The sequence below is a fragment of the Homo sapiens genome, chromosome 7, assembly GCF_000001405.40.
Source record: "Homo sapiens chromosome 7, GRCh38.p14 Primary Assembly".
In the NCBI taxonomy this organism is placed as follows: Eukaryota; Metazoa; Chordata; class Mammalia; order Primates; family Hominidae; genus Homo; species Homo sapiens.
In genome coordinates this window covers 128,822,946-129,072,174 of record NC_000007.14, presented here as the reverse complement: position 1 = coordinate 129,072,174, position 249,229 = coordinate 128,822,946, and the positions used below count along the sequence as shown (strand labels likewise).

General features: G+C 48.3%; 6 protein-coding genes, 2 long non-coding RNA genes, 1 other non-coding gene and 4 pseudogenes across 58 annotated transcripts, besides 42 other annotated features; 4 read left to right on the top strand and 9 right to left on the bottom strand.

The window, feature by feature from the left end:
• Positions 1–10,540: 10,540 nt before the first annotated feature.
• Positions 10,541–10,644, bottom strand: LOC124901836 (small nucleolar RNA U13). The gene has a single exon (XR_007060672.1). It is a non-coding gene; the product is annotated as a small nucleolar RNA U13 (small nucleolar RNA).
• Positions 10,814–10,983: an enhancer, noted in NCBI's record as "experimental_97561 CRE fragment used in MPRA reporter constructs". NCBI's record gives its function as "activates a minimal promoter by MPRAs in K562 erythroleukemia cells, with activity observed for the non-introgressed 7:128701331 variant allele {active_cell/tissue: K562}" and the evidence as "EXISTENCE:reporter gene assay evidence [ECO:0000049][PMID:34662402]".
• TPI1P2 (triosephosphate isomerase 1 pseudogene 2) lies at positions 14,936–16,952 on the bottom strand (annotated as a pseudogene). Its single transcript, NR_002187.3, has one exon. The product of NR_002187.3 is annotated as a triosephosphate isomerase 1 pseudogene 2 (transcript).
• Positions 15,926–16,220: an enhancer, noted in NCBI's record as "tiled region #4017; HepG2 Activating non-DNase unmatched - State 3:PromF". NCBI's record gives its function as "activates a minimal TATA promoter and a strong SV40 promoter by Sharpr-MPRA in HepG2 cells {active_cell/tissue: HepG2}" and the evidence as "EXISTENCE:reporter gene assay evidence [ECO:0000049][PMID:27701403]".
• Positions 15,926–16,220: a silencer, noted in NCBI's record as "tiled region #4017; K562 Repressive DNase matched - State 1:Tss". NCBI's record gives its function as "represses a minimal TATA promoter and a strong SV40 promoter by Sharpr-MPRA in K562 cells {active_cell/tissue: K562}" and the evidence as "EXISTENCE:reporter gene assay evidence [ECO:0000049][PMID:27701403]".
• TNPO3 (transportin 3) lies at positions 15,982–117,990 on the top strand. 30 transcript variants are annotated; one of them, NR_167921.1, is made up of 25 exons: positions 17,064–17,524; positions 52,180–52,304; positions 54,018–54,218; positions 55,119–55,192; positions 57,040–57,196; positions 67,016–67,159; positions 67,875–68,035; positions 70,941–71,116; positions 71,608–71,746; positions 74,640–74,786; positions 78,261–78,368; positions 80,085–80,176; positions 82,075–82,214; positions 85,255–85,446; positions 87,916–88,007; positions 89,851–89,927; positions 92,144–92,204; positions 93,052–93,192; positions 96,240–96,356; positions 97,213–97,307; positions 99,593–99,749; positions 101,860–102,027; positions 104,783–104,895; positions 114,860–114,951; positions 116,790–117,990. NR_167921.1 is itself a non-coding variant. In XM_047420091.1 (24 exons), exons 3-23 carry the CDS (start codon positions 54,096–54,098, stop codon positions 114,918–114,920), a joined length of 2,574 nt encoding a protein of 857 aa, XP_047276047.1. In that variant the 5' UTR covers positions 15,982–16,180; positions 30,458–30,618; positions 54,018–54,095; the 3' UTR covers positions 114,921–114,951; positions 116,790–117,990. The 30 variants fall into 30 exon arrangements, 12 of the variants coding, with proteins under 12 accessions (XP_047276047.1, NP_001369146.1, NP_036602.1 ...); NR_167911.1 differs by lacking the exon at positions 67,875–68,035 and adding an exon at positions 55,784–55,906; NR_167915.1 differs by lacking the exons at positions 52,180–52,304; positions 67,875–68,035 and adding exons at positions 30,458–30,618; positions 96,468–96,630.
• Positions 17,032–17,531: an enhancer, noted in NCBI's record as "active region_26616". NCBI's record gives its function as "activates an Ori minimal core promoter by ATAC-STARR-seq in GM12878 lymphoblastoid cells {active_cell/tissue: GM12878}" and the evidence as "EXISTENCE:reporter gene assay evidence [ECO:0000049][PMID:35858748]".
• On the bottom strand, positions 41,230–43,593 carry ODCP (ornithine decarboxylase pseudogene; annotated as a pseudogene).
• Positions 42,255–42,755: an enhancer, noted in NCBI's record as "H3K4me1 hESC enhancer chr7:128669474-128669974 (GRCh37/hg19 assembly coordinates)". NCBI's record gives its function as "activates a minimal SCP1, AML or CMV promoter by ChIP-STARR-seq in primed H9 embryonic stem cells {active_cell/tissue: H9 hESC(primed)}" and the evidence as "EXISTENCE:reporter gene assay evidence [ECO:0000049][PMID:30033119]".
• Positions 88,072–88,241: an enhancer, noted in NCBI's record as "experimental_97543 CRE fragment used in MPRA reporter constructs". NCBI's record gives its function as "activates a minimal promoter by MPRAs in K562 erythroleukemia cells, with activity observed for the non-introgressed 7:128624073 or rs12534421 variant allele {active_cell/tissue: K562}" and the evidence as "EXISTENCE:reporter gene assay evidence [ECO:0000049][PMID:34662402]".
• Position 88,156: a transcriptional cis regulatory region, noted in NCBI's record as "Neanderthal adaptively introgressed variant 7:128624073 (GRCh37/hg19 assembly coordinates) or rs12534421 in the experimental_97543 CRE". NCBI's record gives its function as "modulates activity of the experimental_97543 enhancer by MPRAs in K562 erythroleukemia cells {active_cell/tissue: K562}" and the evidence as "EXISTENCE:reporter gene assay evidence [ECO:0000049][PMID:34662402]".
• Positions 89,567–90,125: an enhancer, noted in NCBI's record as "NANOG hESC enhancer chr7:128622104-128622662 (GRCh37/hg19 assembly coordinates)". NCBI's record gives its function as "activates a minimal SCP1, AML or CMV promoter by ChIP-STARR-seq in naive H9 embryonic stem cells {active_cell/tissue: H9 hESC(naive)}" and the evidence as "EXISTENCE:reporter gene assay evidence [ECO:0000049][PMID:30033119]".
• On the bottom strand, positions 101,146–101,441 carry RN7SL306P (RNA, 7SL, cytoplasmic 306, pseudogene; annotated as a pseudogene).
• Positions 108,612–108,911: an enhancer, noted in NCBI's record as "active region_26615". NCBI's record gives its function as "activates an Ori minimal core promoter by ATAC-STARR-seq in GM12878 lymphoblastoid cells {active_cell/tissue: GM12878}" and the evidence as "EXISTENCE:reporter gene assay evidence [ECO:0000049][PMID:35858748]".
• Positions 109,032–109,141: an enhancer, noted in NCBI's record as "active region_26614". NCBI's record gives its function as "activates an Ori minimal core promoter by ATAC-STARR-seq in GM12878 lymphoblastoid cells {active_cell/tissue: GM12878}" and the evidence as "EXISTENCE:reporter gene assay evidence [ECO:0000049][PMID:35858748]".
• Positions 122,137–135,143, bottom strand: IRF5 (interferon regulatory factor 5). Of its 16 annotated transcripts, none has more exons than XM_047420337.1 (10): positions 134,126–134,248; positions 129,899–130,104; positions 126,141–126,330; positions 125,613–125,674; positions 125,119–125,152; positions 124,878–124,945; positions 124,640–124,847; positions 124,054–124,446; positions 123,847–123,965; positions 122,137–123,602 (listed from the first exon to the last, which is right to left on the bottom strand). In XM_047420337.1, the coding sequence occupies exons 2-10, from the start codon at positions 130,091–130,093 to the stop codon at positions 123,357–123,359; spliced, it is 1,515 nt and encodes a 504-aa protein (XP_047276293.1). In that variant the 5' UTR covers positions 130,094–130,104; positions 134,126–134,248; the 3' UTR covers positions 122,137–123,356. The 16 variants fall into 16 exon arrangements, with proteins under 16 accessions (XP_047276293.1, XP_047276296.1, XP_047276292.1 ...); XM_047420340.1 differs by having other exon boundaries at positions 124,878–124,897; XM_047420336.1 differs by lacking the exon at positions 134,126–134,248 and adding exons at positions 130,751–130,896; positions 131,300–131,505 and having other exon boundaries at positions 124,640–124,945.
• Positions 131,392–131,441: an enhancer, noted in NCBI's record as "active region_26613". NCBI's record gives its function as "activates an Ori minimal core promoter by ATAC-STARR-seq in GM12878 lymphoblastoid cells {active_cell/tissue: GM12878}" and the evidence as "EXISTENCE:reporter gene assay evidence [ECO:0000049][PMID:35858748]".
• Positions 131,552–131,781: an enhancer, noted in NCBI's record as "active region_26612". NCBI's record gives its function as "activates an Ori minimal core promoter by ATAC-STARR-seq in GM12878 lymphoblastoid cells {active_cell/tissue: GM12878}" and the evidence as "EXISTENCE:reporter gene assay evidence [ECO:0000049][PMID:35858748]".
• Positions 133,272–133,341: an enhancer, noted in NCBI's record as "active region_26611". NCBI's record gives its function as "activates an Ori minimal core promoter by ATAC-STARR-seq in GM12878 lymphoblastoid cells {active_cell/tissue: GM12878}" and the evidence as "EXISTENCE:reporter gene assay evidence [ECO:0000049][PMID:35858748]".
• Positions 133,375–133,958: an enhancer, noted in NCBI's record as "H3K4me1 hESC enhancer chr7:128578271-128578854 (GRCh37/hg19 assembly coordinates)". NCBI's record gives its function as "activates a minimal SCP1, AML or CMV promoter by ChIP-STARR-seq in naive H9 embryonic stem cells {active_cell/tissue: H9 hESC(naive)}" and the evidence as "EXISTENCE:reporter gene assay evidence [ECO:0000049][PMID:30033119]".
• Positions 133,375–134,381: a biological region, named in NCBI's record as "H3K4me1 hESC enhancer GRCh37_chr7:128578271-128578854".
• Positions 133,622–134,381: a silencer, noted in NCBI's record as "silent region_18621". NCBI's record gives its function as "represses an Ori minimal core promoter by ATAC-STARR-seq in GM12878 lymphoblastoid cells {active_cell/tissue: GM12878}" and the evidence as "EXISTENCE:reporter gene assay evidence [ECO:0000049][PMID:35858748]".
• Positions 135,626–135,920: an enhancer, noted in NCBI's record as "tiled region #2205; HepG2 Activating DNase matched - State 4:PromP". NCBI's record gives its function as "activates a minimal TATA promoter and a strong SV40 promoter by Sharpr-MPRA in HepG2 cells {active_cell/tissue: HepG2}" and the evidence as "EXISTENCE:reporter gene assay evidence [ECO:0000049][PMID:27701403]".
• Positions 137,116–137,205: a silencer, noted in NCBI's record as "silent region_18620". NCBI's record gives its function as "represses an Ori minimal core promoter by ATAC-STARR-seq in GM12878 lymphoblastoid cells {active_cell/tissue: GM12878}" and the evidence as "EXISTENCE:reporter gene assay evidence [ECO:0000049][PMID:35858748]".
• Positions 137,336–137,455: an enhancer, noted in NCBI's record as "active region_26610". NCBI's record gives its function as "activates an Ori minimal core promoter by ATAC-STARR-seq in GM12878 lymphoblastoid cells {active_cell/tissue: GM12878}" and the evidence as "EXISTENCE:reporter gene assay evidence [ECO:0000049][PMID:35858748]".
• Positions 137,726–137,775: an enhancer, noted in NCBI's record as "active region_26609". NCBI's record gives its function as "activates an Ori minimal core promoter by ATAC-STARR-seq in GM12878 lymphoblastoid cells {active_cell/tissue: GM12878}" and the evidence as "EXISTENCE:reporter gene assay evidence [ECO:0000049][PMID:35858748]".
• Positions 138,357–138,526: an enhancer, noted in NCBI's record as "active region_26608". NCBI's record gives its function as "activates an Ori minimal core promoter by ATAC-STARR-seq in GM12878 lymphoblastoid cells {active_cell/tissue: GM12878}" and the evidence as "EXISTENCE:reporter gene assay evidence [ECO:0000049][PMID:35858748]".
• Positions 142,422–142,922: an enhancer, noted in NCBI's record as "H3K4me1 hESC enhancer chr7:128569307-128569807 (GRCh37/hg19 assembly coordinates)". NCBI's record gives its function as "activates a minimal SCP1, AML or CMV promoter by ChIP-STARR-seq in primed H9 embryonic stem cells {active_cell/tissue: H9 hESC(primed)}" and the evidence as "EXISTENCE:reporter gene assay evidence [ECO:0000049][PMID:30033119]".
• Positions 158,111–159,715, top strand: LOC392787 (filamin C pseudogene; annotated as a pseudogene).
• Positions 159,716–161,465: 1,750 nt separating this feature from the next.
• KCP (kielin cysteine rich BMP regulator) lies at positions 161,466–195,310 on the top strand. 2 transcript variants are annotated; one of them, NM_001366122.1, is made up of 40 exons: positions 161,466–161,574; positions 163,607–163,749; positions 164,722–164,911; positions 164,998–165,074; positions 165,812–165,896; positions 168,037–168,119; positions 168,355–168,448; positions 169,316–169,398; positions 177,882–177,975; positions 178,120–178,199; positions 178,276–178,369; positions 178,699–178,784; positions 178,856–178,937; positions 179,154–179,306; positions 179,381–179,487; positions 179,568–179,661; positions 180,356–180,529; positions 180,642–180,724; positions 180,897–180,990; positions 181,079–181,270; positions 181,662–181,832; positions 183,136–183,312; positions 184,875–184,960; positions 185,209–185,299; positions 185,438–185,520; positions 185,618–185,711; positions 186,905–187,078; positions 187,312–187,394; positions 188,053–188,173; positions 190,159–190,238; positions 190,450–190,549; positions 191,090–191,178; positions 191,454–191,556; positions 191,647–191,789; positions 192,090–192,262; positions 192,346–192,457; positions 192,552–192,653; positions 193,453–193,617; positions 194,385–194,691; positions 194,864–195,310. In NM_001366122.1, the coding sequence occupies exons 1-40, from the start codon at positions 161,499–161,501 to the stop codon at positions 195,130–195,132; spliced, it is 4,887 nt and encodes a 1,628-aa protein (NP_001353051.1). In that variant the 5' UTR covers positions 161,466–161,498; the 3' UTR covers positions 195,133–195,310. The 2 variants fall into 2 exon arrangements, with proteins under 2 accessions (NP_001353051.1, NP_955381.2); NM_199349.3 differs by lacking the exons at positions 183,136–183,312; positions 184,875–184,960; positions 185,209–185,299; ... (14 more) ...; positions 194,385–194,691; positions 194,864–195,310 and having other exon boundaries at positions 181,662–182,228.
• Positions 167,312–167,816: an enhancer, noted in NCBI's record as "H3K4me1 hESC enhancer chr7:128544412-128544916 (GRCh37/hg19 assembly coordinates)". NCBI's record gives its function as "activates a minimal SCP1, AML or CMV promoter by ChIP-STARR-seq in naive H9 embryonic stem cells {active_cell/tissue: H9 hESC(naive)}" and the evidence as "EXISTENCE:reporter gene assay evidence [ECO:0000049][PMID:30033119]".
• Positions 167,817–168,322: an enhancer, noted in NCBI's record as "H3K4me1 hESC enhancer chr7:128543906-128544411 (GRCh37/hg19 assembly coordinates)". NCBI's record gives its function as "activates a minimal SCP1, AML or CMV promoter by ChIP-STARR-seq in naive H9 embryonic stem cells {active_cell/tissue: H9 hESC(naive)}" and the evidence as "EXISTENCE:reporter gene assay evidence [ECO:0000049][PMID:30033119]".
• Positions 171,250–180,946, bottom strand: LOC105375497 (uncharacterized). 2 transcript variants are annotated; one of them, XR_927958.2, is made up of 4 exons: positions 180,872–180,946; positions 176,059–176,199; positions 172,213–172,398; positions 171,250–171,511 (listed from the first exon to the last, which is right to left on the bottom strand). It is a non-coding gene; the product is annotated as an uncharacterized LOC105375497 (long non-coding RNA). The 2 variants fall into 2 exon arrangements; XR_007060517.1 differs by lacking the exons at positions 176,059–176,199; positions 180,872–180,946 and adding an exon at positions 174,854–175,077.
• Positions 178,312–179,512: an enhancer, noted in NCBI's record as "CDK7 strongly-dependent group 2 enhancer chr7:128532717-128533916 (GRCh37/hg19 assembly coordinates)". NCBI's record gives its function as "activates an origin of replication core promoter dependent on BRD2, BRD4, P300/CBP, MED14 and CDK7 cofactors, with strong dependence on CDK7, by STARR-seq in HCT116 cells {active_cell/tissue: HCT116}" and the evidence as "EXISTENCE:reporter gene assay evidence [ECO:0000049][PMID:35650434]".
• Positions 180,462–181,052: an enhancer, noted in NCBI's record as "H3K27ac-H3K4me1 hESC enhancer chr7:128531177-128531767 (GRCh37/hg19 assembly coordinates)". NCBI's record gives its function as "activates a minimal SCP1, AML or CMV promoter by ChIP-STARR-seq in naive H9 embryonic stem cells {active_cell/tissue: H9 hESC(naive)}" and the evidence as "EXISTENCE:reporter gene assay evidence [ECO:0000049][PMID:30033119]".
• Positions 181,053–181,642: an enhancer, noted in NCBI's record as "H3K27ac-H3K4me1 hESC enhancer chr7:128530587-128531176 (GRCh37/hg19 assembly coordinates)". NCBI's record gives its function as "activates a minimal SCP1, AML or CMV promoter by ChIP-STARR-seq in naive H9 embryonic stem cells {active_cell/tissue: H9 hESC(naive)}" and the evidence as "EXISTENCE:reporter gene assay evidence [ECO:0000049][PMID:30033119]".
• Positions 181,643–182,233: an enhancer, noted in NCBI's record as "H3K4me1 hESC enhancer chr7:128529996-128530586 (GRCh37/hg19 assembly coordinates)". NCBI's record gives its function as "activates a minimal SCP1, AML or CMV promoter by ChIP-STARR-seq in naive H9 embryonic stem cells {active_cell/tissue: H9 hESC(naive)}" and the evidence as "EXISTENCE:reporter gene assay evidence [ECO:0000049][PMID:30033119]".
• Positions 186,857–187,456: an enhancer, noted in NCBI's record as "H3K4me1 hESC enhancer chr7:128524773-128525372 (GRCh37/hg19 assembly coordinates)". NCBI's record gives its function as "activates a minimal SCP1, AML or CMV promoter by ChIP-STARR-seq in naive H9 embryonic stem cells {active_cell/tissue: H9 hESC(naive)}" and the evidence as "EXISTENCE:reporter gene assay evidence [ECO:0000049][PMID:30033119]".
• Positions 187,681–187,940: an enhancer, noted in NCBI's record as "active region_26607". NCBI's record gives its function as "activates an Ori minimal core promoter by ATAC-STARR-seq in GM12878 lymphoblastoid cells {active_cell/tissue: GM12878}" and the evidence as "EXISTENCE:reporter gene assay evidence [ECO:0000049][PMID:35858748]".
• Positions 188,246–188,540: a silencer, noted in NCBI's record as "tiled region #1680; HepG2 Repressive DNase unmatched - State 1:Tss". NCBI's record gives its function as "represses a minimal TATA promoter and a strong SV40 promoter by Sharpr-MPRA in HepG2 cells {active_cell/tissue: HepG2}" and the evidence as "EXISTENCE:reporter gene assay evidence [ECO:0000049][PMID:27701403]".
• Positions 188,391–188,500: an enhancer, noted in NCBI's record as "active region_26606". NCBI's record gives its function as "activates an Ori minimal core promoter by ATAC-STARR-seq in GM12878 lymphoblastoid cells {active_cell/tissue: GM12878}" and the evidence as "EXISTENCE:reporter gene assay evidence [ECO:0000049][PMID:35858748]".
• Positions 195,311–200,127: 4,817 nt separating the features above from the next.
• Positions 200,128–205,845, bottom strand: SPMIP1 (sperm microtubule inner protein 1). The gene is made up of 2 exons (NM_001195150.3): positions 205,345–205,845; positions 200,128–203,509 (listed from the first exon to the last, which is right to left on the bottom strand). Exons 1-2 carry the CDS (start codon positions 205,763–205,765, stop codon positions 203,400–203,402), a joined length of 531 nt encoding a protein of 176 aa, NP_001182079.1. The 5' UTR covers positions 205,766–205,845; the 3' UTR covers positions 200,128–203,399.
• Positions 202,038–202,157: a silencer, noted in NCBI's record as "silent region_18619". NCBI's record gives its function as "represses an Ori minimal core promoter by ATAC-STARR-seq in GM12878 lymphoblastoid cells {active_cell/tissue: GM12878}" and the evidence as "EXISTENCE:reporter gene assay evidence [ECO:0000049][PMID:35858748]".
• Positions 202,218–202,737: a silencer, noted in NCBI's record as "silent region_18618". NCBI's record gives its function as "represses an Ori minimal core promoter by ATAC-STARR-seq in GM12878 lymphoblastoid cells {active_cell/tissue: GM12878}" and the evidence as "EXISTENCE:reporter gene assay evidence [ECO:0000049][PMID:35858748]".
• Positions 202,868–202,977: a silencer, noted in NCBI's record as "silent region_18617". NCBI's record gives its function as "represses an Ori minimal core promoter by ATAC-STARR-seq in GM12878 lymphoblastoid cells {active_cell/tissue: GM12878}" and the evidence as "EXISTENCE:reporter gene assay evidence [ECO:0000049][PMID:35858748]".
• A 482-nt stretch (positions 205,846–206,327) lies between the features above and the next one.
• ATP6V1F (ATPase H+ transporting V1 subunit F) lies at positions 206,328–209,319 on the bottom strand. Of its 2 annotated transcripts, NM_001198909.2 has the most exons (3): positions 209,113–209,319; positions 206,972–207,055; positions 206,328–206,798 (listed from the first exon to the last, which is right to left on the bottom strand). In NM_001198909.2, exons 1-3 carry the CDS (start codon positions 209,268–209,270, stop codon positions 206,597–206,599), a joined length of 444 nt encoding a protein of 147 aa, NP_001185838.1. In that variant the 5' UTR covers positions 209,271–209,319; the 3' UTR covers positions 206,328–206,596. The 2 variants fall into 2 exon arrangements, with proteins under 2 accessions (NP_001185838.1, NP_004222.2); NM_004231.4 differs by lacking the exon at positions 206,972–207,055.
• Positions 209,026–209,515: an enhancer, noted in NCBI's record as "active region_26605". NCBI's record gives its function as "activates an Ori minimal core promoter by ATAC-STARR-seq in GM12878 lymphoblastoid cells {active_cell/tissue: GM12878}" and the evidence as "EXISTENCE:reporter gene assay evidence [ECO:0000049][PMID:35858748]".
• FLNC-AS1 (FLNC antisense RNA 1) lies at positions 209,549–222,013 on the top strand. Its single transcript, NR_149055.1, has 4 exons — positions 209,549–209,650; positions 218,778–218,890; positions 220,675–220,774; positions 221,770–222,013. It is a non-coding gene; the product is annotated as an FLNC antisense RNA 1 (long non-coding RNA).
• Positions 209,596–209,705: an enhancer, noted in NCBI's record as "active region_26604". NCBI's record gives its function as "activates an Ori minimal core promoter by ATAC-STARR-seq in GM12878 lymphoblastoid cells {active_cell/tissue: GM12878}" and the evidence as "EXISTENCE:reporter gene assay evidence [ECO:0000049][PMID:35858748]".
• FLNC (filamin C) lies at positions 212,903–241,769 on the bottom strand. Of its 2 annotated transcripts, NM_001458.5 has the most exons (48): positions 241,186–241,769; positions 236,601–236,849; positions 234,918–235,015; positions 234,627–234,777; positions 234,420–234,538; positions 234,111–234,188; positions 233,746–233,908; positions 233,372–233,572; positions 232,015–232,152; positions 231,501–231,627; positions 231,205–231,341; positions 230,812–231,005; positions 230,608–230,721; positions 229,801–229,944; positions 229,477–229,600; positions 229,221–229,381; positions 228,856–228,946; positions 228,598–228,767; positions 228,262–228,379; positions 227,909–228,171; positions 226,920–227,517; positions 226,012–226,185; positions 225,712–225,874; positions 225,270–225,430; positions 224,311–224,478; positions 224,107–224,230; positions 223,458–223,614; positions 223,193–223,382; positions 222,971–222,994; positions 222,597–222,844; positions 222,101–222,199; positions 221,692–221,791; positions 221,232–221,372; positions 220,815–220,943; positions 220,547–220,720; positions 219,423–219,584; positions 219,144–219,347; positions 218,554–218,706; positions 218,338–218,460; positions 217,959–218,201; positions 217,493–217,762; positions 217,263–217,400; positions 216,861–216,976; positions 215,525–215,657; positions 215,254–215,430; positions 214,839–215,057; positions 213,958–214,167; positions 212,903–213,839 (listed from the first exon to the last, which is right to left on the bottom strand). In NM_001458.5, the coding sequence occupies exons 1-48, from the start codon at positions 241,535–241,537 to the stop codon at positions 213,652–213,654; spliced, it is 8,178 nt and encodes a 2,725-aa protein (NP_001449.3). In that variant the 5' UTR covers positions 241,538–241,769; the 3' UTR covers positions 212,903–213,651. The 2 variants fall into 2 exon arrangements, with proteins under 2 accessions (NP_001449.3, NP_001120959.1); NM_001127487.2 differs by lacking the exon at positions 222,101–222,199.
• Positions 213,482–213,982: an enhancer, noted in NCBI's record as "H3K4me1 hESC enhancer chr7:128498247-128498747 (GRCh37/hg19 assembly coordinates)". NCBI's record gives its function as "activates a minimal SCP1, AML or CMV promoter by ChIP-STARR-seq in primed H9 embryonic stem cells {active_cell/tissue: H9 hESC(primed)}" and the evidence as "EXISTENCE:reporter gene assay evidence [ECO:0000049][PMID:30033119]".
• Positions 229,232–229,736: an enhancer, noted in NCBI's record as "H3K27ac-H3K4me1 hESC enhancer chr7:128482493-128482997 (GRCh37/hg19 assembly coordinates)". NCBI's record gives its function as "activates a minimal SCP1, AML or CMV promoter by ChIP-STARR-seq in naive H9 embryonic stem cells {active_cell/tissue: H9 hESC(naive)}" and the evidence as "EXISTENCE:reporter gene assay evidence [ECO:0000049][PMID:30033119]".
• Positions 229,913–229,962: a silencer, noted in NCBI's record as "silent region_18616". NCBI's record gives its function as "represses an Ori minimal core promoter by ATAC-STARR-seq in GM12878 lymphoblastoid cells {active_cell/tissue: GM12878}" and the evidence as "EXISTENCE:reporter gene assay evidence [ECO:0000049][PMID:35858748]".
• Positions 238,060–238,703: an enhancer, noted in NCBI's record as "H3K4me1 hESC enhancer chr7:128473526-128474169 (GRCh37/hg19 assembly coordinates)". NCBI's record gives its function as "activates a minimal SCP1, AML or CMV promoter by ChIP-STARR-seq in primed H9 embryonic stem cells {active_cell/tissue: H9 hESC(primed)}" and the evidence as "EXISTENCE:reporter gene assay evidence [ECO:0000049][PMID:30033119]".
• Positions 241,552–241,713: a silencer, noted in NCBI's record as "fragment chr7:128470516-128470677 (GRCh37/hg19 assembly coordinates)". NCBI's record gives its function as "represses an EF-1alpha promoter that drives an FKBP-Casp9 reporter gene in an ReSE screen in both phorbol 12-myristate 13-acetate-treated (for megakaryocytic differentiation) and untreated K562 erythroleukemia cells {active_cell/tissue: K562 | K562(+PMA)}" and the evidence as "EXISTENCE:reporter gene assay evidence [ECO:0000049][PMID:32094911]".

The window sequence follows — 249,229 nt, the reverse complement described above, 5'->3', positions numbered from 1 at the left end:
CTCGTGACTCAGAAACTCTAGCAGTGGGACTCAGCAGACTGTGGGGTTTTTTTTTCTTTCTTTCTTTCTTTCTTTTTTTCCTTGAGACAGTGTCTCGCTCTGTCACCCAGGCTGGAGCGCAGCAGCGTAATCTCAGTTCACTGCAACCTCCTCTGCCTCCTGGGTTCAAGTGATTCTCTTGCCTCAGCCTCCCAGGTAGCTGGGATTACAGGTGCCCACCACCATGCCCAGCTAATTTTTGTTTAGTAGAGACGGGATTTTGCCATGTTGGCCAGGCTGGTCTCAAACTCCTGACCTCAGGTGATCCACCCACCTTGGCCTCCTAAAACGCTGGGATTACAGGGGTGAGCCAGCGTGCCCAGTTTAGCAATCTGTGTTTTGACAAACTCTCCAGGTGCTGGTGATGGAGGCTCACATCTGAGAATCCCTGGCCCAGACCACTGCGGGAAATTGGGGAAAGTTTCCATCTCACCTCTGCTCTGCATGTGCGTTTCCTCTCTTGTTGCAGACAAGCTGTCTTCCACTGACCATTCACCTCCACATCCCTGCAAAAGTCTTCACGGTAGAAAATGACCACAGACAATTCCTAAGTTGAAATCTCTTTTGGGGCCGGGTATGGTGGCTTACACCTGTAATCCTAGCATTTTGGGCGGCCAAAGCGGGCGGCTCACTTGAGGCCACGAGTTTGAGACCAGCGTGGCCAACATGGTGAAACCCCATCTCTACTAAAAATACAAAAATTAGCTGGGCGTGGTTGCAGACACCTGTTATCCCAGCTACTCAGGAGGCTGAGGCAGAGAATCACTTGAACCTGGGAGGCGGAGGCTGCGGTGAGTCGAGATCTCACCACTGTACTCCAGCCTGGGTGACAGAGCAAGACTCCATCTCAAAAAAACAAAAACAAACAAACAACAACAAAAAAACTCTTTTGGAGCACAAGGCAACCTGAGACGGGCATCTAGTTCCAGTTGCAAATTCCCAGGGAGGAACTCAGGTGATCCGGCTTGCATCAGCAACTTCCTCCAGGCTTTTCCTAGTATATCCCTAAATGGAGGAAGGCTGGGCTGGGAAGGCCTAGATCCCAGAAAAGGCATGAGGGAAACAGAAAAAAAAAAATTTTATCTCTTAGGGAAGACACTACAAGAAAATCTAGGATGACCAATCATCTGTGTTTGCCTAGGACTTCCCTGCATTTGGCGCTGAAAATCTCATGTCAGGCCTGGTGCGGTGGCTCATGCCTATAATCCCAGCACTTTGGGAGGCCAAGGCGGGTGGATCACGAGGTCAGGAGATTGAGACCATCCTGGCTAACACGATGAAACCCCGTCTCTACTAAAAATACAAAAAATTAGCCGGGCGTGGTGGTGGGCACCTGTAGTCCCAGCTACTAGGGAGGCTGAGGCAGGAGAATGGCATGAACCCTGGAGGCGGAGCTTGCAGTGAGCCAAGATGGCACCACTGCACTCCAGCCTGGGCGACAGAGTGAGACTCCGTCTCAAAAAAAAAAAAGAAAAAAAAAAAAAGAAAATCACATGTCCTGGAAAACCCCTCAGTCCTAAGCAAATAACAATTGGTCATATAAGAACTGAAAAGCTGGCCGGGTGTGGTGGCTCACGCCTGTAATCCCAGCGCTTTGAGAGGCTGAGGTGGTTGGATCACTTGAGGTCAGGAGTTCAAGACCAGCCTGGCCAACATGATGAAACCCTGTCTCTACTAAAAATACAAAAATTAGCTGGGCATGGTGGCGGGCACCTGTAGTCTCAGCTGCTCCAGAGGCTAAGGCAGGAGAATCGCTTGAACCCAGGAGACGGAGGTTGCAGTGAGCTAAGATCACGCCATTGCACTCCAGCCTGGGGTGACAAGAGCAAGACTCCATCTCACAAAAAAAAAGAAAGAAAGAAAGAAAAAAGAAATGAAGAGCCAGCTGGGCATGGTGCCTCATGCCTGTACTCCCAGTGCTTTGGGAGGCTGAGGCGGGAGGATTGCTTGAGTTCAGTTCAAGACCAGCCTGGGTAACATAGGAAGATCTTGTCTCTGCAAAAAAATTTAAAAATAAGCCAGGCATAGGGGCATGCACCTGTGGTCCCAGCTACTTGGGAGGCTGAGGTGGAGGATTGCTTGAACCCAGAAGGTCAAAGCTTCAGTGAGCTGAGATCTTACCATTGTCCAGCTTGGGTGACAGAGCAAGACCCTGTCTCAAAAAAGCAACCAAAAACCTGAAGAGCCATGGGGTATGTATGCTTTGACTCTTAAGAAGCGCATGAAAGGAAGAAGAGTTGATGAGATTCTCAGCTAAGGGCATGTGGAGATGTTTAATGTATTTTTGGCTACTGCTATGACTGGGGTGTGTTAGTGACAGGCTGCAGTGCTTCCTTGCACAAGGAAGAATTCCCCCGAATGCCAGTGGCTCTCCCGTTGAGAAACTCTTCTGTAACAAAATGAAGGCATGGCTATCAACACAGTTGCACATTAGAATCACCGGGGAGCTGTAAAATACCTAGATTGGCACTCCAGACCTAGCCCCAGAGTTTCTGATTTGATTGCTCTAGGAAGGCACCCAGGCATTGGTATTTTTAAAAGTCCCCCAGGTGATTTCACCTGCAATGGGTTGATAGCCGTGATTAAGAATCAGAGTGACAACCAGAGAGGAATGAGTCCTGGAAGTTGGAGTCCTGGAAGGTGAGGATTTGGGCATTGGAGGAAGAGGGAAATTGGAGGCTGCAGAGAGATCTAGAACGCTGGAGGACATTGATGAGGGCTTTGAGTTTGTTCAGGGAAAGAGCCTCTGGGGTCTAAATGCAGTGGTGTGGAACCAGAGCAGGTACGTACTCAGTACCCACTAAGCAGAGTGACAGGGAGGGGGAGAGTTATGAGTGGATGTAAATATCTAAATTCTTCAGGAAGCAATAGCTGGCTGCCAAGCAGTTTGGCCCCAGGAAGCAGGAAGCTGCAGGCAGTGTGGTAATGTGACAGTGGTCTAGGGTGCTTGGCTGGTGGGGTAGCCAAGACTTTGTCTTGTTTCCTGACTTGGTAACTCATTAAATACACGATTCTTCCGATGTTCCAAAGGGCTATTGGGTTTTGGTAAAAATCTGTAAATTATTTCCCTTTTTTTTTTGAGACTGAGTTTCGCTCTTGTCGCTCAGGCTGGAGTGCAGTTGCTCCATCTCGGCTCACTGCAACCTCTGCCTCCCAGGTTCAAGCAATTCTCCAGCCTTAGCCTCCCAAGTAGCTGGGATTACAGGCATCTGCCACCATGCCCGGCTAATTTTTGTATTTTTAGTAGAGACGGGGTTTCACCACGTTGGCCAGGCTGGCCTCAAACTCCTGGCCTCAAGTGATCCACCTGCCTCAGCCCCCCAAAGTCCTGGGATTACAGGCATGAGTCACGGTGCCCGGATTCTGTGAATTATTTCTAAATATTATTTCTAAGACCAGAAGTTACTGACTCCACATATTTGTAAAACAGTGTTTAATCATTTTATAGTTGTTTACAGTGAACCAATTCCAAGCCACTTTCACATTATCTGGTTTTCCTGTATGTTGGATTGGTAGGTATTATGAACACCTGCCTCCCAATGCCCCGCTTTTTTTTTTGGAGGGGCATCTAACTTTGTCGCCCAGGCTGGAGTGCAGTGGCGTGATCACAGCTCAGCTCTCTGAAGCCTTGACCTCCCAGGCTCAAGGATCTTCCCACCTCAACCTCCAGAGTAGCTGGGGCTACAGACTCATGCCATATTGCCTGGCTAATTTTTTTATTTTTTGCAGAGATGGGGTCTCACTATGTTGCCCAGGCTGGTCTTCAAGTCTTGGGCTCAAGCCATCCTCCCGCCTTGGCCTCCCCAAGTGCAGGGATTACAAGTGTGAGTCACTGTGTCTGGTTCCCCTTTTGGTAGGGGAATCCAGCTTAGGAAGGTAGTTATTTGGCTGGAGTCACCTGGCTGGAAAGAAGTGGTGTTGGGATTGGCACCAAGGAGTCTGGTTTTTAGGACAGCTCTCTTCCTAGTGCTGTACGAGAGTCACTTTTCCCCTTACAGTGAGCGGTGCTTTTTGTATTTGTGGGAGAAGAGCATTGATCCATCAGCCTGGTTGTCCAGCAGTTCGGCCAGATCACACCAGCACCAATGCATTGCTCACCACCCTGAAGTATACTTCAGGGCTGGGTATCAATAAACTGGATATAATATGAATTATATAAATTAATCTTTTTGGGGTGAAAGCTACTTTTCTCCCTCCTCTACATCTGGATTCCAAAGAGAAAACCGTCAAGGAAAGCCTTTGAGTGTGATTAAGAGAGATGGGGTCAGGGGTAGTTTGGTGCTCCTTTTACTGAATTAGGATTTTTTTTTTCTATTCTGTTTCCCTGGGGTTCTCTGTATCATATTTCCTTTTCTGAAATGAATTTCACTCTGTTTATGTTCAGAAGAATGCAGACCTACTTAGTACTTTCCCACCCCAGCATGTCACAACTGTCCCTCAGAAAATCTTCCAGCAAGGCTCCTTGTGGCTGTAGGCAGTTAATTTGTGCTCTCATTGAAACAGGAATTAAAAGAAATTAAAGAGTGTGTAAGCAGAAACTCAGCTGTATGTAAGAAAACCCAATTCCCCCGAGAAAGAAAAAGAGCTGGAGTCCTTTAAAAATTAACTGCCTATTTTTCTGTGGCTAGTAAGCTTTATCTCTCCTCTTTTCCCAGGCATTGTGAAGACCCTATTTCCCTAGCTATGCAGCTGCAAGGTCACTAGACAGATAAACTCAAGTCATAAAACATGTTTTTCCTTGAAAAGTAAGAAATGATGTAATGCATGTCTCAATTAATTGAAAAACTGTCTTTGCTTCTCGCTTCTGTAGTATACTTTCCCCTGCACGGATCTCCCTCCACCCTACGAAATGCTTAAAAGGTAACAACTCTTTCTTCAAGGCTCAGTCCTTTGGATGTTAATCTGACTGAGCCGGTGCACCTAAATAATAAATATCCTCCTGAACCCCACTGGTCTCTCTGATTCCTTAAAAAAAATTCTGTAACATCATGATTCATGGAAGTTCAAGATCTCGGTTCAGTGTCCTCCACCTCCAGCCCCTCCCACCAGTTTGCATTTGCTTTGCAATTGAAATCCAGTGAAATGCTGGCTATGACTCAGGGTGGTTCTGAGCTGAAGAGCCAGACAAAGGCAGATGCTGTCCTCAGCACGCAAACCCTGAATTGGGTTTAATTGAGGGAAAAGAAATGTGTTTGGTGCTGGGTTTGTGGCTGTCTTAGGTTGTGCAGCTGCAGGAATTTGGTCTAGAGTATGTGCCCTGAGGGCTGGTAAGTCAGGAGAAGTTGAGTCAGGAGAGGTTGGTGCCATGTGGCCTTTTCTCCACAAACAGCCACCAAGATTCAGCCAACACTGGCCCCTGACAATTATAACTTCAAGTTTATAGTGTCATTGTTTTGGGGGGCAGGGAAACTCCAGCTGTGTTGTTTTTGATAAAATATGCTTGTTAAGAATGTAAGTAATCACTGGGTGTGGCGGCCTGTGCCTGTAGTCCCAGCTACTTAAGAGGCTGAGGCAGGAGGATCGCTTGAGCTCAGGCATTCAAGGCTAGCCTGGGCAACATAGCCAGACTCTCTCTTTAGCTGTGCAGTGGAACAGGCTGGGCTGCGGGCAGCGTTGCCTCACACGGAGCAGAGCTGAGCCGAGGCGGGACCCAGAGCCTGAGCAGCCGCCGCCATGGTGATCAAATTTCTGCAAGTCATCAAGCCCTTCTGTGTCATCCTGCTGGAAATTTAGAAGCTGGAGAGGAGGATTCAGTTTAAGGAGAAAGTGCTGTGGACCACTATTGCCCTCTTTATCTTCTTAGTGTGCTGCCAGATTCCTCTATTTGGTATCATGTCTTCAGATTCAGTTGACCCTTTCTATTGGATGAGAGTGATTCTAGCCTCTAACAGAGGCACATTGATGGAGCTGGAGCTGGGGATCTCTCCCATTGTCATGTCTGGCCTTATAATGCAACTCTTAGCTGGCGCCAAGATAATTGAAGTTGGTGGCACCCCAAAAGACCAAGTTCTCATCAATGAAGCCCAAAAGTTACTTCACATGATCATTACTATTGGCCAGTTATTGTGTATGTGATGACAGGGATGTACAGGGACCCTTCTGAAATGGGTGCTGGAATTAAAAAAAATTAATTTTTAAAAACTATAATAAATGTAAACAATCACTATAAAGAAAAAATTCAGGCTGGGCGTGATGGCTCACGCCTGTAATCCTGGAATTTTGGGAGGTTGAGGCAGGAGGATCACTTGAGGCCAGGAGTTTGAGACTAGCCTGGGCAACATAGCGAGATCTTATCTCTACAAAAAATTTTAAAAATTAGCATAATGGCACAGGCCTGTAGTTCCAGCTACTTGGGAGGCTGAGGTGGGAGGATCACTTGAATCCAGAAGTTTGAGGCTGTGAGAGCTATGATCCCACCACTGCACTCCAGCCTGGGCAACAGAGCAAGAACCTGTCTATAAAAAAAAAGATTCAAATGATGTGAACCTTATTAACGCATTCAACAACTATTTATTTTCTGTCTACCATATGCCAGCCACTGTTCAAAGCACTGGGGATATGGCAGTGACCAACACAGAGTTTCTGTTTGCATTGTTGACCTAAATGAAAGAGGCAGAGACACAAAATACAATTTGAAGAGTTTACTAGAGGCCAGGCAAAGTGGCTCACGCCTGTAATCCCAGCACTTTGGGAGGCTGAAGTGGGAGGATCGCTTGAGGCAAGGAATTCAAGACCAACCCTGGCAACAAAACAAGACTGCATCTCAACAACAACAACAAAAAATTTAAAAAGTAGCTGGGCATGGTGGTGCACAACTGTAGTCCCAGCTACTTGCTAGGAGCTACTCAGCAGGAGTATTACTTGAGTCCAGGAGTTGGAGGCTGCAGTGAGCCATGATTGCGCTGCTGCACTCTAGCCTGGGTGACAGAGAAAGACCCTGTCAGAAAGAATTTATTTGAGACAAAGTGAGAAGAGCTGCCCAGAAGTCTCAGACCCAAGTACCCTTGGATATGAGCTCCATTTGGCCTTTACTATAGCAGGTTTTTAAAGTCAAAAAAGGGGGAAACCTAGTAGGCCGATACAAAGTTATCTGTCAAAAATTCTAATTGGTTTATAGAAATAACATTGACTATTGAGTGCCATACACTGTTAAGCTACAGAATGTGGGTTATGGTGTCTGGTATGGCATTATTAGGTTAATTTTAGTTAATTTTTAGCTACTTGTGGCAATAGCAAGGAGTTCAAGAGACGAATACATAGTTCAAAATGGGGAAGTAGGGCGTGATTGTTTCATTTTCATGCCTCTCTGCGCCTGATAATTTAAAAGAATTCTCATTCCTCAGATTAAAGCTATTTTCTTTTCTCATCAGGGAACTTACACTTTAATGAAGGGAGTAGCTAAAACAACAAAAGTATGGAATGTGTCAAGTGGTGATAGTGCTATGAAGAAAAACACAAAAAGGAAACTATAAACTGGCTGGGCGCAGTGGCTCACGCCTGTAATCCCAGCACTTTGGGAGGCCAAGGCAGGTGGATCACTTGAGGTCAGGAGAACGAGACCAGCCTGGCCAACATGGTGAAACCCCATCTCTACTAAAAATACAAAATTAGCCGGGTGTGGTGGTGAGCACCTGTAATCCCAGCTTGGGAGGCTGAGGCAGGAGAATTGCTTGAACCTGGGAGGTGGAGATGGCAGTGAGCTGAGATGGCGCCACTGAACTCCAGCCTGGGCGACAGAGGGAGACTCTGTCTTAAAAAAGAAAAAAGAAAAAAAAAAAAGAAAAAAATATAAACCATTCAAAATCTCATCACCAGAGATAACCATTGTTAACATTTTGTTGTCTATTCTTCCAAACCCCTCTCTTTGCCAATATACAAATATGTTTTTGTATCAACAAGCATTTTTAACAGGCTGATTCATAACCTGTTTCTTTTCCAATAATATTTCTGAGATATCTTTTTGTGTCAATAAACAAAAACTGATACAATTTTGTTTCCAGCTTTTACTTTTTTCTGTCATGAGTCATCAAGCAATTTTTTTTAATATGGAAAACTTCAAACATATAGAAAAGTAGAGAGAATGGTAAACACATTTATTTATTCCCTATAACATTATTATTTTGCCATATTTGCTTTACCTTTTTTTTGGTTTTTATATGTTAAACTCAATTATAGACATGATGAACAGCTTACCTGTTCTGTTTCCACCCCAACTAGGTGAGCTATAATTCAATTCAAAGGGCTGTTGGTTATTTAAAAAACAGCAACTTTTTTTTTTTTTTTTTGAGACAGGGTCTCGCTCTTGTTCAGGCTGGAGTGCAGTGGCACGATCTTGGCTCATTTCAACCTCTGCCTCCCAGGCTCAGGTGATCCTCCCACCTCAGCCTCCCCAGTAGTTGGGACCACAGGTGCTCACCACCACTTCTGGCTAATTTTTGTTTTTTGTTTTTGTTTTTTTTTTTTGTAGAGATGGGGTTTCGCCATGTTGCTCAGGCTGGTCTCAAACTCCTGAGCTCAAATGATCCACCTGCCTTGGCCTCCCAAAGTGCTGGGATTATAAGCATGTGCCTCCATGCCCAGCCCAATTCTGATGTTATTTACCCAGAGTTAGTATCAGACTCCATGGCGTTAAGGGCTCAGTCTTTTATAAGATGCTCTCATTTCAGACATCAGCCTCACTTTGGGATGTCCCTAAGCCCTTGCTCTTTTGACCAACTGGCTGCAAACTCAGGGGTTCCCACAGTCCCCACATGCTTGATAATTTGCTAGAACAACTCACAGAACTCAGGAAAGCATAATACTTATGATTAAAGTTTTATTATAAAACATGGCCTGGAGCAGTGGCTCACACCTGTAATCATAGCACTTTGGGAGGCAGAGGCAGGTGGATCACTTGAGGTCAGGAGTTTGAAACTAGCTTGGCTAACGTGGTGAAACCCCGTCTCTACTAAAAATATAAAAAAATTAGCTGAGCGTGTTGGTGTATACCTGTAATCCCAGCTACTTGGGAGGCTGAGGCAGGAGAATTGCTTGAACCCAGGAGGTGGAGATGCAGTGAGCTGAGATCGCACCACTGCACTCCAGCCTGGGTGATGGAGTGAGACTCCATCTCAAAAAAAAAAAAAAAATTGTTAGAGGCCTGGGAGGAAGACAGAGTTTCCATGCCCTCTCCTGGAATCACGGGGCATCACCATTTCAGCACACCAATGTGTTAAACTAGGATCAGCCACTGAACTTTGGTGTTCAGAGTTTTTGCTGGGGTTTCAAAGTGTAGGCATGATTGATTAAACAATTGACCACATGATTGAACTCATCTTAAGCTCCTCTCTCTCCTAGAGTTCCTACCAGAGTTCCAAGGGGCCCAGAGTCCCAACCTTCTAAACACATGGTTGGTCTTTCTGGTCACCAAACCTCATCCTGAAGATATCTAGGGGTCTGCACAGAGTCACTTCATTACTGTAACAAAGGCATTGCCATCACTTGGAAAATTTCAAGAGCATTTGAAGCACTGTGCCAGGAATGGGGGATGAAGACTTGATATATTCTTTATTATACTACATTGTGCCTAAGTATTTTAGTATATGCAAAACCATAGTACATTGAAGTTATTGTAAGTCAAAAGTGCAGACCGGGTACAGTGGCTCACACCTGTAATCCCAGCATGTTGGGAGGCCAAAGCGGGTGGATTGCTTGAGCTCAGGAGTTTGAGACCAGCCTGGGCGACATGGTGAAACCTCTCTACCAAAAGTAAAAAGAAATTAGCCGGGTGTGGTGGTGCAGGCCTGTGGTCCCCGCCACTTGAGGGGCTGAGGCAGGAGAATCACTTGAGCGTGGGAGGTCGAGGCTGAAGTGAGCTGAGATTGCGCTCCTTTACTCCAGCCTGTGTGACAGAGTGAGACCCTATCTCACACATAAAAAGTGCATTTTCAATTTATGATTTTTGTTTTTCTTTTCCTTTCTTTCTTTCTTTTTTTTAGAGACGGGGTCTCACTCTGTCACCCAGGCTGAAGTGCAGTGGTGTGATCTCGGCTCACTGTAGTCTCAACCTCCCTGGCTTAAGTGATTCTTCTGCCTCAGCCCCCACAAGTAGCTGTTTTGCACCACTATAAAGTCAAAAAATCATGTCGGGGACTGTCTGTACCTCTAAATAAGTAAGGACATTTTCCTATATAGCCCCAATATCATTACCATATGTAACAAAATTAATGAGAGTCATTTCTGCTTGATTTTCAGTGGCTGTCTAGTATCCAAAGCATGCATATATCCTAAAGTTCTTGATGGACATCAAGATGCCTATTGATGGACATTGAGGATATTTCTACTTTTTCATTAGGGGAAACCACACTAGGATGAACATTCTTATGCATACATCTTTTTATCCTGTAAGTGTCCCGTTACTACCAGAGAAAATTGTGACTGCTTGTTTTCCTAGCAGGGAGCTGTGAAATCCAATTCAAAGGCATGGTCTTTAAAAAAAAAAATCTTTCTTTTCTTTTGTTCACATCAGGCAGGTAATGTGCAGATGTGGTAACAAGGTTGGAGGGAGGTATATCTCACACATGCACGTGAAACTCCAGTCATCATGCTTATCAGCTACAAAAGAATCAAGGTATTGTCTTTCAGTGAAGCATAACATATCCCTGTCCCTAGTGCAGTCAGCATGGCTTTGCCTGAACTTTTACTATAATCTGTGTACCAAAGAAGTCTGATGTTATCGTATTCTTTCGGGCAAGGATGAGGGCCTTCTACTAACTCTCCAAGGCCAGTGGGCATAATGACAGATGTTATGGACTGAGTTGTGTCCCCCCAAAATTCATATGTTGACACCCTAGCCCCCAATGTGACTGTATCCAGACATAGTGTCTTTAGGAGGTAATTAAGGTCACATGAGGTATAAGGTAGAGCCCTAATCCAAGAGGACTGTGGCCTTACAAGAAGAGGAGCAAGAAAGTGGTGATCTGCAAGCCAGGAAGAGGGCCCTCTCCAGAACCTGATCAGGCTGGTACCCTGATCTCGAACTTCCAGCGTCCAAAACTGTAAGAAAATAAATTTCCCTTCTTCAAGCTGGTATTTTGTTATGGTAAGTCGAGCTAAGATTTTGATGAAGTTGGACTTCAGAATTCTTGGTGGAAGTGACAGAAACTTAATTTGAATTAGCTTGAGAAAAAAAGAATATTTCTTCAAAGAACTCTAGGAAAGAAAACAATGGGTATTAGAGTAAAACCACTGGCCTCTGACACACTGCCTTTGCAACTTCTCCCCAAAGTGCAGTGGCTCACTTTACCCTGAGGTTGGAGGATGATGTGGGGTGGGGTGGGTGTCAAGAGGCTACAAGAGAATTAAGGAGGCCTCTGTGGGGCCACAACCTACGCTTATTATTGTAACCTGAGGTTCACCACAAATCATGGGTGCCTTCTCATGGCAGATCAAAGCTTTTTTTTGGCGGGGGGTCGGGGGTACAGAATCTTGCTCTGTTGCCCAGGCTGGAGCTCAGTGGCACGATCTTGGCTCACTGCAACCTCCGCCTCCCGGGTTCAAGTGACTCTCCTGCCTCAGCCTCCTGAGTAGCTGGGATTATGGGCACATGCCACCACGCCTGGCTAATTTTTGCATTTTTAGTAGAGACGGGATTTCGCCATGTTGGCCAGGCTGGTCTCAAACTCCGGACCTCAGGTGATCCACTCACCTCAGCCTCCCAAAGTGTTGGGATTACAGGTGTGAGCCACCTCGCCTGGCCAGATCAAAGCTTTTATGGAAGGCTTCATGGCATTGCCTGTAGAGAACTGGAGTGCTTGAGGTACAGCCCTCAATCTTTGGATAATCTCACCCCAAGTCAGTAAAAGAAACACTCATTATCTCTTTCCTTCTTTCCTTCAGAGAATCCATATTTAGCTTGCTTGCAGAAGGAAGGAGTCAGGGCTCTTTTTGTTGGGGGTGGGTTTGGTCTCATGAAACTTTGCATTAGAGTCCAGTTTTCCTAGGGTTACCATTGTGCCTAATGACAAAAGTTATGGGGTTTTGATATTTTAAATATTTTATATATTTCTAATATTTTATTTCAAATGTATTTTCTAACAATATTCGACATCTCTGGTGCATTTATTTGGTGCTTAAAGATGCGCGTCTCAATCACTCCTTTGTCTTTAGCCACCAACTAGAAACTGACAACTCGCAAATCTGGATTTTCAACCCACCCCCTGGGCTTCAGTCCCACACATGCTACAGCCTGCTGGTCTTGGCTGTCTGTTAAGTGCCTCAATATTCAACATGGCTAAGATTAAACTTATCTTCATCCTCATATCCCTTTCTGTTTCCATAAAAGCCATTTCTTCCTTTAGGTTCCATATCTCAAAAGCCTGGGTTTTCTTCCCTCTTGTCACACCTTGCAGCTTAAGTAATCACCATATCAAGATTCTTCCTCTGAAGTTCCTAAATACCTCTCTATCTCCATGCCCACCGCCAACACTTTACTCCAGGCTACCATCACTCCTCACCACGATTATTACAATCTTTTCTTATTTCTGTTCTAGCCACCTTCCCTGCCCAAGCCATTTCATGTCAAACTAGACTTTTTTTTTTTTTAAGACTAAGGAACAAAGAAACATGTCACTTAAGACATTTGCTAAGCACCCACTATGTATCAGGTAATGGCATGAGGTCACAAAGATGGGTTAAACACTGTTTAGCTTCATTTCTTACTCCTACCCAATGTCAACTCTATCCTTCAGCTACTTTCAGTCTTCAGAAGGTAATTTTTTCCCTTGCCTCCAGGCTTTCATACTGTTGCCTCTGCCTACAATACTAAACCCTTTGCCTAATTGCTTCCTATTTATCTATCAGTCTGGTCTCAGTTTAGACATAATTTCTCCAGATGGTGTTACCAATCTCTCTACTCTGGGTTAGGTATCACCTCTATTTTTTTTTCTTTTTTCTCCAACTGTTAGCTAAATATCCATGTGGTGTTTTAATAATTCCTAACCATAGAACTTTTAAAAATAAGTTTTATTGAAATATAGTTCACATTGCCATAAAACTCATCCTTTTAAAACATATAAAAAACATATGCCAGTGGTTTTTAATATATTCATGAGGTTTTTCTGAACATCGTCAATAATTCCAGAGCATTTATTTCCATCAATACAAAAAAAAACAAAACCCAAAACAAAAAACCAACCCTGGAAATGACCAATCTACTGTCTATATTTAGAATTTTGCCTACTCTGAACATTTTATGTAAATAGAATCGCGTAATTAATGTGCCTTTTGTGTCTGGCCACTTTCACTTAGCATAATTTTTCAAGTTTATCTATATTGTAGCATCTATCTGTACTTCATTCCTTTTAAGGGTCAAATAACCTTTCATTGTATGGATATAGCACACTTTGTTTATCCATGCATCAAATGACGGATATTGGGGCTGTTTCTGCCGTCTATTATGAATAATGCTGCTATGAATATGCACGTGCAAGTGCTTGTATGCACACACGTTATCATTTCTCTTGAGTATATACCTAAGTGTAGAACTGCTGGTTCATATGATAATTCTATGTTTAACATTTTTTTGAAGAGCTGCCAAACTTTTTCAACATGGCCGCACCATGATACAATCCCATGAATAGTGCATGAGAGTTCTGATTTGTCCACATTCTCACCAGCATTTATCATTTTTTAAATTTTAGTTTTTCTAGTGGGTGTGAAGTTGTATCTCATTGCAGTTTTGATTTGTATTTCCCTGAGGGCTAATGATGAGCATCTTTTCATGTGCATTTGTATATCTTCTTGGAAGAAATGTCTATTCAAATTCACTGCCCATTTAAAAAACTGAATTATCTGAGGCCAGACATGGTGGCTTACGCCTGTAATTCCAGCACTTTGAAAGGCTGAGGCGGGTGGATCACTTGAGGTCAGGAGTTCGAGACCAACCTGGCCAACGTGGTGAAGCCCTGTTTCTACTAAAAATACAAAAATCAGCCAGGCATGGTTGTGGGCACCTGTAATCCCAACTACGTGGGAGGATGAGGTACAAGAATCGCTTGAACCCAGGAGGTGGAGGTTTCAGTGAGCTGAGATTGTGCCATTGTACTCTAGCCTGGGCAACAGAGCAAGACTCCAACTCAAAACAAAAAAACAAAACACACACACACACACACACACACACAAAACAAACCCAAAAACTGAGTTGTCTTTTCATTGTTGAATTGTAAGAGTTCTTTATATACTCTGGATACTAATCAGTTATCAGATATGTTATTTGCACATTCCCTTCCATGTTGTGGACTGTTACTTCACTTTCTTGATAGTGTCCTTTGATACACACAAAAAAATTTGTTTTGAGATATGGTCTCACTGTTTCCCAGGCTGGAGTGCAGTGGCACAATCTCTGCTCACTGCAACCCCCACCTCCTGGGCTAAAGCAATACTCCCACCTCAGCCTCCTGAGTAGCTGGGATTAGAAGCACCCACCACCATGCCCTGCTAATTTTTTTGCATTTTTTTTTGTAGAGATGGAGTCTCATTTCATTACCCAGGATGGTCTTGAACTCCTGGCCTCAAAGGTAATCCTCTTGCCTCGGCCTCCCAAAATGCCGGGATTACACAGTTGTGAGCCACCAAGCCCAGCACTAAATTTTTTTTTAATGAATGAATGGATTAGGTAACCAAAATATCAAGTTTCTTTTTTCTGTCTAAAATTGTATCAACTCTGTGCAGTAACATTGTTTTCATCATGTTGTTGGCAGTTAAAAATTCCTTGACTAACAATTCAGAAGCAAACGAATGCACAAGATGATAGGGATTGTGTGATTTAACAGGTTTTGGAGCAACACTGATCTGGATTCAAATCCTAACTTTAAGAACTGTATCCTTGGGCAAATTACATTACTATTTTTCTTTCTTTAAAATGCGTTTTTTTGTTTGTTTTTTAAGTGCCAGGGGTTTATTTCCCTCACATGTGGGATGGCTCACATACACAACACACAAAGGCGTTGGCACCGTGGGAGAGGGCAGCACCCCTGGCTTCTGCTTGGCCTCACAGTGTAAGAAGGGAGAGGATGGGTTCTCTCTCCTCCCCTCACTAGGGCCTAGGGGACCCAGGAGCAAATTCCATCCCTTTCACCTCTCAGCCAAGGAGAAGCCACATTGGTGACATTTAGTTCCAACAATTACAGTAAGTGGAGAAGGGATTGGTCTGGTCCCGACCATTACACGGTGAAGGTATACATAGTAAAGGAAGATACAGTTTGGATGAGGCCACAATAGGGTGCAGATGACACCATCAGAAGCATGTGCAGGGGAGGGGCAGTCACTCAGCTTCTGGGCTGCTTAGTTCCTGGGTTGGCAGGAAGGGTAGGGAAGACGGATGGGGCTCATTGTTTGGCATTGATGATGTCTACGAATTCGGGCTTGAGGGAAACACCACTCATGAGGAAGGCAGCCACGTCAGGCTGGCTGGCCAGCTCCTTGCAGGTTGCCTTGGTCACAGAGCCTCCATAAATGATACCAGTGCTCTGAGCCACTGCATCAGAGATGTTGGACTTAAGCCATCCTCGGAGCTTCTTGTGTACCTCCTGGGCCTGTTGGGGTGTTGCAGTCTTGCCAGTACCAGTGGCCCACACGGGATCATAGGCCAAGATGACCTTGCTCCAGTCCTTCACATTATCTGCGATGACCTTTGTCTGCTCAAAAACAACCTTCTCAGTGATGCCAGCTTCCCTTTCATCTAGCTTCTCCCCAATGCAGGCGATTACTCCGAGTCTCTCTGCCAGAGCATGGGCCACTTTTCTGCCCAATCAGCTCATCTGACTCCCCAAAGACACGCCTTCTGAGTGCCCCAGGACCACACCACCCACGTGACTCCTAAGTCTTTGACCATGCCAGGGCTGATCTCCCCAGTAAAGGCCCCATTAGTCACTTTGTAGCAGTTCTGCGGAGCCACAGCAATCTTGGGAGCTAGCTTCTGCCGGGCCAACTCGTTATACGCAGTGGCGAGAGCACAAATCACCTTGGTGTCGGCAGGCACAGTGGCCGCGTTCTGAGTGCCGATGAGCTCCCCCAGACATTTCTTCCGCCCGTTCATCTTCCAGTTCCTCCCCACGAAGAACTTCCTGGAGGGCGCCATGGCGCTGGAGCTGAGGCGCTGTAGGTCAGTGTCAGCGCCTAAAACGGGTTTTATTAATACTTGGCAAGGTTGTTAGGCGGATTAAATGAGATCTTGTAACTACAGTGTTTTACACATTGTGATCATTTATCAAATAGCAGTTATTTACTAGTGCAAAGGACTAGCAGCAATGTTAATATCAATATACTGTTACCTTTTGTCCCTAATTTCTCCATAGTACAGTTTCCAATATTTCTGTTTTCTTTTGTGAATTGTTAGACCACTGGTATTGGATTCGGACAGAAAGGCATTCACAAAAATACAGTTCAATGTGAGAATAACCCTAAAGATGTATGCAAAATGCTCTGGAGTTAGAGCACCAGGAGCTGTAAGCAGAATGAAGACCTCTTTTGGGCTTAAGAACTAAGTAAAGGGGAGCTGAACAAAGATTCTAGGCATTTTGGATTTATCTCAATGTGGCACATATTTCAGGTTTGTAAAATAGTTCAGTTGACTACGTGTCTGTCTCCTCCACTAGAGCCAGCGTAGGTACCATGTCTTAAGTCATCTTTGGATCTCCAGTACTGTGGCCACTCTAGGGAGAGTTGAATTGACGCGCCTTGATCACCAGGGCAGAAAAGGATTCTCTGGAGAGGGATGGGGCAGTCGGAAGGGGTAGGAAAAACCTGGATCCGTTTCCAAGGAGCTGAAGGCAGCTCAGATATGGGGCACATCTCGGCGCTAATGTCCCAAGCTGCTAGCGAGGAACAGAGAGAACACCGGCTCTTCTTCCCGGCTCCTGGCCCGGCAGGGTTACTTCCGGGAGGGGGCGGGGAGACAAGAGGAGGCGTGCCGGGAAGGAGGCCGTTTGTAGTGTACCAGGCGGAAGTGTGCCAAAGGTATCGGTGCTGTCGCTTCCGGTCCGGGTAAACGAACCTTAGGTACACTGGTGTGTGGCCTCCCAAGATAGGCTTCTGAGGGCAAGTCAGCGACTGAAGACGGGAGCGCCAGAATCTGTGGACTCAAGAGTCTAGAATCAAGTGGAAAAACCGGAAAAAAGGCCAGGAACCTGAATACGACCTAATAGCTGTTTCCGAGGGGGCAACTTCCACGGAGAGCCTTCTGCCCTGGTAACGGCCAAAGAGGAGGAGATGGCGCCAGTCAGGGAGCGGCCGTGGCCCAGACAGTGAGGAAGCGCGAAGGCGGAGCAACCGAGGAATCCTCCGGAGAAGAATCAGAGCCGTCGCTACCGCCACTACCGCCACCACCATGGAAGGAGCAAAGCCGACATTGCAGCTCGTGTACCAGGCAGTGCAGGCGCTTTACCACGACCCAGATCCCAGCGGAAAGGAGCGCGCCTCTTTTTGGCTTGGGGAGCTGCAGCGTTCGGTGAGGGGCCCAGAGAGGCAGTTCTGTGCCGCACGGCCGGGGCGGGGTGGAACCTAGGCTCCGGGGGAGAACCTGAGCCCGGCAGTTGACCTCGTGAGGTCCTCCTTGGGGAGGAGCTGCTGTCGTGGGGTGGGGCTGCGAAGCTACATCTTTGCCGCTTTTGGGAAACTAGTCGCACCTGATCGGTCGCGAACTGGCCCTTTCCCCACCCGGCAGAATCTGATTTGTAGGTCTTATACTCTTCGATTGTGGCATCAATCTAATCTTGTTTAAGTTCTCCCTTTGCCGTTGCTTCTTGGGCCGTGCTTTTCCGTTTTGTCTTCCTCCCACCAAATCCAACCCCAGTGTTTCTCCACCTTCCGCTTAAGAAGGCTTTATTCGTCTCCCCTCCGTGTCCAAGACTTGCATCTGGCATTTTGCTCCCAGTCGTAGCCTTATGCCTCACTCTTTTTGCCTATTTTCACTCCAGTTTGAGTCTGTTCTTCTCGAAACTTCTCAGGTTTCTAGATTCTTACTCATGCGAGTTTTCCCCTTGCTTTGGAGTGGCAACATAATATGAAGAAAAAACAGTAATTCTGCTTTCAGAAAATCTTTGGAGTTCTCATTTTGTTTCATATTAATCCTCTAACCTTGTTATTTCTCTGGCTTTTAGATTTTTATTTATAAGATGGGTATCACTGCTGCTTTGATTATTCCATATAAAACTGTGTGTGCATCCGGTGAGATATTTAATTGTAGCTTATATCTGTTGTATTTCTGCATTCTTTGATTCATGTTTTATGCTTCCTGCCCTAATTTTCACACCTTTGCTGTGCTTCATTTCTGTGTAAATGTGTATTCTTGGTTATCTGGCTGACTTAGGTTCTAATGTAGGATGTACTTTAAAAATTAAGTACTTTGAAAACTAAAGAGGCTTTTTTTACAGGCTGACAAAATACTCACCTTTACCTTTATTTTTGCATTTTATACTCACAACCATATTTTTTTTGGCCCCCTTCCCTTTATTTTAACTCATAACTGATACTTAAAGGTGCTCTGCCTTATTAAATCAGCTCCTAGGCTGCAAGTGCATAATATTTAAAAATTTGCAACTTTGACTTTTTAAAAATCTGGTCTTGGTATGGAGCAACTTTGCCTTTTTTTTTTTTTTTTTTTTGAGACAGAGTCTCGCTTTGTCGCCCAGGCTGGAGTGCAGTGGTCCCATCTCAGCTCACTGCAACCTCCTCCTCCCGGGTTCAAGAGATTCTCCTGCCTCAGCCTCCCGAGTAGCTGGGATTACAGGTGCCTGCCCTGACACCCGACTAATTTTTTTTTTTTTTTCTTGAGACAGAGTCTGGCTCTGTTGCCCAGGCTGGAGGAGTGCAGTGGTGCTATCTCGGCACACTGCAACCTCCTCCTCCCAGGTTCAAGTGATTCTCCTGTCTCAGCCTCCTGAGTAGCTGGGATTACAGGCACACGCCACCACACCCAGCTAATTTTTGTATTTTTTAGTAGAAACGGGGTTTCGCCATGTTGGCCAGGCTGGTCTCTAACTCCGACCTCAGGTGATCCGCCCGCCTCGGCCTCCCAAAGTGCTGGGATTATAGATGTGAGCCATCGCCCCCCGCTGCAACTTTGACTTTGAATATTAAACCTAAAAAACTGGCACCCAAGTCCTCTTCAGAAAATAAAGGAATACGACTCACTGTAGGCTACACAAGAAAATCATTCACATATGGTCTCATTTAGTGTTTCTGTGATCTCTGGAGAGTCAACAATTCCCTGATCTTTGTATAGTTTTCTAAAGTGTAATTAGGAGAAGTGCTACACTATACTAAAAAAGTAATCTCTTTCTAATTAAACCTGCTTGTTGTGTGTATTTTAAATCAATATTTGAGTGCTTACCATGTGCCAGCAACTATGCTGGGTGTTTGGATTTGGAAATGAACCAGACAAAAATCTCTGCTTACCACAGAAGGTAGTTGTGATTAAATGAGTTAATATTCTACGAAGAGGTTAGAAAAGTTCTTGGAACATAGAGATTAAAATGTTAGCAATTGTTATTTAAGTATTAGTCACTTTTCTCTCCTTACTTTCCAATACTCTATTACAACCTTACATCATCTTCACCATCACAGTTAATAGTCAGAGTCCAGACAGGAACAGATGGCACACTTGACAGGATAATCTGAGTTTATTTTATAAAGATACTATTATAAAGATTTAGGTATAGTGGTGTGACAAGAAATAGTTTGGTAACCTATAGCTGAACGGTTAACATCCCATAAAAGAGGGAATAGTTACTTGAAAAGTATGGAGTTGGCTGCCTTGAGAGGAATGGTGACTTTCAGCCGAAGGGACATAGCTAGTTTCAGGTGACCTTGAGAGAATGAAGCTGGAGGAATGAATATCCTGACCCTGTTCTCTTAATTTCTTGCTGGGATTCCCCATTGGCCAAACCCAACCGGAAGCCAGGGGCACAGTGACCTGTTGGTAAAGTCTATACAGGTCAGCCTATTGGAGCAGAAAACATGATAGAGGAGGGTGGAAAAGTGGATCTGGAAAATATCCAGCAGTAACACATCACGTTTAGGCAACTTCAGCATCTGGATTGACAGTTCAGCTAACACTTTGGCCTTCTGATTCCTTTACCTCTTCATTCTCTTTAGCCACCTGGTCACACAATCACACCCTGGATCTTGTCTTTACTAAAAAGCCACCACCCAGGCTGGGCGTGCAGTGGCTCACGCCTGTAATCCCAACACTTTGGGAGGCTGAGGCGGGCGGATCGCTTGAGGTCAGGGGTTTGAGACCAGCCTGGCCAACATGGTGAAAACCCGTTTCTACTAAAAATACAAAAATTAGCTGGGCGTGGTGGTGCGCACCTGTAGTCTCTGCTACTCAGGAGGCTGAGGCAGGAGAATCTCTTGAACCCAGGAGGTGGAGGTTGCAGTGAGCTGATATTGTGTCACTGCACTCCAGCCTGGGCGACAGAGCGCGACTCCATTTCAAAAAAAACAAAAAAGTTGCCAGCCAGGCCAGGCCCATTGGCTCTTGCCTGTAATCCCAGCACTTTGGGAGTCCAAGGTGGAGGATCCCTTGAGCCCAGGAGTTCAAGACCAGCCTGGGCAACATAGCGAGACCTCATTTCTACAAAAAAATAGGAAAATTAGTTGGGTGTGGTGACATTTGCCTATAGTCCCAGCTACTCAGGAGGATCCCTTGAGCCCAGGAGTTCAAGACTGAGTGAGCTATGATTTCGCTACTGCACTCTAGCCTGGGAAACAGCAAGATTGTACAAAAAAAAAAAAAAAGTCACCACACCTCCAAATCACTGATTCAGACATTCTGCTGTGATCATAACCCACTGTTTTCCAGTTTGCTGGCTCAAAAATATCAAATAATGTCACCTAGTTTTTTTTGAAATCTTTATGTAGTTTTACTAATATTTAAGTTTTATTTTTAAAACAAAATTTTGTGGAACCTTTTTTTTCCTGTTGGTAATCAAATACCTCTTTTTTTTTTTAACATTTTGTTTTCTGGGTATCCACAATAAGTCACCCTCAAATCTCAGTACTGTAAATATCCTCATTGTTCAGACTGGTGATTTGTTTTCTTTTTTGGCTAAAGGAAATATGTATCCCAAGAGCCCTCCATTTCCCTGCTCCAGTCTGGCCTGGTTCGCTAGGTCTGTTGGATAATTACTGTCATGGGATTCCATAAACACTGTCCTAGGGAATTCCCTTTGCCTCTTTGTTGTGCTGGATCCACTGATTCTTGGATTCCATGATGTTTTCTTGGGTTACTCTTCCATTTAATGGATCATCGAGAAGGGAACCTTCATCCTTTCTCTCATTGCTTTTCTGTTGGTCTGTTTTTCTTGGGCTGCTTTTACCTTGAGTTCTCTAGTCAGCCTGGGGGTTATAAGCTAGACTGCCAGTGTTCTAAAGCCAGTTCAGGGAATGAAGCCAGGGGATGGATCTCACAACTAAGTATGTAGGTTTTAATTTAATCTCTTGTTTTTCAGCATGATACTCCTGTCTTTAGCTGAGTCTGTTGTCTAAGAGTCCAGAGACCACCTACTTCAATCTTTCCACAGTAAACCTTGAGTCTTCTGTTATGGTGGGAGAGTAGTAGCCTGGTTGCTCAGAGTCAGAGAGGAAATTTAGGAGTCTACTGCTTCTTACACAGATTTTGACCCTTTTATTTATTTAAACTTTTTTCTTTTTTTGTTTTAAGGCTGCATTACTAGCCGATTCCCCCCCCACCCTTTTTTTTTTTTTTTTTTTTGAGACAGAGTCTCGCTGTCTCCCAGGCTGGAGTGCAGTGGCGCCATCTCAGCTCACTGCAAGCTCCGCCTCCCGGGTTCACGCCATTCTCCTGCCTCAGCCTCCAGAGTAGCTGGGACTACAGGTGCTTGCCACCATGCCCAGCTAATTTTTTGTATTTTTTAGTAGAGACAAGGTTTCACCATGTTAGCCAGGATGGTCTCGGTCTCCTGACCTTGTGATCTGCCCACCTTGGCCTCCCAAAGTGCTGGGATTACAGGCATGAGTGACTGCGCCCAGCCCACCCCACCTCACCCTTTTTAAAAAAAGAAAAAAAAGAAAAGAAAAGTTGGGGTCTCGCTATATTGCCCAGGTTGGACCCGAACTCTTGGTCTCAGGCAATCCTCTCTCCTCAGTCTCCTGAGTAGCTGAAATTACAGGTGCACACCACCACATCCAGCTCCACTCCTTTATTTTTTGTTCCGCCTGTGCATCTGCCTTCAGATGTACCTGTGCTTCCAATTCCCCAGTCTTCCTGGGTTTTGCAACATGAATAGTTTGTCCCTTGCCTTCCCTATTCTCGTCTCATCCTCCCTCCCCACCCCCAGGCAAATATCAGCCTTTTCGGATCTGCTAAGACAGTTAACACTGTCCTTTAGCTTTCCAGTTTCCACAGTTCTATTGATATCTGTCACCTGTTTCCATTTTCTTTGTCTTTATGTGTTTTTGCCTTTTTTAAAAAAGATCTTTACTCTGATTTTTATTGGATTTTTGGAAGGACCTGAAAGCAGACAGCTGTGTTCAATCAGTTAGTTTAGTCATTTTAAACAGAAGTCCCTGCATTAGTTCTTGAATTTTATCAAAACCTCAGTTCATTGACTGTTCCTTACTTCTTCTTTATTAGGTCTTCTTGTTTTTACTTCTCTCCTTACCAAATGTGGATTCCAAGATCTATCATTCTAGTCATTTTATAAATACACCATCACCTTTCCCCTCCAATTTGGTCAGACTTCAGCATGGTTGTATGCAGCTGCTTCTCCTCTTGTCAGATCTAGGTGCTTTGCATCTCTCAATCTTCTGAAATTTCTGGGACCTTGATCTTTTGGTTTATCCTATGTCTTGTCTGCATCTTTAGACTCCTTTACTGAGTCTTTCCCATCAGCATCCAAATAGCTGAAATATTTCTCATAGTACACAAATATTTTGGGGTAGAGTGGATGCCGCCTTTGCCCAACTTTACTTTCTTCTCTGCTTTTACCCTTTCCCAACCCTTTCTTCAAATGCAGAAACTAACTCATCTTTTGAAAGCCCAACCTAAATTCTGCTTTCTCCTTCAAGGCTTACCTGCTTCTCTTCAGCCAAAAGTGATTTCAGCCCCCAATGAATGCCTAGAGAACTTTACTTCATTGTGTTTGCCTTTTTATAAACCTTTTTGAAAATAAGTGTTTTGCCTCCCCTACTAGACTGGGATTCTTGTCACATTTGTTTATGTAGTCCAATACCCATAGTTGAAGAAATAAACCATGGTTATTAAGATAAACAATCAAGACACTTCACACACAGGTTCTTAAAAATGTTGATTGTCAGAAGTGCATACATGCAGATACTCAGTTGGATAACTCACATTTTTCTTTATCTGCGAGTTTTATTTATTTTTGCTGTCACTTTTCACCATATACATGGTTAAAAATAAACAATATTCAGCACCTTTAATGCTCTTCAGTCTTTCCAGTCTTTTTTTTTCTTTCTTTTTTTTTTTTAAATCCTTTATGAGATGTATATGTTGCCCTCATTTCATACTTGCAAATATTCAGGTACAGAAAGGGAGAGGAACTTTTTGACTCAATAAGGCTCTCTTTGTTTATTTATTTTTTGAGACAGAGTCTCACTCTGTTGCCCAGGCCGGAGTGCAGTGGCACCATCTTGGCTCACTGCAACCTCCGCCTCCTGGGTTCAAGCAATTCTCTTGCCTCAGCCTCCCAAGTAGCTGGGACTACAGGCACATGCCACCATGCCCGGCTAATTTTTGTATTTTTAGTAGAGATTGGGGTTTTGCCATGTTGGCCAGGTTTGTCTCAAACTCCTGGCCTTAAGTGATCTGGCCGCCTTGGCCTCCCAAAGTGCTGGGATTAGAGGTGTGAGCCACTGCACCTGGTCTATTTATTTAGTTTTTTGAGACAGGGTCTCACTCTGTTACCCAGGCTGTGGAGCGCAGAGGTGTGATTACTGCTCACTGCAGCCTTGCTCACCTGAGCCTGGGTTCAGGTGATCTTCCCACCTCAGCCTCTTGGACAGCTGGGACTACAGGCATGCACCACCATACCTGGCTAATGTTTTGTATTTTTTGTAGAGTCAGGGTCTTGCCATGTTGCCCAGGCTGGTCTCAAGCCCCTGGGCTCAAGCACTTCTCTCACCTCAGACTCCCAAAGTGCTAGGATTACAGACATGAGTCACTGTGCCTGGCCAAGGCTCTCTTTAAGTGGTCACTAAATGGCATTTGTAACCAAAAGTAATGTGTGTGGTGGTTTTTTTCTTTCCGGAAGATTTTGTCTACTGGAACAAAAGCGTGTTTTAACTGTAGTAATAACTATAGTGTTTTAACATCCATTTGAAATTGGTAAGGCATAGAATTTGTGTGGTTTGCTAAAAAACTACTTTCAAGAATATGTATTTGTGAAACTATTATCCTTATTCTTCTCTACCACCCCACCTAACTAATCCGAGAGTAATTGAGTATAGTTCGAATGACCTGGTGACAGTAGACGTGGTATAGAGGTATAATTTGAATATGCTTTAGCCTGTACTGTGAGTTAGCATCTTTTCTCTTTCTCTAATATTTGTATAAAACAGCCATTTTCTGAAGAATCTGTATTCATTGCTCTAAACTTCCACCAAAATTTTTGGAGATGTACAGCCATGGTTGTTTTATGTGATAGATAGATATCACTGATAACTTCAAAGTGTTCTGAAAGAGAGTATTTTGAGGCAGATCTTAAAGGAATCTTAGTAGCCTGTCCTGTATATTTAGTAGTTTCATTTGTCCACCCCTACTAACCAAAATTAGTAGAAGTTGTAGAGAGCTATTGAAGGAAAGACCATCTCTTCATAGGGCCAATTACTTAAGCGACTCAGTTATAAGTTTTTAATTTAAGTTGTAAGTAGGAGATAACTTTTACAGAGACAATCTTTGGGTTAGATATTACCTCAAAAGTTTTATAGTTCAGTATGGAAACTGAATAGGCATGCTTCAGCATGGGTGTATGCAGCTTTTTGATGGAAAGCATCAAAAGCACAAAGCAGATGAAGTAAAGTCATGCTTTGATAGACTAAGTTGGCATTGTCATGTTTGGTTTATCACATGTCCATAGGAATTTTCTTCTTAGATATCATATCAGAAAGGTCTTGGGTTGATATGGTTTGGCTATGTCCCCACCCACATCTCACCTTGTAATAATACCCCCCGATTTGTGGCAAGGTGGGGCCAGGTAGAGGTAATTGAATCATGATGGGGGGTTCCCTCATACTGTTCTTGTGGTAGTGAATAAGTCTCACAAGTTCTGATGGTTTTATAAATGTGAGTTCCCCTCCACAAGCTCTCTCTTGCCTGCCGCCATGTAAGACGTCGCTTTGCTCTTCCTTCGTCTTCCGCCATAATTGTGAAGCCTCCCCAGCTATGTGAAACTGAGTCAGTTAAACCCCTTTCCTTTATAAATTACCCAGGCTTGGGTATGTCTTTATTAGCAGTGTGAGAACACATTAATACATGGGTCATGGAATATCAGCTTCAAACTTCTTTGCTAGTACTTTTCCTTTTTGGAATTTATTGATTCTTTAGCCTGGTTATAAAACCTAGGGTTTTTGGCTTTTCTCTGGTCATTACTGATTTATCTTGAAAGTTTAGGCATTTTTTGTGTGTGCTTATGCTTGCACCTTCCAGTCAAAACATGCTTTTGAAAGGAAAGCCTTCTAGAAAATAGAAAATATTCCTATACAACTTCAGTAGATGAGTTCAGTCTAGGAATACTCTGTGCCTTGCACTGATAGAAACTGGGAGTATGTAAATAATGAAAACCAAAGATCTTTCTCCCAGAGAGTGTACCAATGTAGCTGTGTCATCCAGTGTAGTAGCCACCAGTCTAGTGTGACTATTTAAACTTAAAATTAAGTAAAAGTTAAAATCAGTTTCTTTTTTTTTTTTTTTTTTTTTTGAGACGGAGTCTCACTCTGTCACTCAGGCTGGAGTGCAGTGGTGCAATCTTGGCTCACTGCAACCTCCACCTCCCGGGTTCAAGCAATTCTGCCTCAGGCTCCCGAGTAACTGGGATTACAGGTGCATGCCACCATGCCTGGCTAATTTTTTGTATTGTTAGTGGAGATGGGGTTTCACTGTGTTAGCCAGAATGGTCTCAATCTCCTGATCTCGTGATCCACCCACCTCAGCCTCCCAGAGTGCTGGGATTACAGGCATGAGCCACTGCGCCCGGCCTAAAATCAGTTTCTTATTTGCACTTACCCACATTCCAAGTACTGTACGGTACAAATATAGAACATTTCATGTCTTTGAAGTATTGGAGTCTATGTTTGTGATTTTGTGACAGTATTTCTGTTGCCATGGTAGTCTGTTATGTGGTGGCATTTCTCCATATTTTGATTAGTTTCTTGTCTTGCCAGGCCTTGGGCCAAAGTTGATAGTTTGATTTAGGATGTAAAATTATCAGGGTACTACTATATTTTCTAATTACAATAGTTTTTCCAAAGTTTTTCAGATATTTCTTCAGCATTCTTTTACAGTGATTGATTGCACTGATGTTTATGGAGGAAATGGAAAGTAGGTTTTATAGATTTTTTTTTTTTTGTGGCAAAACATTCAAAACATAAATTTAGCATTTTAACGTTTTTTTTTTTTCTGAGACAGGGTCTTGTTCTGTTGCCCAGGTTGGAGTGCAGTGGTGCGATCATAGCTCACTGCAGCCTTAAACTCCCAGGCTCAAGCTATCTTGCCTCCTCAGCCTCCCAAGTAGCTGGGATTACAGGCATGAGCTACCGTGCCCAGTCATTTTAACCATTTTTAAGTGTGCAGTTCAGTGGTATTACATACATTGACATTGTTGTGCAACCATCACCATCATCCATCTTCAAAACTTTTTCATCTTGTAAAACTAAATCTATGCCCACTAAACAAAATAGGTGCCCATTTGCTCCCCGCCCCAATCCCTGGCAACCACCATTCTACTTTCTGTCTCTATGAATGTGACTATTCTTGGTACCTCATGTAAGTGGAATCATACAGTATTTAGCCTTTTTGTGATGGGCTATTCTCACTTAGCATAATATCTTCAGGGTTCATCCATGTGCGTAGCATTGTCAGAAATTCCTTCCTTTTTAAGGCTGAATAATATCCCGTTGTATGTATATATACCACGTTTGGCTTATCCATTTATCCATCAATGGACACTTGCTTGCACCTTTGTGAATAATGCTGCTATGAACATGGGTGTATAAATACTTGTGGGAGTACCTGCTTTCAATTCTTTAGATATACAGTATACCTAGAATTAGAATTGCTGTATCATATGGTAATTCTATATTTATTTGTTTACTTATTTGGGGGAACTGCCATACTGTTTCCCAGATTTTTAAGCTCTGTTAAACTTAAAAACAAATTTATTTCTTAGGAAGTTGATATTACTCAGACTACCTGTCCTGTATTTCCCTCACTTGTACCATGGTGCTGAAATGTTACCAGAGAGTATTTTTACAGCTGTATAGGTGAAGCCTCTAAGATAAACCTTATTTCTCTTTACTGGAAGTTAACAGTATTGCTACAAGGGATAGTTTTGTAGTGTTTGTTATGTACATACTCTTAAAAGTACTAATTTAATTTTCTTCTTCTGGTAGAGTATCCAAAATGAAATTAGAAAACAAGTATTTTTCCTTTTGGTGGGTTTTCTGTTAACAGAGTTTGCATAATGGTTTTTACTTATTTTTTTCTCAAGCCCACAGCACAATTCTTTTTTCTATTTTGTGTTCATTGCTTCCTAGTTGTATTTTCTGTCTCAGTCATAGTGTAATATTTTAACAGTTATCTTCAAAGCAAGAGAATATATTTGGAACTAGACATGAAAACATAGATGTTTTGAGCAAGGCTCCATCTCAAAAACAAAAAAACTAAAAAAGGCCAGGCGCAGTGGCTCATGCCTGTAATCCCAGCATTTTGGGAGGCCAAGGCAGGCAGATCACTTGAGGTCGGGGTTCAAGAAAATATACATGCTTTTATATAAATAAGCATTCAGAGATTTAATTACCACTTTAATGCGTTATTACAATACTTTAAGTTAGACATATTACATTTATGTAAGTTTGAAAAATTTGAGTCTTAAGCACTGTTAACATATGCTTTGTATGTACAATAGAATTCTCATCTGGTTTATATGGGTTATAAAACTGAGCAGGTAGGCAGAAATAGAGACCAGTGTTGAAAGAAGATAAATTTTCTGTATTTTGGCTTTCAGGAAGCCTTTGCATGGGCTAACCATTTGTTTCAAATGAAATGGTTTCAAGCTTGGCATTTTCTATTTTTAAAGCAAGACTGCCTAGTATAAATAAGGCCCACAGTGAAAAGATTATCGAGTAATGCTTGACTTGGTCATTCCCAACTGAAGTTGGCTTTATGGATCTAAATTTATTTGTCTTTTTCAGGGCCATTCTTGAGATTAATACCAACATTCATAGGTAATTGAGGATTATTATTTTGGATAGGGATTCTTGTCATGAAAAAATTGGGGCAAGATATCTTAGTACCATCTTATGTGTGACCAACAACTATGTAGTTCAGCCAAAATTCATTTGTCAGAGGTCATTATGATATAGGATTATTTAAAAATGCTTGTCTCAGAACTTCTGGGATTTCAAAGAATCCGGGAAGACCCCACTGTGCAGTGCTGTCATTGGCCTTATTGATTCCTTTCTTTTATTTTGATTCAATTTCAGTTTATTTTAGAGATAGGGTTTCACTCTGTCACGCAGTCTGGAGTGCAGTGGCAGGATCACAGCTCACTGTAACTAGGGCTTCAGTGATCTTCCCACCTCAGTCCCCTACCCCCACCCCCTGAAGCTGAGACCAAAGGTGCGCACCATCACATCCTGCTAATTTTTTTTTTTTTCCTGTAAAGACTGGGTCTTGCTATGTTGCCCAGGTTGGTGTAGAATTTCTGGTCTCAGGTGATCCTCCCACCTTGGCCTCCCAAGGTGCTGAGATGACAGGTGTGTGTCATTGCACCTGACCCTTCCTTTTAAGTAATTGTTTTTAGCTACGAATATCTTTCCTCCTAAGGAAAATACTTGTTTTCCTTTTGATTATATATTTAGCTCTTATGGAGATGGCTGTGAAAATGTAAGTTGACTGAACTTACCTCTATAAGGGAACTTTTTTGCTTCTAGAAAATGTATTTATGTATACCCAAGTGTATTTTGTGAATCTGGGAGCTTGCTAGGAGATTTATGATTACTTTTCTTTTACAATTTTTTTTTTTTTTTTTGGAGGATGGGAGTTGTTTTATCACTGCTTTGGTGAAGATATTAGCTAAGTTTGATTTCATCTTGGTTTCTGTGTTTCAGGCCATCTTGCAAAAGAAGTTATATTGAAAAATATTTTTAGGTAGTGATGGTTATCTTATGTGCCCCTCAGTTTATTTTTTTCTTAATTAGTATCCTTTCAAACCATTTTTCTTCCCACTGTCCGAGAAAATTATCAAGAAGTAATTTGTTGTAACAAATCTAGCAATTTATCTCGTTTTGTAAAATTCTCATAAAGGATTAGATAAAAGAAGTTAAGGTAGTTGATGACTTAAAAAATTACTTTTTCTGTTTGAGGTAAATTAGACTTGTTCTTTCTTTACCCGTCTCATGAAAATGATTTTTTCTTGATATGGGAAATTCTGACTTTTCTAGCTCTATACCACATGGTTGCAGGGCATATATCTAAAATATTGTTTTGTTTGACCGATTTGTAGTTTTCTTTTTAAGAGTTCTTTTTACTCTGTGTTCTGATGTAGTCTTCCTTCCCAGAACTTTCCCCAATATACTATAAATCTTTGAAAATCTTCATTTAGTAAATAATATCGTTCACTCATCGAAATGCTTAAAAAATGCAGCAACCTGACACTTATGTTACTTTTCAAGTGTTATTGAATTATCTGTATTTCCAGAACTTTATTTTCTATTTGCCAGAGCTCTTTGGTACTCAGTGAAGTATTTTAGGTAATTCTGCTTAATTTGAGGAGTTTTTGTGTAGGATTAACTAGCAGCTGTAATCTGCTTCTAATTCTTGGCAGCTAATGAGTCCTTAGGCGCCTGTCTGGGTGTGTGCTTGCATTGTTGAGGGCCTGCTCAGTGATTTTGGTTGATTTGGCAGTTTTAGAAATGTTAGTATAGAAGTGAGTCTTGGAGCAACAGTGCACCATTAAACAAAAAAGGGAGCAAGTACTTTAGGATCTGCTGTGAAGTATAATGAAGGGCTTAGAGCATGTTAGTGAAAGGATTGCTGGGCCATAGCCTGCCTCATATTCATCACATAGTCATGGAAATATCTTTTGAAAAGACTGATATAAAGGCCTGTTCTGCTACTGCTTTGTGAAATGGAAGATTGGAATTAGATGCTTAAATGGAAAATGTTCTCTTGTTGCAGCCTCTTTGAAATGTGCTGCTAGTGGGAGCTGCAGCTTCCTCCTGCTGACTCTGAGCCCCAGGCTTCAGTTGAGATGGTCCTTTCAGAAATGTGGAGCTTAGTCCAAGCCTGGATTTCAGTGGGTAGCACCTGGCATCTGTGGCTAGAAAGTCCTATGAAGTGTAAGTGCTTTATTCTCTCCTTATAAAGAATCCCTTTTCCTTCCTTGATTCTCTTCCTTCCCTTCCTTTTTTCTGCTGTTTAGCAGAGGGGAAGAACAATGAGCAATGTACTGTAGTTTGTAGGGTATCAGGATTTGGTTGAATTTTCTTTATGACTCAGTAGCCAAAACAAGATTTCATTTTGTTTTCTTTTTTGAGACAGCATCTCACTCTGTCACCCAGGCTGGAGGGCAGTGGTGTGATCGTAGCTCGCTGCTGCCTCCAGCTACTGGGCTCAACCAATCCTCCTGCCTCAGCCTCCTGAGTAGCTAGGACTACAAGTACACCATGCCTGGCTGATTTTTAAATTTTTTTTAGAGACAGGATCTTGCTATGTTGTCTCCAGGCTGGTTTTGAACACCTGGCCTTAAGCAAGCCTCCTGCCTAGGCCTCTGAAAGCTCGGGGATTACAGGTGTGAGCCACCATGCCTGGCTGGATGTCAACAATTCTTAAACTCTCCTGGAATTCAAAATAAAGTGATAATTATGACCCTTAACATTTAGTATGGGCAATGTCATCACGGGTGATTTTTCGTTGACGATGTACTTAGCAGTAGCCTTGATACCCAAGTTTGCCAAATGATTCTTTAGGGGTCACTCTCATATTTAGTTATTATTCTGAAAAAACTAATACAGTATTTGAAAGGAGAAGTGCATTTGACCAGTGGGTAAGACAGTATCAAAGTAAATAAGGGTGCTTGAATTTAGAAGATAGTGCCTTCCTTTTGCTTCTACTTGATACATTTGCACAAGAGTAAGTCAATGATTTTTCTAAGACTAATTTCCCATAGCATTGTCCTGAGAAATTCATATAGCTGCCATCCATAGTTTAGGTTAAAAAAAAACCCAAACTAGATAATAACATAATGAGCATTAAAAGGTGCAATTTCCAACTTGCAGAAAAATAATTTTTTTAACGAGAGGTAATTTTCTTACATAAAGTGCACCATCTTAAGTGTGTAACTCAATTTTTTTCTTATATGTATATTTTAAGTAATCGCAAATAACATCAAGGCATAGTACATTCTATTACTCTAGCAGATACCTGAATGCCTCTTCCCAGTAAATCATTCCCCTCCCATAACCACTATTCTGACTTACATCACCACAGATTTGTTTTGCCTGTTTTTTAAAAAATAGCTTTAGTGAAATATAGTTCACACAACTACATTTCACTCATTTAAAGTATACCGTTTAATGGTTTTTAATATAGAGATTTCTTTATCCATCAAGTTTTGGACATTTTCTTTTTTTTTTTTTTTTGAGATGGCGTCTCGCCCTGTTGCCCAGGCTAGAGTGCAGTGGCACGACCTTGGCTCACTGCAACATCTGCCTCCTGGGTTCAAGTGATTCTCCTGCCTCAGCCTCCTGAGTAGCTGGGATTACAAGTGTGCACCACCACGCCCGGCTAATTTTTGTATTTTTAGTAGAGACGGGGTTTCACCGTGTTGGCCAGGCTGGTCTTGAACTCCTGACCTCAAGTGATCCACCTGCCTCGGTCTCCCAAAGTGTTGGGATTACAGGCGTGAGCCACCATGCCCAGCTGGACATTTTCATCATACCAGAAAGAGACCTGTACCCCTTGGCCTGCCACCTCCCACCTCATTGCTAGGCAGCTACTAATCTACTTTCTGTCTGTAGAGTTTTGCCTATTCTGGATATTTCATATAAATGGAATCATATAGTTCATGATCCTTTGTGACTGTCTTCTTTCAGTTAGTATGATGTTTTCAAGGTTCATCCATGTTATAGTATATATTATTACTTCACTCCTTTTTATGGCTGAGCAGTATTCCATTCAACATATATACCACATCTTATCCATTCATTGGTCAGTGGACATTGGGACTGTTTCCACTTTTTGGCTATCGTTTGTGAATAGTGCTATAATGCATTCATGTACAAGTGCTGTTGAAATTTTTGGATTATATGATAACTCTTATTTATTTATTTTTTTTTAGACAGAATCTTCCTCTGTCACCCAGGATGGAGTGTGGGGGTGTGATTTCTGCTCACTGCAACCTCTGCCTCTCCAGCTCAAGCAATCCTCCCGCCTTGGCCTCCTGAGTAGCTGGGACTACAGGTGCACACTACCATGCCCAGCTAATTTGTATTTTTTCTAGAGATGGGGTTTCACTATGTTGCCCAGGCTGGTTTCAAACTCTTGGGCTCAAGCGATCCTCCTGCCTTGGCCTCCCAAAGTGCTGGGATTATAGGTGTGAGCCACTGTGCCTGGGTGATAACGCTCTATTTTTAACCTTTCAAGGAATGGCATCCTGTTTTCAAAATGGCTGTACCATTTTACACTCCTACCAGCAGTGTATAAGGGTTCCTGTTTTTCTGCATATTCACTAGTACTTGTTGTTGTCTGTCTTTTTGATTATAGCCATCCTGGTGGGTATGAAGTGATATCTCATTGTGGTTTTGATTTGCATTTCCTGATGGCTAATCATGTTGAGCATCTTTTCGTATGCTTTTTGACCATTCGTGTATCTTTGGAGAAATGTCTATTCAAGTTCTTTGTCCATTTTTAAAAAAACTTTTAGGTTCAGGGATACACATGCAGGTTTGTTGTATAGGTAAAGCTGTGTCATAGGGGTTTGTTGTACAGATTATTTTGTTACCCAGGTGTTAAGCCCAGGACCCATTAATTATTTTTTCCGATCCTCTCCCTCCTCTCAACCTCTTACCTCCAGTTAGTCCCAGTGTCTGTCTTCTTTGTGTTCATGTGTTCTCATCATTTAACTCCCACTTATAAATAAGAACATGTGGTATTTGGTTTTCTGATCCTGTGTTAATTTGCTAAGGATAATGGCCTCCAGCGCCATCCATGTTCCTGCAGAGGACATGATTTCATTCTTTTTTTATGGCTGCATAGTATTCCATGGTGCATATCTACCACATTTTCTTTATCCAGTCCACTGTTGTTGGGCATTTAAGTTGATTCCATGTCTTTGCTATTGTGAATAGTGCTGCAGTGAACATTTGCATGCATGTGTCTTTATGATAGAACAATTTATATTCCTTTGGGTATACATCCAGTAATGGGATTGCTGGGTCGAATGGTAGTTCTGTTTTTAGCTCTTCAAGGAATCGCCACATTGCTTTCCACAATGGCTGAACTAGTTTACACTCCCACCAACAGTGTGTAAGCATTTCTTTTTCTCTGCAACCTCACCAGCATCTGTTATTTTTTGCTTTGTCCATTTTTAAATTGGGTTCTTGGTGTCGAATGCTTTCATTTTAGAAATATGGTTTCATTGGCTTTAGAATTCTTTCCTTTTTTTCTTCCCATTTTTTAGCTCTACCTCTCCATGTCTTCTGGCATCCTCATTGTTGACAAGAAGTCTGCTCTAGCTTTTTACTTTTGTTCCTCTGTATTTAATGTGTCCTTTTTCTCTGCTTCCCTTCAGTATTTCTCTTTATCTCTGGTTTTCAGGAGTTTGAGTATGATATATTTAGAATTTGTTTGCTTATTTGGGGGAGTAACATTCTCTGTTGCCCTGGTCTACCCTAGTCTTTAGCATTTCTGTTGTCTGCCATTCTCTCTGGTAGGGCGGCCTCAGTGATCCTAGTTTTTCTTGTGTCATTCATTCTTTGCCTTGCATCTGGCAGGTATTGTGCAAAATAGTTTTTTTTTCCCTTCTCTCAGTGGTAGGAGACCTCTCATGGTGTTGGTAGTATTATTATAGGCTCAAGACTGTTTTATGCCTGTCCCCTAGGGGTAGAGGTTTTTCTTTTACGCTTAGTGCAACTGCAGTGAGTCTTAACCTGTACTTTGAGGGTGACATGCTTTGCTGCCCCCTCCCCGTAGCCTAAGGCTTTTGTTCAGGGAAGGGTTCAGTCAGAGATTTTTGTGCTTTTTCGCAACAGAGGCTCTTCCCCTCCTCCAGGACTGCACCACCAAAGGAGGTGGTCTTCTGCCCTACCCCCAGTCTTTCTCTTGAGTATCTGGTCTGCGAAGGTGATCTGCTGGGTGACTGTGAGTTCTGCTTGTGTCTGCGAGTCCCAGGGGTTCTATATGCTCATCCTAGCCCACATGCAGCCTTTCTCAATTTGTTAGAAGTGTTAGCAGAATTTTTATGAGCTGGTTGCCAGGTGCCCTGAATTTCTTCCTCTGTCCTGTCGTAGATGAGCCAGTGCTTGCCTTCATTTTCCTTGTTAGAGGTCTGTCCTTAGATTTCAGTCAACTTGGTTGCCCTAAGACCTCAACTTTCTGATGCATTTAAGCAAGGTTATTTTGTAGTTTATTTGCTTTCGTGTATTGTTAACTTACGGAAAGCAGTATTGTTTCTGTCATTATATATCTTAGGTGGATGTGGAACTCTTCTGAGGCATTTTTATTCTTCATATATTTTAAATACCACAAGATATTATTGCTTTATATAATCAGTGTTAATTGGATTTACCCATATACTTCACTGCTTTTCCATTGTTCTTCATTCATTCCTGATTTCTGTTTTCTCTTTTCCTGCTAGGATTTCAATTATATGTGTCTTAGCCTTTTTCACTGTGTCCCACATGTCACTTGCATTCTTCTCATTGTTTACCTTCTATCCTTTTTTTGACTTTGTGCTTCAGTCTTTTTGTTTTTTATTGACCTGTTATCAAGCATAGCAATCTATAATTCTTCAGTTGTCTGATTTGCTGTTTGGCCTTTTCTAATGGTTCTTAATTTCAGTTACCGTATTTTTTTACTTCCAGAATTTCCTTTTAATTCTTTTTTATATATTCCATTTATTAATGGAAATTCTCCAGTTTTGTCTTCTAAGTCTTTGCATATATTAATCAGCTATTCATTTTTTCCAACTTTATTTCTTTTAACCTTTTAGAAATACACCTTATAAAGCCCTACTCCTTAAACTTTTCCACTTGTATCTTGTAAGAACAAGGACATTTTTCTAAAATAAACTAAAATGTTGTCACTCTCAAGAAATTTGACATTGATATGATGGTATTATCAGTCTGTATTCAAATTTTCCTAATTGCTCTAGTTATAGATTTCAAGCTTTCTAAAATTTTATTTTCTCTAATCTAGGATCCTTCAAGGGTAATGCTTTTCTTTTGGTTGTTATGTCTCTAGTTACCTGGGTATTTTTTTTTCTTTTATGATGATGATATTAAAAAACAAATCCAAGACAGGTACGGTGGTGCACACCTGTAGCCCCAGCTACACAGGAGGCTGAGGTGGGAGGGTTGCTTGAGCCCAGGAGGCCAGACTGGGCAACCATGTCAAGACCCTGTCCCTTTAAAACATATACACACAGCTGGGTGCGGTGGCTAACGCCTATAATCCCAGCACTTTGGGAGGCCGAGGTGGGCGGATCATGAGGTCAGGAGTTCAAGACCAGCCTGGCCAATATGGTGAAACCCCCGTCTCTATTAAAAATACAAAAATTAGCCGGGTGTGGTGGCAGGCGCCTGGAGTCCCAGCTACTCGGGAGGCTGAGGCAGGAGAATCACTTGAATCCGGGAGGCGGTGATTACAGTGAGCTGAGATCACACCACTGCATTCCTGCCTGGGTGACAGAAGGAGATTCCATCTCAAAAAAAAAAAAAAAAAAAAAGAAAAGAAAAGAAAAAACACACATACCCCACACAAATCCAGGGTGGGCCATTTTGTCTTAGTTTTTAGTATGCCTCACTATTTAGATTTATCTGGTTCTTTTCTCATGATTGCATTCAGGTCAAACATTTTTTGGAAGAATACTGCATAGACGATAATTTGTCATTTTTACTCAATCACATCAGGAGTCACATAAAATCTATTGGTGATGTTTTATTACTTTGGTTAAGACATCAGTTATTTTAGTCTTTGATAATTCATTATCTAGATAATGGTTACTTTGTATTGTCTGTTTCTTTCTAGTTGTTGTCACTTGGTTTTGCTTTTTTTTTCCCCCCGACGTGGTCTCGCTCTGTCATCTAGGCTGGAGTGCAATGGTGTGATCAAGGCTCACTGCGGCCTTGACTTCCTGGCTCAAATAAATGGACCTCCCACCACAGCCTCCAAAGTAGCTGGCATTACAAGCATGTACCACCACATCTGGCTAATTTCTTTTTTTCTTTCTTTTTTGTGTAGAGACGAGGTCTCACTTTGTTGCCCAGGTTGGTCTTGAGCTCCTAGCTTCAAGTGATCCTCCCACCTCAGCCTCCCAAAGTGCTAGGATTATAGGTGTGAGCCAATGTTCCTGGCCTGGCTTTGCTTTTGTTTGATAGATGCTTGATATGTTGTTGTTGTTTTGAGACGGAGTCTCGCTCTTTCGCCCAGGCCGGACTGCAGTGGCTCTATCTCGGCTCACTGCAAGCTCCACCTCCCGGGTTCACGCCATTCTCCTGCCTCAGCCTCCCGAGTAGCTGGGACTACAGGCACCCGCCACCGCGCCCGGCTAATTTTTTGTATTTTTAGTAGAGACAGGGTTTCACCATGTTAGCCAGGATGGTCTCGATCCCCTGACCTCATGATCCGCCCACCTCTGCCTCCCAAAGTGCTGGGATTACAGGCGTGAGCCACCGCGCCCGGCCGATATGTTGTTTAAGAAAAGTTGAAGAGATAAATGATGTTTCCTTCCTGAGATGATTTTCTTTTGCTTCTGGCAGGTCTTTTTTTTTTTTTTTTTTTTGAGACAGAGTCTCGCTCTGTTGCCCAGGCTGGAGTGCAGTGGCGCGATCTCTGCTCACTGCAAGCTCTGCCTCCCGGGTTCACGCCATTCTCCTGCCTCAGCCTCCCGAGTAGCTGGGACTACAGGCGCCCACCACCATGCCCAGCTAATTTTTTTTTTTTGTATTTTTAGTAGAGATGGGGTTTCACCATGTTAGCTAGGATGGTCTCAATCTCCTGACCTCGTGATCCGCCCGCCTCAGCCTCCCAAAGTGCTGGGATTACAGGCGTGAGCCACCGCGCCTGGCCTCGCAGGTCTTTATGACAGGGACAGATCTCTTTGAAATTCAAAAAGTAATTGAGCAGATTCTAAGCTGTGTTTCAACCTTTTTTTGTTTTGTTTTGTTTTCCAAGACAGGGTCTTGCTCTGTCTTCCAGGCTGGAATGCAGTGGCGTGATCATGGCTCACCGCAACCTCTGCATCCTGGGCTCAAGCAGTACTCCCACCTCAGTGTTCCTGCCCACACCCCCCAGTAGCTGGGACTACAGACATGCCATCATGCCCAGCTATTTCACCTTGTTGCCCAGACTGGTCCTGAACTCCTAGGGCTCAAGCAGTCTTCCTGCCTCAGTCTCCCAAAGTGTTGGGATTACAGGCGTGAGCCCCTGTGCCTGGCCTACTTTCTGTTTTTATGAGTCTTGCTACTTTAGGTACCTTATATAAGTTAGAATCATTCAGTATTTATCTTTTAGTGATAAGTGTATTTTCACTTAGTATAATGTCCTTGAGGTTCATCCATGTTGTAATGTGTGTCAGAATTTCCTTCCTTTTGAAGGCTTAGTAACATTCCACTGCATATATATACATTTTGTTTATCCATTTATCCATAGATGGGCATTTAGGTTGCTTCTATCTCTTGGTTATTGTGAATAATGCTGCAGTTGGCTGCAGTTGAACACGGGTGTGCAAATATCTTATCTGTTTGAGATCTTTTTTTTTTTTTTTTTTTGAGTTTAGCTCTGTTGCCCAGGCTGGAATGCAGTGGCATGATCTTGGTTCACTGCAACCTTGGCCTCCCGAGTTCAAGTGATTCTCATGCCTCAGCCTCCCAAGTAGCTGGGATTACAGTCATGCGCCACCATGTCCGGCTAATTTTTGTATTTTTAGTAGAGATGGGGTTTTGCCATGTTGGCCAGGCTGGTCTCGAACTCCTGGCCTCAAGTGATCACCCGCCTCCTAAAGTGCTGGGATTACAGGTGTGAGCCACTGTGCCCGGCCCTGTTTGAGATTTTATATTCAGTTCTTTTAGATATATAGCCAGAACTGGGATTTTTGGAATATATGGTAGTTCTATTTTTAATTTTTTGAGGAGCCTCCATCCCCTTTTCCATAGTAGCTACACCATTTACATTCCCACCAGTGATGCAAAGGGTTCTAGTTTCTCCACATTCTTGATAACACATATTATTTTCTGAGGTTTTTTTGCTTCGTTTTTTTGGATAGTGGTCATTCTATTGGGTGTGAGGTAATATTTTGTTGTGGCTTTGATATGCCTTTCCCTATGGTTGGTGATGTTGAGCATCTTTTCATATGCCTGTTAACCATTTGTATATCTTCTTTGGATAAATATTTATTCCAGAAATGTCATCCAAGAAATCACTGTCAATTGCAATGATTATGAAGCTTTTCCCCTAGGCTTTCTTCTAAGAGTTTTATAGTTTCAGGTCTTACGTTTAGGTCTTTAGTCCTTTTTGAGTTAACTTTCATATGTGATATAAGGGACTAACTTTGTTCTTTTTCAGGTGAATATTCAGTTTTCCTAGCACCATTGTGTAGTCTTGGCACCCTTGACAAAGATCATTTGAATCCTTTACAGGAGGGTTTCTTTCTGGGTCTATTCCATTATATTGGTCTGTGTGTCCATCTTTATGCTAGTACCCATACTGTTTTGATTACTATGGCTTTGTAATAAGTGTTGAAATTAGAAGTATGAGACCTCCAATATTATTCTTTTTTAAGATTGTTTTGGCTATTTGGGGTCTCTTGAGATTCCACGTGAAGGAAACAATTCCATTTTTTGCAGAAAACGTCATTGAGATTTTGGTGAAGGTTACATTGAATCTGTAGATTATGTTGGGTAGTACTGAAATCTTAACAATATTAAGTCTTCTAGTCTGTGAACATGAGATGTCTTTCATTTATTGGTGTCATCTTTAATTTCTTTCAGCAATGTTTTGTAATTTTCAGTATACAAGTCTTTTGTCTCCTTGGTTAAGCTTATTCCTGAGTATTTTATTCGTTTTTATTCTATTGTAAATGGAATTGTTTCTTTTCAGATTTTTCATTGTTAGTATGTAGAAGCAACTAATTTTAATCTGTTAATTTTGTGACCTGCAACTTTGCCAAATTCATTTATTAAGTCTTAACAGTCTTCTTATGGAATCTTTTGGGTTTTCTACAAGTAAGATCATGTTGAATGATCTTACATTATATGTGACCAGAGATTATTTTACATCTTCCTTTCAATTTAGATGTCCTTTGTTTTTCTTGCCTAATTGCTCTGGCTAGAACTTCGAACACTATGTTGAATAGAAGTGGCAACAGTAGATATCCTAGTCTTGTTCCTGATCTTACAGTTTTGAAAAGCTTTTTGTCTTCACTGTTGTGTGATGTTAGCTGTTGGTTTTTGCATATATGGCATTTATTACTTTGAAGTTGTTTCCTTCCTGGTTTGTTGAGTGTCTTTATCATGAAAGGGTGTCAAAGTCTGTTAGATGCTTTTTTTGCATAAATTGAGATGACCATGTCTTTTCCTTCTTCATTCTGTTAATGTGGATTACATTTATTTTCATATGTTGAGCCACCCTTGTATTCCAGGTATAAATCCCACTTGATGATGATGTATAATCCCTTCAATATGCTGTTGAAAAGCCAGGCGTGATGGCTCATGCCTGTAATCTGACTTATTTGGGAGGCTGAGGCAGGAGGATTGCTTAAGGCCAGGAGCTCGAAACCCATCTGGGCAACATAGCAACACCCCATTTCTAAATTTAAAATTTTGAAAATAAAAATTTAAAAATTGAGAAAAAATATGCTATTGAATTCCATTTGTTGGTATTTTATCGAGGGTTTTTGCATTACTATTCATAAGGGATATTATTAGTCTGTAATTTTCTTTTCTTGTTTCTTCATCTAGCTTTGGTATCAGAATAATGCTTGTCTCATAGAATGAGTAGAAAGTGTTCTTTCCTCTTCAGTTTTTGGAAAGAGTTTGAAAAGGATTAATGTTATTTCTTTACATGTTTTGTAGAATTCACCAGTAAAGCCATTTGGTCCTGGGCTTTTCTTCATTGGGAAGTTTTTCATTACTGATTTAATCTCTTGGCAAGTTATAGGTCTGTTCAGATTTTCTGTTTCTTCATGATTTAGTCTTGTTAGGTTATTTTTCTAGGAATTTGTTTATTTCATGTAAGTTATTCAATATGTTCACTTGCATTTGTTCATAATACTTTTTATAACCCTTTTTATTTCTGTAAAATTGGTAGTAATATCCTGACTTTTATTTCTGATTAGTTATTTAAATCCTCTTATTTCTTTCTTTCTTTCTTTCTTTTTTGACATAGAACCTCACTCTGTCACCGAGACTGGAGTGCTTGTGGCATGATCTCGGCTCACTGCAACCTCTGCCTCCCGGGTTCAAGCAATTCTCATGCCTCAGCCTCCCAAGTAGCTGGGACTACAGGCAGCTGCCATCAGGCCTGGCTAGTTTATTTATTTATTTTTTTGTATTTTTAGTAGAGACAGGGTTTCAACGTGTTGGCCAGGCTGGTCTTGAACTCCTGACTTCAAGTGATCTGCCCGCCTTGGCGTCCCAAAGTGCTGGGATTAACAGGCATGAGCCACTGCACCCGGCTCTCTCTTATTTCTTAATCTAGCTTAAGCTTTGTCAATTTTGTTGTTGTTGTTGTTAATTTTGAAATACTTTACTTTTAAAATAGGTCACAACACTAAGCTTTTGGCCCATTCCGCCATTGTACAAGCTACAGATGCTTGCTTAGCAGCCAAGGGGCACTCTTGAGTAGCATATCAGAAAAGTGAATAAAAATCCATATAAAACAAATATTTAAATAGTTTCCATAGGAACATATATAATGTGTGACCTATATCCTAGTCTTCCATATTGCCACATCCGTATGAACCCAACTCTTAAGAAAAGTGAATAAAAATCCATATAAAACAAATATTTAAATAGTTTCCATAGTAACACAAATAATGTGTGACCCATATCCTAGTCTTCCATATTGCCATGTCCATGCGAACCCAACTCTTACGAAATCCCTTAATTCAAGCTGGACTCATGGTTAACAATTACAAGAGTGATATCTACATATTAATACTAGCAGAAGCACAAGTTGCTGATTGATGTTTCATTCTATTTTCCCAAGCAGAAGACACAGGATGCTAATGTCCTGTTCCTCTACTTGGGGTGGGAGATCGTGCTTCTAGATACACTGCATGAGTTTCGATGCTGGTCCTGACATCACATGTAGATTGTTGGCCTCTGGAATCCATTAAAAGTACAAGTAGCAGCAACAGTGTCAGCGCCCATGTTTTTAAAGAGCATCCAATTACCTACATATATTTTGGGCAGATCACAGTGCTCAACAATCTGATCAAGGCCATCACATGTTCTTCCCATATACTGGATGAATAATACTTCTCACTGATCTAGGTCTCTTTTGCAGCAGGGGCTTTACATGTGCATGATCATAAAGGATTGATTAAATGATCCATATACTTCATCATTCATGTAATACATAAAGGTCTGTTCGCTTGACTCATCTTCCTCTTCAGAGCCTGTCTGTTCTTTTTTTTCTTTCTTTCTTTTTGAGACAGAGTCTCGCTCTGTCACCCAGGCTGGAGTGCAGTGGTGTGATCTGGGCTCACTGCAAGCTCCGCCTCTCGGGTTCACGCCATTCTCCTGCCTCAGCCTCCCGAGTAGCTGGGACTACAGGCGCCCGCTGCCGTGCCTGGCTAATTTTTTGGGTTTTTTTTTTAGTAGAGATGGGGTTTCACCGTGTTAGCCAGGATGGTCTTGATCTCCTGACCTCATGAACTATCTCCCTCAGCCTCCCAAAGTGCTGGGATTACAGGCATGAGCCACCGCGACGGCCCTGTCTGTTCTTTTAATATGATTTTTTTGGCAATGAAAGCTGATGCCACATGAAATATCTGCCTGGCTCAGCTGTGACTCTCACTCTAGAGTCTGGTGGAAAATACTTGTCTGATGCTGGGTTGATTACACTGGTAATACTTCAGATTTAAGCCTCACGTCCTCAGATCCAGGAAAGCAACTGCCAGTATTAAGCAGTTACATTCTGAAACCAAACTCAACTCCCGTGTCAAAGACACAGTGGACATTGGAGGCTGCCTGCATGAAGGTCTCAGGATTGGTACAGCTACTTCCTACATGGAAGCTGACACCAGTGACATCAATATTTAGTTCTTTTGCTCATTCCAAAAGAAGCCTGCTGGCTTTGAGCATGGCACCAGATTTAACACTGATGTGACGGGCTGCTTTGAGTGTGTTCTGGCAACTGACATCAACTTGACCTCATTACCGAAAATCATCATCTGGACTCCATTATTGGCAGTGTACTTAATTTGAGACATTTGTTTACAAGAATTTGCATACATAAACCTCTCTGGGGGCATCCCCAGAATCTGCACCAATTGTATTTCAGCCTTGCTAGCACAGTCAAATCCTGTCCCGATGGCAGCAAGAGTCTTCATGATGGCTCTGCTGTCATTATAATTGACTGCATAAAAGGGGGTGACATGAGGAAGAGCTTTTAACTATCTTAGATGTGTCTTTAGAATGTCTCTAAGGTCCATGACATAGAAGGCATCCTAATCATCATCAGAAGAAAATTCATTAATTTTTTGGTCCAGAATGTCCTTGGCAGTAAAACCTTCATCAAGGAAGCAAGTGGCAGTGAAACTCTTCATTATTAAACTCTTCATGGTTTCTTGATGTTCCTCTGAAACACAACAAAATGGAAAACTAAGAGATGGAATTGAAAGAAATATTTCCAGCTTCTCACAAAGACAGTTCTCCAGGAATTCCAAATCCTGCCTCTTGTGCCCTCAGAGCAGCAGTGGAAACATTCTCAGAGCACCTGGGTACCACAGAGAGTGAAGATGCTGCTGTCTGAGCCAGAGCTACAGGACCTCTCTGCTGTGCCTGTCAGTGCCTTACTTCTGCCCGCCAGAGATGCTGGCCCAAGGTAGTGCTGGAGCTGTTGGCAGAGGGGCGGCCAGTGACTGTGGCTGCCGGGACTGACCTTGTTGATCTTTTTGTAGCATTCCCTTGATTTTCCTATCTATTTTGTTAATCTTTGCCCTAAATCTTTATTATTTCCTTCTTTTTGCTAGCTTTGGATTTAGTTTGTTCTTTTTATGGCTCCTTAAGGCATAAAATTAGGTTGTTGATTTGAGACCTTTTTTCTTTTTTAATGTAAGCATATATACAGTTATACATTTTATTCCTCTTAGCACAGTTTTTGCTGCATTCTATAAGTTTTGGTATGTTGTGTTCTTATACTAGTTCAGTTTAGTTCAGTTTTATACTAGATTTTATACTAGTTCAGTTTAATATGCAACATTGGGGTTTTTGTTCTGTTTTATTTTCTAAACATAAACACAGAAACACAATACAAGTGTATAACTTAGTGAATTACTATATGTGGATGTCCTTTTAGCCACCACCCAAGTCAAGAAACATCTTCATTTGTCTGAAGATGTTTTCTGATTTCCCTTCCTTGACCCATTGGTTTTTTGAGTATGTTGTTTAATTTCCACATATTTGGGAAATTTCTAGTTTCCCTTTTGCTGTTGACTCCTAGTTTTATTTAATTGTGATCAGAAAAGATGTTTTATATGATTTCAGTCTTTGAAAATTTATTAAGACTTATTTTGTGGCCTAACGTATCAGTCTTTTTAAGGAGTGGTATATTTCTTGTTTCCTTCACTGGGTCCCAACTCAAGAGTTTGGAGTATTTACCAGGGCTTCTCTTCGATATTTCTGAATTCCAGTTTTTATTTCCCCAGTCTTGAGAGGCTGTCCAGAGCCCTTCAGCTTCTTAGCCTCTTGTCTTCCACTTTCAAATTGGCAAATGCCATGAGGGGAAAAGTGGAGCCAAAGAGTGAACTGAACTCTCTGCTCTTCCATTCCCTTCTTTCTGGGAACTGTGGCCTCATATTTTAGCTTTGGTGTCTTTAAAAAGGTTCTTTGTAGGGAGTATTTAGTGAATTTTTTGTGTTGTTTTTTTTTTTTTTTTTTTTTTTTTTTTTTTTTGAGACAGTCTTGCTCTGTTGCCCAGGCTGGAGTGCAGTAGTGTGTTCTTGGCTCACTACAGCATCCACCTCCCGGGTTCAAGCGATTCTCCTGCCTCAGCCTCCCAAGTAGCTGAGATTACAGGTGTGTGCCACCATGCCTGGCTAATTTTTGTATTTTTAGTAGATATGGGGTTTCACCATATTAGTCAGGTTAGTCTCAAACTCCTGATCTCAAGTGATCTGCCCGCCTCGGCCTCCCAAAGTGCTGGGATTATAGGTGTGAGCCACTGTGCCTGGTCTTAGTGAATCTTTTCTGGTAGTTTATGAATTGATGTAATACCAGATGGTCTGTTATAACCAAAGTTGAAACACCCGATAAATGTCATGAGAGAGATAGCTTTATTGTTTAGGGAGCATATGGACATGAAACTAACTCCTGTGTGTTGTTAAAAAAGCTTTGCTACCTTTTCTAAACAAATTTTACAGAAAAAAATCTTACAGGCCAGGTGTGATTGTTCGTGCCTGTAATCCTAGCACTTTGGGAGGCTGAGGCAGGCAAGCCCAGGAGTTTGAGACCAGGAGATAGCAAGACCTGTCTCTACAAAAAATAAAAAAAAATTAGCTGGGTGCCGTGATGTATGCCTGTAGTCCCAGCTATGCAGGAGGCTGAGGTAGGCAGATCACTTGAGCCCAAGAATTTGAGGCCACAGTGAGCTGTGATGGTCCCACTGCCCTCCAGCCTGAGTGACAGAGAGAGGCCCTGTCAAAAAACATTTTGCAAGATCTGTATCACTTTTTTAAAAAATTGTATATAAAGTACAAGTTATTTTTAATAAACAGGTAATTACAAAAGACACTTTAAAAATATTCAAACAGCCAGGTGCAGTGGCTCATGCCTGTAATCCCAGCACTTTGGGAGACCAAGGCGGGCAGATCACCTGAAGTCAGGAGTTTTGAGACCAGCCTGGCCAACATGGTGAAACGCTGTCTCTACTAAAAATACAAAAATTAGCTGGGTGTGGTGGCACATGCCTGTAATCCCAGCTACTTAGGAGGCTGAGGCAGGAGAATCTCTTGAACCTGGGACGTGGAGGTTGCAGTGAGCCGAGATTGTGCCATTGTACTCCAGCTTGGCCAACAAGAGCAAAACTCCCTCTCAAAAAAAAAAAAAAAAAAAAAAAAATTCAAACGTCATCAAAGGAGCTTGAAAAATAAATCTCCTGTGCATCCCTACCCTCCAAGTTAACCAGTTTTGCATCTCTACCTCTAAGATTACTGGTTTGCCTGGGGGCAAGTAATTGTTTTGTTTTTTTGCTTCTGCCCTTCATTTTTGAGGTCTCTACTTTTAAGGAGATAGAAATGTTTAAAGTCAGAAGTACAGATAATTGAGAATGATATGGTTGGTGTTTTCTGTCATTTAGTTTCTGCACAATTTTTTTTTTTTTTTTTTTTGAGACGGAGTCTCACTCTGCCGCCCAGGCTGGAGTGCAATGGCATGATCTCGGCTCACTGCAACCTTCCCCTCCCAGGTTCAAGCAATTCTCCTGCCTCAGCCTCCTGGGTAGCTGGGACTACAGGCACACACCACCAAGCCTAGCTAATTTTTGCATTTTTAGCAGAGATGGGGTTTTACCATGTTGGCCAGGCTGGTCTAGAACTCCTGACCTCAGGTGACCCACCAGTCTTGGTCTCCCAAAGTGCTGGGATTATAGGTGTGAGCCACTCCGCCCAGCCTACATTGGGATTTTTATTGTTGTTCTGTTTTATTTTCTAAATGTAAACACAGAAACACAATGCAGATGTGTAGCTTAGTGAATTACTATATGCAGATGGCCTTTTAACCACCACCCAAGTCAAGAAATAGAACTTTGAGCACAGGGCTCACACCTGTAATCCTGGCACTTTGGGAGACCCAGGCAAGAGGATTGCTTGAACCCAGAAGTTTGAGACCAGCCTGGATAACATAGTGAGACCCTGTCCCATTTTTATAAAAAAAGAAAAGAAATAGAACTTTACTGGCCATTCCGCTCCAGAAGCTTTTCTTGTACCATTTGACATAACCGCTTCCCTCCCTCTAAAGGTAACCACTGTCCTTTTATAGTAATCCTTTGTGTTTCTTTATGGTTTTATACTTAGTGGCTTAGTGGGCAATCTCACACTTCATAGTTGAGTCCAGCTGGTTTTTTTTTTTTTTTTTTTTTTTTTTTTTTTTTTTTTTTTTTTTTTTGTGACAGAGTTTCACTCTTGTTGCCTAGGCTGGAGTGTGGTGGTACGATCTCGGCTCACTGCAACTTCTGCCTCCCGGGTTCAAGCAGTTCTCCTGCCTCAGCCTCCTGAGTAGCTGGGATTACAGGCACCCACCACCACGCCCGGCTAATTTTTTGTATTTTTAGTAGAGATGGGGTTTCATCATGTTGGCCAGGCTGGTCTCGAATTTCTGACCTCAGGTGATCCACCCGCCTTGGCCTCCGAAAGTGCAGGGGTTACAGGTGTGAGCCACTGCGCCCGGCCTGTTTTTTTATATAATGTATTTTGAGTGTCTTAATCTGCAGGTTCTCTCTGTTGTTTTATTTTATTTTTAAGACTGTCTCACTCTGTAGCCCAGGCTGGAGTGCGTAGTGTGGTCATGGCTCACTGCAGCCTTAAACTCCTGGGCTCAAGGGATCCTTCCCCTCAGCCTCCTGAGTAGCTGGGACTAAGGGGCATGCCACCACACGTGGCAGATTTTTCAAAAATTTTTCATAGAGGCTGGTCTCAAACTCCTGGCCTCAAGTGATCCTCCTGCTTTGGCCTCCCAGAGTGCTGGGGCTACAGGTGTGAGCCACCACACCTGGCCTCTGTAGGTTATTTATCTGTTGAAGTATCAGGGCCATTTGACCTATAGAGTTTCCCACAGTGGATTTTGCTGATTTTATTGTCATGATTCAGTTCTACTCTCCCTTGTTTTTCCGGCAAATTAGCTGCTGGATCTAGAGGCTCAATGAGGCACAGATTTGATTCCCTTGTTATTGTGGTATCTCCTTTCATCAAGAGGCATATAGTGTTTGGTTTTCTGGTGGTTCTAATTGTTTACCACTGTGAAGCAGATTACCCCAAAACTTAAGTGATTTGAAATAAAAACCATTTTATTGTATCTCATAACTTTGTTGATCAGGAATTTGAGCGGGCTCAAATCAGCATCCAGGATGCTGATTGTGCTCCTTCAGTTTTCATCCATTTGGTGGTTGGGCTGGTCTGGAGGTTCTAAGATGGCTTCATTTACGTGCCTGACAGTCTGGTGGGAATGACTGGAAGCCTGGATTCAGTTCGGCCCCTCTAGCTTTCCATGTAGTCTCAGGGCTCTTCCACATTCTCTCCAGCAGAGTAGTTTTAAGTTTTCACAGGCAGTGGCTTTCCTCAGAGTTAAGTGTTCAGGATACCAAGGCAGAAGCTCCAAAGATTCCTTTGACTTAACCTTGAAAGTCCCAGAATGTCACTTCCTGCCATATTCTATCAGTTAAGCAAGGTATCAAGGCCGGTGCAGATTCAAAGGCATGTAGATTCTACCTTTCAGTGTAGGATTAGCATTATATTCGCAGCTATCTTCAATCCACCTCATTCTTTTTTGTGTGTGATGTAACTAGCTGTTATTGTTCAGTGCTTAATCCATTAATTGTGGGTTGTGAAGTGTTAATATTCTAAATCTGTTATTTCTTTACTTACATGCTGTTAGGTTGGTGCCAAAGTAATTGTGGTTGTTGCCATTAGAATACTTCTATAAAGTGACTCTTCTCTGTTAGGTTACTTAGGAGTACAGTTTATATAGGAAAACCAAGATAAATACGTGATTTTTACCCTTGTAAGATAATGAGTTTATGTCTGCTTGTAATTGTTACCAAAAATGGCCTGTGGTGGCCAGTTTGTTTTTTCCTTGTATCCCTTGCTGAATCCTAAATTGTCCTGTCTCTGGCCAGCTGGTTGCCTCCTTTGCCTCTCAGTACTTTTGAAATGACTCTAGTAGTCTTATTGTCTTCTGTCCTTTCTAGTATGACAGGATGTATCATGGGCCCATCTTGTGTATTTAATATTGGTATCTTTTAGTGGGAAATTGAATTTAAAGACTACAATGTAGGCACTAGGGATGCAAGTTGTTACTGAGTTGGACAGTATGTTTAGGGCTTTCAGTGGATAGAGCTAGGGAATTGTATATTTTTATATATCTATATAATATATATAAATTATCTACACGTGTATGTATACAAGTGTAGAAAAGTATGTATATAAATAGTGGGTATAAATACTTAAAGGTAAAATACCTCATGAATTTATAGAGATATTGCCTTTTCAACTACAGCACTATAAAGTTTTTAACTTAAGCCTTTTTATGTCTACACCTCCTTTCTTCCATACTGAGAATCCAGGTTGTGAGGGACACAGAAGGTGACAGAGTATCTTATAATTACTCAGTAGCTCTGTCTCACATTAACCTAGTCAGTAGCCTCAGACTAACAATACTAACACTACTACTATCAGTATATACACCAAAAACAAGCATAGTTTTGCATGTGCTCTCCCCTTTCTTCCACACTGTATCTGTACAGAGCTTGTAATCATTACATACCACTTCTCTTTCGACTTTCATTTATTCTTAATTGTTGTAATAAACTATGTTTAATATTCATCCCCAGTCCTTATGTTGATGCCTTGTTCTCTCTAATCAGTTTGATTTTTTAAACAGATTGTTTAGGAAGGGCTTATAGGAATAATATCTACATTTTTGCAAGTAACAGTTTCTGGCCTTTATAATTGAAAATCGGTTTGACTTGACATAAAATCTTTGTCACATTTTCTTTCTTAGCACATCTTTACCCTGTTCTTTCTTCTTTCATGAAGTGTTCAAGTCACAGTAGATGATAATCTAATTTTTTCCTTTATAAATCAGTTGCTCTTTTTATATAGATGTCCAAATTATTTTATCTTTTTCTTTAAGTATATTAATTTTACCAGATTATGTCTCAGTATTGGTTGTTCTGCGTTGGTATTTTTAGGTATATGATATACTCTTTCAATGTATAGTTTCATGTCTTTCTCCCCTACCCCCCAACATTTCAGAAACCTTTTCTTTTTTTTTTTTAAGAAACGGGGTCTTGCTCTGTCACCCAGGCTGGAGTGCAGTGATGGGATTATATTCATTTATTTACTCTTCCTCTTTTGATAACTTTGATACCAAATTTTTTTAATTAAAAAAATTAGTGGCAGGATCATAGTGCACTATAACCTCAAAACTCCTGGGCTCAAATGATTTTTCCTCCTCAGCCTCCTAGTAGCTAGGACTACAGGCACATACCACCACACCCAGCTAATTTTTAAATTTTTTGTAGAGACAGAATCTTGCTATGTTGCTCAGGCTGGTCCCAAACTCCTGGCCTCAAGTAAGCCTCCCACCTCCACCTCCTAAAATGCTGGGATTACAGGCGTAAACTGCCTTGCCCAACCAGGAACATTTTCTTGAATTACAGTTTTTGATAATTGTTCTGTTTCCTTGTTTTGATTTTCTTCTTCAGAGATCTCTGTTGTCTATATGTTAGATATTTGCCTATGTTCAATATTTGTCATTTCCTCTTAAATGTTTTAAAATTTTTTTGTTTAAAAAAAAACACTCCTTTTCATGTGTTTCTCTTAAGACATTATCTGATGTGTTTAGTCACATGTGAAATTCCTCCTAGTCTTTATCTCTGAAGGGATTTTTTTAATTTCTGATTTTTTTCCTGAGATTTTTACCTAATTTCTGAAATGTTCCTTCTCAATTCTATTCTTCCGTATCTTGTATCATTTTCTTAATGTTGTTTAGCTCATTTTGAAGTAATAGGCTAGGTTTTTAAACCTGTTTTTCTGGTCTTCTTTCCTCGTAAGGTATTACTCTGCTTATTTTCTCTTTCAGCCATATATGACATTTGACCTCAGTTGCTTATTTTCTGTGAAATTAGTTTTTCTGAATTTCTAGAAGGAGGTTTGATTAAGGATAATACTTCCAACCTTTTCTTCCTTCATCTCTATTATACTTGTTCTATATTATTTTGTTTTTTTTCATAGCAGTTTTTCCTCAATTGGGGTCTCTTCCTGACTGTTTGGTTTCAAGGTTTTATAAAGGCTAAACTGTTGGCATCCCCTTCACACTTATACTTACTGGCTATTGGATTGGGTCAAACCTCCTCCTTTTTCTTTCTCTTTTTTTTTTTTTTTTGAGACGGAGTCTCACTCAGCCACCCAGGCTGGAGTGCAGTGGTGCGATCTCGGCTCACTGCAACCACCGTCTCCCGGGTTCAAGTGATTCTGCCGTCTCAGCCTCCCGAGTAGCTGGGATTACAGGCACCCGCCAACATGCCCAGCTAATTTTTGTATTTTAGTAGAGACGGGGTTTCACCATATTGGCCCGACTGGTCTTGAACTCCTGACTTCAGGTGATCTGCCTGCCTTAGCCTCCCAAAGTGCTGGGATTACAGGCGTGAGCCACCGCGCCCGGCCAAACCTCCTCCATTTTCAACTGCCATCCTCAGATTGGCTCCTTGTACTTTCCAGTGAATCTCTGTTGGTTCTTGGTGTTTCTCTGTTCTTAGGTCCAGTAGACACCCTGTTGTTTGCCTCTGCTTCCACATTTACTGAGACTAAAACCACACAGGTCTTACAGATGTCACTGGTTTGTCTCCTTCCACTTATATTTTGGGGTTCTTGTAGATACCCTTGGAGATAACTAGACAACACCTAGTTTTGTTGCTATCTAATGCTCTGTTTTTTTTGAGGGATTTGTGGAGATTGTATAAAGCTTCATAGAATCTTTTTGCTATTTAAAAATATATCAGCTAGGCATGGTAGCTCACGCCTGGAATCCCAGCACTTTGGGAGGCCAAGGCAGGAGGATCACTTGAGTTTAGGAGTTCAAGACCAGCCTGGGCAACATGGCGAAACCCCATCTCTACAAAAAAATACAAAAATTAGCCGGGTGTGGTAGCAGACACCTGTAGTTCCAACTACTAGGGGGCTGAGGCAGGAGGATCTCTTGAGCTCAGGAGGTTGAGGCTGCAATGAGCTGAGATCGTGCCATTGCACTCCAGCCTGGGTGACAGAGCGAGACCCTGTCTCAAAAAATAAAATAAAAAGATATTAACATGAGCAAAGTAAAGATATTCTGATGGTCTATTAAATCATAGGTGTGCTTGGGTTACTGGTTAATCAATGGCTAAAATCTTTGGAAGATTTTTTTACTTGAGAAAGGAAAATTGGTGCTATTAGTACTACATTAATTAATTAAACATTTGTTGAATACATTTAAGACACGATGTTTGGACTAAAAAGTACAAAAATTAGTAAAATATACTATATCTGTAAAGAAGTTAACACCTCATGCTTACTTTGCACCCCTTATTTCATTGAAAGCTAAGGTTGGGGTTTTTTGGTGGGGGGCGGGAGGGGTGGTTTTTTTAAAAACAGGGTCTTACTCTGTTGCTTGGGCTCAAGTGATCCTCTCGCCTCAGCATCCCAAGTAGCTGGGATCACAGGTGCATGCCACCATGCCCAGCTAATTTTTTATTTTTTATTTTTTAAGTTTTTTTAGGGTCTCACTCTCACCCAGGCTGGAGTGTGGTGGTGTAATCTCGGCTCACTGCAACCTCTGCCTCCTGAGTTCAAGCTATTTTCCTGTCTCAGCCTCCCAAGTAGCTAGGATTGCAGGTGAGTGCCACTACACCCGCCTAATTTTTTTGTATTTTTAGTACAGACCGGGTTTCACCATGTTGGCCAGGCTGGTCTTGAACTCCTGACCTTAGGTGATCTGCCCGCCTCTGTCTCCCAAAGTGCTGAGATTACAGGTGTGAGTGACTGTGCTGGGCCCCAGCTAATTTTTAAATTTTTTTGTAGAGGCACGGGGGTCTTGCCATGTTGCCCAGGCCAGTGTCAAACTTCTGGGCTCAAACAATCCTCCTGCTTTGGCCTCCCAAAGTGCTGGGATTATAGGTATGAGCCACACGCCCAGCCTAAAGCTAAGTTTTATGTCAGTAAATCTGTAATTAGGAAATTCAGGGTCTTTATTTTCCATTTACTTTAGGAACTTGTACAAGCCATTTATTCTACCTGTTTCTATATCTTAACTTGCTTCGTATCAATCTTTGGAAAGATCTTGAAGGATACACAAGGATTATGTATTACTTGTGAAGAGCTCTGTCTTCATAAGAAATTGACCCCTTCTCTTTACAATAGACACTATTCCTAAATTGAGGTTGAAATTTTTTTCAGTCCATTATTGCCAGTCCATGTTAGTCTTCTTCCAGAGGCTGTTGAGTGTAGAATTGGATTAGAATTAATCTAATTAATTAGTTGTCTACAATCTACTGCACGATATTGTTTCCAAAGTTGTCTTCAAAATATGACTCCCCTTTATAATTGTGACTGGCTACTAGAGAGCAGATTTTATACTTTGGTTCTTTTTATTATGTCTATAGATAAGTTTATTTTTCCATTGAAAATGATTTCAGTAACATGTGTAGCACTTTGCCAAGTAGTAATACATCAGAAAATAATTGAAGGGGCCAGGCACGGTGGCTCATGCCTGTAATCCCAGCATTTTGGGAGGCCGAGGCAGGGGGATCACCTGAGGTCAGGAGTTCAAGATCAGTCTGGCCAACATGGTGAAACCTCGCCTCTACTAAAAATACAAATATTAGCTGGGTGTGGTGGTGCACACCTGTTATCCTAGCTAATCAGAAGACTGAGGCAGGAGAATTGCTTGAACCTGGGAGGCAGAGGTTGCAGTGAGCCTAGATTGTGCCACTGCACTCCAGCCTGGGTGACAGAGTGAGACTCTGTCTCCAAAAAAAGAAAGAAAATAATTGAAGGATGTGAAATATTTACTTGAGCCAACATAGTTTTTCTGCTATTTTGTCGGGAACTAATAATTGAAATGTAGGGCTACTGAGACCAATATGAAGTATATTCTCATATTTATAGATATATTAAAACAGCTTCTGGATTCAATTCTTAGAGTGAACAAAGCTTTATTTTAAGCAAGAAAAGAGAAGAAACATGCAGCCATAGATTAGGATTGGAAATTATACAGTGACATTTTAGTTTAGTGGAGACTTTTGGGACATTTTTCTTCATACTCTTGACACCCACACAGTCATTCAAATCAACAAGATTGTATCTACTAATTTAACTGATAGCTCTCATGCCTTCCTAGAATGAGTCAGATTTTAGGTAATTATTTTGTTGAACAGGGCCTATAACAATGTATATTGAACTGTTGGCTGAATTACTGGGTAATTTAGCTTGTCAGATTTTTCTTTCTTTATACTTTGGGCTAAATATGTTTATATAAGTATTGAGGTTATGTCATTAAAATTAGAAAAGTAGTCTTCTTTAAGACATCTTTGTCTAATACGCTTTCAGGTTCATGCATGGGAGATCTCAGACCAGTTGTTACAGATCCGGCAGGATGTGGAGTCATGCTATTTTGCTGCACAGACCATGAAAATGAAGATTCAGACCTCATTTTATGAGCTCCCCACAGACTCTCATGCCTCTTTACGGGACTCATTGCTAACCCATATCCAGAACTTGAAAGACTTGTCACCTGTTATTGTAACGCAGGTAAATCCTGTGCTTCTCATTAGAGAAATTTGTATGGCCATTTGGATTTATCAGGATTGTTTTAATTCGTATTGCTAGGCCATGTGAGGTAATGTTAACTTCATTACAGATGTACTGCTATGTTCTTGTAAGTGGATAGAAAACGAAATTGTTAATCTTTTGTATTAATCTTGGAGTTCATTTGGTTTCAAACTAACTTGATACCAGAAGTGGATAAGGTGAGTATGTGTTTTCACAGGCATGCTAGGTCAGAGGTTTAGGTAGTTGCCTTTTAAGAAATCCTTTCAGGGCTGATTGGCTTTAGTAAAGGTCTCATGAATGAAACGTTGAACTAGAGCATCTGTCCTTTCCCCCTTGGACAGGGAAATACATTAGATAGGAAAACTGGAAACTTCTGTGAGTACGTACTCACATGTGTTCTCTGCCTGGCATAGAAGTGCCCTTAAAGAGGAGGCTTTTCTTAAGTCTTCAAGATGACAAATGCAAAGAGAAGGGAAATGGCAATCCATTACTTGAGAACTGAGTCAAAGGTCTGACTTTATTAGTAGCTTTGACCTTTGGCATAGTATAATTTATATGTCTGTGAAGTTCTGTGGTATTGCCAAATAAAAGTAAATATTGATATATTTTGAGGAATGTCTATAGTCTGTTGTTTCTGACTTCTTTTCTTTTCTTTTTTTTTAGTTTTTAAAGGTTAACTCTTAAATTTCAGCAATTTGTAGCTAACCCAAAAAAGTTTACATCAGATGTATAGAATTGGAGGTTGGGAGAAATGGGGGAAGGGGGTTAGTCTTAGTTGTCATATTGTTTGGAAGAAATGTTTCTTTGCTTCCCAATTAATATTTATTGTGACCCTATTTCTGTTCATCTGTCTTCATTTATTTAATCTCTCTTATTCAGCTGGCTTTAGCAATAGCAGATCTTGCCCTACAGATGCCTTCCTGGAAGGGATGTGTGCAAACACTGGTGGAAAAGTAAGTAATTTGTATTGACTCTATATTAGCATTTGGAATTGCCATTAACCTACACAGAGAAATTTGTTAGCAATAGCTAGATATTTGACTATTTCCCTGAACTCTTAACATAGAATTATGTTATTAACCTTTGTTAGATTAAATGAAACTTATCTAAAATTTTAAATACTACTGAAATATATTGTGTGGGATGTAAAAGACTAGTGATTTATGTAACACACACTTCTTGAATTAATTGCAGCAAAGTCTTTTATTGCCTTGTGGATCACTCTCACTAACTGGCATGACAGCCATTTTGTAAAAATATAGAATTTAAGATTATATTAAATGGGAGGTTGTTATGAATATGTGTTCTTACTAATTGGAGTTTGTTTCACGTTTATCAGAGGGGCAATATTCTTTTTAGACACACAGAGCTTGCTACTTTGAAACAAGTATTCCTTCTGGGTCCTGGCAAGATAACCTTGATATTTGCTTGCATTTGGTTGGGAAGTTATTTTTGAACAAAGTAGAATTACTTTTTACCTCCAATATAGTGTGTCATTAAAGCATTTTACGGATAACTTATTATTTATTTTATTTTATTTTGAGATGGAGTCTCGCTCTTGTTGCCCAGGCTGGAGTTCAACGGTGCGATCTTGGCTCACTGCAACCTCCACCTCCTGGGTTCAGGTGATTCTCCTGTCTCAGCCTCCCAGGCGGCTGAGATTACAGGCATGTGCTACTACGCCTGGCTAATTTTTATATTTTCAGTAGAGGCGGGGTTTGGCCAGGCTGGTCTCAAACTCCTGACCTCAAGTGATCTGCCCACCTCGGCCTCCCAAAGTGCTGGGATTACAGGCGTGAGCCACCTCATCCAGCTTGGATAACTTTTTTAAAAATTATTTTTATTTTTTTGGAGACACAGTCTTGCTGTTTCACCCAGGCTGGAGTGCAGTGGCACAGTCATGGCTCACTACAACCTCAGCCTCGACTTCCCGGGCTCAAGTGATCCTCCCACCTCAGCCTCCTGAGTGGATAGCTTATTTTTTAAATAAAATTTTTATTGGGGAAATTGATACATGCTCCTTGAAAAAATTCTAACAGTATGGAAACCTTCAAAGTGCAAAATGAACCCCGTCCTCTCTCCCTATCCTTATATTTTATTTTTGAAACAGGGTCTCACTCTGTCACCCAGGCTGAAGTGCAGTGGTGTGATCATGGTTCACTGGAACCTGCAACTCTTGGGCTCATGAGATCCTTCTGCCTCAGTCTCCCGAGTAGCTGGGATTACAGATGCATACCACCATGCCTGGCTGATTAAAAAATTTTGAATGTAGAAACGGTCTCCCTGTGATGCCCAGGCTGGTCTCGAACTTGTGGACTCGTGATCCTCCTGCCTTGGCCTCCCAAAGTGCTGGGATCATAAGCATGAGCCACCACAACTGGCCCTTAACCCTGTATTTTATAAGCAACCACTATTAACAATTGGCTATGTAGAGTTTCCTTTATGCATTTTAAAATAAATAAGTGCATATATATTTTAATGTACATATACCTATATATTTGTTCACCCATATTCAATATGTTTCATACATGTTTTTCACTTACTACATTATGGACTTTTTTTCATGTTAGGACATATAGATATCATGTTCATTATAATGGCTATGTTTCATTGAATAACTGTGTCCTTTTTTTAATCTTAACTAATTATGGAGGACATTTATGTTTGTATCTTTTTTCTCCCCCTTAACAGTGGTGGGAATGTTGCTTTTGTTGTTGTGAGTTACTCTGATGGCTGTTATCTTATGTGATTGTGTATTTTCTGGCTATAAATAACATATCTCCACTTTTTTCTTTTGCAGATACAGCAATGATGTGACTTCTTTGCCTTTTTTGCTGGAGATCCTTACAGTGTTACCTGAAGAAGTACATAGTCGTTCCTTACGAATTGGAGCTAATCGGCGCACAGAAATTATAGAAGATTTGGCCTTCTACTCTAGTACAGTAGTATCTCTATTGGTGAGTAAGTTTGAAATACTAAGTTGCTGCATAAAGGCAGAAAGCCATGGCGGTTATTTTGTAATCAATTGCATTATTGTGAAATAGCTTTCTTTGCAAAATTTAATGATGATGCTTTGGTATTTATGTAACACCTTACCATGACAACATACTTTCAGAAACTATGCTTTTTAAGTTTCTGTATAATCCTCTAAAGGTGACGTTATCTCTTTTATGAATGAAAAATGGACTTTAGAGTTACACAACTGTTAATTCAGAATTGGAACTAAGGCCATCTCATTATTTATCTTGTGCTCTTCTACTGCTTAATGCTCCAAACTGTTGGCTGTTAATAAAGGATCATGCAAAGGGAAGTGTGTATAAATCTACTTTACTAAGAAAGGATCCTTTCTTTTTTTTTCTAATTGATACATGATAGTTGTACATATTTATGGGGTTACATGTATTACTTTTATTTTTTGAAGCAGGGTCTCTGTCTCCTAGGCTGTAGTGCAGTGGCATGATCTCAGCTTACTGCACCCTCCTCCTCCTGGGCTCAAGTGATCCTCTCACCTCAGCCTCCTGAGTAGCTGGGACTACAGGTGTGCGCCACCATGCCCAGCTAAATTTTTTATTTTTTGTAGAGATGGTGTCTCTCCATGTTGCCTAGGCTGGCCTCGAACTCCTGACCTCAAGTGATCCACCTGCCTTGGCCTCCCGAAGTGCTGGGATTACAGGCGTGAGCCACTGTGCCCAGTGACATGTATTATTTTTGTCCAAGTATGTAATATGTGATGATCAGATCAAATCAGGTGATGATCAAATTGAGATATCCATCACCTCAAACCTTTATCATTTCTTTGTGTAGGGAACATTCTAAATCTTCTCTTTCAGCTATTTTGAAGTACTCAATAAATTATTAACTATAGTCACTCTGTTTTGCTGTGTAACACTATAACGTATCCTTTCTATTCAGCTGTATTTGTGTACCCGTTAATCAACCTTTCTTGGTCGTCCCCTCCCCGTTACCCTTCCTAGCCTCTGATCACCGTCATTCTACTCTTTACCTCTATGAGATCCATTTTTTTTCACTCCAACATAGCAGTGAAAGCATGTGATATTTGTCTTTCTGTGCCTGGCTTACTTCACTTAACATAATGTCTAACAGTGCCGTCCATGTTGCTGCAAATGACAGGAGATTTTATTCTTTTTGTGGCTAACGAATATTTCATTGTGCACCTATACCATTGTTTCTTTATCCATTCAGCCGTTGATAGGTACTTAGGTTGATTCCATATCTTGGCTATTGTGAATAGTGCTGCAATAAACATGGGATTGTAGAGATCTTCTTGATATACTGGTTTCTTTTCTGGGTATTTACCCAGCAGTGGGATTGCTAGATCGTATGGTAGTACTATTTTCAGTCTGTTGAGAAACTTCCGTACTGTTTTTCATAATGACTGTACTGCTTTACATTCCAGAGCGTTCCCTTTTCTCTGCATCCTTGCCAGCATTTGCTATTGATCTTTTGCCCATTTTTTAATTTTTAATTTTTTTTTTTTTTTGCTATTATTTGGGTTTCTTATATATTGTGGTTACTAATCTCTTGTTGGATGGGTAGTTTGCAAATATTTCCTCCCATTCTGTAGGTTGTCTCTTTACTTGGTTGATTGTTTCTTTTGCTGTGCAGAAGCCTTTTAGCTTGACCTTTGTCGACTTTTTTTGCTTTAGTTGCCTTTGATTTTGAGGTCTTACTTAAGAGATCTTTGCCCAGATCAATGTCCTGCAGCATTTCCCTAATGTTTGCTTGTAGTAGTTTTATAGTTCACATCTTACATTTAAGTCTTTAATCCATTTTGATTTGATTTTTGTATATTATGAGAGATAAAAGAAAGGATTGTCTCTTAAAGATGAACTGAAAGGTGATAGAAGATTTTACTTGACCTTTGAGGAGTATCGCATTATGGATGAGCTAATACACATTTTTTAAAAAATTAGATGTGATTAAGCTCCTTTCAGTTAGTTGACATTTTTAATACTCTAGAGCAGGAGTGTGTAAATCTATAGTTTATGGGTTGGCTGCCTCTTTTTGTAAATAAAGCTTTGTTGGAACACAGTTATGCCCATTTGGTTATATTTTGTCCATTATTTTGGTCTACATCAGCATAATTGAGTATTTTTCAGAGACCATATGGCTTGCAAAGTGTAGACGGTTTATCTGGTTCTTTATAGAAAATGTTTACTGGTTCCTAAAGTAGATGCTAATAAATTGATTAGCCCATATCTCATTTTTAAGTCTTTATAGTCCAGCTTAATTTTCTCAATAATGTGGATACAGGTTGAATATCCCTTACTGAAAGGCTTGGGACCAGAAGGGTTTAGGGTAGGGTAAAAAAAGTAGTATTTAGGATTTCTGAGTTTTTAAAATTTTGGAATATTTGCATTATACTTTGTGGTTCAGCATTCCTAATCTGAAATGCTCCAGTGAGCATTCCCTTTGAGCGTTATGTTGGCACTCAAAAAGTTTTGGATTTTGGAGCATTTTGGAGTTTTGGATTAGGGATACTTAACCTGTAGTAAATTATTTTTCAGAGATGTGTTTCAGTATAGCAAGTTCATAGATCTTTTAGTTTGAAAAAAAATTAAAATTCTATTAAAAATTGTGTTCAGTTTTGTATTAGAAATTCATTGGAGGGCTGGGTGCAGTGGCTCACCCCTGTAATCCCAGCACTTTGGGAGGCTGAGGCGGGTGGATTACTTGAGGTCAGGAGTTTGAGACCAGCCTGGCCAACATAGTGAAACCCTGTCTGTACTAAAAATACAAAAATTAGCCAGGTATGGTGGTGCACTCCTGTAGTCCCAGCTAGTCGGGAGGCTGAGGCAGGAGAATCTCTTGAACCTGGGAGGCGGAGGTTGCAGTGAGCCAAGATTGCACCACTGCACTCCAGTCTGGGCAACAGAGGGAGACTCCATCTCAAAAAAAAAAAAAAAAAAAAGAAAGAAAAAGAAAAAAGAAATTCATTGAAAAATAATTCTTTTAAGTTAAATATATGTTTTTCACTTAGCCATTTATTTTAAAGAAATAGTTTTATGGAAAATTAGAAAATATGTACAGCAAATTTCACTCAAACCATCTGGAGATCATACAGTTAACCCTTTAATACATATCCTCTATGAACATATTTATGGATATATATACAGATTTTTTAAGCCCAAATGAAGTTATACTTTACTTATTCTTCTGCATCTTGCTTTTTCAGTCATCTGCTTACCTTTTCAAGTTAGTAAGTTTTCATATCATCTGATAAACCCAGACCATATTCACATTTCACCAGTTGGTCCTAAGATATTCTTTACAGGCTGGGCGTGGTGGCTCATGCCTGTAATCCCAGCACTTTGGGAGGCCAAGGCTGGCAGATCACAAGGTCAGGAGCTCGAGACCATCCTGGCCAACATGGTGAAACCCCGTCTCTACTAAAAACACAAAAATTAGCTGGGCGTGGTGGCATGCAGCTGTAGTCCCAGCTACTCGGGAGGCCAAGGCAGGAGAATTGCTTGAACCCGGGAGGCAGAGGTTGCAGTGGGCCGAGATGGCACCACTGCACTCCAGCCTGAGCGACAGAGTGAGACTCCATCTCAACAAAAAGAAAAAACAAAAAAAGATACTTTTTACAAAGAATATCCAATCTGTAACTATGCCTTGTATCAGGTTCTTAGTCACAGTCCCACATTCTGTTCCTTGTTTAAAATAACATGACTTGTTGAAGAGATTGTACCAGTCATTTTATAGAATTATCTTACCTTTATGATTTTCTGATTGCCTCTCCTTCGTTTCCTTTAGCATGTTTTTCTTTTCTCTGTATTTCCTCTAATTGGAAGTTGTATCTAAAACAGCCCTTCTCAGTAGGGGTTCCTCAAGAGAATTAAGCCTAAAGCTATTCGTTATATGTAATGAATTCTTTCCTCTACATTAATAATGGTTCTAGCTATATACCGCCCTTAGGATAATTAAGAAGATGGGCACTCAGATAATTTTCTGAAGGGCTTAATTCTATACAATTTTTTTTTTTTGTAGATATAGAGCTTCTCTATGGTCTCAAACCTGGTCTCAAGTGATCCTCTCTCCTTGGCCTCCCTTAATGATGAGATTACAAACGTGAACCACCACACCCAACCTATAGGATATAATTCTTTCCTAGAATCCTGATTGAGAAAAACTGAGAGGCTTAGAGGATTAGTTTTTTAAAGTTAAATATTTTGGGCTAGAATATATCATAGGTACTTGATGCTATGTCTTAGTATATATACAGCGTTCAGTTGACCTTCTATTAGTGATGCTAGGGTTGACCACTGGATTAAGATGAAAGTCTGTTCCTTCCATTTTTAAAGTTCACTTTCCTCCTTTGTAATATAATGTAGTTTGTGTGATGGTAGCTTGTTAGTTTATGAATGTTCAATTCCCTATCAGACTTTAGCCTAATTGTTTTACATTCCAGTAGATAATCCCTACCTTAATCAATAATTTCATTATGGGCCAGGCAATGTGGTTTATGCTTATAATTCCAGCACGTTGGAAGGCTGAGGTGGGACGGTTGCTTGATGTCAGGCATTCAAGACCAGCCTGGGCAACATAGCAAGAGCCTGTCTCAAAAAAAAAATAATACATTAACCAAGCATGTTGGCATGCACCTGTAGTCCCAGCTACTCAAGAGGCTGAGGCAGGAAGGATCACTTGACCCCAGGAGTTCAAGGTGGCAGTGAGCCACGATTGTGCCAGTGCACTCCAGTCTGGGCAACAGAACAAGACTGTCTCTAAAAATAATAATAATTTCATCATGGGTTGCAAAATGATATTTGACTATTTCTGTTATTTCTTGTACATATAAGTTGGCATTCTTATGAGCTCCTACTAGAAAGGTAGGATAAATCTTAATTCTTTTCAAAATGAGGATTTATTTTAAAGCTGCCTTGAATTTTTTTTTTTCTGGCTTTGTCTTTTTGAAGTATGATGGACTCATGTTCATTTAGGTCCAACCAGGTGTCTCCTTTCCAAGTTTCAGAATCCCATTCTTTACCAGTCAGTTTCCTAACTTTCACATGAGAAGTGTGGAGGGACTGTAAATTCACCTGTTGTTTGTAATTCAGCAAGTCACACAACTAAGTTTGGTATACGAGTTTCAGCAGTACTAACTTTGTAGCTACAAAAAGTAAGAGCTGCTTTTAGACTGGGCGTGAAAGCTGTGGTGCTCAGACTGTGGCCTGAGGTGAGAGTTAATGGACTTGAATTTGTCATTTTCTTTTTGTAAGCACTTGTGAATTTAAAATAATCCCATCCACATGTATTTTGTGTCATGGTTACTGCCACAGCAGTCAACTACAGCAGCCACTTGGGCATTCAAGGCACGTGCCTGACTTAGCACATCATGACAATCAATCACAGGTGATATTTTGAGGAACTGTGATGCAGTCTGAAAAATATATTTCCTGTGGTGCTTAAAAATGTCTCTAATTTTGTCATGTAGCTTGTCATGTTATAGAACCCAGGGGATGAAATTAGTCCAAAATGGCCAAGAAAAAAATAGGCATGTGGCTGTAATGCCAGGTTCCAAACCCCTCTTAAGACCTTTTCTCATTTAGTTTCCTGCACACTCTCCTTTAATGATTACATTCTGTCCTATTTCTTGTTAGTATTATACTTTTGTGGTCTGTCCTAATGGACCCATTCCTAAACATGGTGTTGAACTTTTTGAAGTTTTAAACGTGTTTCTGCTTGCTCTCATAGCTAAACTGAACCTGTGCTTCTAACATTTTTGTCTCTTCACTTTCTATTTTGTTAATCTAAGATCTCAATTCTTATTTATCCCTGCTATCTTTTTACTGGTGAGCTCTTCTGGACTCTGTGGCATTTATCTTGAAGCTTTTGAGGACTTTAAGAGGCAGATTTTTAACATAGCATAGCTCTCAAAGAGGAACAGAAGATAACTGTTAGTTCTGATGTTTTAGAATGTATGTTTGATTTAATTTGCAGAATTTCATCTTTTCAAAGAGATTAGTTTTAGAAACAGGTTTTTTTCAGAATTTGGTCTTTCAGTTTGAGTCAATAGTTAGAATGTACAAGCAAATCCTTCCACTTGTACACATCATGTCTTATTAAAATTGAAATATCATTCAGGAAGTCTAAAGGCCAAGTGATTATGTAATGAGTTTATATCAACAGCATCAAAGATTCAATTGAGAGTTTGAGACAGGTTGAGGGGGAGAGAGAATGAGTATCAGCTCTTAAAGAGAAATCTCTCAGTGGCTCCAGTTCATGTTAAGGGAACTTAGTTACTCCGTTCATTTTGCTACTTTCAGCCTTGAACCGTATTAAATTAAGTGCTCCTGTGCATTTATTAGTTTACGTATTACATATTTAAATATATTGCATATATTAGTGTCATAGTCTTTTCTAAAAATTCTGGCCATTTTAGTGCCTGGCATCCCTGAATATTTTCTTTCTGAGTTTCAGGGGAACAAAGAAAGTCTTGAGTAAAAAATATCTAGAAGAACTTAATGGGGCCAGAACCATATTTGTGACATTTTCTTATCTCATCTAGTGTGTTTTCTGGTGACTTTTAAAGTGTTGTTTTATTTTTTAATTTTTTTGTAGAGACAGGGTCTTAACTTTGTTGCTCAGATTAGTCTAGAACTCCTGGGCTCAAGCGATCCTCCCACCTCAGCCTCCCAAAGTGCTGGGATTACAGGTGTGAGCCACTGCACGCAGGCTCTGATGACTTTTTACAAATACTTTCCCCTCTAAAGCAAGGGCTCTTAGTTCTTTCCTTTCCTGCCATTCTTCCTTCTTTTTTTTTTAGACAGAGTCTTGCTCTGTCGCCCAGGCTGGAGTACCATGGCGCAATCTCAGCTCACTGCAACCTCTGCATCCCAGATTCAAGCAGTTCTCCTGCCCCAGCCTCCTGAGTAGCTGGGATTACAGGTGCGTGCCACCACACCTGGCTAATTTTTGTATTTTTAGTAGAGACGGGGTTTCACCATGTTGGTTAGGCTGGTCTCAAACTCCTGACCTTGTGATCCACCCACCTCAGCCTCTCAAAGTGCTGGGATTACAGCCGTGAGCCACCACACCCGGCCCCTGCCATTCTTCCTTCTATAAATACTTGGATATTTACTCTGTGCCTCTTGTGGCTTTAGATAGTGACAGATGTCTCAGAAGTCTATATCCTAGACATAAACTTATGTGTATACTCATAGTTACGTGGTTAATTTCTCTGCAAGTTAGCTGCAACTCCACCTTTTTCCAACAAGCATATATAATGCAATATGCACAATAAATGAAAATGAGCGGAAGTGAGTCTGCATTTAGTTAGCAATCAAGTTCTGATGTTATTCATTACAAATGATGTATACTTCAAGCTGACATGCTTAAAACTAGTAAAATAGTTGGTTCATGTGTGATAGATGATTCTGTTTCCCCATGCTGTTAATATTTCATGGCTTTCTTTGGTAATACACGAATCATTATCCAGGTAAATTAGTATATAGCTAGTTACACTGATAATAATGTATAATATTAGTAAGATAGATTATTGTTGCAGTCTGCCTAACTTTACAGGCTTTTGAAATATAGGAAGTCCTTGATATTAATCATATCTTTGTTCTATGTATGTAAGCAAGTTTGGGAGGTAGCTATCGTGTAATGGTTAAGATCATAGACTTTGAAGCCAGACTTCTTAAGTTTAAGTCCTGGCTATGCTGTTTCCTACCTGTGCCATATTGGGCGAGTTACTTGACTGTCTGCCTCAGTTTTCTCATCAGTATAATGGGGATAATAGTATCTGTTTCATATTGTGGGGATTAAATGATTTAATACATATAAAGCTCTTAAAACAGTGCCTGGTGCACAGAAAGGGCTCAGTAAATGTTGCAATGACTGGTCAGCTTATTTTTCATGTACTTTTCTTCCTCCCCCTGAAATGTAATGGCCTGGAAGAGAGAGAAGAAATAGAAAGAGTCAAGTATATTAATATACTTGGACTTCCTTTCTTCTGTCTTCTGAGAAGGAAAGGTGGTTTTTTGTTTTGTTTTGCTTTGTTTTAAAGGTAGCTTCCAGACCCGAATATCTTAAATAGCCTTCTGTGGGAATGAGCTGGTATACAGTCATTCATTAACCCCTCACTTCTCTTCATCTTAGCAACCTAGCATTCTTTGGAGCACAATAATAAAGACAGTCATCTTCAATGTAGGTTTATGTAGTAGATGAAGCTTTGAACTTGGGAAATTTTCCTGTGTAGTTTATATCTGCATTGTAACCACAAATATCACTATTTAGATCTTATTTAATAATACATTATGGGATTTCACCCCCACTCTCATGCCTCCTGAACCCCATGGAAATTATATTTCTAACTCATTGCTTGCAAGAGCTTTTTTTAAAACATTCTTTGCCTAGAAAAAGATGCATTACATTTTACTTTGGAAAAAATATATATCACAAAAACAGACTACAAGGAGAAACATTGAGTTTTAGTCTAATTCTGTTTTATCTCTTTTATAGTATTTATAGTAGTATCACTTTCTGTGGGATGACATGTTTATTATTCTATTGCCAAAGCTGAAACATTAGCTTTTCTTGTGGAAATATACAGTGGTATGCCTAGCTTACTCTAGCTTATTATCTATTCTGTATCAACCAGGTATATAAGTAAGTAAATTACTTGTAAAATAATTTTTTGGATAATGCAGAAGTGGGAACTAAGAAATTAGTAAGTTATTTCTGAAACAACTTGGGTAAGTCTGTAACCTCTCTCTACTTCAGTTTTCCCATTGAGAAAGTAGAGACAATAATAGCAGCTACCTATAAAGTTGTATTTGGGGATTGTGTTAGTCCAGTCTCATGCTGCTATAAAGAAATACTTGAGGCTGGGCTCAGTGGCTCATGCCTGTAATCCCAGCACCTTGGGAGGCCAAGGTGGGCGGATTGCCTGAGGTCAGGAGTTTGAGACCAGTCTGGCCAACATGGTGAAACCCGTGTCTACTAAAAATACAAAAAAATTAGCTGGGTATGGTGATGTGCATCTGTAATCCCAGCCACTTGGGAGGCTGAGGCAGGGGAATTGCTTGAACCAGGGAGGTGGAGGTTGCAGCGAGCCGAGATTGTGGCACTGCACTCCAGCCTGGGCAACAGAGCAATACTCCATCTCAAAAAAAAAAAAAAAAAGAAAAGAAAAGAAATACCTGAAACTGGGTAATTTATAAAGAAAAGAGGTTTAATCAGCTTATGGTTCTGTGGGCTGTACAGGCTTCTGCTTCTAGGGAGGCCTCAGGAAACTTAACAATCATGGGGGAAGGTGAAGGGGAAGCAGACACATGTTCACACGGCCGGCAGGAGAGAGAAGGAGGGGGGTGGTGCTACACACTTTGAAACAACCAGATCTCGTGAGAACTCTATCACAAGAACAGCAAGGGGGATGTTCATTCCCATGATTCAGTCACCTCCCACCAGAACCCTCCTCTAACACTGGGGATTACAATTTGACATGAAATTTGGGTGGGGACACAGAACGAAACCATTTCGGGGATTAAGTAGATAAGTTGTATTTAGAACAGTGGTGCCTAGCTGGATGCAGTGGCACATGCCTGTAGTCCTGCCTGGGCAATGTAGCAAGACCCTCTCTCTTAAAAGGAAAAAAAAAAAACAGTGACACTTAAACTTAAAAAGCACTTTTAACCGTTGGCTGTTTTATTGCCATCTTTCTCATTATTATACTTGTAAGGTGATTGAAATAATGGTTTAAATATATAGATTAACATTATTCATTTTAAGTTTTTTTCTCTATTCAGATGACCTGTGTAGAAAAAGCAGGAACAGATGAGAAAATGCTTATGAAGGTTTTTCGCTGTTTGGGAAGTTGGTTTAACTTGGGAGTTTTGGACAGTAACTTCATGGCTAACAATAAATTACTAGCACTCCTTTTTGAGGTTTTGGTAAGTAATGACCTTATTTATCAAAGTATTTCTGCCAATCACTTTTCGTAACTAACCTGCTGGGACATAAAAACGTTTTTAAATTTTTGCACAGTAACTGGAAGGCGTGTATTAAGAATGCAGCAATGTTCCTTCCTTGCTACGAGGTACCAAATTAGAAGTATCAGTTTTAATACTCCTAATAGGATATAGTTATGTTTAAGAGGAAAACAGTCTTATATGTTGATACATGATTTACATATTAAAATCCAAATAACCATTGGTATCTTTTTCCTTGTTTTAAAAATATAAAATTATGTATTTCAATAATGGTCATTGAATCCTAGACATTTCCATGATATAATTATGTGTGCATCACAAGTTTAGGAAAAAACAGAACAGGAAGAATTAAAAATTATGTTTAGTGCATCCAGAGACAATTATAGATTAAGATATTATCTTTGTAGTTGAGATTAGTTAAACATCGTATATGCAAAATGGATTTGGGTTTTTGAGATTAGTAGAATAAGTACTAATGTCTTTTTATATACTTGTGCGTTTCTTCTTTAAGCTTTGAAAGTAGCAGTGCCTAGTAATATAGTCTTGGTAGATAGGAGTTAGGGAGTGATTAGAATAAGATTACATTTTAGAACAAGAAACATAACATTATCTCAAGCATAAATATTATTGAAGGGGTCTTTGGAGACATGAAAAACTTTGTCTCTTTCTGCTGGAGGGTTTCCTTCAATGAAGATATATTAGTATGGAAGCTGCATGTATTGTGAATGTATGCCGATGCGCTATTACTCAGAAGATAGTACCATGATGCTAGATTGATGCCACTGTGAATTAAAGAAAAGAAAGACATTTTTCAAGGAGACATTTGGCATGTCATTGGTGTGTATTTCTGTGTCATTTTTGCATCAGAAGCTAAGCCTTAGGAAAATTAGGATGCCAATCATTGTTTTGCTTGCCATTGTCTGTCTCCATTTATGTTGGTATCTTTCCTCAATAATGATAATATTTATTATCACGTCAACAAATAGTGTGAAGAGTAATCACTGTAAATAAAGTCATGTCCCACTTTTGTTTAAAAAATGTACATGTGATTACATATAAATGGAGGACAGTGTAGAATACACTTCAAACTTAACAGTGGTAATTTCTGGGAATTGGAATTGGAGTAAGGAAGAAGTTAATTAGTGTTCCAGGATTATATTATCTCCTCTACTGATCCAGTGTCAGGACTCCTCTGTCACTAGTAAGAGTGTTTATCTAGAGTCAGGGTAAAATATATTCTTATTTTTACATTCATTCAGTGGTTTAAAATCATGCTACTTTTTTTCTTTTTAGGGGGAGTGTCACAGGGAGTCAGGGTGTCTCCCTGTCGTCCAGACTGGAGTAGCTCCATTGGCATGATTGTAGCTCACTGTAGTCTCAAACTCCTGGCTTCAAGCAATCTTCCTGCCTCAGCCTCCCAAGTAGCTGGGATATAGGCATGTGCCACCATGCCTGGCTAATTTTTAATTTTTTCTAGAGACAGGGTTTCTCTTTATTGCCCAGGCTAGTCTTGAACCGGCCTCAAGCAGTTCTCCCACCTCAGCCTCCCAAAGCACTGGGATTACAGATGTGAGCCACCACACCTGGCCATGTCACATTTTATTTTGCTGTATGTTTGGACCATGACTTTCTGGTACAACTTTCCCCCAACAGCTCTTAAAAAAAAAAAAAAAAAAAAACCCTAAAAATTAAAATACTTCATATATACAAAAGAATAAGTATGAACACTTACTATTTATTTATTTATTTTTGAGACAGAGTCTCCTCCCTCTGTCGCCCAGGCTGGAGTGCAGTGGCACAATCTCGGCTCACGGCAACCTTCGCCCTCTGGGTTCAAATGATTCTCCTGCCTCAGCCTCCTGAGTAGCTGGGACTACAGGTGTGTGCCACCACACCTGGCTAATTTTTTGTATTTTTTTTTTTTTTTTTTTTTTTTTGAGAGGGAGTCTCGCTCTGTCGCCGGGGCTGGAGTGCAGTGGCGCCATCTTGGCTCACTGCAAGCTCTGCATCCTGGGTTCATGCCATTCTCCTGCCTCAGCCTCCTCAGTAGCTGGGACTACAGGAACCTGACACCACGCCCGGCTAATTTTTTGTATTTTTAGTAGAGATGGGGTTTCACCGTGGTCTCGATCTCCTGACCTCGTGATCTACCGGCCTCAGCCTCCCAAAGTGCTGGGATTACAGGCGTGAGCCACCGCGCCCGGCCAATTTTTTGTATTTTTAGTAGAGACAGGGTTTCACTGTGTTAGCCAGGATGGTCTCGATCTCCTGACCTTGTGATCTGCCCACCTTGGCCTCCCAAAGTGCTGGGATTACAGGTGTGAGCCACCATGCCCAGCTCGAACACTGACTTTTTATAACTTGGTAATATAATGAGAATCTTTGAACCTACTATTCAATCTAAGAATACCTAATAAATAATTTGCATCTTTGTGCTCTCCCAAACCTGCTTATATACCTTTTTGTCCCACTGGAGATTTTAAATATCCTTTTAAAAAAATTATTCAAGGAAGACTAATACGCCCTTACTAAGTGTATTCAACCTCTCAACTGTACTCTCTTCACTAGAAACCCGGGAGGATTCCCTTCTTGGACCTTTTGGTCTGCTCTGATTTGCATCAGTTGTTCTTTAGATCTACTCCCTGTCATCTTGGGACTTGTCTTTACTGTGCTTTCTGGATTAGGTTAGCTGTTTCTCAAACCCCCTCAAATAACTTCTTCAGAAAAGATATAATGGAAAGTAAACTTGGAATTTTTGCATGCCTGAGAACTATTTTTATTTTGCTTTCGATCTTGATTGATGGCTCAGCTAGGTATTAAGTTGTAGGCTGAATATTATTTTCCTTCAAAATTTCAAAGGCCTTGCTCTCCTTTACTAGCATGCATCATTGTTAATGAAAAGTCAGAGAACTCTGAATTCTGCTCCTTACTATTACCTCCTCCTCTCTTCCCCTGAAATTTTACAGACCTTTGTTTAACTCTGGTATTCTGAAATTTCACAATGATGTGTTTAGGTATGTGTCTTTGATACTTGTTGAGCCCTTTCATTTTAGGTAGTACTTGAGTATCAGAAAAAGGATGGAAAAGATTTTTCACACACTAGAATAGGGTAGGGAACACATGGCTTTCCATTTGGAGGGGCTGGTGTGAACAAGAACATGGAGATTAGAAATGATACGACCATGACTTCGGGACAGAAAGGCTGATTTGCTTGACATATAAGGAAATAGAAATAAGATTGGGAAGATTGATGGATGTTGTCTCATGGAAGGCTATGACTTGACTGTTACACATTTAAAGTACATGTTCAGAAAGAGGCTATAATTGAAAGAAAGAAAGAGGCTCTAATTGTTTTCCTATTACATTTATCCATCACTATCTTCAAAGGATTGGTTCCAGGACCACCCACTACCCCTGCCCCTCTGTGCACAGTTTCCAAGAGATGCAGATGCCCAAGTCCCTTATATAAAATGGTGCAGTATTTGCATATAACCTATCCACATCTTCCCATATACTCTAAATCACCTGTAAATTACTTATAATACCTAATACAATGTAAATGCTATGTAAATAGTTGCTATAGGGTAATTTTTAAATTTGTGTTTTTCATTGTATTATTATTTACTTATATTTTGAATATTTTCTATCGATGGTTGATTGAACCCTAGGGTGTGCAGGGCCAACTGTAGATCACTCCTTAGTGATCATACTTCTTGCTTCCCTATTCCTGCTACCTCCCCAGCAACAGGATAAGACCTCGTCTAACCTACATGAAGCTGCTTCGGACTGTGTATGCTCAGCTCTCTATGCCATTGAGAATGTGGAGACTAACTTGCCATTAGCCATGCAACTTTTTCAGGGAGTGCTGACATTGGAGACTGCCTATCATATGGCCGTGGCACGTGAAGATTTAGACAAGTGAGTAATTGTTTAAGTCTGGAGCCCTGGGTTTACCTACAGTCTGGTCATTCTTTTAAGTCACTTTTTATTATTCGTCTGTCATTTGTGATTCTCAGTGATTCTGTAAAGTACAGATAGTGCTTCCTAAAGATGCTCTACTATGCTCTTCTGAACCTAGAGTGGCAAATTGGGTGCAGGGTTTGTAGAATTACCATAGAAAGGTAAGGCTTTAAAAGTTGGAGACAAATTTTAAAATATCAAGTGTGATTTGATGGGAGTTTTTATTCAAATGTTTTAATAATTGAGAATTTGAACTGACAAGTCACTTGCGTAGGAGTGTACGATCTAGGTAAAGGTGTCTGTCATGGGGATTGTGATACAGCATAGTAAATAATCACTAGATGTCCCTTAGACTGAGGAACCTTTTATTTATTTGATTAACTGTGCCTGTATATACTTATAATATCCAGATTTCTGACTCATTGTTCTCATTCCCCTGTCTTCTACAGAGTTCTGAATTACTGCCGTATTTTCACTGAACTATGTGAAACTTTTCTTGAAAAAATTGTTTGTACTCCAGGCCAAGGTCTTGGGGACCTTCGAACTCTGGAGCTGCTGCTTATCTGTGCAGGCCATCCTCAATATGAGGTAGTGTTTATGCTATTCAAAGGCCATTATTCTCCAAGTTGTGTGCTGCATATTATCTATATTTCATTACCTCGTGCCCAAATTTTTATTGTTGAGAAATTACAGTCTTGTTTTTAATTAATGTGATTTCATCTGTTTTGGAATTTTTTAAAAAAATTATATTTGGGTTTCTGCATTGTGTCCATTTCTGTTTTCTTACCTGGTTGGCTGGGCTGTTGTAGGCCCCTCAAGGAACTCGTTAGAAAGCAAGCCTTTCCAATGAACCCCTTGTCTAGCTTGACTTATTCTCTAGAGTGTTACAGCTAAAAAACACCAAATTCTAACTATACCTCCACAAGTCTTAACACCCCCAATTTTTCTCCAAATGATGGATGAGAATGACAAAGGGATTGAAAGGACTTAAGGGTCTCTGTCATTCAGAATCCTTGACATCCTACTTACCGAGGTTTGCTAGATTTTTTAAAATCTCATTTATTTGAGAAGTTTTACCTCTTTATAGTATAAGAAATGAGAAAGGGTCGGGGTTGGTGGCTCACACCTGTAATCCCAGCATTTTGGGAGGCCGAGGTGGGCAGATCACCTGAGGTCAGGAGTTTGAGACCAGCCTGGCCAACATGGTGAAACCCTGTCTCCACTAAAAATATAAAAATTAGTCAGGCGTGGTGGCTCACACCTGTAATATCCCAGCTACTTGGGAGGCTGAGGCAGGAGAATTGCTTGAACCTGGGAGGCAGAGGTTGTAGTGAGCTGAGATCGGGCCACTGCACTCCAGCCTGGGAGACGAGCGAAACTCCGTCTCAAAAAAAAAAAAAAAAGTGAGAAAGAAGTGCTCCCAAGTTGGGCATTGTTTTAAATAGCTCTGTTTTGGATCCTTGATGGGAAAAGGATGGTAGGGATCCTCTTACTGTGCCTTAGGCACAGTGGTCCTGTGACTCTCGGCCTGTTTTCTGTTATCACATACAAGACAACGTTTATTTGTTTTACATAATGTTACGAGGATACCTAGATTTGAATGGAACCCAAAACATTTCTGGGAGAATGTAACACCACGCAGTTATCACTCCTTTAAACAGTACCATATGGAAAAGAGGCTACGAGTAAAATCCCAGGCTTTTTCTCCCTTTCTCTCACACTCAAGGAAACAGGTGAATAAAAGTGACATGAAGCTGAATCAGTTATGTTCAGGAGTTACAGATGGTTTGCCAAGTAAGAAATGTTCTAATCTCAAACATTCAATGAAATGATTTCAGAATTTTCAGAAAAGTACTTTAAAAAAGACTTCTGGCCGGGCGCAGTGGCTCACGCCTGTCAGCACCTTGGGAGGCCGAGGTGGGCAGATCATAAGGTCAGGAGTTCAAGACCAGCCTGACCAACATGATGAAACCCCATCTTTACTAAAAATACAAAAATTAGCTGGGGTGATGGTGCGCACCTGTAATCGCAGCTACTCAGGAGGCTGAGGCAGGAGAATCACTTGAACCCAGGAGGTGGAAGTTGCAGTGAGCCAAGATCACACCACTGTACTCCAGCCTGGGTGACAGAGCAAGACTCCATCTCAAAAAAAATAAATAAATAAAAATAAAAAGACTTCTGGCTGGGCACAGTGGTTTATACCTCTAATGAGGTTCATACCTCTTAACACTTTTGGAGGCTGAGGTGGGAGGATTGCTTGAGCCCATGAGTTCGAGACCAGCCTGGGCAACAAAGCAAGACCTTGTCTCTACAGAAAATTTAAAAAATTAGCTGGGTGTGGTGGTGCACACCTTTCATCCCAGCTACTCAGGAGGCTGAATGGGAGGATCACTTGAGCCCAGGAGTTTGAGGCTGCAGTGAGCCATGATTACACCACTGTACTCCAGCCTAGATGGCAGAGCAAGACCCTGTCGCTACAGAAAATTTTAAAAATTAGCCAGACATGGTGGCAAGCGCCTGTAGTCCTCCTAGCTACTCAGGAGGCTGTGTGGAAGGATTGCTTGAGCCCAGAAGTTCAAGGCTGCAGTGAGCCATGATTGTGCCACTGTGCTCCAGCCTAGGCGACCCTGTCTCTAAAGAAAATATATATATCTTTTGAGACAGGGTCTCACTCTGTTGCCTAGGCTGGAATGCTGTGGTGCAATCACAGCTCACTGTAGCCTCAGCCTCCTGGGCTCAGGTGATCCTCCAACCTCAGCCTCCTGAGTAGCTGGGAATACAGGCATGTGCCACCTACATGCCTGGCTAATTTTTGTATTTTTTTAGAGATGGTGTTTCGCGCCTGGCTGAAATTTGTTTTAAATAAAATAAAACTATGTGGTGGCTCATGCCTGTAGTCCCAGCACTTTGGGAGACCTAGGTGGGAGGATTACTTGAGGGCAGGAGTTCAAAACCATCCTGAGCAAGATGGCAAGGCCCTGTTTCTACTAAAAAAAAAAAAAAAAAAAAAAATTAGCTGAGCTTGGTGGTGTGTACCTGTAGTCCCAGCTACTTGGGAGGCTGAGGCAGGAGGATCACTTGAGCTCAGGAGTTTGAGGCAGCAGTGAACTGTGTTCATTCCACTGCACTCTAGCTGGGGCAACAGAATGAAACTCCGTCTCTAAAAAATAAATAAAAATAAAGACTTCCATGTCTGTTATTGTTTTCTCTAAATTCAAAATTCAGTATACTTTTGGAGGCATTACCTCAGGACTAAATGGAATGTAAAGCCAGTCATTCTAAATGGAGATTTGGGCCTAACGTGGGAAGACAATTTGGGGAGATAATAGTAAATCTGCTAGAGAAAAGGTGACTTCTTAACTGGCTCCACTCATATTATTTAAAAATATATCTTTCTTCCTATATGGTCGTGGTGATAATAAAATGTCTTCTTATTCTATTCCTTTCCCATTCAAATAAATCATCTCTTTTAACCTAACAGGTAGTAGAAATTTCATTTAACTTTTGGTACCGACTGGGGGAACATTTGTACAAAACTAACGATGAAGTTATTCATGGCATCTTCAAAGCTTACATTCAGAGGCTGCTTCACGCCTTGGCTCGACACTGCCAGCTGGAACCAGACCATGTAAGTTCCCTTCTCTACCTCTTCAAATCTTAATTTCTTCCTCTTGTCAGTGCCAACTTGAAAAGGAACTGAGAAGATAGATAATAAACCTGGCTGGGCACCCTGGCTCATGCCTGTAGTCCAGCACTTTGGGAGGCCAAGGCAGATGAATCGTTAGAGCCCAGGAATTCAAGACCAGCCTGGGCAACATAGGGAATCCCCTGTCTCTACAAAAAGAAATAAAAGAAAATTAGCTGGGCCTGGTGGCACACGCCTGTAGTCCTAGCTACTCAGGAAGCTGAGTTGGGAGGATTGGCAGACTCTACAGCTTATACTGAAGAAGTCAGTACCAGTATAATCTGTTAGGTCTATTTAGGGAAAAAAAAAAGCAAAACACTCCAGCTAAACCAGTAATTCTTTTCCTGGGAGTATATCTTAAATCTGCAGAAGAAAAAAACAGCTATTTTATATACAAAATGTTATCTGTAAAAGTAAAAATTATAAACCCATGTACAGCAGTATAACAAGAGTTATATGAATTATATAAGAAGAGTTATGATTTAGCAACTTGATGCAGCAATTAAAAGGTAGTGAAATGATGATATGGTAAGAGAAAAATCAGAATGTAAAATTATGTACTCTTTTTTTTTTTTTTTTTTTTTTTTTTGAGACGGAGTCTCGCTCTGTCACCCAGGCTGGAGTGCAGTGGCGTGATCTCTGCTCACTGCAAACTCTGCCTCCTGGGTTCACGCCATTCTCCTGTCTCAGCCTCCCGAGTAGCTGGGATTACAGGCACCCGCCACCATGCCAGGCTAATTATTTGTATATTTAGTAGAGATGGGGTTTCACCGTGTTAGCCAGGATGGTCTCGATCTCCTGACCTCATGATCCACCCACCTCAGCCTCCCAAAGTGCTGAGATTACAGGTGTGAGCCACCGCCCCTGGCCAAAATTTTGTACCTTATTAAATAGTAGAAAATAAGTGGTTAGATGAAAACTAATACAAAAGTGAAATATTTGTGTGTATGATTTTGCCCCATGAAGATACACATTTTTTAAATCTTATTTATACTGATTTTGTAGTTTAAAAGAATATAGAAATCTATTTGCTTAGAAAAAAATACTAGAAAATTATTAGTTTATTAGAAAACTCTTCAAACATCATGCTTAGTCTCTTCAAATTTTGCCACATCGATTTCATCCTGTTGGTTGGTTGAATCCGTCCTTTAATCTAGGACCTGCAGTAAGTTTTATTGCTTACAATTAAATCCCACGTGCTGTTCTCTTAATTTTAATGTTAGTATTGTGTTTGAGTCATGGTATTTTGTATCTCCACACAACCTTAGTCATGATTTAGTCTGGTGGTTTTCAAACTGCACCCACCCCCGCTATTTTTTAAAGTGAAGAATCCAACTGGGCGTGGTGGCTCATGCCTGTAATCCCAGCACTTTGGGAGGCCGAGGCGGGTGGATCACTTGAGGTCAGGAATTTGAGACCGGCCTGGCCAACGTGGCAAAACCCCGTCTCTACTAAAAATACAAAAATTAGCTGGGCATGGTGGCAGGTTCCTGTAATCCCAGCTACTCAGGAGGCTGAGGCAGGAGAATCACTTGAACCCAGGAGGTGGAGGTTGCAGTGAGCCAAGATTGCGCCACTGCACTCCAGCCTGGGCAGTAGAGCAAGACTCAGTCTCAAAAAAATAAAATAAAGTGAAGACTCCTGTCTTCAACCACATTTTACTTGGAAGCCTGATTTATAAAGCAGGGCCCCTTTGGTTTAAATGGCTCTGTGCTTGATCCCTTTTTTGCCTTTGCTAATTCTGTGGCACCATTTCCCTTGCGGGTAATTTCTTACACTTGTAAGTGTATAGCGCTTTATAATTTGTATAGTGCTTTATAATGTTAGCCATTATCTCATCTGAGATAGCCATCGTTTCCTCCTCATTCCTTCACCTTAATTTCTTCATCTTAAAGCAAGGAGCTTGAACTAGATTAGCAATTCTCAATAGTACTAAGGGCTTTTCCTAGGTATTTGGGCCCAAGATTCTTGTACGTGCCTTTAACCATCTTATAATTGGTAACTCTGTTTACAGAAGTGTGTCAGAATAGGAAAGATACAGAAGTGTTTGGAATAGGAAACCATGGAATATAAATGATCTTTAAATTTTTTAATGACAAATTTCAAATGCACAGCAAACATAAAATAATGTCATAGAGAATATCTGTATACCTACCACCTAAATTCCACTATTCATATTTTACTATGCTTGTTTTTTATATCTGTCCACCTACATGAAATGTTTTAAGTTTAAAATTCTGGGCTGGGCTCACATCTGTAATCCCAGCACTTTGGAAGGCCAAGGCAGGAGGATCACTTGAACCCAGGAGTTTGAGACCAGCCTGGGTAATATAGTGAGACCTTACCTCTATAAAAAAATTTTAAAAATTAACTGAGGCCAGGCACGTGGCTCATGCCTATAATCCCGGAACTTTGGGAGGGCAAGGCGGGCAGATCGCTTGAGCTCAGGAGTTTGAGACCAGCCTGGGCAACATGGCAAAACCCTAACTCTACAAAAAATATAAAAATTAGCCAAGCGTGGTGGTGCATGCCTATAGTCCCAGCTGCTCCGGGGCTGAGGTGGGAGGATTGCTTAAGCCCAGGAGGTCAAGGCTGCAGTGAGCCGAGATCATGTCACTGCACTCCAGCCTGGGTGACAGAGCGAGACCTTGTCTCAAAAATAAAAATAAAAGTATATTTTCTGTGTGAAGTTATTGTGACAGTGGTTGATTTTGGTAGATCTTGAAACATAAATCTTCAATTTGTTTGTCACTAAAGAGCTGACCTTCTCTAGATAGGCTTATCACTTAATTTACTACTTCTTCCAGGTCACTTCTCACTCTCCCCAAGCCACATTTTTCCAACAACAAAACAAGCTGTAGCTTAGAAATACAAAACACAGCAGGGCATGCCGGCTCACGGTGGCTAACACTTTGGGAGGTCGAGGTGGGCAGCTGACTTGAGGTCAGGAGATCGAGACCAGCCTGGCCAACATGGTAAAACCCTGTCTCTACTAAAAATACAAAAATTAGTCGGGTGTGGTGGCGTGTGTCTGTAATCCCAGTTACCTGGGAGGCTGAGGCAGGAGAATCACTGGAACCTGGGAGGCGGAGGGTGCAGTAAGCAGAGATCGCACCACTGCACTCCAGCCTGGGCGACAGAGTGAGCTTCCGTCTCAAAAAAATAAAAATAAAATACAAAACACACACACAAACCAAAGATTTTCTCCTGGTAAAGGCAGAGAATAGGTTGTCTTGACTTGGCATACCTCACAATTTAGGAAACCCTCTGTCTAAAATAAAATACCCTCGTGATTTAGGCAACTTTTGTTCATTGAAACTTGACTGCTTAATGGTTTTTTTCTTCTTCTTGATTTTATAGAGGTCATTGAAAGCCGCAGTGAGTTTAAAGCAGATGTTATCTGATTTGATATTTTAGGAGGGGGTTCCTGAGGAGACTGATGACTTTGGGGAGTTTCGCATGAGGGTATCAGACCTGGTAAAGGACTTGATTTTCTTGATAGGGTCTATGGAGTGTTTTGCTCAGGTAAGCCTATTTGGAGATTGTTTCCAGTTTTACTAGTCACCTTAATTGTATTCACTTCTGTGTCTTCTGTGAATGTTCCATCTTATTTCTTCAATTTTAGTGGCTGAATGAGATAATAGATATGCAAGTGCCTAGCACACTGCCTGGCATATAGTAGCTATGTTTATTTAACATTTTACAAGTCAGTTGCAGTTTATGGATGATTCGGTTATGGTTTACTCTGTATGCTTGCACTGATTGCTGTTCCACTTGTACAGCTGGAATAGAAGATCATAGATAAGCATTAAAGCCTCTAGGATACTTATAGGGAATTTGGACCTAGCCAGGAACAATAGGCAAGTGTTTCTGCTTTAGTAATTACGTACCAACTCCTGGTAACTCTTGTAGTTATTTGGCATTATCTTTGTCCACACTTATGGTTAGATTCCTGTGCAGTTTCGTCCCAGAGGTGACTATGCTAGAGTAGAAGATTCATAGTCCAGGGGTTTTCCTGACAATCACTGAGTAACATTTTACCTCATAAGGTTACAATCATCATCATTCCATATCACTTAACATTAGTTTAATTTCAGGCAGTTTTCATATTGCTGTATTATATTCTAATGAGCTCTGAAATACCACTTTGGAAGCTTTGTCACAGCAATACTAAACTAACCTAATTTTTTTTTTTTTGGTAACTCAGTCATTTTTTGTATATTTGGGTGTAATATGATCTAAAAAGTATTAATAAAAGTATAACTATTTTCATTATATTAAGCAAAGCATGCTTATTGACCCATCTATGAAGAGTTGAGGATTCTTAGAAAGCCACTTAAATGAGATCCCTGGATCTTAGACAGATGACCTCTGCTCAGATTTCAGCTCATCTCTCTTTAGCTCTATGGCTTTGAGAAATCCTTTGATCTTCTCAATCCTTTGACTTAATTTACAAATTATGTAAATTATCAATGTTGTTCAAGATATAGTCTGTGGAACACCAACCCCATGAGATATTTTTTGCCAAAAAAAAGTTATTAATTAAAATTAGGAAATGGTATAAATAGTATATTAAAGGCTCTGTGAAGTTGTATAATAAGAGAGCTGTTTAATTTTGCCTTTCCTAGCAGTGTCTGTTATTTCACTATAAAAATATTATTTAGTCACATTCTGTAGGTGGATATAATCTGGGAAATTGTGGACCAGAACATCTCTGAGTATTCTGCTAGGTGTACCTTTTTTTAAAAAAATTAATTCTGCTTGGATACAGTATTGTGATAGGTGCTTCTAAACAGCTGCTTTTTAGGAATTCAGTCAGTACTACCAGTGTTGATGCAGACAAGTAGTTAAAACAATAGAAATGTAAAGCCAATACATATATAGAGGATTTACATTGTATCTCTATTTTAAGTGTGTTTATGTATTTATCAGTTATTATCAGGACCAGGAAAAGACACTCATATACTGTGTTTTGTTTTTCTCATAGTAGTCATTTTCTGGGGGCAGATGATAATTTTGATAAACTCTTGCGGGTCTAAATGGGTTTATTTCAAATATTAAAATAGTTACTCCTAGTTAGTGATGATATAAAAAAAAGAAAATAATATTCTCATCTGGCTTGAGAGGTAATTAGATTTAGAAACAAGAAGCAGGATTTACTTTAACTGGATTTTTTGTTTTGTTTGTTTTGGCATTCTGTTTTCCTTTTAATGGATCCATAATCCACCTCTTCTTCTCTAGTTATATTCTACTCTGAAAGAAGGCAACCCACCCTGGGAGGTGACAGAAGCGGTTCTCTTTATCATGGCTGCTATAGCAAAGAGTGTTGATCCGTGAGTGTCTCATAAGTCTTTTGCTGGGAACTCTAAATATCAAGAGGAAGGAAAATGACACTATTTTTTTTTTCTTATATGGTATATACCTGGAGACTTTCAGAACTTCTTACTTCTGTTGTGCCGTCTAGTCTTCTGACTTCTAGAGTCTAGTCCAGGGTAGCCTGAATTGCTGATACCATGTTTTAACAGCATTTCCTAGAGTTGAAATTATTTTATTCTTGATGCTAGGAATAGAATGCTGATTTATTTTTCCAACTGAGGCTCCCTTGTGAAAGTTGGTATGGTAAAGAATTTGTTAGACTGTTTAATTGTTGGTACTTGCTTAAAAGCAATTGAATAGACACTAATTTGGGTTTCCTGCTTTTGTGACCTTGGGTAAGTTATTCTTACAAAATTAATTACATTGTTTCAGAGAGGCAAGGCATAGGCACCTTTTCACCTAAAAGAGCCAGATCTAAAGGGCAATTACTGTTTTTGTTATTGCCATTGAAAAATTTCAAATTATTCAAATTTTACTTCTAATTCCATAGAAATTCTATTTATGACACGAAGCCCTAGAGACAAAATTTACTTTGTGCCATGAGTATATAAATCGATGTTAATATCTGCCACGCTGAATTGTGACCTGATACCTGCAGTCAAGCTCTGTATTCAGTCTTGATTGGAGAGATGGTTAAGGCAGATATTTATAAAAAGCACAATGCTTCTTTCTTAGCTGCCTTTCAGGGCCTCGTCAGTGGCATATTGTTTCTAATCCAGTAAATATTCAAGGAGGTCGAATAGGTTTATTTTTCTCTGTTAAGAAGTCCTGGTCCTTAATTATGTACCACACTATTTACTCTTAAACCAATTTTGGTGTCATTTTGAACCTTCTGTGACAAGTCTGAAGATTATTAAAATCATTAATGTTCTAACTAATATGTCTTGGTTTGAAAAATGATGGCTAGATAGTCTTCGTTAATTGACTTAGTGTCCCTAGGAAACATAAGTCATAAATGAGAGATTTGATATTTTTTTTGTTTATATGCATTTCAAGCCAACTGCATGATTATAATTTTTTAGTGCATATAAAAGGACTTAATAGACTAGTTTATTAGCAGAGGGTGGTCTTGCTGTAATCCAGGATATTATTTACATTTTAAACATCTTTCATTTCTGGATTAAGTTCTGCCACTTTAGGGGTATCCTCCACTCTACTCAAAAGGCCGTTAGCCAGTATATTTTGTGGGGGACAGAGGGAGGAGAGGGAACAGATAAACTCATGGAGCTATGGAAAGTGTTTGGTTAACTTTAATTTTCCCTCATGTTCCAAATCGGGGCAACTTAATCTATTCCTGCAGCTTATTTTCTTGTTCTTTCAATTAGTGAGCTGCCTACCCATACTTAACCTGTTCTTAAAGTTTCCAATATCCAGCTATAAGAAATCTTTTGGAGCAAAACAACAGAGAATGGTCTATGAGAATTATTCATTCATCTGTTTAGCCATTCAGCAATATTTATTGAGTGCCCACTATGTGCCAGGCACTGTTCTAGGTGCTGCAGCTATAGGACTAAATAAAATAGATTCTTTAGAAGAAGACATTCATCCACAGTAAATGTCTGCCTCTCCAATTTAAAGAGCCTGCATTTGATAGCTTGATGTGTCTGTAGGCACTTTACTGGCATTCAGAAGATTAAGGAGCAGTATGCTTTTCCTGAAACAATATCTTTCATTTCTATCTTTTCCTCTTTTTTGAAGATTTGAAAATCTTTCATAACAAATACCAAGTACTTTTATCTTAATGGTTGTTTAGAAAGAAGCCCTTTAGCAATGCTGTGTGTCGTCACAGCCTGTTATTTGGCCAGAATATAACCTCTGAAATCAGTAACTGTGAGTACTTACCGCCTGTACTCAGGGAAAACAATCCAACACTTGTGGAAGTCCTAGAAGGAGTTGTCCGCCTCCCGGAGACCGTACATACGGCTGTGCGATACACCAGCATTGAATTGGTTGGAGAGATGAGTGAAGTCGTTGATCGAAATCCTCAGTTCCTTGGTATGTGTAATCTCTCTCCTCTGCCACTTCTAACTTGTCATTTTTCTGATTTTTCTTCTCATCTCTTACTTTTGCATGTGTTTTCCTTTCTGTTTTTTTAACACGGAGTGTTTATAGAAACTGAGAGTAAACAATATGTTGTAAGTTAGTGCTTATTTGATATAACATTTATAATCTGATCTGGGAGAAGGACCTTTGAAAGATTAGATCTACAGATAGGGAAACAGTGAACAATTTGCTTCTAGTACTCTGTTTAAGCATGAACATTTCTATCTCTGTTAGTCTTTGGCATATGCTTGAGCTAATCAGAATCTCTTACAATTTTAACATACTAGAAGCTACTCAAGGACCAAAGCAAAGGAGATAATTTTTCACTTGTAATACATGCTTCATTTAAAAGCCAAGAATTATTCAAAACTAAATAACTGCAAATTAAAATGAAGACTTATATAACCTCTGGGTGTCCTTATTGACTTGAAAAAATAACTAAAGATCGTAACAACTTTAGAATTGAAGGTAAAGTTAGAAATGATTTATTCTAACCTCCTCTTTTTATAGACAAGGAAACTGAGGCCCAAAGAGACGAAATGACTTTTCCAGGGTAATATATATCAAGCCCTGACATTTAAGAGGGATACATTCTGAGAATTTTAGGAATACCAAAATTTGTGATTAGTATTATATCATTAAGTTTGATGTGTTTCCTGTGTATATCTTTATTATCGCCTTTTTACTTGATTTTATTTTATACATCTGTTTTTAGTGACTGAAACACATGCTAAAAAGAGTGAATGTGTTCTTTGTTTCTATACACTGAGCTGCTTTCTAAGTTCAACGTACTATTTCTTTTTTTTGTTGTTTTTGTTTTTGTTTTTTGTTGTTTTGAGATAGAGTCTCGCTCTGTTGCCCAGGCTGAAATGCAGTGGCCTGATCTCAGCTCACTGCAACCTCCACCTCCTAGGTTCAAGTGATTCTCCTGCCTCAGCCTCCCAAGTAGCTGGGATTACAAGTGCATGCCACCATGCCCACTATTTTTGTATTTTTAGTGGAGACAGGGTTTCGCTATGTTGGGCAGGCTGGTCTCGAACTCCTGACCACAAGTAATCTGCCCGCCTCAGCCTCCCAAAGTGCTAGGATTACAGGCGTGAGCCACCACGCCTGGCCCAACATACTATTTCCAAGTGATTTCAATATGGCTGTTTTTTAGTTCTTAGATTTCTGCACTTTATCTGGCTCAACATTTGGCTTTCTTTTCTGAACCATTTTTCCACCAAGAAACATAGTAGATTTGTTTGTTTTAATACCTTCAGTTAATGTCCAGAAAGCAGCAAATCTAGGTTGACTTGCAGACTCTTATCAAAAGATTTATCATTCAGTGCCACCTTGCAGTATCTCATTCAGATTTGTGCCTCAGCAGTAGACAGATTGCTCTATGTTCATACTCAGAATAGTCAAAACCACAAACACCCAATTTGGGAATCACAGAAGTCTACATTATTAGAGTTGCTTGGGCTAGGTTCTAGATTCTAGGTCTTTTGATTCCTAGACTAAACAGGGTGGGGTTTTGGTTTTGTTTTTTTCTTTTTGGTGGAGGTAGGCAGATTGTGCTGAGTTTGGGCATTGTATTGATCATTAGACTAGAAATGGACATAATGGTTTTAAATGGGCTTTAAGACATTATTATTGGCCAGGCATGGTGGCTCACACCTGTAATCCCAGCACTTTGGGAGGCTGAGGCGAGAGGATCATCTGAGTTCAAGAGTTCGAGACCAACCTGGCCAACAGGCGAAACCTCGTCTCTACTAAAAATACAGGAAAATTAGCTGGGCTTGGTGGCGCATGCCTGTAATCCCAGCTAGTTGGGAGGCTGAGGCAGGGAGAATCACTTGAACCCGGGAGGCGGAGTTTGCAGTGAGCCGAGATTGCGCCACTACACTCCAGCCTGGGTGACTGAGCGAGACTCCATCTCAAGAAAAAAGAAAAAAAAAGATGTTATTATTTTGATTCTTTCCACTTTTTCACAGTTTGCTACAAGGTCAATATAAAGTACTCACAATGACCTTTAACAACACATGGTTTTTTGCCCAGGCGTGGTGGCTTACAGTGGTAACCCCAGCACTTTGGGAGGCTGAGGTAGGCGTATCACTTGAGGCCAGGAGTTTGAGACCAGCCTGGCCAATGTGGTGAAACAATCGTCTCTACTAAAAATACAAAAATTAGCTGGGCTTGACGCATGCCTGTAGTCCCAGCTACTCAGGAGGCTAAGGCAGGATAATTGCTTGAACCTGCGAGATGGAGGTTGCAGTGAGCTGAGATCGTGCCACTGTACTCCAGCCTGTGGGACAGAGTGAGGCTCCGTCCCCAAAAACAATATATGGTTTTTCTAAGGTTTTTTTCCTATAGAAAAAAAATCTGATTTTTATAAAAGAAGATAAAAAGATGAGTAGAATTAGCTCTATAGAAATTCAACTTTATGATAAACTTTCTTGGAGCACTTACATTTGGTAAAATTAAAACATACTGAATTAATTCATCTAGAAGTGCTAAAGATTCATCTGCCTATTTTTAAGGCCTTTTGTAACTAGAAAGAAGCAAGTATAAAAGTTTCAGCTTTAGACAACTATCCTTGTCCTGATTCATATAGGCTGTTTTACCAAGTAATTCATCCCTCGGTATAATTGTAACTCCCTGAGCTTTGCATTCTTTCTTACATTGCCATATTCTTAATACCTGGATTGCCATATATGCTCTTAAGTCAGTGGTTTACAAACTGCTCTGTGAATCCCTGGGAGTTAACGTTGACTGCCCTGAGGGAAGAAATGGAAGATGAAATAGATGGGTCTCAGGGCCTGTTGACAATATGTAAGTGAGATCAGCTCTATTTTTATGTGTTTTATTTATTGTGGTTCTGAACACATTTCACTTTTTAAAAGGGTTCTTTTGCTTTAAAAAAAGAAAAGCAAGTATACCTCTGTTTTAATAAACTAGAAGTTTTCCTTTAGTTTCAGATATGTAATCTCTGCTTGGCTTTTCTTCTTAGACCCTGTGTTGGGCTATTTGATGAAAGGCCTGTGTGAAAAGCCCCTGGCTTCTGCTGCAGCCAAAGCCATTCATAACATTTGCTCTGTCTGCCGAGATCACATGGCTCAGCACTTTAATGGACTCCTGGAGATTGCCCGCTCCCTCGATTCCTTCCTGTTGTCTCCAGAAGCTGCTGTGGGCTTGCTAAAAGGTACTCACTTGATGTTAACCACTAATAGTCACCTCAAAGCCACTACCTGGGGTAATCTTACATCTGTCATATCCCAGTTTTTCAGTTGCAATGTACTTAGTGTTTAAGAATTTATAAGATGAGGAAGATGGCTTTTCCACTAGAGGGGATAGTGTTGACTATATGTACATGCATTCTTTTCTTGGATTATCTTAAGCCTATATAATTAATTAATACTACTTGCGGTATATATAGCACCGACCTAGATTTGGGTAGAGACAACATATTCAAACTAAACACGGCTGCTTTTTAAGTTGGAAGAATAAAAAGGGAGACCAAAGAAGCATTGCCATACCAAAGAGGTAAATGGGAGTTGAAAGGTAGTATACATGGATCAGTGCCATGAGTAGAAGTCAGGGGTCCTGGTCTCTTAGCAGCCTTTAACCATTACTGATCAGCTTATACTGAGTGATTGTCTATCCAGAGGCAAACAGCCATTGTGATGAGGCTCGGACTTAATAGAAGAACTAGAGATATTAAGGCTAGGGGAAAAGACTTAGAACAGCCTTTAAGCATGGTAGCTATTTTTAAATATTTGAAAGATGGTCTTATAAAAGAAGGATCATATTTATTTTATGAGTAGTCACTTGTCAGCCATTTATAGGGAAGCATATACTGGCTCTAGGAAGAAAACACTTAACCATACTTTCTGAACACAGATTGGGGTGCCCTGTGAGGTAATGAAATTCTTATCACTGGTAAATCAGAGAGATTGAGGTATATTAAAGGATTGGGTAAAATAACCTGTGTGATATCTTCTAAGCCTCTGTGACTTGTTAAACAATTAGCCTTGGCAAGAGTGGATGGCTTATTTGTGAATTCTGTCCTTTGTTATTCATATGACCAGATTCCTTACCAGCTAGTGTGACTGTGCTTTTTTATATCAGATTTTCTTTTTGTACCTTGGGTTTTTGTTGTTTCCCTTCATAGGCACAGATAAATCAGAGTCAAATATTCTTGTCATTTTCTAGTGGAATTTATTAACCTTGACATTGAAGTGAGGTCTAACCTGTAGTACAATGTGGCCTCCCAATTTTCAGTGGTATCTAATAGATGTAGAAAATGGTTTTCAATTTTTATTTATTTATTTATTTTAGAGACAGGGTCTCGCTTGTTGCCAAGCTGGGATGCAGTGGCATGATCATAGCTCACTGTAACCTTGAAGCCCTAGACTCAAGTGACCCTCGTGTCTCAGCTTCCCAAGTGGCAAGGACTACAGGTGCACACCACTATGCTTAGCTGATTTTTTAAATTTTTAATAGAGACAGGGTCTTGCTATATAGCCCAGGCTGGTCTTGAACTCATGGCTTCAAGTGATCCTCCTGCCTTGGCCTCCCAAAGTGCTGAGATACCAGGCATGAGCCACCACACCTGGCTGAAAACTTTTTAAAGTAACATACTTTTCTATAGGAATTAATTAAAAGGAAAATCATGCTGAAATTAGGCTTTTCCCTCCTAGTTTTAAAGAAAAGTCTAACTCGTCTATGGCTTATAGATGGCCAAGAAGATTCACTCTGTTTTTTTAATTCAAATTTGAAGGTTTAGGGATAAATTACTGTTCTGTTGAATGAAACTTCAGGAAGTGAAAACATTTATATTCAAGGTGTTTTTTGACCTAGAAGGGACCTAGGCTAATACGTAATCCTTTGGATTTGGGGAAGGTGTTTCAGCAGTTGGTGGGGTTAGAATGGGGATTGCAGCAAGAGGGAGGCTGAGTAGGAAGGGTCTGGACCTTCTGTCTCCACTTGAACCTAACTGCCTCTTTTGGTTTTTCTTTTTAACCTATTTTATTGGAGTTCTAAGTCAAGATTTGTTTAGGAGGGAAAAAGAAAGGGGGTAGGAGGCTTTTGTAACTTTTTTTTAAAATGAAAGAAAGGCAAATTTAACTGTTACTTTGCTGTTCAAGTCACTTATTTCATAAAGAAACTGAAGCCCAAAGAAAATGTCTCTTATAACCTCACAGAGAGTGTTATGGTGTAAGAGTGAAATCTCTAATTGCAGCCCATTCTTCTAAAAGCATTATGTCAGAATTTCTCTTGTGATAAGAATTGCTGGAAGTATTTATCAAAAATAAAGACTCTCTTTGACCCACTAAATCAGAATCTCTGGGAAGTCTGAGAAACATTACACTATGGTATACATTTTAAAATAGCTTTGCCATTGGCTTTGTGAAGGAGATTTTAAAAGTCTTTGACAAATATTAACTTCAGTTGTAAGTGTTAATCAGTCTTAGCCTTCTGAGCCCAATAAAGAATAAAGAAAAAACAACTGTAAATAACAAAGTGTTGTCATTTTAAAAAACAATGCTGATCTTTTTAAAAGAATGGAACCAAACCAGTTCGCTTTTTCTGGTCACTCACATGATGTAGTCCAGTTAAGTTACCTCAATTCAGCGTTTATTTTTCATTTGTATCTTCCTTTGTTTTTCAGGGACAGCACTTGTCCTAGCCCGATTACCTTTGGATAAGATTACCGAATGTCTTAGTGAACTATGTTCTGTTCAGGTTATGGCATTGAAAAAGGTAAGTCCAATTAAGGAAGGTGTGAAACAAATATAAGATGTTTACATGTTAAAAATGAAAAGATGAAATTACTTATTTACAGATCTTTTGTCTACCTAGAAAATCCAAGAAAATGCACTAAGAATTTATTAAAATTAATGTAATCAAAGTAGCTGCATACAATAAATATTTCAGAATTAATAGATTCTCATTATATCAGTGTTAACAGAAAAACCAAATTTTATAAAATGTTTTAAAGAGGTTTGTCCTGAGCCAGTATGAGTGACCACAGCCCAGGGAAACCCAGTCTCGAGGAGTTCTGAGAAAGTGTGCTTGAGGTGGTGGGATTATGGTTTGGTTTTATACACTTCAGGGATGTAGGAGTTACAGGCAAATACATAAATCAAAATATGGAAGGTATACATTGGTTTAGTCTAAAAAGATGGGCTGTCTTGAAGTGGGGGCTTACAAGTCATAAGTGGATTCAGAGATTCTTTAATCTGCAGTTGGTTAAAGGAACAAAAAGCTTGGAGCTAGCAGAAAGGAATGTTTAAGTTAAGGTTGCTATGTCAGGGTCAGCCATAACTCTGACAGTTTAATAAGATTGATGGGCTATAGATGTGACTTAACTCTTGCCTTCTGTGGCCTCAGATCTTGTTTATAATTTGGTAAAGGAGTCTTTGATCAGCCGGGTGTCGTGGCTCATGCCAGTAATCCCAGCATTTTGGAGGCCTAGACAGGTGGATCATTTGAGGTCCGGAGTTAGAGTCTGACCAACATGGTGAAACCCTGGTCTCTACTAAAAATACAAAAAATTAGCCAGGTGTGGTGACGCACACTTGTAATCTCAGCTACTCGGGAGGCTGAGGCGGGAGAATCACTTGAACCTGGGAGGCGGAAGTTGCATTGAACCGAAATCGCGCCATTGTACTCCATCCTGGGTGGCAGAGCAAGACTCCACCTCAAAAAAAGAAAAAAAAAGTCTTTGATTGGTCTTATGATCTCCATTTAACATTAATGCTGGCCACTTGCACCTAAACTCCGAAAGATAGGGAGTATAACAAAACATATCTGACCTCCCTTCCCATCATGGCTGAGAGCTCCGTTTTTAAGGTTTCTCTGGGGTCCCCATGGCAACAGGAGGGACCTATTCAGTTGGTGGGAGACTTAGGATTTTATTTTTAGTTTACATTGGTAATCATCAGTTAGAAAATGTAATGGGAAAAGAATTCATTCAAGTTAGCAATCAACGCCTGAACCTACCATGTTTCCTTAAAGGATATAAAGATGTCAACTCTTCTCCAGTTATATTTATAGTGCAATAACTTTAGACATACCAATGGGATTTTTAGAACTTGATAAAATAATTCTGTAGTTCATCTCTGATGATTTACTAATGGGAGTATCTAAGAAATTTTAGGAAAGAAGAGTAAGAGACAATTTGCTTAAAATATATTACAAAGCTATAATAATTTTAAAGCCTTATAATATAAAGCTAAATATATAATCTTTTACATATTGTGTAACATAACATATATACAATCTATATTATGTAATATGTAATAATAATAATTAAGGTAAATGGGAAAAAAATCAAATGATACTGTTTTCTACTCCTCAGTAATCAGACAGTAAAATGTAGCAATATGTAGTCTTGGCCAGGATGCAATAAGATGGAGGAAAATAATTTGACAATATAAATTAAAATTTGCGCCATTTGAGTAACTTTTAGGAGTTTATATACTTTTAGGACTTTATATAAGGAAATAAGCAGAGATTGAGACAAAGGTTGATGTATGTTGCAGTGTTGGCTGTAGATTTGTACATGTGACAATTGGGTGTTAATGTCCTTTTGTCTCTTCAGCTGTTGTCTCAAGAGCCCAGCAATGGCATATCCTCAGATCCCACAGTGTTCTTAGATCGCCTTGCAGTGATATTTAGGTAAGAAAGGAGACTCTGGATGCCTTACTTGGGTTAAAGGCTCAAATGAAACCATTGTATATTGAAGTAAGCAAGTATTTTTTCCTCATACTTCCAAGTATCTCCCTATGTTTGGAGACTAATTAAGCCAGCTGTTACCTGAAGTTCTGGGGCAAAGGCAAATTCTAAGAATTCATTCCTGGTAGGTCTTTGTGTTAAAATACTCTTTAAAAAGTGGAAGGCCGGGAGCGATGGCTCACACCTGTAATCCCAGCACCTGGGAGGCCAAAGCAGACAGATTGCTTGAGCTCAGGAGTTCGACACCAGCCTGGGCAACGTGGCAAAACCCTGTCTCTACCAAAAATATAAAAAATTAGCTGGGTATGGTGGCATGGGCCTGTGGTCCCAGCTATTTGGGAGGCTGAGGTGGGAGGATCACTTGAGCCTGGGAAGCAGAGGTTGCAGTGAGCTAAGATCACATCACTGCACTCTAGCCGGGGTGACAGAGTGAGAACCCCATCTCAAAAAAAAAAAAAAAGACTCTTTAAAAATGGAATTCTTTTGGTCTCCAGTTCTGTGGAGACCAAAAGACCAAACTTTCACATATATCATCATTCCACATGCATCAGAATCACCTGGGCTTATCAAAACACAGATTGCTAGATCCCATCCCCTCAGTGTCTGATTCATTAGATCTTGGGTAGGACCTGAAAATTTGCATTTCTGATAATTCCCAGGTGATGCTGATGATTCTGCTTGCTAATCCAGAGACCATACTTTCAGAACCATCGCTGTATATAGTGTATGGGTACAAAAATATAATGAAGTTTCTTCAGTGATCAGGTGAAATTAATGCATCTTTGAAGTGAAGAGGAGGAGCCTAATGATTAAAAAGGCATTTGAGTGACAGTTTTCAAAGAGTAATTCTTACTGAGTAACATAATTTATAATTTTTGGGACCCATGTATAACTGGAATGTTATAGTAATCATTGTGTAGAAGCCTATGTGGGATAAATATTTAAAAAGGTGATGTGTTACTAGTTATTGTCAACAGATATCTTTCTCTCAGTTGGTGCAATGTTTTCCTTTTATAATTAGGAGAGCCCTATTAACATGCTATTCTGAGAACCTATTAACAGTAACCCTTATTTCACAGTAAATGAAAGAAAATCTGAAATAGATGTAAATACTTGAATTAAAGTTAAATTTTTATTAAGTTGCTGTTGAGCTTTTTAAAACTAAAGAGTAGCTTTCCTTTAAAGTAGTTTGTAGTTAATTATGTGTGGTTTTTTTTTCCTGCTTTTCTTCAAATTGTGAGCTATCGAACTAGACAGAGGAGTTGTATTTGACTGATTGTGGAAAGTACATTGGATTCAAACTAGAACTACAACATCTTTGGACTACAGTTCCTATAGCTTTTAGTCTTTTAATGCAAGGAATGAAGCAATACTTGGTTTCTAGTAGTGGATTTAGACAACCTGTGTATATTTTTTTGTTAATTAGGAAGAAACTACATATTCAGGTTTGGTTTTGTTGTTGTTGTTGTTGTTGTTTTTGTTTGTTTGTTTTTGAGATGGAGTTTTACTTCATCCGCTTGTTGCCCAGGCCGGAGTACAATGGTGTGATCTCGGTTCACTGCAACCACTGCCTCCCACGTTCAAGTGATTCTTCTGCCTCAGCCTCCTAAGTAGCTGGGATTATAGGCATGTGCCACCACCAGCCTCCCAAGTAGCTGGGATTATAGGCATGCACCACCACCAGCCTCCCAAGTAGCTGGGATTACAGGCATGCGCCACCACGCCCGGCTTATTTTTGTATTTTTAGTAGAGACGGGTTTTCACCATATTGGTCAGGCTGGTCTTGAACTCCTGGACTCAGGTGATCTACCCGCCTTGGCCTCCCAGAGTGCTGGGATTACAGGCGTGAGCCACCACACCCAGCCCATATTTGGGTTTATAAAGGGAAAAATGGAAAAGATAGCCATAGTGCCTCACAGCCCATCTACCCAAAGTTGGATTGAATTTGCGTGTTCTATTGGAAGTGACTTAAAGGTGGCCAAAAAATGATAGGATGATTTAAAGGATGTGCTTATAAAGGTGATGTAAGTAAATGACTTTATCATCTGGTTTTCTTTATTTGGTGAAAATGATACTAAGTAAGCAAGCAGGGATCAGGGCTCTGGGTCCTCAGTGAAATTGGTCTTTGTTCACTATTTTGGGCTGTTGTCTTTTCCCAGGCATACCAATCCCATTGTGGAAAATGGACAGACTCATCCGTGTCAGAAAGTCATACAGGAAGTAAGTGCTAATGGATGCTTGTGGAATCAAGGCTTGCTTCTTTTTTCCTTACAGGGCTTTGGGTAACTCACCTGAGAAGATACTGTCTTCCAAGTTCATAGGGAGATTCAGTTTGTTGATGTGGTTTCAATGAAATGAGGGACAGAGCCATCCAAATGTCTTTTATTTTAGATTTGATAACAAAACAGGCTGCAAGGGAATGCCTTGAAAGACCAGAGAAGTGGTAGAAAGAGATTCACTGTGTGACTCCTAGAGTTACTAGGAGGCCTGATCAATACCAGCAGAATATTTTTGACAAAGCTAGTGACTTCGTTTTCCTCAGTGATGACATACTTCCCCTCTACTTTTTTCACTGAAGGTTATGTGAGGATCAAAAGTCATGTTTTAAGAATTGCTTTTGAGACTTCAGAGGACAAATTACATCAACACTAAATACTCTTAAGTGTCCAATGGTCTCAAATGATGCCATTTCCTTAACTCTAGTCCTTTTGTTCAAATTCTTCCACCTTCCAGGAACTATCTTTAAACATCTCTTCCTATATAGCTCGTACCAATTCTTTTCATAGCCTTTCGGGAAGTCTGAAGTTTAGGAAATTGTGTATCTCTGTCATTTAGCAAAGTTAGACATGCTCTTCCAGTTCTAAAGAGGCACTGTTTTCTCTTGTTAAGTGATAGGGTTTTGTGGTGGGTAGTCTATTGAACCTGAGCATGCTGGCCATGTGTGTTCCTATACAGAAAGTTTTGTCCCAGTTATTTAAAAGCTAAATGAGGTGTTACCAACTTAGCAGTTTTTCAGGTCCTAGTTGTTGATTATTTTCTTTCTTGTGCTCTTTTACTTTTGACCCAGATATGGCCAGTTTTATCCGAGACTCTAAATAAGCACCGAGCTGATAATCGGATTGTAGAGCGTTGTTGCAGGTGCCTGCGCTTTGCTGTTCGCTGTGTAGGCAAAGGATCTGCAGCACTGCTGCAGCCACTAGTCACACAGGTAAAGTTATCTGTTGCGGGGGGACGTGTTCCATGTACAGAATTTGAAATAGGCAGGGTGCGGTGGCTCACGTCTGTAATCCCAGCACTTTGGGAGGCCTATGCAGGTGGACCACCTGAGGTCAGGAGTTCAAGACCAGCCTGGCCAACATGGTGAAACCCTGTCTCTACTAAAAATACAAAAATTAGCCAGGCATGGTGGCGGGCACCTATAATCCTAGCTACTCGGGAGGCTGAGGCAGGAGAATCGCTTGAACCCAGGAGCTGCACTGCACTCCAGCCAGGGTGACAGAGCAAGACTCCATCTCAAAAAAAGAATTTGAAATAGGAGCCTTTAGAACAAAAACTTTGCTGATGAAATGAAACACTTTTGTATTTATTAACAAACTAAAAAAACACTTGAAAGAGATTAGTGCCTGTGATAGGTACATTGTCTATAAGGGAAACAGCCTAAAATCGCTTCTGTATAGTAGCTATAGCAGTATTCTAAGTAGCAACACAGTCCATTGTGAAATTCTGTGAAGCGAATGACTTGGGCTCAGTACTTATATACTAATGGTAAGCATTTTTATATTGAGATCCTTGGGGAAAAAATGTAGCAAGTCAGACTTTGCTGTTTCTTTGCCCAAAGGGATTTTCTTCAATCTTGGCCACAGTTAGTTGTCCACAGAAGTCTCTTGTCAAAAAATAAATTTGACTCTTTTAGTCATTAAGATTGATATGTAATTATGATGGTATGACTCACTAAATGATGTTCTCTAAAATCATATTCTCATCTAGAACTGTATGAGATGCCTATGCTTAAGTCACTAAGTAATTGTGTTGATGTTAACCTTAGAGCAGGGCCAGGATGCCAGTGCCTAGGGCACAAGATTTAGGGACACAAGGCAAAGTGCCAATCCTGCATTTGCAGGACTCTGAGGTGCTTTCTGAAATTTTGTACCCATGCTGTGAGGAAAACAGTCACAGAGCTCCAGGCTAGAGTCATACCCCACCCAACCTGAAGTGACCATGCTCCACCTAGGGAGAGGAGAGCACCTAGGGTGCAGATTTTAAGGAGGTCCTGGCCTTAAGAATGAGTTCCCCCTGGCCAGGTGCAGTGCCTCACGCCTGTAATCCCAGCACTTTGGGAGGCCGAGGTGGGTGGATCACGAGGTCAGGAGTTCAAGACCAGCCTGGCCAAGATGGTGAAACCCCATCTCTACTAAAAATACAAAAAATTAGCCAGGCGCAGTGGCAGGCGCCTGTAGTCCCAGCTATTCATGAGGCTGAGGAAGGAGAATCATTTGAACCCGGAGGGTGGAGGTTGCAGTGAGCTGAGATCGTGCCACTGCACTCCAGCCTGGGTGACAGAGTGAAACTCCATCTCAAAAAAAAAAAAAAAGAAAAAAGAAAAAAAGAATGAGTTCCCCCTTAAATTCTGCATCATAGGTGCCCTCAACCACAGGCACAGGCATGCTGGTGCGGTGTTGGTACTTGGATAACCTTGCCTCTCTAAATTATAGATTTGATTAAAGATTGTACAGGTAAATATTTCAACAGAATTTTAATTTTTAGTGATTTCTCTACTTTCACTATATGCTGAGCACAATAATGTATGTTCGCATTTAGGCGATTGCCACCTCTGGTCAAGTGTCCCCTTCAGTGCAATACATTCTGGGTCTACTACAACTTGATAGACTGCCCCTTTGCTGTTGGAGGATACCCTCATGACTTTGATACTGTTTTTTAATTCCTGCCAGTTAAGTATATGACTAACCCAATAGAGTAGGTAGCACTATTATATAGGAAGTGTGTTCTAGAGTCAGTACATGTGACAAAAATGAAAATTATCCTTAAAAAATCCCTTAACTCAGGAGCCAGCAATTGATAGTCAGTGGCCTTGCCACCTATTTTTGTTTTTGTGTTTTTTTTAATGTTTTACTGAGCTATAGCCATAATTCATTTACGTATTATCTATTGGTCATTTTTGTGCTACACTGGCAAACTTGAGTGGGCAGAAGACTGAATGGTGGATAAGATCTATACTTTTTACAAAGTAGCCCTTTAAGAAAATGTTTGGCAACCCTTGACTTAATCATTCCTTAGTAGAGCATATAATTTTGAGTTTACAACATGGAATGGATTCATAGCTCCCATCTCATGCTCATTCCATGGCATATGCCAACAGAAGAATTAAGTTACTGTATCCTTTCAGTCCCAAGTTCATAGAGTTGAATTTATGTAATAAGATCAATACATATGTACTGTGGTGGCATTTTAAATAGGTGAGTGTACAATTGTTTCTTAATTCTGGGAGGATAGTGGAGTAAAAATTCTAAACAAATCATTTAAGCGCATATCGTGGCCGGGCATGGTGGTGCACACCTATAGTCCCAGCTGCTCGGGAGGCTGAGGTGGGAGGATCCCTTGAGCCTGGTAGGTTGAGGCCACAGTGAGCCAAGATCTCACCACTGCACTCCAGCCTGGGCAACAGAGCGAAACCCAGTCTCTTAAAAAAAAAATAATAATGTGCATATTGTGTTAAAATTTTTGCTGTGTTGAAATCCAAATATCTTCGTAGAAAACACTATTTTTTACTTAAAAGATAAAATAGGTTTAGGAGCAACTCAAAATTTAAACAATGCTTTCACTGTCTTCTCCAAGATGAAGGTGTTTGATACTGTTTTCCCAACTGTGGCTATATATCCTATTTAAAAGTATGACTTATCTACAGTGCAAATGAGAGCAACTTTTACGTACTGGATGAAATATTCTGTGCTGGGGTTTTGCAAATAATCCATGAGTTCCCTGATAGCTTCTAGCTTTAACTCTTATACAGCATTGTCTTGGGAAGATGAAAGGTCAAAGGGTTGGAAGAATAGAGAACCTGAAAATCATTGAGATATTGAGCCCTGTGTTTCACAAAATAGTGCTAAGAAGCTTTATACTATGTTGCCTTAAAGAGAAGAAGCCAATCTATCTCTGAATTTCTTCCTGGAGACAGCTTCGTAAGTTGGTACTTTTTGAAGGACGAAGCATTGAACTAATTGTTTTTTCCCTCAACAGATGGTGAATGTGTACCACGTACATCAGCATTCCTGCTTCCTGTACCTTGGCAGTATCCTTGTGGATGAATATGGCATGGAAGAAGGCTGTCGGCAGGGACTGCTAGACATGCTCCAGGTATCTTTTCCATGAGGAGTGTAGACGCATCAGGCCTAGAGGGTCTGAAGGCCTAGCAGCGTATTCTTTACCATGTCTTTAATTCTGTTGCTTCTTTATGTTTTCCCCCAGGCATGTTGATTTCCTAATAACAGGGAGGTGGAAGCTTCCCAGTTGTTCTCTGAACAGGCCTGTTTGAGAGAATGAGAGACTGACCACATGAGTGTAATGATTATTACATGTTACTGCCTGGTTTATGCTCTTCCAGAGATAGGGTGTTTGGAGGGGGGAGGAGGTGAGAAAAATGAATCTCTAAGCTCAAGCATTATTGTATTTTTAACTTCTTGCCTGGAACAGCCAACTGACTAGTTTACTTAGCAGCAGGGAGGGTTTTAGAATTAATAATAGCATTGGAAACAGCTCCTCAGATACTGCTTTTCCCTCCCTTCCAGCCACAGAGGGGAATATTGAGTTGAAGAATGTTGTTTCTTTTCCCAAGATGTCTTTTCATTTAAAATTGATATTTCATAATTATTATAAAAACTTCCACTCCCTTAGTGGACTATACCTAAATAGAATCTTTGCTTTCAGAAATTTCTAAAACTTTGAGATGACATCTGTTGAGTTTTATCAGCTAAAATCTGTTTTCTCAACCCTTTCTTAAATGTGGACTTCATAGGTGAAAACTGTTTATGTCAACTGGGAAGGATTTATGTGTTTCTTTTCCTGATCAGATTCTCATTACAATCTTTTTCTTTTCCCAGCTGTGCTTTTCTTCTTTGTTCCTTTTGTACTTATTGTAATAAATATTTGGCAAGTCTGAATGCTGTGGCATTTCTGAAAAAGCATTTCTTTTAAAATCACTGTTTTGTTTTAGGCACTGTGCATCCCCACCTTTCAGCTCCTAGAACAGCAGAATGGTCTCCAGAATCACCCTGACACTGTAGATGACCTGTTCCGGCTAGCCACCAGGTAAATCCTTCTGAAGAGCCCATTTCTTAATTGCTCATCCTATCACTGCTTAGTCTTGCCATCTGACCCTTGGTTGTTTTATTCTTGTAAAATGAAGTCACTGGAGTAAGTAGATTAATGATTCATAACCCAAAGGTAAATTGCAAGCTGATATATCCCCAGCAGTGACGCAGAGTATTGCGGGAAGCAAGGGATAAAGGAGCTGAGTTCCTGCCAGGAAGGAGGGCTCACACACAAGACAATGCAGTGTGCCTGGCAAAACACTTGACTAGATCATCTCTACAGTCCTCTGTAGGTTTTAACTGTTCGTGCTGTTGCGATTTCATGTTTCACCTCAACCTTCTCTTTGAGAAGCTTAGCATCCTTTAGATATAATCAGTTTCGGAATAAAGAATGTTTGGGATTTTAAGATGCCTTAGCAGTTATCTCATACTGTATTTCTCAGCTCTACTCACAGCCTACTTTATCAGTAGCACTGATAATATGATTGCCAAACTTCTGCTTGAATTCCTTAGTCCCTAACTAAGGAATTTGAACCAAAACTGTTACCATATCAGCATTAAAAAAAAAAAAAAAAGAAAAATCATTATTTTCGAAACAACAAAAGCCCAACTGTTATATCATTTACAAATGCAAAGTAATGTTGACTTGATTGTTTCATCTTAGGATTGATTTTTTTTCTTTTTTCTTTTTTGAGATGGACTCTCACTCTGTTGCCCAGGCTGGAGTGCAATGGCATGATCTCGGCTCACTGCAACCTCTGCCTCCTGGGTTCAAGTGATTCTCCTACCTCAGCCTCCCGAGTAGTTGGGATTACAGGTGCCCACCACCATGCCCAGCTAATTTTTGTATTTTTAGTAGAGACGGGGTTTTGCCATGTTGATCAGGCTGGTCTCAAACTCCTGGCCTCAGGTGATCCGCCCACCTTGGCCTCCCAAAGTCCTGGGATTACAGGCGTGAGCCACCGTACCTGGCAGGATTGAATATTGAACCCTTTTTTTTTGTTAGTTTTTGGATAGGTTAGAAAAACCCTTTTTTTTTCCTTTTCTTTTTTTTTTTTTTTCAGTTGATAGAATTGTTGGATGGGCTGTCACCCTCTGTTTTCTTTTTTTTTTTTTTTTTTTTTTTTTTTGAGACGGAGTCTCGCTCTGTCGCCCAGGCTGGAGTGCAGTGGCGTGATCTTGGCTCACTGCAAGCTCTGCCTCCTGGGTTCACGCCATTCTCCTGCCTCAGCCTCCCGAGTAGCTGGGACTACAGGCACCCGCCACCACACCCAGCTAATTTTTTGTATTTTTAGTAGAGACGGGGTTTCACTGTGTTAGCCAGGATGGTCTCGATCTCCTGACCTCGTGATCCACCCTCCTCGGCCTCCCAAAGTGCTGGGATTACAGGCCTGAGCCACCACGCCCGGCACACCCTCTGTTTTCTTAGGGTATGTATTCCTTGGAAAACTAGTCCCTAAAAATGTTCTTTATACAAATGATGAAACAAGTTTGGAGTATACTGTACCTTTTTCTGAAGAGATTCTCCCTGTATATTAAAGGAACTTAGAAACCTGATAGTAGTTTAAAGGAAAAAATAAACAAGCAAAACTACTTTCAAAATCCAGCAGCATTTCCCAAGCTTACCTGAACACACAACCTTTTCTTTGAGGGATTCCTGTTGACATCCTGGGAACTGGAATTCTGTGAACTTTAGTTTGGGAAATGCTGTTCTAGCATCTTTAGGACTTTTTAACCTAGGAGAGTTTCTACTTGTAGGTCCTTTTGACTGGTCTTTCTTGATTTATAAAATCTTAGTTGGAAATAGGATGTGGTGACACGTCTTTTAATATACTAATCTTAAGATATGGTCCTTTTTTTTTAAAGAGCAACTTTAGGTTCACTGCAAATTTGAGTGAAAAGTTGCTCCCATATACCCCTCCCTCCTAACACACACAGCCTTCCCCTCTATTAGCATCCCCCACCAGAGTAATACAAACAGTGACCCTATATGAACACATCATTATCACCCAAAGTCCATAGTTTACATTAGGCTTCACTCTTGGTGTACATTCTGTGGGTTTTGACAAATGTGTAATGACATGTATCCACTGTTATAGTATCATACAGAATACTTTCACTGCCAAAAAAAATCCTCTATGTTCTGTCTATTCATCCCTTCTTCCCTGAAACCCCCCACCAACCACTGATCTTTTTTACTGTCTTCATAGTTTTGCCCTTTTACCCTGGCTGCTTTTATAGCCTAATCTTGTCATTTATACCTAGTCTCACTTTCCACACCAGGTTTATTCAGCGTAGCCCTGTCACCTTGCTGCGGAGCCAAGTGGTCATCCCTATCTTACAGTGGGCCATTGCCTCTACTACCCTGGACCACCGGGATGCCAATTGTAGTGTCATGAGGTTTCTACGAGACCTCATTCATACAGGGGTAGCCAATGATGTAAGTATAAAAATGATACCATTTCTACTTAACAGCTTTTATCTCCTATCTCTTTGTCATTCCTTAGGAGAAAACCAGCATCCCAGTATTTCCTTACTTGATCTATATTGGTAGACATATATCATAGTGGATCATTCACTAGCCAAAATATCAACTAAGACACTTGTGCTGGGTGCTTTAGGCTATATAAAGCAGTCTAAAACTGTTCATGCTCCCAAATCATTTGGTGTCTAGTTGAAGAGAGAAACAAGTTTAAAGAGTTAAGTAACAACAAGATGCCAGTGTTTGGTGTTTTTCATTTGTTTTTGAAACAGGGTCTTGCTCTGTCGCCTAGGCTGGAGTACAGTGATGTGAATCTCAAGGGATCCTCAGCTACTGAGTAGCCAGGACTACAGACATTCAACACCATGCCTGGCTAGTTTTTATATTTTTTGTAGAGATGGCATTTCACCATGTTGCCCAGGTTGGTCTTGAACTCCTGGCCTCAAGTGATCCTCCCACCTTGGCCTCCAGTATTTGATTGTCAGATGAGTGATAAAAGTCATGATTGGTATGAGATCAGACGAGGGAAAGCTCTAGACCAAAAAGAGTTGGAATAACTTTATGGAAGGGGAGGGATTTAAATGAAGCCATGAATTAGAGGTAGAATTTTGATGGATTAGAGAGGCAGATAGTCATACTGCCTCTAAGCCAAGATCAGAGCAAGTCAGAATAGTACTAAGTTTGTTAGTAGACAACTAAGCAGTGGGAGTAGTAAAGTGCTTCACAGGAATTTCGAAGGTAGGTTTGATTAGATGTGGAGTAGAATTGTAGACAGGGGAGAGCAGTGAAGAAGTAAGTATTCTGCATTCTATTTAGGCTATTCATTTAAGAAGTTTGGCAGTAAAAGAGAGAAGAAAATAACTAGAAGGGAAAGGCAATTTAAAAAATATTTTTCTCAAGGTATTAGAAATACATGTGTATTTAAAGACCACAAGAAGGGCCAGGCGCAGTGGCTCACGCCTGTAATCCCAGCACTTTGGGAGGCCAAGGCGTGCAGATCACTTGAGGTCAGGAGTTCAAGACCAGCCTGGCCAACATGGTGAAACCCTGTCTCTACTAAAAATACAAAAATTAGCCAAGTGTGGTAGTGTATGCCTGTAATCCCAGTTTCTAGGGAGGCTGAGGCAGGAGAATTGCTTGAACCCAGGGGATGGAGGTTTCAGTTAGCTAAGATCAGGCCACTGCACTCCAGCCTGGGTGACAGAGCAAGACGCTGTCTCAGAAAAAAAAAAATTAAAGACCGCAAGAAGAAAAAAAGGGTTTTTTTTTTTTCGATAGAAAAAATTAGATCTCTGATAGACGTCTTCAATTCTAATTTCAGTTGGTTTTGTTTTGTTTTGTTTTGTTGTGACTTGGGGTTCCGGCTGTGTTACCCAGACAGACTGTAGTGGCCATTCACAGGCGAGATCCCACTACAGATCAGAATGGAATTTTGACCCACTCTGTTTCTGACTTGGGCTGTTCACCCCTCCCTCCTTAGGCAACCCAGGAGTGGTTCCTCACTCCTGGGAGGTCACCACATTGATGCTGAACTTAGTACAGGCACCCAATTGGTATAGCATGCTCTAGCCCAGAACACTGGGTTCAAGCTGTTCCCCTACCTGCGCCTTTGGAGTGGCTGGGACTATGGTGTGTGCTGCCATGCCAGGCTGACTTAGTTTTTAAAAAAGGAAATAGGAACACAAGTTATTTTTCACATTAAAAAAAAATTAATACCATCACATAGAAGATGAAGAGAAAAAAATTTTAAAAATTGCTAACTTTAATTCTTAACCATGTTTTCTGCCTTCAAATCATGAAAAATCTAAGCATTAATCTCTGTTGAAACCCATGTTCATTCCTTGGATACTAATAAACTCCTTCATTTTCTTTCTAAAGACAAAAAACTTCTGGACTTTGTGAATCCAGCTGTCATTTTACACACACCTGCATACACACACACACAGCCACGCGTGCACACACACACACACTTTCCTATTAAAGAGAAATTACTAAAGGGGAAAGAGTGCTTGGTCTTTGGGAAGTTGAGACTAGAATTTATCTGATGTTCCTGCTTTCCTACATACAGCATGAAGAAGACTTTGAATTACGGAAAGAACTGATTGGACAGGTGATGAACCAGCTTGGACAGCAGCTTGTCAGCCAGCTGCTGCACACCTGCTGCTTTTGCCTCCCCCCCTATACCCTACCAGATGTGGCTGAAGTGCTCTGGGAGATCATGCAGGTTGACAGACCGGTAAGATTGTTTTCATGAGGAATTTATCTCATAGTCCCTAAATGTAATAGGCTTTGGTTCCTTAAGGCCAACCCTAATTTTGAAACTAGCCCTGTTTTCTGTCCATGGAACCAAATTTAGGCATATTGCCAAATTAGATTGGTAGATGAAGAGGCCCGTAAAGATCAGTAATTTATTATTGAGTTCTTTAAAGCATGTTTCTATGTCACTGTCATAGGGGGTATATTACCAGAAGTAAGTATCAAGCATTGAATTCAGTTGTGTGGCTGTCCAATGTGAAATTTGTTCACTTGTGAGAGATGCCCAAATGTCAGTTATATTAGTTACGTATTACTCAAGAAGTATTTAATCCTTTCAGACTTATTCTATAGCACTGTATTATTTCTTGGTGATACATCTAGCCAGAACATTTGGAAGCACATAATTGTCAAAGTAACCCACAATGTACAGTTGGATATATTTCCCCTTTGGATTTCTTTGAACCAGATCCTTTATCACCCACCTAAGGATGGAGTTGTTTTTTTAAAGCTATCTAATAATGCCCAAGTAATTTCAGTACTGGGCCACATGACCATAACTCAGGTTATGTGTACTGTGTGAAAGTTGAGTAGAATGGTAAAGTATAATATAACCTGAAATCATTTTTAAAATGGAATTTATAATTTTTAATATTACTGTAAAAGCAGTTCAGGAAAGTACTCATTGGGACCTAGTTAAAGTGAGCTGTCTTACAGAACCACAGAATATAAAATTGATAATAATAATATATAACAGATAGTACCTATTCCTCTCTGGTTCAATACACATGTTCCATTTCAACCTGATAGAGTAGCATATTTGTTTTTCTAAAGAAAAGTACTTTTTGAGCCTCCAGGAATCAGCAAATTTAATTCAAAAGTCCTTGACCTGAGGGAAAAAGTCTTCATACTCTGCTTAAACTTTTTTACAAATACATTTGGTTCCCAAGTAACAGAAAACTTATGTAAATCTAACTTTATGAAAACATTCTTGATTGTAAGCATATTGTTAAGTGCGAACAACAACAACAAAAAATGAGAACAAGAAGTTTGGACAGGAATAGAAACCAGGTAGCCATGTACTCTAAGGAGTGTACTGTATATCAGCCAGACACAATGGCTCATGCCTGTCTTCCCAATACTTTGGGAGACCAAGGCAGGAGGATCACTTGACGCCAGGAGCTTGAGACTACCAGCCTGGGCAACATAGACCCCATCCCTACAAAAAAAAAAAAAATTTTTTTTCTTTTTAATTAGCTGGGTGTGGTGGCATACATCTATAGTCCCAGCTACTCAGGAGGGTGAGGTAGGAGGATTGCTTAAGCCCAGGAGTTCCAGCCTGCAGTGAGCTATGATCATGCCACTGCACTCCAGTCTGAGCTGCATAGCAAGACCCTGTCTCAAAAAAGAAAAAGTTTGCTATATAACAACTATTATGTATTTTTAAGAATTAAGGAGCTGTTATGTATCCATAATTAAGAAATGCTTAGTACTTCATGAGCATTTATAATACTTTTGCTCTGGCCTATTATGGCCATAAATGAATATGATGGGAAAATATATAATGTAAAAAAAATTAGGTATAAAAGAGTAATTTTACAGCCCAAAACTATGACTGAAGTATACATTCCACTTAAGAAAGGGATGAAGAAATATTAGTGCTGACCCAAAGGACAACAATTAAACTGAAAATAAGAACCCAGAGGAAGTCTGTAGAATTTTTATTTTAGAAAGGAAGGAAGTAAAGGGAGTAGACAATTTTTGTGCATAGAAAAGGCATAAAGAGAATTCTTAGATATACTTATATAAAAAATATATAAGTAAATTAAACAGCAACAAGAGCAAGGTTTTTTAACACAAAGAACAGGCAGATATCACAAAGGAACTGAATGGATAGGACTTATTCTGAGAGAGATGGCCTTAAAATCCTTAAGATTCTGGACTCATATGTCTCATATGTATACTTTCTGACATGGTGGCTTAGTATACTTTTTGCCCCTGCTCTTTCAGGTATCTGAACCTTTACTCTGGATCACTTTTGATCTTTAAGCTCAAGAGTTTTTGGAAATCTGTTTAATTTTAAAAATATACTGGTCAAGTGCTTACACCTGTAGTTCCAGCACTTTGGGAGGATCTCTTGAGCCCAGGAGTTTGAGACCAGTCTGGGCAACATAGAAAGACTCCTCATCTCTTAAAAAAAAAAATTGTTTTTAATTAGCCAGGCATGTTGATGGACTTCTGTAGTCTGAGCTACCTGGGAAGCTGAGGTGGGAGGATCACTTGAGGCTGGAAGGTCAAAGCTGCAGTGCACTGCACGCCAGCCTGGGCAACAGAGTGAGACCCTATCTCAAAAAAGAGAGAGCGAGTGTGTGTGTGTGTGTGTGTGTGTGTTCATGTTCGCATGTGTGCATATGTATATATGTCATATACGTTATGACAGGAACAAAACAATAGCCTCATCCCGAAGAAACTTCACTTCTAAGGTGTAGAAAGTCGTTTTCTGAAATGATGCCCGCTGCCCCTTTGAAGGGAAGTCTAGGCATGCATATGCAGACTGCATCAACCCAGAGGGTTTGAAGGGCTAATGAGAGCACTTTTGTTGATTCCTTTACTTGCTCCCAAGTGTAGGGAAGTAAATGCTACTAAGGAAAATTTGTGGGGTTTTGTTAGTATCTGTAGGGTCTCAGGTGAGTAAGCTATGCTTCCTTTTAAAACTCTTACCCCTCTTTCCTATACAGACTTTTTGTCGATGGTTAGAAAATTCCTTAAAAGGTTTGCCAAAGGAAACAACCGTGGGAGCCGTCACAGTGACACACAAACAACTTACAGACTTCCACAAGCAAGTCACTAGGTGAGTGATACTGGGGGTTCTTAAGGAGGTGTGGGATGTGGGAAGAAACATATCTTTATTTCTTATGTGCCCTTGGGAAATGGACAATTTATAGTTTGTTTAACCTTGAATTGCACAAATTGGCATTGGAAGCCAATCTGGTGGGAAAACATTCACCATGCTGTGTATGTATGTACATATATTTAACATATGTGATAACTGGTATAAGATTTTTTAACGGTAAGTGGAGGCACTGTTTCTCCCAAAGGAAAATGCACTGAGCAGCTCACTCCCCGTCAGGAGATCTGTCTATATTTTTCTAAGTCCTTCTGAGTTTTCATCCACATTCGGGGGTCAGGAATGTAGGTACCTGAGTAAGGCAAAGCATTGGTTATAAAACATCAGAAAGTGATGTAGATGACAGTGAATTGGAGAATGTTCACCATGCCTAAAGATAGTCAAATTCTAATTTCAAAGAAGTTGTGTAGTCCAAACAGAACATCTGCCTGGGATACATTAGGCCCATGAGGAACTTACAATCTCTGGATTACAGCCTAAAATGTAAAGTGTGTGTGTTTTTTTTACTGTGAACATATAAATATTTTTAATACAGTTACATAGTCTTCCTAATTATTGTTTTATAGCCATAAAGGTGTTACTTGATTTCCTTATAATGCCTCTATTAGTAGACATTTAGATCATTTTTCAGTTTTTTAGTATTACAGATAATGTCAAAAATAGAGCCTTTTCCTTCTACTGAATATTTTCCTTTAAAATGTAATCACCGAATCAAAGGTTATGAGACTTATGGTCTTAATGGTAATGACAGCAACTTAAGTTGGATTTTATAGCTAAGTGTTCCTTTGCCCTGATAGTCTTTTTGTATCTAGAGTCTTTAGAGTTTTGTCTAAATTTTAGACAATGACTTATAATCATACAGTGTGGAAAGATATATGGGTCAAAGAAGGAATGTTATAGCAAGGTTAGTAGTAGTGAAAAAACTGGAAATATTCTAATTGCCCATCAATAGAGAAAAGTTAAATAATTAACAGAAGCTTATACTAGTAAATAGTCCCAAAGATGAACAAGGAAGAAGAAATATGTGATAATACGGAAAAATATACAAGATAAATTGTAAAGGTTAAAATAACAGTATTACATAACCTAACTTGAGCTTTTAAAATAATTTGAAAATTTTTTAACTGTTATAAAAATACACATAACATGAAATTTACAGTATTAACCATTTTTATAAATGCATAGTTCAGTAGGGTTAAGTATATATTCATGTTGTTGCACAACCAATCTCAAGAACTTTTTCATCTTGTAAAACTAAAACTATACCCATTAAGCAACAATTCTCCATTCTCCCCTCTCCCCATCTCCTGGCAATTAACTTCGTACTTAATGTTTGAGTCTGACTACTCTAGATACCTCATATAAGTGAGATCATACAGATTTGTCTTTTTGTGATTAGCTTACCTCACTTAGTATAATGTCCTTAGGATTCATCTATGTTGTAGCGTGTGCCAGAATTTTCTTCCATTTAAAGGCTAAATAATAGTCCATTGTATGCATATACCACATTTTATTTATCCTTTCATCTGTTGATGGCCATTTGGGCTGCTGTTGTGAGTAAGGCTGCTATAAACACAGGTGTACAAATATCTCTTTCAGCCCCTGCTTTCAATTCTTTTGGATACCCAGAGGTAGAATTGCTGGATCATATGGTGATTCTATTTAATCTTCTTTAATTTTTTTAAGAACCATCATACTGTTTTCCATAGCAGCTGCACCATTTTACATTCCCACTAGCAGTGCACAAAGTTCCAATTTCTCCACATCCTCACCAACACTTGTTATTTTCTGGGTTTTTGAGAGTAGCCATCTTAGCATTTCACACCAAGTGTGAAGTGATATCTCATTGCCGTTTTCATTTGCATTTCCCTAATGATTAGTGATGTTGAGCATCTTTTCATATGCTTATTGGCCATTTGTTTTGTCTTCTTGGAGAAATGTCTATTCAAGTGCTTTGCCTATTTAAAAATTGGGTTTCTTTTGTTGTATAGTTGCAGGAGTTCCTTTTATATTTGGGATATTAATTCCTTATCAGGTACATGATTTGCAAACATTTTCCTCCATTCTTTAGGTTGCCTTTTCATTCTGTTGATTGTGTCCCTTGATGCACAGAAGTTTTTAATTTTGTTGTCGCCTAGTTTATCTGTTTTGCTTTTGTTGTCTGTTTGGTGTCATATCTAGGAAATCATTGCCAGATTTCATGTCATGAAGTTTTCCGCCTAGGTTTTCTTGTAAGAGTTTTACAGTTTTAGGTCTTATATCAGGTCTTTGATCCTTTTTGAGTTAATTTTTGTATGTGGTATTAGGTAAGGGTCCAGCCTCTTTCTTTTGCTTGTGGATATCCAGTTTTCCCAGCACCATTTGTTGAAAAGACTGTCCTTTCTGCACTGAATGGTCTTGACATCCTTGTTGAAAATCATTTGACCATATACAGGAGAATTTATTAATGGGCTCCCTGTTCTATTCCATTGGTCTATGATGTATTTCTTTATGTCAATACCATGCTGTTTTGATTACTGTGGCTTTGTAATAAATTTTAGAATCAGGAATATGAGGCCTGCAATGTTCACTTTAAAGATTGTTTTGGTGGCCAGGCGCGGTGGCTCACGCCTGTAATCCCAGCACTTTGGGAGGCCGAGGCAGGCAGATCACGAGGTCAGGAGATTGAGACCATCCTGGCTAAAACAGTGAAACCCCATCTCTACTAAAGACACAAAAAATTAGCCGGGCGTGGTGGTGGGCACCTGTAGTCCCAGCTACTCTGGAGGCTGAGGCAGGAGAATGGCGTGAACCCGGGAGGTGGAGCTTGCAGTGAGCCGAGATTGCACCACTGCACTCCAGCCTGGGCGACAGAGCGAGGCTCCGTCTCAAAAAAAAAAAAAAAAAAAAGATTGTTTTGGCCACTTGGGGACCCTTGAAATTCCATATGAATTTTAGGGTAGATTTTTCTGTACAAGAGGTTGTTGGGATTTTGATGGGGATTGTATTGAATCTATAGATTGCTTTGAGTAGTATTGAAATCTTAACAATATTAAATCTCCAAATCGACAAATACAGTATATTGTTCCATTTATTGGTGTCTTTAATTTCTTTCAGCTACATTTTGTAGTTTTCAGTGTATAAGTTTTTCACCTCCTTGGTTAAATTTTTTCATAAGTTTTTTTTATGCTATTGTAAACGAACCAACTTGTACTTTAAAGAGCTGTTTTATTATAAATTATACACATACACAGAGGCTACTTTCTGCACAGTAAGTTTTCAGAAAGATATATAAGTGAGACTAGGAGGGGAAGGGAGGCTTTTCTTTTCGTTTCATAACTTTCTGCACTATGTGCACTTTTTTATGAGCATAAATTACACTTTTATGGGTAAAATCAGATATAGAAGGGAAAGAAAATGAACTTTAAGCAGTGGTACAAGAGCTAGTTGTCTTTTCTCAGAATTGATTTCTTAATGTCACTTTCCAAAATAGTTTACTTTCTCATCTTCTGGAATGTCTCCAGCAATTTTGTTAATGTTAAAATCCCAAACCATGGAATGCTATTATTTTATAGTTCACTAAGTGGCTTAAGTAGTAAGCCCAGTATGCCCCAGAAATAACTCACTTTTAGCCATAGATCAAGTGACATGCATGACTGAAAAATAGCATGTGACCCTTCATGACACATTTTGCCAGAAGTGGGGATTTCCCCTCCACTGGGTAGGCATATATTGACTGGGGTGACCTTAAAAATTCTTTGATTGCTTTTACTATGAATCTTCTCAGTAGAAGTAGTATTCTGTCTACAAGCTGTTTCAGGGGAAAGAAGTGTAGTAGTTGCTTCTCTCTGCTTCTGTTTTGCATTATTCCATTCAGTGCTGGTTACAGTATAAGGGCAGGATCGTATTGGCTCTAATTTTCCTAAAGCAAATGGGAACCTAGGGGAAACCCTCCAAAGATGGGGTTTGGAGTCAAGTATGTTGGTTTGAATCTTGCCACATACCCTATTACTTTGAACTTCAGTTTATTTATCAAGTGAAATAGGGTTAGTACTACCAGTCTCATAAGGTTATTATGAGATACCAAATGGAAATCTAAAGAAGATCTTGCACATAGTATGTGATCAGTGAATGTTAACTCCTTTCTCCTTGGAGGAGAAACTTCTAGAATGTCATTATGTACTTGCAAAACTAGCTGGGGCATGTCTCCTGTTGACTCTAAGGCAGCCACCCACACATTCTGGAATCCCACACATTGTAGAATAAGTCTTTGTCAAGCCCTCTTTCCCTCAGTGGGACTAATATATGACAGATAAAATAATATGGTAAGTCTGAAATCAAGGTCATAGATATCCTTTCCTAATTTAGGATAAATCTTGGGGCAAGGAAAAGAGACCTAAGTAAAGCAGTGCTGTGGGGGAAAAAAAAAACCTGTTATCTTTGTCCTGTGATATGGGAAAATAAGGTGCACCACCAACCTGACCTACTTGATCTTCCATTGCTAAACAAGTTTTGCAGCTCTTCCTATAGCAGGCTGTAACATATGTAACATAGTGGTGGGAAATGAACAGAAGTAAGAGCTAATGTAGAGGTGCTAGAGAAAGGACTTGAGATTGCTCATCCCCTCTTAGTAATTCTCTTCCTCTAGAATGCCTGTAGTAGACAAGACAGAAAGCCCTTGAACTTTCTGTCCCATGCATGACTCAGTCTCCCTTTTGATTTTAAGGTCCGTAACACCTGCCTCAACATGCTACTTTGTTTGCCATTCTGGCAGAGAGGGTGAACTGGTTTAGTTTCATTTCAGCAAGTCCAAGCCTGCTTTTCACATGGTACTGGTAATTAATTCCCTAGCTTTTTTTTTTTTTTTTTTTTGAGACGGAGTCTCGCTCTGTCGCCCAGGCCGGACTGCGGACTGCAGTGGCGCAATCTCGGCTCACTGCAAGCTCCACTTCCCGGGTTCACGCCATTCTCCTGCCTCAGCCTCCCGAGTAGCTGGGACTACAGGCACCCGCCACCGCGCCCGGCTAATTTTTTGTATTTTTAGTAGAGACGGGGTTTCACCTTGTTAGCCAGGATGGTCTCGATCTCCTGACCTCATGATCCATCCGCCTCGGCCTCCCAAAGTGCTGGGATTACAGGTGTGAGCCACCGCGCCTGGCCAATTCCCTAGCTTTTTTAGTTGGTCAACTTGAAGAAAGCTGGGACGTTTCAGTCTAAAATAACATTCTTGCTTTCCAAATGCCAGATGAACCTATCATTAACTAAGACCAATTGGGACTAGAAGAAACCCTGCCATCATTTCCATTTCTCCATCTTGGTGTTTATTCTATGACTACTTGTCACTTGCCTGGGGCTCTTCAAAGCCAAAAGGTGTTGAACATGGGAAGCATTGATACTGGAATTAGAGGCCAGTAAGGGGTTGAATCCCTAGTCAAGTCATCAGAGTTTCATTATTTTCTGTTACCTACCAGGTCATCGGATCAAAAGGATCTCATTTCTCAGCACTCCTCTAGTAATCTTATGGGGCTCGAGAAATAGTGACCATAAAAGCTTTCAGAAATATGGTGGAAGGATAGGAATTTGGGGACTAGAAGCCAGAAAACAGAATCTAAAAAATACTGGCAGTTAAAAAAGTAAATAAATAGAAAGCTAAGAAATATCAAACGTCAGAAGGACCGAGACAGAAAATACAGTCATGTGTTACTTAATGATGGGGATATGTTCCAAGAAATGTGTCATTAGGTGGTTTAGTTGTTGTGCAAACGTCATGGAGTATACTTCTACAAACCTAGATGGTATAGCCTACCGGACACCTGGTCTATATAGTGTAGCCTATTGCTCCTAGGCTACAAACCTGTATAGCAGGTTACTGTACTGAATACTGTAGGCAATTGTAACACAATGGTAAGAATTTGTATATCCAAACATATCTAAACATAGAAAAGGTACAGTAAAAATACAGTATAAAAGAGAAAAAAAAAGGTATACCTGTATGAGGGCACTTACCATGAATGGAACTTGCAGAACTGGAAGTTGTTCTAGGTGAGTCAGTGAGTGAGTGGTGAGTGAATAGGCGGCCTAGGACATTACCGTATACTACTGTAGACTTTTTATAGATACTGTATACTTAGGCTACACTAAATTTATAAAAAAATTTTTTTCATCAATAATAAATTAACCCTTGGCCAGGCGCGGTGGCTCATGCCTGTAATCCCAGCACTTTGGGAGGCCGAGGCAGGCAGATCACTTGAGGTCAGGAGTTTGAGACCAGCCTGGCCAACATGGTGAAACCCCATCTCTACTAAAAATTTAAAAAATTAGCCAGGCGTGGTGGTGGGCACTTGTAATCCCAGCTACTCAGGAGGCTGAGGCTGGAGAATCGCTTGAACCTGGGAGACAGAGGTTGCAGTGGGCCGAGATTGTGCCACCGCACTCCAGCCTGGGCGACAGAGTGAGACTCTGTCTCAAAATAATAATAATAATAATAATAATAAATTAACTCTTGCTTACTGTAACTTTTTTACTTTATAAACTAAATTTTTTTTAACTCTTGGACTCCTTTGTAATAACACCTAGCTTAAAACACAAATTGTACAGCTCATTAAAAAATTTTTTCTTTATATCTTTATAAGCTTTTTTCTATTCTTAAAATTACTTTATTTTTTTTTTTTAGCTTTTAAACTTTTTTGTTAAAAGCTAAGACACAAACACATATTAGCCTAGACCTACACAGGGTCAAGATCATCAATATCACTGTCTTCCACCTTTTTACATCTTGTCCCACTTAGAAGGTCTTCAAGGGCAGTAACACACATGGAGTTGCCATCTCCTAGGATAACAATGTCTTCTTCTGGAATCCCTCCCGAAGGACCTGCCTGAGGCTGTTTTACAGTAAATTTTTTTTTTTTGTAAGTAGAAGGAATATACTCTAAATTAATGATAAAAAGTGTAGTATAGTAAATACATAACCCAGTAATATAGTTGCTTATGATCAATTATTGTATACTGTAGATAATTGTTTGTGTTGTCCTTTTATATGACTGGCAGTGCAGTAGGTTTGTTTATACCAGCATCACCACAAGCATGTGAGTAACGCAACATGCAGTTGTTCATCTCTATTATACTCATAGGATCACTGTCATACATGCAGTCCATCATTGACCAAAACATCATTGTAGCACATAACTATAGTTCTAACATTCATGGAGCTTTTTCGTTTTTTTGAGACGGAGTCTTGCTCTGTCGCCCAGGCTGAAGTGCGGTGGTGTGATCTCAGCTCACTGCAACCTCCACCCCCTGGGTTCAAGCGATCCTCCAGCCTCAGCCTCCCGAGTAGCTGGGATCACAGGTGCCCACCACCACACACGGCTAATTTTTGTCTTTTTAGTGGAGATGGATTTCACCATGTTGGCCAGGCTGGTCTCAAACTCCTGACCTCAGGTGATCTACCCGCCTTGGCCTCCCAAAGTGCTGCGATTACAGGTGTGAGCCACCGCGCCCGGCCTCAAGGAGCTTTTTGATCCATTTCTATGGGCTCCCCACCAAGGACACTTCAGTTAAACATTTGGCTGAAGTGTTTGACACCAAAGCACTTGCAGATAGGATTGGGGCAGAAGCCAAGTTGACAGTGTCACCTGTCCCTCATTTCACCCTATCGCACTAAAGTTCTCCCACACTTGCATTTCAGTTTCAATACTTTTTCTCATGTGCCACAAAGGAGGCTGTGAAGTTATCATTTCCAAAGTCTCTGCTGGGCACAGTGACTCACGCCTGTAATCACAGCACTTTGGAGGCTGAGGCAGGACGATAGCTTGAGCCCAGAGGTTCGAGCAGCCTGGGCAACACAATGAGACCCTGTTTCTATCTGTTCTGAAAACAAAACAAAACAGAAGTCTCTTGAGGAAGGGTAAAATTTAAAACATGTAAGACATTAGGATAGCAAAAAAATCTCGGTCTCCAGCACTGTCCTAACTTTCAGGGTTTTCTGTTATCCTAGTCCCTTGTGATAACACACCACATAGCAACTTCTCTTGGGTTACAGATCTTCCTCCTTCCTGACATTGGGAGCATGAGTGATATGGGCTCACATACCCTGGCTGCCTCCTTAACAGTCAGTATTAATTTGGAAGTAAAATGAGAAATGTAACACTTAAATTGAAGCTTATTAAATCCACAGAGGTAATGGCAATTCCAATAAAGCCAAAAGACCTTTCTCATTTTCTTTCTTTTTTCTTTTTTTTGAGACAGGGTCTCACTCTGTTGCCCAGCCTGGAGTGCAGTGGCACAATCATGGCTCACTGCAACCTCAACCTCCCCAGCTCAGGTTATCCTCCTGCCTTAGCCTCGTGAGTAGCTGGGACCACAGGTGTGCACCACCACACCCAGCTAAGTTTTAAATTATTTGTAGAGACGGGGTCTCCCTGTGTTGGGATTACAAGCATGAGCCACTGTGCCTGGCCACCTGCCTTATTTTCATTACATTTTTAGGATGGAGAGACTAGAAGAAAGTTTCTAGAATGTTCTGTTGAATCAAGTCATGGAGTCTAAGTCAAGGTTCTTAATGATGTTTCAGAACTTACAATGGATGGGGAAATCTGGATGTAGGAACCTAAATGGATAGCTCTATTTTCACCTTTTCTGTTGGATCGCTTAGAGCAGTTTCCTCCCCTGGTGTTTAACCATTATGAGATGGAAAGTGTGTTTTCATCTGCATTGAATCCTTGGCTGTAGGCACTGGTATCTGAGTTAGTTGAGCCAGGGAGAGGGCTACAGGAAGGCAAGCATATTAAGAATTGCTTCCTGGCTGGGCGCGGTGGCTCATGCCTGTAATCCCAGCACTTTGTGAGGCCGAGGCGGGCGGATCACAAGGTCAGGAGTTCGAGACCAGCCTGGCCAACATGGTGAAACCACATCTCTACTAAAAATACAAAAAAATAGTCGGGCGTGGTGGTGGGCACCTGTGATCCCAGCTACTGGGGAGGCTGAGGCAGGAGAATCGCTTGAACCTGGGAGGCGGAAGTTGCAGTGAGCTGAGATCGTGCCATTGCACTCCAGCCTGGATGACATGAGCAAGACTCCATATCAAAAAAAAAAAAAAAAAAAAAAAGGAAGTGCTTCCTTCTCCACTGCTTTAGCTTTTAGCTTAGCCTTATGTTCATTTAGCAAAAACTGTTATGAAGACAGATACAGTAGAATGAAGCTGGCATCAGCTGGTTTCTTGGTGACAGTTTTGGACAAAGGGAGGTCGGGGGGCTTTTGAAAAAACAGGGTCAGTTGAATATTGGGCTATTCATATCACATAGGCATCTCCTGCTTTGTCTCTCTTTCTACATGCTTTAACCCTTTCCTCTCTCCCTCCTCCTCCCACAGGAGGAAATCCTGAGCAGCCTGTTCAACTAGAAAATCAATGACTGGTGGAGACTTAGTTGCTAGACCGGCCTTTGTAAACAAAATCTATCTTTGGAAGAGAATGAGGAAACTTATGAGAGCCGTAGCAACCAAGTGTTGTTGTAGCAGCCTACATTTATTGAATACTATTTTGTTCACTGCTCTATTTTCATAAGCACTCTGTATGTGGACGATTTTAATCCTCTAAACAGTGTTATGAAGTAGATAATATTAATAGATGAGGAAACTGAGACAAAGATTGGTAACTTGTTCAAGGGCACAGTGGAGCCAAGATTCAAACTCGGGCAGTTTGTGTCCAGAGTACACCCTTTGAAGACCACCAAGCTTATAACTTTTCTCATATATAATAATTTTTGCCCTGAATTACAGAAAGATCTGAAGCCAGGATCGCTCAGGAGACGATGGAGAGAGCTCCTAGCAGAGTTGGGACGGTTCTCAGTGTGCCCCAATGTTGCAGTTGTTTTTCAGCATATTCTGTCTTTCTCCTCAGTCAAGGACCAACCTACCTTTTCTTTTCTAGTGCTGAGGAATGTAAACAAGTTTGCTGGGCCTTGCGAGACTTCACCAGGTTGTTTCGATAGCTCACACTCCTGCACTGTGCCTGTCACCCAGGTGAGGATACATAGTTCCCAGCTTTTGTCCGGACTGTCGGACTGTTGGGGATGCCTGGGAATGGGGATAGGTTTTAATGCCTATCATGGGACCAGTCTTATAGCTAGAGTCAGGGAAGGACTCAGCAGTTTAACTGTGGTGAACAGCTGGAATATACAGGGCCCGGATTTTCTTGGGCCTGGGCAGCCAGTAATTGTCAGTGTCTTTGGGGTACCATTTTCACCTCCATAAGAAAGTAACTGTTACACAGTGCATTGAAACATTTTCTTCCCCCTTCCCCTTACAGACACTTCTAAGATGGTAAGTGTACATGGCAACAAACAAATAAGTATTTTTAACCTGGCCACTTTGGCGAAAACAACCTCAAGTTGACTGTTATATGTGGTGCCAGTCTCCTAAAACTGACCCTCCAGATGTAATGAGCAAAGAGCTTATTCTTATCACTTTTATGACCTGAATGCTGAAGTGCCAGGTTTTGACCAGGGCAGGAGGTATGAATTGAATATCCCTTATCCGAAATGCTTGGGATTTCGGAGGAAAAAACACTTTCAGAAGTGTTTTTCAATTTTGGATTTTTTGGGATTTTGGAATATTTGCAGAATGCACACCAGTTGAGCATTCCTAATCCAAAAATCCAAAATCCAAAATGCTCCAATGCTCATTCGCTTGAGGGTCATATCAGCGTTCAAAAAGTTTCAGCTGTTAGGGATGCTTGGCCCTTACAGGAGAGGAGGAGCATCTTTGGCTCCCGATGAGCACTTTTCTCCACGTGCTTTCCGTCTCCTGGTTCTGAAGCAAAGCAAGAAGCTTAGCTGAAAGGAGTGGGTAGTAGAATTTGGGTGCCAGTTTCTTGATGGAGAGAAGAAAGGTAGCTCTCCTCTAAGCCCACCCTTTGATGTCTCAAGGTGAGTTTCTTCTCCCAGGAGGCAATTCTTGATGAATCTGTAGCACTCACTGGTAGTTTCTGTGTTAAATGCATTCATAGGTAAAAGTGATGTTCAGCAGTGCCTTGCCACACCCAAAATCATTTCTCAACTTTGATTGTTTTAATGAGTAATAATATCATTTGGGATGTCCTGGTTTTGCATGGTGTCTGGGTTAGCTGACATTGATACACCTCATAAGGTTGCTCATGGACAGCTGTAGGTGTTCATGGTTAACTTTTATTGTGCCCTTACTGTGTGTCAGGGCACTGTTTTAAGTGTTTTAGATGTATTAACTAAGATAATCCTCATCTGCTTTTCTGGATTTGTTACTATTTTTCCCATTTTACAAATGAGGAAATTGAGGTTCAACAATGTTTAACAATTTGCCTGACAGTTATTCGTGGAGCCAGAATTCACATGTAGATATTCTGGTACCAGAGTCCTCACTTTGAACCACTCCGCTTAATACAGTATCCTTTCGATAGCATCTAAATTGGTGTTTTGTTTTGTTTTGTTTTCAACTGTTATTAGTAGGCAAAGCCTTCTTTCAAAATAAAATCGACATGAAGCCTGTGGGATTTAGCAGACTGAGGCAAAGCTTCCCTGGTTGCTTTGGAATGGGAGGCCTGGACCTGCTGGCTCTTTGCCCTCCTGACACATCATCCCTTGTTTCCACAGCACACTCAGCATTGGAAGCACACTGCAGACGGTGTCTCATTAAAGCAGTAGCTCCCTTGAACCCACAAGTTAAAACGCCAGACTTTTATTTATTTGTTTATTTTTTCTGAGTTCTTATTGGCAGACTTCAGAATGAGGTACCTGAGGAAATATAGAAACCTCTGCCTTAAGGTTGATTTTACTAAATGCTCTATTTTCTGGTGCAGTTATTGACTGTCTTATCTCTTTTGTCAGGAATGTCTTTTTTAATTAGAAGACAGGAAGAAAACAAAAACCAGACTGTGTCCCACAATCAGAAACCTCCGTTGTGGCAGAGGGGCCTTCACCGCCACCAGGGTGTCCCGCCAGACAGGGAGAGACTCCAGCCTTCTGAGGCCATCCTGAGGAGTTCCTGTTTGGGGGTGTGAGGGAAAATCAGCGCGGATTTTAAAAAGATGGCTGTGGCCTGCCCGGCGTGGTGGGAGGGGAGCTGGTTTCCTGGTGAACTTTCTAAAAGGAAAAATAATTTTAAGTAAAGAAAAAAGAAAAAAAAGGAAGACTAAACAGAAACCAGAACTGAAACATTCACCTGGTAGCAAATGACACATGCACGCACACACACATACACGCACAAGCGCCAGTGCGCACGTGTACACAGAAAAACAAAAGGACAAGCTTTCTGTGAAACAAAATATTTACTTAGGGATAATGTGGGGATTCACATGAATTAAATAGCTGCAATTGGAAGAAGAGGGTCAGGGTCATTTGTTCAGGTTTTCTATTGTTTTGTCCTCTCTTTCCTCTCCTACCCTTCCTTCTCTTTCTCTCTCCCCTCCTTTTAAATGCAAATGAGTAGAAATTTCTTCTACCTTCCCCAGCTGTTTCTTCCCACCTTTAGAGTTGTTTAGACAAGGAGGAGTAAGCAAGGAACTTGTTCTGCTTTCTATCGTGGTCACATTGGTGATGCTCGGGACCTGCCAGGGTCAGAATTTATGGATATCTGAACCCTGACCCCGTTCATTCTCTCAGTCCACTTCCAATCCACATCAGTTTGTTGTCTGCCTTGGAGAGAAGAGCCAAAACTGGGGTGGGCGGGTGGGTGGGGAGTGCAGGATATAAATGTGTAAGTTTTTGTTTTTTAAGGTTTTTTTCTTAGTGAATTATTCACCCACAGACATGAGAGAAAAAAAGAGGGAGGGTGTGTGGAGAAAAAATGTTTACAGGGCTAACAAGGGATGATGTGTCATTTAGTATGTTACTAAAAAGTGTGGAAATGACTTGATTTTAAGGGGAGGGTGAGGCCGAAGAGGGAAGCCCAAAGCAGATCTTAATGTTTCAAAGGAGTGCAGCCCTTCACAGCCATCAGATATGAGGGCACTGTTCTGTCTGGTGTTGTAGCCATCTCAAGAACAAATCAACAGCAACAAAAGAGAAAGAATAAATTTTTAAAATTTAACCAGTGTTTCTTTGTTTTTACTTTCATTCACTGCCTTGTAGCTCGGAAATGGTTCAGCTAGACTAGCTATGGAAGCAGCCTTTGGTACCTGATAGACATCTGGGGATGGAGTTGAAAGGGCAGGCCCCTGCCCTGATGCCACAGACCCTTCAGACTTCAGGGAAGTGGTTCATTCTGCACTTTTTATTCTCCTAATTCACACCAAAGCTCATCACGCTTACATTTTACCCTTTTGTGTAGCCTCAGTGGGAAAGGGAGTTGGGTTACTCTTTCAGTTAAACAGTGTGGTATGGTTTTTCTACTATGGCCACCCAAGTAGACAGTTTCCTGACCTGCAGATTTATTGGTCTTTAAAAAAAAAAACTTTATTGAAGTATCATTAACATAATTTGCATGTGTTTAAGGTATACACTTTGATAAGCTTTGACATAAGATACATCCATGAAACCGTTATCACAATCAGGGTAGTGAACATACTCTTTATTTCCAAAAGTTTCCTTGAACCCCTAGGTAATACCTGTTTCCTCCCTCTTCCCATCCATCCCCATTTCCACATAACCACTGGTTTGTTTTCTATCACTGTAGATTAGTTTGCATTTTCCTGAGTTTTTAATAAATGGAATCATAACAGTCTGTTATGGCAATTGGGCTTTGAGCTAATACCTGCAGAGCTGTATTCTAATGTGATAGATCTGGCAGTGTTGTTGATATACTGACACTTCTCTGCCTTTTCTTTGCCTGTCACTTTAACTTTTTCACTCCTGGGCATAAATCCTCAAGCTACAGAACAATAGGAATTGGTGAAACAAATCTTCCAGCATAACATCAGTGGTACACAGGGTTTTAATCTCTAAAGAGGCAATATTAGAAGGAGAGAAAAAAACTTGAGTGTTTATAGAGTGATATCAGATTCCAGGGATCAGCACATTACCCCAGCCATCCCTCTCATGTTCTGGCTAAATAATAAAACCTTTAAGTTTTGTCCAACCATAGGTCCTTGAAATAACCAGTTGATTTTGCTCTGTTTAAGGAATTTGGCTGTTTTCACAGGCAATTGTGTGGGGAACTGAAAAAAATGTGTGGAAGACTTAATGCAGCCCTCCTTAGCCACTGAAAAACAGCATGTGGAATGCATATCTAAAGCTATAGCTTTGCAAACAGCCCTGTGTTGTTAATGGTGTCAGAACCTCACTGCTTACTTAAGCCTTACAGATTATTTGAAAGGGCTGCTCTGAAACTTTCGGCAGAGCAAGGATGCCCATCTAGATTTTAATTTAAAAAGGAACTGTTCAGGATCAGCTCACCTAATGGAGATGCTGTGTTTCTGCATGGCATTGTCTAGTAGAAATAGGATGAGTATCTCCCGTCCATGTGGGCAGGTCAGCTAACTGCACCTGAACTTGCCTAAGTCATCTCCCCACAGAATTGTCTGTTCCGTGATAGGATTAGCCATGAAATGTTGGCCATGATTATGTGGAACACAGATCATCAGCATTGGGGCTATTTCCAGCAAGACTGTACTAAAACACAGTAACTTGTAATCCTTATGTATCTGAAGGGAATTGTTATAAAGAACAGTAACTGAGAATGCACACCTAAGACATAAAGGAAACTGTGCTTTTGAATGGCATCAACATTCATGAGTTTATTTAAATGTCTACCTTGTGTGGCCCTGATTTAAGTGAATCATAAGATGAAAGCCAAAACCAAGAGACCTTAAAGGTTCAAGATTTTGCAACAAGATGTGCCTGATTCTTTGGGATAGATTACCAGCAAATGAGAACATTGCCTTCCAAGAATGCTCTTTCAGCAAAAATGGGAAAAGCCATTGATATCTTCTACTCTACAGAGACTGAAAAGGGTACGTTTTTTCTTTTTTTCCTTTTGTTTTGTTTTGTTTTGTTTTGTTTTTTTGTTTTTTTTTTTTTGAGAGGGAGCCTTGCTCTGTTGCCCAGGCTGGAGTGCAATGGTGGGATTTCAGCTCACTGCAACCTCTGTCTGATGGGGTCCAGCGATTCTCCTGCCTCAGCCTCCTGAGCAGCTAGGATTACAGGCACCCACCACCATGACCAGCTAATATTTGTATTTTTAGTAGAGATGGGGTTTCACCATGTTGGCCAGGCTGGTCTCGAACTCCTGACCTCGTGATCTGCCCACCTCGGCCTCCCAAAGTGCTGGGACTACAGGCGTGAGCCACTGCACCCGGCCAGGGTAGGTTCTTTATGTCAAAGAGCTGAGAGTCTTAAAAAGGGTATATTTAGTTGGTTATAAGGATGAACTTGGTGGGGACAAGGAGCTTGAAAGAAGGGAGAGAAACTGCTGGGGCTAAAGGGATGCATTCATCCCCAGGATGTGGGCATCAAGGTCCTGTGGGTTCCAACTTAAGCTCCAGCACAGGCCACCAGAGCAGCCAAAAGCTATTACCAAGGGGAGCCCTAGCCTGGCTTGGGAGCAGTGAATTGTACCTCACACTGGCCTGCCTTTACCTCTGGAGTTTGTTACATCTGTCACTTCTGGATACTGTTCATCCACAGCTGGCTACTACAACACAGAGATCTGTAAGTGACAGCCAGGTTTTCATTGCTGTTTTCATTTTAGTTTTAGGAAACCAATTAATACAAATTCAGGGAAGATTTTTGGCAGTTACTCAACTGCTAGCAGTACTGGGGAAGTCAGCCCACTCGTGGTCGCGAGGGGCACCTGGCCCTTCCAAGCTTCCCCAATTCATCTACACTCAGTCTCCCTGCTCCACCATTCATCAAGGGTTGCAAACTCAAATGCCCTTAGGGACACGGAGAGCAGTGAAAGGAAGCAGGCCAGGAGAGGACCGTATTGAACTGGGAGAACATTCCCCATCCAGAGTTCCAGCTGATTTTTGCCTTTGAGGAATGTATGACAGTGTTTTCATATTTGCCAGTTTTTTGGAAGAAGCTGGAAACCAGATATGTGACATCTCCCTTCTCCTAATCTCAAAACATTGACAATTGCAAGAGGGAGTAGAACTGCACAGGCCTGTGAAGAAAAAGGTGCACACCTTTGTAAATGATTGAAAACTAAGACAAAAGGAGCACTACGTAATCACTGTACTCTAGTTGGTGAAGTTTAAGAGGATGCAGGTGAATAATACTAAAACCACGGTACCTGTGTACATATAGATCAGGGAGGATGAAGAGTAACTATGATAGAGGAACCTATCACTACCTCAGTCAGAAACAGTGATAAATCAGGTTAATAGTATGCACCCTTGATATGATGTAGTGGGAATGATGCTTCACCTCTGTGGTCTTCCATACAAAAACCATGAGAAACAGGCGGGGCACAGTGGTTCACACCTGTAATCTCAGCTGTTTGGGAGGCCACGGTGGGAAGATCACTTGAGGCCAGGAGTTTGAGACCAGCCTGGGCAATATATTGAGACCAGGTCTCAAAAAAAAAAAGCCAGGTGTGGTGGTGTGCACCCGTAGTCCCAGCTACGTGGGAGGATCATCTGAGCCCAGGAGTTCAAGGTTGCACCATGGCACTCCAGCCTGGGCAACACAAAGACCCTATCTCTAAAAACAAATGAGAAATACATCAGATAAGCCCAAACTGGGGGACATGCTTTAAAAAATGGCCAGTATTCCTCAAAACCATCAAGACCAACAACAAGAAAAGTCTAAGAAACTGTCATAGACCAGAGGAGTCTAAGGAGATGTGACAAGTGAATGTAATGTGATATCTTGGATAGTATCCTGGAACAGAAAAAGGATATCCGAAAAACTCATGAAATCCAAATAAAGAAGTTGAGTTCATAGTAATTGTCCACATGGTTTCATTATTGTCACAAGTGTGCCATAGTAATGTAAGATGTTAACAATTGGAGAAAGTGTGGGTCCATAGGAACTCTATTAGGAACTTTTCCATAAATCTAAAACCATTCTAAAATTATTTAAAAAAATCTGTACAGGCCACTTAACCATGTGAAAAGCTACTCAGCCTTGCTGATAATGAGAAGTGGCACTGAGATACTATCTCACCTGTCAGGTTGGCAAAAATCCAAACAGTGACAATATATTCTGTGGACGAGGCTGTGGGGCAAGGTATCCTTGAACATTTATGGGGGTTTAATCTATTTTGCGTTGCTGTAAACGAAGACCCGAGGCTGGGTAATTTATACAGAAAAAGGTTTATTTGGCTCACAGTTCTGATGGCTGGGCATCAAGATTGGGCATCTGCACCTGGTAAGGGCCTGGGGCAGCTTCCACTCAATGGCTGAAGGCAGAAAGTGGGCTGGAGTGTGCAGAGATGACACAGATGAAGTGAGAGCGGGTAGGTGCCAGGCTCTTTAACAACCAGCTCTGGGGGGACTAAGAGAACTCACTCACTGTCCCCACCTCGGGGGACAATATAATAAATATATTAAATATATCAGGATGATTTACATGCACTGCCCTGATATATTTAATAGCACAGGAATATACACAAGAGAGTGACAGATTTGAATGGTCCCAAATGCAGCTGCAATGCTAGCCCACCCTTTTATGGGAAAACTGATTCTGACAGTTTTCCAGACTGTGCACACATTTAAAATTCCACACCCTTGCTTCAGCCAGCTTCCTCCTGGAAGGCAAAGCCAGCCAGGTGAGTGTTTATGAAGGCCCAACTGACCCATCAGCCCAGAAGCCAGGCCCTCCCAGTGCCAATGGTCGCAAGCTGGGGGCAAGTGCTTGGGGAGTGGGCCAGTTGGCATCCGAAACAGGGCCTGGTGGAGCAGCATGGGAGCAACTGGTAGTAGTAAAAGGAAAGAAACAGCTGAGTCTGTTTTTAACATTCATTAATCCAAAAATACATAAAAATTATTTCTGCTCCAGGTTCTTGGACTCTCAAGAAGGGGGTAGCTGCCAGCCTTGAGCATCTGATATGATACCTAAGTGCTCACTCATATTATCTCAGAGGACAGGGAGATGAGGAAGTGAGTCTCAAACCAGGGAAATCAGGGCCATGCCCTGCAGAGGCCCTGTGGGGGGACTTGGCCCACAACACTCTGGCTTTTGTTGCCAGAGGAAATGGGGCAATCACAAGAGTGGGCCACCCTTAGGCAATTCCTCCTATACAGCTAGGCCCCAGGGTTGGGAGAGTTCTTTCCCTGCTCATGGCTGAATTTCCCGAGAGCCAGGCTGACCAGACCAGAGACAGCCCAGGAGAGAAAGGCCCGGGAAGGCAGGGGCTCGGGCCTTTCTCCCTCTCCTTCTTGGCCCAAATCCACTTCCAGGAAACCCAGAGGTAGGACCCTGCAGCCAGCCAGGTGCTCATCGGGGCTGTCACATCTCCACATCAGTCCGCACCGCCACCCAGGAAGCCAGGGCCAGTCACCGTCTGCAGCCTTGTTATTGCATGCCAGCTGGGTGCATAGGCCAGGGCCCCTGGCCAACACCAAGGCCTGCTCCAGGAGGGGCCTGGGCCACAGGCTGCAACCGCTGCTGGGACTGCCAGATGTGATGGAGCTCCTTGAATTGCTCCACCATGCGGTCTTTGAGGTCTGGGTTTGAGATCTGTAGCCGGATACTATCAGCTGACCAAGATAGCTCCCCTGAGAACATCTCCAGCAGCAGTCGAGCTGCTACAGGCACCACCTGGGAGGCAAAGAGGAGATGAGACAGGGAGACCTGTGGCAGGGCTGCCAGATCCAGCTGTGCATGAGGACAGCCATCAGGGGTGAGTAATAGACCGCATTCTCCGGCTCTGAGCCTTGATGGTCTCTGGCCGCCAAGTTCACACTGCTCAGGGAGCCCTGAGCCTCCAGCCTGGGGCAAGGGCCTAGCCCCAGGATTCCCCAGTTTTCAAGCCAAGGCCGACTTTGGGATAGGGGAGATGTACCTGTACAGTAATGAGCTTCTTCTCTCGGGGTTTGCGGTCAGGCCATTCTTCCCCAAAGCAGAAGAAGATCTCGAAGGGTGGTGGGGTGTTGGTCTGGCCCTTTTGGAACAGGATGAGCTCTGCATCAAAATCAAGGTCCCTAGTCAGAGGCTGGAACCATGCCCTGGGCAAGAGGCAGCCAGGAGGATCACAGCTTTGGGCCCTCACCATTGAGAAAATGCTCCAGGCTGAAAAGCTTGGTCTTGACCTCCCGCTGGATGGGGTTGGGGCATGAGTCATGGGCTGAGGCACAAGGCCCGCTCCAGAACACCTTGCACTGACACAGGCGGATGGCATAAAGGTCCTGGCCCTGTAGCTGGAGGATGAGCCCGCGGTCCAGGACATCCAGCAGCTGGTTCGTGTAGAAGCGCTGCTTGTCACTGGGGATGTCCTCAGGGCTGGGGAAGCGCACTTGCTCCAGGCTTATGGGGCCGAAGAGTTCCACCTGCTCCTGGGTGGCCTCCAGCTGGCTGTAGAAGAGCCGGCAGCCATGGGGGTTGCTGATGGTGAGGGCCCGGGGTGGCCGCCCCCGGTACTGAAACTTGATCTCCAGGTCGGTCACTGTGGGGCAGAAGGCAGGCCCATCCCGTCCTTGAGCCCCACGCCTCCCCATTCTGCAGCCCAGTGGCCAGGCCCAGCCCCATCCGCCCTCCCACTTTTCCCACCCAAGGGAGTCCAGCACCCTCCACCCTCCTTGCCAATCCTACCCCAATCCCCCAGCACTGCTTCCCCGTGCCCAGCCATGGGTCCTTACGAGGCAGCATGTGGGGGCTGATCAGCAGGTCTGGCAGGAGCTGTTCGCCTGCAGGGGGCAGGCTGGCAGGCAGGGGCCCAGGCTCCAGGACCTCAGAGAGAAGCTCCCTGAAGCCAGCAGGGTTGCCAGGGGGAGGAGCCAGGGGGCTGGGGTCTGGAGCAGGGGGACCCAGCACCACGGGCGGCTGCAGAGTGGGCGGCTGCAGAGTAGGCGGCCGCAGAGTGGGCGGCTGCAGAGTGGGCGGCCACTTGACATCCTCTTTGAGTAAAGAATAGGGTGTCATGTGGGGGCCAGACTGCACTGCATCTACAGAGAGTGCGTGTGGACGGCTGTCAGTGCCACCTCCACGAACTGCCTCCCAGGCACACCTCCTCCCAGCCCTGGGCCACCCTAGCCTCCCATCAGCCCCCTTCCAGGTACCTATGGTACCTATAGCTTCTCTGTATACTAGACCCCCAACCACCACCTCCCGGCCCCACCTGTGAGGCTCAGGCTTGGCAACATCCTCTGCAGCTGAAGGGACACCACCAGCAAGGGAGGGAAGAGATGGGAGAGAAAGGAGGACAGGTTATTCCACTGACCTGGGGCTGGGGAAATAACAGGCGAGAACTATGAGGCAACTCCCCTAGCCTCAGTTTAGCTCAGGCAAGACCCTGCCTCCGGTCCCAGCTCGTCCATCCCAGGCAGGTCAGAAAAGCCCTTTGCCTCACTTTCCTCATTTGCCTTCTGCAGGGAGTCAGACCTACCAAGCCCCAACTGCTGCGTGGGTCACACACACAGGGTAATGACAATGCCCTGGGAAGGAGCAGGTGGGGACTGTGCTCCTATCGTTCAGAATCCCAGGAGAAGAAACAAGGAGAACTATTGAGAGGGCCACGGGGCTCCATGGGAGTGGGGCTGCGGAAACCTAAGGCCGATGGGGACAGCAGAGAGCTCGTCCAGGGCTCCACCTGCCTCCTCAACCCACACTCACCTCTTCCTCTTCTTCCTCCTCCTCTCCTGCACCAAAAGAGTAATCCTCAGGGGGCTGGGAGTCTGCACAGCAGGGAGAGAAAAGCAGGGCAGTAAAGGAGTCAATGTCGGAGGAGAAGCAAGATCCCCTGAGAGGCTGCCTGTAGCTCCTATGCAGCTTCTGCCTTCCCCAAAGCTGCCCCCAACACAGGGCGAGGTGGAGGGCACAGCCACCAGGATTGGGAAAGACCTCCCCGACTCCATGGGCCATGAGACCTAGGCTGGAGCCAGAAGCCAAAACGAGGGCAATGGTAAGGAAGAAGCACCCAGGTCCCTGACTGCACGCCAAGCCATTCCTGATATGCCAGTGACCCATCCCAGCCACTCCTGGAAGCCCTGGGTGTCATGACCTAGCGGGAGCCCCCGCATCGTTTCCTGGACCACTGCCTGCTAGAGGGGCCCTTGGCCTGCCTGCACCCAAGAGCTCATGGCTGGGGGCCAGGACATTGCACAGCCTCCCAGGTGGCCCACAGAGGGCTAGGCCTGATACCTGTGGGAGCAGGGCCATTGGAGCAGACCTCGTAGATCTTGTAGGGCTGAGGTGGCATGTCCCGGGGCCCGTCGTAGATGAGGCGGAAGTCCCGGCTCTTGTTAAGGGCACAGCGCAGGTTGGCCTTCCACTTGGCCGGATCGGCTTCATCCACGCCTTCGGTGTATTTCCCTGTCTCCTTGGCCCAGGCCTGGGGCAGGAAGAAATAGCCGACCACAGAGAACCTCATCCCTGCCACAGCCCCAGTCTGCCTCCTGTCCCATAGGAGACTCTACTGTGTGGGGAGAACTTCGGCTACAGGCTGAGCCTCGCTGAGCCCCAGACCTGGTTTGCAGCGTGGGAGTCTGCCACAGTCCTGCCCCAGCCCTCAGGCTGCCAGCAAGCTACATGAAATCTAGGGGCTATGAGATGCATCCATAGTCCCTGCTCCTGGGAGGGTGAAACAGTGTGATCTCTAAGGAGGACAGCGTGCGGGATAAGGGTGAGCACCCTGGAGCCAGGCTGGGTTTGAATCTGGAAGTGCCCCCCGCCAGCTGTGTGCCAGGCCATGTCACTGCCTCCCTTTGTCTTGATCTCCTCACAGTTGCCCACCTCATGGAGTGGCAGCGAAGACTCAAGGGGTTGATGTTGGCTGGGCACAGTGGCTCGCACCTGTAATCCCAACATTTTGGGAGGCCAAGGTGGGAGGACTGCTTGAGCCCAGGAGTTGGAGTCCAGCCTAGGCAACATAACGAGACTCCTGTCTTTACAAAAAATTAGCTGGGCATAGTGGTGGGTGCCTGTGGTCCCAGCTACTCAGGAGGCTGAGGTGAGAGGATTGCTTGAGCTGGGGAGTTCAAGGCTGCAGTGAGCCATGATTATGCTCTGCACTCCAGCCTGGACGACAGAGTGATACCCTATCTCAAAAAAGATGAGGGGAGTTGATGTCCGTAAAGCACTCAGAGCTAAACCTGCACATAGGACAGGCTCGAGACACTGGAGCTGTTGGTATTATTTTGAATGGCAATTAGGTGAGGTGAGGGTTACCAACATTTCTTTCTACCTTTTAACCCAGCTATTTGATTTCTAGGAATTCATCCTAAATATCATAGAAGCATTCACACAAAATATTGCACACACAAAGTTATTCGCAGCAGTGCTGTGTGTAAAAGATGACCCAAAATACCCAATGCAACATCCATCAATGAGGGGCTGGTGAAATTACGGCCAACCCATTGAATGAAAAATACTGGGCAGCACAAAAAAAGAAAAAGCAGGAAACTGTTTATAAGCTGACATGTAGCAATCGTCAAGAAGTATTAAGTCTAGACAAATATGCAGATATCTAGCATTTCTTATGAAAAGTAGAGGAAAGGATAGTTCCATATTTGCTTACATGTGCATAAAAATCTCTCAGGAAGGCTAAACAAGAAAATGACAACACGGCTGCCTCTAGGGAAAGGCTAGGGAGGGGAGTGGGTGGTGATGAACCAGGGAAGGAGGGAGACTTTTTGCTCTAAACCATTCTATGCCTTTTAATGTTGAATTTTGTGACTGTATTACCTATACAAAATAAATGGATTAGCAAAAGAATTTTGGAAAGGTAAGGATCAAGCCCAAAAACTAAGAAAATATGTACCCAAAGTTTTAAAAAATAAGCATTGCCTTTGACCCAGCAATTTTCAACTCTAGGAAATCAACCCCCAAAATAATTGAGGATGAAAAAAAGGGAAGCATTAAGACAGCCTACATGACAATGTGGTTTTTAAGTTCAGGTTTTAAAAGCAATCTCAAGTATCTAAAAACCAAGACTCAGTGACCAAATTGTGCTAAACCATTCCAGTGGAAATTCTACAGTCACGAAAAGTGATGTGGACGTATGTTGGAAAGGAAAGCTGATCCTGATATTGGGTGAAAAAAATCCAGGCTATAAATCAAGATATTCACTTGATTCCAATTTTGCATTCCATATACACACATGTGCAAAAAAACTAAAATGTAAGCAAAAACTATTATGCGAGGTACATCCTAGCATTAAGATTATTGGAGAGAGCACAGTGGCTTGCGCCTGTGATACCAGCTACTCAGGAGGCTGAGGTGGGAGGATCACTTGAGCCCATGAGCTTGAGACCAGCCTGGGCAACAAAGTGAGACCTCATCTTTACAAATATCAAAATCAAAAAATTAGGCTGGGCACGGTGGCTCACGCCTGTAATCCCAGCACTTTGGGAGGCCAAGGCAGGTGGATCATGAGGTCAGGAGTTCAAGACCAGCCTGGCCAACAGGGTGAAACCCTGTCTTTACCAAAAATACAAAAAAAAAAAAAAAAAAAAAAAAAAAAAAAAAAATTAGCCGGGCATGGTGGCAGGTGCCTGTAATCCTAGCTACTCGGGAGGCTGAGGCAGGAGAATTGCTTGAACCCAGGTGGCAGAGGTTGCAGTGAGCTGAGATTGTGCCATTGCACTCCAGCTAGGGTGAAAAAGCAAGACTCCATCTCAAAAAAAAAAAAAAAAATTAGCTGGGCATGGTGGCATGCACCTGTAGTCACGGCTACTCAGGAAGCTGAGACTGGAGGATCACTTGAGCTGAGTTGGAGGTTGTGCTATGACTGCACCACTGCTCACCAATGGTGCAACACTAGGCAACAGAGCAACAACTCATCTCAAAAAAAAAAAAAAAGAGTATATATGTACAGTTGTAGTACATCAATTAAAAAAAAAGATTGGGCCGGGCATGGTGGCTCACACCTGTAATCCCAGCACTCTGGGAGGCTGAGGTGGGTGGATTGCTTGAGTCCAGGAGTTCAAGACCAGCCTGGGCAACATGGCAAAGTCTCTACTAAAAGTACAAAAAATTAGCCAGTTGTGGTGGCAGGCACCTGTAATCCCAGCTACTCAAGGAGGTTGAGATGGGAGACTCACCTGAGCCTGGGAGGTCGAGGCTGCAGTGAGCTGAGATCAAGCCACTGCACTCCAGCCTGGGTGACAGAGTGAGACCCTGTCTCAAAAAAAAAAAAAAAAAAAAAAAAAAAATTGGAATCTGGTCAACAGTGTGAGGCCCTGTCTCTAAAAAAAATTAGAAAATTTAAACAATTGAAAGATTGATGATGTATCTGAATCTTATATTAAAAATAGTTTGTTCCCAACACAAAGAAATGACAAATGTTTGAGATTATGGATATGCTAAGTACCTGATCTGATCACTGTGCTTATCAAATCACCACTGTGTACCCCATAAATATATACTAATTTAAAAATAAAATTTTTAGAAAGATGATGATCGTTGGCTTCCTTTAGCATATGCGTGCACTGAACAAGTCCTCATGAGTAATAGGAGTGAGACGAGCAAAGGGTGAGTAGGACGAGTTATGGGAAGGCCTTCTGGGGACCCTCAGTCCCCACGATGCTCTAGGGTGCAGGTTAGAAAAGATGTGCCCTAGGCCAGGCGTGGTGGCTCATGCCTGTAATCCCAGCTACTCAGGAGGCTGAGGCAGGAGAATTGCTTGAACCCAGGAGGCAGAGGTTGCAGTGAGCTGAGATCGTGCCACTGCACTCCAGCCTGGGCTACAGAGCGAGACTCTGTCTTAAAAAAAAAAAAAAAGGAAAAAGGTGTACCCTGTGTCTACGTCTGCATCCCCTTAGTCCGGGCCCGGCATCAGCAGCAGCATGGTAGCTGGGCGGGTGGCCAGCCTCGAGGAGCTGCCTGTGTGCGTTATGTGCGCTCCTCTTCTGGGGACAGGGTGCCCTGGAGGTCCAGCCAACCTCCTCCCCGGGGCTTACCTTGAAGATGGTGTTATCTCCGTCCTGGCTGGGACCATGCCTTGTGGCATGCCTCCAGGGGATGCAGAATAATTTCTTTTCCCCGTTGACCCATTGAAGCCCTGGGTACTGGCAGCTGTTCACCTGGGCCACCAGCCAGGGCTTCAGCCGCACGCGGCGGGGTGGGGTGGGAGCCACTGGGATGGACTGGTTCATGGCAGAGGGGTCTGCAGGAGAAAGCCAGAGGGGAGCCTCAGCAGGTCTGCAGGTGGATGGGGACAGGGTACTCAGAGGTCAAGCTATGGACCACAAAGGATGGTCTCTCCAGTCCATCTAGGTATTTAAGGCCAATTCTCTTTTCCAAGCATCAGCTTTCTTGTCTAGTGTCATGGAATTTTGTGTTTGGAGGAAGGGAAGGAGAGTTACGAGTTAGTGAATGCTGCGGGCGCGGCCCCAGGTGCCCTTTACCGGGCAGAGGCATCCATTCTCCAACTGCTAACAGCAGCAAGCAGCCCGTTGGCCAGAGAACCGCCTTCCACTACTCACACCACAGGTTAGGCCCACCCCTTGCTCTTGGGGGGCAGCCCACAGCCAGTGACTGCCTGACACCAAAAGCCCGGCTGTCTTGTCTCAAGCTGGCTACCTGGGACAGCGAGCGCTCTGTGGGATCAGCCCGAAGACAGCCTCCTGCTCAGTCTACACCCCTAGTTCGATTCTTCCCTGCCCAAGTTTTCTCACCCTCCATCCCCTGAGAGTTCCCTCCGGAGATGCCCTCAACAAGAATCTCATCTGGAGCTCCCAAGGACACCTGCCCTCAGAGGAAAGCAGTTTCTCAATATCTTTAGAGAAATCCCATCAACCAACTCAACCCACCTCCAATGACAGCAGGCACCAAACAGATGTTACCTCTCTAGGGCCATTCATCTAGGTTCTTGGTCCTCCCCCTTCTCCTCCCACTGGACACGCATTCGGGTAGCACTTAGGAAGGCCCTAACGCCTGCCGGAGCCTGTTAGGAAGGCTACAGGAAACAGAAGCCACAGCTCTAACTGCTACCTACCCAGGGGCACGAGCCCCGCCTCCCAGGCCACAGCTTCACTGCCTCCCTGGAGTCAGGCCAGAGGGACCCTGCCTCCTCCCCTTCACCTGCCCAACTCCCTCTCCAGCCCAGAACCGGAAACTCTCCACAGTCCTGAGTCCCCTTCTGTCCCTCTCCTCCCCTTACCCATGCCCTTGGCCCTTCACTTGAGACCCCTGGGTGGAAGACAGAAAGGACTGGGTCATTACACAGCACAGCCCATCAGAAGTGAATGTGTCGGTCAGCAAGTAAGGAGCAAACGTTCGAGCTGAACTCCCTGTGTCTGGGCCTGCTTTGGCCTTGCAGCATGGAGCCTCAGTTTCCCCTGAAATTCCCTGCCCAGTACCTTTTGGGGTTGCACCTGCCTAGTGCCGCCTCTGAGCTGCTACTGTCTCACATTGCAGGCCTCCCTCAGAGCCCAGCTCTGCTGCCACCAACCCAGGAGAGGTAAGGCCGGCCCTTGCCTGGCCCAGGGGCTGGGACGGGGAGGTGTTCAGAACGCTCCAGCCCTGCCCTGGCCTCAGAACACGCGGGCTCAGTTCCGCTTTCTGCCCCAGCCTCCACCCGGCCCCAGGGGAAACGAAAGTGGCTAGACCGGGACAACTCAGAAACCAGACTCACTGTGGGCTGAGGGAGGGAGCCGAGTGGGTCCCCCAGACCAAATTTCCAACCTCCCACCCAGAGCTGTTCCCCGCACCCCAAACTTGCAGACAGTTTTTGTGCATTTAGTGTGGTTTATAACATGGGTGTGCACCCACCCATAGTTGTATCTGTAGACCCCTGAGAGGCCTTGGCCCTAGAATAGAGGGGTGCCAGTCACCAGCGGCACACAATTCTGGCCGAGCAAGGGTGGACAGAGGAAGCTCTGTCTGCACAGAATCGGGGAGAGCTTCCCTAATGACCCCCTGGGCTGAGGCCGTGCAGGCGCTGGTGCCGTTGGGGAGCTCAGAGGGTCCGGCTGCCTGCCCCCTACTGTCAGTCCAGCAGTCTGGCCCTGCCCAACACGGCTGTTTAATACAGAGCAAGGTTTTGAAATGATAACTCCGACCTCAGTGTCAGAGGGCCGCGTCCATACAGGCAGCTTAGGGAGGGGTGTGGAGGAGGAGCTCCCGTGACAAGCCCGGCTGTGATGAGCGAGAGTCTGTCCACCATGCCACAGAAGGGACTCAGCCTCAAGGCTTTTGCCTGCAGCTAGGTCCACACGAGCTCTAACCCGAACAGCATCCATCCTCCTAGAAGCTCCCTTCTGCCCAGAAAAGGGCTAGGTCTAATTCAGACCACCCCAATCAAGGCCCATGACTTTGGAAGTTCGGTGTCAGAACAGGTCTGCCTGCCAGGCTCCGGAGTCTCTGGGTGAAATGTATGGAGCCCTAGACCTAAGTCAATGGACCTGAGCCCCGGAAGGTGGGGAAATCCAACAGCCTGAGGAAGTCCCTACAATTGTGTGAGGCAGCGAAGCATCCAGTGGGCAGCCCTAGAGGACCTGCTGAGGTGGGGTAAGCCCACAGCTCACCCCAGGGCCATGCTGGAGTCCCAGGAGACAGTGCCCCCACCACCACCCAGGAGCTGCAATTCATGGGCACCAGGGACCCACTAGGGGAGGAAGTGCCACAGCAGTCCTAGTAAGAGTGGCCAGACAGCAGGCGCCCTGCTGCTCCCAGGGTTGGTCTGGGTCACATGTCTCCTTGCAAACCCACACCCAGCTCAGGGAGAGGACAAGGGGTTCCCTGTACAGGCCCTGACCCCCAAATCCCACCCCTCCGGGTCAGCTGCCCACACCCTGGGCCCTGCTGCCCACCTGGTCCAGACAGGCTGAGGCTCTGGGGCAAAAGGTGCCCAGAAAGAAGCTTCTTTCAGCTTCCTCCCAGGGTCAGGGTAGGGGAAGACCAGGGTACAGGGGAAAAACCCCAAAGTAGGGCCTTTAGATAAAAAGGGGTGATTTCCCAGTGCTTCCCTTGACTCTTGGAACCCCTCAGCCCCAGCACCCCAGGCCCCATAACTACTGGGGGTGGGGGCAGGAAGGGGAGGTCTTGCCAGAGGGCCTCCTGAGGGGCTACAGTTTCCTACATCGATACAGCCGAGCCCTCTCTGGTTCTGGTCACTTATCCCCATTCTGGGCCCTCGAGGAGCCCAGGCCCAGCCCAGTCCTCCGCCCCTGCTCCCCCCTCCCCTCCGCCCCCACCCCTCCCGCGTGCTCCGCTGGGGCACACCCCCTGGGCCAGCCCGCGGAGCCACCCCCACCTCCAGAGTCGGCCTCTGGACCTCTCCTCCTGCTGCTGGAGGAGCAGCACCCCGGTCCTCGCCCTGCTGTGTTCAGCGTGGCCGCGAGGCTGGGAAAGTCCCCCACTCCAGCCTCTGCTCCCAGGTACCCGCTCCCGCCCCTCCCGGGGTCCGGAGACAACCATCTCCCCACGCATCCCGGCCATGCTAGCCTCACTTTTCCTCCACGTTTAGCCTCTTCATTGTTGCCTTCTTAAGTTCTGGGACAGGACCTGAGGAAACCAGCCCAGGAACTATTGCGCCCCATCCTTTTCCGCTGCTCGGGGGACGAGAGTCTGCCATTCCCGGCCGCGAGCCCAGGGACGCAGCCTCTACCTGACACCATCTTCCCCCAAACTCTTGCACAGTTCCTGCCATTGGCCTGAAGATCCCGGGGGATGAACGCTTTAACCTCAACCTCTTTTCCGAAAGGGTGAGGGTGGCCCGGTAAGAGCAAGGGCGAGTGCATCGAAAGTAAGGATCGGGCCTCGCTCCTCTGTGGTCCAAGCCAGCCTCCAGCGGGGCTCCCGGGAACCCCCATTCTGGGCGATGGCGAGGGGGAGGGAGAGCAGCAGAGCCGGCGCCCCCCGCAGCGCTGCCCACTCCGCCGCCTGGGTCACTGGGCTCCCCGGGCGCCAGCACCCCAAACCGATCGGGGCGTGGGAGGCGCTTTGGAAGTCCCAGGCCGGCCGGGCGCACCCTGCTGTAGGCACCCACCCGAGCTCGCTTTCCAGGCGCAGCTGGACGCGGACCCCGCCCTACTCCAGTCTTCATCCCGCCGCCCGCAGGTGCCTGGGGGGCGCGGGGCCCAGTCTAGGCCTAGACTTGGGGGCAGTAGCCGGCACCGCTCCCGCCACCCTCGGGGCGCGCCGGGCGCGGACGCAGAGAGGAGAGCGCGGCGGCCGGGACCCACCTGTCTGCGGTGCGCCTGCGTGGCTGCGCCAGGGAGCACCGGCCGGGCGGCGGGACCAAGCTGAGCTCTGCCCAGGCTGCGCCTCCCGCCGGTCCGCCAACCTGCCGGGCACTTCCGCGTCTTGCCGCCCCCGCCCCTGGGCAGCTGCTGCTGAGCTCCGGGCGCGGGCAGTGCCCCGCCCCGCCCCGCGAATCCACTCCGGGCCCCGCACTGACCTGGCAACTGCAGATCCGGGCTGAGCCTCGGGCCAGGCCCAGGGCCTCCAGGGAGATGCCAGACGGCGCGGTGCCCTAGACTGGCCACTGGCTCTTTTGGCAATCTGGAATGGCAAAACTGTCATTTGACAACCCCGTACCTCCCGCTGCAGTGCTCAGTTGGGCCCTGGGAGAGGGTGGGGTGCTTCCCCACTCTGGTCCTCCGGGGCTGCACACAAATGAGGGCGCAGTGTGGCCGACCCACAGCTCCAGGCCCTCCTCTCGCCTGCCTACACCCCTGGCGAGGGTGGCTCTCGCCCTAGAACACAGTCGCTGCCCCCAGGATCCAGACACCCCTTCCAGATGTGCTTGCAGGCGGGAATCCTCTAGTCACTCTGTGCCTTTCTCATCCTCAAACCCTGCACCTGTCTCGCCCCAGCTCCCCTAAGTCGCCTTCCAGTCATCCCAGGGGCAGCGGCGTGGTCGCCTGTCCCACCTCCTCTCACTACTACCTTGACCGTCGACCTGTGGTTCTGAACCGTTTTCGATTCCATAAAGAACCTCACCCCAGAACCTCCACCTTCACACACCTCCTGTTCCTTCTCATGGAATGTTCTTCGCTTGGTAACTCTTGCTCTTCAAAATTTCTGTTTCTGAAATTTTCAGCATCGCCTTCTCTGGAAAGTCTGCCTTGACTTCCCCTCCCAGGTGGGGTTCCAGGGTGCAAATAGCTTCCTGGTTGATTTTGCTTATGATTTTGTTATGGATTGCCAGGGGTTTGGTCCAGGTCTGGCTGCTCACCGCACAGAAAGCCTATCACTGAGACAGCGAGTATTGCCAGGGAAGACTTTATTCCGGTGACATCAGCCAGTGAGCTGTTGAGAGGGGAGACAAACCTCCAATCCATCCCTCCCCTTGACTAAAGTTAGGGGCTTATATAGCAGGGAAGGAAAACAGGAGGGACAAGGAAGAGGAATTGGTCAACAGGCAGCAGGTGTACTGATGTAAGTGTCTCAAGCTTCAGTTCTATGAGCATCTGGCTTTTTGGAAAATTCAGCGGGTTTCAATTTTGATGTCTGATTTCCACTCGAATCAGCTTACTCAGGAACCTCCCTCCTGTCTTTTCATTGTTCATTTTATTTTATTTTATTTTTTGATATGGAGTCTTGCTCTGTCACCCGGGCTGGAGTGCAGCAGTGCGATCTCAGCTCACTGCAACCTCTGCCTCCCCAGTTCAAGCGATTCTCCTGCCTCAGCCTCCCAAGTAGAGACGGGGTTTCACCATGTTGGCCAGGCTGGTCTCGAGCTCCTGACCTCAGGCGATCCACCCGCCTTGGCCTCCCAAAGTGCTGGGATTACAGGCGGGAGCCACTGCGCCAAGCAGAGCCTTGTATTTTTAACAAATAAAGTAGTATTTGTTGATGAATCAGAACTTTGACCTTCCCTCCCCTCCCTTCTCCTGGGTTGAACTTTACCTTTAACAAGTTAAAAAAAGACACTCATGTGTTAACGTTTTTTTTTTTTCTCTTCTGTATCTCTCCCTCTTTCCTGACCTTTGAAGCCCTAATATGAAGTCGAAATATCATTATATATAAGTATTTTATTATTTGTATCTGCTGAGTATTTCATTATTTCATATTTTTAAAATTTAAAGTATGGATGGGGAAAATGTGAATGGGTAGATCGTTTTATATTTCTTTCTTTAAAAATGAAATTGCTAGGCCAGGCACGGTGGCTCACATTTGTAATCCCAACACTTTGAGAGGCTAAGGCAGGCAGATCACTTGAGTCCAAGAGTTCGAGACCAGCCTGGGCAATATGGCAAAACCTTGTCTCTACAAAAAATACAAAAATTAGCCTGGCGTGGTGACACACACCTATAGTTCCACCTACTTGGGAGGCTGAGGTGGGAGAATTGCTTGAACCCAGGAGGCACACCACCGCACTCCAGCCTGGGCGTAGAAGTGAGATCTTATCTCAAAATAATAATAATAAAATGAAATTGCTATTTCAAAAGTGGCTCCCCACAAAATGGGAACCTTTTTCACTGGAGGTCAGTTATGCTTAATAGAAAAATATTCTATGCTGGTCGTATCTGGAGCAATAGCTAAGAAGAGCCTTCTTTTGTTATCAAATACTCCTCACCCATTCTGAGGGACCGTGAGACCCTAGAATTCTGCCCTCTGCCCCCTTCCCACTGTCCATCTTGCTCAGGTGAGGCCCCTTCCTTAGAGCCTCTGAACCTCAAGAAGCAGCACGGGCTGCGTGCAGAGAAGGGGCTTGCACCTGGCTTTGCTGTATTCCAGCCAAGTGGCCTTAAGTAGGACCTCAAATCTCATTTCCTCGTCTCTAAAAGGGGGATGATGTTACCAAGCCGGCAGCATTGATATGGGGCTCCCGGGATAGAGGCTATGCAGGGGCTCAGCTTGGCTCAGATCCTGACTTCCCTCAACTGAAAGAACCTGAGCCAAGAATCATCTGGGGCCAGAGACATGGCCCAGGAGAAAGGAAGGACAGAGAGCAGCACTCCAGTGTTTCCAGGATCTGGGATCCCTTGGCCTCCCAGTGCCATCCTGGGGGTGGAAGGGCAAGTAGAGGGGAAGTGAAGCCACACCCGGCCCTTGTGTGAGCACTCCCATTTCCCCTTGATGGGCCAGGAGGCGGTGGGGACAGGGAGGTCTGTCCGGGCCCCCCACTCCCCACAGTGAGATGGCCCCTTCCCCCATTTCCCCTGGCTGGAATATCACAGACTGAGGGTGTGGTAGGAGGCACCCTCCCCTGACTCGAGTAGAAGCTACGCTGTGTGAGCGAGTGTAGAGTGGGGTGGCTGGGGTGGGGAGCAGGGGGGAGGAGGGAAGCCGTGTCACCAAAGGGAACTGAAAGAAACCCAGAGGCCCACTGGGCAGCTGAACAATGCACCCTGGCTCTGGAACAGCCCCCTTCAGTGCAGCCTGGGTTGATGACAACTGCCTTTGCCTCTCAAAACCTCTACCCCAGGAAACCCACCCCCTCGGCCTGGGCTCTCAGGGGTCCCCAGGCTGACTGTCCTATTTCTCAGAAACCCCGAGTTTCTGAGAACTTGTTGGCTGGACATCAGGCTCTGAGGTCAACAGGTCTGAGTCAAATCCTCACTCTGCAATCTAGAATTGCGTGACCTAAGCAAGCCATTCACTCCCCCAGAAGCCCCATTTCCCATCTGTAAAGGAGAATGGTGACACCAGTGTCACGAATTGGCTGTGAGTCTACATTCAACAATGCTTATCGGGCATGTTGTACCTGCCAGGATAAAGTGGTGGACAATTTCTACTTTGTCTAAAAACCCCTGCCCTCCTGGAGCTTCCATTCTGCAGAGTAAGATAGACGATAAATCCTCAAGTAATGAAATCGGGTGAGGCCTTGAGGGGCACCTCACAGGCTATGGCTTTGCTAGGGACAGTCACTGAAAGGTTCAGATCTGAGGCATGACATAGTCTGATTTAGATTTTAACACCTCTTGGCCGGGTGGGGTGGCTCACGCCTGTAATCCCAGCACTTTGGGAGGCTGAGGCAGGTGGATGACCTGAGGTCAGGAGATCGAGACCAGCCTGGCCAACATGGGGAAACCCCGTCTCTACTAAAAAAAAAAAAATACAAAAGTTAGCCAGGCGTGGTGGTTCATACTTGTAATCCCAGCTACTCGGGAAGCTGAGGCAGGAAAATTGCTTGAACCCAGAAGGCGGAGGTTGTAGTGAGCCGAGATTGCACCATTGCACTCCAGCCTGGGTGACAGAGCGATACTCCGTCTCAAAAGAAAAAAGAAAAAACAAAAAAACACCTCTGGTTCTCGTACTTGAAGTGTTCACTTGCTTTGAAGTTTCTGGCACATAGAAGTAGTATCTTTTTTTTTAGGATTAATGCCCAGGGCGCCACAGCTGGGCCTTCCTCCCCATTTCTTACTAACACCGGCTCAGAGCTTTTTGGGGTGTGACCTGGAAGTCCCCCATTCAGCCAGCACTGTTACATGGACACCTCTACACTCGGAGTCTCCACCTTTCCCAATCCATGGCTCTGTCTTCACATGGCCTGTGGAGGAAGCTGCCCGGGCCCTTGCTCCAGGCCCCGACAGGTCACCTGTCCTCTCTGATGCCTGCAACCTGGCTCCTGCCCTTGTCGGTGGAATCTGTTCTGGCCCCACCCTGTCCTCCAGGCCTTGGATCCACAGCTCAAGCAAGCCCTGAAACCCACGGGAACTCCCCCAAAACTCCAGTCTCTACCTACCTCTCTCACTTAAACCCTCAGATCTTGGGATTTCACTCTTTCCTAGATTTCTCACCATCCCCTTTAAATAAACGTGCTGAAGCCCTCTCACTTTCCTCCGGGATTCCTCTCCCAGCTCAGCATCCTGAGTCTGCGCCTCTGTGCCCCTGTCCCCCGCGGGCCTCCAGGACACCGGCCCAGAGTTTCTCTCCTCCCCTACTGGCTGCACGTGGTCTGATTCAGTGCTTCTAAAACTTGCTTAGCTCAGCACTGTGCTCAAACCACTTCCTTCCCTGCTCCTGGGCTCTGTTACGGAAGGGGTGGGACATCCATCCTTCCTGCATGTCTCGAGGGCTCGCTGTGGAGCATGAGGCACCTGGACAAGGAGGAAAGGGAAAAGGACAAAGTCTAGCTGGAGACCCCAGCCTTCTAGGGCCACTGCTTTGTGGGGACAGATGCCAATCCAGCCCCACAGGCACCAGCCAAAGACCTCCGGTATGCACTTTTGTCCCAGAATGAGCCTTGTTGAAGCTCAGCATCTGCAGATGTCCCAGCCAGGCCCACGAGGTCCACCCGTCTTTGATGTGGGGTAAAGGGGGCCACCAGCCTCAGACTCTGAAGCATTTCTGAACCAGATCCATCTCAAGCCTCTGCAGCTTAGAACCAAGGCTAGGGCTGCTCCTGGGCAGGATGGTGGTCCCTCCCAGGTGGGCTCAGATGGGAAACGGGGAGAGACTAGATTCTCTCCAGGATGGCAGGGCCAGCCCAAGGGCATGGGGTGCTCTCCTCAGAGTGGTGGGGAGGTGACAGAGCTACCCTCTGTGGGGGACCCCTCCAGGGCTGACCCCAATACTCTCTGGCCTGCAGTCGCTGATGTATTAGGTCATGGGAGGGGTGTGGGGTATGACGTTCCTCTCGTGTGGCCTCTCGACACTCAACCATGAGGAGGCATATCCCGGCTGTCCCTCTCTGGCCCCTGACGGGTAGGGTGTGGGGGTGCGTTGCAAGTTGAGAATTTCAGGTGTGAGGCAGGAAGGAGAGGGAGCACTTGGGGGCTGGCAGCTGCACAGAGTTGCAGGGCCTGGTGTTTGGCTCTTGCCAGCTGCTCACCCCTGGGCCAACACTATGACCCTATGGGTCAGGCCTTGGGGGCTCTTGGTGGGGCACCCTCCAGGAGTCTGTCCTGTTCCCGTAGCCTCTGATTCTGGGAGCAGAAATTCAAGGAAGCGGAGAGCCTAGGGGCTGAAGAACCCTGGCGGGGACCATGGGCCAGGGCTCCCTCTCCTGTCTTGAGCCCTCTCAGGGAAGAAGAGGGTGTCAGGCCTCATTAGAGAGGGTTCTGGGGGCAGGTTCTTACTAGGCCAGTGTCCCGGAGCCTTGGTGCTTTGCAATTCTCCAAGCCAGGAGCCAACTGAACTCTGACGCCCATCCAGACCCCTGTGCCGGACAGACTGGGCCCCTGAGTGTGCCGGTGGACCTGTGGATTCAGGAACATCTCCACCGACCCATGCCTGTCTCGAGGGTCGGGTCTCCTCTGTGTCTCCCGGCCTGTCCTCCTCCTTTCTCTCCTGGAGCAGCACCTCCAAAGCCATGGGGATACTGACATACCCTGATAACCTGTCCAGGGCCGTTGCTAGGGAGTAGGGGTGCAGGAGAAGTTAGGAAGAAGAAAGGGCAGCCTGCTCAGGCAAGAAAGAGCTTATGGTGCCTCTTCACTGGCTCGAAGGAGGCTCTGCTTTGCAGTAGCAGACCATAGGACAGCCCAAGAGGACTGCACCAGGGGACAGTCAGCCAAGCTCAGGAGGTTGGGGCAGTTTACCCAAAGGCACACAGCAGCTAGTGACATGAGGCACTGGCACTTGAACCAGACTAAACCATCAGCGACATTTTATCCTTTGGGAACCAGACAGACCTGGGTTCAGGTCCTAGCTGGATGAGCTCGGCAAGTTGTTCAACCTCTCCAAGTCTGGGTGTCCTCGTTGTAAAATGGAACTAACGATACACCGTCGGCAACAAAGAACTGTTGCGGGGCAACTGTTCTGTTGCGGGGATCAGGCCCGGCCCAGTGCCTGACACACACTGTGGAAGTGATTATACTCAACATAGCAGTAGCTGCTCCGTAGAACATGCCCAGTGCTCTGGCGGTTCTGGGCGGCTGCCTCACCATGACCAGCCGTCCTGCCTGATTCCCTGGGGCAGGCAGAGCCAGGGAGCCATGTGGGTTCCCACTCTCCCCCAGCCCAGAGATCCATAGACCCACCCCCAGCTGCCCCGGACACGCCCTCCTTTTTTCCCGCTCCCTCCCCTGGGCCTGGGGAAGGATGGAAAGCAGCTGGCTGCTGGCGGCCTCCTTCCTCACCCCGGCCCTGGCATGTTGTCTATGTAGAGAAGGAGGCCCATGTGCCAGAAGAATGATCATGGACCCCCAAAGAGCCTGCCTGCCACCCCCTACCCCGGCTGCCTTACTACAGGAACAGGCCCAAGAGAAATCAAGAAACAGGGAACAAATTAGGGGATCGGATGTGGGGAAGGGCTGACCACTAAGGGACGGCATGAAGTGATGGGAACGGTTCTGTCTCTTGACTGTGCCAGTGTTTACACAACTCTCCACCTTTGCCGAAACTCCTAGAACCGTACACTAAAAAGAGTGAATTTTACTGTATGTAAATGTAAAAATTTAAAAATGTTTCATGATTCAGAAGATTCAAACTCTCAACGTCAAGAAGTTTTGGCTGGGCACAGTGGCTCATGCAGGTAATCCCAGCACTTTGGGAGGCTGAGGCAGGTGGATCACCCGAGGTCAGGAGTTTAAGACGAGCCTGGTCAACATGGTGAAACCCGTCTCTACTAAAAACACAAAAAATTACTCGGGCATGGTGTTGCGTGCCTGTAGTCCACCCTACTTGGAAGGCTGAGGCAGGAGAATCACTTAAACCTGTATAAAAAAAAAAAAAGGGAGTTTTTTAGGAAAAGCTTAACTAATTTATATGGTTTGTATTTTCCTTTGTACCTAAGCAAAAGACTTATATATGTTAACTGTTTTAAAGAAGTCTTTCAAGTGTGTCTAAAATAAAGATTTTAAGTAATTTTCTTTTTTTCTTTTCTTTTCCTTTTTCTTTTTTTCTTTTTTCTTTTTTTTTTTTTTGAGACAGAGTCTTGCTCGTGTCACCCAGGCTGGAGTGCAGTGGCACAATCTCAGCTCACTGCAGCCTCCGCTTCCCAGGTTCAAGCAATTCTCCTGCCTCAGCCTCCCGAGTAGCTGGGACTACAGGCACCCACCACCATGCCTGGCTAAAGTTTGTATTTATAGTAGAGACGGGGTTTCACCATGTTGGCCAGGATGGCCTTGATCTCCTGACCTCATGATCCTCCTGCTTCGGCCTCCCAAAGTGCTGGGATTACAGGCATGAGCCACTGTACCCGGCCCTAAGTAATGTTTTTTTAAATAGAAAAGAAAGAAAAAGAACAGATCCAAGAAGCATCCTTCACCAAGAGGCAAGGTAGTGCCGTCTTCTCTCCACTCTCCCTCCCTCCCTCCAGCCTGGCTCTTCTGGGCCATCCTCCAATTGTCCTGCCAGTCCCTCTTCTGCTTCCCCCACAGCTCTTGGGAGACTGAGCACTGTCTCCAGGGGTTTGGTGATGTCCAGGAGGCTCCCTGGCTACCCCAGGGACCCAGGCCGAGAGCCCACGCTCCAACTAGGTGGCTCCAGGTGAGGATCCTGGCAGGACACAGGTGATATTGGACAGAGGAGAGTTGAGTGAAGTGGACACTTGCAAAGGTGTAGACAGGGTTCTGAAAGCCACTGTGGAGTTTCCAGGCATCCAAGGCCTAGCATCAGCTGGGAACCACCTCCACCCTCAGAGGGGCCGTCCTTTGGGACCTGTGGCCCTGGGAACGTTGCAGGCAGAGGGAAGAAATCCCTTTTCTTCCATTCTGTCGCCCTCCTGTCTCTTGCCCATACCTCCTGGTGGGAGGGGCAGAGCTGGCCCGGGGACCGTGCGTGTTCTGAGTGCCCCGGGAGGCAGGCTGGTGGCAGCTAATGGGGGGAGGGAGTGCTTTCCCCCTGGCCCCTGGCAGGGCTGGGAAGGGCCTGACGCTGAGCTGGGCACCTGCACACCTGTGCGTGTGCATTCTCTGACCTGCATACCCCAGTGCAAGTCCTGGTCTGTATGTTAATCACCCCTCTTGCTCCAGGTATATCTCCCAGGAGACTCAGGGGTTTGGTGGAGGCCACGTGGGCCCACCAGCCTCGACTGTCCAAGGGTGCAGAGGCGGAGAAGGAGTGAGGCCCAGATCTCATGGGGGAAGACCTTGCAAGGGGCTCTGAGCCTTTGGGATCCAGGAGCCAGCACTGGGATTGGGGGTGAGGGCCAGGGTGGGAGGTCAGAGGCCTAGGGCAGGTCCTCTCCTCTGCGGTCTCCCACATGGATCCTCAGACACTGTACCCCCACCTCTACCTTGGACCAGCGCTTGGCAGGCAGCACCCTGCACTACTGTGTGGTGGATGCCAGGAAGCTGAGCATCACTGGGATGAGGGGCAGGGGCCTGGGGTGAAGATGAAAGGGCAGAGCTTCCCTCCCAATATGCACCCCACCCCCAACCAAGGGCTGAACCCTGGCCCCTCAAGCCCTCAGTCAGGCCCCTGTGGAAGTCTAAGTGAGTGGCAGGGCACCCTGTCCTACTGGGTGGACTCTGGTGTGTAGGTGATCCTGTGTCTTCACCTTGTCCCATGGCACACCTGCACCCTGGTCTCTGGTCTATTTCCAAAGATTTCCAGATGTGCAGAGAGTGGGTTCCAATAGGGACCCAGTACTTTCTCAGCAGGGCTTCAGCTGACCAGAGAAGGCAGAGCATTTCACCAGCCTCCACTCCCGATGCCTCCCCACATCAGATGCCCCTGCTCTGCCCTTCATCCCCTGTCTGCCTGCTAGCCAGTCCCAGCTCAGGCCTTGACACATTTTAGGATGTGCAAGGGAAGGGTGGGGCAGCTGCCATTCTCACTGAGCCCTGCCCCACAGTCTTATTGGCCCCTGGTGCAGAGAGGAGTGTGGACAGTTCAGGGGCTCACGATGGGAGGCATTCAAGGCATGGGACAGAGGTGGCAGAGGCAGTTGCCAGGGCAGCCAGACAGCAGTGGTGCCCAGACCCTAGGACACACCCTTTAATCCTCACCCCAGACCCCTGTCCTAGGGCCGGGACATCTATTCTGACTCATAAATCTGAGGTGATTCCCAGGGCCGTGCAGCCCAAAAACATGCCCATCAAAGCTACAGCCGCTGTATTGCTCACTGGGGCCACCTATGGCCATCTCAAGGCCCCAGTTCTCCTCCTTGGGGCTTCCTTGTCCAAGGCCATGCATCGCTCTTCAGGCAACTTTCCCGCTGTGGCCTCCGCCCAGGACCTTTGCTGTGGACAGCTTACCTGGATGGGACAGGAAGATAGTGTAGTACACTGCCCACAGGTAAGCCCTAGACCAAATATGATGAAAATCACTAAAAAATGTAGTTAAAAAAATCATTAAAGGAATTAAAATGTCCCACTAGAAATATTCACTTAATGTAAAAAAAAGCACTGAAGGAGAAATAGAGGAACAAAAAAGACATCACATGTTTAGAAAATGGCAGATGGAAATTCAACTATGTATATCGATAATGTGAATGGATTAAACCAGGGGTCCCCAACCCCTGCACCATGGACTGGTAGTCGTCTCTGGCCTCTTAGGAACCAGGCCTCACAACAGGAGGTGAGCAGCAGGCAACCACCTCCTGTCAGATTGTGGTGGCATTAGATTCTCATAGGAGGCCAGGTGCAGTGGTTCACACCTGTAATCCCAGCACTTTGGGAGGCCAAGGCGGACAGATCGCCTGAGGTCAGGAGTTGGGACCAGCCTAGCCAACATGGCACAACGCCATCTCTACTAAAAATATAAAAATTAGCTGGGCCTGATGGTGGGTGCCTGTAGTCCCAGCTACTCGGGAGGCTGAGGCAGGAGAATTGCTTGAACCCAGGAGGCAGAGTTTGCAATGAGCCAAGATCTTGCCTCTGCACACCAGCCTGGGTGACAAAGTGAGACTCTGTCTCAAAAAAAAAAAAAAAAGATTCTCATTTTCTCATAGGAGCTGGAACCCTATTGTGAACTGCACATGAGAGGGATCTAGGTTGCACACTGCTATGAGAATCTAATGCCTGATTATCTGAGGTGGAACAGTTTCATCCCGAAACCATACCCCCCCACCACCCACCACCACCACCCTCCACTGTGGAAAAATTGTCTTCCATGAAACCAGTCCCTGGTGCCAAAAAGGTTGGGCACCACTGGATTAAACAATCCAACCAAAAGGCAGAGATAGTCAGACCCAATTTAAAAATAAGATCTGTCCAGTTGCGGTGGCTTATGCCTATAATCCCAATACTTTGGGAGTCCAAGGCAGGAGGATTGCTTGAGGCCAGGAGTTTCAGCCTGGGTAACAAAAAGAGACCCCGACACTACAAAAAATAAAATGAAATAAAAATTAGCCTGGCATGGTGGCACACACCTGTAAGTCCTAGCTACTCAGGAGGCGGTAGTGGGAGGATCGCTTGAGCCCAGGAGTTCAAGGTTACGGCTAACGTGATGAACCACAGCACTCCAGCCTGGACAACAAAGAAAGACATCTTATCTCCAAAAAATAACAATAAAATAAAAATAAATTAATTTAAAAACACACAAAATAAAAACAAGATCCAACAATATGCTGTTTACAGGAGGCACACTTTAGATTTAAAGATGTAAATAGATTTAATAAGAGGGTAGAAAAAAATGGATATCTACCATCGTGGTGGCACACACCTGTAATCCCAGCTACTCAGGAGGCTGAGGCACAAGAATTGCTTGAACCCAGGAGGCTGAGATCACGCCACTGCACTCCAGCCTGGGTGGCAGAGTGAGACTGTCTCAAAAAAAAAAAAAAAAAAAAAAAAAAGCTAAAACCAAATATGCATCCAAAACTCAAGCTGAAAAGTAATATTTCCCCTCCACTTTGAACAGCCCTTGAATGACCTGCAATTGATCAATAGATTTTGGAGCGAGAGAGCCAGCACACTGATCAGGAGCACTAACAAGGAAGTAATAGATCCCTGGAGGGTGAAGAGTGAAGCCCCAAAACTGGTCTCCAAGGAGTTAGATACCAAGAGTCAGGAGGACGTGCTGTGGTAGGAAGCCATGCATTAAGATTTTGCCCATTCTTTTGAAGTGATAACCAAGCGTAAAATTTTTGCAAAACTTTAGGAAAGTAAATGGAGGTATTATCAGAGTCATATGGCATCTGTTGTCCTAATGTTGTATCATACTATTTCATATTAATTTAAATTTATTGTATCATGTTTCATCATGTCACCAATTGTAATTATGCAAATATTATGTACCACTAAGAAAAAAAACTGCCAAATAAACCAATACAATATTTTTATCTGTGTTTTAACTTTTCTATTTAAATGGCCTTTTGAATTTATTTAGACAAACATGTTAATTATATATAATTCTTGTGAATAAACAAGGGGAAATGTAAGAGAAATAAAAAATTAAAATTATTAAAAATTATATATATATATATATATATGATGATGAAGGGGCTCAGAAGTTTATTAGTCAAACTTCCAGGCAGATGAGTAGAGCAGAGACAGAAACTCTACCCTAAACTAGTAGTTCACAGTGACTATGCTGATGCCCAGAGGTTTGTCCTGATCAGTTCTGAAATGTCTTGCAACGAATTTCTTACAGCAATAAACCACCAAAGTTTTTGAATGATTTACTTTTTAAAATACAGAATGTTGATTTATCGTTATCCACTTTAATTAAAAATGTTAATTACTCTGGTTTGTTTGATTTCCAATGTATTTCATATATATATATTATTTCCTACATATATATATAGCAAACAGCAACCATAAGAAAACTGGTGGGGCTGTATTACTGTCAGACAGAGTAGATTTAAAATTTTTTTAATTACTGAAGATAAAGAGGGACATTTTACAATGATAAAAGTGTAATCCATCAGGAAGATGTGATAATTATAAACATACATGCAACTAACATCAGAGCCATACTTCACACAATATATAAAAATTAACTAAAATGGATCAAAGACCTATATAGAAGAGCTAATACTATAAAACTCCTATAAGTAAATATAAGGATAAATCTTCCTAACCTTAGATCAGATAATGATTCCTTTAAAATGACACCAAAAGCACAAGCAACAAAGAATAAAACATAAATTGGATTTCATCAAAATTAAAAACTTTTGTGCTGCAAAGGACACCATCAAAAAAAGTGAAAAGACAACCGACAGAATGGGAGAAAATATTTGCTAACCATATGCCTGATAAGCAACTTGTATCTAGAATATATAAATAACTGTTACAATTGAATAATAAAAAGACAAAAAGACAAATAGCTCAGTTTAAAAGTAGGCAAAGGATCTGAATAGATGCTTCTCCAATTAAAATATATGTGTCTAATGAGTACATGAAAAGATGCTCAACATCATTACTCATTAGGAAAATGTAAATCGAAACCACAGTAAAATACCACTCACACTTACAGGATGGCTATAACAAAAAAGACAGATAATAAGAAGTATTGTCAAGAATGTGGAGAAATTGGAACCCTCACTTACTGCTGTTGTGTGTGAAATGTGCAATAGTGCAGCCACTTTGGAAAACAGTCTGGCAGTTCCTCAAAAGCTTAAACATAGAGGTCGGGCGTGGTGGCTCATGCCTGTAATCCCAGCACTTTGGAAGGCCGAAGTAGTCAGATCACTTAAGGTCAGTAGTTTGAGACCAGCCTGGCCAACATGGTGAAAGCCCGTCTTTACTCAAAATACAAAAATTAGCCGGGTGTGGTGGCACACTCCTGTAATCCCAGCTACTCGGGAGGCTGAGGCAGGAGAATTGTTTGAATCTGGGAGGTGGAGTTTGCAGTGAGCTGAGATCGTGCCACTGCACTCCAGCCTGGGTGATGGAGCAACACTCCGTTTAAAAAAAAAAGACAAAAAAAGCTTAAACATAGAGTTACCATATAATGCCACAATTCTATTCCCTGTTACAGATGAAAGCACATGTCCACACAAACTTTGTATATGAATGTTTAAGCAGTATTCTTCATAACAGCCAAAAAGGAGAAACAACCCAAATGTCTATCAACTGATGAATGGATAAAATATGGTATATAAATGCAATGGAATATTATTTGTCAATAAAAAGGAATGAAGTACTGCTACATGCTACAACTTAGGCGAGCCTTGAAAACATGCTACATGAAAGAAGTCGGACACGAAAGACCACATATTGTATGATCCTGTTTAAATACAATGTTCAGAATAGGCAAATCCACAGAGAAAAAAAAATGTAAATTTGTGGTTTGCTTTGGGAGAGGATAGGGTACAGGATTTCTTTTCGGGGTGATGAAATTTTCTAAAATTGATTGTGGTGATGGTTGCACAACTCTGTGAATATATTGAATTTTTTCTTTTTTTTTTTGAGTCAGGGTCTCGCTTTGTCACCCAGGCTGGAGTGCAGTGGTACAATCATGGCTCACTGCAGCCTCAACCTCCCAGGCTCAAGCAATCCTCCTACCTCAACCTCCCAAGTAGCTGGGACTACAGGCATGTGCCACTATGCCTGGCTAATGTTTTATTTATCTTTTTTTGTAGAGACAGGGTCTTGTTATGTTGCCCAGGCTGATCTCAAACTCCTGAATTTAAGTAATCCTCCCGCCTCAGCCTCCCAAAGTGCTGGGATTACAGGCATGAGCCACTATGCCCAGCCTAAACTATTAAATTGTATACTTTAGATGGGTAAATTGTATGGTATGTGACTTATATCTCAATAAAGCTGTTACAAAAAAGGGGAGCGCCCTGAGATCACCACTGGGTGCCAGGACATCTGGTGCCCTGGGAGGGCCCCAGCTGCGGTTTTGATCCACTGGCCTCTAACTACCCCCTTGCATTGGACGCTCCTACTTCATATTACTTAGCAGCAGCAGCTGCCATTCCATGGCCTCGGCTGCTGTCTAAGGTCCTGTTTCCCTCTAAACAGTGGGGTGGGACTTATGGTGCTGTGAGGACAGGCTGTTGTCCAGAGGACCCTTGGCTAGTCTTGACCCAAGCTCCTGAGAGATAATGTCTCCTCTGGCCAGCCAGCCGGGGAAGGCAAATATTGGCAATTCAGGGCCTGACTACTAACGGAGTCAAGAGAATAGCTGACAGGTGCTGAGCTGCTCCAAAGCATAGGGCCCTTGGCAGGTGTAGGCTATACGCCCTCCTCACCCAGCCCCCAGGCTGCTCAACGCCAACAGGTTTGTCTGTTGGGGGTCTGAATTCTGCAGCCACAAATCAAGATCACAGGAGCAGGGGCCAAAGGGGCTTCTGAGTCTCAGGACCGCCCCCCAACCCAATTCCTGGGCACTGCATATGGTTTGAGGCAGTTAGAGGAGAGACCCCCTGTGTGTGCCCATCCAAATAACCCCCAGGGCCATTCTCCCCACCAAAAAAGCAGGGGAGTGCAGAGATGGCAAAGCCCAGCTCCCAGGGCACCCCTGGGCTGGCGCCCGAGGAGATAAGCCTGGATGCCGTAGCAGAGGGAAGACCCAGTGCTGTGGAAACCATGGAGAAGCTGAATTTCTCAGTGTGCCGAGAAGCCACTTGGAAGGTATGGGGCAGGTACAGGGGCTGGGGGGTGCCAGCAGAGGTCTCTATTGTGGCGGAGAGTCTGGGGCCCGCCAGAGCTGGGTTGGAGAACCAGCTCCTCTCCTCTGCCTGAGCCTCTTAAATTATCCAAGTCCCAGTTTCCTGGGGACCATCATAGCACCTACCTCCTAGCTGTGAGCACAAATCACCATTGTCCGTGTAACCCACCTGGCATGGGCCTGGTGCCCATAGAGGACTCGGCCCAGGAGTCATTATCACTGCCCTATCGGGTGCAGAGGGGGGCTCCTGAAACCGGGGCTGCTACAGGGGGAGCTTGGTGCCTCACAACTCTAGGGGGCCTTATTCACATCATAGCCATTGCGGATCTGTTATAAAACTTTCTCAGCCCGTGGAAGTAAATTGTCTCAAGAACTGGGGCCTTCAATGTCTAAATATGTGCTGCCCAGTACGGTAGTCACTAGCTACATATGGCTAGTTACATTAAAGTGATGAAATTAATTAAAATGAAAAATTCAGACACTCAGTTGCTCTAGCCGTATGACAGGTGCCAATAGCTTTATGTGGCCACTATATTGGACAGCACAGATCTAGAACATGTCCATCATCGCAGACAGTCCTACTGGACTGTGAGGGGGGGCACTGTGGAAGTTTGAGAGCAAGGCCAGGAAGGACAGGAAGAGCCGTGGTGGGAAGAGAAAATGCCAGGCGGGGAGCACACTTCCCCAAACCTCTTAGCTTCTCCGTACCCTAATAGGATCCCCAGGTGTCAGCCTTTGAGAAGTCAAAAGGGATTAAAGAAGCCCCAGGTGCGAAGAGGCATGAGGCTCTACTGGCAAGTTTTCCTCCAGGCTGCAGAACCTCCAGGCTTGGCGGGGGGTCACTGTGTGAGTGCCTGTAAACCTCCTGCCCAGTCCCCAGGGGCAGGCTGTGGCATGGGGTTCAGATATGCCATGTGGCTGGGTGCAGTGGCTCACACCTGTAATCCCAGAGCTTTGGGAGGCTGAGGTGGGAGGATAGCCTGAGTCCAGGAGTTCGAGACCGTCCTGGACAACATAGGGGGAGACCCCGTCTCTACAAAATTAAAAAATAAAGAAAACTAGCCAGGCATGATGGCACACACCTGTAGTCCCAGCTACTTGGGAGGCTGAGGTGGGAGGATTGCTTGAGCCCAGGCGGTCGAGGCTGAGGTGAGCTGTGATTGCACCACTGCACTCCAGCCTGGGTGACAGATCAAGACCCCCCCAAAAAATAAATTTAAAAAATATATATTTTAGTAAAATTTATTGTATATATTACATATAAAAAGATATACATCTTTTTTTATATGTTTATTATATATAGTTCTATATATATATATTGCAATCTGAGTGCATTGGTCTTTCTATACTGGAAACAAAAAAAACTCACACACACTCCTCAAATCCCAGCAGGTTCCATCCAACAAGGAAGTATTGGGTCCCAACCCTGAGTGTGACCCGGCCGGCCAGGGGTGTGGATTGACATTTCGTACTTGAGTGGGCAACACTGCCGCTTGGCACTGTGCCTGGAATGCAGTGAGGTGGACCTGTTGGGGCATTTTAAGGACGGGCAAAGGAAATTCCTCCCGGGAGGGGACTGGTGGGCTACATAGTCTGAATTTACGAAAGATGTCGCCAGGCTGTGAGATAAGAGTTGTGGGATTAGAATCTCAGATCTCTGATAAAAAGCACATCCCCCCGCCCACTGGGGCTGCTCAGCTGGCCCGTCAGCTTATTTCATTTATCACAACTGTCGTGATTTAAAAGATATCAAATGAAGCAGAAAAATCTAATCATTTACTAATCCCTTCTCTGCCTCCCTCCCCACAGTGACCTTTTGCTTCTAGCCACCAAACTCAGAGAAAAAACCAACCTGCTACTGTGAAGAGTGCAACCCAAAGGTGGTAAGAATGGGGAGTCCCTTATGCTGGGGTCTCCTGTGTGCCAGGTACAACACACACAGGTGTGAACCAATGTATTAAGTTTGCCCGGTCGAATTATCCCAGCTTAAGGTAGGGGGTATTACTTCATTTTACAGATGAAGGGTTTGGGCTTAGGGGTGGTTGAGTAACTCGGTGGAGCGAGTGGATAAGGTTAGCCTATCAATTAAGGACCCAGGAGGAAACAGAATTCCCCCAAAAACGATTTAGCTAAAGAGAATGTAAAGAAGGAGCTGTTCACAGATCTGCAGACATGGTTATAATGACCAGCAAGGAATGTTGAGGCCCCCCAGGGACTAACAGTAGCAGGAAACCACTGCCACCTCCCGGTTCGAGGGGACAAGAGGAAGGAATAGTGTAACATCGGGAGCCCAGGCAGAGCAGAAGGAGGTCGGGAAAGAAATACCCCAACCATTCTCCCTCCTGCCCCCTCATCCCCTGCTGGGGCCTCTCATTGGTGGAACCAATAGGAAACCAGAAGGCATGAAAGCACAGAGTGATGCCGTCTGTAGGAGACCAAGAGGGACAGGGAATAAATGGCAGAGGAGGAGAGGAGGGAGAATTAGAGGACACTCAGGGCAGTTAGTAAGTGGGAGCACAGGAATTGAATTCTGAACTCACTGACTCTGAACTGCGCCCGCCTCAGCATCATATGCTGCTACTGCGGCCATATGCCTCCCAGGGGCCCACGCATCACGGTAAGGGAACCAGCAGTGTCCCCACAGAGGGGCTTCCAGGCCAAGCGAGGACTCAAACCTGGGCCCAAGCCATTCCTTCTTTCTTTCTCTAGCCAAATCCTCTTCTTGTAAAGAAAGAGCTGTTTCTGGTCAGAAAGGCTGCACCACGGTCCCCCCAGCCCAGCAGAGAAAAACAGGCCAGATGCTTATTCCAAGCCTGACATTTGTGTGGACCTGAGCCCAGTGCTCATGTGGTTCCCTTTACCAGGAGTCTCATTTCCCAGAAGGTTCTGGGCAGGACCCTGTCTCATTCACCACTGTACCCCTGCATCGAGCACAGTGCCTGGCACCCAAAAAAGAGGCACACAGTGATCATACTCAACTGTGGAACTCAAGTGCCTTGCAAATAACACCCTTTCCTCAGGGCCCTGGGCTTTCACTTTATAGGGTGAGTTTTCCAGAAGCTTCTTTACCTTCTGTTGCAGATTTTTAAAAAATGTTAACATTGACTTTTCGGTTTGGACCTCAGAGGGAGATGATGATTATGACAATGAAAATAATAACAGATTGTGGTGCTTAAAATGTGCTGGGCACTGTAAAAAGTTTTCTGTGTGTATTATCCTACTTAACACCTGTGCTGGCCATCTCTTATGCAAATCCTCTCAGCTGTACCTCATTCCAGTTGTACACAGTTTGCAAGCAGCTCCACACAGTGCACCCTGACAGCGTCTCTCCTGAGGTCCTGGCTGCAAATCTACCTCTCTCATTTTGGAATTTCTCTGATGCACAGCATTGGATACCCTCGGGAACCCATGTGGGCACTGGCTCATGCATAACTGGGAGCAAGCTAATGCCCTGGGGGCCTCCCAGTGCCGATGGCTTCTACTGCCTGCCTGCCTTTCACATGGCTCCCCAGGTCCTGCAGGACCGGATGCTGATGCCCACCGCAGTGGTCGGCTCCATTGCATAATGCACCCTTGTATTGGCTCTCCATCCTTCCCAGTTTCACACTTCCAATCCTCCCTCCTGCTCCTGGGGATCATATTCCAAAATCAGCCTGCATGCAAGCCTTTGTCTCAGGCTCTGATTTCCAGGAACCCAGGCTAAGACAATCGTTTTTTATTTGTTTGTTTGTTGTTGTTTTTGTTTTGTTTTGTTTTTGAGACAGTCTCACTCTGTCACCCAGGCTGGAGTGTAGTGGCACTAATCTCGGCTCACTGCAACCTCCATCTTCTGGGTTCAAGTGATTCTCCTGCCTCAGCCTCCCAAGTAGCTGGGATTACAGGTGCCCGCCACCACACCCGGCTACTTTTTGTATTTTTAATAGAGACAGAGTTTCGCCATGTTGGCCAGGTTGGTCTCGAACTCCTGACTTCAGGTGATCCACCCACCACAGCTTCCCAAAGTGCTGGGATTACAGGCATGAGCCATCACACCCAGTCTGACAATCCTTAACGAGAGCAAAGACAGAAGTGCTCTTATTACCCCTGTTTCGTAGGGGAGGACCTGAGACTTAGGTTCAATAACTTGCCAAGATCATATGGCAAGTAAGGGGCAGAACCATTGGAAGGTTAAAAAAAAAATGCTCCTCTCAGGGAGGGGGAGAACGATTTGCCAAGAGATTGTAGGAGGATTTCTGGCAATGTCCAGTGCTCATTGATATTTGTGGCCACGAGTCTGCCATGGAAGCAATGGAGTGGTGAGATGCTGTCCAGCAATATTCAGGGGCTCTGACAGAGGCATGAAGAGGGCAGGTGGGGGTGCTGGGGTGTGGGACTGGGCAGAGCAGGGGGTGAGCTGGGCAAGAAGCAGCTGAGAGTCACAGTGACCAGGGATGGCGAGGAGGCTAGGACTTCTCATGACGATAACATTTCTAGGGAGAACACCTAGTAGGTCGTGCCAAGGATAGGGCCAGGCTACTTGGCTGGAGGTCAGTGTGGACAGGCCTGGCCAGGCCCCAGGATCCTAAGGACCTCAAATTGATTCCATTCTCTACAGCTTATTCCCACTGTGACTCTGAGCTTATGCTAAAAAATTGTGCTGTTTATTTGAAATTCAAATTTAACAGGACATTCTGCATTTTTATTTGCTAAATCTGGCAACCCTATCCCGCCATGAGCCAGTAACACCTCCCTGCATAGCCATGACCTCCTCTTCCTCCCAGCTCTCTTCATGTCCCTGGCACCACTGCTATCCTAGTGTCCCAAGCTCGGCCTCCACTATTCCAGGGGATCCAGCCAGTCACCGGCTCCTGCCCGTCCTTTAGAAACATCCCCCTTTCTCCAGCCCACTGCCATCCCTGGCTCCATGCCTAGACAACTGCTGTCACAGCCCCGACGCCTCTGTCTGCATCTAGCCCCCACCAGGTGAATATTCCTCAAGCGCCCCCTTGACCATGCCACAGGCTGCTTCAGCCTTCAATACCCCCCACTGCCCATAGAAAAAAGTCCTAATTGCAAGGCTTACAGCAGCCTGTTCCCACTGGCCTTCCCACATGGACTTCCTGCAACCCACCTCTCTCCACCCTGTCCTTGTGCCCAGAGGACCCTCACGTACTCCTTCTCCTTCAGGTGGAACCCCACTTTCCCATGAAGACCCAGCTCAAAGGACCCATTGTCTGTAAAGGCCCCCTGACTGCCCAGCCTCGACGGGCTTCCCCTGCCTCCTGTGCCCTCCTCTGGCAAAATACACACTGCACTGCCTTCTACACCTCCTCTTAATCTGCTCATTGGGTCTTCAATCTTGTGGTAGCTTGGCTATGAGCTTATCTTCTCAACTAGATTGGAGGCTCCCTGAGGGCAGGAAAAAGATTTTGTGCCTGTTTCCCCATGGTCTCTGGCTCAGTCCCAGGCCAGAGCCAGTATCTGCTGACTTGTGTATGGGTTCTGCACTCCCCTGGCCACTGTCAGGAGTGAGTGGGTAGGCACCCCTGGGCATGTCCCAGGCTCGCTGACTCTCAGGTGGCAGGCCGTGGCTGTGGACATGCAGGAGATGGGGCTGAGGCTGGCAGGAGGCTGACCTGGCTCACAGTGCAGGCAGCATGCTCCTGGCTCAGGGCAGGGTCCTCTTGGGCATGGCTTCTGGTTGCAAGTGATGGTCCCTTCCTGTGGGAGCAGACTGAGGTGGCTGCACAGGCATCAGAGCCCTGGAGGGCAGGGCCTCTGGAAGCAAAACCTCAGCCCAGGCGGGGACATGTCATAGGGGCAAGAGGATGAGTTGGCTCTGTGGATGTGGGCTACCCTCTGTGTAAAGGCAGAAAAGAGACATCCTGCCCCAACCCGAGTCGTCTCTTGATGTTTTTTGTTTTGTTTTGTTTGAGACAGGTTCTCAATGTATTGCCCAGGCTAGAATACAGTGGCTCCATCATGGCTCACTGCAGTCTCGACCTCCCCATCTCAAGTGATCCTCCCGCCTCAGCCTCCAGAGTAGCTTGGGACTGCAGGCGCTCACCATGACGCCTGGCTAATTTCTTTTTATTATTTTTGTAGGGACTGGGTCTCCTTATGTTGCCCATGCTGGTCAGCTTCTGGACTCAAGCAATCCTCCTGCCTGGCCTTCCCAAAGTGCTGAGATTACAGGCGCAAGCCACCACCTGGCATCCTAATGCTCTTGACCCGGGAAACCATCTCTTTCAGGTGCCAGAGCTCAACGATAGCATGGACTGGGGAAGACCTGCGGACCCTTCAGAGCTGGGGGGAGTCGGGGGGCGGGGCGCGGAGCGGAATTTGAGGTTATGGAATTACTATTTCCCTGTTCCAGACTGCCGAAGAAGCCCAGTGGTCGTCTAGGCCACCGCGCTATCTGTCTGGCGTCTCCTTACAGGCCCTGGGCCTGGCCCAATGCTCCCTCCAGGTCAGTAGTCACCGGTAAGTGCCAGCCTCCTCGAGTGGTCCCTCCGGTCGGGGCCGGCGCGGTGCAGAAGAACCCAGCGCAGCCCGGGCAGAGTCAGCTCGGCCCCGCCGCCCCACCAGTGCTCAAGGGCGCAGCCACGCAGGAGCATCGCAGACAGGTGGGTCCCGGCCGCCGCTCTCTCCTCTCCGCGTCCCCGCGTCCCCGCGTCCCCGCGTCCGGAAGGTGGTGGGAGCGGTACCGGCTGTTGCCCACCCACAAGTCTAGGCCTCAACCAGGGCCCGCGCCCCTCAGGCACCTGCGGGCGACCGGATGAAGACTGGAGTAGGGCGGGGTCCGCGTCCAGCTGCGCCTGGAGACCGAGCTTCGGTGGGTGCCTACAGCAGGGCGCGCCCCGCCGGCCTGGGACCTCCCAGGCGCCCCTCACGCCCCGATCCGTTTGAGGTGCTGGCGCCCAGGGAACCCCAAGGCCCAGGCGGCGAGGTCGGCACCGCAGCTGGGGGCGCAGGCTCTGCTGCTCCCACCCCCCCACCCCCACCCCGCCATCGCCCAGAATGGGGGCTCCCAGGCGCCCTGCTGGAGGCTGGCTTGGTCCACAGAGGAGCGAGGCCCGATCCTTACTTTCGATGCACTCGCCCTCGCTCTTCCCGGGTCACCCTAACCCTTTCGGAAAAAAAGGTGGAGGTTTAAAGCGTTCATCCCCCGGGATCTTCAGGCCAATGGCAGGAATTGTGCAAGAGTTTGGGGGAAGATAGTGTCAGGTAGAGGCTCCGTCCGTCCCTGGGCTCGCGGCCGGGAATGGTAGACGCCGGCCCCCAGAGCAGCGGAGAAGGATGGGGCGCAATAGTTCCTGGGCTGGTTTCTGTAGGTCTTGTCCCAGAACTTAAGAAGGCAACAATGAAGAGGCTGAACGTGGAGGAAAAGTGAGACTAGCATGGCTGGGATTTGGAGGAAGATGGCGAGGACCAGCGCTGGCCTTGAGCGGTTGTCTCCGGACCCGGGAGGGCGGGAGCAGGTGCCCGGGAGCAGAGGCGGGAGTGGGGGACTTTCCCCAGCCTCGCGGCCCCGCTGGACACAGCAGGGCGAGGACCGGGGTGCTGCTCTAGCAGCCGAGGAGCGTCCCTGGGGGTGAGGGTGGCTCCACGGGCTGGCCCAGGGGGTGTGCCCCCGCGGAGCCAGCGGGAGGGGTGGGGGCGGAGGGGAGGGGGGAGGGGGGCGGAGGGGAAGCGGGGAGCGGGGGCAGAGGACTGGAGTGGGCCTGGGCCCCCGTGGACCCAGTCCCCAGGGCCTGAAAGTGCACCGGCTGTGTCCACAGAGAAAACTGTCAAGACCTCCCCTCCCCCTACCTCCATCCTCCCCCTACCCCGTAGCTGTCGGGCCTGGGGCTGGGGCTGAGGGGATCCAAGAGTCTAGGGAGTCACTGGGAAATCACCCCCTTTCATCTGAAGGCCCTACTTGGGGGTTTTCCCCCTGTACCCTGGTCTTCCCCCACCTTGCCTCTCGGAGGAAGCCGAAAGAAGCTTCTTTCTGGGCACCTGCTGCCCCAGAGCCTCAGCCTGTTTGGACCAGGCAAGCAGCAGGGCCTGGGGTGTGGACAGCTCACCTGGAGGGGTGGGATTTAGGATCAGGCCCAATGCAGCAAAACCTTTGTCCTCTCCCTGAGCTGGGTGTGGGTTTGCAAGGAGACATGCGACCCAGAACAACCCTGGAGGCAGCAGGGCGCCTGCCGTCTGGCCACTCTTACTAGGACTGCTGTGGCACTTCCTCCCCTAGCAGCCCCCTGGTACCAAAGCCTTGCAGCTCCTGGAGTGAGGGGACTGTCGCCTGGGACTCCACTGGGGCCCTGGGGTTGGCTGTGAGATTTTACCAGCCCGTCGGGAGCCCTTGTGCATCCCCTCCTCATATTCCAGGTCTGGGGCTCCCCCAACAAGTTTATTTCCTTTTCCCCTAGAGCCTTTCCAGTCCTCCCCATTGATCCGCCTCCTCCCCAAAGCTCTCCCAGGTTAGTCCAGCCACACTCAGCTTCCCACATTTTAGTGCTCATGCGTCCAGAGCTGACACAGCCCATCAGGCACTTGCCTTCTGCCCTCAGACTGCTTCACACAGTGTGGGGCTCTGCCTTCCTCAGCCAGGACAGGGCATATCACCTCTCATTTGCCTGGTACCCAGCACAGCTAGGCCAGTGCCCCTCAGAGCAGGTACGTGCCGTGGACTGCACACTGGACCCTGGTTCCTCCTGCCCCCAGGCTGGGCTGGCAGGCAGGGGCCAGGCTGGGCATGGGGCAGTGGCAGCCCCTCACAGAGGCTGCCCAGGGAGCTGAGGCACAGCCCATCTTGGGCCACAAGCCCTTCCTGCCCTCAGCCTTGCTACCTCTGGCCCCCAGGTGTGTCATCAGAGATCATGTGAACGCCCTGAACGCCTGCTCGGGGACCTTGTCTGTCACCATTGATGGCCCCACCAAGGTGCAGCTGGACTGTTGGGAGTGTCCTGAGGGCCACGTGGTCACTGACACTCCCATGGCCCCTGGCAACTACCTCATTGCCATCAAGTACGGTGGCCCCCAGCACATCGTGGGCAGCCCCTTCAAGGCCAAGGTCACTGGTGAGTGCCGGTTTGGGGGAGGTCCACCCAGCCTGCAGCCCAGCCCAGCCTGGAGGGCTCCGGTGGCCACGCACATCTAGGCCATAGTCTGCCCCCAGACATCATGGTCAGTTTACCAGGGCTAGAGGTGGGCCTGGCTCTACACAGTACACGTTCTGTGGAGTCGGGCATGATCATGTAAAAATGCCATTCTTCCTCTCCATCGTGGCCCCTCACTCCTTCAGCTCTGGCCTGCGCTGGCTCCTCAGGCTCTAGCACCACTTTCTTCCCTCCTGGCTTCCCATATTCCTCCGCTCCAAGAAGACACAGTCGGTATTGAGCAAGCTTCCCCTCTTGAGGCTGTCTGTAGGATGAGTTGGGTGGGTGTTCCTTTGTAAAGTGGCTCTTACCCTGTGAGTTAGCCTGAGTTCCCAGACAAAGCCTGCAAGGATGAGGGACGCAGCATCTGAGGCCCCAGCCCTAGGGTGGAGCACCAATTGGAGCTGGCAGCTCAGGGCCCTGGCTGGGAATGGGGCTGTGCTCCTAGAGTGGCCCTTGGAGGAATTTGGGGGGGAACCTCAAATGCAGGCAGTGAGTCCCACAGGGTGGCAGTGCTGGCCGAGGGTCCCCTGCCTGGGGAAGAACGGGAAGCCCTTCTGACTAGGTTTGTGCCCCCTCCACCCACCCCTCAGGTCCGAGGCTGTCCGGAGGCCACAGCCTTCACGAAACATCCACGGTTCTGGTGGAGACTGTGACCAAGTCCTCCTCAAGCCGGGGCTCCAGCTACAACTCCATCCCCAAGTTCTCCTCAGATGCCAGCAAGGTGGTGACTCGGGGCCCTGGGCTGTCCCAGGCCTTCGTGGGCCAGAAGAACTCCTTCACCGTGGACTGCAGCAAAGCAGGCAGGTGGCGGGGGGAGGGCGTCTCCCGGGGTGTGAGCAAGAAGCCGTCAGGGAGCAGGGTGTGGGTCACAGTAGGGGACTCCCTGGTGTGAGCCTGTCCCTCTGCCTCCCTCTCCAGGCACCAACATGATGATGGTGGGCGTGCACGGCCCCAAGACCCCCTGTGAGGAGGTGTACGTGAAGCACATGGGGAACCGGGTGTACAATGTCACCTACACTGTCAAGGAGAAAGGGACTACATCCTTATCGTCAAGTGGGGTGACGAAAGTGTCCCTGGAAGCCCCTTCAAAGTCAAGGTCCCTTGAGTCCCAAAAGTGCCTCCCCAGCCTCAGCCCCCACCTCCAGCCAAACACACATTACATACACACACACACACACACAAATGTGCCACACCCAGACACACACACACAGAATCAGACACTACAAACACCTGCCTTGGGGGTGAAGTGAAGGCCCAGCCTCCCCACCCCACCGCACCCCAGGGGTTGGAGGACCTTTTCTGTGTCAGGACAGTGTCCCTCCCTGGGAATGTGATATGAGGGCCGACTGGGGCCAGGCTCAGTGGCAGAGGCTAAGACACAAGGGACTGGAAGGGGACTGTGGGGCGAGGGAAGCCCTGTGCATCCTCCCAGTGTGGTTTAGAGCTGCTCACCCTGATTCTCTCTGATTCTTTCTGTAAAATGGGGATGGAGGTGCCCCCATTCTTCATAAGGGAAGTAAAAATTGCTCATACCTCTGTGCCAAGCACCATGCATTACTAATCCTTACAAACACTCCATGAGGTGGGTGCTGTTAGAGCTCCAGTCACAGTTCAGAAAAATCAGCCACCAAAAGTGAAGTGACCAGCCAGAGGCCCCAGAGCAGAAAGCAAGAGCTCCAGGATGCGCCCTGGCAACCCTGCCAGAATCTGTGCTCTGAACCGTCCCACTACCCAGCCCCTCAGAGGACTTGCTTTCCAGAGGCACCCGGTCAATGAAAGCCACCTTCCTTAAACCTGCCAGGAATAGTGCTGCCGCTTCCTTGTTCCTCTTCTGGCTGGCTGGCCCTGGCTTTCCTCTGTGACCTCAGCTCCAGGCACTGAGGCCAGGTCTTAGCGTGGCATTGCAGCCTCCCTGCCCCCTGTGGCAAAGGCTCAGGTCCACTATGGGCCCAGACTCTGGGGCAGAGAAGCTGCCGTCTCCTTACTGAAGCTTTAAGCTTGGTGGAGAGTGGGCTGGGGAGACCTCAGTCCCTGCCTGGTCTAGGGGGAGGGGTGGCTTCCGACTTCTGGTCTTTATGACAGGGAGGGAGAGCTTTGGAAGGGTTCACAGCTCCGCCCTCAATGTTCCTTTTTGCCTGTGAGCTTCGCCTGTGAGACCCAACCCTCTGCTTCCCAGCTTCAAGGAGGAGTTTCCCAGCCTGTGGGCCCACAGGGACGGCTGTCCTCACTTCCTCCCTTTGGCCCCCTCTGCCTGCTGAGCCCAGGGCCCAGCCCTGCCCCCTACCCAGGCTCACCCCACAGCCAGGCCTGAGCTCAGGAGTGGGAAATGGGGCTGAGACCAGCCAGTGAAGGGCGGCCTTGGCATTTGGGGCCAAGCCTGGGACTGCTGGGGTGGGTAGGGGTGTTGAGTGGAGTTCAGGAAAGAAACTTATAGGGGAGAGAGGAAAACACTGGTCGTGTCCATGATTTCAGAGATCAGGAGTTCTTATTATTATTATTTGTTATTTACTGAGCATTTACCATCTCTCTACCGACTCTAAATTCTTTACTTATATAATCTCACTTAATGCTCACTGCAAGTCTATAAAGTAGATGTGGTGATCCCCAGTTTACAGATAGGGAAATTGAGGCACAGAGAAGTTAGTGGTCTAAGGCCACATGGAATTGGCTGAGCAGGGATCTAAACCCAGCTCAGTCTGCTTCTTCTGTAAACTTGTGAGAGAGAGGAAAAATCGATCTGGAAACCCTAGGGCGATGGAGTAACCTAAAAGGGCAGGGAGACTCTCTAGGATCCCGAGAGGGGTGGACTTGGGTTTATTTTCTTTTCAGGGTCTCCTCCTGGATCTTAAGCGGAGACAAGGCCTACACCCCCGTTGGGCTTCCTGCGAGCTGGAGCTGCTCTCTGGGGTCAGGACCGGCCGGGCCCGGGGCGGGTGGAGGTGTGCATGGGAAAGGCGCGCGCGGTGGGGGGTTTGAGCCCTCCCTGAACAAAGCCTGGGTGGGAGCGGCCTGTGTGTCCCCACCCCGCCTTCCCCAGCGCCTGCTGAGCCGCGACGACAGACGGCGAGCCGAGCGAGGCGGAGCTAGCATGGCCGGGGTCGGGGCCGCTGCGCTGTCCCTTCTCCTGCACCTCGGGGCCCTGGCGCTGGCCGCGGGCGCGGAAGGTGAGTCCAGGTGCGGGAGGCTTGGGGTCCGGCCAGGTGCGCCCCCTCCCTCCTATCAGCCCGGCCTGAGGGGGCCGAGAGGGGCTGGGGGCTCTGCTCTTAGCCCTGCCTGAGGTTCGCGCGCCTCCCTGGCCAGCTCCGTCCTCCCCGTCGGGGGAGCGAGCAGGGTGGGGAAGACCACGGCCAAAGCAGGGGGTTCAGGAGAGGGGGGCGGTTCCTGCAGCCGGCGGCGGGAGAGAGTGCGGCTGCCCTGGCATCTGGGAGTCTGAAGTTAATTATTTGTCTTGACGAAGGAGGGGGAGAAAAGGGGCCCGCTGTGGAAGCTGACTTTGCATCTGTGTCTGGCCCTCCCCGGAGCAGGACAGGCGGGAATGGAGGGCTCGGTGCCGGCACGGGGCCAGGGGAGGCTAAGAGGGGAACCCGGGACAATTCCTTGGGGACCAGCCAAGTTTGTGCCACTCGGAGCTCTTTCTGCAGGTCTCTCCAGGCGAGGCTGGCCCTAGCTTCACCTAGGGGTCCCAGAGGATTCAGCTTCTCCCGGGCTCCCATATCCTGCCTGCCTACTTAAGCAGAACTGGAGGAGTGGCCTGGGAGGAGGGGCCCTGGGCAGCAGGATGAGGCCCCACGGGAGTCTAGATTGGGTAGAAGGTTTCAGATGCTGAGACGCCCATCGTGGCCGCCCTCTGTGTGCTTGGGAAGGACTGAGACCGGGTGCCATTCCGGGTGACAGGATCCCCAGTAGAGGGACGGAGATGGGAAAGGGCACCTGGGGTTTGAGGGCCAGTATTCGCCCAGGGTGCGGGAACTGAGTTAGAATCCCTGATATAAGCCAGAAGTAGCGGGGCTGGAAAGGTGGGCGGTGCTTGTGATCCATCCCAGCGGGACTTGCTCCTGGGAGACTTCGGCTGTGTGATTCAGAAAGGTCGAGTGGAGAGAAGGGGCACAGATGGAGGCAGGGACGCTTTGTCTTCAGCCTTCTGAATGGAGATGGTGGAGAGAGGAGAAGGGGGGGATGTATTAGGGGACAACTCAGGCAACAAAATAGGGGAGCTGAGCCCCAGCTTTCTGGCTTAAGTAACTGGGTATGTGTGATGGCATTAACCAAGCCAGGGAACTTGGGACAAAGCAAGTTCAATTTTAGCCTAGAATCCCCTCTGCCTTTGATGGTGACAGTGGGTGACATTGTTCCCCTGTCTCACAGGCCTAGTGTCTGTGAGAAACCCTTTTAAGCCACTCCAGGCCTGGCCTCACTAATGAGCTGCCATGGTGGGAAAGACCCATCCCTCTCCCTCCTCCTCTCTCTGTTCCTATTGCCTCCGCTCCAGACCCTCAACTTCCCTGCCCATCCCTGCCTGGAGGAGGGACCTATGTCTGCCTCTTCCCCTCCTGCCTTTACTTTCTGGGCTGCAGGAGAAGGATCAAAGTGAAAAGGTGAAAGTGGCCGCCCCTAACCCCAGGCCAGAGCTCAGAGGTGCCCCGTCCCTCTTTCCTGGACATAGTGTCTTCTAGAAGCAGGGACAGGCTGTCTTCACTGGATCTGGTGTGTTCAAAGTTAGCAGGGGCCTTGCCAGCACATTTCTCACACCCTTCAGAAAATGCAGCCAAGTCCCACTTTTGAAGCCCACCCCACCCAATGTGGGAGCCCCCAGGAACCCCTGTCACAAGCCTGGAAAACCGTGCTCAGGGTTGGGGGCGGGAGCAGTTGTCCTTCCCTGAGCACATTCTCCAAAAGTTGTGGCCTTTCTGACAGGTGCAGAGAGTCAGGGGATGGGGGCTGCTCATGTTCTCCCTGAAAAGACTCTCAGCCAGACCCCAGACCCCTGAAAGCAGCTCCACCTGGCGCATGTCTGTGGCCTTCCCCTGCGTTTCAGCCTGTGCTGGCTTCCCGGCCCTGGATGGTGGGTGGGCAATTGGAGAGGGCAGGGTGCACAGGATGACCCCCTTCCCCTGTGGGTCAGAAGACAGAACCCAGAAAATGTGGCCAGGCCAGCCCCTCACCCTCAGGCCCACATGGGATTCTTGTGCCCTTCAGGTGGGGCTGTCCCCAGGGAGCCCCCTGGGCAGCAGACAACTGCCCATTCCTCAGTCCTTGCTGGGAACTCCCAGGAGCAGTGGCACCCCCTGCGAGAGTGGCTGGGGCGACTGGAGGCTGCAGTGATGGAGCTCAGAGAACAGGTACCATGGAGACAGTGCTGGTTTGCATTGGGTAAGGAGGGCTTCTCATAGTGGGAGGGAGAGAAGGAGTTAGGCTTGGAGGGGGGAGCCTAAAATAGAGCTCTTATCTGAACAATTCCCTTTCTTTCTTTCTTTCTTTCTTTCTTTCTTTCTTTCTTTCTTTCTTTCTTTCTTCTTTCTTTCTTCCTTTCTTCTTTCCTTCCCTCCTTCCTTTCTTTTTTTTTCTTTCTTTTCCTTCCTTCCTTCCTTCCATCCTTCTTCTCTCTTTCTCTCTCTCTCTTTCTTTTTTTTTTTTTTGAGATGGAGTCACCATGTGTCACCCAGGCTGGAGTGCAGTGGCACAATCTCAGCTCCCTGCAACCTCTGCCTCCTGGGTTCAAGTGATTCTTACGCTTCAGCCTCCTGAGTAGTTGGGACTACAAGTGTGCACCACCATACCCGGCTAATTTTTGTATTTTTAGTAGAGATAGGATTTCACCACGTTGGCCAGGCTGGTCTCGAACTCCTGACCTTAGGTGATCTGCCCGCCTCAGCCTCTCCAAGTGCTGGGATTACAGGTGTGAGCCACCAGGCCTGGCCAGAACAATTCTTAACATTGATTCTTTCATGCAAATGAAGAACCTCCAGGCTATTTGTTTTGTCAGTTCGTGTTTCGTACTGTTCCATGTATTTGGGGAATGTTATGGAATGCATTCTATATAAGGCATCATCAAAAATATTTTGGATGGGTAAAGATGTCTTTAATTCTTGGGGCAAGGGTTGGGTCCCCATTTTGTCCAAAGGAGAGATTGGGGCCCGTGCCCCCCTGAGAATGGTGATCGTTTGAGCTGGATGCTGACCGAGGGGGACCCATCTCTGCTCTGGAATTGGCGAACTTCTTTCTCATCCTGCCTCATTTTCACACCCCTCATCTCTACTGGAGATGGTGGGGGAAGCTGAGCCAGTGCCTGCTATTCCATCTCCTTCCTCCAGAATAAGGACCTGCAGACGAGGGTGAGGCAGCTGGAGTCCTGTGAGTGCCACCCTGCATCTCCCCAGTGCTGGGGGCTGGGGCGTGCCTGGCCCGAGGGGGCACGCTGGGAGCCTGACGCCTGCACAGCCTGCGTCTGCCAGGATGGGGCCGCTCACTGTGGCCCCCAAGCACACCTGCCCCATTGCAGGGGTAAGTGCCACCCTATCCGCCCACTGGGGCCACCTAAAGACCTGCAGATGGCATGGGGTGCTTGAGTGACACTGCTGTCTCCTTAGGCTGCAGCCAAAATGGCCAGACCTACGGCAACGGGGAGACCTTCTCCCCAGATGCCTGCACCACCTGCCGCTGTCTGGTAAGCTCCCAGGACCTACCTGGATATCCCTCACCTGTCTGCCTCTCTCCAGCTACCTGTCACTGCAGCGTGGCACTCAAGATGTCGCATAATGGGCTCTGCCTGCCACTCCCACACCTTGCCACGGTGGCTTTCAGTTGATTCCGAGTAGGAAAAGGAGCTCAATGCCCACGGACACTGGGGGGTCCCCAAGCCACTCAATTCAGACCTGGCCAACAGTGGCATGGAGGGCAGAGAATGTATTAGGTTGGTGCAAAAGTAATTGCGGTTTTTGACATGACTTTTAATGGCAAAAACCGCAATTACTTTTGCACCAACTTAATAGTTGCTTGTCCTCCTATATCACCTCCCACTCTTCCACTGCCCATCTTCTACTTCGGAACCCCCTGGCCTGCCTATTCTCCCTCACCAGTTGCCACATCCACCTTCCCCCAGTCTTTCCTTCCTCCTTCCTCCCTGAGAAAGTCTTCGGTCTTCTTCCTAGGATCTCCCCTCTCTGGGGAATGTGCTGGCACCTGGAAGAGATGGTTTCCTAGGGTTAAGAGCATCAGGAGACGATGGGAGTGGGGGCGGGATGTCTCTTTTCTGCCTTTACACAGAGGGTAGCCCACATCCACAGAGCCAACTCATCCTCTTGCCCCTATGACATGTCCCAGCCTGGGCTGAGGTTTTACTTCCAGAGGCCCTGCCCTCCAGGAATCTGATGTCTGTGCAGCCACCTCAGTCTGCTCCCACAGGAAGGTACCATCACTTGCAACCAGAAGCCATGCCCAAGAGGACCCTGCCCTGAGCCAGGAGCATGCTGCCCGCACTGTAAGCCAGGTCAGCCTCCTGCCAGTCTCAGCCCCACCTCCTGCTTGCCTTCTCTGGCCCACAGACACAGCCTGCCACCTCAGTGAGTCTGGGACATGCCCAGGGGTGCCTACCCACTCACTCTGACAGTGGCCAGGGGAGTGCAGAACCCATGCACAAATCAGCAAATACTGGCTCTGGCCTGGGACTGAGCCAGAGACCATAGGGAAACAGGCACAAAATCTTTTTCCTGCCCTCAGGGAGCCTCCAATCTAGTTGAGAAGATAAGCTCATAGCCAAGCTACCACAAGATTGAAGACCCAATGAGCAGATTAAGAGGAGGTGTAGAAGGCAGTGCAGTGTGTATTTTGCCAGAGGAGGGCACAGGAGGCAGGGGAAGCCCGTCGAGGCTGGGCAGTCAGGGGGCCTTTACAGACAATGGGTCCTTTGAGCTGGGTCTTCATGGGAAAGTGGGGTTCCACCTGAAGGAGAGGGAGTACGTGAGGTTCCTCTGGGCACAAGGACAGGGTGGAGAGAGGTGGGTTGCAGGAAGTCCATGTGGGAAGGCCAGTGGGAACAGGCTGCTGTAAGCCTTGCAATTAGGACTTTTTTCTATGGGCAGTGGGGGGTATTGAAGGCTGAAGCAGCGTGTGGCATGGTCAAGGGGGCGCTTGAGGAATATTCACCTGGTGAGGGCTAGATGCAGACAGAGGCGTCGGGGCTGTGACAGCAGTTGTCTAGGCATGGAGCCAGGGATGGCAGTGGGCTGGAGAAAGGGGGATGTTTCTAAAGGACGGGCAGGAGCCGGTGACTGGCTGGGTCCCCTGGAATAGTGGAGGCCGAGCTTGGGACACTAGGATAGCAGTGGTGCTGGGGACATGAAGAGAGCTGGGAGGAAGAGGAGGTCATGGCTATGCAGGGGGGTGTTACTGGCTCATAAGGTGATAGTGTTGCCAGATTTAGCAAATGAAAGTCTAGAATGCTTTGTTAAATCTTAATTTCAATAAACGGCATGTAAGTTTTTAGTATAGGTATATCCTATGCAATATTTAGGACATTCTTATACTAAAATTGACGTCTTATTCTTCTGAAGTTCAAATTTTACTGGGCATCCTATATTTCATCTGGAAGCCCCTCCGAGAGAGGAGTCTCAGTTGGTAGTAAGAAAGGTGGGACAAGGACTCAGACCAGTTGGGTCTGGAAATGCAGCCTGGAGTGCTGGCTGGAGATGAGGACTAAAATCTTGGGGGTTGATGGATCTCAAAGAAAAGACACACAAAGAAAAGACCCCTGACCCCCGCTCCCCCAACACACACACACACACTCTTCAGGGCACGTGGTGCCTCAGGGCCACTGCTAGCCTATATGATGTCTTTGGTGAAATTTTAAAAGGCACCCTTTCCTCAAGACACTACTTCCATCTGTTGTAAAATAATGGAACCATGCTGATGATGTGCCTATCGGACACTTTACTGCCATCTGCTGGAAAGGGGTAGTAAATATCAAAGTCTCTGATGTCTGTCACGTGAATGGTGCCCCTTTAATGTGGCACCCAGTCCTTTGGGTCTCTTACTTGGGGGTCTGGGCCTGGTTTTCCAGGCTGCCCCAGGGCCACGGGGTTGGGGAAACATGGCATCCAGGGCCCTGTGTCATCTGCACCTGCCAGGTAAAGGAATCAGCCACCACCCACATCCCTGCTGCTGGGCAGACTGCCGGCCTGACCATGCCAAGCCCAAATGTGGGGGCTAGGCAGGGCTGCTACTGCCACTGCCCAGGCATCAGGGCTGAAGCCTGCTAGGCCTGCAGAGTAAGCCAGCTCTGGCAAAGGAGAGGGATGGAACAGGAAGGGACGAGGAGGGAGAGCAGGAGAGAGAGAAAGAGGGAGGATGGTGGGGGAAGGGAGGGCTGGCTCAGTGTCTGCCCTGCAGACAGGAGCCGTGCAGTGCCAGGGGCCCTCGTGTTCAGAGCTCAACTGCTTGGAGAGCTGCACCCCACCTGGGGAGTGCTGCCCCATCTGCCGGCCCGGTGACCTCCTGCCCTGTCCTGCCCTGCCCCGCCATCCCTTCAACCCCAAGGGTCCAGTACCTACTTGGGGTCATGCCTTACCTCAAGTGATGTCCACCCACCCTGCTGCCTGGTGACCCACTTGTCATCCTGCCAACCTTCCCAGGCTGTGATTATGAGGGGCAGCTTTATGAGGAGGGGGTCACCTTCCTGTCCAGCTCCAACCCTTGTCTACAGTGCACCTGCCTGGTGAGTCCACCTGTCCCCTCTGCCCAGGCCCTGCACCTCCCTGGACACCTGCCCTGCCCTGGGCCCTGCCTGCCACTCCTCCAGCCCCCTCACATGCCTCCCGAGAGGTGGAGCCAGCTAGGTTCTCCCTCCATCCCTGCCCTGTGCCCCCCTCCTCCGAGGGTGCCCAACACCCGCCCACCCAGCCCTCTGCGGGAGCCAGACCTGAAGCCTCACAGCCACTGGTGCATTACAGAGGAGCCGAGTTCGCTGCATGGCCCTGAAGTGCCCGCCTAGCCCCTGCCCAGAGCCAGTGCTGAGGCCTGGGCACTGCTGCCCAACCTGCCAAGGTGAGAGCCCCTGGCCCCTCCCTGGTAGAGCCACAGGTAGGTTGTCGTGCCATTTCTTGAATTCCAGAGCCCACCTTGCCGGCCTCCAGTGGGTTTGGTCCGTGGCGGAGCTGGAATGCCTGAGCTCAAATTCTGCCATTGCCACCTAGTGCTTGTGTGACTCTCTTCCTCAATTTCCCCATGTGTAAGGTGCAGATAATGATATTCCATGCCTCATAGTGCAGCTTAATAAATGTTTGCTTTCTACTTTGTGCTCCCCAATCATGAGACATGGGGTCAGCCCTCAGGGATGACCCCTAGAGTGTGACACTGAGTCATACACTAATGCAAAATCTTGTAACAGCCAAGGGCAGGAATAGAAGCAGGCACCAGCTAGTGTGCGAATTCAGAGGAAGGAGACCGAATCCAGCCTGGGCACAGGAGGGAAAGCGTCCTGGAGGCAGCTGGTCCCCAGGTGGCCCTTAAGGATAAAGAAAAGTTAGCTTGGTGAAGGGCTGAGGAAGGCAGTGAGCCTTCTAGGAAGAGGGGAGAAATCAAGCACAGGCGTGGCCCTGACACGGAGGGTGAGTGTGCAATGTTGGCTGGGAAGGTGTGAGAGGTGACGAGGGGCCAGAGATAGGTGGGGCACATGGGTGTGGCTATGCTCTGTCCACGGAAGACCAGAAAGGGCGGGCTAAGGAACTGAGGCCTCACCCTGCCTGGGGCACTGGGAGCCACTGGGGAATCTAGGCAGAGATCTGACCCCATCTAGTCTTGGCTCGGGAGAGAGCCCTCAGAGGGCATGTGGACAAGGAAGGCGGGCAGGCTGAGGCTGGGGTCCAGGCCAGCTCCCACCAGGCCTCCCTCTTCTCAACCCCTCAACCCTAGGCTGCACAGAAGGTGGCTCTCACTGGGAACATGGCCAAGAGTGGACAACACCTGGGGACCCCTGCCGAATCTGCCGGTGCCTGGTGAGTCCTGAGGCTGCTCCTGGTCTGTCCCCCTCCCTGCCCTCAGGCCCACTGTATTCATTTGCTCATTCTATGGAGTACTTCGCAGAGGTGTTGAGAGGGGACCCAGTGGAGAAGACCTAGGCGCTGTCTGCTGGGGGCTGTGCAGGCGGGGGCTGGGCAGAGCTCATCTGCGTGCCCAGCTCTGAGCCCAAGAGGTGCTCAGCCCGGGTTAGTGAATGAACTCAAGGAGCTCACAGGCTAGAGAAGGAGACCGGGCAGGATATGGCGAGCGGCAAAAGCTCCAGAGTAGGGGAATCACGGTTTGACCTGAGGCATCTAAAACTGTGCTGTCCAATTCACAGCCACTACTACCTGTGGCTACTGAGCACTTGACATGTGGCCAGGTTCAAAATGAGATGTGCCATAAGTGTAAAATACATGCCAGATTTCAAAGACTTCCTATGAAATAGGGGAATGTAAAATAGTAATCCATTATATGTTGATTACATGTTGAAATAACAGTTTGGATACATTGGACCAAATGAAATATGTTGTTAAAATTAATTTCATCTGTTTTGTTTTACTTTTAAATATTTGTGAGGCTGAGCATGGTGGCTCATGACTGTGATCCCAGCACCTTGGGAGGCTGAGGCAGGAGGATCACTTGAGCCCAAGAGTTTGAGACCAGCCTGGGCAATGTAGCAAGACTTTGTCTCAAAAAATTAAAAAACATTAACATTTGCTGGAGCACTTAAAATGACATAAGTGGTTAACATTGTATTTCTACCGGGCAGCACAGATCTAGAACATCTTCATGGGTGGGGTGGTGTTTACTTAGGCCTCAAAGGGTAAGTAGGATTTGAGCAGGGAAAAAGAGGGGAACGTACCCCAGATATAAGGAATAGCCTGGGGGAGGTAGGGACATGTAAGCCGTGAAGGCCAGGTGGGGGCACCTGAGGAGGGCTGTGTTTCATGGGAGCTTCCTGACAGCTTGCTGAGGACTAAGGACTCTGTGCGAAAGCTACAGGGCACCCAACCCCACTGCAATTGTTACAGGAAAGGGGTCCCAATCCAGACCCCAAAAGAGGGTTCTTGGATCTCGCGCAAGAAAGAATTCAGGGCAAGTCCATAGAGAAAGGTGAAAGCAAGTTTATGTGTTTTTTTTTTTTGAGGCGGAGTCTTGCTCTGTCATCCAGGCTGGAGTGCAGTGGCGTGATCTTGGCTCACGGCAAGCTCCGCCTTCCAGGTTCACGCCATTCTCCTGCCTCCGTATCCCGAGTAGCTGGGACTACAGGCGCCCGCCAACACGCCTGGCTAATTTTTTGTATTTTTAGTAGAGACAGGGTTTCACTGTGTTAGCCAGGATGGTCTCGATCTCCTGACCTCGTGATCCGCCCCCCTCTGCCTCCCACAGTGCTGGGATTACAGGCGTGAGCCACCACGCCCGGCCAAAAGCAGTTTATTAAGAAAGTAGAGGAATAAAAGAATGGCTACTCCATAGACAGAGCAGCCCTGAGGGCTGCTGGTTGCCCATTTTTATGGTTATTTCTTGATGATATGCTAAAAAAGGAGTGGATTATTCATGCCTCCCCTTTTTAGACCATATAGGGTAACTTCCTGACATTGCCATGGCATTTGTAAACTATCATGGCCCTGGTGGGAGTATAGCAGTGAGGACAACCAGAGGTCACTCTCGTCGCCATCTTGGTTTTGGTGGCATTTAGCTGGCTTCTTTACTGCAACCTGTGTTATCAGCAAGGTCTTTATGACCTATATCTTGTGCTGACCTCCTATCTCATCCTGTGACTTAGAATGCCTAACCATCTGGGAATGCAGCCCAGTAGGTCTCAGCCTCATTTTTATCCAGCTCCTATTTAAGATGGAGTTGCTCTGGTTCAAATGCCTCTGACATTTTCCCTCTCCCTTTTATAAGAGAACCCTTGATCCTAAGGGGTGCAGAGGGACAAAAATCCATCTTTTGTAATTTCTTCAGGCTGAATAGGGGCAATGATATTCCTGCCTAACTATTAGGGTCTCTCTCTCTTGTGTTCAGGGTACAGAGGTGCTTAATCAGAAAGCATCGGCATGGCGAGGGCCATTCATAACTCTGAGTTCCAACAAAAGTTGATATCTGGAAGATTAATAAAAGTTTAATTTAAGAAAACGTTGAGTAAGCTTATCCTTATTCCTACCCAAAGAGTACAACAGAAATATATTCCACAAGAGTAAAGCAAAATCAGTAAAATTATCTCAAGTAAATTAAATCAGAAGGCTTTCCATGAACTGGGCAACTGTTGGAACCAAGCTGATATGGGGTTGCTAGATGATTCCAGTACATGCCCAGAATTAGAATATTGACTCCAGATTTTTACATAACCTGTCCTTTTTGTTTCTTTTGAGCAGCAGCCAGAGAGCTCTGGTTGGGTCACAGGAGCAAGCAATCAGTCTAAATTGCAAAAACTTAAAAACAACTGCTGAGACTAGAATTTAATAACAAGTATACCATAGTTCTTGAAATATAATATTTCTGTCTCTAGTTTCCCATTTTTACTAAAGACTAATCATGGTAACACTGACTTGCTTTATTATATTTGGCCTGATTATTTGTATAAAGTGCCGCAAGAATGATTATTTTTTATATAAGCTCTTTGAAATTGGCTTTGATGGAACTCTGTTTCATAAAGAATCTCAGATAAGATTTTTTTTTGAGCCAAGCCTTGCCATGGGTTTGTGCCCTAAAATACCTATGAGTTGAGTAAATTCCTCTCCTTTTGAGGTTCCAAGATAACTTGGGGCTCCTGGGCCTGTTAGAAAGTGACATTCTTTACTTACCACAGGTCAGAAACCCTGTACAGAGACTGTGTAGGCAAGGTATGAGGCCGGTTTCTCCAAGGGGCATTTATTGGCTCTACAAGTCAAATTTGATTCCTTAAGGAATCATGATTCCTTACATGATTCCTTAAGGTATGCCATTCCAGTCGAAGCCTTGGTAAAATAGCCAGTTTCTCCAATTGTGACCTGTTACAAAAGAAAACAGATTCTTATTGCACTCATGCAAATAGCTATATTGCCATAAATTAAGAATACTCACAAATAGTTTCCAAATTCTGGATAAATTAGGTAGAGAGAAATAAATATGCTCCAATTTTGTTCACAGGAGTATACTTTACTCAATTGCCAAAAGCTGTAAATAGCTCAGAAAAAGTGTCCTTGACTATGAAAAACAAAACAAAGGATCAGCAATGTTTTGAGCAAAAAGTCAAATAGATAATGTCAGAGTCCATGCAGTTAACTTCTGTTTGATACTCATGAACATTTCAGCTCAGCTCTCTGAGTTCTGAAAGTTTTTTCTTCTATTCTGATGTCACAATCTCCAAAGTTATCAGAAAACCTGCATTTAAGAGCACCTGTTGAAGTCCTATAGTTGGTTATAAAACCACCTTTTAAAGAGGGTTAAAACAAGACAACAATTGTTTATGGATGGCAAAAAGTTTTAGGACAGCCGCTATTAAAGCCACAATTGATAAGGAAATTTGGTTACTCTTGTGGCATATAATAATTTCACATAACAATTATAATTATTAATAACATACACTAAGTCATATCAGCATTATAGGAGTTTCTTATAATTTTGGAACACATACCAGTAACACATTTATACAAATACAGCCCAAAGAAAACCAAATACCATTTCATATTTGACAATACTTCCCATATGACTTTTATACCAAATAAGCCAAATGTCACTGTTGCACGGGTGCATTATTGATGTCAAACCCAATTCTTAATAAAACCTTATAGACAAATATATTTCTTAATCAGTTTGACTATAAGGTAAGATTTTTATAAATGTTTTATAACCCTTTACAAATTTTTGTTAAAGAGCAGATTACAAGCAGGTTTTGCTTTAAGAAAAACCTGTTGTACTTTTATTCCAATGCTCAATTTACAGAAAAACTGAATAATACCCCTTTAACTTTAACCAATATGTTCACACACAATTTCTTTTACAAGATTAATTTTTCACAAACCTTCCACAACTTGCTCAAACCTTCAGCTTTATTCTATCTAACTTAAAACAATCCTTTAACTCTCTAAACTTAGGCTAGAAACCCACATTCCCATGACTTTTTATAATCTTTTACCAAAAGCACATTCTACTTTTCTTACATGCCTTGCATGTAGAACTGCTTTTTCAGTAGTCTCAATTACATGTTACAGTGTTAATCCTTAGCAACTTTTACTTTTGGTGAAAACCTTGGTAAGTTCAGGATTTTAACTATGTACTAGGTGTGGAGCCTAGCCTAGGACACACCAGGCAGAAGTGCAGAATAAGGTCTGACATTTTCCAGCACAGCTAGGGGTGTGGCAAACTCCACATGTCCCAGGCCTTACCTAACTGTAAAGCAGGCAAGTTGTATAGTTAAGAGTCATAGTGGGGCTGGGTGCTGTGGTTCACACCTGTAATCCCTGCACTTTGGGAGGCCAAGGTGGGCAGATCACTTGAGGTCAGTGGTTTGAGACCAGCCTGGGCAACATGGTGAAACCCCATCTCTACTAAAAATACAAAAATTAGCTGGGCATGCTGGTGCATGCCTATACTTCCACCTACTCAGGAAGCTGAGGCAGGAGACTGGCTTGAACCCAGGAGGCAGAGGTTGCAGTGAGCCAAGATCGCACCATTGCACTCCAGCCTGGGTGAAAAGAGTGAGACTGTCTCAAAAAAAAAAAGAAAAAAATAGTCACAGTGGCATTTTATGACACATTTAGGAGGCCTAACAACCTTTAAATTGTACAACATTTCTTGCATAAATTCCCTTTCATGAATTCTTTCATGACTCACACAGACAATCTACAATATGCTTGGGACTTTCTGACTTGTCCTAAACATTCCTCTTTTTAAACAACCAGTCATTTTACTTTAGGACAAGAGTTTACCACACAAGATCCTTTCTTATATAAAATCTCTTTGCTTTATAACCTTCTTTGCATAGCTAGGAGACATGGCTAATTCCACATGTCCCCAGGCCTTATCTAGAATCTAAAGCTCCAAAATAAATTGGATAATTTTCAAAAGTCAAAGAAGCAGGTTATGACCTTAAAGCATTTAGCAAACCTAATATCTGACCTGCATAATTTAGACCAAATGTCTACATTTTTGAAGATATTTTTATTTTATCAATAATCTTTAAAACTGTCCTTATTTCCCAAAGATTACTTAAGTCACATGAACTAAAAGGCATTAGACTTTTTACTTTTCTGACAAAATAAGCTCTTATTAAACCAATTAGTTAAAGCTCTTTTCTATATAAACATCACACACACAACACATATAAATACACAGACGAAAGAAGATAAAGGACTCATCCTCTAAGTTGTGAGCTGAACCCTGAACCCAAGTCACCATTGTGATGGCAGAGACCAAGAGAAAGTACTGCCATGTGGTTACAAGGTCAAGTTCCCAAGGACATACAAGACAAGGGAAACCTTATCCAGTTATTTTTCAGGGACTTGCAGCAAAGTTTGTAACTGACAAGTTTGCTGGGCTGTCTTGCAAAGCAGGCTTACAGGTGTCCTAAGCCTGTGTTCTATTCTAAGGTACCTTTCTTTATGACAGAACAATACAGAAAGACACACAAAGCATACCAGATTCACTATAGCTTAAGACTAGCTCACACATTCTTCTTTTCCATTAATCAAAACTTTGCAGAGGAAATAAACAGTGATTATTACTATTCATTCACCCAGCTTGCAGTGGAGGGCACAGGGGGACACATTGCCTGAGGCAGAGTGGGAAAGGCAAAGTGCTCAGGGAGGCCAGAGAAAGACCCACCTATTGCTCAAAAGTTTGGATGGCTGTGTATCGGTAGAGAAGGGAATTTTTTTTTTTTTTTTTTTTTTTTTTGAGATGGAGTCTTGCTCTGTCGCCAGGCTGGAGTGAAATGGCGCCATCTCAGCTCACTGCAACTTCTGCCTCCCGGTTTCAAGTGATTCTCCTGCCTCAGCCTCCCAAGTAGCTGGGACTACAGGCGTGTGCCACCACGCCCAGCTAATTTTTGTATTTTTAGTAGAGACGGAGTTTCACCGTGTTGGCCAGGATGGTCTCAATCTCTTGACCTCGTGATCCGCCCTCCTCGGCCTCCCAAAGTGCTGGGATTACAGGTGTGTGAGCCACCGCGACCGGCCATGGAGGGATCTTTTTTGGCAGTCCTATTAGCTCTTAAGTTTTCCCTTTTAGGGAGGAAAAAGCTCCGCATGTCCCACGATCCTGTACTTGCCTAATCCTGTCACCCATAGCCGTCAGCAAAGAGTACAAGGCAGATTAATCCCAAGAGAATAGCAGTTAACATCCCGTAGTGCCAAACCCATTCTTAACCGGGAGGGATTTTACCCAGAGGGGCCTCTAACCCTCTAAATATTAGAAGGGACTGTAACCCTCCCCAGTTGGGCCTCTATCCCAAGGTCCATCAAGCATCCTTGCCTTTTATTAAGAGAGGCCTCTAATTCCCCTAAGCTGGGCCTCTAACCCAATCCCATTATTTACCCGGGTATATGCACCCCACTTACCCACAGTCCGCCAGTCAGTGCTGCAGCCTATTTCCTTCTGGTCGGGGGGTTTCTTCAGTATTGTCCCTTCCATGGCTCACCAGAAAGATATTACCAGACCCCACCACTTACCAAAAATTAGCCTTTGGGTCGGGGGTTTCCGCACTATCATCCCTTCAGTGGTCGCCAGAAAGATGTTACAGGAAAGGAGTCCTGATCCAGACCCCAAGAAAGGGTTCTTGGATCTTGCACAAGAAAAAATTCAGGGTGAGTCTATAAAGTGAAAGCAAGTTTATTAGGAAAGTAAAGGAGTAAAAGAATGGCTACTCCATAGACAGAGCAGCCCTGAGGGCTGCTGGTTGCCCATTTTTATGGTTATTTATTGATGATATGCTAAACAAGGGGTGGATTATTCATGATGCCCCCTTCTAGACCACATAGGGTAACTTCCTGACATTGCCATGGCATTTGTAAACTGTCTTGGCACTGATGGGAGTGTAGCAGTGAGGACGACCAGAGGTCACTCTCATTGCCATCTTGGTTTTGGTGGGTTTTGGCTGCAACCTGTTCTATCAGCAAGGTCTTTATGATCTGTATTTTGTGCCGACCTCTTTTGTCATCCTGTGACTTAGAATGCCTAACCATCTGGGAATACAGCCCAGTAGGTCTCAGCCTCATTTTACCTAGCCCCTATTCAAGATGGAGTTGCTTTGGTTCAAACGCCTCTGACACAACCACGTCCTCCCTCTCCCCACCCATGAGAAGTCATTGGCTGCTCAGACCCTGATGGGGCTGGAGGCAGTGAGCCCAGTGATGTGGGTGTGAATTCAAGGCATGGGGTCTTTTGGGGTCAGGCCATGGGGTAGTGGCAGTAGCCACCATGCTAAGTACCAGCTTCTAGAGGTAGATGCCACACCAGCCCCCTTGTTTCCTTTCATCCCACAACAAGCCTATGAGAACAGGACTATTTTTTCAGGTCCATTTTTTTTCAGACGAGTAAACTGAGTCACAGAGAGCTTAAGTGACATGCTAGTTTATGTATCTGTATGAGTTTCCTGGGCTGCTGTAACAAAGTGCATAAGTGCATACTGGGTGTCTTGAACAATGTAAATATATTCTCTCACAGTTCTGGAGGCCAGAAGTGTGAGATCAAGGTGTGGGAGGGTTCCTTCTGGGACTGTGAGGAGGAATCTGCTCCAGCCTCTGCCCTCGCTTCTGGTGATTTGCTAGTGAACTCTGGCATTCCTTGGCTTCTGCAGCACCTGAACCTCTGCCTTCTCTTTTCCATACCATTCTCCCTGTGTGTGTCTGTGTGTGAATTTCCCCTTTTTAGAAGGATATTGCCTGGAACAGTGGCTCACACCTGTAAACCCAGCACTTTGGGAGACCAAGACAGGTGGATCACCTGAGGCCAGGAGTTTGAGACCAGCCTGGCCAACATGGTGAAACCCCATCTCTACTAAAAATATAAAAAATTAGCTGGGCATGGTGGTGCGTGCCTGTAATCCCAGCTACTTGGGAGGCTGAGGCAGGAGAATCGCTTGAACCCAGGAGGTGGAGGTTACAGTGAGCTGAGATCACACCATTGCATTCCAGCCTGGGCAACAAGAGCAAAACTCCATCTCAACCTGCAACCTGCAAACCTGCAACTTGTTTTATCAGCAAGTCTTTTTTATCATCTCAAAAAAAAAAGATACTAGTTATATTGAATTAGGGACCCATCCTGCTCCAGTATGACCTCATCTTAACTAATTACATCTGCAATGACCCTGTTTCCAAATAGTGTAACAGGCTGAGGTGCTGGGGGTGAGGAGTTCAACATATGGATTTGGGGGCGGGGACACACAATTCAACCCATAAACACATCTAATAAGTGGATAGCTGGGATTCTAATGCCATTTCCACCTCTCAGTTGAGCCCTGTCGGCCCCTTCCCCTGTTCATTCTCCCCACCAGGAGGGTCACATCCAGTGCCGCCAGCGAGAATGTGCCAGCCTGTGTCCATACCCAGCCCGGCCCCTCCCAGGCACCTGCTGCCCTGTGTGTGATGGTGAGTCAGTGGGTAGGGCAGAGGCCTGACCATGGTGGGCAACCTGGAGAAAATTGATGGGTGGCCCTGCTCGGGGGCCCATGAAGGCCAGGAGAGGGTGGGGAGGGGCCCCTGAGGAACATCTAAGGCCCCCCTTCCCAACAGGCTGTTTCCTAAACGGGCGGGAGCACCGCAGCGGGGAGCCTGTGGGCTCAGGGGACCCCTGCTCGCACTGCCGCTGTGCTGTGAGTGTGGCTGCCTGGCAGGGAGGGCCTGGCTCCGGGGCCTGCCTCTGGCGTGCTGACCAGGCCCTGTTGGCAGAATGGGAGTGTCCAGTGTGAGCCTCTGCCCTGCCCGCCAGTGCCCTGCAGACACCCAGGCAAGATCCCTGGGCAGTGCTGCCCTGTCTGCGATGGTGAGTGGGGGCCGGGGTCTCTGCGGGAGGGGCAGGCCTTGGCTGCAGAGAGGCTGTAGGTGTGGGGGATTTGCTTCTCTTGGACCTAAGCCCCTGTTACCCTGTTCCCAAAGTGAGTCCTCACCACACCTTCTCATGGCAAACTGGCACCATGCTGGGGCCTGCGCTTCTGTGGCATAGCTGTGGGGGGCAGGGGGCTGCTGGCAGGGCGCCCTGGAGAACTCGGCTGGGTCTTCTTTGTCAGGGTGGGGGTTGGACACCTCAGGGTGACGTGAAGCTTCCCCTCTGCCTCCAGCCCTATACCCCCACGCCCCTGTCATCCCATCCAGGCTGTGAGTACCAGGGACACCAGTATCAGAGCCAGGAGACCTTCAGACTCCAAGAGCGGGGCCTCTGTGTCCGCTGCTCCTGCCAGGTAGGCGGTCCCTCCGCTCACACCCAGATCTGCCTCATTCCTTCAGGGTGTCTCACCTGCTTCCCTCCTAGGCTGGCGAGGTCTCCTGTGAGGAGCAGGAGTGCCCAGTCACCCCCTGTGCCCTGCCTGCCTCTGGCCGCCAGCTCTGCCCAGGTGTGTGTGAGAGGGGGAGGAGCAGCTGCTATGGGCGCTGCCTCTGAGGGCTGCAGAAGGAGGGTGCTCCTTCCCAGGACGGGGTACGGGTTGCTAAGTCCACTAGCCATTCTACAGTGTCAGCGGGGATGGCGAAGGTGGGGTCCCTGTGTCCTGGGAAGGACAGGGATGGGTGGGAGGTGTGTAGGCTGCCATGTGACAGCCCCCTTACTACAGCCTGTGAGCTGGATGGAGAGGAGTTTGCTGAGGGAGTCCAGTGGGAGCCTGATGGTCGGCCCTGCACCGCCTGCGTCTGTCAAGATGGGGTACCCAAGTGCGGGGCTGTGCTCTGCCCCCCAGCCCCCTGCCAGCACCCCACCCAGCCCCCTGGTGAGTGCCTGGGCTGATCCTGGCTTTCTTCCCCTGCATTACCCAGCTCACCCTGACCAGCCTGCCCCACCCAGGTGCCTGCTGCCCCAGCTGTGACAGCTGCACCTACCACAGCCAAGTGTATGCCAATGGGCAGAACTTCACGGATGCAGACAGCCCTTGCCATGCCTGCCACTGTCAGGTAACTGCCCAGCCTTGCTGCTGCCCTGCTGAGCCCCTCCTGGGCATGCCCCGATTGCTCTCTCCCCTGCTCTCTCGCAGGATGGAACTGTGACATGCTCCTTGGTTGACTGCCCTCCCACGACCTGTGCCAGGCCCCAGAGTGGACCAGGCCAGTGTTGCCCCAGGTGCCCAGGTATGTGGGCACTCACTGGGCCTGAGGGGATCAGGGCCCCAGAGGCTGCTGTCCCACAGCCCCATGGGCCCAACAGGTACCTTAGAAAGCAATGGCCTTCTGAATTGTTTCAGTCTTGTTTCAGAGCTTAGAACTCTCTGGAACTCACGGGGTGTGGGTGGGAGGGAGAGTAGAGAGATTTGTTTATTCCTGCCTGTACCTACACCACCCTCTCCTCCCATGCTCCATTTCCTCTTCTAGTAACTACTGCCCCCCGCCCCACCACGCTAGGGCCCCCACCCCCCTACCCCCCAGGTAAACCCATGTATCTACCTGGATAACACAGGTTCATGAGCAGGCACTTGAGCCTGCCACGTAGGAGGCCGGGTGCTGGGATGCATGGGACACGTCCCTGCCCGCATAGAGAGTCTGTGTGAGGGCGTGTGTCAAACACAGGTACACACATGTGTAAGCACTCCCCTTCTTCCCCTCAGAGACACACATCTGCCTGCAGGTGAATGACCCCCAATGCGCACGCACACTCGTGTGTGCTCACAACGATACACATGCCTGCACACATGTGCACATGGCCACTTCCTCCTCTTTCCCCTCGAGTCAGCTTCCAAGTGGGCACTTGTGTGGCGGCTCTGGACTCCAGGGCTGGAGGGACTGTCAGGCTTTGCCCTCATACCTGCCCCCACCATCCACTGCCCAGACTGCATCCTGGAGGAAGAGGTGTTTGTGGACGGCGAGAGCTTCTCCCACCCCCGAGACCCCTGCCAGGAGTGCCGATGCCAGGAAGGCCATGCCCACTGCCAGCCTCGCCCCTGCCCCAGGGCCCCCTGTGCCCACCCGCTGCCTGGGACCTGCTGCCCGAACGACTGCAGCGGTGAGGTGGGCGGGTCAGGGCGGCCTTCTGGGATGGGATGGCATGGCCCCCGGAAGGCAGCACGCCCTGGGGCAGTCGCCCTCTCCCAGGCTATAGCCCCTCCCTCCCCCAGGCTGTGCCTTTGGCGGGAAAGAGTACCCCAGCGGAGCGGACTTCCCCCACCCCTCTGACCCCTGCCGTCTGTGTCGCTGTCTGGTGAGTCTGCACCTGGGTGGGAGGCGCCCAGGGGAGTGGAGGCGGGACTTGCAGAGGCCAGGAGAGGCCCGCCCAGGTGGGAGGGGTGGGACCTGGTGGCACTGGGTGGGAGGGGTCTCCTCGGCCTCCCCCAACTAACCCACTGACCCGTGGTGCGTCTGTCGGTCCGTAGAGCGGCAACGTGCAGTGCCTGGCCCGCCGCTGCGTGCCGCTGCCCTGTCCAGAGCCTGTCCTGCTGCCGGGAGAGTGCTGCCCGCAGTGCCCAGGTAGGGGCCGCACCCCTCGGCTGCTCCTCCCTGGGGGTCCCCTCGGAGGCCTGTTCCTGGGCCCCTTTGATGCGCTGTCTCGCCGCAGCCGCCCCAGCCCCCGCCGGCTGCCCACGGCCCGGCGCGGCCCACGCCCGCCACCAGGAGTACTTCTCCCCGCCCGGCGATCCCTGCCGCCGCTGCCTCTGCCTCGACGGCTCCGTGTCCTGCCAGCGGCTGCCCTGCCCGCCCGCGCCCTGCGCGCACCCGCGCCAGGGGCCTTGCTGCCCCTCCTGCGACGGTAACGCCCTGGCGGTGCCCCTCCCGGCCACCCGCGTCCTGCCGCCCCGCCCCGCCCCGGAGCGCCCTGCCCAGTCCCCTTCCTCCAGGCCCGCTCCGCCCACGTCGGGGATCTTGTTAGGAATGTAGTGTCCGGTCAGCATGGCCTGGGAGCCAGCCGGCACGGCCCTCCATCCCCCACGGCCCCCAGCCCCCCACGACACCCATCCTCCACGGACCTCAGCCTCCACGGAGCCCACGGCCTCCCCGCCCTCACGGACCCCCAGCCCCCACGACCTCCAGCCCCCACGGCCCCCACGACACCCGTCCTCCACGCCCCTCAACCCCACGACCACCAAGTCCCCACAGCCCTCTAGTCCCCACGGCCCCCCAGCCCCTGCCCTTCTCCCCAGGCTGCCTGTACCAGGGGAAGGAGTTTGCCAGCGGGGAGCGCTTCCCATCGCCCACTGCTGCCTGCCACCTCTGCCTTTGCTGGGAGGGCAGCGTGAGCTGCGAGCCCAAGGCATGTGCCCCTGCACTGTGCCCCTTCCCTGCCAGGGGCGACTGCTGCCCTGACTGTGATGGTGAGGGTCATGGGATAGGGAGCTGCCGGGGTGGGATGCGGGAGACCAGAGGGCTGGGTCAGAATAATCTTTACTGCCCTAGGGTGGATCTAAAATATTTATTACAGTAAGAAAAAGCCCCGAGGCTGGGAGCCCTAGCTGAAGCCTGTGACCCCGACAATTTGGGAGGCTGAGGCAGGAGGATCACTTGAGCCCAGGAGTTCAAGACCAGCCTGGGCAACATAGAGAGATCTTGTCTCTACACAAAAAATTTAAAATCAGCTGGTCGTGGTGCCTCTTGTAGTTCCATCTACTCCGGAGGCTGAGGTGGGAGGATTGCCCAGGAGTTTGAGGCTACAGTGAACCGTGTTTTCACCACTGCACTCCAGGCTGGGTGACAGAGTGAGACCTTGTCTCAAAAAAAAAAAAAAAAAAAAAAAAAAGCCTGACACTAAAGCCTGGATCTTCTCCTGCCTCTGTTGCTATTTGCCGTGTGGTCTTGGGCAAGTTACATAGCCTCTCTGGGCCTAAATTTGGCTCTTGTAAAAAGACCCAGTCCCCCAGTCCCCCTGTCTTCCCTCACTCTTGTGCGATCTTGGCCATTTTGGCCACTTGCCCTTACCAACTGTAATTTTATTTACTATTTGCCTTCCAATTAACTCACTTATTAATTTAATTTGATTTAGAAAGGAGTTTTATATCACACTGTAAGTGGAAAATTAGACTTGCCAGGACCACATTACCATAAAAATGAATATAATTAAAATTATAATGTTGTTAAATCCTTGTCAGATACTTTTGCCCACCAAGGCTTTGAGCCTGAAATTCACCCTTCTTTTTTAAAAAGGGAGGTGAGCAAATGGCAGAGGTGCCAAGAGCGGGCTGTCACCACCCTGGGACCCCACCCCTTCCTGGATTCATCAGTGGGCTCGGAAGAGCGTGGGAAAGGCGCTACCTTGGGTCCACACCACCTGAGTCAGCTGGGGCTACTCCCAGCTCTCCGGGTTGGGAAACTGGTGCCTCTGGCAATGGCCTGCTGAGTATTTAACCCCAGGGGCAGCAGATTCCTTGTGGGTGTTTTTCTACAAATTAAACAGGAAGGTTTTTTGCAGGATAAAGGGGAGAAAGTTTGCCTTTTGGCCAATCCAAACCCCGCCCCCCTCACGACTGCTTTGCCCCCTGGGCTTGGCCTGTGACCCCCCAGCCCCCACGCTAGATCTTTGAGATCTTGGATGCATAACAGGCCCAAGCTCAGAGCCTATGACCACTGCCCTCTCATCCCTTTCTGTCCCTCCCCTCGGCCTCTCTGTCTCTTCTCTGAAAGGCTGTGAGTACCTGGGGGAGTCCTACCTGAGTAACCAGGAGTTCCCAGACCCCCGAGAACCCTGCAACCTGTGTACCTGTCTTGGAGGCTTCGTGACCTGCGGCCGCCGGCCCTGTGAGCCTCCGGGCTGCAGCCACCCACTCATCCCCTCTGGGCACTGCTGCCCGACCTGCCAGGGTAGAGCCACACCTGCCCTTCCATTCCCCCTGCTGGGGCTCCCGGGGTGCCTTTCTCACCGATTCCACTTTCCTCCCAGCCCTCCCACTGCCTGCCGCTCCACCATACTTTTCTCTCACTCTCCGACTCCCTCACCTTTGATAGAGGTCCCGGGCACGGCTGTGTGTTTGTATGTATGTGTGTGTGTATGTGTGGCTCTGTGTGTGTGTGGCTGTGTATGTGTGTGTGTCTGTATGTGTGTGTGTGTGTCTGGCTGTGTGTGTGTGGCTCTGTGTGTGTGTGGCCGTGTGTATATGTGTGTGTATGTATGTGTTGCTGTATGTGTGTATGTGTGTATCTGTGTGTGGCTGTGTGTGTTGGCCTGTGTGGGTGTATCTGTGTATCTGTGTGTGTGTGTTGCTCTGTGTGTGTGTGGCCGTGTGTATATGTGTGTGTATGTGTTGCTGTATGTGTGTATGTGTGTATCTGTGTGTGGCTGTGTGTGTTGGCCTGTGTGTTTGGGTGTATCTGTGTATGTGTGTGTGTGTGTGTGTGTTGCTCTGTGTGGGTGTATCTGTGTGTGTGTGTTGCTCTGTGTGTGTGACAGTGTATGTGTGTCTGTGTACGTGTGTGTGTGACCGTATGTGTGTCTGTGTATCTGTGTGTGTGGCTGTGTATCTGTGTGTGTATGTGTGACTGTGTGTATATGTGTGTTTGTGTGGCTGTGTATGTGTGTGTGGCCCTGTGTGTGTGTGTGTGTGTGTATGGCTGTAGCTGTGTGTATGTGGGTATGTGTGTGTGTGTCTGTATTTGTGTCTGTGTATGTGGGATGTGTGTGTGTGTGTGTGTATGTGTGTGTGTGGCTGTGTGTGGGTGTGTATGTGGGGGGGTCTCTGTGTGTGGGTGTGTGTGCATCTGTGTATGTGGGGATGTGTGTGTGGCTATGTGTTTGTATGGCTGTGTGTGTGGGTGTGTATGTGTATGTGTGTGCGTGGCTATGTGTATGTTTGTGTGGCTGTGTGTAGGTGGGTATGTGTGTATGTGTGTGTGTGTGTGTGTATGTGGCTGTGTATATGGGTATGTGTGTATGTGGGTGCGTGTATGTGTGTGTGTGGCTGTGTGTTTATGTGTGTGTGTATGAGAGTGTGGGTGTGGCTGTGTGTGTCTATGGCTGTGTGTGTATATGGGTATATGTGTGTATGTGTGTGTGTGGCTGTATGTATATGTGGGTGTGGTTGTGTATGTATGTGTGTGTGGCTGTGTGTGGGGGGGTGTAGGTGTGGCTGTGTGTGTATGTGTGGAGGGGGAGGGGCTGTGTGTGTATGTGACAGTGGCAGTTCTGTTGATGGCAGGTTTTCTGTTGCACTCCCACCTGCTGTGTGTATATGCGTGTATGTATGTGTGTGGCTGTGTGTGTGTATGTGGTTGTGGGTGTGGCTGTGTATATGGGTATGTGTGTGTGTGGCTATGTGTGTGTCTGTGGCTGTGGCTGTGTATGTGTGGAGGGGGAGGGGCTGTGTGTGTGTGTGACAGTGGAGGTTCTGTTGATGGCAGCTCTTCTGTTGGACTCCCCGCTCTGCCAGGATGCCGCTACCATGGCGTCACTACTGCCTCCGGAGAGACCCTTCCTGACCCACTTGACCCTACCTGCTCCCTCTGCACCTGCCAGGTGAGGCAGCCCCTTTAGGACCTTGGTAACCTTTCCTCCCTTGATACTCCTCTCTGGCCAGGAAGAGGCTGTCTCCTCCACTCAGGTGGCAAGGGCTACACTCTGCCCTTCACATCTCATGGGACAGGACTGGGCTCAGGTGTCCCGGGCCAAGGGAGGGTGTTTGGGCCCCTGCAGGCTCAGTAGGGGCTCCAGCCCTGGGGAAATGTGCAGTCCAGTTGAGGGTGTGATGGGCCTCTCTCCCCCAGGAAGGTTCCATGCGCTGCCAGAAGAAGCCATGTCCCCCAGCTCTCTGCCCCCACCCCTCTCCAGGCCCCTGCTTCTGCCCTGTTTGCCACAGTGAGCTGCCTTCCTCATGCGCGGCCCCCATGCCCTTCCCCGCCTCTCCCTCCCCCTTCCCTTCCTGCCAGGCCTAAGGCTGGGCCGAGCAGGGCAGGGTGGCACAGGCCCCCCACCCAGGAGGTGTGTCCCCCACAGGCTGTCTCTCTCAGGGCCGGGAGCACCAGGATGGGGAGGAGTTTGAGGGACCAGCAGGCAGCTGTGAGTGGTGTCGCTGTCAGGTATAGCAGGAGGTGGGGGGTGTGGAGTGACAGCTGGACCATAGCACCTCTGGGCCCCAGCCTAGGCAGCGAGCCAGTGTCCCTGCATCTCCTACAGGCTGGCCAGGTCAGCTGTGTGCGGCTGCAGTGCCCACCCCTTCCCTGCAAGCTCCAGGTCACCGAGCGGGGGAGCTGCTGCCCTCGCTGCAGAGGTATGGCCGCCTGTAGCCCTACCCCTTGCTTCAGCCCCTTGGCCCTGTGTCCCTCTGTCCACCCCACCTCCCTCCCCTCAGCCAGCTCTTCTCCCACCTCCCTGCCCCAACAACTGGCCCTTGCATACACCCTTGCCACCTTCAGCTTCTCCTACCTCTCCCTGTCCGGGACTGCCCAGACCATCCCTCTTCCAGGTGCTGGTTAGAGTTCCCTCAAAGCTGCCTGTCTTGGGCTGGGTGCAGCGGCTCACATTTGCAATCCCAGCACTTTGGGAGGCCAAGGTGGGAGGATCACTTGAACCCAGGAGTTTGAGGCTGCAGTGAGCTGCATTTGCACCACTGTGCTCCAGCCTGGGCAACAAAGAAGACTCTGTCTAAAAAATAAAACAAAAAGCTGCCCCTCTTCCTAACCACACCCCATTCATCATCATCATCATCATCACCACCATCATCATCATCATCAAGATACCTGACATTCAGTGAGCAGGTAGCATGTGCCAGGCCCTGAGCACTTTACGTGTATTATCTCATTTAATCAGCACAACAACTTACCAGATAAGCACTCTTAGTCCTCCTATTTTACAGACGAGAAAGTGGAGGTACAGAGAGGTAGAGAAGGTGGCAGAGTCAAGATGGACACTTGGACCATCTGGCTCTGAACTTGAGCCTTTCTTAGCCTGCCCACTGCCCCCTCGTCCCACACCCTGCGCAGTGTGGTGGTGTTTCTACAGAACCACAGAACTGTCATAGCATTTCACTTGCTCTGGGAGGGAGGCAGGACAGAGGAAATCCCCATTTAACAGATGAGGAGACTGAGGCCCGGAGAGACTGAGTTACCTTGGGCACATGGTTAGCGATGGAGCCATTCACCTGGTCCACATGCATTTATGACACAGCTGCTGCATGCCAGGTCTGTGGCCGGTGCGGGCTGCACTGGGCAGTGCCTGCTGCCTGGAGCTTGGTCTTGAGAGCAGGTAGGAACAGAACAGGATTAGAACCCAGGTGTTCTGAACCCCTCCCAGTGCCTTTCCCCTCCACAACAGACAGGAGTTCTGCCCCATCGCACCTTCCCGCCATATCCCTGCAAACTCACTCCTGGCGCCACGTGCCTAGCTGACCACTGAGGGTGGGGGCCAGGAGCAGATGTCCAGATCTCAACCTCCGAGCTCGTCCCTGCCCACTTTGCACCACAGGCTGCCTGGCTCATGGGGAAGAGCACCCCGAAGGCAGTAGATGGGTGCCCCCCGACAGTGCCTGCTCCTCCTGTGTGTGTCACGAGGGCGTCGTCACCTGTGCACGCATCCAGTGCATCAGCTCTTGCGCCCAGCCCCGCCAAGGGCCCCATGACTGCTGTCCTCAATGCTCTGGTACTGGAAGCCTGGGGCGGGAGGGGAAAGGCGAGGAGGGAGCCCTGGGCCCACACCTCCCTGCCGCTGCTGGGCCGGGTGGCAGAGACAGGCAGTTGGAGAAGTGGCCTCCGTCCTTGTGCACACTCCACTCCCTGGGATCAGGGGGAGGCTGGAGATAGAGGACTCCACCCCTGCCTCGCTGCCAGCCTGAAGGACCCCTGGTCCCGTTCTGCTCTCACTCCACCCCAAAGACTGTGAGCATGAGGGCCGGAAGTACGAGCCTGGGGAGAGCTTCCAGCCTGGGGCAGACCCCTGTGAAGTGTGCATCTGCGAGGTAGGTGAGGGCACAGTGGTGGGGCTGGGGCACCTCGTCGGGGGGGAGTGGGCAGCATGGGATGAGGCCCAGCCAAGCTGGTCACTGCATGGAGCAGGCACTCTGGGGGCCAAAGGAGTGTATCCCTGTGGCCAGGAGACAAGGCAGGGTTGGGGCCAACAGGGCCAGGAGGTCTGGGTTTAGACAAGGAGCGCAGGTTCCAAGTGTGCAGGAGGCCGTAGGTGGCCCCCCTGGCTGCAGTGCAGGGCGGGTGTGTATGGCCGGAGAGCCACCTGGGACGTGGCTAGGGGTCATATTGTGGAGATTCTATTTGCAAGGCCATGGAAGGGCTTGGAGCAGGCAAATGACATCACAGGTCAGGGTACTAAGCCATGGGCCTGGGGAGGAGGATGGCATGAGCCTGCCGGAGGATCAAAGGTCACATGAGGGCTCAGGCCCAAGTGACTTAAAGGAGAAGGAGACATCATCTCAGAGACTAGGGCATGGGGTGAGGAGCACGTCTAGAAGACACTGAGTCTCTCTTCAGCCTTGAGTTCAGGGCCCAAGACATGTCCCGGAAGAGGCTGCAGCAGGCAGAGGGAGGGGCCGGAAGTCCCGGCCAAGGGCAGCTCTGGGTTTTTGTGGCCCAGGACCCACCGCTGCTCACTCATTCTTGTAGCCACAGCCTGAGGGGCCTCCCAGCCTTCGCTGTCACCGGCGGCAGTGTCCCAGCCTGGTGGGCTGCCCCCCCAGCCAGCTCCTGCCCCCTGGGCCCCAGCACTGCTGTCCCACCTGTGCCGGTGAGTCCAGGGATGTGGGGGTAGATGAGATATGAGGTTAGGGCTGCCACCCCCTGCCGCCCTTCCTCACCAGTCCCAGCCCCAGATTCTTCCTGACTCCAGTGGACTGTTCTGGAACCCTATGCCTGGCCGGCGAGGGCTGCACCATCCCTAAGGGAACTGGGGAAGCTGACAGGAACCCTTTGCCTCTCCGCAGCTGGGTGCAGTTTGTGGAGCATCTTGGCCAGCAGGTGGCGCTGCAGGGCGACAGTTGTGCTGAGACGTGAGGCCCAGGCAGGCAGGGGGTAGCCCAGCCACAGGGGTGGGCGAGCTTTTTTTGTTGTCGTTGTTAGAGTAAAAATTTATTAAGATTGGGGGGAAAAGTAAAGAAACAGTTTTATTTTTATTACAAATATTGAAAGATGGCCAATTTCTGTCTCCTGGATTTAATAGTTGTTTACCTAACACAGCCATTTTACATTTGTTGTGGAGGGAATTTTTTTCTGTTTCTGGTCCTATACCAACACTGAAATGATAACCTACCTTTGCAATACAGGTGAACGTTATCCTTACATAGAAAAAACAGGCCGAGGTTGGTAGCTCACGCCTGTAATCCCAGCACTTTGGGAGGCCAAGGTGGGAGGATCACAAGGTCAAGAGATCGAGACCATCCTGGCCAACATGGTGAAACCCCGTCTCTACTAAAAATACAAAAATTAGCTGGGCATGATGGGGCATGCCTGTAGTCCCAGCTACTCGGGAGGCTGAGGCAGGAGGATAGCTTGAACCCGGGAGGCAGAGGTTGCAGTGAGCTGAGATGGTGCCACTACACTGCAACCTGGCAACAGAGCGAGATTCTGTCTCAAAAAAAAAAAAAGAAAGAAAAAACATACTTTTTTTTTTAATGATAATCCTATTTTCTCCAATTTGGTTTTTTTATTTGGGTTTTGGTTTTTTTGAGACGGAGTCTCGCTTTGTCGCACAGGCTGGAGTGCGGTGGCACAATCTCGGCTCACTGCAACCTCTGGATTCGAGGGATTCACCTGCCTCAGCCTCCCGAGTAGCTGGGATTATAGGCATGCGCCATCAAGCCTGGCTAATTTTTGTATTTTTAGTAGAGATGGGGTTTTAACATGTTGGCCAGGCTGGTCTCGAACTCCTGACCTCAGGTGATCCACCCGCCTCAGCCTCCGAAAGAGCTGGATTACAGGTGTGAGCCACCTCGCCGACTTTTCTGTTTTTTGTTTGTTTGTTTGTTTGTTTGTTTTTTATGGTGGTAAGACACTAAAATGTACAATCCTAACCATTTTTAAGTGTACAGTTTGTGGTATTAAATACGTTCATAATGCTGTGCAGTCATCCCTGGCATCCATCAGGGAGGGCTGCTCTGATCAACACTTGCTAGGGGGTGCTTCAGGGGAAGGGAAGAAGACTAACATTGATTAAGCACCTGTTCCATGCCACAGACTGTACTTGGTGCTCTTAATAAAGTCTCTCGCTTCATTTTCATAGTTACCCAGTGAGGGAAGTATTATTAATCTCTTTTTACAGATTAAGAAACTGAGGCTCAGAGAGGTGGATTAATCCAACCTAATAAGCACAGGCACTGAGTGCTGGCATCAGGATTCGAACCCGGGATGCCTGGCTGTGTGCTTCCCTGCGCAGTTGTAGCCACACTGTATTACAGATAGCGGGAGGGAGAGCAGGCCGCAGACTGGCCATTTTTAGTGACCTCAGGCTAAGGAAGCCATGGTTGGTCTGTTTCCAGTCACCTTGCACCCCCACCCGGCCCCAAATAATAGCCTAGCAAAGTTTCTTTTAAAACGTGTAAACTTGACTGAATTGAAGAGAAAGAGGACTTATCCTCCCTGGAGTCAAGGTGCTGGGATATGGGTATGCTCAGGAGTTCGAGTTAGAAACCTGGGGACACAGTGCATGGGGACAGCTGGGATTTCCAGCCCTGTGCCCCTCTTTCTGTCCCGCACTCTGGATTCTTGTCTTCACAGAGGCCTTGAGTAACTGTTCAGAGGGCCTGCTGGGATCTGAGCTAGCCCCACCAGACCCCTGCTACACGTGCCAGTGCCAGGTGAGCCCTCCTGCCTTGGGGACTCACAGAGCCCCTCTTCTTCCTTCTCTGTGGGCTGTGGCTGCCACTCCTCTCCCGCAGCAGCTCCAGGGCTCTCCATTCGCCCTGACATTTGCCCACTTGTCCTGACTGTCACATCCTGCCTATGCCTTACTCCTCCACCAGCTCCCTGAGATCTGCCATTCTCTACCTCTTGTGTTCACATGGGCAGGACCTGACATGGCTCTGCATCCACCAGGCTTGTCCTGAGCTCAGCTGTCCCCTCTCAGAGCGCCACACTCCCCCTGGGAGCTGCTGCCCCGTATGCCGGGGTAAGTGCCCAGCCTTGGCCTCCACCCTCAGAGAGGAGCCCAGGGGGAACACAGGAAGGGGAGGCATTCATGGGCCAAGCGGGCAGCCCAGGGTTTGTACTCGGTTTCTAGAACAGAATGCAGGGTTCATTCTTTTCTAGAAATGGAGGGGGGCTGTTCTTGAGGTGGAGAAGAGACCCATGAGGCAGGGGGAAGCTGGGATGAAGCCTAGATTCTCAAGGTCTGGCCTGATGCCTGTCAGGGGGCTCAGGATCCCCAGGCCCATGAAGAGGGCATTGCACTGCTGAGCGGGCAGCTGGCCCAGAGTGGGGTTCCAGCCTCTGGCCCTTTGGGCTCCTAGGACCCTAGAGACATCCTGAGCTCTGATGTGAGGCCTGATGTCTAATAGGCCCTGTGGATATTGGCTGAAGAAATCAACACCATCAGGGTGGTAGGGACACGGAGTGGGTGCTTTCCTGCCGTGAAATGCTGGGTAAGCTCCAAGGAGGGAGGATACAGCAGGAGGGACAGTGCCTGCCCATCCCATGTCTCCCCCCTCAGAATGTGTGGTGGAGGCCGAGGGCCGGAGAGTGGCAGATGGAGAGAGCTGGCGGGACCCCAGCAATGCGTGCATCGCCTGCACCTGCCATGTGAGCTGGGGTGGGCCTGGGAGGGTGGAGGATCTCGCAGATGGATAAAGGGAGGAGTGTCCAACACTCCACCAGCAGATATGGGGTCTTTAAGGGTCAGGGGCATCCCTGCACCGGGGCATGGAGCCGAAGGCTGGATTTCATTCCCCTCTTGAACTGTGAAGAATGTATTGTGGGAGGGGCAGGCAGAAGTCCATGCCCAGAGGCCCCCAGAAGCATGAGGCTGGGGACTCCGGCCCTGCAGAAAACCCCAGAACAATGATGTCTGTCCTCAGCGGGGCCATGTGGAGTGCCACCTCGAGGAGTGCCAGGCCCTCTCCTGCCCCCATGGCTGGGCGAAGGTGCCCCAGGCTGACAGCTGCTGTGAGCGATGCCAAGGTGCGCAGCCAGGGTGATGGGGGAGGGGTAAGCCAGACCTTCTGGGCATGTGGGAGGAGCAGCTGACCCTCCCAGCTCCTATCCCTTCAGCTCCCACCCAGTCCTGCGTGCACCAGGGCCGTGAGGTGGCCTCTGGAGAGCGCTGGACTGTGGACACCTGCACCAGCTGCTCCTGCATGGCGGGCACCGTGCGTTGCCAGAGCCAGCGCTGCTCACCGCTCTCGTGTGGCCCCGTGAGTGCCGCAATCTAAAATGGTGGGGAGGGTCAGGGTGGGGGCACATGGTACCGCCATCCTGGTGTGACCAGGCATCAGAGAGGGAGGCTGGGCTCCTGCCGCCAGCTGGGAGCTGGGGACAGTGCTGTTCCCAGTGCGACCACGATGTGGTGCCCTGACCTCACTCACAGGGAGCCTGGGAGCCAGAGTCCTGGAGATCCCTGGAGACTCCTGGGAGATGCTTGGTTTTCTGGGAGGGTCTGCGAGAGGCATGGCGGGGAGGGCGGTGTGTCTGACAGTGTCTGGGGCTGAGTGCAGGACAAGGCCCCTGCCCTGAGTCCTGGCAGCTGCTGCCCCCGCTGCCTGCCTCGGCCCGCTTCCTGCATGGCCTTCGGAGACCCCCATTACCGCACCTTCGACGGCCGCCTGCTGCACTTCCAGGGCAGTTGCAGCTATGTGCTGGCCAAGGACTGCCACAGCGGGGACTTCAGGTGTGCATCCCCTGTCTCTCTTCTCCCCAACCCCTACACCCAGCCCTGCTGACCATTGGCACCTGGGACTTTCCTGCCCACAGTGTGCACGTGACCAATGATGACCGGGGCCGGAGCGGTGTGGCCTGGACCCAGGAGGTGGCGGTGCTGCTGGGAGACATGGCCGTGCGGCTGCTGCAGGACGGGGCAGTCACGGTGAGCAAAGCCGAGGAGTGGAGGAAGGTGGATCCTGTGCTGTCCACCCATGTGCCTCGACATCACCCCTCCTCCCACCTCCTTTATCCTCCAGGTGGATGGGCACCCGGTGGCCTTGCCCTTCCTGCAGGAGCCGCTGCTGTATGTGGAGCTGCGAGGACACACTGTGATCCTGCACGCCCAGCCCGGGCTCCAGGTGCGGCTCCAGGGCGAGTCTGGGTGGGCTGCCTGCTGGGAGCTTCAGTCCTGTTTAGGCCTCTGTATCTGTAGAGGGGGTGGGGATGCCAGCTACCTCCTAGCCAAAAAAGGCAAGGAGTGGGGTACAGGGGTGTGAGGGGAGGTGGATCAGGGTCAGAGATCTCCCCAGGCAGTCAGAGGAGTTCTGAGTTCTGAGCCCGATTTCTAATCTCGGCTCAGCCTCTTAAGCCACCACCAGCCTCCTCTGGGCCACAGATTTCTCGTCTGTAAAGTGGGGAATGGGAAGGGTCAGTGGCAGTGGGGAGGATGTCAGCTGAAGTCTCCTGGGGGGGTGTCTCAGGTTCCTTCCAACTCTCATGTGGAAGAGTAATTTGCCCCCTGCCCCCAGCAGGAAACACAACTCGTAAATTCGTAGAATAAGGGTGTACACTTCTAATCCGGACCCTAATTGTGCTTTGTCCTCTGCAAGGCCCGAATGCCCATGAGAAAGTGAATCCCCGGAAGGGGGTTGCATTTCACCTGGGGCCCAGTGCAGGGATGGCAGCAGGAGAAGGTGCCCTCATGCAGGAGCTGTGGGCAGCTCCTCCTGTCATCTGTCTTTGCCCAGGGCTGGCACAGAATGTATCCACTTGGCCTTGGCCAGGGTGGTGTTTCTTCCAAGGGGAGCCTCCACCTGTCCATTCTCCTCCCCTACAGCACTGGCCGCACTGAACACAGTGCCTGGGGCCATGATGGACCCTGGGCTTCTTAAGGCCCCTGTCCTTCCCTGCTCCCCAGTCTCAGGCCTCTCCACACAGGTGCTGTGGGATGGGCAGTCCCAGGTGGAGGTGAGCGTACCTGGCTCCTACCAGGGCCGGACTTGTGGGCTCTGTGGGAACTTCAATGGCTTTGCCCAGGACGATCTGCAGGGCCCTGAGGGGCTGCTCCTGCCCTCGGAGGCTGCGTTTGGGAATAGCTGGCAGGTGAGTGGTACAGGAACCGGGGATGGGGATTAGGGGAGACGCAGCTGAGCATGAGTCTCAGAGCAACCCTCTGGCATGGAAAGCAGGGAAGGGGGGCGAAGTCACACAAGATAGGCTTTTGGGCTTTCAGGGAGGTGTGGGGGCTTCTTGCCTGTCTTGGTGCTGGAGAGGTAGGGTGGCTTGTCAAAAGAGGCCTCATTGGCCGGGCAGGGTGGCTCATGCCTATAATCCCAGCACTTTGGGATGCCGAGGTGGGTGGATCACCTGAGGTTGGGAGTTTGAAACCAGCCTGACCAACATGGAGAAACCCCATCTCTACTAAAAATACAAAATTAGCCCAGCCTGGTGGTGCATATGCCTGTAATCCCAGCTACTCGGGTGGCTGAGGCAGGAGAATCACTTGAACCCAGGAAGTGGAAGTTGTGGTGAGCTGAGATCGTGCCACTGCACTCCAGCCTGAGCAACAAGAGCAAAATTCTGTCTCAAAAAAAAAAAAAAAAAAGAAGGCTTGTTACCTGAACCCTCAAGCCTTGCTTTGCCACTCACTGGCTGTGTGACCTTGGACAAGTGCTGACCTACTCTGGCCTTGGTCTGTCCTTCTGTAAAATGGGGACAAAAAGAAGGTAGACAGTACTTCATTTGCTGTTCTTTTAGGGAGGTTTTGGGGACTAAAGCAAATGACTGGGTGGGAAGTGCTTTGAAGAGCACGGCATGCAGAGGCCAGCTGCCAGTGGTGCTGTCACGTCAGGGCTGCTCTCCCCACCCAGGTCTCAGAGGGGCTGTGGCCTGGCCGGCCCTGTTCTGCAGGCCGAGAGGTGGATCCGTGCCGGGCAGCAGGTTACCGTGCCAGGCGTGAGGCCAATGCCCGGTGTGGGGTGCTGAAGTCCTCCCCATTCAGTCGCTGCCATGCTGTGGTGCCACCGGAGCCCTTCTTTGCCGCCTGTGTGTATGACCTGTGTGCCTGTGGCCCTGGCTCCTCCGCTGATGCCTGCCTCTGTGATGCCCTGGAAGCCTACGCCAGTCACTGTCGCCAGGCAGGAGTGACACCTACCTGGCGAGGCCCCACGCTGTGTGGTGAGGGGGTGATGCCCGCTGCAGGTTGGGGGAGGCTCAGCACAGAGAAGAAGGGCAGCCCGGAGGGCTCAGGGCAGGACCAGGCCGGGTATGGCGAGTCTCGCAGGGGTACGCACAGCAACTGGGGCAGTTTCAGGTGCCTTGGTAACCCCGCCTCCCACTCCCCCTGCAGTGGTAGGCTGCCCCCTGGAGCGTGGCTTCGTGTTTGATGAGTGCGGCCCACCCTGTCCCCGCACCTGCTTCAATCAGCATATCCCCCTGGGGGAGCTGGCAGCCCACTGCGTGAGGCCCTGCGTGCCCGGCTGCCAGTGCCCTGCAGGCCTGGTGGAGCATGAGGCCCACTGCATCCCACCCGAGGCCTGCCCCCAAGTCCTGCTCACTGGAGACCAGCCACTTGGTGCTCGGCCCAGCCCCAGCCGGGAGCCCCAGGAGACACCCTGAGCCAGGACAGTGCCTGATAAGGGTTCATCAGGCCAGGAGTCTCCCCTTGGCGAGCAGTTCCCACCCTGGTTAGGGCTATGGAGAGAATGCCCTGCCTGGACACTGGAGCCTGGGCCCCTGCCCTGCAAAGACCCCCGCCATGTTGAGTCACCAGCAGTAAACTCTAGGCCTGCCCGAAGGCTTCCTTGTGTGTGTGTGTATTTCCTCCTGGTGCTGGGACAGAGGCTGGGCTGCCAGGAACATGGGGTCCAGTGATCAGTGGCCGCAGAATCACGGCACCATGCTTACTCCTTGCACCTGCATGCCTGGGCTGCCCCACCCAGCCACTCCCTGGTGCTGTCTGGGAAACCCTGCAGTGGGTAGAAGGAGGACCCTGGTGCCCTGGTCTTAGCCCTGTGCTCATTCTGTGTAGCAGGCATGACGTGTGGCCCCATGTGGTACCTTCTGTGGATCCATGTGGGATCCTGCAGGGGCTGAGGAACCACGGAGAAGGGGCTGCATCAGAGAATGGCCTCCCCCTTCCTTGTGGCTTGGGGATACTGAGTGTGCAGGCACCTTCTGGGCCACTCTGAGAGCTAGTGACACAGGGACCCTATGCCTGGGGTGAGAAACAGAAGCAATAGACCACAATGCAGTGTGGACATGTACCTGCGTGTGCACACAGAAACACACATCCCTCAGAAACCCAGATAAGCACGTGCAATGCATACCTGCCTGCCTTCACAGCCACACCCACCCTGGGCAGACATATGGGCAGTAGACACTGGCAGCATGTAAAGACGTCACTGTAGGGAGGGAACATGGGTTTTGAGATAGAAAAAGTCCAGAATTCAAGTTTTCTTTGCTGCCTACCAGCTCTGTGACCTTGGTGTTTTAGGGACCTTGGTCATGAGGTCAGGGGACTCCATCCTCATTGCTCCCTGCTATTCCAACAGGGAGTGAAGGGCTTTGTGCTCAGGCAAGGACGCAAAAGAGCGCCAGGTTGAATTGGAGGCCACTCAGCCTGATTGCTCTTTCATTGACGCTGTTTTCTCTTCTGGCCAAGAGGAGGGTCTGCTCTGTTCTCTCACGGAATGGGGACAAAGTAGCCAGCAGGCAAATCTGCTCACGACAGGGCAGGATGTAAAGATGGCAGAGCTCCTGCACTCAGCCCCTCTCCTGATTAGATAACTTAAATGACCTGTCTATTCATCTGCGAGATGAGGATGATAGTAACAAGCGTCTGGTATGTGTTGGGGAATGAACAGTGATGCATGGACAGCACTTACTAGGTGGACAGCATGGATAAGCATGTGGGTAGTGCTCGCTGGGGCAGGGCCTCTTACCACTCGCCTCTTGCTGATGGACGGCCTGGGCTCCCGGGACCATGTCTTCCCAGAGGGTATCACATCCATCCATCTCCAGAAGAAAAAAATGCTGCCACATGTTAAGACAAGCTATTCCTTTTTTTTTTTTTTTTTTTTTTTTTTAAGAGACAGGATCTTGCTCTGTCACTCAGGCTGGAATACAGTGGCACGATCACAGCTTACTGCAGCTTTGACCTCCCAGCCTCAATCAATCCTCCCATCTCAGCCTCCCAAGTAGCTGTGACTACAGGCGCGTGCTACCACTTCTGGCTAACTTTTTTTTTTTTTTTAAGAGGTGGGGTCTTGCTATGTCACCCAGGCTGGTCTCAAATTCCTGGGCTCAAGCCATCCTCCCACCTCATCATCCCAAAGTGGTGGAACTGCAGATGTGAAGCACCACACTTGGCCTAGGAGAAGTTGCTTTCTGAGTCAGTCTTCTTGCCTATAAAGTGGGGATAATAATAGAGCCTGCTTCATAGAGTTGCTGCAAGGAAGGATTATATGTACGAAGCATCTTCATTCCCGCACAAGCTAAACTGTTGGTAGCGGCTGCTGTTGCTACCCATATTGGGCATATTGTGTGCCCAAATAATGCAGCTGTGTGGTTGATGTGCATATGTATGCTTGTACAGTATATGTCAAACAAATGCTCACTGGGGGCTGTAAACAAGCATATGCGTATACCTCCCTCTTTCGGGGTCACACTGCTCACTCCACGCTGCCACTTGTAGGGCCATAAAAGCCATCTCAGAGACAGGTCAGAGTCTATGAGGCTTGGCCGCCGTCCAGCCAGGGCTCAGGTGTCAGGCCCTGCATGATTGAGATCAGAGCCTTTGTCCTTCCTTGCTCCTGGCTCTTGGTTTCCTGTCCTCCGCTTCCCTCCAGGCTCCGCATGGTGCAGGCAGCCACCCCGGGGGCCTCAGGGCTCCCCTGCAGCCCCAGACAGGCCTTGGCTTTGTACCAGTATCTCTTCTGGTGCCCCGCAAGCCCAGGCCAGCTCAGGGCTGCACTTTGGCAGGTGAGGGAGGGGCACTGCCTCAGAAGGAAGGAGACAGGCGGGGACCTGACACCATCTTGCCCCTCCAGGTGCAAGAGGGCCGCGGGTATCCCCCAGGGCTGGAGCTGCCCCCTGTACTGCTGCAGATGGAGTGGAGCCGGCGGGCCCAGGAGCAGGTAAGGGCTGGCTGGGGGTGTGGCTGAGGCCAGGGTGGGTGCCCCCTCACGCCCTGGCACCCCATCTTCCTGCAGCTCCTGTGGGACTTGGAACTGCTGACTGGTGTGGAGCTGGGCCTCTTCTGGCCACCCCAGGCCCAGTTTTTCGGTCCGAGGGGCCAGGCCCAGCAAGCATGGAGCCAGTGCTGTCAGCCAGGTGGTAGCACAGGTGGGGACCCTGAGCAGCCGGTGAGTGGGTGAGGGGGCACGGCGGGGACAGAGGTTCTGGGAACACTGGGGCCCTGCTGTGGTGAGGGCAAGCGGAAGGGGCAGGGTTTTAGAGACAGGGCTGGGTTTGAATCTCCACACTGACCACCCCCGTGGGCTCTGAGTTTACCTTTCCTCAGCTAGAAAATGCCCACGAGGCCAGGCGTGGTGGCTCACGCCTGTAATCCCAGCACTTTGGGAGGCCGAGGTGGGCGGATCACCTGAGGTCGGGAGTTCGAGACCAGCCTGACCAACATGGAGAAACCCCGTCTCTACTAAAAATACAAAAATTATCCAGGTGTGACAGCATATGCCTGTACCTGTAATCCCAGCTACTCAGGAGGCTGAGGCAGCAGAATCAGTTGAACCTGGGAGGTGAAGGTTGCAGTGAGCCGAGATCGCACCATTGTACTCCAATGTGGGCAACAAGAACCAAACTCCGTTTCCCCCAAGCCCCCCGGCCAAAAAAAAAAAAAAGAAAAAAAAAGAAAACGCCCACAAGAAGAGATCTTTCTCTAAGGGCTGTCGGGAGGAAGAGTGGACTCATGGGCTATGCCTGGCACACAGGGCCTGCTCTTTCCAGGCAGGCCGTTATTCTCATTCCACAGTTAACAACTGTCTTGGTCAAATCACCTGTGTGGTGATATCTGGAAGCCTTTCCATGTTACCGCAGCGTGGGAGGAAAGTAGCCTGGCAGGGCCCCAGAGAGCAAAGGCACTGATGCCCAGTGTGCGCCTGAGACACAGGGGCTGAGAGCCCCAGCCGCTGGCCCCTCCCTCCAGGGCTGCAGCTGGGCTGAGCCTCCAGGAGGGGGGTGCTGTGGTGACTGGGCCCAGAACAGAGCTGGGAATTAGGAATGTGGGTCCCAGTCCTGGCTCAGCCACCAGCTGTCTGAGTTACTTTGGGCAGGTTGGTAGCCCTCTCTGGGCCAAGGCACTCTCCACTGTAGCAGGAGGGGTGTTCGTGGTGCAACTTAGGAAGGGTTCAGCCGACGTCGCTGGAAAGAACTGTGGTCTCATCTGAGGCTCAACCGGGCAGGAGGGATCTGTTTCCAAGCTCCTTTGCATGGAGGGGAAGCAGGGGTCACAGAGGGCATGAATTCCAGGAGGCAGGGATCATTTAGGGGCCATTTTAGAGGCTGGCTGCCACACTGGGGGATGGAGCCCTGTGGACTAGGGTGCCCCCAAACCTTCCAAAATTCTAGGCTGCATCCTCTACCCCAGGACAGGGACTCCCTGAGCCAGAACCATCAGCTCCTGGAGGGGTGAGTCTCCCCGGGGAATCCTGCCTTTCCCTCTGTGAACTGGGCTCTTTCCCTGTCACCTTCTGCAGTCCTGCCCGGTGCCCCTCATTACGCCTCCTGGGCTCTTAGTTGCACCCATGGTTGCCCCACAGCCCTTGGAAAGGTTAACCTCCAAACTCCAGCTCCCAGGATCTGGTGATGGGGGAGGAGGGAGGGTACTGGGGGCGGCCACCCGGGACTCAAGTGTTTGGATGCTGGGGTGGGGGTCTCGGGAGACTGGCAGGCAGACTCCCTCCCATTCCAGAGCCGATGGGCCCAGAGAGGTGCATCAGAGGTAGCCCTTGAACTCCTGTAGGGGGCAGGCCGGAGACCTCTCATCAGCCCCAGATCTGGGTGAAACCGGGAGTGGTGCAGACCAAGGGTGGGAGAGCCCTGGAGGACCTGCAGAGCCCACACGCGGTACGTCATCAGACAGCCAGGAGGGCAGGGGGCCCCTGGGGCTGGGGCAGCCAGACTGGATTGGGATGAGGCAGGAAAGTCCTCTCCCCAAGTCGCAGGACTTCATTCTTCACTCATTCGTCATCTCACACTTCCTGATGGGAATGCCGGGACACCCAGCGATGGCAAGTAGGTTTTATTTGATGTGCCAATTCCACCTGGTTGGTACCAGCTGTCTTAGGCACTGTGTCCAGTAGGATTCTGATGCTAAACTGGGGTTCAGGGGAGAAAGTTCAGGAATGAGCATCACTGGCTGCCCGGGGATGAGGGAACAGAATACCAACTCCAGGCCACCTATTTGCCACCCTTCAGCCAGGCACAGGCCACCTGTTTGCCACCCTTCAGCTGGGCAATGGAGATATACAGAGAACAAGGAGACTAGGTGCTTGTCTTTAGATCACAGGCTAGAAATAGCATGACAATAAACAGGCAGCGGAATGGATACTGTGAGCCTTGAGCCTATTAATTTAAATGAAACAGACTCTCAAATTGTTTGTTAAATAATAGATCTAGCAAAGCCATAAGCTTTTTATTGTTCCATCATGCACATGAGAGAGAAGAAAAGTGCCAATAATTATTTTCTGATGGACAGAGAAGTTTTTACAAGTATTTTACATCTTGAGAAGACAGGGATATCAATTATAACATTATTACCAGAGAAATAAATTTTCTAGTAAGACAACAGATGAGAATTACAGAAGTGGGAGGTTGGAGATTGTTTTTGCAGTTTGTGGCAATTATTTCTAAAGGCCCAGGAGTCTCCTTTGTTTAAAAAACTCTTTGAAAGATGCGTTTTCACAGAGAGTGCACCCATTTGGTTACTGTTAGGAATATTCACACGTCTGTATATTGCACAAGAGAACAAGATGCAGTATTCTTGGGAAAGTTCTCAATTTCAGACCTTATGAAATCCCTTTTAACTGGTTTTTATGGATGCAGAACAGCTCTCCTTCCTCCACAGCTGCAGGGGAGCGGCAACACATCATCTCTTTTTTTAGATTTCTTTTGTTAATTATGAACACTTGCAGTTTTTAGGCCAGGCTCTGGCCTAAAATTTCATCTTGAATTTCCTTTGATTTTGCTGTCAGAAACAAAGAAAAGGCTAAGGAAGGTTTTTCTGAATAAGAGTAAAAAGTAAGACGCCCAGAGCGGGTTTCTTCTCTGGGCCTGATGGGCACACCAGGGCAAAGTGGGAGTGGCCGGTGCTGAGGAACCCAGGCACCCAGCACCGTGACCCTTCTCACTCCCAGGCCTCCTGTGGTGGTCTTGAGGAAGGGGCTGTGCAGGTCCCTCTGGAGTGGTCTGCCTTGGCTGGGAGGATGAGAAAGATGGGGCAGGCTGTTGGCAGGCACACCTGACAGGTGCATGGCTGGCTGATTGATGAACTGTGACAGCCTGAGGTTCAGACAGCGCCCTCAGGGCACCCCTAGCCATGCACTGGGACTCCCTAAACTTCCTGGCTCTAGTCTAGGTGAACTGTGCATGAGGGGCTGGGACATGAGCTCCCAATACTGGTCTTTCTTCCTCAGGCTCCTTACAAGAGCTCAACCCCACTACCAGGAGGAGTTTTGGGGTGCCAGGTAGCTCAGAGTGCAAGGTGAAAAGGTCAAGGGTCTCAGGTTGGGGATGGCAGGGGTGGGTCTGCCTGGGAGGAGGCTGCTGGGGTGAGGAGGAGGCTCTTCAGTGAAGCACCTTCCACACTACATAAAATGGCTTTAACAAATTCAGGAATCAGGCAAAGGCTGGCCCCTGGGGTCTGCAGGTTCCCTCTCAAACCTGGGCCCAAAGTGCTTTTCCTTTCCAGGACCTGGCCCAGAGGGAAGAGAGGAGTGAGGCAGAGCCTGAGACCCAGAAAAGAAAGCTCACTCCCGGGACCCCTGGGCCGGGGGACCTGCCCTCCCAAAACCTGCCTTCCCAAGATGCCCTTGAAGGGCTGGGCTCGGACCCGCACCTGGGCCAGGAGAGAGCAGAACTTCAAAGACCACCAAGGATGGACACCCCTGAGTCTGAGAGGAGGACCCTCAGGATCAGAAAGCGGAGACCCCTCAGCGTAAGAGAGCCGAGGCCTCCTGGGGCGAGATCAAAGATGCTCCTCAGAGTCAGAAGGTGAAGACACACGGGGGCCAGAGCCCAAGGGCTCCTCAGGGTCAGAGGGAGGAGTCGAAGAGAATTTAGTCCTAAGTGCCAGGGAAAGGCGAGTCCCCAGAGTCCAGGGAAGAAGATGCTGCGGTCTTGGGAAGGCAATATCTCACAAGCCTGGGAGGTGGCTCCCGGAGAGGCCACTGTGCAGCCCCCAGAGGAAGGCGACCCCCATAGCCATCCGAGGGACTCCTGCGGGTCCCTGAAAGCACAGACTCCAAAGCCTGTGGGCAGGGAGAGCCCAAACCTCCGGAGAAGGACTACCACGCTGACGCAGAGCATGATCAAAGGCGAGCCACAAAGGTCGGCACCGGCGGTGGCAAAGCTGGGGGCCGCCCGGGAGGGGGCGTGGGCTGCGCTTACCCGCCCGAAGCCCCCGGCCCGGCGGCGGCTCCCAGGTCGCGGAGCCGGAGCCGAGATGCCAGCGACCCTGCGCGCCGAGGTATCCGGGCAGCAGGGGCTCCTCGGGGCTCTCCGGGGCCCCCAGGCCTGGAGCGCGATCCGCACGGGCTGCAGGGCCCTGGAGTGGGCCCCGCACCGGGGGAGCAGGAGGTGGGCCAGGCTTGGCTTCCGGGTGCCCTCCGGGGTCGGGTGGGGCGGCCCTGAGCGTCCCAAGGCCTTGAAGGCCGCGTGGCCGGCGCCCCTCAGCACCGCCAAGGCGCCTGCGGGCTTAAGCGCGGCGCAGCAGGTGACGGCTCTGCAGCGGCTGCTGGAGCTGCACAGCGCGGCCAGGCGGCAGCGCCGCCGGCGGGACCGTGAGCAGCAGCGGCTCCGGGTGTGTCCCCACGCCGGGATCGGGGCCTGCCTGGAGCGGGCGGGGCACCGAGGGGCGGCCGGACGCTGACTGCCGCCTCTGCAGGTCCTGGAACGCCTCCACATCGCCAGGAACCGCCACTGCCGGGTTCACCCCGTGGGGCTCCCGCCCAGTCCGGCTCAACTCCCGCCACAGGCAAGACCCCTAGAAGGCGGTGGGGCCACAAGGAGCCTGCGCGGGGCAGGGGCCGAGCTTAGCGCGCCCGGGTCCCTTTGAAGTGAGCGCACTGCACTCTGGCAGTGACTCGGCGGGGCGCGAGGGGCAGGTGTGCCAGGTGCTGCCCCGCCCGCCCCACTGAGCCGCGGACGCTCAGCGCTCCGCACCGCCAGGAGGACGCGGCTGGGCGGCGGCGCGCCCTGCGGGAGCAGCTGGAGCAAATGCATCGGGAGAGGACGGAGCGGCTGCGGGCCCTCGGGGCCAGGTGAGGGGCGGGCAAGGAGGGGTGTGGCGGTGGCAGGAGGCCCCTTTCCCTGGCCTCCGAAATGACAAGCCGCTCTCTCCCCAGGAACACCCAGAACTTCCTGGAACTACTGTGTTCCCCTGGTGCTGAGGATCCCGTGCCTGCGAAGTAGTGCTCGCCCTTCCCAGCACCCTCTGGTCATTGCTGAGTCCTCAAAGGGATGATTAAAGTGATGAGGGTTACGGAAAAAGCAAGAGGGCAACTTGCAGGTCTGATAGTTTCAGAAAGGCCTGAATGCAACCTCAGGGACAGGGAGAGCAGAGGGGCACAGACACACACAGCAGCTTTGCCCCACCAGGAGGCCTGTTATTTCTTCTTCCCTCCCCTAAGCCCACACCTGGCCCACGGTCAGAGGGCCAGGTCTCGGGGATCAAGCAGTGCGAAGGCCCCGTTCTTGCGGAAGAATGACTCAATGCGGCACATCTTGCAGGAGACCAGTTCTTGCTTCACTGGGGGGCCTGGGAAAAGATGTCAGAGGCCAAGCATGGGTTCCTGAGGGAGGGACACGCAGAGCATGGGAGCCCTGTCTGTCTGCACAGCCCTAGGAATCCGTCAGTGGAGTAGCCACTTTGTGGGAAGAAATAGAAAGTGCTTTGGAGGAATGGGAGCTATGGGCAAATACTGGGAGCTGGCTGGATGCCAGGATACAGCAGCCATCTGCCATCATTACCCTAGCTTCAGGATCCTCTACCTGCAGGGAGGGGGGCCACCCTAGCCTGCTTGTCACAGGGACAGACTGTGGAGAGATGAGATTTCCTTCGGCCTCCTGCTCCCCGCTTCTAGGGCTCGCCTCCTGCTTTTGTTAGAAAGTTATTTCCCTGACTTCCCCTTTAGGGGCCTGGGGGAAAGGGATGTTTGGGGGCAAAATCTCAACTGAGTCAATCCCCAACCATCCACCTTTTCTGCAAGACACTCAAGCAGCTGGAGAAGGGTACAGGGCTGAGGAGTCTCACTTGACATTCATGAGCACAGACAGCAATGGGACGTGCAGCAACATCGCCCAGCAGCCCTGCCTGGCACATGCCTGTTCCACACCTTTCCTCTTCATCTCTAGTTACTCCACTGCCTCAGCTCAGCTCCCTCCCCGCTGATGGCCTTGACTCAACCTCACAGAAAAAAGACTCAGCCGAGATGGACAGGCTTCCTGCCAATGACATCCCCTACCCGCTCTGGCTCAGCCCTCCTGCCCCCACTCCCATCAGATTCCAGCAACTTGAGCTCCCTAGGAGATCTCATGGATTTAAATAGCACCTATAGGCCAGCCGGTGGCTCATGCCTGTAATCCCAGAACTTTGGGAGGCCGAGACAGGCAGATTACGAGGTCAGCAGTTCGAGACCAGCCTGGCCAATATGGTGAAACCCTGTCTCTACTAAAAAAACAAAAATTAGCTGGGCGTGGTGACACACGCCTGCAGTCCCAGCTACTCGGGAGGCTGAGGCAGAAGAATCTCTTGAACCTGGGAGGCAGAGGTTGCAGTGAGCCAAGATCGTGCCACTGCATTCCAGCCTGGGTGACAGAGTCAGACTGTTTCAAAAAGAAAAAGAAAAAAAAAAAGCACCTATATTCCAATGACCTCCGAATTTGCATCTTCAGCTCTGACTTCAATCCAGACTTATAGACACAGCCACCCTACAGACACTTCAAGCATAACATAGCCAAACACACATGGCTAAATAGGACCTGTTCATGCACGCTCCAGCCCTGACCTCTCCCAGTCTTCCCTGTCACTGCAGCTTTAGCTAAACAAACACCTGGGTGATTGATCTCTCTTCCCCTTATTCTCACATTCTATCCATGGGTGAGTTCCACCGAGTCTTCCCCCAAAACATCCTGAATTGATTTCAGCTCTATTGCTGATCCCTCAGGCCACTACCACAGGATAACCAAACAGATGCCCAACTCATGTGCCAGATTCTACCATTTCCCCTGAAAAAGCCACTGCCTACATACAGGTCAGGGTGACTTTTTAAAAGGTTCACCAGTGTCACTCTTGAAATCTGCTTAGAACCCTCCATCAGCTTCCCTGCACAACAAATAAAATCCAAACCCATCCTTATCATCTGGCTCTCAGCCTCGGGTCCTCAGAAAGGCCTTTCCTGACAATCCAATAAATAGCAGCACGTGGCCGCTGCCTCCCTGCCCACCGCCACTCCCTAGTTCTGTGGAACGTGTCGACACTTCTTGGCCATCTCCTTGCTCTGTTTATAGTCTGGACCCTTCACCAGGATGCCCACTCCCTAGCACATGGCTAGTGCTCTGTTTTTGAGGTGATTTCCAAGAGGTTGGGCTCACCCAGCTGCCAGCCATACGTGAAGCTGGTGGTGATGGGGAAGAGGTATCGCGTCTCTGGCATGTCCAGTTTTCGAGTGTTGAGGTAGCGGTACCGCCCCTGGAAGTCGTGGGAGATGCCTTCATACAGCAGGGCTCGGGTGATAGGTGGTACCGGGTACATTTCCGACTGAAAAGGCGCCTCTGGGACAGGGCTGGGCACCTTGGAAGGGGCTGACTTGGGGGCGGGTGGGGGTGAGAGTGGGGCTTTGGGGTGCAGGGTGGGCAGTTTGAGGGGCAGGCGGGCTGCAGCCTTAGCCTTCTGCTTGGCCTTCACCATCGACCCATACTTGCGGTACCATTCACAGCGCAACATCTTTTCCCTCAGATATTCCTCCTTCCAGAAGTTCTGCCGTAACGCGTCTATGTTGAGCTGCCGTGACATGGTGGCCAGGGAAGGAGTGGCACCAGGGTGGCCACAGCTGAGGGGTGAGCACAGCAAGCAGAGTGCTTCTGACGGCGAGTGGCTGCCCAGGCACAGTCACCTGGCAACCATGCCTCACCTCACACAGGGCCAGGGTTCTACTTGCCATGCCCCCAGCAGACCCCATGAGCCTGGCTTCCTGAGGCAGCCTGAGGCCAGGGCCCACTGGTTAAGAGCCCTGCTCCCCCCAAAACTCCCGCAGGGCCCTCGCGGGATCTGGCATCACAGACTCCCAGGTTTCGTGTGCTTTCTGCTTCTGTCCTTTGGATCTGGCCCCCTTCCCAGCCCAATGCCGAGCAAGGTGGGGGAAGCAGGAGCTGGGCTCAAGCCTCCTCCCATTCCTCCCCAGACCAGAGCTGGTCTTCTCTGATCCAAGGACCAGTCCTTGAGTTCTGCCTCCCGGCACAATCCTCCTGGGCCACCTCTTCTATGCCTGTCTTTGGCAGCACCTTTTCCATCCTTGCCAACCGAATCTGCCCCATGGCCTCACCCCACACATGTCCTTTCCAGCACCCAACCCATCTGGAGAGAAGCAAGAATATGACTTTAATTTAACATCAACAATGACACTGTGTAACAGCACAGGGAAGAGGTAGTGGAGGGAGATGGTCAGGCTTCCTGTTCCTTAACCAGCAGAGCCCCAGCAACCTAGAAGCGCCTCACCTAGCCTCTTAATGGAGTGGGAAGGAGCAGGGAATTGGAAATCAGAGGCTCAAAAAGTAAAGAAGGCTGATGGCAAGCCTGGGGAGAGGCCTGGAAACGAGGGAAGGGCTGAGGGCTATGAGGAGTCCCCTAGCGCAGGTCTTCGGCAGTGAACATGCCCCTGGCCCTGCGCAGGATGGAGTCCTTGGCGGCGTCATATGGGTGCTCCTTGGAGGGGATCTCCAGGACAGCGGGGATGGACTGCTGGTGGGCGTCCAGGGCATGCCGCACCATCTCTGCGATGTACTGGTTGATGAGGATGATGCCAATGTCATCCCGGTTTAGAAATTGCCTGTGGGGAGAGATGAGAAGGGAGTCCAGGACAGCTCTGGGGGCTGCCGTCTCTCCTACCCAGGCAGCCCTCTCCGAGTTGTTGGGCTGGGCTGTGGAGGGGAATGAGCATGACCCAGAGGGCACAGAGGACAAGGGGAAAGGCTGCCACGCTCAACCCTCTGTCAACCCTACCTAGAATCAATTTCATCCCAAAGCGGAGGGTCACGCTGATTAGGGTTGGCTTCTACAACACTGCCCGGAAGGCTTCCAAGTGAACTGGTAATGAAGATTGATTAGGGTGCACACTGGTGTATTCAATATGCAGTGATGTGTCAGAAAGGGGAAGGATAAGATTATATGTATGCAGATCCCTTTTTATGTGCAGATACTGAAGGCCAGCTGTGATGGCTCACGCCTGTAATCCCAGCACTTTGGGAGGCCGAGGCAGGTGGATTGCTTGAACCCAGGAGTTTGAGACCAGAATGGGCCACATAGTGAGACCCCCATCTCCCTCTCTCTCTCTCTCTCTCTCTATCTATATATACACACACAAAAAAATGGCTGGATGTGGCGGATCTATCTATCTATCTATATATATACACACAAAAAAAAAATGGCTGGATGTGGCGGCATGTGCCAGCTACTTGGGAAGCTGTAGTCCTAGCTATTTAGGAAGCTGAGGTGGGAGAATCACTTGAGCCTGGGAAGTCGAGGCCGCAGTGAGCTGCGATCACGCCACTGCAATCCAGCCTGGGTGACAGGAGTGAGACCCTGTCTCAGAAAAAAAAAAAAAAAAAGACACATTAACTTTTAAAAAGAAAACAAATTATTTAAAAATAGGGCTGATGAGACCACTGAAGGCCTCAAGGTCTATCCTGATGAGGGTGGTGGAGGGGTCAGAGGGAAAGTTTGGCATGAACTAAGATCACAAGCTAGGAAGAGGACACCTTGATGAAGGAATCACACTTTCTGCACAAAAAGAACCTGGCCTTGTGCTCCTTCTCTCCTGTGGTCACCCACCCATTCATTTGTTTATTTTATTTTTATTTTTTTGAGACAGGGTCTCCCTCTGTCACCCAGGCTGGAGTGCAGTGGTGGATCTCGGCTCACTGCAGTCTCCACCTCCCAGGTTCAAACAATTCTCCTTCCTCAGCCTCCTGATTTCTTGGGATTACAGGCACCCGCCACCACGCCTGGCTAATTTTTGTATTTTTAGTAGAAATGGGGTTTCACCATATTGGTCAGGCTAGTCTCAAACTCCCGAGCTCAGGTGATCCACCCGCCTCGGCCTCCAAAACTGTTGGGATTACAGGCGTGAGCCACTGCACCCAGACTCATTCGTTTATTTACTGATTAAAAATTACTTACTGAGCACCCACCCCCTGCCAGTCACTGGGTTAGATTTGATCTCTGAGGTCCCTTTTGGTTGGAAACATAAAAAATTCTTGAAGTAAAATTTGTCCTTCTCCCATGATAACTTGGGTCACTTTACCAGACAGCTTAGAGAATGGCAGATAACAGCCTCCCAGGTCAGGGACTACCTAATACACCAGGCAGCAGGAACCAGTCTCAGCCAGCAGCCCTGGGCTGGACTGTTTGGGGGAAACAGGTGAGTGGTTTATTCCTGAGACTTGGTACAGGGGCCCTGGAGAAGGGGTGAGGAATAAAATAGGAGGCTGGTATCCTTAATTCCAGTCACCAGGACCCCTGGTGGATTAAAAGCATGCCTGCACCCACACTCTGACCTAAGGCAGGCAGTGAGGGCTTGAGTGCAAGGTCTTAGCAGAAGGCTCTCACAGTCCCGACATTTCTGCCTACTGTGCTCAAGACTACAAGGAAATTCCGAGGCCGCCTGAGGAGACCTGCCAAGAGTGTGTACCTGGCTTACCGGAGGCAGAAAGGGTTGAGATTGGGTTCAAATTCTAGCTCTGCCTCTGCCGACTCGTAACTTTAGTGTGTGCCTTACCCTCTCCGAGCTTTAGTTTTCTCACCTGTGAGTAGGACAAAAATCATCCCTGCCTTACGGGACGATGGTGAGCCTCTAAAGGAGGAGAAAGCAGAACAAAGTCCAAGCCCACTGTCTAGGCTGTCACGAGCTCTGTTCCCCTTCTTTCATGACACACGATCATGTGAGGTGGGGGGGCTCGTGGACCTGATACAGCTTCTGTCCCACCGAGCCCCAAACGGGGACTTGGGGCGCGGAGGCCTCCGCTCCGGAAGGGCGGAAGGACTTTCAGGATCGTCCCCTCACCCCCGTCCGGGCAGCCTCCAGCCTCGCCCCGCACTCCACCGAGCAGCAGAAGGGCCCGTTCAGGCCTCGCGCGGTACCGTACCGGAAAGTGTCTTCGATCTCATTGATGGTTGTATCCTTCTCCACCACCAGGAAATTGGGATGGCGGTTCTTGTTAAGCTCCCCTATGCCGCCCAGCAGGAAACCAGTCACCGTGTCCTCGTCTCCGATCACTGCGATGAGCTTACCCCTCCCCGCCATCCCTGCAGCCGGGCAGAGCTCACCCTAGAGCACCAGAAGCCACTGAAACCCCGCCTCCGCCGTACGGCGCCCCGTCGGCCTCAACCCCCACCCTTCGAGCATGCGCAGTCCTCCCAGCCGCATTCCGGGACATGCGCATTAACAGCAACACGGCCTCCATGTGAATACGCCTGCGCCGTAAAGACAGGCCCGAACCAGGGGACTACGATTCCCAGAAGACCGCGCGGCACCACGTCCTTCGCGGGCATTCATTCGTTCATTCACTCGTTCCTTGGTTCATTCGTTCAACAAGCGCTTTGGACCTGACGCTGTTAGACGCCGAGACCCCAGAGAAGAGACGCAGTTACTCATCTCAAGGGCAGGGTCTGGGTCTTTATCGTGTATGTATGTGTGTAACTATGACACATAGTTAACAAGTAACACACGTTTGTTCAGTTAAAGGAATGCAAAAGTTAATGATGATACTGCCTAGTGAGGTGGAAAGTCAAGGGAACAGGCGACTACAAAGCTGTGTGTTAATGGTTAGAATGTGAAAAGTATATGGAAGCACACATCCATGGTAACTAACCCATGGAGAGAGGGGGCGTCCAAAGAACCCTTCCCCAAGAAGCTTGCTTCAGATCTAAGCTGAGACCTGAAGGACCTGCAGGATGAAGGGGATAGAAGTGAGGACAAGACGGTGTTCTAGGCAGAGGAACAGCATGTGCAAAGGCGTACTGACTAGAGAGCGTAGGGCCTTCAAGGAAAGTTAAATAATTGGTAAGGCCAGGCATGGTGGCTCACGCCACACCTGTAATCCCAGCACTTTGGGAGGCTGAGGCAGGTGGATCACCTGAGGTCAGGAGTTTGAGACCAGCCTGGCCAACATGGCGAAAACCCGTCTCTACTAAAAACACAAAAAATTAGCCGGGCGTGGTTGTGGGCGCCTGTAGTCCCAGCTACTCGAGAGGCTGAGGCAGGAGAATTGCTTCAACCCGGGAAGCGGAGGTTGCAGTGAGCCGAGATTGTGCCATTGCACTCCAGCCTGGGTGACAGAGCGAGACTCTGTCTCAAAAAAAAAAAAAAAAAAAAAAAAAAAAAATTAGCCAGGCGTGGTGGTGCACACTTATAGTTCCAGGTACTCGAGAAGCTGAGGCAGCAGGGCTTACTCAGGAGTTCAAGGTTACAGTGAGCTATGATCACGGCACTGCACTTAAACCTGAGCAGCAGAGCGAGACCCTGTCTAAAAAAAAAAAAAAAGGATCTGCAGGCTGGGCGCGGTGGCTCACGCCTGTAATCCCAGCACTTTGGGAGGCTGAGGCGGGTAGATCACCTGAAGTCAGGAGTTTGAGACCAGTCTGGCCAACATGGTGAAATCCCATCTCCACTAAAAATACAAAAAAAATTAGCCCAGTGAGGTGGTGTGTGCCTGTAGTCCCAGCTACTCGGGAGGCTGAGGCAGGACAATTGCTTGAACCCGGGCAAGGGAGGTTGCAGTGAGCTGAGATGGCGCCACTGCACTCCAGCCTAGGTGACAGAGTGAGACTCTGTCTAAAAAAAAAAAAAAAAAAAAAAAAAGATCTGGAAGTTATCCTGAGGACAGTTATCCTGAAGCTGCTGAGGGATTTCAAGTAAGAGAGTGCTATCGCCAAACTTACGTTTTAGAGCTGTCACTCACTGTTGACTGTGCTGTGTGCAGAGGCGAAACTGAGGGAGGAGAAACCAAATTGGGAGGCCACTGTGAGAGATAATGGTGGCCAGGACTCAGGTGGTGATAATGGGAAACGCAGAGAAGTAGGTAGAGCCGAGAGATATTTAGATATTTAGGACAAAACTGGTTTCAGAGTGGATGTGTTTGGGGAGTGAGGTAGAGAGAGAGACCTGGGTGATTTCCAGGTTTCTGGCCTGTGCAGCACATGGATGGGAGTAACATTGCCAAGAAAGTGACCTCTGTAAGATGAGCAGGCTGAAGGGGAAGGAGCCACTCTTTCCTCCTCCCTTTTAACAAATCAGCACTCCCGGTGTCTGGCATGGGGTTTGTGAGTTTGGAGTGCTTGAGACGTGCCCGTGGTCTGGTCTAGCGATTGTATGTGTGATAAGCTTGGGATTCGGGCACACCTGGGTTTCAATCTGTGCCCCACTACTTAAAGGTACGGTTTCAGACTCATCACTGAAATTCCCAGGGCCTTGGTTTCTTCAGATGGTAGTAGCCCCACCTCATAGGGCTGTTATGAGGATTAATGAGGAAGGGCCTGTAAGGCTCAGCACCCAGGGCCACACTGTGGCTGGCTGGAAGCAGGCAGGCTGGAGGTCTGTGAGCTTATCAGCCACACACAGGTGGAGGCAGCCGAAGCTGAGGGGGAAATTAGCACATCTAGGGGTGAGGGTGAGGGTGAGGGGGGCAGAGAGTGAGGATGGGTGTGTGGGAGGGTGTGAGGGAAGAGGGAGGAAGCACAGAGCCTGGTGAGAGAGGTGGGGAGGTCAGGGATTAGGAGTTGGGGACTCGTGGGTTTTTCTGCCAAGCCCACCACCATGTGCTGAAATGCCCAGGTGGGTCTAGATTGTGGGATCAGTTGAATGAAAGACTTCTTTTCCCTGCTGCAGCTACTCAGCTGCTCATTTATTCATTCATACCCATTCACTCACTCATTCACACCCAGGGCCAGGGAGCTCCATCTGGTGGGGAGCCGTGGATACATGGCCACAGCTCAGGGTCGTAACTGCAACTAGAGATGTGTCCCAGGGCAGTTTGGGAGCTGGGGGCACTGATCCAGGAGGGGTAGGGAGGGGTCCAGGAAAACTTCCTGTTGGCCAGGAAGATGAAGAGGGTGGGGAGGCAAAGGTGTTTCCGGGCAAGGGCCCAAATTACAGCATGGGTGCCCAGAGGTAATGAAGGGGGGTTGGAGGTGGAGGGCACAATGGAGAGTGGGCCTGCTGCCCAACTCATATGGCTGGGGAGGCTGCTGTCTGAACCTGGGTGGCCCTGGAGACCTTGTCAGGAAGAGGAGACTTTACTCTGGAGCAGGAGGGAGTCACAGATGGCCCTAAACCAGAGAGGGGCATATACTATCTTTAAAGTGACCCCCCCGCCAAGCTGCAGCATGGAGGGGAGGTTGGAGGGAGCTGGCCAGGGCAGGGCTGTTGCAGGAGTTCAGGAGGGAGGCCCTGTGCAAGCTTAGTGCTGGAAAGGGGCATGAAACAGGCCAAGTTGATTCAGGAACTGACTAGGGGGAAGGTGCTGAGTCTGCAGGTGGTTCTGCCTGCCTGCTGGTTGAGGAATATTCCTGTTTGAGTCAGTGCTCACTGTTTTAAAGTCTTAATTTGAAAAACATCCTTGAGGTCAAGCTGAACTGAAACTGGCCTCCCAGGGGTCCTGGGACAGTACTGTAGAACACAGTATCCACACCCTGTACTGTCCACGAACCCTCCCGCTGGGACCCCTTCCCACATCCCCGAGCCCCCACCCCCGGTTCTTTCAAGCACTCTGCCAACATCCCAGACCTCACTTCTGCCCCAGGACCTTTCCCTCGACTGGGTCAATCTTCCAGGGAACAGCCAGGCCGCCTCTGCCTCCCCAGGGCCCGGTTTTTCGTGTGGCAGGCCAGAGGGCAGCCAGCCACACAGAGCACACCCCCAAGGAACAGCCAACCCTCTGCGACAGCCGCACTTTATTTGGAGTTTTCCACCTAAGCAGCTCCCAGCTGAGCTGCATGACATGTGCAAAAGTCCCCTAGAAAGCTGGGCCTCGCAGTGTGTAAAAAAGGCCCCCCATGGGGCAGAGCCGTGCAACCATTTTAAAAAAAGAGACAGTGAGAGAGAAATCAGGCCCCCTGGGAGCCTGGCTTGGGTGGAGTGCACATCGCTCAGGCCGGTCCATGTGCCAGGCCACTCCTGCTGGTTCGGGGGCTGTTTTCTTCTCTGATTGTGCTTTCCTTTCCAAGTCCTTAAAACTCTGGGGTTGTAGCCACCAGAGAGACCAGACCAAGTCCTCGGGGTCAGGAGGGTATCTGGCCGGCGGTGCAGTTTGAGGGTGACCTCACACACAGACACCCACAACACAATGCTCCCCCACTGCTCAGCCCCGCCAGAAACTCAGGGCTTCCCTGGCCTCGCAGCCCTCGCCAGCCCCTTGTGTCCCAGCCTCTGCCCCTGAGCCTGGCCCCAGTCGGCCCTCATGTCACATTCCCAGGGAGGGACACTGTCCTGACACAGACAAGGTCCTCCAACCCCTGGGGCGCGGTGGGGTGGGGAGGCTGGGCCTTCACTTCACCCCCAAGGCAGGTGTTTGTAGTGTCTGATTCTGTGCGTGTCTGGGTGTGGCACATTTGTGTGTGTGTGTGTGTGTGTGTAATGTGTGTGTGGCTGGAGGTGGGGGCTGAGGCTGGGGAGGCACTTTTGGGATTCAAGGGACCTTGACTTTGAAGGGGCTTCCAGGGACACTTTCGTCACCCCACTTGACAATGAGGATGTAGTCCCCTTTCTCCTTGACAGTGTAGGTGACATTGTACACCCGGTTCCCCATGTGCTTCACGTACACCTCCTCACAGGGGGTCTTGGGGCCGTGCACGCCCACCATCATCATGTTGGTGCCTGGAGAGGGAGGCAGAGGGACAGGCTCACACCAGGGAGTCCCCTACTGTGACCCACACCCTGCTCCCTGACGGCTTCTTGCTCACACCCCGGGAGACGCCCTCCCCCCGCCACCTGCCTGCTTTGCTGCAGTCCACGGTGAAGGAGTTCTTCTGGCCCACGAAGGCCTGGGACAGCCCAGGGCCCCGAGTCACCACCTTGCTGGCATCTGAGGAGAACTTGGGGATGGAGCTGTAGCTGGAGCCCCGGCTTGAGGAGGACTTGGTCACAGTCTCCACCAGAACCGTGGATGTTTCGTGAAGGCTGTGGCCTCCGGACAGCCTCGGACCTGAGGGGTGGGTGGAGGGGGCACAAACCTAGTCAGAAGGGCTTCCTGTTCTTCCCCAGGCAGGGGACCCTCGGCCAGCACTGCCACCCTGTGGGACTCACTGCCTGCATTTGAGGCTCCCCCTCAAATTCCTCCAAGGGCCACTCTAGGAGCACAGCCTCATTCCCAGCCAGGGCCCTGAGCTGCCAGCTCCAACTGGTGCTCCACCCTAGGGCTGGGGCCTCAGATGCTGCGTCCCTCATCCTTGCAGGCTTTGTCTGGGAACTCAGGCTAACTCACAGGGTAAGAGCCACTTTACAAAGGAACACCCACCCAACTCATCCTACAGACAGCCTCAAGAGGGGAAGCTTGCTCAATACCGACTGTGTCTTCTTGGAGCGGAGGAATATGGGAAGCCAGGAGGGAAGAAAGTGGTGCTAGAGCCTGAGGAGCCAGCGCAGGCCAGAGCTGAAGGAGTGAGGGGCCACGATGGAGAGGAAGAATGGCATTTTTACGTGATCATGCCCGACTCCACAGAACGTGTACTGTGTAGAGCCAGGCCCACCTCTAGCCCTGGTAAACTGACCATGATGTCTGGGGGCAGACTATGGCCTAGATGTGCGTGGCCACCGGAGCCCTCCAGGCTGGGCTGGGCTGCAGGCTGGGTGGACCTCCCCCAAACTGGCACTCACCAGTGACCTTGGCCTTGAAGGGGCTGCCCACGATGTGCTGGGGGCCACCGTACTTGATGGCAATGAGGTAGTTGCCAGGGGCCATGGGAGTATAAGTGACCACATGGCCCTCAGGACACTCCCGACAGTCCAGCTGCACCTTGGAGGGGCCATCAATGGTGACAGACAAGGCCCCCGAGCCGGCATTCAGGGTGTTCACGATGAACTCTGATGACACACCTGGGGGCCAGAGGTAGCAAGGCTGAGGGCAGGAAGGGCTTGTGGCCCAAGAGGGACTGGGCCCCAGCTCCCTGGACAGCCTCTGTGGGGACTCCTGGCTTAGGAAGCAGGGCCCCTACCTCTGGAGCAAAGCAGCACCAGACTAGTGGCCAAGCACCCCCAGAAGTCACCCTGTTCCCCAGCTCCAGGCACTCACCGGTAGTGCCTCCCTCGAGCCCAGGACCGTAGGCTGACACCAAGCCTGGGTCCCCAGCCTGGCTCTGCTCCCCAACGCGGATCTTGAAGGGACTTCCAGGGATGTGGGCACCGTTGAACTTGACATCGATGGAGTGGACGCCATTCTCGTGGGGGATGAAGCGGATGGTGTGCTTGTCTGTGGATAAAGGGTTGGTGGCTTAGCCTCCATCCTTCCCCTCCCCAGAAGGCCCCAGCCCGGAAGGGAGTTGGCAGGGGCAGGGCCAGCTCACCACTGTCCAGCTCAGAGACGTAGCACTCCTCCACAGCCCCCGAGGGTGTGTGCACCCGGGCATCAATCACGCCCCGGGCACCGTTCAGCTGCACGGCAAAGGACGCTGGCTGGTTCACCTTGAGCCCCGTCTCCTGCAAAGGCCACGGAGGATGCTCAGACTCCTGGGAGGCCGGGGCTGGAGCAGTCTTCTCTGAAGCCCCACACGGTGCTCACTGTAAGCCCAGCCCAAAGGCTGCTGCCACCCCATGCCCAGCCTGGCCCCTGCCTGCCAGCCCAGCCTGGGAGCAGGAGGAGCCAGGGTCCGGTATGCAACCCTATGTGTGCACCTGCTATCCTAGCTGTGCTTGGTGTGTGGGAGATGACAGACGATGTGCCCTGTCCTGGCTGAGGAAGGAAGGGCCCCACTCTGTGTGAAGCAGGCTGAGGGCGGAGGGCAAGTGCCTGATGGGCTGTGTGGGCTGGGGGTGCCAGAGAGCTCTGAGGTAGGAAGCTGAGTTTCACTGGCCTGGCCTGGGAGAGCTTCCTGGAGAAGGTGGACCAACAGGGAGGACCAGAAGAAGCACAGAAGGGCTCTGGGGGAGGGATTGGAGCCTGCATCGGGGAGCCCAGTTCAGGAGTGGGAGGAGGAGATGCACAAGGACTCTGGATGGGCCAATGTGACCACCCTGAGGGGCAGCCAGGAGGCGCGTGGGAGAAGGAGGTGGGGTGAAGCCCATTCTGTGCGCCTTATGCAGAAGCTCCTTTACAATGTGTCCCCTGGACACCTGGCCCCCTGGTTTGCATGTTTCAGTGTGACTTGCTGAAAGCCTTCCTTGCACATGTCCGCTGTGACAGAATGAAAGGAACACACCACATCTCTAGAAGTCAGCAGCAAGAGAAAGCAAGCCAGGCCCCCAGCGGCCTGAAGAGGATGCAGCCCAGGCTCTGCAGCCCATAGGCATTCCCTTTAGAGGAGCCTCTCACACCCTCTGTGCAAACTGGTTTACTCTTAGTTTGTATAGATTTTATGCTCTCATTCTTATAAATGTTGTCATCTAGCATTCTTACAACAGAAGGTGGAACAAACTGTAACAAGAAATGGCAGGTGGCAGTAGGACAGGCAGACACACCCTGAGAAAGGCAGAACGAGGCGTGGCATGCCTGAGTGCACGGGCAAGCCCCCAGGGTGGGAGCCCACCGTCCCCAAGGGCCCTGCCTCGTGCCTTATGAGAAGGGACTCCTAACTGGCCCTTCCAAGGTCACTGCTAAATCCCTGGCCCCATGGACCTGCTGTCCTCAACTCCTGCCCATCTCTCAGATAGCAGAAACCCTCCACCCCCACCCTGGGCACAAACCTGGAGGCTGGTGACAGTGAGACGGCGAGCGTCATCCGAGAGGGAGGCCACAGGCACCACAAAGGGGCTGTCTGGGATGTGCTCATCATTGAACTTGATGGAGACCTCATAGTCACCTGGGGAGAGAGACCAGTCAGCACAGGTTCCGGGATGGAGGTTGGCAGGGCGGGAGCCTCCCCACCCTGGCCTTATCCCAGGAAAGGCTCTGTGGTCAGCGCTCAGATCTGGAGGCAGACACATGTTTCTGAGGGTGTGGGGTAGAGGGAGACGGGGCAGAGGAAGAGCAGGGGGCTCCGGGGAGGGGAGTTCTGTGGCCCCAAGCATCTCCTGCCTGGCCAGTGGGCAGAAACCCAGTCTGGAAGGTCAGGCAGGCCCAGCCCCACTGCCAGTGTGGACGCCCACCTGGTTCCTGGACGACATAGGAGACGCCGCAGGAGCCATCTTTGCGATCCTCAAATGCAATCTCCGCTTTGCTAGGACCCTCCACAGCAATGGACAGGCCCCCAGCGCCAGCCTCCCGGGTCCAGATGCTGAACTCGGCTGGGGACAGGCAAGGTAGTGGACTTCAGCATCATCGCCCCTCACACTGGCTGCCCTGACTTCATCCCCACTCCTGGCCACCTGCCCCTTACCTGGCACGCCGGCCACACCTCGCTCCAGCCCTGTGCCTCCGGCCCGCACCTTGTGGGCACCACCTTCACCCAGCGGCCCCACAGTGAACTGAAAGGGGCTGCCGGGCACGTGCTGGCCACGGTACTTGACAGCGACCGTATGGGGCCCCATTTCCTGGGGCACAAAGCGCACGCTGTAGGCGCTGTCCTCGCCCTCGACGATCTCTGCGGCTTCCACCTTGCCCGATGGGCTGGTCACCTGTGCAGTCATGTCCTGAGAGCTGGCCTCACCTGCAGGGTTTGGGGGATGTCAGGGCAACACTGGGATTCCTCCTAGCCCTGGCCCTTCCCTCCCCCATCAGTTAAACCTCCTCCTCTGCTCAGACCTGCCCTGGCCTTCGGGGCCAGTCTGCCAGCATCAAGCCTGGTCCGCAGCACCCTCCCATCCCGCCGTGAGGACCCGGCCGGCCCAGTGTGCGGTGCTCACCCTCCTGCTGCCGGGTGATGCTGCCGAAGGATCCCAGGCGCTCCCGGCCCAGGAAGTCCCCAAACACAGCAGGGAAGGGGTCCCCGCCGACCTGGGTGGACTCCTCCACCCGCACCTCGCGCTTTGTCTCCCCGCCCCGCGTCTTGCTGATCTCCGTGCGCTCCGTGCGGGTGTAGGTGTGGCTGCTGCGTGTGAAGGTGCGTGTCAGGCGCTCCTGGGCAGACACCATCTGGAACCAGTTTCCTGTGTGGTCAAGGGAGCCAGGGTGAGGGAGGGAAGCGAGGGGTGAGGAAGCAGGGTGGAGGCCCGACAGGTGGGCTCTGGCCCGGGCCAGCCCTCTCCCACCACCCGCCCCACCCAGGGTCCTCCAGGCTTCTACCTGGGATCTTGAGGTTGAGGTCACAGGTGCTGCCGATGGTGGCGATGGAAGGTGCCTGTCTCCGCCGGGTGATGCTCTCCTTCATGCGGCCCTCGCCGGTCACCTTCACAGTGAAGGGGCTTCCTGAAGTGGGGACAAAGGGTGGGTCAGGAACCTCAGAGCCCCAGCCTCCTGGCCTCCCTGTCTCTCGCCACCGACCTCTGCCCAGAGCCTTACCAGGCACGTGCTTGTCAGCAAACTTGATGTTGATGATGTAGGTGCCGGGCTCGGTGGGGCAGTAGGTGACTTTGCATGTCCCGTCCTCCATGTCCTCACAGTTGATGTCCACCTTGCTTGGGCCTTCAATACTCAGCCCCAAGCCCCCATAACCTGGGGGAAAGCAAGGAACACATCTCCCTCAGTCCTAGGCTGGCCAAGCCACAATGCTTTCCTCTCCCCAGACTGCAGGCTCCACCCAGAATGGGCACCGATGTGTGTAGTGACCACTAACAAAAATGGCTCAGTGGGAGGAGCGGGGGCACCACGGGACAGGCGGTCTGGAAAATTCCCTAAGGTAAGCCTCTTGGATTCCAGTGAGCAAGGGAGGGACAGAAACTCAGGACAGCTGAGCTTTCTCTTAAAAGGGAGAGAACTGATGCGGGGCCATTCACTTTCCCGCAAGGGGCCCCAGAATGCGAATCCTGACGCAGACTGGTCAGGAAGTTTCAGGGAGGAGAGAGTGCGGCCAAGGGGGTGCTGGGCAGGACGAGGACAAGTGCCTGTGGGAGGCACCCGCTGGAATGGGGGCTCTCTGGGGCAGGAGGTACCTGCATTGCGAGTGTCCACGATGAACTCTGCCACCTGGAATGTGTGTCCCTCGGAAAGCCCCTTGCCCCAGACCCGCACCTTGCTGGCGTCCCCGATCTCAGATGGCCCCACCAGGATCTTGAAGGGGCTGTTGGTGACATGCTTGCCACTCTTGCGCACGCTCACCACGTGCTCCCCGACCTCCTTGGGGGTGAAGGAGATCCCTGTGGAAAGTGGGTGTTAGGCAGAGCATCCTGTGGGCCCCCACCCCTGAGGTCCCCGTGAGGCCCCACGCTCACCAATGTGCCGGTTGGGCAGGCGCTTCAGCAGGCAGGGCTCCTCGTTGCCCGAGGGGGCACGGATGCTGGCGGTCAGCTGGCTCAGATCACTCTCGGTGATCTTCAGTGACACGTCCGTGGAGGTGCCCACATTCAGCTGTGAGGTCCTCATGGAGTCATCACCTGGTGGGGGAGTTGGGGCATCAGGCTGCTATGACTCCAGGCAGGCCCTGCCCTCACAGGGCTCAGGAACCCTCCTGAGCAGCCCCCCCTGGACTCAACAGACACGGGGGGCCACTCCCAGGTGCACGGAGGCCCAAGGCCTGGAAAGTGCAGTCTGCACTCACATGTGAGCTGCCAGAGACTAAGAGGGGCCTGTACCCCAATTCCACTGTGGCTGCCTCAGTCCTTGTGGGCTAAATCCCTAAAGGAAACCTCCTGCATTTTAACCCTGAGTCACATGATGTTGTGATAACAAAACACTAGACTGGACCGCCCAGACCCCTTCCTCGCTGTGTGGCTGTAATCATGTTGCTTGGCCTCTCTGGGACAGGGGTTCCTTATCTATCAAAAGGATTATCCGTGCCCTAACTTCTTAAGAGTGACTTCATGCTGGGCGTGGTGGCTCACACCTGTAATCCCAGCACTTTGGGAGGCCGAGGCAGGTGGATCACAAGGTCAGGAGATCGAGACCATCCTGGCTAACACGGTGAAACCCTGTCTCTACTAAAAATACAAAAAATAGCCAGGCATGGTGGCGGGCGCCTGGAGTCCCAGCTACTTGGGAGGCTGAGGCAGAAGAATGGCATGAACCCGGGAGGCGGAGGTTGCAGTGAGCCGAGATCGTGCCACTGTACTCCAGCCTGGGTGACAGAGCAAGACTCCCTCTCAAAAACAAAAACAAAACAAATGACTTCAAAGACTAAATGAGGCAATGTGTTTTCAGGCACAAGGAGTGGCTGACTGCTTCTTAGCTGCCGTGGAGAACAGAGTGTTTTTACATTTATCAAAATATGACCCCTCACACCTTGAAGGGCCTCTGCCCTAATGTCACGAGTGACTTGAACGGGCTGGGCTTGCACATGAGTGCACTGTATGCGGTGTGTGTGCCTCATGGGCTGTACATGCCCATACACCCGCCTCACCTGTGATCTTGGCTGTGAAGGGGCTCCCCGGGATGTGCTTGTCATCGAAGCGCACGATGATGCTGTAGTCTCCAGGCGCAGTCGGCAGATAGGACACGGTGCAGGTGCCATCCTTGTTGTCCTTACAGGTGATCTCTGCCTTGGATGGGCCCTCCACGGCCAGTGACAGACCCCCTGTAGGTGGAGGTGTGGCCAAGATCAGAGGTCCTGCCCTCACCCCTGCCCCTGGTGAGTCTCCACCCCAGCCTGCGACCTGCAGCTCCCTCACCTTCTCCAGCATCTTTGGTGACAATAGTGAAGGTGGCTGGCTTGTTGACCATGCCATGGCTCAGGCCTGGCCCATAGGCACTGACATGGCGGCTGTTGATGGCATCCACATAGAACTGTAAGGGGCTCCCTGGGGATACAGAGAAAAAGGGGGCTGGGTCAGCATCAGGGATTATCTGAGCCCACCTTGGCCCCAGCACCTTCCAGCAGCCTCCCTGCCAACCCCCTCCGTCTGTGCCGTAGGGACCCAGCTGGTGGAGGTCTGCTTCCCACCAGGGTATAAGCCTCCCTGGGGCCTCGCCTGGTGTCTGCACACAGCGGGTGCTCAATAAATATTTGTTGAAAGAGGGAAGGCAGGACTGAAGCTACGGCCTGCTCCTCTCACCCAAGCCCCAGCCCAGCCCAGCCCCTAACTCACCAGGGATGTGGTTGCCGTCATACTTGATCCCCATCTGGTGCAGGCCTTTCTCAGTGGGTGCATACCTCACCGTGATGGTGCCGTCCTTGTTGTCGGTGATGTTGGGCCGTGCCGTCTTCCCCGAGGGCATCCGCACCTCTCCTGCAGGGCAGACACAGTTACGTGGAGACCCTGGTTTCCCCCACTGCAACCTCCCTGCTGTCCCAGGCCTGGTCCTGAGTGCTTCTGCTGCCACCCGAGAAGCCAGGCATCAAGAGACAGCCTGTGGCAGTGGCCTGAGCCCTGAACTGGGGACAGATGGCTTGCACCTGAGTTCTGGCTCTGCCCAACTTGCTGTGTGACCCTGGGTAGAGCTCACTTCCTCTCTCTGGGCCTTTGTTTTCATCATTAAGACACAGGACTGGGCCTGGAAGAGGGTTTCTCCCCTCAGCCCTCATGCCTGGGAGCCACAGGGCAGTACCTGTGAGCTCCCCTTTCTGCACCGCGAAGGGGATGACCAGGTTGAAGGGCCTCAGCATGGACTCCATTGGCTCCACAGGCACCACTGGCTCCTCTGTGGCCTGCAGCAGGTGAGAGGGAACAGTCAGTGACTGGGGAAGGCCCAGGAGTTTGACCCATGCTATGACTGAAGCTGGAGAGTGAGGAAAGAACAAGGTAGTTAATCATGAAACCAGCGTGGCAGGAGAGGTGCGTCAGCTGCAAGAGAAGGAGTGCTGTGCCCAAGTGGGGTTCCATCTGCCCAGCCTAACTCTTGCCTGCTCCCCAAGAGGCCCCCAGACCATGTCCCCGCCCTGGCTGCAGAGGAGTAGAGAGAAGAAATGAAGGAAGGGGAGGAGGAGGAGGACATCGCCTGGTGGGAGGCGCAGTACCCAGTGTGTGGGGCGGGCGCCGGGCCGGGGAGGAGCGTAGGGCTGGCGCAGCTGTGGCACTTCAGAGGGCTCCTCCTCGTGCGGCAGGGGGTCACACGCCTGGGGAGGCAAGGCACGGGGGCACAGGGTGTGGCAGCCTCACAGGCCTAGGGGCTGACTCAGAGAATGGCCCAGGAACCTGAAATGCTGGGTGATAATTTGGGTGTTCATCCTCCTGCAGGGCAGCCTCTGGGGAGATGGAGCTGGGGATGGTGGAGAGCACAGCGGGTTCCTCCAGAGACAGCTGACAGCACTGGGCAGGGGGCAGGGCCATGCTCTCCTCCCACTTCGGGGGTGCTGTGGGGAAAGTTAAGGCTCCATCCTGGAGCACTCTGGCCCCAGGAGCCCTCAGAGAAGTGGGATTCCTTGGGGACAGTTATCTGGGATCCCTGCTGCTGCTAAAAGGGCCAGGCCCCCCTCCCCAGCCATCTAGTCTTGCTGTGGCTACAGAACTTACCAGCACGTGGAAGGGGCTGTTGGGGATGTGCTCACCCCCGAAGCGGATGGTGATGACGTACTTGCCCGGCTCGGGCGCTGTGTAGTAGATGTCAAAGGTACCGTCATGGTTCTCAACCACATCCACATCGAGCTCTGCCCCATCCGGCGTGGACACCGTGCATGTCACCTTCCCCTCACCGGCTGCCTTGGCATCCACCGTGATCACCGTCTCCTGCCCAATCTGGATTCGAGGGCCCAGGCAGGCACCTGCCATGCGGGAGATCCTGCTCAGGGAGCTGGTGGGCTGGAGCCAGCCCTCTCTGTTCCCGCTGCCCGCCCCCTACCGCCAACCACCCTGGCCCACACCAAGAAGAGGAGAGAAAGGGCACTCACCCAGGCCATGGCCTCCAATGGACACTGGAAAGAGAGAAGAGTGTGAGGCCAGGCGGTGCTCAACGTGGGCTGGGGCATTGGGCGGGGGTGAGGGAGGGAGGGGCCAGGGCTAGGGCATGTGTGCTCTCCGACCAGCAGACCCCTGGGGACCAGGCCAGGGTTCTGGAGGGGCTTTGAGGGGCTGGGTGGTGAGCAGGGCACGGGCAGCGGGTGGGCACCCACCTGTGACGAGGCACTTGCTGGCATCCCCAGTGGGCAGAGCATGGATGCGGAAGGGCGAGTAGGGGATCTCATCACCGCCATACTTGATGGTGATGGTGTACCGGCCACTCATGTCCGGCAGGTAGGACACAGTGTACGTGCCATCCCCATTGTCCCGGATGTTGGCCTTCTTGGGCTTACCCTCGGGGTCCTGAGGGAGAAGCAGAGGTCAAGGCCCGCCTGTGCCTGGAGCATGACCTGCGGGGTGGGATGCACAGAGACTCACCAAGATCTGGACAGTGAGCAACCCCTCGCCCGCGTCCCGTGCGTCGATGGTGAACTCCACAGGCAGGCTGGCAGGGATGCCAGAGGCGTTGAGGCCTGGGCCGCTGGCCCGCACCTTGCTGGCATCATGAGCTGGGAGGACCTTGATCTTGAAGGGGCTTGAGGAGCAGAAGGGATAAACAGTTGGCTGGGTGGCATGGACGGGGCGGTGGGGGGTGATCTCATCTTGAGCCAGAGTCCTCCCCATAGACATGGGCAGGAGGGAGGACTGTGGGGCAGGGAGGAGGGACCAGTTCCCAGAAGCCGATGACATTCCATGTCTGGGGGTGGGGGCACTCTGGGACTCCCTCGACAGAGCCAGGGTACGTCTCCATTCCCCAGGAAGGTGCTGTGGGAGGGTCCAGGAGGAGGCCCTGGCCCAGGCCTCCTGCACTCTTCCTAAGGCGCTAGGTTTGCCGTAAAAGCTCCTGGGGCAGGAAAGCCTCACAGCAGAGAGCCCCGGGGAAGAGCGGGATGGGGTGGCGAGACTGGACGAGGCTGAGAGCTGGGAGAGGCTCTCCCAGGGGACTCCAGCAGTGATCCTGAGTGCCACCCCAGCAGGAGCACCCCAGAGCTCAGCCGCAGCACAGGAGCCCAGGGCTGGTCCTCACCTGCGTGGCACCTCCTGGTCAGCATACTTGACGGCTACCGTGTAGGGCCCGTCAGTGGCTGGGGTGTAGTGGACAGTGTGGGTGCCATCTCCATTGTCCCGCACCTCCACAGGCTCGGCCACACCTGGGCAAGGGGCACAGGGTCAGCAGAGCCTCCGGGCGTCCCGCCCCACCTCCCTCCTCCCTGCCCCGGCCATTCTATACCTGTGGGGCCCAGCACAGCCACCTGCAGGGGCGCCCGGCCAGCTTGACTGCAATCCACTGTGAAGGTCTGAGGAACCCGGGCCCTGACACCAGCCCCCAGCCCTGGCCCTGAGCACTTCACCTTCCCAGGGTCCACCACATCCTTCACTGGCACGCGGAACGGGCTCCCTGTGAGGAGAAGGACATTAGACCCTGCCCACCAGCCCTGATGGGTCCCCCTGATGCTGAGGAGCCTCGGAGGAGGAGGCCTTCCCTGCCTTTGAAATGCCCACAGGGAAGCCAGACCAACATGGGAAAATGGCTAGGAACTTGCTAAGAAAACACACACAAGAATAAATGAACTTGACTGCAGACTGAGGCTGGGCAAACCTCACTCATGTGGGTCCCAGGCCTGGAAGAGAAGGCCTTCCTAAATTAATAAAATGTGAAAATAAAATGTTTTCAAAAATGAAATGTATTTCTGACACTGTGGCTGAAATAATAAAAAGATGGGAAATTAGATAAGGGAAAAAATTTCCAATTTCAGCAGTCCCAAGTCATACAATATTTGAAGACATGACCTGCCCGGGCAGCTGGGTCTGCAGAGGGCAGGGGAGTTCTGCAGACGATGCGTGCAAGAAGGCCCAAGGCTGGCCTGAGCCGCCAAGAGGAGTGGACTGTGTCTGAGTTTCTGGACACACAGTGAGTGGTGGACCTGCAAAGCCAAGGTCTTGAGCTCCAGACAAGGGGCTAGGAGGCCAGAGTGTGTTCCTGTGATTGACTAGGGGGGCTGTCACATCAACCCTCATTGCCTGCCTCCTCCACGTCCTCCCTCTGGCCGGGCTCCGGCCCCAACCCACTCTAGGCTGTCCTCTCTATGAACATTCTTACCCAACTTCCTTCCAGTTTCCCCCTTGTGGGGCGAGCATCCTGCACCCTCCCTTGTCTTCCCTGAGACCCCGACCACTCTCTCTGCACACCTGGGATGGGCCGCCCCCCGAAGGTGATGTTGACGTCATAGTCTCCAGGAGTGAAGGGGATGTACTCCACGGTGCAGCTACCATCCTTGTTGTCCTTGCAGGACATCTTGGCTTCCGAGGGACCCTCGATGGCTAGGCCAAGGCCCCCGGTGCCCGCTCCCCTGAGAGATAACATCCCCCCATCAGCTTCATAAGACCAGTGAGTGAGGATGAGGGAGTAGCTGAATGGGGGGACAGGGAGGAAAGAGGGCAGGCCGCTGGGGACCCAGCTGAGGAGAAACGAGCTACAGGGGCCAATCTGGGGTCCTGGAGGGGGTCTGCTCCTGCCTCACCCCTGAGAGAGGATGGGGTGGGGCTGAGGCCCAGGCAGAGGGATGAGCGAGGAGGGCCAGGGGCTGGGAAAGGGTGGTCACAGATTTAGGCTAGCAAAGGGGGAGGATACCTGGTCTCCACAGTGAATCGGTTGGCCTTGTTGACCAAGCCACCCTCCAGGCCTGGCCCGAAGGCTCGGACGCGGGTGGGATCACAGCCCTCGGTCACGCCCACTCGGAAGGGGCTCTTGGGCACAGCGACCTCATCATACAGGACCTCCACCAGATGCACGCCTGGAAGCCAGCCACAGGGGCATCAATCAGGGAGTGTGCGCCCCCACCACCCCTCCTGCCCCGAGGGCAATATCATCAGATCCCGGCCCTGCCCACTTGCCCAGCCCTGCCCACTAGCCTGGCCCACCGGCCCTCACCCTCCTCGTAGGCGGTGTACTGCACTCGGTAGGTGCCGTCCCCATTGTCTGTCACATAGGTGTCTGTCTTGGCCCCCGAGGGGTTGAGCACACGAGCCGTCACGTGGTTGCCGCCTGTGGCTGTTAGGGATCTTGCATCCACAGTGAACTCAGTGGTCACCTCCCGCAGGACACCTGGAGCCCAGGGGTGGCGTGTTCAGCAGGGGTGGGGGCAGCCTTCACACAGATGCTCCCTCTCCTCTCCCCCTCCTTTCCCTCTCCTCTCCCTCTCCTCTTCCCCTCCTCTTCCCCTCCTCTCACCCTCCTCTCCCCCTCCTCTCCCACTCCCCAACTCCCAGGCTGCTCCTCTAATCGGAGCCTGGGCCCCACACCCTCCCCTGCACCTCTGTGAGCTCCAGCCTCTGCCTTCACTCCCTTCTCCATGTAGTGACATTCTCTGTTCACTTGAGTCACCCACCAGGCTGTGGGCCTGGGTCTTGCATCCCTCTGCCGTGGCCCATGCCTAGCCAGGGTCTGGCCCCTGGCAGATGGCCCATTCCCACTTACTGTCTTCTGACTCTTGTCATCCTCTACCCCAAAGCTTTCCCCGTGCCCCCGTCCAGAGCAGAGTTTTAGCTTTTTGGATCAGGGTACCCCTTAAGCACATGAAAGAAGAGATCTCTCCAGAAAAACGCCCAGAGGCAGGTGCAGTTTTGCCACAAGAGCAGAGGCCAATCTCCACCCCCGGTCTTCCCCTCCACTCCTTCTCTGGGGTTTCTGGGCCAGTAAGGACTCTGGGGCTGCTCCGAGAGCCCTCCCTTCACCCCAGGTTGCTCTTCCAGCTCTCAGCTCTTCTTCCCTCCCTCCCACGGACTACCCAGCTCCTGCACCTGCCACTTGACCTTTCTTGGCTCCTCCTGTCCACTCACCGTGTGGCTCAACACCAGGCCCTGAGACCTTGACGCCACTGGTATCGACCGCAGGCTGCACATGGACACGGGTGGGGAATTTGGGCACGGGATGCCCGCCATACTTGATGGTAATGGTGTAGGTGCCAGGGAAGGCAGGGCTGTAGGTGATGTGGTAGGTGCCATCCGCGTTGTTGTGGATCAGCACCTCGGCCTTGACCCCGGCATCCGACAGGATCTCAATGGTCAGCTCCGCCTCGCCTGCCTCTGAGCAGTCCACAGTGAAGGTGGCTGCCTCACCGACCTTGCCGCGCTCCAGGCCCGGTCCACTGGCCCGCACCTTGCTCGGGTCAAACACAGGCCGAATGGTGGCTTTGAAGGGCGAGCCAGGGATGTGGGCCTCAGCAAACAGGATGTTGATGGTGTACTCGCCAGGCTCCGTGGGCAGGTAGCTGACAGCACATGAGCCATCACCATTGTCCTGGCACTCGATCTTGGCCTCGCAGGGGCCCTCTACGGTCAGCCCCAGGCCACCTGTGCCAGCCCCCTTGGTGTCGATGGAGAATGGCGCGGGGGTGCCTACCAGTCCACCCTTGAGACCCGGGCCATAAGCACAGACCTAGGGGAAGAGGCAGGTTGTGGGTTCCCTGCACCTGGCCTCCTCATCCCAGCCTTCATGGCCCCCACCCAACTCATCACCTCCAACTGTGGCTGCTACTGTGGACTGAGTGCTTATAACAATCCCAGGTGATGACATTGAGGCAGCGAGATGAAGCAATTTGCCCCAGTTAGTGGACCTGGGATTCAAGCCCAGGTGTGACTCCAAGGCCAGGCTCTTAATAGCTAAGTTGTCTCCAAGGCAGGTGGTGGGGTGGGGCTGGCCTCAGCCCCACACCCTTGGCTGTGCCCACTCCAGGCACATAAGTCCCTCTGGCCTCTGCCCCCTATGACTCATCTATCTTCCCAACAAGTCCCCAACTCCCAGCCCCAACCAGCTCCTATCTCCTCACCTTGGAGGGATCAGGGGGCAGGACACCCTCCACAGCAAACGGGCTGCCAGGCACCGGGTGACCATCGTAGGTGATATCCACCTTGTAGGGCCCCTCCTCCGGGGGCATGTAGCGCACAGCCTGGGCTTCCGCTCCACCGCCTGGCTCCAGCTTGCAGGGGATGGGCCGGCGAGAGGGCGAAGTCATCCGCACATCCAGTTGGCCCTGACCGCCAGCCCCTCGTGTGTTCACAGAGAATGCTTGTTCCTGTCCCACAGCCACCTCTGCGTGGAGGGCAAGTGACACCATGAGGAGACTCCGGTCCACCCTACCCGAATACCCCTCACTCCCAGGGTGGCTCTTGCCCCACTTACTGCTATTAAGGCCCTGAACTTTGATTTTGCTGAGGTCCAGCGGGGGTGCCACATTCACCACAAAGGGGCTCTTGGGGACAGGGTCCCCGCCATAAGTCACTGTCACTGCCATGTTGCCCTGTTGGGTACAATGGTAGGTCAGAACTGGATATAAGGCAAGGTCCTACAACATCCTGGTGGTGAATATGGGCTCTGAAGCTCAGATCCACCATGAGAGTGAGGGCAGGAGGCAGGAAAGGCGTGGAGGATCCAGAACTGGTCCCATGGGACTGGAGGAGGGAGACCCAGGGCTCTGGCGGGCCGGCCGGGCGGTAGCATGGGAGGGGCAGAGCGCACCTGCTGGACAGCGGTGTACTTGACAGTGTAGGAGTAGTCATGGTTGTCTATGATCTCAAAGTCCCGCACAACCTCGCCCTTGGCTGTCCCTGCAAACTGCACATCCAGCTTGGCCTTGCCGGCTCCCTTGGTCAGCACCGTGAAGTGGGTGGGCTTCCCGACTTCCACACCTGAGGACCCACCCAGAGATGTGGTGAGGGCCTGGCAGCCACCTAACCCCAACCTCGAGCCAGTCCCAGCCCCTGCCCAGACACTCACCTGTGCGATTCAGCCCAGGGCCCTCGGCCTTGACTTTGCTGGCATCGTGGGATGGGTCCACCTTGATGTGGAAGGGGCTGGCGGGGATCTCCTGGATGTGGAGGAGGCTCAGTCAGGGCTCTCGAGGGGAACACACCCCTGCTCTCAGCTAGATGCTGGCTCAGGACACACCCAGGGGACCCAGCATGGACAGGGGCAGCCTCCAAAAGGGCCCCCTTTGCTTCCTCTGAGGCACCCTGCCTCACACAGGTAGGGCTCCACCATGTCTGCGGAATCATCCCTCCCTGTTCCCAGTGACAGCATCTCCAGCTGCCTTCTGGAGCTGGCAGGTGCATGTCGCTGTGAGTACCCAGGAGCTTAGGTACCTGGTTGGCAAACAGCACCATGATGGTGTAGCGGCCCGCCCCTGGTGGCGTGTACTTGACGGTGAAGGTGTCGTTGTCATTCTTGATGATGTCGAAGTCAATGTCAGCCTCTGCAGGGCCCACCACGCCTGGGGCGCACTTGATGCCGATGCTCACGTCGCCTGCAGAGAAGCGGGCACTGCTGTGAGTTGGGCTCAGCCCCCGACTCGACTCACCCCCGCCCCCTCCCAGACCCACCCCTTCCGGCTGGGCGCACCTTGCCCCGCCTCGCTGCAGTCCACCGTGAAGTAGGTGGGCTCATTGGCCTTGAGGCCTGTCTTCTCCACTCCGGGGCCGTACACCTTTACCCGCTCGGGGTGGCTGCCCTCGCCCACGTTCACCTGCGGGAGGGGTCGCAGCTCAGCGTGGTGCCCTCCCTCAAGGCTCATCCTCCTGCCCAGCGCACCCGGCCCAGCCTCAGTGGCACCAGCCCAAGCCTCAGTCCCAGCCTGAGCCCAGGGACAACAGGGACTCCAGCGAGGGTTCCGCCCTCCCTCAGGGACCCCTGGTGGTGGGCACGGGGCAGGCCGGGAGGACGCACCCGGAAGGGGCTCTTGGGCACGTTTACGCCTCCCCAGGAGATGATGATGGTGTGCTTAATGGGCTTGGTGGGCACGTAGGAGCAGCGGAAGGTGCCGTCGCCGTTGGGGATCACCTTGATGTCGATGGGACAGCCGTCGGCGTCCTGTGGGCATCACCCAAGCAAAGTTCATAGCTGTGGCCTCTGCAGAGCGCCCTCTGCTGGCCGCAGGTGAACCCAGCGCCTCCTTTCCCACCCCCAACACTGGCACTCCCGCCCCCACACCAGCCACTGAGGCCACCAGAGCCCAGGGCCACGTGCTCTGGCGGCCAGAGCCCACCCTGGGAGCCTGACTCAAGGCCATCTGTATGGCTTGCTCTCCCAGCCTAGGTTTCCTCAACTCTGAAATGTGTTGGACAGGAAGAGTGTGGGCTAAATTTATGTTCCTAAAACTGAATCATGAGCCTTTCAAAGAAGAATCACCCTCTTAGATCCTCAAGAATATGTTCATTAACCTCTAGGGGTCAATGGACACCAGTCTGAGAAACTGACTTGGGAAACCAGTGTCTTATTCAATGAAACAATCTTTCAATTACAAATTAGCACAAAAATGACTCTTTGGTAAAATACGTTTTTAGGTTATCATCGTTAAGAAAACACAAAATTTAAAATTTTCCATGGTACTGATGGGCCCATGAGTATCAGTCCTGCCTGATCTTCTGTGATGCTGTCATTTCCTGCTGGGAGGCCTCTGCCTCTGGCCTGGCCCTGCCTTCCAGGGTCCCTGCCATGGGTAGTAAGGGCAGCAGAGACTGGACAATGACCTACCTGGGCATAGAGCTTCAGGTCTCCCTTGCCAGCTGCACGAGCATCAATGGTGAACTCAGCGGGCTTGTCCACGATGCAGCCGGTAGGCTCCAGGCCAGGCCCAAAGGCCTTCACCTGTGCGGAGGGAAGAAGGCTGAGTTGGGGAGGGGAGGAGAACCAGCTTGCCCCACCCCCGGGGCAGGTGTGTGTGAGCTGGGACCACACCTTATCTGGGAAGCAGTCAGGTGGGGCGGGCAGGATGTGGGCAATGAAGGGTGAGTCTCGGATGTCCTCATCGTCACAGATGACGTGCACAGCGTACTCCCCAGGCTCCGTGGGCCAGTACCGCACATCGCAGGAGCCATCCCCCTTGTCGTCACATTCGATCTTGGCTTGTGAGGGCCCCTCGATGGAGAAGCCTGGGGCAAGGTGGGGGAGGGTCGGGGATCCAGCATCAGGCAAGACCCTTCCGTCCCCCAGCTCCCCTCTAGCTGCCCTCATGTCCTATCTCCCTGCTCACCCCAGCGCTCCCCAGCATGCGCACTGCACCCATTACCCACAGTGTCCCCTGCTGCCCTCCCCCGCAGCACTCCCTCCTCCTGCCCCCCAGCCACTTACCCAGTGTCCCCACCTCGGTGCCAATGGCTTCCACCACAAAATCGGCTGACTTGCCCACCTGGCCAGTCTCCAAACCAGGACCCCAGGCCCGGACCTTTTGCACTCCTGCCTCTGGGCTCACCTGTACCTCAAAGGGGCTGGGCAGAGAGGGAGCTGGTGTCCATGCCAGGAAGTGCCCCCCAAAGTCCCTCGCAGCCCAAACTCCATCTCCCCTCAAACTCCCTCGCAGCCCAGTGCCCCTCGTCCCTCCCTGTGATGGCCTAGACAGGACAGCATGGGGGGCGCAAGGTACTCACCTGCGAGGGATGGCGTAGCCGCCCCACGTGATGGTCACCACATACTTCCCAGGCACCACCGGGTAGTACTCGCACTCGAACACACCATCCCCAGCCTCCCGCACCTTCACTGGCTCCTCTGTGCCCTCTGAGGAGATGGGGGCAGGGTGGGGAAGAAGGCAGATCAATATCCTTGAAGTCCCAGCTCCTCAATCCCCTCAAGGAGCCATTGGGACCCCGACCCAGCCCGAGGGCAGTGCTGTAGTGAGCAGTGCTGCAACTCAGGGCAGGGAACACTTGTCATCCCTGTGCATAACACCCCGTATAGCACTTAGGGTGGAGAGAATCATTCCTGGCTTGTAGACCAAGAAACTGAGGCAGAGAGGAGACAATGAGCCTGAGATTCTGGGGTGCCTCTGGTCACTGTGGAGCTGTGGTGCTGGCTGTCACTGCCCTCTGGGAGTCAGAACCACTGGCCATACTTCCCTTATGATCCCCCAGCCCCACCCTCACGACCCTGGGCTCTGGCACTCACTTGGCCCCTTGACCGTGACCTTGAGCTCCCCGCTGCCGGCACCCTTGGTAAACACCTTGAAGTCAGCCACCTCTTTCACGCGAACACCCTTGGGCTGCAGGCCTCGCCCAGAGGCGCGGCAGGCGTTGGGGTTACAGGCTAGGGGAGGAAGAGAAAGGAGGTTGGGGGTGCTGAGGGGCCTTGGACCACTAGCCCCCACCTCCCTGTGCACAGTCCTTCTAACCCCTCCCAGGCACAGGCAGTGGCCCACGGCCCTGCTCTGGAGCCCTTTGTGTCCCCAGCACAACCGGGGCTGCCGGGCTGGAGCTGGCTACAGGCCCCAGATCAGGCAGGTTACAAGAAAGTTTCCGAGCCAGTGCCACTGGGGAAATGCATGGCAGAGCCTGGGCTGAGAGTGGGCTCAGAGAGACAGGGAAGGCCCCTTTACCCAGCCCAAGGCCATCCATCTAGAGCCCTCTGGGCCTCTCAGGGCACCAAAGCAACCTTAGGATCTAAGTCATGCCACAAAACATCCAGCAATGCCACAGAACAAGGGCTACTTCATAGAACTCGAAGCCTGCCATACAACACAGGCAACGTGTGGACATCAGCCTACCACAGACCGTGGCCAGTGGCAATGAGCCCAGGCCTTGCTATGGAACACAGGCAAAGGAATGGGAATCTCAGCCTGCCACAGAATCCAGAAAAATGGCATGGGACCCACAGGTGCTACGAAACAGGACACGACACATATTCCAGGACTACCATGACCATAGGCGATGGCACTGCCCAAGGGGTACCACGGAACACAGGCAATGGCTCAGAGCCCAGATTTCATCATAGAAATCACCAGGCAAGTGGCAAAGACACTAGACCTGCCACAGAACACAGACAACGGCATGGAACCTGGGGCCTGCCACAGAATGCCAAGGAAGGGGGGGCGATTCCACACGGCCCGGGCCATGCCACACAGCACAGGTGAGGCCAGTCAGCTGCGGCCATGCCTGGCCCCGCCTCCACTGGAGAGCATTAATGTGGCATCACTCTCGGCCTGGTGGACGATGGGCACTGAGTGCAGGGAGAGAACAAGTGGGGCAGTCACCACCTGAGGGCTTGGCATGCAGGCAGTACTCCCTAGATATGCCCCCACCCATACAGCCCCGTCACTTCCGCTCAGCCCTCCCAGGGTGGCACATGTTCTGGGACCCTTCACTGTGGCCTCCCAGCTGTGCTCTTAGGAACTCCAGCCACCTTGGGGGTGGGATGGAGGACTCAGGGAGGGGGTCTCTGCAGACCCCCGCCCCAGCTCTTCCTCCTGCCCCTTGCAAGCCTCTGGCTTTGGTAAGGGCTACCGTGGGGAGCAGTGAAGGGCCCTTACCTTCCGACACATGGACAGGGAAGGGACTGCGGGTGATGGGGGCACCCGCAAAGGCCACATGCACGGTATGTGGCCCCTCCATGGCAGGTCTGTATGTGCAGCGGAACGTGCTGTCACCCTTGTCCTCCAGGGCCACCTCCACTGTGTCCCGCCGGCCCTGTGGGTCCACGATCACCACAGCAACATCGCCAGTGCCGGCCCCTGCCGAAAACAGAGGCTGTCAGCACCACTCTGGACACACACAGCTGCCCCGGTGCCCTCACCCTGAGGCTGCCCACCCTCTGGCTGGCATCCCTGTCCCAGCCTCCCCCCACCCCCACACAGCCCCACATGGTCAGGGGCTTTCCACCTGCACCCCCTGGGGCCCGTCCTACCCGCAGTGTAGATGTCAAAGTAGGTGGGTTTGTTGGCCACATTGCCCACAGGTTCCAGGCCAGGGCCACGGGCTGACACCTTGTTGGCATCTCCCAGGGCCATGCCCACGTTCACCTCAAAGGGACTGCGTTCAATGTTCTGGCCAGCAAAGAGCACGGTCACCTAGGGGTCAGAGGTCAAAGGTTAGCTTCTAGGGGAGAGCAGTCCTGAGAGGGGGCAGAGGGGCACAGCCAGGCCAAGGAGGGTGAGAGGCGGGCAGCTGGGGCTCTGGGCAGGCGCGAGGTACAGGCTGAGAGAGGGGTCCATGCAGCCGGAACCAAGGATGTGAAGAGCAGCGCAGGCAGGGGGGCCTAGAGGGAGATACCTTGTGTAACCCAGCGACCTTGGGCACATAGGAGACAGCATAGGTGCGATCCTTGTCATTGTTGGGAACCACCTTAGCCTATTAGGAAGGAAAAAGATTGGAAGCCTCTCCAATGACCATAGCCCCTCCTGACCCCACAGTGCCTTATGCACCCCAGCCCCACTCAGCCCCCATGGTGACACCTTCCCCAGACTGCACAGCACAGTGTGTGGCTCTGGCAGTCACCTCCGGGCCATTCCTGTTGTTGGCCCCACGCTCTCTGGTTCCAATCCCAAGTGAATCCCTCTGTCCCCAGCGGCCTCTGCATACCTCCTCGGTGTGGCCTTCAGGGTCCTCGATGTAGACCAGCACCTCGCCCACGCCCGCGTCCACCGTCTGCACGGTGAAGTGGGCAGGCTGCAGCACGGTGTTGCCCTGTGGCTCGATGCCTACGGGGCAGGAGCAGAGCCCAGGTTACTCAGGGAGAGCCTACATGTGCCCAGCTGCCCAGGAGGGCCGCCAGGGGCTCACACATACCAGGCCCATAGGCGATGGCTTTCTTGGGGTTCAGCTGCTTGGATCGAACAGGGGCACCAGGTTTGAGCTTGGCCTTGGGGAACTGGGACAGGTAGGTCATAACAGAATGCTCATCCACGTTGGGGTCCACAATCTCCTCAGGGGCAATGACCTGCGATGGAAAGGAGTGATGTCACATGGCGCCCTCTTTTCCCAGCAGCCCCAGTCTCCCCCTGCACCCTGGCCAGGTAAACTTACAGACCCAACCTCTGCCCCTGCCCCCTTTCCCCCCTGCCCCATCTGCGCATGTACCTGGGGCACCCCAAGCCAGTCGTCGGCCTGCTGCATGGCCTCCCGGGCGTTCTCCACGGGCTGGTTGGGGTCCCAGGCCTCCCAGTCGGGGCAGAGACCTGGAGAGGTGATGGAGGGAGACGATGGTGAGGGGCAGCCAGCCGGCCAGGATGCAGGGCATTTGTTCACCCAACACCCTCAGAGGCTGTGGCTTTACACCCCTTCCCACCAGCTCTAGGCCTTGACCAGCCAGGTTCCTGCTGACCCCATCAGCTTCGAGGCCCCTCACCACGTAGGAGCAGGACAGCCCTCTCCACCACCAACAATGAAGCCTTTCTGCCCTGGCTGACGCAGCCTGGCACCAGCCCTGCTGGCCGGCCTCCTGCCTGCCCAGGCCCCAGCTCAGACCTTGAACCCCAAACCCTGGGAGGGTACCCCCTCTCGCTATCTCTTGCCTCATTCAGCTTTCTCAGGGGTGGGCAGAGGAGGTCAGAGTGCCTGTCCCACATATGCCCCTGACCCATCCCCCCTAGAAGGCCTCCTCACAGCTGCCCCGAAGCTCTAGAACTCCAAACGCTTTCCACACCAGTCTTAGGGTATGAGACTCCCTATTCCTTCTAACTGCTCACTTGGGGAAACTGAGGCATTAAAGGGCCTGTGAGGAGAGAATGACTTCTCCTCTGCAGCCCTCAGGAGCCCTGCCTTCCTAACAGGAAGGACGCTGAGGCAGCCCCAGATCACTCCTATGAACGGTGCAGGTGAAGGGGCGCTTGGTTTAGGCCAGAGCTGGAGGAGGGGGACGGCACACCGTTTCGGGGAGGGGGCCGGCTCAAGGCTGGAATCCATGACTGGCTGGAACAGCTGAGCTCACTGCTGGCAGCCACACCAGTTATGGGCCATGGCTCAGCAGCTGGGAATGCTTCCCAGGAGGCTGTGCCCCCGCCTCCCACCCTCTGCTCCCCGGCTGACCCCAGGGTGGAGGAGGATTCTCCCGAGGGGCTGTGACTCCTGGAGAAAACCTATCTTTTCAGGAGATGAGGGGCAGAAAGGGAGCTGTCCATGGGGTACGCTCTAGCCAGTGATGCCTCAGCTTTTTTCATGGCCCCTGAGCTGTCCCCACTTGACCAGGCCAGGACCTACACGGAGAAGGGGCAAGGCTGGCTCACCTGCCACCAGGCAGTGCCCCACTGGCCTCATCCCACATCATCCTGAGCCTCAACCCCTTCTCAAAGTCATCCCAGGGTCTCCCAGAGAAGAGCCTTCTCTGGATCTAACTCCTGGTCTTGCTACAAGTCCTGGTCACCACACTGCCTCTCTCTCAGCTCGGCAGGAATAGTGCCTCGTGGCACAGTAAAAAATTCATGGGGCAGGGAGTCCAGGCCCTGGGCTCTAGGTGGTTCTGCCACAGATAAGCTGTGTGATCTTGGATAAGTCACCAGCCCTCTCTGGGCCATAGTGTCCTTGTCTGTAAAATGAGGGGTTTTAAACCTCTTCCTGCCTCTGCGGAATCTGGCACACTCATCAGGTAGGGCCTGCCACCAGCCAGCGGAGAGCCACAGCTGGAGGAGGACAAACCCTGCAGGGGATCCTGGCCCCCAGGCCCCAGGGTGTGCATTCTGACAACCACACGCCTTGGCAGCCCCAGCTTGTCCCCTCTGTCTTTGGGAGCTAAGGGCTCCATGCTGTGCTCACTGGCCCACTCACCGGGGGCGCAGTTGTCCACCAGGGCGCCCAGAGCTTTGCCGTCCTGCCAGTCACGGTTGAAGTTGGTGATGGGCAGCTGGGGCACCTTGTTCTGGATCCAGCCAAGCAGCCGCTGCTTGGGCGTCTGTTTGCGGGCATCCTCATCATCTTCATCCTCCCACATGGGCATGGAGATGGAGTAGTGCAGGATCAGCGTCCAGATCAGGCCCAGGATCAGCTTCAGGTTCCCATCCACGATGGCCTTGCTGTCTGCAGAGGGGAGGGCACAGACGGGCTCAGGGGCGCCCCACCCTCCACTGCCCCAGAGCACCCTCCCTCACCTGCGCAGCTCCTCGGGCCAGAGCTCTGGGGTCAGGCCTCTAGTCTCTGCCTACCTGACCCTCTCCCTCCTGCGAGGCCCCACTCAGATGCCAAGTTCTTTATGGGGCCCTTCCGGTCAGAAGGCTGCTTCTCTGTGTTCCTGTGGTTCTGGAAGGTACCCTCACCTCAGCTACAGCAAGTGAGTCTGCCTCCTGTCTATGTAATTACCTGGTTTCTTTCTGGCCTTGTGGGATTGTAAGGCTCCCAGGGCAGAGCCTTTTTGTTTTGTTAACAGTTCTACTGAGCTATGATTGACATACAGCAAACTGCACATGCTAGAGAATGAAGTTTGAGAAGCTTTGACACTATGGATATATCACGAAGCCGTCACCACAGATGGAGAATAACGAAGGTACCATCCATCACTCCCCAAAGTTTCCTTGCACACACCCCTTTGTGAGCCCTCCCTCCTGCCGTCCTTGTCCCTCCATCCCAAGCAACAACTGATCTGCTCTCTGTCACGATAGATTACTTTGTATTTCCTAGAGTGTTATATAAATGGAATCACACAGTATATACTCTCTTTTTTTTTGGTCTGGTTTTTTTCACTCTAGACACTAGGTTTTATCTTTCTACAATGAAGGTCTTAAACATAGTAAGGTCTCAATAAATATTGGTTGAATGAATATTTTAAGAACTGAAATTGGAGTGGGGTAGGACAAGTTTCCACTCACACTCTACCCCGAATGCCAGAAAGGGCTTTAGAAACCAAGGGGTTCTGATAGTGGGGCAGGGGTGGGTGGGTGGGGTCCAGTACATTCTCAGTTAAGTCTTGAAAGTCATGTTGTCAAAGGCTGGGGGCCAGAGGGACTCCAGCCTCAGGAGCTGACACACTCCACCCATCACCTCCTTTGAGGAATCCTTTGAGCCAGAACTGGTTCCTCAAGATTTGGGGGGGGGGGGCGCCTAGATCCCCCTTAACAATCAGAAAGAAATATCCAGAAGCCTGGGGTGGCCTAGCATGTAGATAGATCTTTGGAATTCAGCTTACTTGTAAAGGGCAATGAAGTTCTGAAATCTATCAGCTTCCCAAAGCACTGCTTTCAGGAGGCTGGAAGGGGGTGGAAGACAGTCTTGTTTACTGATGTTGCCCGAGAGATGGGAGAGGGTGGAGTGGAGCCTTCCCCTTACACATCTTCTCCCCTCCACCCTTCCCCAGGTCTTGGGGAAAGTGTTAGGAGACCGAGAGCCTGGGAAATCCAGGGCATCCCCTGCCCCACTCCCACCTGCCCCGGGAGGGGTGCCTCAGTCTCCCTGTCCCTCTGGCTGGGGCTCTGGCCGCCTGGGCTCCCCCACCCTGTCACTGATTCATCCTTCCTTCCCCAGCAGCTCCCCAGCCCACCCCCTTCCCCTGGCTCCACTGCAGCACAATGGTTTGGCAGCTTTCAGATTCCATGACACACTCACTCCCTGCCTCCCGGTGCTTTCTCTCAAACACACAGGCTCCAACACTTTCACACAGTCTGGATGCCCCAGTGCCCCCAGCCTCTCACAACCCCGACAGCCTCCAAAGCTCACACGCCCAGAAGTACTTCTTGCAAACTGGAGCCAGACCCCTGGGCAGGAAGCCTTGAGGCTGCAGGGGTTGGGGGGGGCGGTGTGTATATGGGGAGGGTGGTCATTCATATTTGCTGGAGAGGGAAGTTTCTCCCCAGCAACTGGCCCTGGGCCAGACAGCAAGTGGTCCAGGCTTGGGGCAGGAGAAGGGCAGTGGGGCCCCAAGTCCCACTCTGGAAGCAATGACCTCCCTCTCCCTCCTCCCTCTCGGAGGCCAGGCAGAGGAGAGGAGCTCAGCGCCACCAGGGCTCACCAAGCCACTTCTCCATCTGCCTAGGGATACCCCCAAAGGAGTGGGAGGAGCCAGACAGCTAGTTCCCGAGGCCACCCCAGGCCTCAAATGGAGGGGGAGGAGAGGGCTGGGCCTAGGGAGGTGCTGGGACAGCTGCTGCCCCCTCCCGCCCCTCCCTTGGTTGTTGGCTCCAGGAGAAGGAATAGCAACTGGGGAACAGCTGCGAGACAGAGCTGCCTCATAGGCCTCTTTGTTCGGAGGGAACGAGGGGCAACGGGGGGCCAGGACAAGGTGGTGAGGATATGAAGGGCACAGCTCCTTTAACCTGGGCTCAGTGCCCCTTCTTCAGGTGGGCTTGGATCCCAGCTGCTACTCCAGACCCTGACTTCCCTCCTGGAAAGAGAAGTGGGGAGTCTTTCTGACACCCCCTGAGGTGCCCAGATGCTCGATTTCGGTGCTGAGACAATACTCAGAAGGTGGCCCCATGGATAGCCCCTTTCCACCACTAAATGGAGTAGGGGAGCTAGCAGAAGCAGGATGCCCCTGCCTCGTGGGCAGCCCCTTTGAACCTCCTCATGGTGGGGCGCCCCAGCTGGTCGCTGCCGGTGTCCCCTCCCCTCCAGCCTCAGCCTGGGGCCGGCAGCTGAATTGCTGACAGCTTATCTCATCAGCGCCAGTGAGCCACTTGGCCCAAATGGGGACTGCCTCCCCTTCCTCCCAGCGGGAACCAGGGAGCTTCCCTCCCACCCTCAAACCAGCTTTTGCTTCTTCCCCTCTGCTCTGAGCCAGCCCCTCCTCTGCTGAGCCAAGGGGGCTGGAGCCAGGCACCGCCACGGGGGAGGGGAGAGGTGTGCTCAGGAAGGACGAGGCCTGGAGAGGGGCCGAGAGCCCCCGCAGACTGGAGGGGAGGGGAAGGCTGAGCGGTTTCCTATATGTCTTGCCGAAGCCTCCGGCTCTTCCCCCAGACCCCACCTGGTACAGTCAGTCCTGCCTTTCAAAACCCAGCCTGCTGAGGATGCCGGCCCAGGACTGACTCCTCTCTGACCCCTCAGCCTCCATCACGTAGCCCTCAGTCTCACTACACACTCCAGGCTCCCTCCCCCACCCCCTGCCCTCAGCCTTGTCCTTCTGGAAAGCTCAGAGACATCTGCTGTGTCACGGAGGCAGGGCTATTTCCAGGACAGGGCAGGCGGGTGGGGTGGGGGGGCAGTATTGGGGCAGGAGGGGGTAAGGGCTAGGGAGGGGACTGGACGGGGCAAAGGGCCCTGGGCTGACCTCAGCTGCTATATCAGGAGGCCTAGAGATGGCCCCAAGGGAGAGTGGGGCTGACAGACATCAAGTCATCTGGAGAAATCTCAGGGAACATCCTGTGTGGGGCCCACCTGGCCCCACATGAAACTCCCCTCCTGGGGCCGTGGGGTGCACCGTCCAAGGACCTCGTCCTGCAAATCCCAGCAGGGTTCTTAAGAGCTCTCCACAGGGGTGGGCGGGGGGATCTTCCCCAGGCCCCCAGCCTCAGGGATGACTGCAGGACTCTGAGGGCAGGACAGCCTCCTGCCACTCCAAGCCCACCCTTGGCGTCTCTGCTCCCAAGACTAGAGTGCCTCCCCGCCCCCACCCTGCACTACACACCTTCCAAATCTGGTTACACTCAAAGACTTCCTCCCTTCCACAGGCCTTTCCCTCCCTCCCCGCAGCCCAGACCGTTAGCTGCAGCCAATCCCGCGGTAGGGGGTGGGCTGGGGCAGGGCCTGGACTTGCGGAAGCCCCCTCCACCGCAGGCTGAAGCAGGAGGAGGACAGACAGGGGTTAAGTCTCCCCGCGCTCGCTCAGTGCCTTTTTAGGTTTCTGAGGCTGGGCCCTGCCTGTCCTGGCCCCCGGGCCTGAACCCAGCTGCTGAGCACATGCACGAAGAGGGCCTCCCGCGCCAGCTCCCCTCGGCCCCAGAGCCCGCAGACGCGGGCAGTGGTTGGGGACCTGTCTTCAGCCCTCTCCCAGCCCGCGGAGGGGCTGTGAAGCTGGGAAGCCACTTGTTTTGTTGGGGGCGGGGAGATGCCCCCAGGAATCAGTGACAGGCACTGGTTCTGTCCTCCCGAGTGTGGGCTAGGGTTGCCCGATGGAAGGAAAGGGAACGGTGAGCCGAGGCGGGAGGTGGGAATGTGCATGGGGAGGCGGCAGCTGGAGGGCTCGCAAACCCTAAGGCCTGGACTCCCCGGGGCACCCAGGGAGTGCTCGCTGTCCCCAGAGGGGTGTGCAGGCAGTGCCCATGGCCCTTGTCGATGGGTGGGAGGGCCGGGGCCAGGGTCTTCTCTCTATACCGGGGGGTGCCCTCCGCCCTGTCTCTCAGCTCCCCGCGCGCCCACCCCGCACCTGTGCCCCTGCCCCATGGGACGACCCTATCCCCGCAGCGCCCGTGCCCTCGCCCCCGGCACTGACCTATGGACACGAGCTTGATGTGCTCGCGCTCGAGGAACTCGAGGGCCACGGACACGTTCTCCAGCTTCATTTGGCGGAAGTTGGGGCGCGGATGGAACTTGCGGTACATGCGCTTCTGGCTGAGCACCTCGAGCAGCGCGATGAGCCGGAGCCCGTCGCTGAGGTCGCGCTGCAGGTCGGTCAGGCGCTTGCCCACGCACTTGAGGTGCTCATTGCACCAGCGCGTGAATGTGTTCTGCTGGATCTTCTTCCACGGCGCGTCCTCCGCCAGGTCCTTCTCCGTGGACGGCATCTCGTCTGTCTCATCGCCCAGGCCGAGGCCGGCGTCTGAGTAGCCGCTGTTGTTCATCATGCTGGCGCGGGCTGGGGGTGCGGCCGGGGCTAGGGCCGCGGTTTGGGCTATCGGGGGCTGTCGGGCGCTGTTGGGGCGCGACCACGGGACTCGCTGCGCTGCGCTGCTCTCCTCTCCAACTTCTCTCGCGCCGGGGCTGGCGGGGCTCGGCGAGGCTCGGCGGGCCTCCTAGGCGCTCGGCCGCTCTCTGGCTCTCTCTCCCTCCAGGGCCGGAGCGGTGCTCGGGAAGGGCGGGCTGGGCCGGGGCGGGGGGTTTAAGAAGCCCCCGGACCGCCGCCCCCCCGCCGCGCCCGCGGCCCCCGGGTCCACGTCAGAGCGCCGGCCTCCCAGGAATGCCGCCCGGCCCGCGGGTGGGGGCCGCGCCGCACAGGACGCCCCGCCCCCGCCGCCCCTCCCCCGCGCCGCCCGGGCGGCGGGACGGGGTTGAGGGCGCCCACCCCCTGGGCCCCCGGTGCCGCCGCGCTGGAAGGTGGCGGGGAGGGCCGACAGTTCTCCATCCACACCCAACACACCAAACTGTCAGGAATGAAATATGCTCCCTCCACACCCCGCACGGGCTGAAGAGGTAAATGGGGAAACTGAGGCCAGTGATTAGGGCAAAACCCACTGATCTGGTGTTCACAGAATTTTCTAGACTAGTTGGTGGCAGGCTGTTGACAGGGCCTGCGAGGGCTGGCTCCTAGCCCAGGGCATTGTCCACCTGTGGACAGGGAAGGGAAGTGTGTGTGCTTGTGCAGAGACGGCCTGAGAGGAAGCAGGGACCTTGCCCGGGCCAATGAAGGAGAAGCCTGCGGGGGGGCGGGGGGTTGTGTGTGCCTCCCAGCCATTGCTTGACTTTACAGATAGAAAAGCCTCATGTAGGGCCCAAATCCAGAGGCCCAGGAGTAAGACCGGGGCCCCTGCCCCTGACTCAGTGTCCCTGTCACCAGCCCGTTTGGCCTCATCGCCTCGGTATGAAGCTGAGCTCAGGAAAAGGGTACCCAGTGACTCACACTGTGTATCCCCCTCCCCCAAGTCTGACTCAACTGAGATGATAAGAGGGGAAGGAGAGACTCTTCCCCCATAGTGCCAGGGAGCCCCCTGGGCAACATGCCCATTTGGGCCACAGGGCAGATCCTGCCAGGGAAAGGGTGGGTCAGCCAGGCAGAAACAGGGAGAGCCCCAGCCAGAGCAGCCAGGGGGAAATGTGACCAGGTGGGTAGGCAGGACCAGGGGCAGAGTGGTCAGGGAGAGCCTAAGGGAGCCAGCTGGGATGCCCAGGCAAAGCTGCACTCAGGGCAAGCCAAAGGCTGCAGGCCTGGGGAATAGAACAGCAGGGAAACCGAGGCACCCAAACAGACTCTGGCCTGGGGTGAGGAGAAAGAGCTAGAGAACGTATTTCTTTTTCTTTTTTCTTTTTTTTTTTTTTTTTTTTTTGAGATGGAGTTTTGCTCTTGTTACCCAGGCTGGAGTGCAATGGCATGATCTCTGCTCACCGCAACCTCTGTCTCCCAGGTTCAAGCAATTCTCCTGCCTTAGCCTCCCAAATAGCTGGGATTACAGGCATGCACCACCACGCCCAGCTAATTTTGTATTTTTAGTAGAAACGGGGTTTCTCCATGTTGGTCAGGCTGGTCTCGAACTCCCGACCTCAGGTGATCTGCACGCCTCAGCCTCCCAAAGTGCTGGGATTACAGGCGTGAGCCACCGTGCTGGGCCTAGAGAATGTATTTCTATAAGGAGAGGATCCATTCTGCAACTTTGTAACATACGTGCAGCCATATCTCCCAGTTCCCCCTTTTTCAAGCCATGTGTCTTCAGCTTTCCCATCCTTCTAGACCTAGTAAGTCTAGCTGAGCTGGCTAGGAGGCCATATCTGAGCCTGAGAAGTTTCTTTAAGCCAGGGAAGGTTCTGGGCCCTTTTAGATGAATCATTATATCTAATTCCTCTTCTACCCCTAGACCTGGTGTAAAAGAAGGGATAGTGAGCATCTTTGGGGGCTCTTTCCCCCAAGGGCCAATGAGGGCACCCCCTGTTACGGAGCTGAGGAAAAAGTGTCAGGGTTCTGTGGGGGCAATGCTTATGATGACAGGGGTCTATGAATGAAATTGCCTGGTCCTTAGGTAGGGAGGGGGAGGAGTAGAGAAGGGACCAGAAAGAGCAAAAGGACCTGCTGTGTGTGGCTGGAGGTGGGGGGAGCTGTGGGGACCCTGATAGTGACAGGCGAGGTATAAATAGCCTGGGCCCTGCGGCTCATGTTCTGTCGGCTGCCTGTGACGAGGTGCTCAGGAATTCCACTCTCCTATTGGCAACCCCTTCTCCCTATCTCTAGAACTCTCATTCTCCCCAAGCCACCTTCAACTCATGGCTAAATCCACCCATCAGGCACCCGTGCTGTCCATACACTTGAGAGGCTGAGCTCTGCTGTGGAGAGAGGCCCCGCTCCTAGGACACGCAGCTGGGCCTCACAAGGGAACTGTGTATGTACAAAGGCCGACTTCTGACAGCCAACCTGATGTGCCAAGGGCTCAGGGTTCAGCAGTGCTGCCTCTGAATCCCTGGTGAGTAAACTGAGACACAGATCTGAGAAAGGATGCATTCCTCTTTGAGCTGCTGGGGAGGAGAAAGGGTTAAGGTGAGGTAGCTCGGAGCTGACAGCCCCTTTACAGACCCTAATGGTCCACAGTCCTGTTTTGCAGGCATTATCTGAGGTCCCCCAGCCAGCTGAGCGCCTCTGTTCAGGTGGAGAGGCCGGAGGAAGCCAGGGAGGGGAGAAGGAACTCCCAGCGTAGCTTCCCTTGCTTTCCCTCTGACTCAAGAGCTCGCTCCAGGGGAGGTCAGTGTGCGGGTCCCAGGGGATCAAGTGAATGGTTGGCAGAGGAGAGGAGGGTACAGAGTGCCAAAGGATGATTCCCGTCACCCCCCGCAACCGTCCTCAGAAACCTGAGCCTGTTGCTCTCCAGGATAAATCGGGGCCTGACTCAGGCCCCAGCAGCCAGTGACACTCAGCCTGACCCAGGCGCGGGCTGGTGACTCAGCCCTCAATATAGCCCATGAGCCCAGGCCCTGGGCCTGGCCAGCCAGGCTGGAACAGACCGTGCACAATGCTGGGCCCGGCCTGCCAAGTAGGGCCCCCTCCCCGAGGAGCGCTGACATGCTCCTCCCCAAGCCAGGCAGGGGCACACAGGGGGTTACAAGGGGTTTCATCAGCTGAGTATCTGGGCAGTGCTGGCTGGGGCCACAGGCTGTTTATAGCCCCCTGACTCACCACCTGCTGACCTATCTCAGGAGACCAGGTTGCCTGGCTCTTCACCTGGTCCTGCCTCTGCCGTCAAGGGGCTCTGCTCATCAGCCACCAATACTGGCCATATTTATCTTGGGCTGAGCTGAATCCAAGTGAGCGGATACAATGAGCCATGTTTGAAAATCCTGTTTTTCTGGAACCAGGGACATTTCCACAGTCACCTGTGATGATACTGGGCTGGCCAGGTCATAACAGGCACTTTCAGTGATACTGATACTGACTGTGGCTCTGACCCAGGTTCCAGGGACAGTGTGGTAGAGTGGAATGATCCATGGGCTGAATTCCAGCCTCTCTACTTCTAGCTCTGCAACCTTGGGCAAGTAATGTAGCTCTTTTGGGCCTGTTTTCTCGTCTTTTTTTTTTTTTAATGTGTGAAAATGGAAGGAAATCACAAGAAAGATGATTAGCATGGTGCCTGGCATCTAATAGGTGATCCAAAACAATTAGTTTGCTTCCTCTGATTATCTTGGAGACTAAGGGGTTCTGGTGAGAGAGGCCTTCCCCTGCAGCTCTGTGTCCACACCTCCGTGGGGACCACTGCCTGGATCTCCAGGCTGTTCCCCTCTCCCCTTCCCTGCAACCCAACATTCCCTCTGCCACAATCAGAACCGGCAGTACCTGTCATCTTTAGAACCACCCACCCTGCCCCAAAAGCAGCTGGTCCTTGACAGGAGTGGCAGCGGGTGGCTGCTCTACCTCTTGGCCTGGGAAGGGAAACCAGACAGGGCTAGGCTGCAGGGAGCTCACAGAAAGGAGGCAGTTATGCAGAGGGCAGCAGCGGGGAGAGATGGAGGCTCCTGAAGGTGCTTTGAGTCCCTGGTTCTAGCACACCTAGGCCCAAGTGCACGCCTGCCTGTGGCTTCCAAGGCATACCCCTCCAGACTTAAGATCAATCCCTCCTGTCTTTTTTTTTTTTGGTATAAATTTAGAGGGTGCAAGTGCAGTTTTGATACATGGATATATTGCTTAGTGTGAAGTCTGGGCTTCTAGTGTAACATCACCCAAATAATGTACATTGTACCCATTAAGTAATTTCTCATCCCTCCCCTCGCCCCATGCCCCGACCGCCCCCCTACCCCTCGCCGCTCCAAAGTCTCCAATGTCCATCAGTTCACATTCTATGTCCCTGTGTGCACATTATACACATTCTTTAACTCCACATTTTTTTTTTAAAGACGGAGTCTTGCTCTGTCACCCAGGCTGGAGTGCAGTGGCACAATCTTGGCTCACTGCAACCTCCACCTCCTAGGTTCAAGCGATTCTCCTGCCTCAGCCTCCCGAGTAGCTAGGATTACAGGCACCTGCCACCACGCCCAGCTAATTTTTGTATTTTTAGTAGAGACGGGGTTTCCTCATGTTGACCAGGCTTGTCTTGAACTCCTGACCTTGTGATCCACCCACCTTGGCCTCTCAAAGTGCTGGGATTACAGGCGTGAACCACTGCGCCCGGCTTTAACTCCACTTATAAATGAGAATATCCTACTGCCTTTTTTTTAAGCTAGCTCAAGTGAATGTTTCACATTCAACAAAAAAGATTCCTCTTAAAAAAAAAAAGATTCCTCTTTAATACGCCTGGGTAACAGTGTATCATTAAGACAAGGAGACAGTCCAAACCAAATGAAGAGAATGGGATTCTAAAATGAACGGAGGGCCGGGTGCAGTGGCTCACACCTGTAATCCCAGCACTTTGGGAGGCCGAGGCGGGCGATTCACTTGAGCTCAGGAGTTTGGAGCAGCCTGGGCAACATGGCAAAACCCCATTTCTGCAAAAAATACAAAAATTAGCTGTGCGCGGTGGTGAGCACCTGTAGTCCCAGCTACTCTGGAAACTGAGGTGGGAGGATGGCTTGAGCCTGGAAGGTGGAGGTTGCAGTGAGCCGAAATTGCACGAGTGCACTCCAGCCTGGGCAACAAAGCCAGACCCTGTCTCAATCAATCAATCAATTAATCAATGAAATGAACAGAGAAGGACATGTCCTAAAGGGAGGGGTTTTGTAGTCTAAGCAAAAAAGTGGGAAAAGCAGGCCCACATTCCTGTCATTAGGCAGGGTCTAGGTTCAGGTCCCCTAGCTGGGGACCACCCTACTAGAACCTGACCTCTATCCTGGCTTGTAATTCCAGGTTAAATCAGTGATCTTTGCTGTCTTAGTCCATTTGGGCTGCTGTAACAAAACACTATAGACCGGGTGGCTTATAAACAACAAGAATTTATGTCTTACAATTCTGGAGGCTAGGAAGTCTGAGATCAAGATGCCTGCAGATTCCATGTCTGGCGAGGGGCCTACTCCCTCACAGATGGCTGTAGTTTGTTTTGTTTTGTTTTGTTTTGTTTTCTTTTTGAGATGGAGTTTCACTCTTGTTGCCCAGGCTAGAGTGCAATGGCATGATCTCGGCTCACCACAACCTCTGCCTCCCAGGTTCAAGCGATTCTCCTGCCTCAGTCTCCCGAGTAGCTGGGATTACAGGCATGTGCCACCACGCCCGGCTAATTTTTTGTATTTTTAGTAGAGATGGGGTTTCTCCATGTTGGTCAGGCTGGTCTCGAACTCCTGACCTCAGGTGATCCGCCCGCCTCGGCCTCCCAAAGTGCTGGCATTACAGGCATGAGCCACTGCGCCCGGCCTGGCTGTAGTCTTACTATAAACTTACGTGGCAGAAAGGGTGAGGGATCTCTCTGAAGTCTCTTTAATAAGGGCTCTGATCCCACTCCTGAGGCCTTTGGTCTCATGACCTAATCACCTCCCAAAGCCCCCCTCCTAATATTATCACTTTAGGGGTTAGGGTTTCAACATATGAATTTGCAGGATAGGGGGCAGACACAAACATGCTTACCATAGCATTTGGCTATAAGTCCTTTCCACCACCCATACCCATGTTCTTCAGTCAACTGGTGGCGGCAGTAAAGTGGGTAAATAGCAGTCTCACTATACTGAAAAGCAAGCAGCCAGTGGCACCAGGTCAGTTGTGAAATAATTTCTTTAGGTTACAACTGAGAACATACAATCTAATATAATTGACTAGGGTGGTGCTTCTCAAATGTTACCGTGCATACGAATCAACTGGGCATCTTGTTGGAAATGCAGATTCTGCATCAGTAGGTCTGGGTTGGGGCCTGAGATCTGCCTTTCAAATAAGCTCCCGGGCAATGCTGATGCTGCAGATCTGTGGGTCACATGGACTAGCAAGAAGCTAGACCAGCCTAGGTCAGAACTGTCTTCAAAGAGGAGTCACTTAGAGCTGGGGTGCACAATCCCCAGGCCATGGACCGATACTGTCAGGAACTTGGCCACACAGCATTAGGTGAGTGGTGGCTAGGCAAGCATTACCACCTGAGCTCTGCCTCTTGTCAGATCAGTGGCAGCATTAGATTCTCATAAGGAGCAGGAACCCTATTGTGAACTGCGCATGTGAGGGATCTAGGTTGCACACTCCTTACGAGAATCTAGCTAATGCCTGATGCTCTGAGGTGGGACAGTTTCATCCCGAAACCATCCCCATCCCCTCTCCATCTGTGGAAAAATTGTCTTCCATGAAACCGGTCCCCGGTGCCAAAAAGGTTGGGGACCGCTGATTTAGACAAAGGCAAAAGAGGCATATGGCACTGTCCTCAGTTTGCCTAGTTGCAGTCACGTTTCTAGGAGGCTAGTCACAATTTCAGCACTAGCCCCATGTCTGCCAAAATGGACTTTTGATTCAGCCGTGTCACTTCTCTGGGCTGAATACAACTTGAAAATATCCTAATTCTAAATGTCCTTGCTACTCCCTGTAGGTAAGAGCTAGAGAAGGAAAGAATTCATTTAGCTTGGCAGTGCTACCACAGTATACACTCTGTACATGTGTTTCTTTGGATGTTTGATTGAATGGAACAAAGTCCTTTTGGGTGGGAGGGAGGAAGAAAGAGGGGTCCAAAGAAAGCCAGGAGTCATGGGGTCATTGTTTCCACTATGGTTTAAGAATATGCTTGGGGCTGGGCAATATGCCTCATGCCTGTAATCCCAGCACTTTGGGCAGGCTGAGGCAGGAGGATTGCTTGAGCCCAGGAATTTGAGACCAGCCTGGGCAAAATGGTGAAACTCTGTCTCTACAGAAAATATAAAAATTAGCTGGGCATGGTGGTGTATGCCTGTGGTCCCAGCTACTTGGGAGGCTGAAGTGGGAGGCACTTGAGCTCAGGAGGTGGAGGTTGCAGTGAGCCAAGATGGTGCCACTGCACTCCAGCCTGGGTGACAGAGTGAGACCCTGTCTCAAAAAAAAAAAAAGAAAAAGAAAAAAAGAAAGAAATAAAAAGAATACGCTTGGGGTCTTCTTTCGTAAGGAAACATTCATGATGATAAACTCCAATCACAAAGGTTCCACAGGAATGAAGGTAAACAGGAACACACATAAACTATCCTCATCATTCTACTTG

What these genes read in the sequence shown, in the direction of transcription:
- FLNC (NM_001458.5), bottom strand. Translation starts at nt 241,537, where the DNA reads ATGATGAACAACAGCGGCTACTCAGACGCCGGCCTCGGCCTGGGCGAT. An exon ending in CCTCAACCTCAAGATCCCAG is followed by an intron (nt 218,202 to 218,337) that starts GTAGAAGCCTGG and finishes TTGACCACACAG; the next exon opens with GAAACTGGTTCCAGATGGTG. An exon ending in CATCACCCGGCAGCAGGAGG is followed by an intron (nt 217,763 to 217,958) that starts GTGAGCACCGCA and finishes CAAACCCTGCAG; the next exon opens with GTGAGGCCAGCTCTCAGGAC.
- TNPO3 (NM_001382216.1), top strand. Translation starts at nt 17,405, where the DNA reads ATGGAAGGAGCAAAGCCGACATTGCAGCTCGTGTACCAGGCAGTGCAG. An exon ending in TGCTGTGGGCTTGCTAAAAG is followed by an intron (nt 85,447 to 87,915) that starts GTACTCACTTGA and finishes TTTGTTTTTCAG; the next exon opens with GGACAGCACTTGTCCTAGCC. An exon ending in AGGTTATGGCATTGAAAAAG is followed by an intron (nt 88,008 to 89,850) that starts GTAAGTCCAATT and finishes TTGTCTCTTCAG; the next exon opens with CTGTTGTCTCAAGAGCCCAG.
- SPMIP1 (NM_001195150.3), bottom strand. Translation starts at nt 205,765, where the DNA reads ATGTCACGGCAGCTCAACATAGACGCGTTACGGCAGAACTTCTGGAAG. An exon ending in CACGTATGGCTGGCAGCTGG is followed by an intron (nt 203,510 to 205,344) that starts GTGAGCCCAACC and finishes ATCTTTTCCCAG; the next exon opens with GCCCCCCAGTGAAGCAAGAA.
- IRF5 (XM_011516160.2), bottom strand. Translation starts at nt 130,093, where the DNA reads ATGAACCAGTCCATCCCAGTGGCTCCCACCCCACCCCGCCGCGTGCGG. An exon ending in CAATGGCCCTGCTCCCACAG is followed by an intron (nt 125,675 to 126,140) that starts GTATCAGGCCTA and finishes CCTGCTGTGCAG; the next exon opens with ACTCCCAGCCCCCTGAGGAT. An exon ending in CCTGGAGCATTTTCTCAATG is followed by an intron (nt 123,966 to 124,053) that starts GTGAGGGCCCAA and finishes ATTTTGATGCAG; the next exon opens with AGCTCATCCTGTTCCAAAAG.
- ATP6V1F (NM_001198909.2), bottom strand. Translation starts at nt 209,270, where the DNA reads ATGGCGGGGAGGGGTAAGCTCATCGCAGTGATCGGAGACGAGGACACG. An exon ending in GAGATCGAAGACACTTTCCG is followed by an intron (nt 207,056 to 209,112) that starts GTACGGTACCGC and finishes CTTCATTACCAG; the next exon opens with TTCACTTGGAAGCCTTCCGG. An exon ending in TGGGATGAAATTGATTCTAG is followed by an intron (nt 206,799 to 206,971) that starts GTAGGGTTGACA and finishes CTCTCCCCACAG; the next exon opens with GCAATTTCTAAACCGGGATG.
- KCP (NM_001366122.1), top strand. Translation starts at nt 161,499, where the DNA reads ATGGCCGGGGTCGGGGCCGCTGCGCTGTCCCTTCTCCTGCACCTCGGG. An exon ending in CTGCTGCCCAACCTGCCAAG is followed by an intron (nt 168,449 to 169,315) that starts GTGAGAGCCCCT and finishes CCTCAACCCTAG; the next exon opens with GCTGCACAGAAGGTGGCTCT. An exon ending in CTTCTGCCCTGTTTGCCACA is followed by an intron (nt 185,300 to 185,437) that starts GTGAGCTGCCTT and finishes TGTCCCCCACAG; the next exon opens with GCTGTCTCTCTCAGGGCCGG.